The 281,626-nt window shown below is 45.6% G+C and overlaps 21 protein-coding genes and 1 long non-coding RNA gene across 43 annotated transcripts in view; 13 read left to right on the top strand and 9 right to left on the bottom strand.

The window, feature by feature from the left end:
- LOC307084534 (SH2 domain-containing adapter protein E-like) overlaps positions 1-4,336 on the bottom strand; it is a gene marked incomplete at its 5' end in the record, with an annotated part of 4,827 nt that extends 491 nt beyond the window's left edge. The window contains 5 exons of the mRNA XM_079748954.1: positions 353-472; positions 797-1,043; positions 1,338-1,616; positions 2,408-2,525; positions 3,845-4,336. Of these exons, the coding sequence (XP_079605080.1) occupies positions 353-472; positions 797-1,043; positions 1,338-1,616; positions 2,408-2,525; positions 3,845-4,336 (1,256 nt within the window). The remainder of the gene's footprint in view (positions 1-352; positions 473-796; positions 1,044-1,337; positions 1,617-2,407; positions 2,526-3,844) is intronic.
- Positions 4,337-5,655: 1,319 nt separating this feature from the next.
- On the top strand, positions 5,656-10,482 carry pygo2 (pygopus homolog 2). Its single transcript, XM_079750150.1, has 3 exons — positions 5,656-6,639; positions 7,207-7,256; positions 7,401-10,482. The coding sequence occupies exons 1-3, from the start codon at positions 6,582-6,584 to the stop codon at positions 9,021-9,023; spliced, it is 1,731 nt and encodes a 576-aa protein (XP_079606276.1). The 5' UTR covers positions 5,656-6,581; the 3' UTR covers positions 9,024-10,482.
- Positions 10,483-11,013: 531 nt separating this feature from the next.
- On the top strand, positions 11,014-33,645 carry cgnb (cingulin b). Of its 3 annotated transcripts, XM_079749089.1 has the most exons (22): positions 11,171-11,187; positions 11,638-11,743; positions 15,122-16,340; positions 16,438-16,538; positions 16,625-16,694; positions 19,450-19,565; positions 19,856-19,988; positions 21,370-21,582; positions 24,173-24,300; positions 24,712-24,738; positions 25,207-25,321; positions 25,901-26,101; positions 26,315-26,413; positions 27,488-27,745; positions 28,116-28,286; positions 29,284-29,445; positions 30,136-30,225; positions 30,988-31,071; positions 31,443-31,561; positions 31,871-31,979; positions 32,318-32,481; positions 33,530-33,645. In XM_079749089.1, exons 3-22 carry the CDS (start codon positions 15,153-15,155, stop codon positions 33,630-33,632), a joined length of 3,651 nt encoding a protein of 1,216 aa, XP_079605215.1. In that variant the 5' UTR covers positions 11,171-11,187; positions 11,638-11,743; positions 15,122-15,152; the 3' UTR covers positions 33,633-33,645. The 3 variants fall into 3 exon arrangements, with proteins under 3 accessions (XP_079605216.1, XP_079605215.1, XP_079605217.1); XM_079749090.1 differs by lacking the exons at positions 11,171-11,187; positions 11,638-11,743 and adding an exon at positions 11,014-11,069; XM_079749091.1 differs by lacking the exon at positions 24,712-24,738 and having other exon boundaries at positions 11,172-11,187.
- Positions 33,646-38,133: 4,488 nt separating this feature from the next.
- tuft1b (tuftelin 1b) lies at positions 38,134-54,847 on the top strand. Of its 5 annotated transcripts, XM_079749528.1 has the most exons (13): positions 41,554-41,675; positions 46,027-46,113; positions 46,494-46,535; positions 46,844-46,945; positions 47,075-47,161; positions 47,369-47,443; positions 47,537-47,626; positions 49,971-50,081; positions 50,556-50,779; positions 51,267-51,372; positions 52,717-52,800; positions 53,221-53,321; positions 53,810-54,847. In XM_079749528.1, the coding sequence occupies exons 5-13, from the start codon at positions 47,129-47,131 to the stop codon at positions 53,883-53,885; spliced, it is 900 nt and encodes a 299-aa protein (XP_079605654.1). In that variant the 5' UTR covers positions 41,554-41,675; positions 46,027-46,113; positions 46,494-46,535; positions 46,844-46,945; positions 47,075-47,128; the 3' UTR covers positions 53,886-54,847. The 5 variants fall into 5 exon arrangements, with proteins under 5 accessions (XP_079605653.1, XP_079605654.1, XP_079605656.1 ...); XM_079749527.1 differs by lacking the exons at positions 41,554-41,675; positions 46,494-46,535 and adding an exon at positions 38,134-38,376; XM_079749530.1 differs by lacking the exon at positions 46,494-46,535 and having other exon boundaries at positions 41,619-41,675.
- Positions 54,848-55,216: 369 nt separating this feature from the next.
- On the bottom strand, positions 55,217-57,506 carry LOC307085378 (protein C1orf43 homolog). Its single transcript, XM_079750158.1, has 7 exons — positions 57,371-57,506; positions 57,162-57,263; positions 56,914-57,022; positions 56,734-56,787; positions 56,161-56,327; positions 55,790-55,848; positions 55,217-55,459 (listed from the first exon to the last, which is right to left on the bottom strand). The coding sequence occupies exons 1-7, from the start codon at positions 57,431-57,433 to the stop codon at positions 55,249-55,251; spliced, it is 765 nt and encodes a 254-aa protein (XP_079606284.1). The 5' UTR covers positions 57,434-57,506; the 3' UTR covers positions 55,217-55,248.
- A 714-nt stretch (positions 57,507-58,220) lies between these two features.
- On the top strand, positions 58,221-81,744 carry ubap2l (ubiquitin associated protein 2-like). Of its 11 annotated transcripts, none has more exons than XM_079749607.1 (30): positions 58,221-58,315; positions 59,840-59,978; positions 60,218-60,295; positions 60,687-60,797; positions 61,251-61,425; positions 62,676-62,780; positions 63,623-63,692; positions 65,319-65,363; positions 66,288-66,394; positions 66,938-66,997; positions 67,101-67,153; positions 67,280-67,371; positions 67,662-67,845; positions 68,101-68,302; positions 68,784-69,079; positions 71,499-71,668; positions 71,905-72,025; positions 72,184-72,223; positions 72,340-72,532; positions 72,621-72,687; positions 72,997-73,303; positions 74,046-74,134; positions 74,701-74,754; positions 74,884-74,965; positions 75,416-75,633; positions 76,236-76,341; positions 78,334-78,459; positions 79,574-79,641; positions 79,996-80,193; positions 80,312-81,744. In XM_079749607.1, exons 2-30 carry the CDS (start codon positions 59,883-59,885, stop codon positions 80,405-80,407), a joined length of 3,609 nt encoding a protein of 1,202 aa, XP_079605733.1. In that variant the 5' UTR covers positions 58,221-58,315; positions 59,840-59,882; the 3' UTR covers positions 80,408-81,744. The 11 variants fall into 11 exon arrangements, with proteins under 11 accessions (XP_079605733.1, XP_079605735.1, XP_079605736.1 ...); XM_079749609.1 differs by lacking the exon at positions 58,221-58,315 and adding an exon at positions 58,349-58,494 and having other exon boundaries at positions 73,000-73,303; XM_079749610.1 differs by lacking the exon at positions 58,221-58,315 and adding an exon at positions 58,349-58,494 and having other exon boundaries at positions 74,707-74,754.
- A 677-nt stretch (positions 81,745-82,421) lies between these two features.
- Positions 82,422-86,077, top strand: hax1 (HCLS1 associated protein X-1). Its single transcript, XM_079749123.1, has 7 exons — positions 82,422-82,575; positions 82,863-83,125; positions 83,284-83,489; positions 83,581-83,641; positions 83,743-83,876; positions 84,780-84,900; positions 85,581-86,077. The coding sequence occupies exons 1-7, from the start codon at positions 82,505-82,507 to the stop codon at positions 85,652-85,654; spliced, it is 930 nt and encodes a 309-aa protein (XP_079605249.1). The 5' UTR covers positions 82,422-82,504; the 3' UTR covers positions 85,655-86,077.
- A 546-nt stretch (positions 86,078-86,623) lies between these two features.
- On the top strand, positions 86,624-89,352 carry LOC307085390 (aquaporin-10-like; the record flags this gene model as incomplete). The annotated part of the gene is made up of 6 exons (XM_079750171.1): positions 86,624-86,710; positions 87,157-87,283; positions 87,631-87,768; positions 88,034-88,152; positions 88,445-88,662; positions 89,130-89,352. 6 exons carry the CDS (start codon positions 86,624-86,626, stop codon positions 89,350-89,352), a joined length of 912 nt encoding a protein of 303 aa, XP_079606297.1.
- Positions 89,353-90,104: 752 nt separating this feature from the next.
- Positions 90,105-93,282, top strand: aqp10b (aquaporin 10b; the record flags this gene model as incomplete). The annotated part of the gene is made up of 6 exons (XM_079749365.1): positions 90,105-90,329; positions 91,160-91,286; positions 91,633-91,770; positions 92,034-92,152; positions 92,686-92,903; positions 93,081-93,282. 6 exons carry the CDS (start codon positions 90,105-90,107, stop codon positions 93,280-93,282), a joined length of 1,029 nt encoding a protein of 342 aa, XP_079605491.1.
- A 707-nt stretch (positions 93,283-93,989) lies between these two features.
- On the bottom strand, positions 93,990-103,554 carry znf687b (zinc finger protein 687b). 3 transcript variants are annotated; one of them, XM_079749692.1, is made up of 10 exons: positions 103,511-103,554; positions 100,452-102,818; positions 99,967-100,286; positions 99,438-99,622; positions 99,007-99,183; positions 98,513-98,675; positions 98,080-98,409; positions 97,255-97,355; positions 97,065-97,152; positions 93,990-95,859 (listed from the first exon to the last, which is right to left on the bottom strand). In XM_079749692.1, the coding sequence occupies exons 2-10, from the start codon at positions 102,802-102,804 to the stop codon at positions 95,128-95,130; spliced, it is 4,449 nt and encodes a 1,482-aa protein (XP_079605818.1). In that variant the 5' UTR covers positions 102,805-102,818; positions 103,511-103,554; the 3' UTR covers positions 93,990-95,127. The 3 variants fall into 3 exon arrangements, with proteins under 3 accessions (XP_079605818.1, XP_079605820.1, XP_079605819.1); XM_079749694.1 differs by having other exon boundaries at positions 99,991-100,286; XM_079749693.1 differs by lacking the exon at positions 103,511-103,554 and adding an exon at positions 103,152-103,395.
- Positions 103,555-103,776: 222 nt separating this feature from the next.
- On the bottom strand, positions 103,777-108,769 carry LOC307084524 (26S proteasome non-ATPase regulatory subunit 4-like). The gene is made up of 10 exons (XM_079748942.1): positions 108,697-108,769; positions 108,022-108,162; positions 107,764-107,878; positions 107,030-107,116; positions 106,845-106,913; positions 106,460-106,675; positions 106,170-106,278; positions 105,712-105,843; positions 105,264-105,316; positions 103,777-104,424 (listed from the first exon to the last, which is right to left on the bottom strand). Exons 1-10 carry the CDS (start codon positions 108,720-108,722, stop codon positions 104,251-104,253), a joined length of 1,122 nt encoding a protein of 373 aa, XP_079605068.1. The 5' UTR covers positions 108,723-108,769; the 3' UTR covers positions 103,777-104,250.
- An 8,687-nt stretch (positions 108,770-117,456) lies between these two features.
- mrps21 (mitochondrial ribosomal protein S21) lies at positions 117,457-119,186 on the top strand. Its single transcript, XM_079748968.1, has 2 exons — positions 117,457-117,569; positions 118,604-119,186. The coding sequence occupies exons 1-2, from the start codon at positions 117,487-117,489 to the stop codon at positions 118,782-118,784; spliced, it is 264 nt and encodes an 87-aa protein (XP_079605094.1). The 5' UTR covers positions 117,457-117,486; the 3' UTR covers positions 118,785-119,186.
- Positions 119,187-120,743: 1,557 nt separating this feature from the next.
- Positions 120,744-124,273, top strand: LOC307084748 (uncharacterized protein). The gene is made up of 6 exons (XM_079749235.1): positions 120,744-120,940; positions 121,784-122,132; positions 122,266-122,341; positions 122,447-122,525; positions 122,647-122,800; positions 122,982-124,273. Exons 2-6 carry the CDS (start codon positions 121,794-121,796, stop codon positions 123,345-123,347), a joined length of 1,014 nt encoding a protein of 337 aa, XP_079605361.1. The 5' UTR covers positions 120,744-120,940; positions 121,784-121,793; the 3' UTR covers positions 123,348-124,273.
- A 702-nt stretch (positions 124,274-124,975) lies between these two features.
- On the top strand, positions 124,976-139,981 carry rprd2a (regulation of nuclear pre-mRNA domain containing 2a). 2 transcript variants are annotated; one of them, XR_013812370.1, is made up of 12 exons: positions 124,976-125,412; positions 129,203-129,332; positions 129,672-129,832; positions 130,510-130,562; positions 131,332-131,458; positions 131,629-131,804; positions 132,359-132,707; positions 133,124-133,330; positions 133,835-133,990; positions 134,811-136,961; positions 139,559-139,630; positions 139,784-139,981. XR_013812370.1 is itself a non-coding variant. In XM_079750156.1 (10 exons), exons 1-10 carry the CDS (start codon positions 125,241-125,243, stop codon positions 136,649-136,651), a joined length of 3,372 nt encoding a protein of 1,123 aa, XP_079606282.1. In that variant the 5' UTR covers positions 124,976-125,240; the 3' UTR covers positions 136,652-137,769. The 2 variants fall into 2 exon arrangements, 1 of the variants encoding a protein (XP_079606282.1); XM_079750156.1 differs by lacking the exons at positions 139,559-139,630; positions 139,784-139,981 and having other exon boundaries at positions 134,811-137,769.
- A 2,798-nt stretch (positions 139,982-142,779) lies between these two features.
- On the top strand, positions 142,780-167,703 carry LOC307084511 (CUGBP Elav-like family member 3; the record flags this gene model as incomplete). The annotated part of the gene is made up of 12 exons (XM_079748924.1): positions 142,780-142,924; positions 143,832-143,914; positions 156,153-156,201; positions 158,162-158,290; positions 159,750-159,829; positions 160,815-160,958; positions 161,721-161,865; positions 162,902-162,961; positions 163,827-163,964; positions 164,525-164,668; positions 165,206-165,351; positions 167,443-167,703. The coding sequence occupies 11 exons, from the start codon at positions 142,780-142,782 to the stop codon at positions 165,331-165,333; spliced, it is 1,245 nt and encodes a 414-aa protein (XP_079605050.1). The 3' UTR covers positions 165,334-165,351; positions 167,443-167,703.
- A 1,385-nt stretch (positions 167,704-169,088) lies between these two features.
- LOC307084903 (ceramide synthase 2-like) lies at positions 169,089-182,746 on the top strand. 2 transcript variants are annotated; one of them, XM_079749410.1, is made up of 11 exons: positions 169,089-169,301; positions 173,693-173,875; positions 175,583-175,700; positions 175,994-176,112; positions 177,566-177,623; positions 178,118-178,168; positions 178,350-178,442; positions 179,441-179,569; positions 180,537-180,643; positions 180,911-181,064; positions 181,915-182,746. In XM_079749410.1, the coding sequence occupies exons 2-11, from the start codon at positions 173,694-173,696 to the stop codon at positions 182,059-182,061; spliced, it is 1,158 nt and encodes a 385-aa protein (XP_079605536.1). In that variant the 5' UTR covers positions 169,089-169,301; position 173,693; the 3' UTR covers positions 182,062-182,746. The 2 variants fall into 2 exon arrangements, with proteins under 2 accessions (XP_079605536.1, XP_079605535.1); XM_079749409.1 differs by having other exon boundaries at positions 169,089-169,419.
- Positions 182,747-198,541: 15,795 nt separating this feature from the next.
- On the top strand, positions 198,542-209,222 carry clk2a (CDC-like kinase 2a). Of its 2 annotated transcripts, XM_079750091.1 has the most exons (13): positions 198,542-198,676; positions 199,547-199,746; positions 199,931-200,210; positions 201,665-201,755; positions 202,786-202,852; positions 203,531-203,647; positions 204,005-204,171; positions 204,856-204,950; positions 206,054-206,183; positions 206,859-206,941; positions 207,182-207,261; positions 207,342-207,432; positions 207,681-209,222. In XM_079750091.1, the coding sequence occupies exons 2-13, from the start codon at positions 199,547-199,549 to the stop codon at positions 207,864-207,866; spliced, it is 1,587 nt and encodes a 528-aa protein (XP_079606217.1). In that variant the 5' UTR covers positions 198,542-198,676; the 3' UTR covers positions 207,867-209,222. The 2 variants fall into 2 exon arrangements, with proteins under 2 accessions (XP_079606217.1, XP_079606218.1); XM_079750092.1 differs by lacking the exons at positions 198,542-198,676; positions 199,547-199,746; positions 201,665-201,755 and having other exon boundaries at positions 200,141-200,210.
- A 4,322-nt stretch (positions 209,223-213,544) lies between these two features.
- On the bottom strand, positions 213,545-217,134 carry dnajc8 (DnaJ (Hsp40) homolog, subfamily C, member 8). Its single transcript, XM_079749773.1, has 9 exons — positions 217,051-217,134; positions 216,397-216,498; positions 216,120-216,176; positions 215,916-215,982; positions 215,403-215,497; positions 215,228-215,299; positions 214,877-214,968; positions 214,436-214,511; positions 213,545-214,321 (listed from the first exon to the last, which is right to left on the bottom strand). The coding sequence occupies exons 1-9, from the start codon at positions 217,120-217,122 to the stop codon at positions 214,202-214,204; spliced, it is 753 nt and encodes a 250-aa protein (XP_079605899.1). The 5' UTR covers positions 217,123-217,134; the 3' UTR covers positions 213,545-214,201.
- A 1,065-nt stretch (positions 217,135-218,199) lies between these two features.
- On the bottom strand, positions 218,200-219,400 carry LOC307084486. Its single transcript, XR_013812319.1, has 3 exons — positions 218,943-219,400; positions 218,605-218,748; positions 218,200-218,403 (listed from the first exon to the last, which is right to left on the bottom strand). It is a non-coding gene; the product is annotated as an uncharacterized lncRNA (long non-coding RNA).
- Positions 219,401-220,518: 1,118 nt separating this feature from the next.
- On the bottom strand, positions 220,519-225,393 carry LOC307084485 (heterogeneous nuclear ribonucleoprotein R-like). The gene is made up of 11 exons (XM_079748892.1): positions 225,256-225,393; positions 224,551-224,708; positions 224,304-224,422; positions 224,086-224,193; positions 223,838-223,951; positions 223,545-223,721; positions 223,204-223,339; positions 222,863-223,068; positions 222,592-222,741; positions 222,376-222,497; positions 220,519-222,003 (listed from the first exon to the last, which is right to left on the bottom strand). The coding sequence occupies exons 2-11, from the start codon at positions 224,705-224,707 to the stop codon at positions 221,388-221,390; spliced, it is 1,905 nt and encodes a 634-aa protein (XP_079605018.1). The 5' UTR covers position 224,708; positions 225,256-225,393; the 3' UTR covers positions 220,519-221,387.
- Positions 225,394-225,679: 286 nt separating this feature from the next.
- atp5if1a (ATP synthase inhibitory factor subunit 1a) lies at positions 225,680-227,125 on the bottom strand. The gene is made up of 3 exons (XM_079748856.1): positions 226,932-227,125; positions 226,554-226,666; positions 225,680-225,953 (listed from the first exon to the last, which is right to left on the bottom strand). The coding sequence occupies exons 1-3, from the start codon at positions 227,013-227,015 to the stop codon at positions 225,812-225,814; spliced, it is 339 nt and encodes a 112-aa protein (XP_079604982.1). The 5' UTR covers positions 227,016-227,125; the 3' UTR covers positions 225,680-225,811.
- An 8,586-nt stretch (positions 227,126-235,711) lies between these two features.
- On the bottom strand, positions 235,712-253,385 carry LOC307085254 (adhesion G protein-coupled receptor B1-like; the record flags this gene model as incomplete). The annotated part of the gene is made up of 29 exons (XM_079749955.1): positions 235,712-235,918; positions 236,211-236,261; positions 236,520-236,660; positions 236,811-237,469; positions 237,633-237,669; positions 237,796-237,891; positions 238,028-238,199; positions 238,352-238,437; positions 238,548-238,614; positions 238,740-238,809; positions 238,993-239,143; positions 239,286-239,388; positions 239,495-239,598; positions 243,187-243,313; positions 245,018-245,061; positions 245,564-245,666; positions 245,781-245,850; positions 245,995-246,138; positions 246,644-246,752; positions 247,751-247,819; positions 248,007-248,201; positions 248,316-248,422; positions 248,545-248,811; positions 248,955-249,119; positions 250,349-250,513; positions 250,914-251,075; positions 251,218-251,313; positions 251,472-251,621; positions 252,680-253,385. 29 exons carry the CDS (start codon positions 253,383-253,385, stop codon positions 235,712-235,714), a joined length of 4,623 nt encoding a protein of 1,540 aa, XP_079606081.1.
- Between the last annotated feature and the right edge of the window lie 28,241 nt (positions 253,386-281,626).

The raw sequence follows: 281,626 nt of genomic DNA, 5'->3' as shown, positions 1-281,626 counted from the left end.
TTGAACCATGGTGATTGAGCCTATGGCCCAGTGATGAAAGACCTTGAATTTGCAGTATTATCAATATTAAAGGTACCAATGGTGTCTGTGGTGACCCCATTAGAATCTCTTTGGCGATAAAATTACACCAAAGTTTATCGGCAAAGAGAAGAAAATCCGAAATATCTGCGTTTACCGAATACACTTTTATTATGTGCCGAAATAAGCCGAATTATACTATACATTCACTGAACTTGCATATAATAAAAATACAAATCATGAAAACATGAAACTTTTAATTCAAGACATTAAACAACATTTTAGGTCTCAAACTCAGACTTTAAGAGGAAATGCAATTGCAACGTGTACTCACTTGAGGGCGATAGAGTACTTGCTAGTTCCTGATTCGCTATTCCTGACCAAGAAGCTGGCCTCTTTGCAGGGCTGTAGCTCAAACTCTGCCTCCTGGCGGCTGACACAGCCATGGTACCAGCTGAGACAGGGAGCAAACCAAAGCATTATAGCTCAACTATTTTTGTGCTTAACATATACAATGGTCGCTGACCTGCACCAAAATATTCTACAAGACTAACAACATATGACAACACTTCCTTCTTTGTTTTCTTTTTTCTCTCTTTCTTTCTTCCCATTTTCAATATCATTCTACATTTAGTATTTCACACAGTTATTTAGCATAGTGATCGAAAGGGACAAGTGAGGATAATCAAAGCAGACAAACTGGAGTCACGAATTATACAGTAAAAACAAATAGGCTACTTTCGGAAACCATGGATGAAGGCATCCATCCAAGACCCACCTCTGCTTCTCCAGGGGCAGCACTGGGTCCACCGAGCAGCTCTCTGCGTCTGGGCTACAGCTAGCGGGTGTAGGGGAGGGGGTGGACAGGGTGGGTGTGGAGCGCAGAATCTTCTGAGTCCAGCTCTTCTGTTTAGCGTGATGCTGTAGGGGGAGGGGGGCCGGCGGGTGCTGGGGGTGCCTGGTGAGCGCGTGGTGTCTGGGTTCCTCTCTGGCCAGCAGAGGGCGCCCAGCGCTATCAAACTGTGCTGCAGGGAAAGAAAGGTGAAACGCGGTTTATTAAACAGGCCTGCATCTACGATATGCCGTTTTACATATTTAAAATACAAAATGCAATGCAGTTTTTAGTGGATATTAATCACACAGAGGGCTACTGTGATCCATTATGTCATCGGATACAGATCACAGGTATTCCAGTTCCACAAACAGTTGTAACACCTCTGTTTGTGGCGCGTGATGTCCTCTGAGCTTGCACACCAGGAACACAGGGTTCCAGCAGCACGTTGGCCTAACAGAGCAAAACACCTTCAGCTGCTCCCCACCTGACAGAGTTTTGACAATTTGTTCTTTTTTCCATTCCCATGGCAACTCGTACTCCGCGGGAGGCCTGGGGTCCGGCTCCAGCCATGTCACCGGACTCTTCTGACCTTCTCCACTGAAGCCCTCGCCGACACCGCCACCTCCGTCACCGCCCCCGCCCTCGTAGGGCACGTCGTATATCTGCTGTGGGGAGGCGGGGGGCACCTCCTCAACCGGGGCCTCCTCCAGGTCACCCAGGACACACACCTTGAGCAGGTCCTTGGAGCCCCGCCGTCGTATCTCTGGAAACACATCTCACCAGTGTGACCCGCGAGAAAAGATCTAACTCAAACTCTCAGAGAGAGCCAAGCAGAAATGATGTCCTACACCGGGGATCGACCGACTTGGTTCTAAATGACCAAGCACACTAAAACGATGAGTCACAGGCAATGGTTAACGATGAAAAGCTGCATGAAATGAGTTTGCCACATCATAGTCACGTCATAGAACTCTGCTTTCCCAAGGAACCCTGGAGGCAGAATGAGAGATCATTCATAAACCAAGACCGATTCACATTAAGGCCTATGGCTCAGCCTATTGTTTGGTCGGTAAAAACAATAGAGTGACGGAATGAGAGATCAAGAGACGCCAGACCAGTGGTCTTCCTTGATGGTGGGAAGTTTATCGAAACACTCAGACCAGCTAACACGGTGGGGGGGGGGGGGGGGGGGGGGGGGGGGCAGTATATCCAAGGGGAGGAACTGTGGCTTAGGGACCAACTTCCTTTTGGGAGAATAGCACCAGGAAACAGCGACAGGAAATAGGAAGTAGCAACAGGAAACTGCACCCATTGTCCTATGGCCGGGTGCTGTACCGTGGGCTTCACCCCAGAGAAGCAGAGACAGCTGGAACAGAGAGTTCCCAAAGCCCTCTGGCTCAGCTGACACGTTGTCATCAAGAGAAAAAGGAAATGCACACATCATCCAAATAAAGGGCCAACTACTCTTGGTACCCAATACCAACCCTGTCAAATCTCCCCCACAAAGAACCCTGAAGGTCCCTGGTTCCTCTCGTAGGCGTACTGGTCCCTTACCGGTGATCATCTGCTGTGCGTCGTAGGGCTCCATGTAGCCGTCGTTCTCCCCCGCCCTCTCTGCCTCTCTCTTCTTCTGGGCATCGAAAGGGTCCGCATAGTCCTCCAGGATCACCACCTTGGAGGGGAGAACACAGCCAGGTGTCATCTCATGGTTTTCGGCTTGGTTTGACCTGCTGTGAGACGAGACTGCTTCTCGTTTGGGCGATCTGTTTTGAAGTTTTATAAAAATGAGTTCAGAAGACAATATGATTTAAAAAAACACACTGCACCAATGTGTATTCATTGGTGCAGTGTGTTGTGGGTTTGGCTGTTGTTGATGGGACTTTAAAAAAAAGGATGCTTTCCACAAAGGGAGAACAATGGTCAGATAAGCAGCAGCCGCGTACGAAAATAAACCCTGAGCTGTTCTATTGTAAACCTCTGCTGTCCAGCAGGCTTCATGGCCCATCCCAGTGGTAAAGTGCCTGTTCTCTTTTATGGCGGTTACTATTTGCTAAGATACAAATCTCTCACGGTCTACTGCACGCTCGTCGCGGTTCGGTCCTTATCTTCGCTGTAGTCCACTGTAGGTCTAATCCTCTGAAATGACCATGTGGAGGCCTTAAGTGTTGTAGGACTATACAGGACTCTGATTCATGTCTCAACTGCAAAAGGAACAACCAACCACATTGCCGGAAGGATAACACACACTGGGGCACAGACACACAGACACAGACACAAAGACACAGGCACAAAGACAAAGACAAAGACACAGACACAAATTCACATAAACACACACACACACACACACACACACACACACACACACACACACACACACACACACACACACCGCACATATCAAATAGTTCCAAGATCAAACTATAACAAACACGCTAAGTGGTTCTGCCGGGGGGATTTACCATTATTTGAAACATAAAACGCCACCCTCTAACTGAAGTCTCTCCTTCCCCCCATCTCATCAGTTCTCTTTAGTCGTCTCCTTGCCTTTTCTATTTATCTTCTTTTTATCTTTCAGTCTCCCCCCAAGGCCACCTGGAGGGTTCCTGTGTTAACACCTGAGTGTCAGATCACACTGGGGAGGGGTTGGAAGAGAGCAGGAGAGCATTAGGGATGAGCTGGAGGGAAATACTGGGGAATACCGGGGACAAAAGGGAGGGAGGAACTGACGCAAGATCAATTTTCAGACCTTTGATTGGGTCTATAAACATAATTTCATCATGTGTGTTTCAGAATCATGTGGCAATAGACAATACAAATCAATAGGCGACCTACATATATAAGCATAGTAATAAATAGTAGGCAATAATGGCGCATAAGCTCATTGATTCTTACTTCTGCTTTGAATGTACAATTACTAGTACTTAATTAGGCTATACTGATGGATGTCAATTTAATTATAAAGTAGGCCTACAGTTGGCTATTATCACTTACCGTTTCGGTTTTGTTGGGTGATTGGGGTTTCTCTCTCTGAGTTTGGTCTACCACTGGAGGGGTAATGGCAGCGCTGTTGAAGTTTGGAGTTTTGTCTTGTTTGTCCACTCTGATCAGACGACTGATGTAAGCGTTTGCTGAACTACAGCTCTTTGATGTTCGCTGCTGTTGCTCTTCAGCGACACACTCTGTTTTGGAATTTTTCCGACTTTTGCCAGGTAGAAGACTATCCCAAACCTTCGCCTCCTTAGGGGAACTATTTTTTTCGGTTTTACCCTGGTCAGGGGCAGAATTCTTTCGATTCCTCCCGGACAAGAGAGAGCCCACTCCGCCACCTCCGCTGTCAACAGATGAGTTCTTGCTCTGACCTTTGGAGCTCACCGCCTTGGTACCGATGCTTTCCACCATCCCCAGTTTGCCTCTGGATTCCGAACGCGTCCTGTCGGCCCCGTTCTTCAGATTGATGGGAAATTCTTTGAACCACTTTGCCATTTTAACTAAGACAGAATTAAAAATAAAAATAAAAATACCGTGACCCAGTTTACCAATGCGGAGGAGACGCACCTTTCCAAATAAGTATTTCTGACAAAAAAAACGTCCGTTTCGTTTGGTCTACTTCTTGTATTGAAAATATGCCAATCACGTTAAGGCTCTAAAAGCATGTATTATACTGTAAAATGTAAAGTAGCCGATAGGCCTAAAGTTAAATAAATACTAAATGAGCAAATAAGCACAGCCTATATTTTGGTAAACATATTATCTATTTAAGCCATTTGGCAAAAAAAAAAGGATTTTCTTTCTTTATCCCATTTGTAGTTCTTGAGAATATGTTCCTTGTTCCAATACTTATTCTCTTTGAACGAATAGATGCCTCTTGAGTAGGGAGACTCCAAACACTCGGAAGTTGTTCTTGCTTCTGATTTGTGGTCCCATTCCAATGTTATCTGGTAGCCTATTTTACAACTTGCCACTGCCGTGCGAGAGCTAGTTGATGCGCTTCAACATGTGAGGATTTGTGAAGGTGTGTGTTGGGACTGGGAGTGGGTTTTGTGTGTGTGTGTGTGTGTGTGTGTGTGTGTGTGTGTGTGTGTGTGTGTGTGTGTGTGTGTGTGTGTGTGTGTGTATTTGTGCGTGTGTGCGTGTGCGTGTGTGTGTTTGCGTGCGTGCGTGCGTGTGGGGAGGGGGCGTTCTGAGAGGTGCTGCAGCGGCTGAAAAATCACAGCAACAGTTATGGTCCGAATAAAGCCAATGGACTCGTGAGTGCGCGAGTGGGCTCGAATTTATCTATATGCATACCATAATAATAAAATGAAAGGTAAACCTATAAGTTAGAGCAACTGAAGTTTTCTTGGAAAGTTTTGCGGACACGAGTACCTACCCATCACTACTGACATATAAGCCATGGCAGTACATTCACAACTCAACGGATCGTTTAAAAAATACATATATAAAATTGTTATTGACGTGAACCGTATGTTTAATTGGTGATATCGACAGTAAAACGAACAGCGGCACTAATTAATCTCATTAAGAATTGTTCCAAAGCGTTTCGTTCCAAAGTGGTTTGGTCTGGGCTGTGCCACATATGCAGATGACAGGGAAATAGGGGACACATTATTAGAACATATGGAGAAATTATCGTACAAGACTCACGACTCCCTGTCTTTTCTTTATGTCTTAAATATTATGAAAATTATAGCTTTAGTTTTTGACGTTTAAAATATTTGTATCCAGGTTTAATCTTTAACGACACCCCCGTTTATACCCAAAGTTGCAATGTTCCGCGGTGTGCAATACCTTTGCCTGTCCCTCTTTGTCCGGTGGCGAAAGGCCATTATTATTATGGCAAAATTTGCGTTTTTAAGCGAAAATAGATAAGTGTTGGAACGAAACAGCAGATATACACTAGAGGTGGACCGGTTTACCTGCAATGACTCAACAGAGCGTTTCATTTTAAAGGACAGCAGAGCAACGGAGAAGGGTATAGTTTGCTCTAAAAAGACTGCAAGCTGGCTAGCTAATTCCACTAGCATGCTAACGTTGGCTTGAAAGCTAATGTTAGCATGGTAAACACCATATTCCGAGTACACGCCGATTGTTTTATTTTAAGGGGGATACAATGAGAAACAATGGTCGTAATAGTTGATTTATTTTATGCATCCTGTTTTTGAATAGCCATTTACATGCCACGGTTATTCAGTGAATTATACAGTCTACCTAGCTACTCAAATTGGATAACGTGGCTAGCTAGTTAGCTGAACTTTGGCTAGCTGGTTAGCTGAGCATTGGCTAGCTAGCTGGTGCTAGCTAGTCTAGCAGCCTCACATCTGTTAGTAATCATCTCAGAAAGTGAGGAGGGGGTTTCTTCAACTTGCATGCACTGATTAACCGGCCAGGTAGCAAGCAACCCGTTTCTCGGGCAGCCGAACCTGTCGTGTGCCTACTAAAATATATCTGTTTTATAAAGCTAGAGCTAGCGCTATACATTTTTGTGCAATTTGTTGACCAAATCCCGGCGTGACAGACAGCGTGGTGAAAAATTTGCAGCTGGAAAGTACATTTCGCAGACCTGGGCAGGCGAGATAATAGGTTAAAATACGTTATCCTTATAAAGCCGTCGCTGCGAACGCCGATACCTGCCCGGCTATAGCCGTCAAGACTATAGCTGTCGTCCTTTTTACCTTTTTTCTTGCACATGAAGGGTGATATGCAAAATCACCCACACTCTTATTAGCTAATGGCTACCGAATCGGGGAGACTACTGGCGGGACAAGGTCAAGGAAAACGAGGCAAAGGTAGGAATAAATTTCACCCATCTCCAAATCCGATCGGAACCATCCATTACTACGCTGGAAAGGGGCTGTTCTGGTGCTCTTCCCAGTTCCCTAATTGCCTCCCCATTCCTAAACTTCACGACTATCTCTCGGTGGTGGTTGTTTTTAAAGTGGATAAGTGATACGGCGGGCCATTTCTTTCCTGCTATCAGTGTAAACTTTGTATCCTCGTTTTCATGTCTTCGTCTTCTCCTGTCCCTCATTGATCTTACCTCCTCCTGCCTCTGTTTTCGGTCTCTCCCTATCTCGCCTGGGTCATTTGCGAGTCATAACCTTGGTGATGATAACATCTGGATGCTCAACATCTTGTTCTCATGCCAGTCTATGTCCCCTCATTGAATCCATCTCAACTTGTAGACTGGAAGGAGAGGGCCCTAGGTCAAAAGCTGCTACTCTGTCACTAAGGGGTATTGGCCAATTCAAATGTGATGTTTGCAGGTTATTGGTTGGTAGATAAAATGTAGAGGCAGTAATTTGTTGTTGGCGGATTTCCCAAATACCTCGTTCCATTCATACTCTCAATTTCAGCCTCACAGATGAAGAGCCCGGAGAAAAAGAAGCGGAAATCGAACACTCAGGCAAGTAATGCCCTGATCAGTTTATGTCAGTGTGTCCAATGTTAATTCCGCATTTCTATGTCCAATTTAGACATACCAGTGTTTTTATCATGTTTCTGAAAAAAACCCTTTCATTGTGTTCACATCCTTGCCCTACACCTGCAGGCGGCTGGGTTTTCCCATCTCTCCGAGTTCGCACCGCCTCCCACCCCCATGGTGGATCACCTGGTGGCCTCCAACCCGTTTGACGATGATTTTGGTCCCCCATCTCGACCCGTTGGAGCAGGCGGTCCAGGAGGGTCTCCGTTTCTGCCCGGCCAGGGGGCGCCTGGAGGCGGTGGGTACGGGGGCGGCGGCAGGATGGGTGGAGGAATGGGCTTCATGGGGGGGCCGGGTGGACCGGGTGGTGGGCAGCCCGGACGGCGGCCGCCTTTCGGCCCTCCATCCAATGCCGGACCTCATCACCAACTGAGCTTCGGCGGGATGCCTGGCTTTGGAGGAGGCGGGGGGGGCGGTCCCGGAGGTGGTGGATTTCCACCAGGTGGCCCGTCCCAATTCAATATGCCCCCCAACTTTAGTCCACCCATGCACCCAGGGCCAGGTTTCAACCCCATGCTGTCTCCAGGAGGAATGGGGGGGCCTGGCGGAGGGGGACCCCCACACCCTCGGTTTGGCATGCCCCAGCAGCAGCAGCATGGGCCAGGAGGCCACCCGTTCAACAGTCCGCCGTTACCTGGTGGGGGAGGGCCAAGGGGACCCCCGCATGGCCCCATGAACCCCATGGGGGGAATGCCTCCTGGAATGAACATGATGGGGGGTATGGGTGGTGGCCCTGGTGGAAACATGGGGGGAGGGCTGCCAGGTATGCCCCCACAAGGACAGTTCCCGCCCTCACAAGATGGCCCATACCCTGGTCCAAGTCCTCCAGGACCAGGGAACGAGGAGGGCAAGAACTTTGGAGGAGGTCCTCAACCTGGCCCGCAGCAGCAACCGCCTAACTTAAACCCAGGTGGCCCCCCTCCTAACAACACTACAGCTGGGCCTCTCCCGAACTCTGGTCCTCCGCAGCCTGGGGGAGGCTTTCCTGGCCATCCGGATGCCCCGCAACCCAACCCCAACACGCCCGGCCAGCCTCCCTCTGCTTCCTCCCAGCCTAATCCCAACTCGTCACCCACCGGCCCTCTAAATGGCTCAGGCCAGCCCCAGCATCCGCCACCCAATCAGCTGCAGTCCAGTAATCCCACTAACTCAAACAACTCCCAGCAGCAGCAACCACAATCCACTCCTCCTAACTCCGGGCCAGGATCCAGCCCTTACATGCAACAGAACAACACTCCAGGTTCTGGGGGTCAGATGGCCAACGCGCCCCCCAACTCAGCCCAAAACAACATGACCAACAATGGAGGTAACACCCCCGGCAGCAACCCCAACCCCCCGTCCAACTCCACCTCGACCCCCAACACCCAGTCTCCCCTGCCCTCTGGCCCAGCGCCCCCTTCCACCGGTCCAGGCTCTGGCCCTGGCAAACTGGGGGGCCCCGGCATGGTGTTCCCGTGCGGCTTCTGCCTAGCGGAGGTGCACGACGACCAGGATGCCATCTTGTGCGAGGCGTCGTGCCAGCGCTGGTTTCACCGGGACTGCACGGGCCTGACAGAACCCGCCTATGGGCTGTTGACCCGGGAGAGTAATGCCGTTTGGGCCTGTGACTTCTGCCTCAAGACCAAGGAGATTCAGGCCGTGTACGTCCGCCAAGGCCTGGGCCAGCTAGTGGCAGCCAATGAGGGCTAGGGGCTATGGAGACGGAAGACGCGTTGTACAGGAACGACGGTCAGCGAGGCAAAGAGACAGTATTTGCTTGAAATCGATGCCGTCTGTAACATATGAGCTACGTGCTGAACCTTCTCTTCACTTGCCCTTTACTTGCTTGATATACAAAAAAAATAATTTGTCCACATCGTTGCTTATCCATATACAGCACTTTTAGTGACCCTAGGCAATTACCTGTTACCCTCGCTCCACAGCCAGTCATACCATGCAGTGAATGTCAAAAGCCCACAATCCTTTTTCGATATCTCCCAACCAGCATAGCACTGACACCAACACACTACCTCGCATACTTTGAGACTGACTAGTGAAGAAGCTCCTGTACTAACAGAGACTGACTCAGCCCGGACGAGTGTTGAGGCAGTTGTCACGTTCTAAAACACTAAGGCAAATGAAAAGGGTGACGCCTTCACACAGTAAACCCGGGTTCTGTGATTTCAAAGAGATATGCTCCTACACATTTTTAGGAAATAAAGGTTTTTGATAAAGTGTTTGACAACTGGTAAGGACTTTAGCTATACCTAGTGTGACGAATGCTTGTTTTATCAGAAACTCGACTGCAATCAAATTTGTTTACTTAAGCAGCCTAGGAAAGTCTTATGGCTGATATACAGTCAAACTAACATAGGCTAATTCATCTGAAATACATAAATAGTGCAAAATGACCAGTAGCATTCAAGTGTCCAGTGCCCACATAAAGCAGACAGTAAAATATTTCACTTTCCTTATGTTTAACCTGACTAAGTGCTGATTTTATCCAAAGGAGACCCGACTTTACCCATAAGCTCCAGAAAATAACTGCCATTTAAAATGTTAACTTCAGCACAGAAGACAAGCCTGGACTATGTGCCTGTCCATTATGAAATGGGGAGACTAGTGATGAACAAAGATGAGAGTATGATTCTTTTTTTTTGTTTTAACTACATTGAGTCAACCGTTAGTTTTTTTTATATCAGTCCAGACTACACACTAATTGTGGAATCAGTGCTTTTGGGTGGTGTTGGCATAGAAAGTAGTGGCATCATGTTATAACCGATGTGCATCATATTGTTTCTCTCTTTGAGTTGCATGTGAACCAATGCAGTAACTTGTCATTTATGTTGAGTGCTGGTCTCTGCTAGGGGCCTTGAAGTAGACCAAATAACTAACAGGTGAAAAGTGTCCATTTCCCCCCCCCCACCATTTCCGCTGTCACGGTCGACGATGTTTGTAACTTTCTCCCTCTTTTTCTCTGTTCTTTCTTCATTCGATGTCCAAGTTGCCTTGTTTTCAGTTGATCCCTTGTTTTGTACTGGTATCTGTGCTGTTTGATGTGCTCTCTGTCAACCTTTGGTGGAACCAAGGGGGAAATCAGTGAACCTTATGAGTTGGGGAAGGGAGGAAAGGTACTGAACTCTGAAGTAAAGACTTGTTTTTTTACTTGTCCATGTCTGTTTTATTTTTCATTGGTTGCTAATTGTATTAAAATGTGGTCTTACCGACCCGCTAAAAGAGGTTTTCCCATCTTATTTCACTATTATATGTTTACATATTTAAGATGGATATAAGCCATACAATGAGCTGCTAATGATAGTCTTTTCAGATAAAACTTAAAATACAATCTGCATGCTTCAATGATAAATTGCACTATTAAAAACTGAATGTACCATATATATTTTTTAATGTTATGTATCAAAAAGAAGGGTAATAGTAGGTGACATGGGTAAAAAAAATCTTGTGAAACTGAATGGCAAACTTAAGAGACTACAAATGACTTGAGTTCGATTATTAAGTCTATTTAAAATCGGTATAGGGTAGTTAATTAAAAGAAACAATATGGAAATCATCCATGAATTTTTCAAGTATGATGATGATGATGATGGCGACAGACTGGAAAAGGCTCAAAGTGGGCGTGGCTCGGCCATGCAGTCTACCAATGGGTTTGGTGCTGAGGCGGGACGAAACGTATCCGACATACAGGCAACAGGTTGCACTGTTTACACGGGGAAATGTTCTCAGATCTCCACTGAAGTAGGTACATTTTTTTTCTTCTAAAACTACGAATAGCCTCCGCAATACGCACCGTTACCCTCCAGTAGAGTGACGACAGATCCCGTGAATTGTATTGGCGTATGACTTAACCTTGCAGGTGTAGTATAATCAAATATCTTGTTGGCTTAACCCAGCTGTTTGAATAGTGTATATTTTTGATAGTTATTAGATCATTTACCCCATCGGTTGGGATTTTGAGGGGTTATCTAGGCTTGGCGTGTATACCAGTAACCTTGAATGCCATCTGTATTTCGCGCAGTCTGCGTTTTCAACAACGAGCGTTTATTACGTCTGGATAAGCAATGGGTACACCTGTGGCTTAATCGCTGCATCGGCTGTTTTACCTCACTTTACTCCGCTCTTCCTTGTCTCGATAGTAAGGATACAGTGCGGAGAATGCCCCTTTGTCTCCTCGCTATCATGATCGGGATGTACCATTCACACACACAGTGTGTTAGCCTGGCGCCTATAATTGGATCTGACAGTAGTAAAGAGGATATGAGTGAAGGCTGTAAATAGGACGCGGTCACGTCTTCACGTTTCACAGGTGAATGGTGCGGCATCCCTGTCGGTCGTTTCTGCTGATCTGGGGTCGGATGGTTTCATGTACACAGGCTGGTTTCGAGACACAGCGATACTGACTGACCGGCTAGGTGGGTGTGACGCAATTTATTCACCAGAGACACTGCTGCTCCATGTGGTCTTATTTTCTTTTCTGACCAAGACATTTTGTTAGCTTAAAGGCAGAATACACGTTTACTATCGCGTCTTTCCTTTTTTTTTTTACCATAAGCACCAGGTAGACCTGTTCATAATGCAATTTCGCATTCATCTCTATCCTAATGGCATGGTTTGGTTACCTGTCTATCGACTTGAAGCTTGACGTGTTTAGCATCGTTACAGCATAATCAGCCATGAACAGTTTCTGAATCGTATCTATTCATAAGAAAGGTTTTTTAAAAATATATAAATCACAATGTGTGATATAAATCAAAATGTGCCCCCTGGGCAGGGTTTCGGGGCTACTTGATTGGCAAAGAACCTGTTTATGTCCCAAACAACCTGCTACAAAACAGGCACTAATTAGAACAATAGCATCCAAAACAATGCTTAGGGACATGTCTTGAATCCAAACAGTTCATCTTGAGGTGTATGGCCTATAAGTCGACCAGTCATTTTGCTTTTTTTATGGGCTTTTTTTTATTTTATGCCCCAAATTAACCTTCCATACCATGGCTCAGTCATTACAATTAATGATGAATTTAAAAATATCTAGAATACAACTAAATAAATATATATTGACATATTTCCTATGGTTTTATGATTAATTTATTCTAGTTAAATATATCAAAATGAGATATACAGAAAAAAATGAGAATACATTTTCTTTCTTTCTTTCAAGCGCCCAATCATTTGCAGTCCTATAATCACACCTCTAATTTACTAACTCCCCTAAACTCAACCCACCTTTACAGGAAACCTGTCAAGTGTGAAATTCCCCCTGGAAATGATTACGTTTGAAAACACCGACAATGCATGCGATTGATGGCCAGTCACAATAACTAACGAGAGGGGACAAGATAATGAAGTGAAATAAGGGTGTAGACAGAGCGAAAGGGAAACGCAACAATAGCGACAGTCTTGTTTGGTGGCATTCCTGTCTTCCTCCCTCCACAAGGCCCGTCCTTGTGTCAAGAGGCGAGCTAATAATTACGGGGGAAACACAAGCCACCGCTACCGTTTCGATAGGTTATTTTACAGCTGCTATAGCGCCGGCAGCTTGTGTTGGCTCAGGTAATACTTTAACCTGAGCGATGCACATTCAGCCACCTGAGCTGCATTTCTCCCGTTGGAATTTCCCCTGTGTTGATGTTGGGGATCGTTCCACCTGGTTAGCACTGCTGACTAACATGAGCCAAAAGGCTGGTGTGTCAAGGTGTTTAATATGACCCCTGTGTCTGGTGTAAAGAGTTGTAAGGCTTCTCTTTACTTTCGGATGGAGGATCCTGATTGAGTTACAATTCGTTTTAAATCATTTTGTTATGAGCAAGCTTTCGACACGCTGAACGTTCAGCCTCCTCAGCACAGCCCTACACACCTCAACCCATATGTTACGTAGACAGGACACACCATCCCACTCCTCTGGTTGTACAGCTTTGCCCTCATATGTTACTCTTCATAAGTGCATTCATAACCACGCGGTAGCCTGGATGGCATTGGAGGAAGAATGCCAGACATTCCAGGCTGAATGATTACAAGTGAGTGGGCACTCATCAACACTCATTTGATGATTTAATTGTGTGTAACACCACTTGCCACGGCCCTCCAAGGTTACACTGTAACCAGAAGTCGGAGCTAGTTAGTGTTTAATGCACCTGCGCTCAGTACCTCCTGACAAACACACAGCGAGTTCCCACAGAGTTGTTGTGCGGTTTAGCCTTGTATAGAAAGTGGGGCTGAGGTTAGGAATTAAAGCAAACATGGTCTTCCTGCAAGGGATTCTGCTGATTGTTAACTATATAACAAAAATACATGGCCTATTTGACAAATTACTTGTTGGTTCACATTTTAATTTCTAATTATGTTAAGGTTTTTATTTTTCTTTTCCTCTGTGCTGTCATATACTTATTTCCTTTAGGATATGGTGTAAACACGATGGTAGGTATTCACCGTTCCACGTGGACAAAGCATCAATAGGGGGGTGTGTGTGCGTGTGCACACGTCGCTCCGTGTGTGCATACTTGCTCAGCTCAAAGTAAACACTGTCCTCCCCAGTTAGCCTCTTCTGATGTCTGGAGACCGGCGGGGACATTTTGTGGCAGGCAAGGATAGGGGCGTGGGGGGATGGGGGGTGCCAGGCTGGGGGCATTCCTCACATAGCCCCTAGTGTTTAATGCTCCACGGGTCCTGGACAAAAGCAGGAGTATCCACCTTTGCACGGTTCTGTGTGTTCCTTTTCAAAGCAGGACTCGCTCATAACAACTCGGGCAACTCTGGGCTGATGCTGTCCGGACAAGGTCTGCAGTGCCCCGCGGATTGTGATAACGTAAAAGGCTTATTTGGAACACAGAAAACCCACAGTTCCAGTTGTTTTCGTGTTTTTAAAGGCAATAAACATCTCGGACGGGGTCCCCTATGTCAGAGGAAGGTTGTTGTTAGTGCTAACAACATTTTGATCCGGGCCCTGATATGCCACTATCAACTTTCATTATCCTTAAATGACTGCTGCAATCCCAACAGGGAAAACCGGGTATTAAACCACACATTTGTCACATTGTTGTGCGGTGAGATGCCTATATATACTCCCTCTGTTTCAAGAGACTTTTATTATTTTTTATTCTCGCACTTGCACTTGCTCTCGCTTTCGCTCTCTCAAATGCACACACACACACACACACACACACACACACACACACACACACACACACACACACACACACACACACCCCTAGTAGGACCCAACCGCACAAAGAAAAAAACCTTATTGTCCCAGTGGCATATCTGCTATGGAATGAATACCTATTGTGGGGAAATAATTGGGGTTTAAATAGTACCAACATTTATAGCAGTAACCCATACTGAGTTATGGAAGTACTCCTTTTCAGTAAAGGGAAGTACTCCTTTTTAGTAGTACATTTTATGAACCTAGGGAAAGACGAGCAGACGAAATAGAGACTTTAAAGCTGTCGAAGTCTAGCTATTGTGTCTCAATGGTTGATCGTATATTGTAGGGGATGACAAGTTAATAGCTGCAAAATGGCTCTACATAAATATAAAATGTCTGCTGCATAACAAAGCCTACTAAAGCAGTTGGGATTGTTTGTTTTCAAGGTATTTTCTGTAGTCGTTCATTTAGTCCTTTTTATATTGAAGTTTCCCTACAGAGCCCAGATAAAAACTCAAAACCGGGCTCAGAGAGGACTCACTTCACTCCTCTCTGCCTGTGTTGTACACGCTGTTCCCTTAACCCGCTTTATTGGAGTCAGCTGATTTGAATTTGCGACCCTTATGGCCCTTCTCTTTCTGTGCAGGTCGGCCGGGGAGAAACCAAGCAAAGTGAACATGAGCGCGCTCTCCACAGACAAGAAGCCACTGGTGGACTACGGCGTCCAGATCCGCTTCATCAACGACCTGCACGACACGGGCGGTGGGATCCCCGAGAAGAGCCGCGCCGCCGCCGCCGCCGCCACGCCCCCTTCCAACAAGTACGGGGTGGCGGTGCGCGTCCAGGGGATCTCCGGGCAGCCCTACCTGGTCCTCAAAGATGGCGAGAAGGGGGACTCGTACGGCGTTCAGCTGAAGGCGCAGACCATGCCTCAGAGTCCGAGTCTGAGCCCTGTGCCAGGCTCCAGGTACAACTCCTTGGGCCGAGACCCCAAACCGCCTGGGTTTCCGAAACCGTACGCCCCCGTTGGAAACACAAGGAGCTCCTCTGTGTCACCGGCGGAGGAAGTAGAGGGGGAGATCTTTGGGAGTCCCCTGAAGAGACCACCCGGGGATGGACAAGCAGTGGGCCAGGTGGGGGACGGCGAGAGAGGAGTCGCTCCGAAGGCGGACCCCCTACCCAAAACGGTGACCAGCGGTGGAACGGGGAAAAAACCCGAGTGGGATAGTGGGGACGAGTTTAACGAGGCCGGACTGAAACCCGTGAACCGAAACGGGGTGGGGTCGAGGTCGGTCAAGCAGAACGGGTTCACCTCAGCCGGATCGCTGGGGCGCCACAGCGGGAAGACAATCATGCAGAACTTCCCCCTGGAGTCTTTCCCAGAAGGCCTTCCTCCTCCACCCTCTCCATCTTCGTCTTCCTCGGCGCTGGCTGAGGAGGAGGAGCGGGCCCCGGCCATAGACACCGAGTCACTGGCCCCCATCAACAAGCTGATCAGCAAGTTCAACAGCAGCGGCCCCGGGGCCTCCACGCAGACCCGGGGCCGCGCAGGGGCCCGGCAGCGGCTGAGGTTTGACGAACGCAAACGATCCAGGAGTCTGGATGCTCGGAAAGAGGCCGTGGTAGCCCTTCCACTGCCAGCCTCTCCCACGTTTGATGCCGTCAACCCCTACGCTAGTACCCCCACGCCTCGATCGGCCCCCTCAAAAATGTCGGCGTCACCCGGCTCGGCGAGTGTTGGCCCGGGAACGAGCGCCGCCTCTGTCACCACGGCGATGGCACTCCCCACCTCCAGGCCAGGCTTCAAGTCGTCGCGGAGCTCGGTTGCCAAGGACACCCCTCATCCAACCATACCAAAAAAGCCTGTAGGTATTAAAATAGTAGAGCGGCACTTTGAACTAATTTCTCTTCTGCTGCTACTAATTGGGCTGTAGAGACTCATAACATGTTCCCTCTTCAAAGGAAACGCCGGCTCCATTAAGGCACCAGAGTCGAAGCTTAGACGTGTCCAGTGATGAGGACGAACAGGCAAAGCAAGCCATATACAACATCCTCAAAGACGGGTAAGATGAGGACACTTGGTAGTTGACAAGCGTGATATTTTCAGTTTGTATTTTCCAAAACTTTTTTCTTTACTTCTGCCTCTCAGGTCAAGTGCGAGTGAAGCGTCCATCAAAAGAAAGGTCAACCTCATCTATGCAAAGACCAACCCTTTGAAGGTATCAAGCTATAGTCATATATATTCAATACTATGTAAGTATACATAAGTAAGTCAGATCTGCAGGATGTAGGTCATGAGGAAAAGCAAATGACGTAGTGCATATTTAATCTGACCTGTAATAGTATCCCAGCACTGGATGGAAACTGTGAAGAAAGAAATGCTTTCTAACTTTCACAACACACATATTAAGCAGTACTAAAATAGTCTGACTATATTTATGCTTTGCCTAGAAAGGGAATCTTCAGTGACATTCTTTGGACCGAATGCTTTATATCTTTGGTTGTCACTGCTGTCAATGCAGTCGGGTTTCATAAGCACATGAAACGCCATTTTAAGGATTCTCTTTGGGAATGCAAAACATCCGCCGCCTAAATGCAACAAGGGTGCTGATTACTTGGCCGCACGTTCTCCTCCGACGCCTCATCCAAAAACCTTCTCCCCCCTAAATGCAACAGAAGAAGGCCCAAACGTAACCAGTAGCTCCTCGCCCTGATAGTAAATCTGCATACATTTCCATACCCAAGGGATTTCATTGAGTTCTCGCCTTCCCATAATGCAAGGCGTCTACATTGCCCTCGCATTAAGCACCGGGAGTGTTTATGAGTCCTTATTGCATCGCCTCTCACGAGAGCTTAATGACCAACTCGTGGCTCGCTCTCCTCGTTTTGTCTCTTGGCAACGCATGCACCTGAGGGGAGGGGAGCTGATTACACCAGGCCCGGCGTGTTAAAAGCACAGTCATTGATATTCATCCATAATTGAGCGGAGGTTGTAACCTGGTAGCAGCTGGTGGGGCTAGCCGCCTGTCCGGGATGAGCTCCGTTTCAGGGAGCAGGGGTCCGGCCTTGAGGGCCGCCATGTGTTTCCTCCGGGGTTGCTACGGTTTCCTTTTGTTAGTGGTGTGTATTCGGTGACTTTTAAGTGGCGTGTGTGTGTGTGTGTGTGTGTGTGTGTGTGTGTGTGTGTGTGTGTGTGTGTGTGTGTGTGTGTGTGTGTGTGTGTGTGTGTGTGTGTGTGTGTGTGTGTGTGTGTGTGTGTGTGTGTGTGTTAGTGAAGAGGGGGTCACCTTGGACATGGCCGTAGCCCGGTGGTGGCTCCCCTGACAAATAAAAGCAGTCCATTAAAGTTGAAACAGTGAAAACATCAACATGGGTATTGTGTATACAGAATTTACCTAATAATTTGCCTGAATCAATAACAACACAATGGGATTTGGTAAAGAAGTTAGAATAGTTGGTGTGAAGTCCAGGGTCTTAGTGATAGGAGAGTTTGCATTACAGCTCACTGAATGATGATGTGTCGTTTTCTAAGGTTGCCTATCAAATATAACGTTAGGTTGAGCTAAGCTCATGTCAACACATCCTAGCTATCAAGGAGTTTAAAGGGGTGGGGGTGAAGATTCTTATCTCTGTTAAGCCCCCCTTTGATTCTTGAGCGGGGTTGTTGTGAGTTGCTGGGTTGAGCATATTCTGATGTAGCGGTGCAGTGTTAGCTCCCGATAGCGCTGTGTGACGCTAAGGATCGAGATGGTCTCAAACTATGTTGATTTAGAAGACTTTGAATATAAGAAGTCTTTAAACTGGGGAAATTCTCTGTAAGTCTGCTACTTCCGGATAAAATGTATGTCCAAAGTGGTTGTTTTAAATTGGTTTAGACTCTGCATAAGGGAGTGTGACCTGTTATGTTAACGCCTAATTTTTCATAAAATCTTTACAGTATTTGAAACTTGTAACAAGAAGTTCTCCTAGAACCAGGGTTAACTTATCCTCTTTCATCTTTGTACTTGTTAGGTTTGTTATCTTGTCTGGGTGTGCCTATTTTGACATCACCCTCAGACAAATTGGATAGGCCTACTTAGTTTAAATCATGGCAAAGATTTCATGGCATCTTTCTTTTTTAACAACTGCTCGAGACCTTGAGTACAAAGCTGAAGCAATTTACACCAAGGGCTCGATCCAGGGCTCAGTGTTGTTGGATGGCATTAGAGAAAAGGCTGCTGCTCATTATCTCTTCGCTGGAGCGCAGAGTACATGAAACGGGCTCCACAATGGGGAGTTATCTGCCAGCTGTTATAGCGAGGGCCAATCAAACGGAAGAAATGTGTGCAAGCCTCTTCTCCCCATCTACTGCTGATAAGAAATGCAACGGAAATCGTGAACCCTCCTCCCCTTAGGCCCTCTGTCTCTGTCTGACTCTCTGTCTCTCTTCGTCTCTCTGTCTGTCTCTCTGTCTGTCTCTCTGTCTTTCGCTCTCTCTCTCTCGCGCTCGCTCTCTCGCTCTCTCTTTCCTTCCGGAGAAGTGTGTAGGAGGGCTGTACAGCCTGTCTCTTCTCCTTCTGTTGCTTCCCTTGTGTTCTCCTATGCAGGGAACGTACAGAGAGGCTAAGTATTGAAAACACAGTGGGGGCGCCAGCCCGGCAGCTCTGCAGTTGTACAGTAAACCCGTCTGTAAAGAGTTGTTGACGGCAGAGCATGCTGACAGGGCCTATAAAGTACTTTTTTGTAACTTTCAGAAACTTTGGAGACGTAGAAGTAGCTTTTGGCGTATAAGAACAAAGTTTGGGGTTGATATACAGTGATATATATAGTTCTTAAGATCCAGACACACCATCTGCTGTGCTTGACGCCATAGTTTGTGGAAGATTCTTCCCGATGTAACTTCTGTCCTCCCCCTCTCGGTCTCACTTTTTCGTGTGTGTGGTGTGTGTGTGTGTACGTCTCTGCTTGTTTGTATGTGTGTGTGTGTGTTTCTAGTTCCGAGGATCAATGGGAAATCCAAACAAGGACGGTGACGAGCATCTAAACGAGGCCAAGGAGCTTCGGGATCAGCTAAACCGACTCAAGGCGGAGCTGAGAGAAGCCCATGATGAGTGAGCAGATATACATCTTTTACGCATCTGTGCGCTTGTATGCGTGTCTGTATATGTGTGTGTGTGTGTGTGTGTGTGTGTGGGTGGGCGCATGTGGAGCGTGTGTGCGGGACGACGATTAAGCCCAATTTATAAATCACGCCCCATACCCGGATCACTCGCAAACCCCCCCCCCCCCCCCCCCCCCCCCCCCCCCCCCGCAATCAAGTACCGGCACTCATCCACTCGATAACGGGGCGCGGCCCTGACATGAGCTGATGCTGGCGTGCGATGTGTCTCCCGGCGCGCAGACTAGCAGAGGGGCGAATGGCCAGGGAGGCTTCAGAATCCACCGTGCGTCAGCAGGAAGACCAACTGGCTGAGCTGCAGGAAGAGCTGAGGAGGGTTTCAGAAGGCTCCCCCTACAGCGACTCACTGCAAACGGTATTGACGGCGCACACACGTACGCACACACAGTGATGCGGATGTATGTACACACGCGCAGGCACGTACAGTTGCACGCACGCACACGCACATAAAGACACACGCATGCCTTTATGCAAAAATCTGCGCATTGCATCTTGACAGACTGACCCAAGAAAGGACTGACATTGCTTTAACAAACACACACGCGCGCACACGCACACGCACACGCACACACACACATTCAATACAACCCCAGTATTCAAAACAGAAACCCCAGCTGAAGCCATACACACAAATCGTTTTGACATTATGTCCAACATTATTTACATAGTCACAATGCTTCTGCAATCTTTTCACACAAAACGATGTGTGCTCGTGCCACTAATCTTGGGAGGGATATAATCTCCTGCTCCTGTACTGCTGTTTGTACTATTGTAAACTGTTACTTTATACTGTCATCAAACAATTTTTAATTAAATAAAGATGCTTTAGTTTAGATTGAAGAATTGTAAAATAGAGAGAGTATGAAAAACACATCCTCTTTCTCTGCTCCCTCCCTCCTGAGTTACTCAGCCATTGTTGCATTCAATTATCTATGATTGACAGGTAAGATGGACCCCCCGAATAAATCAGGGGAGAGATGCCCTGTTTGTTTAGAAAAGTGGCAGGCAGTGGCCTAAAATCTAGTTTGGCTCATGCAGAAGCAGATATTCTCACAGCGCATTTCACACACCAATAGCTGACGGATCGGCTATGGCATTTCTAACAAAGAACACTCGCATGATAACTCTTCAACCTTAAACCCAACACACCTTTACATAAGGTAAAAAAAGACCCCCTAATAACTCTCTGTCGGTCTGTCTGTCTGTTTGTGTGTCTCTCTCTCTCTCCCTCTCTCCCTCTCTCCCCCTCCCTCTCTCTCCCTCTCTCCCGCTCCCTCTCTCTCCCTCTCTCCCTCTCCCCCTCTCTCCCCCTCCCTCTCTCTCTCTCTCTCTCTCTCCCTCTCCCCCTCTCTCCCTCTCCCCCTCTCTCCCTCTCTCCCCCTCCCTCTCTCTCCCTCTCTCCCCCTCTCTCCCTCTCTCCCCCTCCCTCTCTCCCTCTCCCCCTCTCTCCCTCTCTCCCTCTCCCTCTCCCCCTCTCTCCCTCCCTCTCCCCCTCTCTCCCCCTCTCTCTCTCTCTCCCTCTCTCCCCCTCTCTCTCTCTACCTCTCTCCCTCTCTCTCTCTCTCTCTCTCTCCCTCTCTCCCTCTCCCTCTCTCCCTCTCCCCCTCTCTCCCCCTCCCTCTCTCCCTCTCCCCCTCTCTCCCTCTCTCCCCCTCCCTCTCTCGCTCTCTCCCTCACCCCCTCTCTCCCTCTCTCCCCCTCCCTCTCTCCCTCTCCCCCTCCCTCCCCCTCCCCAGGACGTGGCGACGCTGCAGGCCGAGCTGGTGGAGGCGGCCATGCTGCGGCAGCGGCAGGAGGAGACGCTGCACCAGCGGGAGCGGGAGCTGACCGCCCTGAAGGGCGCGCTGAAGGAGGAGGTGGAGTCCCACGACGAGGAGGTGGAGAACCTGAGAGAGCAGTACAGCCAGGACATGGAGGTCCTCAGGAGAACCATGGAGGAGGTCTCGCAGGTAGGGGAGAGGACAGGCTGGCCACAAGGTAGCTCAGAGGCTAGGCTAGTAGGCTACGGGTGGGGGTCAACTCCCATGTCCCATAAAAGGTACTGGGCTTTATTCCCAGTGTACACAGCCAGACCGGTAAGCATCCTAGGGCAAGAGGCCCTAATCCCCTTTAACTGCTCCCCTTTAAGTCTGTGTTTATCCCCCCTACTTGCTCCTTAATGACATGTTTACAAAGTCTGTGTTTATCCCCCCTACTTTCGTCTCAATGACATGTATACAAAGTCACTGTTTATCCCCCGACTAGCTCCAGAGTGACATTTATACAGATTCACTGTTTATACCCCTACTTGCTCCTCAATGACACGTATACATATTCACTCTTTATCCCCTACCTGCTCTTTTAATGGTATCTGAATGCAACAGAAGCTGCTTTGGATGAGAGCCTCTGTTAAAATGAGTGAAGTGTAAGTCCTAGTAAAGGGAGGATTTGTATGAGTAAACCAATGCAGGAGGAACAAAAGCTCACAGCTTCTGTTGCTTCAGTGTCAACAAGCTCAGAAGACACTAAGGAGACAACAGATGAGAAAGAATACGTCGTCTCTGGTCGTGTCTTTGTTCAGTTCTGGGCCGTCCCAGATAAAACAACAATACCGCATATCAAATTCAAGGTGACAACGTGTAGAACTGGAATATCGGCTCATAACTATAGGTGCTACAAGTTTCTTCCTTCTATTTGTTTATGTCCCGCCTACAAGATATTGATTGGCTCAGTGAAGATGTACACCGAGCCTAGTATCACCCAACCTACCCCAGACCCTGAATTGCAGAACATAATGAAATTGGCGTTAACTATCCCTATTCCTCCATATATACCCCATTCAGTTGTTACTCAGTCTCCGACTGTGAAGACTAGAATACGTATATTTCGTAAATTGACTCAGAACTTTAAGATATGGTATTGTTCAATTGCCTGGTTATACTTGAAAGTCAAGTAGCAAACTCAACTGATGGAATGAGTCAGAGGAGGAGGCTGGAGTTGAACATAGTTCTTTTTATGGTCTTGTATGCATCTTCTTTAAGTCCTACCCGAATGCCTCTCACATACTTCTTCCAGGTTGCCTAGTCCTATATAGTGTCAATAAAACTTCCAACCTGAAGTGTGTGCAAACAGTGACTCCAGGGCCGAAACTGCAGTGTTTAAACGCCGATAGCCTGTAGAATATTCACATATGCAAAGCTGGGAGGGCTTAAGATGTACAGGAGAATACACAAAGGGTAGCAACCGGTTGCTATGTGGTGATATTCTGGTGGTGGTAGCTGGTGTTCAACAGGGTTTTTTGATAAAGTATCGCAGGTGCCACAGGCAGTCTATTTTTGGATCACAGAGTTCGAGGACAGGTGGCAGCCGTATAAGAAAATACAACACATATTCGAAGAAAGGAGTTATATTTTGACATTTATTTGTGTCTGTGGTAGTAAAAACAAATTCTAACAGCCTCCCCTCGCCATGCTGATTGAGTCATAATGTTTCATTCCATTGTGTATTCAATTTCGGCTTTTCAAAAATTTGCATGTCGTCTTTTATTGATGAAGAAGTGTGTCTGGTTGTGATGAGGACTTAGACGGTGGGAATAGTGCCCTGTAGGTAAAGGTGAGCACCTTCTGCTTGACAAAGTAAAAGCCCCCCTGCTGGGTTTGTTGCTCCTCCACGGAGGCAAGCTAATCTCACTAATTAATGAGTTGCTGGTGCTGATTAACGCGACCCAGGTTGTTGACTCCAAGTGGGGCTGTTATTTGTTTGAACCTGGAAGTTCAACCTCTCACGCAGTCTTGTTCCACCTGAGAACTTAAACCTGTTAAATGAGTACCACGGCCCAGCATGAGCTCCGTGTCCCAATGTCTAAAAAGGAATATAGTGCCCTACCTTGGACACTATATTACAACCAGAACTCTAGAGGCTTTATCTTATGGGTATCTTCATCTTTACCCATAAGTCCGCTTGTGTCAGCACTGAGTGTATGTGACGTTAAACAGTCGGCTCAGCATCGCATGCATTAAAATCCTCCATGATTGATGTTAGATATGCGTGGGGCTTGCTGCAGCAGCAGCATACTGTATTGCTAGGAGCCTCAGATACCCTACTGTGGAAGCGGGGAGTTCTGAATGTTTATCCGGGATTTGTTTGCGTTTAGTTGTTTGGCAGACACTTTGATCCAAAGTGACTTCCATGTGAGGCTGAGCACAATCCAAGAGAAAAACGATAAATATTGGAGCAAATACAAGTGATGCCCGGGTAGATTTAGGAAAAACACAACAGGACAAAGTATCTAGGAATCAGTTGGTAGCTGGTAGGACTCCACTGGTATCAGTATTATATAATTATAATAATGATTTATCTTGATATTATAATATTAAATGATATTCAACCCAAAAAATATCTAATATTCATCTATTCATTATCCCTAGTGAGGAAAGGCTATCTGAGTACTCTTGTTTACTGAAACGTATTCATGTTTCCAACTTAATTTTCTTTAAATGGAACATTATCTCAATTCAAAATCACTTCATAATGGCCTCATAATGTGTGTGCGTGTGTCAGTCCCAGGAAGACATCGAGGAGGAGAGGCAGAGGGTGAACGCCTCCATGGTGTCACTGGGGCATGAGCTGGACAGCTGCAGGGACCAGGGGGACACCTGGAAGACCCAGCTGGAGGCCTCGCAGCTAGAGTGAGTCCCCCGCTAGCTGTTAGCATTCTGTTGCTGTGTCAAGGCGTTAGCCTAGCCGCAATGCTAGGCCGGTATGTGAAACGTGTCGACACGTTTCACATACTTTTTGAAGGTTTCAAATAGTTTTTCTGGTAACCTTTAAATATATCAGGATAAAATCAATATTAATCTTATAATATGTTACAATTTTGTTTACCAACTTTCTGGTAACCTTAAAATATATCAGGATAAAATCAATATTAACCTTATAATATGTTACAATTTTGTTTACCAACTTTCTGGTAACCTTAAAATATATCAGGATAAAATCAATATTAACCTTATAATGTGATACATTTTTGTTTCCGCATAATTTACTTAAGTGGGTTCTTTTTTCATTTTTAATATTTTGACTTAACCTTTGATCCTCAGGACTCAAAGGAAGGACAACAGTCGAATGTGAGAGAATACAACCTGTGGTTTGAGTTTAGTTGAGTTGTGATGTAATGTGACGAAAAACCCTTTGGCTTATCGGAATAGGATCGCTTTCAATTAATATAACTTGTCTGTGTGTTAAATGATGTCAATGATTCTGATCAATTGTTTATGGATTTTGTCTATTGATTTTGTTGAATTGATTTGACTCTACATTTTTGTTTATTATTTTCCTATAAATCAAGGTGCTATTGATTCAATAACCCCATATCGACTGATCTTTTTGAATTTGAAATCCAATGGTGATGTCGCTATAGCAACACACCCAATCAATTGTGCTGCAAATTCGTTAATTCTCATCCAATCCCCCTGAAAATAGTGAAATCGTGGTTTGTGTGTCTCGCCTTGTCTTTGTGAGTGTGTTTGCGGGCTTTGTCTCTCAGGGCTCTATCGTCTTCATCTCACCACTCGACCCTTCCCTCCCCACCTCAGGCTGCAGCGGTGTCGCCGGGGGAGAGAGGAGCTTCAGGGAGAGTTGAGGGAGCTGCAGGACTCTGTGTCCTCCATGAAGAGTCAGACGCCCGGTGTGGATGGTGAGCAATTTGAGGTGAGGATCCCTGGCGTGCGCCATGCCCTTGCGCAGAGATTATGGGTTGTCAGGTTGGCTTGAATGCGAGGGGCTTATCTGCTCTCCTCAGTTGTATGGCTTCCCTTTCATGTTTTTCAAAAAATTGCCGATGGTATTTATTTATTTTTTGCACCGCTCTTTATCATTGCAGCCGGTCATACATATTCATCAGCTATTTATATTCTAATTCCACGTCTCTATTCGTCCATGTATTAGTGCAGCACTGATTTTCCCTGTCTGAAGATTAGTCCATCCCCTCTCTGTCTCCATCTCCCTGTCTGTCTCGCACTCGCTCTCTCTCTGTCTCGCTCTCGCTCTCGCTCTCTCTTTCTCTGTCTCGCTCTCTGTCTCACTCTCTCTTTTTCAATTCACTTCTGTAACACTGTTTCTCTTTATCATTGTGTCTGTAAAATTGCCTGGTTTATACACACACACACACGCGCACACACACACACACACACACACAGACACACGCGCGGCCCATATAACAAGCTTTGTTGTGTGCTTAAGCATATTCCCGTCCTTCCACATTTTATTCATCTGATTACCTACCCAAAGGCCGCTCAGCGTTGCCATGACGATCTGAAGCGGACTCGTGCTGAGTTGGACAAACAAAAGGCAGAGTTGGAGCAGAAGTGCGCCGAGCTCCAGGCCCTGAGGAAGGCTGGCGAGGAGACGGAGGCCGGGCTGCGGTCTGAGATTAGCAGGCTGAGGGACCAATCACAGAGCGACAAGGCTGAACTGGAAAAGGCAAAAGAGGTACGGCATTGTGTGGACAAAGAATACCGCCTGATAGGGATCTAGGCGATCAGCAACAATTTGTTTGTTTTTTGTCTCTTCAACCCTGTGATTTGTTGTCTATTTTTGATGGAAGGGCGGTTGTCGCCTTACATTATATGCACTGGTTTAACTCCAATCCATCCCGTCCCTCTCACATCCCTCCTGCTCTTTTTCCCACCCTGATTCTGTCAGTCGCTAGCGGGGTCTTCAGCGAGACCCGCGCTGGAACAGGAGTCGGCCCAGGAGCTCCAGGAGGCCAACGCCAGACTCCGAGAGCGGCTGTCTCGCATGGTACTAGCCGTAAACACTCTGTGTCTGTGTCTCTGTGTGCTGTGTACTGTATGCAAAACACAAGGAAAGGCCGTCCCAGGCCGTCCCACGCACATCAAACATTCACCAGTCCATTAACTCCAACCCTGAGGCAAGGCAGCGCACCATATTCATGTCTGTATAGGCCTTGTGAGTTAAAGGCAAACACACAGACTGAATGTATATGAAAAGGGAATGTATTGTACAGAGAGGATGTATTTGAATGTGTTGTGTAGGCGGCCGCACGTGGAGAATCCTATTGGTTTCAGTGGATTAGGAGAGGCTGTTGCTGTGCTCAGGGTAGCAGAAAAAGAGTCTAAATATGTACCCTGGCATACGTTGAATGATACTTAAAGCTGCTATGGGTAAGATTTGAGTGAGAGAGAACAGAAAAGAGCAGATGAGAGGGAGATTTTGAAAATAAGCAACCAAAAACCAAAGTCCTCTCCCTCTCTGCTCCCTCCCTCCCTTCCTTTCGCCACCATTGAGTCGTGTTGCATTTCCCGCCCCTCTGATTGACAGCCCAGATGGAATACCTGAACCAATCAGGGAAAACATTCCATGATGGCTCCGAGATGACCCGGTTTGGTCTGTTTACAGAGGCAGGCCCTGTTAAATCAAAACGGATACTTTCTCAGCACATTTCACTCTAATATGATGATACTATTAATGCTATTACACTTACGATGGCTGTGCCATTTTGAACAAATTAAATTCAAATACTAGCTCTTGAATCTTATCTGCAGCACCTTTGGTGACATTGAAAAACATTCGATACTCTTATTAGCCTCACAAAATCCTCAATGCTTTACGAGAGTTCATGTCAATTTTGTCATCCGAGTATGACGGCATTGCCAGGTCCAACCAGAACCCAGAGTGCTGCTTCACTTATTTCCTGACTCAAACCCACGTCGATGTTTCCAGCGTCGGTGAAAACCAACCCTTTGGTTTGCGTTGCCACCAATGCTTGCATCGCGGAGGGCAGCGAAACTCCCTCATGACGGAGACTGTTGAATCCAGTTCAGGGACTGAACCTCTGTCTCCCCCGGCCCCCAGACCAGGCGCTCGTCCACCCTGCCCCTCAACCCCGGGGCGGAGGAGGCCCTGGAGGCCCTGGAGGACGACAACCGCGCCCTGAAGACCCAGCTGGAGGAGGCCCGGCGGGGAGCGGCCCGGCTGGGCAAGGAGAAGGATGAGCTGGGCCGGCGGCTGGAGGAGCGGGACCAGGAGAGGGAGGCACTGCGGCGGGGGAAGATCGAGCTGGAGGAGCAGAAGAGGCTCCTGGACCGCGCCCTGGACAAGATCAACAAGGAGGTGTGTGTGTGTGTGTGTGTGTGTGTGTGTGTGTGTGTGTGTGTGTGTGTGTGTGTGTGTGTGTGTGTGTGTGTGTGTGTGTGTGTGTGGACTTGTATAAACAGTGTTGTCTAATTTTGGGGAAGCAGGAGATTGAGGGATTTTGTAAGCTTTAGACTTTTGATTACACGTTTATGAGGAACAATTTTCCGAAAGGTCTCGTCAATGCTGGATTTAAGCACAGACCGCCTAATGATTCTCGGTCTAGACTGACCTACTAGTGAGGTGCAATGCGCAGACGGTGAGTGGGACATCTATATTCTATTCTATTTCCCTCTCACCCACCCTTTGCCTCCCTCTCCTCCTCTCCGTGCTCCTTCGGGCGCTCCAGATGGAGTCGATGATGGGCGACTCCCGGCAGTCTGTGATGGGCCTGCAGACCCAGCTGGAGGAGTACCGGGACCGCTCCAGGAAGGAGCTGCTGGAGGCCCAGCGCAGCAGCAAGGACCGGCTGGCAGAGCTGCAGAGGAGCCAGACCAGCCTCAAGGCCCAGCAGGATGAGGTGAGGACCGAGTGGGGGGGCATGATGCAGTGGTGGGGGCGATGATGATTGTGATGAAGATGATGGCGGTGATGGTCATGATGATGGCGGGGATGATGTTGATGGCTATGATGAGGATGATGGTGATGGTAATTATGGTAATGATGGGATTGGTGATGAGGATAGTGATGATGCTAATGGTAATGGTGATGAGGAGGAGGAGGATGGGGATAATGCTGATGATGATGTTGATAATAAGAAGGGCGAGGATGATGATGTTGTGATGTAGGAAGATGTAGTAATACAGTTCTGTGGGACTCAACCGCTTACATGCTTTTCAGAACAAATAGAAACCCTAATACCTTGTCATCAAGGTTAAGATAAGAAAGAATGGTACTTAATAAATCCCAGACAGGAATTTCGGGTTACATCATAAATATGATTGCAGTTCTTTTGTTTATTCTGTTTCAAATCTGTATGCTCTAGAATCCAGACTTGCTGTTTGTCTTGACTTAATAGCAGACATTCCCAGAGAACATGAATTAACTTTTAAGCCAACAGGGAAACTTCAAATTTGGCAGAGCATAAAACTTGGTCTTAAAACGAAATGTAGAGCAGTTTATTTTCTTTGGAGACATCAGCAGTTTGCATGCGTTTGCCTTCCACTATGAAGAATGGTGCTAATCATAGCCAGCTTGTCCTTGCAGTTGCAAAAGAACATATATTTATTTTAGTCTTTTGCAGATAATTGAAACCCATCTGGGCCATTTGGACATTGCCAGCAAAGATCTCTATCCCTAACCACACCACACACACACACACACACACACACACACACACACACACACACACACACACACACACACACACACACACACACACACACACACACACGCTCACACACGCTCACGCACACGCACACACATAGACTTGTTTTAAATTATTAATATAATTTAAAACAAGACAGCAAATTGGGGAAACGTTATTCATGCCGCATTTTGTTATTGCCCCGGCGTAGATCTCCCGCCTGAAGAAGGACCTGCTGGCAGCTGGCGAGGAGCGGGACGGGGCCCTGCTGGAGCGGGACCTGCTCAACGGGCGCCTCAAACACATGGAGGAGGAGCTGGAGGCAGAGAGGAGCACCTACACAGACCGCTCCCGGGAGGTCCGCAGCCTGGAGGTCAGTCCCACACGCACGCACACGCAGCCTGGAGGTCAGTCCCACACGCATGCACACGCAGCCTGGAGGTCAGTCCCACACGCACGCACGCACGCACACATACATATATACGCATGAACACACAGCTCCCTGGAGGTCCAGAGCCTGAAGGTCAGTCAGCATCACACACACACACACACACACACACACACACACACACACACACACACACACACACACACACACACACACACACACACACACACACACACACACACACACACACACACACACACACACACACACGCACTCAAAGGTCAAAGGTCAAATGGGGTTAGGGCAGCATGGGGTATGCGGGACATGATGAGTGGCGGGCACCTCGCAGCTGTGTTCCGGGTATCTGGTGTGCAGAAAGGTGGAAGTTCAACATCAGAAATACCCAGAGTACTCCTTATCTCATCGGAGTAAGTTATTTGGATCGTTTATAACCTTAACCCTAAGCTCCCTCTGTCAATATTAGCATTTCATGTTTTCCATGGGCTGCTCTTCTGTCAACTGGTGTTATGGTGGTATCCCTTTCTCACGCTCATTAACTCTATTCTTTGCCAACTACTTTGCTTTCTGTCTTTTAAAGTTGTGGAGGAAACATAAGTAGATGTCGCTGAACTGTTCATTAAAGTGTATGTGTGTTTGTTTGTGTGCGTATTGCAGGATAAACTCAAGTCACTTGGGATTGAGCTGGACGAAGAGAAGAGCAACGTGGAGCTTCTCAATGACCGAATCGCCCGAAGCAGAGAACAGGTACACACACACACACAGGCAGACAGACACACACACCCTTCGTCACGTGGAGAGGCATGCAAAGCGAGCAGGAAGTAGGGCTACTGTGTCACAGAGTCAAACAATAGCACTGTGACCTATTTTACCAGCCACTCCTATGCGTGATGTGCTTGGGTTGCAGTTGATTCCCTGACACCCCTCCCCTCCCTCCCCTCTCTCCCCTCCCTCCCCTCTCTTCCCTCTCTCCCCTCCCTCCCCTCTCTTCCCTCCCTCCCCTCTCTCCCCTCTCTCCCCTCCCTCCCCTCTCTCCCCTCCCTCCCCTCTCTTCCCCTTCTCCCCTGTCTCCCCTCTCTTCCCCCCTCCCTCCCTCCCCTCTCTCCCCTCCCTCCCCTCTCTTCCCTCCCTCCCCTCTCTCCCCTCCCTCCCCTCCCTCCCCTCTCTCCCCTCCCTCCCCTCTCTTCCCTCTCTTCCCCTTCTCCCCTGTCTCCCCTCTCTCCCCTCCCTCCCCTCTCTCCCCTCCCTCCCCTCTCTTCCCCTTCTCCCCTGTCTCCCCTCTCTTCCCCCCTCCCTCCCTCCCCTCTCTCCCCTCCCTCCCCTCTCTTCCCTCCCTCCCCTCTCTCCCCTCTCTCCCCTCCCTCCCCTCTCTTCCCTCTCTTCCCCTTCTCCCCTGTCTCCCCTCTCTTCCCCCCTCCCCCCTCCCCTCTCTCCCCTCTCTTCCCTCCCTCCCCTCTCTTCCCTCCCTCCCCTCTCTTCCCCCCTCCCTCCCTCCCCTCTCCCCATCAGGTGGAACAGCTCCGCTCTGAGCTGATGCAGGAGCGCTCGGCCCGACACGACCTGGAGATGGACAAGAGCTCCATGGAGAGACAGGTGGGGCTCCCGCCGACATCTTTGTTTACATACCGCACGCAGACCCTTGCACTTTGCTAACAGCGTTGGTTGCCTTGTGTCATTTGAATGTCATCTCGCATGTCTTAACGAACTGCCACCTTGGACCAAGCAAAGGGAGTTCCGAGGAGAATTTCTTTTTATTAAAATTAAATTCAAAATATTTAAATTGAGCTGAATAATAAAAGGCACCACACATTGCTCACACAAAAAATCTTTAATAAATGGCGGTCGAGTTGTATTCACTGTAACCCAACCGACAGACGGAACCCAGCCGACCAGTCGATGGGACACAGGGACTATCCCTGCCCCGTTGTTACACTGATGCTCTGCCTCTGTCCTTCTCCCTCCAGCTGAAGGAGCTCAAGTCCCGTGTGGCCGACATGGAGACCCCGTCGCGGCCCTCCGCTGGCATCGCTGTGCTGGAGAAGAAGGTCCAGGAGCTGGAGGAGACGCTGCTCAGTGAGGAGAGGTAGAAAAGAAGAAAACTGCATTGAAATCAATTGTAATATAAAAAAAAAAGATGGATAGGAAAATGTAGGATATGTGAAGAATGGCGATATACGACGGGTGGCTGTACAGTACAATGTCTACAATACTAGACTCCCAGCCTTAAGGTACTGGGGTTTGATCTTTGGATAAAACAGTGTGCTAAATGACTCAATAGCAAATACTTGCTATAAAAACAGGCTCTACAGCTGGCCTGTTGCCACCGATATCATTGGTACTTGTAGTGCGTGGGTTGTGTATGTGCTCATGTGTGTTGTGTGGATGTGTGCAGGGAGAAGGTCACCATCATGGCCTCCCAGAGACGCATGGAGAGGAGGCTGAAGGACCTGAACGCCACCCTAGACCAGGAGAGGAACCAGTCCGCAGAGCAGAAGGATCAGGTAGAACAAACGTTCATGGAAAGCGAAATCGATATTGTAAATACGTTTGCCTTTTGAGTCTGATTTAGTATAGGTGCATAGAAGGCCCGTCCTCCCTGGTCTGATGAAGCCAAAATGGAAAAGACTTGATCTCCACCCCTTGGCTGCAATACATACATACATGCTGGCTAGACGGTTAACCTCCTGCCACACTGTGCTCCTAACCTTAAGACCCTCACTCGTTCTGGAACTTTCTCTTGTTGCACTCTGACCTCTCTCTCTCTCTCTCTCTCTCCCTCTCCCTTTCCCTCTCCCCCTCCCCCTCCCCCTCCCCTTCCCCCTCCCCCTCCCCCGGGCAGCTGTCCCTGCGCGTGAAGGCGTTGAAGCGGCAGGTGGATGAGAGTGAGTGTGAGGTGGAGCGTCTGGAGGGCGTGAGGAGGAAGGGCCTGCGGGAGCTGGAGGAGCAGCAGGAACAGAGGGAAGCCCTGCAGGCCAAGGTGACGGCGCTGGAGGCGGAGCTCAAGTAAGGCCAAACAGACAACACCTTGGTTCAGCACTGAGCCCCCAGGGGCGTGATGCTAGGGCAGCTATGGAGGGGTTGTCGGACATGACGTGAATCACAGAGAGTCTTATGAGAAAGTGAGAGAGGTAACTATAGACTACCTGGTAGTACTTCACAAAATTAACCCCCAGTAACATAAAATACGACATTCTAATGAAAACCAATTATCATTTTTTTTCAGGCAAGCAATATATTTTCTCAAGTCTACAAAATGCAAGGCATGCCAGCGTACTTTGAGATCGGTGGCCCATTTAGAAAGAGATCTGAGGCTAGAACCCTTTGTTCTTGCCAGAATCAAGGGCAAGGACAAGCGATTATATAGAGAACATTAAGGCGGCTGTAGGTAAGATTCTGGAGTTCTAAAGAGAGACAGCCAAAAAGAGAACTAGAAGACCAAGATTTAGCTCTCCCCCAACATTTGCCAGCTATTCAGAATGATTGCATTTTACGCATCCATGGTTGATTTCCCCCAACCAGTCAGGGAAGAGGGTCAGAATTATGGAATTCCCTAAATTGGCCGACTTAGTCAACTCTAAACAGATCTTCTCACAGAGCATTTAACTCACAAATAGTGGATGGATGGCTATAGCATTTCTAACTAATTAAACTCAATCTATAGCTTTGACCAATATAAACTGAAAGTTTAATATCACACTCACAGCATGACATGATGTTTCAGGGCACCTTGCACACATCTAAAAATATCACTTGTTCTAAATAGTGAGTATAGTATGTGTTCAATTCAACTGAGTTAAATTGAGCTGTTTGATCCATTCACATTTAATGTGAAGATCAATACATATAACTTCCACCAGATGGCGCGCTGTACTAACTTCAATCCCTAACTGGGTTAGCTACCTGTAGGTGGAACTGTAAACCTTTTATAGTAACCTCCTATGTTTTCATGAAATAAAAACAAATAAACCTCAATCAATAATTAAAACCAAATGAATAACAGATAATGAGGAATTGTGTCTAAATTACCGTATGGTTCTTTTGGTCCGTGAAGGCGCAAGGTCCAACATTCACGGGCTTTGGCTCTGAGCTCGGTGAACCTCAGCTCAGAAGACGAAGACATCCTCACCGAGATCCACCTACAGAACAACAACTGATGGAGGGAGGGAGGGAGGGAGGGAGGGAGGGAGAAAGGTAAAATTGGATATAGGAGTATTTATGACTTTTTTATAAGGAAGGAGATGAAGGGGGGACAGGTAAAATATAGATATATTAAGATTTGTAATACAAATCGAAATGCACATATAATACGTATTCTATTTTTAAGTCTCAAAAGACTCCTATTTGTAGTAGATTGTTAAAGAGGCACCTCAGGGCTCAAGGAGTATATGGTTATATGACGGAAGTTGGATCAAGTGAAGGACGCTGTGTACAGCACTGCAACAACGACACACTGAACTGCAAGCAAAGGCATACTTCAACAGTAGAAAGGCTGTAATGATGTATTCTTGGCACCGTACACTGATGTTTTAACACTGTTTGTTTTCAGCTCAAAGGTATCAGCTATCAGCGATGTTAAATGAATACACATTCTTCTCACTGGTTTTAGCGATTCAATGTAATGAATACATGTTTTTCTGAGCGATTGCTGAAGAACAGACATATGGTGTACATTTGGAAGTACGGGGTTTGGTGTGCATTGCTTCAAATCGACATGAATGCATTTTTACTCCATATAGCCATGGTACTCTATACTAACGTAGCATTCTGCATGCTTTATTTTGTATTTTTACTTGACTACAGAAATCATTCAGAATATTAGCCTAGTTCCTGCATGAGTTGGAAACTTGTACTGCTCATGAATCAAAATACCCAAGTACATTTGTGTTTAGATTGCTGTTAGCCTCCGCATGATACGTTGTGTACATTGTTGTAGCCAGGTGAAGGAACACAATAGTATTGGTTTTCAATGTAAATCAGGAGTTTAGATCTAAGCTTGTTTTGTACACCTGACAGTGACGGTGGTGATGCATTTTTAACTGAGCCTTTCTTTTTTACATTTTGACTATTCAAACCCTGTATTGAAGACAATCAAAGGTGCGAACGCCCCAGATTTCATGTAGCCGTATTTTCGAATAAGTTTTTCAGAAGCTTTTTTATAAACTGACGGAAATGAGTGTGGTGAGATATGTTTTTCTGTTTATAATACTAGCCTGTGTGCATGTTTTCACTCAAAAGCCTTAAACATGATTATGAGTTAATTGTAGATGTTGTTTTGAGCTTTATGCCTTTGATGTTCAGTGTTGTCTGTTTTGGTGTTGTCTTTGTGATGTTGCTTTTGAAAGGATTTCATTCTCGTTCATCATTTTAGTCATTTGTGTGAATGCCAAGTTTTGAAGTGGAATAAACATTCCTGTTTGAAGTGTGGATACTATAGGCTACACATGTTTTGTTGTTTTTGTCTTTTGTTTGATGTTGTTGCATATGCCTTCTGTGTGTTATTAGTCGATCGCTGAATGCATTTCTCATGAGAATATTACCTTTAAATGTGTCACTTTAAAATGTATTTTTACTGCATCTCAAAATTAGTATTGAGTATGCATCAATGTTCACAATGTGCTGTTGACAATTGGTGACATGTGGTTCAATGCTTGGTACGATTTTTCCAAAGCTGTTATACCAGATTTATATATTTCAAATAAATTTTGGACATGGTGTAAATATGACATTTCTTTCACTTTGTTTTCCAAATATAAGAAAATATAAGTTGCTGTGTATTTTACATTGTGTACACTTCTTTAATTTGATTTGACAACAGTGATAGTTACAATGTCCTCAACGGCAGGCCTAGTTTGACTCTTTTTGTATTTTTACTTCTCTTCTAATCTACCCACTAGATTATCACAAAATATGTAAAATGCACATTAATCAATAATGATGTATGGCACACAAGTCGGCCCCTTCAATTATTCCTAATAATTTAGTAGTAGTTTAGTAAGGTTTTTGTATGATGGGTGCCTCGTGTATTATGGATCCACACATCTAAACTGCGGAGCAGATAGGACTGGACTTGTCTTGCCGTGCACATAGCATTCTCCATCACTGCTAACTGGCAGCGTCGCTCTCTTGAGAGCTAAGACAGATGGAGATGATGCAGAAGATGGTGGAGAATGTTGTTTTTGTCCCCCCGACTAATACTTGAGATTACTGAGGTCAACCCCCATGGCTTTTTGTACGTGTAATGCTTTTGAAGGGAAAAAGGAAATAAATAGTTTCGATAATATTCTGTTTAAAAATTGTAATCACAAATTGTACTTGTATGCATACATTTTCTTTGAAAACGAATGGAGGTCTCTGTTCTCTCCTGGGTTACGACATGTCTGGTCGTAACCACGTGATGGACACCTGGTGTGTCCTGGGCGTGACCAGTGACATCACATCTGTCTGTTCCAATCTCTGTCTCACCCTCTCTCTCTCTTCCCCTCCCTGGGAATGACTTTGGATCAGTGACATGCCCGAACTCTAGACGGGAGTTGGGGCATGAAGATTGCTTAAAGATTGCTTGAAGATTGCTTACTCTTCAAACATTAAATGTGCCAAATAGCAGATTGAAAGCTTGGAGGGAACCAGGCTTATTAAAAACACATACTAAAACAACTTTAGTCAAGCATTCAATGTGTCAAAAAGCAGATGGAATGCTTGGGGTGAATCATGCTTATTAAAAACACATACTAAAACCACTTTATAATTGTTTTTTTTCATTTTCTTAATAATTGCGTTATTGAACATTGATGTACATATGATGGAGTGCCCTACTCTGCTGCAGGAAAGCCCACATGGCTACAGACACGTATAGAGATGTCAGGATGCTGTTATCGTCCCCTTGCCTTGAGGTGCATGGCTGATTATCTTCAGAGGACAAGAGTCGTGTGTGACCTTAGCCCTGCCTGAGTGAGTGTACTGCCAGGGCTCCTTAATCTCTGAGTTTAGGGTAATTGCTGCAGACATCAGGCTATTATCATGTCACCTACCCCAGTCATCCATACGTGTTGCTTCTGCTTTCCACAAAGCTGGAGTTCAGTGTACCAGCTTTACTCATACTGTGTATCGAGATGAGTGCATGTTGATCTTAATGTGTACAGGAAACACACCTACTGACAATTGCATGCAAGCGTAATTACATGGCATCAATCAGGATAAAAAATTGACATTGTTGGTAATTTTAGCCTTACTGTTTGCTTAAGGTTAAAATAAATCTGCTGGATAAGATCAACCGTGTGCGTGAGAACATTTATAGCAGGTCGATGAGAACCGGCATAAGCAGGTTGTGAGTTATGATAGCAGTTCTGCTATCACAACTTTTTATGACAGCACAAATGCCATTGCGGGATGTTTTACGGCACTTGCACAGACCCCTGTGAACATACCATGCTGGCCTACTGTAATTAGTTTCATGATGTGTCTTATTGATGGATTGAAAACACCTAGAGGTCCATAGACCAATCGACAAGTTAAGAATGACTTGACCTAGCCAGGGTGACTTTTGCAAATAAAAAGCATGTTCACTTTTGGGCTTGGTTACAGTGGAATTTCTTTTCAATTTGATGACCATTTCACCTTTGGATTACATTCCTACCCAAGTGATTTATGTGATTTGCGAAAAAGTCAAAGCTGTGTGAAGCCCATTGTGTGAGTTAGTCACACATAATTCCATGCCTTGACTTCAATGTTTAAATATAGGAGGTAGGCCTTTTGTTTTGTGTCTGGAAAATGAATGGGCTCAGCTAGGGTTTGTTTCCTGCTCTTTGTGAAGTGTGGTGGAAGAAAAACCAAAAAAATGTTCTTTTGATGTGAGAGATTTTAGAATTTAGAGGATCCCTTTTATATGTTTATTTATCTAATGTCCACAGGAAATGTGTCATGAGTTTATTAAATGAGGTTTTATTTTTACCAGTATTTACACACCGTCTGTAGGCAGGGACATCTCCCGCCATATCTGCCAACAGGGAGAAAGGGAAAGAGTTCAGCGGGGTCTTTCCGATTGAAGTGAGCCTAAGTAGCAACTAGGCTCTTAATCTATCAGACACCTGACAAGACTTATCAAACAACTCTCGGCTAACATTTACATCCACTGCCCTGGCTAAGAATCAACGTCTGTGTCGTGTTACTTTTGTGCAGAAAGTGTCAAAGGTACATCGAACCCTTTTCAGATATCCATTTCGGCAGAGATGGAAGAGCAGTAAAGCTATTTTTATGTGTTTTTTTATTTACGAAATGAGAATACAAATACTACGGAACGGCACATGGGATCCATGTGGAAGAAGATCAGACGAGCTACAGAGAACAAAATGTTCTGGTTCAACACCAATATGAAGTATCTACCAGATGGCGGGGCTATCCACTTCCATCAGGTGAGGACCTGAAGAGCTCTTAAATTGAAGTAAAGCGGTCGCTTGTTGGTGTCCACAGTTCCAGTGTAATCGAGGGTACCATTGACTGTAAAATACGGTCATAAAGTGGCTATGGCCAAACTATTTTCCTGCCTCCCCCGTGTGCCCGCGTCTCTTGTTTTCGCGCATTCCTCGGGAGGCGATAAATTCAAGGGCGCGCGGGTTAACTACCAAGTTGAGCATGAGAGCCCGTCGCGGAGGGAGGCGAAGCACGCGCAGACGGACACCAGACACGTTGCGTGCGCGAACGCCGACCTCTGTTATCAAAAGTTGGATTCAAGCTGCAGCATAGCCTGTTGGCTATATGGTTGTGATGTTTGGAGGGAAAAAACGACGACACTGAATGGCTGACCTTTAACTCTCTCTGTTCATCTGTTGTGTTCTACTGCTCTGCCCTGCTGCGAAGATGAACGGTGGGGTCGCATCTTGGAGCAAACCTTCCAGGACTGCTGTGAGTGATGCATTTAGACACACTGTTTGGCTGTTGTGTTTTTTTCACCCTTTTGTTTTTGTTTGTTGTATAGGAAATGATGTTCAATTCAATCAATCTATTGTAGCCTACTCGGTAGACGTGGCAGGTTGAATTTGCATTCGGTCTAGAGTTTCCATTACACAACTTTACCTGCTTTAATTTCATCGCTGTATAATGGCAGTATTCAATTTATTGTAGCCTACGTTCTTCATTTAATTTATCATATTCATTTTGACTTGATTCATGGTTTATAGGTTGAAGGGTTTAGGATATTTTCATAAGTGTAGGCTAGAGTTCCGTGAATATGACTTGCCTCAGTTATAGGAAGGTTAGTCCTATTCAGCCAGTTAATTGAGCCATATGGGGCCATTTATTACACATAATACAAGTATTACATTTTATAACAACAGATCAGATATCAAATATTACATATATATGGCATATTCTTATAAAACCAGATACATTTTCTTTGACATTCAGAATCGTGCCAGTTCATGCCTCACTCCCACTCCCTTCCCTCTGAGACCGGTGTCTTATAGCTATTTATCTTTTGTATGTCGCATGCAATGTTCTTCTATGGCAAATGTGCAAATTGGATGCCCATAGTGCCATAGATATATGGATGATCAAGCTCTGATCACCCATATATCTTGAAAGTATCCTCTGATGGTTGTCACAACATCCTTTCTAATTTCCCATCCATTCGAACTCCTACATCTCCGTAAGAGGTATTGGATTTCTTGTGTGTTACCTTTATGGAGTATAGTTAATAGAACAGTGTTTACTCTGAATCTATTTCATCCTTATTCTTAAGTGTGCACAATGCATTATTTCCAGCCTAGATACATTTGCCACTGAATATCAAGCTAATGACTTTGATCAGAAAATCTATTTACTCAATCGGTTCACTCAAGGTCCCAATATATCTTAACTTGAAATTTTTCTCCCTCATAGGGTAAAATGTCTACCATCAAACCATTTCCCTTTCTGTTAATATTTGTACATTTGTTAAATATGATAATGTTATCAACACATTAGGTATAATAATATAGAATATTTTCTGATATTCTTTGGAAAAATGTCTTTGTATTCAATCTATTTTCAGGTCTTATGTTGGAAGTCATTATTTGACAAGCTCTCATGAAACATTGTTATTTTTACATGGCTGGAGATTGGACTGCAACTTCTTAAGAAGCTGAGACTTGTCAGTGAAGTTCTTGAGAAAAATACTGGCCTGTCATCTTTGAATCCATAATTCACTGTCAATTGTCAAACCAGGAGTTCAGAATAAATCATAAAGCGTATTATATATGCATTTTACTTATGTGCACAGGCGAGGCAACCTCAGTACCAGAGGAAATATTGACTCACAAAACAGGAAAGACTACTATAAAACATGATTACTGCTCGAAACATGTTAATTACATGTATTTCCGTGTTCCTTTTTAATAACAAGAAAAACGCAGAATTGATCTAGGATTTGATGCCAGGATTTGAACAAAGTGCGTACATGGGGCCCAAACGTCATATTAACGTCATCAACCACTTGTCTAGAAGGTATTATTTGCCTCTGACTGAGGTATTCACAACATTAAAGTACACTCACCAATGCCAATTGGTGAGTGTTGGTTAATCAATATAATTATTTGGTCTTCTGTTCCCACAGAAGTGTATTATTTCTAACTCACTTATGCTCCAGTGTAATTTTATTGTTTTCAAAATATGCAAATAAAACAAACAGGCTTTAAACAGGCTTTGCAAGCCGGCATTTGTTTTTTGTTGCGTTGTCTGTACCTGCTGGGGTGCCAAAAAAAACTAAAATCACTCCTCTCTAAGAGTTCACCAGGCTAGGAGTTCACCAGGCTAGGAGTTCACCAGGCTAGGAGTTCAGTTTTCAATCTACAATTATAGACAAAATTATAGTCAAGATTTATTTTCAGAACGATGACAGTGCAACACTGGCTTCCAATGTTTTTTCTTGTCACACATGACAAACAGGGTCATAACATACCTTGACACTTCAGATGAGCGTGCCAGGTCAAAACGTCTACGCTTGCACATTAGTTGGAAAAGCTGCTCTATGCACTTTAGTTCTGCCAAAACAAACATGGGTGTTATCACTACAACAACATTTACCTGAGCAAAATGGTTTAATAGCTCATAGTCTCATAACATAATAGCCTATTAGTGTCTAACCACGGATGATTAAAACTCAACTTTAAGTAAAACATTAATATATGAATGTGCAAATTGGATGCCCAAAGGACACACCAGGATAAAACAAGCATAAACCACCACACACACACACACACACACACACACACACACACTCAAGCAAACACACACACGCACAGACAAACACACATGATCAGATATTTTGGACTTAGTAGCACTGAAATGCAAGATGCTTTGCTTCTGTTTGCACAGTTCACATTACTGTTTACACAACACGAGTATTACTGCCATACCAGTTCATACTGTACAGAAACGCATCAGCAATCACTTATATAACCCACCAAACATTCCTCACCCCTCTGCTACCAACAGGCGACTGAGCATTCTCGCTGCTGGAGAATATCAAGGTTATGCTTCCCCATTCTACCCTGGAACCCCATGGAGCCCAGTTCATTAATAATGTCTCTGAATCTGGGAGCTTTTTACATGTTTTCCCCTGATTTTCAACAGATTGTATTGAAAAATAATTAACAATGTGCGAGCTATGTAACTTGGCTTGCGTCTAACCACACGTGAGTACTGTAAATCACTTAGCTGGAATTGTTATCTTACCGACTCGCCAGAAAACTCTTATCAGCTGACTCGTCCACATAATTGTGTGTGTGTTTGTTTGTTTGTGTGTATGCATGGACGTGTGTGTGAGTGAGAGAATGTGTATGTGGTTGTTTCTGTGTGTGTTTGCGCATGGAAGCCTGTGTTTGGCTTGTGTGTGTGCTGTGTGCGTGAGTGTGCATGTTGTCTTGTATGTGTGTGTGTGTGTGTGTGTGTGTGTGTGTGTGTGTGTGTGTGTGTGTGCGTGTGTGTGGCCCCTGCTCACTCTGCTGTGAGTACAGGATAACGACTGGGGCTGAAAGGGTTGGGCTGCTGTTGGAGCCACACCCCCTCTCGTCCATGTAAGGAGAGCCAGAAGCTGCTCGCTGTCTGACTTCCCACATGCATAGTCACACAGAGCCAGAGCCACACAGACTGTTTCTTTAACCATCGCTCGCTTCTTCAGCAGCAAGAAAAAGGACGAGTCGCCAGACACTGTCTTCTGTCCGGGGGTAAATACTTAACTTAAACACTTAGCTCAACTCAATAGTTGTTCTAAGTTTTGTGTCCTGTAATGGTTATTGTGATGGTGTGTGTGTGTGTGTGTGTGTGTGTGTGTGTGTGTGTGTGTGTGTGTGTGTGTGTGTGTGTGTGTGTGTGTGTGTGTGTGTGTGTGTGTGTGTGTGTGTGTGTGTGTTTGCCTGCTGCAGCGTTCATTTTGATTTTGTTAACTTTGCCATTAACTTTGAGACGTTACAGACGTAAAGAATGTAAAGGTGAAGAATTTGCCTTTGGCCGAAAGTAAGTCCTCATTAAGTTCTCTTCATATTGAGCCCCAGTTGAAAATAAGTAATCTTTCAGTGTGTGACAGAGCGACACCACTATTGAATCAACCCCTGCTGGGATTAGTTCTAAAAACGGCTTTTACAGTTGGTATGATGGGGTTCCATCATCCAGTTCTTCATTTAAGAGCACTTCTTGTTGTTTTCCCATTCGTCAGAATGAATAATGGTGCAGTGTTGCTTGCCGTGATTAGTGCCTCAGCAAACTCCCCAATAGTGTAAATATATCATTTAGTTTGTCGTCCTACGTACAGTGTTACTTACCCTGAGACAGAATGTTTTCTTTACTAACATGGCGTTTTAGCTTGGACTGTGGATCGAGGGAGTGAATAGTTTCGTATTTACAGTGAGGGATTTCCCAGGCGGTCTGTGCCCAAGAGCAATGATCTCATTTCCGAATGAGTAATTCACAGATTAGACCAAAGAGTATGTCGCCATTTTTAGCTTTGCAAGTGCCAACTGCTGTAGGTTTTGGTGTAATACATTCACTGGTTGTTTGAAAATGGGCAATAGATGTAGTTGTGTATGTTCAATCACTAGCTCTGTGTTTGACCACTCTTCCCTTTGCCCTGGGATGTTGACTTTCTACGTGTAAACTAGGGCTACGTGTGATGACAAAGCAGCACGGGTTGCTATACCACTGGTCTTTGTGTGGCCATGTGTCCCACCAGGTGTTCTGTGACATGGAGCGAGGCCAGGTCTCAGGAGGCACAGAGGCAGTATCGGTGAGCCATGGGAAGACTTTAATATTTCCGAGATACCTGACGCACGTTCAAAACCTGTGGTGCACTTAGTAGGGCGATGCTAGGGCGAAGAACGACGCCTTGATAATGTGAATGTTTATTGTTCGGCATGGGTGTTGTTTAAGTATATATCTTGGTACTGAAAAGGCTGTAGCACTGCAATATTTGATCCTCATGCCATGAAGTGTTGTGTTTGAATAACAAGGCTGATGGGGGCAACGGCAAGCAAAGGCTTGTGTATTGTAAACACAGAAAAGATTAGTGCTACTGGTAAACTATCTAAAATAGAAATTAAATTGAATCAACGGCAAAATAGCATACGACTACATGTTTGTAAATGGCACATTCTTCTGGGGTTGGGGCTGGCAGAGCTGTTGGTGAGTTTGTGTGTGTGGGGGTTATGCCATGGTTTAACTTTGAATCCAGACCAAAACATTTGGATTCTTTAGATGTATTTCTGTTGTCTTGTGTTAAGAACACTGCTATAGATCAACTCTAGTTGAATAGTGAATAGTCCCTATGTGAGACATGTGAACCCTGAATCAGCAGCGCGGATGGTGGATGGTACAGTTAGAGGCTCTGTCGGTTTAAAACGTAATCAATTATTAATCCTGCTCCCCTCATCCCAGCTCATTTTGATTACATTTGTTTGAATCAAATGATGATGAAAAGTAATTTTTAGAGTAATTCTAACAGATCGCTACCAGCAATAGGATACATACATTCATCGCTGTCATCACATCCATACTGAGTACCTTGGTAATGTTTGCACCGGCTAACTTTATCAAGCGACTCCAGCGATCTTTTTTTTCCATACAGCTTTAGCTACCATTACATAGCTGGTTTATGAGCTGGATCAAAGTGTTACCTTGCTAACCCTCTTAGCGTTTGTGAGTGTGTTGGTGTGCTTGCGAATGGCCGTGTGTGTGTGTGCGTGTGCCCTTTTGTGTGTGCTTGCCGGTGCCTGTGTTTGTGTGTGCATGTGCTTGTGTGTGTGTTTGTCATGGCCGTGTGTGTGTGTATGTCGGTGTTTATGCCTACAATGCATTCTTCCCCCTAATTAGAAGACGTTTTAATATGCAAACGACATGCTTTAGATTTTATAGAACAACAACAGCCGAGGGCGGGAATAGCGTGCGCGGGGTGGGAGGCAGGGAATATTGAATCTTCATTTCAAGAGATGTGAGAGTGGTTAGCACCGCACCTTCCAAGGTGTGTCTCTCTCTCTCTCTCTCTCTCTCTCTCTCTCTCTCTCTCAGCCCTGAGGCTGCCACTCCCTCAGCTCAGGAGTTGTTCCAGAGACATGATGTTAGGGAACGAGGCAAGGTGTTGTCCCCTGGGGAAAATGGCCTTTGGCCTCTCTAAATACTGTCACAGATATTATCAGTAATTATATTTTAGAATTGTTTATATTTTGCCTCCCAGAATGGTGAAATTATCCATCCAAGCGATTTCTTTGATCCTACGCCTTACATGTTTTACCTTCCACATGGTCCAGTTAATCTGCCATTGGCAGGTTGCAGGTGTATGATAACTGTGAGTTAACGACTGCATTCTTCCCTGGTATGTACTATGCATTTTACACATTCCCTACATATGGTTGATATGATTAACTTTTTGTGAATAGCCCCATGTGTGATCTGCCTCACCTATACCTAAACACATACATGAACCACACATGTACACATGCACTGACTCCCGAGCACACATACAAGCACACAAACACACACACACACACACACACACACACACACACACACACACACACGCAAACACAAACACACATCTGTGACGAGGTGGTGAGTTCTGAGAAAATTCAAGGCCTGTACAGACCAGCCACTGAAGGATGCATCACATCCTTACTTTCAAACAGGATGCTTAGCAAACCCTGAGAGAGTGAGACAGGTTTTATATCAAATGTATCTTCCTTAACACACCTGTGGCGCATTCAATTATTATTCATTTATTTAAAAGCTCATTTGACCAAGCAGCTGTTGTTGGTGGTAAGATGTTGAAGTCCTTTGTCATCTTAACCAATACGTTTTGATAGTTTTTTATTGAATGGATTGCTTGGATCTACAAATATATACAATTGTACATAAGGTAACCATAAAAGCACCTTTAGTCTGAGCAGTTTAAGTATAACTGATGATGGCTGCTTAGGTCTACTAAGACTAAAAACTCCCATCACAACAAAATTTTCTTCCCTGCAGCAAATAAGCCTCAAACTAGCCATAACAAATTTCTCGCCTGTGTAATGCAATAGAGGTCCTTCTGATTTGATCTTGTGATAAGATTTTAGGGTAGAACATAATCCCTGACGAAGAAGCAGGCAGCTTTTAGATCCTGGAATGTAAATGTCAGCAGTTGTACCATCGGAAGATTAAAGACTTGATTGCTATCAAAAACACATAAATCGCAAAACACAACAATATGCATTTGCTGCATATTGTTATATGCATTTGCACAACTGTCATGTAGAAAATATTGTCATACATATGTTTACCAATACTCATGAGAGTACCAGTATTATACTATAGTTATTTTGTCCGAAACTAAATAATGGTGAGAGTCCTTAAAGTGGGGTGAAATAAAGTCTTAAATTGTGAGTTTTGATAGAAGAGCTCTGTTCGGGAACATTTTGAGTCCATTACGGCCAGACATGTTTTTGAAATTGTAAATGGCAAAAATAACATTATATGGTGATGGGATTAAAGTTAAATACTTAAATAGGCTTGGTTGACACACCCGGACTGGTTTCTGCTGATCTCCTGAAATGGATTTCAACTGTAAATTGTGTTCAAAACATTAGCTCCTACCTTCTGTGGAAACGAGATTATGTAAGATTCACTGCTAAACAATAGCAGTGACAACAGAGCGTGCACAGCGCTCCGGCACCACAGATGATGTTATTTCCGGCCCTTAAAAGCGGTAGTTTAATTTTTCCAGTCTGTAACTGGATAGTGTGCACAGTACCATTCTACAGCAGCACAGGAAGACGGGCTTTTCCCTCATAGTCACGTGTCTACGATGTTTTACAACCTGGCCTTGTACAGCACCCACACTAGACCTTTGCTTCAAGACAGTTTTATGGGTTTGTCACTCCTTTCGTTGCTGTGTATCCTCTCCTCCGCATGACGTGCAGCTCACACATTCTTGTTGCGGTGTCTTGTCCACTCCTTGTCTACAGGCCTTGTCTAGTAATATGCTGAATTACTTTTCCTGAGAGCCCCTCAAAGACACTCTACGTAATGGATTACCTGTATGTTTGATTTCAGGAGGAAAGGAGGAAAGGCAGACAATCCAAAGGGAGCTCACAGAATCGGGTTCACTTGCCCGATACTCCAGAAGAGCCGTGGAGCCAGGTATGAGAGAATCAAACCAATACCAGATAATTACTTCCTTCTACCCTGGAACATTTAGAGAAATAAACTGCACTTCCTTCTCTTCATGAAGCAAAACATTGCCATAGAAAATTCGAAGAGCATTTAGTGTGAGAGGGACTCCCCCTTATTTATACCATAGCAGTAGCAATTTTGTCTTAAGGAATCAATGTGACATGTGGAAGTTTGGACAAAGAAACTGTGAATCTGGTACTCTAAGCACTTTAGTAAATGTCTTATCATTTCACCAAAGGGCTAATGCTAGTGTTACATAAGTGGCAGGTACGCTCACGTTCAAAGATCTAAGGCCGACTCAACACAACAGAGTAATCTGAAACAATTATGTTGGTAACATGTTTCAGTGAAGTGGAACGGAGACAACGACGGTTTGATCACACAAACCGGTATGAACCTTTAATGATTAATTCTTCAATTGAAGTAGAAGGCTGGTGTGTTTCGCAACCATTGTGTTTTTGCAACTATTATTTATTGCAATTCATTTTACTCTCATAAAGTAAATGCTCAGTCCAGCACTAAATCACAAGCGAGCTAGTCTGCCCCCTTGTCATTTCTGTCTTGTGTTTTTTCTGTCGTGCTTCTTTCCCATGATTTGGTGCTCAAAGTATACTGAATGCTATTGTTTAAACTTAATCAACAAAATAACTAATACCACCTGTGAAATGATTTTCTCCCCTCCTGATGGTTTATGTAGGTAATCAGTGACACTGTTACCAAACGAGAGGATTGTGGTTTGGAACGACACCAGACGGCCGAGCCGATCAAGCACACAGAAGAGCAGGTGGAAGTTATTAAAGTGAGTGTCATCATAGCTAATCCTCACTCAGTTGTTCTTCTGCCATTCCTGTGTCAGCCGCCGACTCTGACATGTCAACAGCCAACTCTCTTCCCAACCTGTTCCAAAGCTTGTCGTTTCTTCTCCCAGTTCTACCTGGAGTCCCGCCGACCAGGGGGAGAGGGCCACCGGGAGAGTGTCAAGATGCTGACCGACGAGGTGTCGCAAATTCAGGAGGTGGGTGGGATCCGAACTGTAGACACACGTCTGCACGCGTGTGTTCATGGCTGTTTGCTTGGGCTTTTGGTTGTATGGTCTCCTGAGTTTGACGTCCCTTCCTTTGGGTCCTACACACACAAAACCACACATAAACAAACAGGGATGGAAATTCACATGGTTCTGTCACCTATTGATTCTCCTTTTGTATACTGCTATCTCCCACAGGTGAGGTACTGCTTGAAGACGCTCCGGGCGCAGATGGAGGCCCGAAAGAACCAGAACCAGAACCACCACAAGATGGTAGGGGGACTCCACCATGCACCCTGAACCGTGAAGCTCACAGCACACAGTGCTTCGTACCCGCACTGATCCCTGCCCTGCTTGTCTTTTCAGAATCCAGCCAATGACGTGACAGACCTAGTGTCGAATCGCAAGCCGCCCTTACCCAATGGCGAACCTGCTCAGCATGACTCAGAGAACCTGGTACACTCCCTTCTCCAACCTTGAATCTTACAGATTGTTAACGAGTCATCGACACACACCTTTAACTGGTTACCTTTCTGTGTAGTAAATAGTTTGGAAAAAAAGGAAGAAGGGTGTGGGGTTGGTTTGAATGCAATAGGATCACAATTCAAATGGGCTTAGGTTTCATCACAGATTAATTATGCATACCAAAACCGCTCCTGCCTACTGTCTGCTGGTTTGACATACATTCCTACATCATCATCCACACACACACACACACAGTGTTGGGAAAGTTCACTTTCTTCGTGAACTAGTTCAAAGTTCAGTTCACAAATCTTAAAATGAACTAGTTCAGTTAAACGTTCATAATTCAAAATTTTGAACTAAGTTCACAGTTCCAAAAAATGAAGTAGTTCATAGTTCTTTTTTTCAATATGTTGCTGTGAGCTTTTCGTTTTTTCTGGTATTTTGAACATTGAGCCCCGTTTGTGGTTTGTCTAGGATGATATAGAGTGGTTGAATCAAGTATCGTAGCGAAATACGGTTTCTATCGTGTTTTATTGCACATTTAAGCGCATTTTGTAAATCCCATTGATTTCTGTTGGAAGACTCATTACTCGTTGGCCGGAAACGGAAAGGGGGGAGTGTTCACGTTTGGTTGTAGTCTTTTCGCTCGGTTCTAGCCCTACTGATGAGACGGAGAACCGAGCGAAAAGACTGCAACCAAACGTGAACAGCCCCCCTTTCCGTTTCCGGCCAACAAGCAATGATTCTATGAGATATTCTAGTCCGCTGAGCTATGAGCCAGAGAGAGCTAACGTTATGGATTGTATATATTTATAATTCGAAATTCGTCTCAGCCTTTATATCACAGATACACTAGGGTCTATAACATATAACCGCGTTGTCTGATTACAGTTTAATTCATTTTCCACAATTGAACAGCTCTCGTTTCGAAGAATAATCACCGTGCCATTTGTTTCAATGGGAATCGCGCTGGTCTATACTTTCAAAATAAAGTGTACATATTTATAATATGAAATTCGTCCCAGCCTTTATATGACAGATACTATAGGGTCTATAGCATATAACCACCTTTTCTGATTACAGTTTAATGTAACAGTAAGCTGGCAACACCTCAACTGCAAATGAACCGCACGGAGATTACCATGGCAACCGGTCAAACAACACGGCGATCTGCGCGCGCATCCGCCGTGTTGATAGAGAAATAACCCCCCAATTGAACGAAGTTAAACCGAGTGAGCTTGCCGTTCACTGAGACCAGAATGAACGAGTTCACAGTAACGTTCATCAGGCAGTAATACAGTACGTTCAGTTCACGTTCGCCCAAAATATGAACGAGGTCATGAACGTTCAGTGAACGCGTTCAGGCACAACACTGCACACACACACACACACGCAGACGCACACGCACACACACTGCATGATATCCAATCTCCCATGCATTTTTTATAGCTTAAGTATCCAATGAATGATCAGCCTGTGCCTAAGTAGTATATAAACAGGGACATTATCAAATAATATTACTATATGTCCTGTATATAGCCAAAATAATGGATTTGCTAAGATACTTTGGAACACAACTTTAAAATAATTACTGTCTGACACAGGACATATCATTAGCCTCCATGGTGTGTTTGTGTGTCTCTTTCTCCCTGTCAGCCATTATCTCTGCCTCGCTCTCTCCCCTTCTGTCATCATTAGTGTCTCTCTGTGTCTTCCTCTCCCTCTCTCTTTCTTCTCTGTTATTATCTCGATCTCGTGCTTACGCTCTCTCTCTCTCTCTGTCTCTTCCTCCCTCTCTCTGTGTCTCTGTCTCTCGCCCGCTCTCTCTGTGTCTCTCTCTCTCTCTCCCTCTCTCTCTGTGTCTCTCTCTCTCCATATCTGTCATCATTACTGTCTCTCTGTGTCTTCCTCTCCATCCCTCTTTCTGTTATTATCTCGATCTCGTGCTTACACACTCTCTTTCTCTCTCTCTCATCTCTCTCTCTCCCTCTCTCTCTGTGTCTCTCTTTCTCCGTCTCTCTCTCCCTCTCTCTGTCCCTCTCTCTCTCCCTCTCTCTCTTTGTCTCTCTCTCTCTCCCTCTCTCTTTCTGTTATTATCTCGATCTCGTGCTCTCTCTCTCTCTCTCTCTCTCTCTCTCTCTCTCTCTCTCTCTCTCTCTCTCTCTCTCTATCTCACCGTCTGTCCCATCTCTCTCCCGCTAACTCTCCCCGTCTGGGGTCCCGTTTACCTCTGTCTCCCTGCCCTTGGGTTCAAGTATTTGCAAGCCTAAAGTTGATCCACCGTGTCGGTTTCGGCCCGCCCTCACTCCACCGCTTCGCCCACCCTCCCTCTCAGGTCAACCATCACCAGGAGGGGAGCGTGACGCTCAGCGAAGCCACAAAGCGTCTGTACGTCCAGCTGGCGGAGGCCGAGGAGAGACACCAGGAAGAGAGGGACAGACTGAAGGTCTGCATTTAATACAGTGAAAGAATTTCATGGAGATATGGGTCACTGGGCTTGATGGCTCCCTTCTAGTTTCTGGGACGGCGTGGAGTAAGAGTACATTGTGAAGTAGTAAAGGAGACTGTGAATGTCTAGATGTAGTTTTGGAGGGTGTGCTTTAGTGTGCCTTTTTCGGAATCTCTCCATTCTGACGTTGGCGACTGATTTTCTGCGGTTCAAGTCTTTGCCCAATTTAGTCAAAGGCTGAGTCATCCAGAACCATTAGTCACATGGAAAACATTATTCGGGACGGTAGTGTTGGGTTTACTTCATGAATTCTCAAATAAAATACGCAACCTTGTGGCCAGCTCATAAAATGTAAAGACTCCTAACTTATTAATCCCACTCAGGCTAATCTACCATTCATCAGTATGCATTATGTACAATGGCTATGAAAACATGTTAAAAAAGCCTCATGCTCTGCGTCGCCCCCTACAGGCAGAGAACAGCGCGTTACAGCGCCACCTGGAGGAGCAGACAGCGCGGCTGCAGCGGGCGGAGGGGCTGTCAGAGGACCGGGGCCAGCGGGTGGAGGCGCTGGAGCAGCTCCTGGGGAGCCTGGCGGTGGAGAGCACCGGCCTCAAAGAGAAGGTGGCCGCCAGGGAGACGGAGCTGGGCCGGCTGAGGGAGCAGACGCAGCAGGGCAGGGAGGACCAGCAGAGGTAAGGGCGTGACGGTCCGAGGGACTGAATCCTGGGGAAGGGAAAACGTCGTCCTGTAAAACCGACTGCACCATGAGATAGAGGATGGGTTGTTTTGTCCTGTAAAACCGACTGCACCATGAGATAGAGGATGGGTTGTTTTGCTGTTGAAGTCGTTGGAGTAGATTTCTACTACTTTTTAATTTTTTTATTATAATAACCCTTATGTATGCTTATGTATCAATACAAATACCAAAAGATTATCATGTAAGATCAGTAATCTTTGGTTCGGTTTGATCCGGTTTAGGTTACTAATACTAAGGATAGTTTACCTTTACCTTCACAAAACTAATTTGTAAACATATATTATAAGTATATTTAATTGAAGTATATTAACTGTAACTGTGTGTGTGTGTGTGTGTGTGTGTGTGTGTGTGTGTGTGTGTGTGCGTGTGTGCGTGTGTGCGTGCGTGCGTGCGCGCGCGCGTATGTATGTGTTTGGCACCAGGAGTGAAGCGTTGGAGAAGGAGTTGGCCAACATGAAAGAGAAGATCCATCAGCTAGACGACATGCTGAAGAGCCAGCAGAGGAAGGTTCGACACATGATCGAACAGGTACAAATAAACACACACACAATTTTAGGCATGGCACTGAATGTTTGATTTATTCCACCTGTGTTTTCGTTTTATTGTTTCCACACGCATAAAGGGCTATTTAAATCAACTCACATTGTTTCCCCGGGAATAAATAATAGGCCTGAGGCTTTAGGCCTTGCCAAGTCCCTACCAGACTCATTATCTTTGGCAAATAAAATTATGAGGAAGCCGGTGATGAAACCGGTGACAATCAGCGGAATGGAACCTCTTCCTCACGGAAGTTCCTGCTTGTTTTAGAAGAAGCCAATAGGCATGGCAGATGCAGCCCCTGCCTTAAGTGCAGGGTGCACTTCACAGATATAAACACCGAGTTGGGATCAGGAAGTCCAGTGTAGTCCAAGGTAATCGAGATTTAGAGTCGTCTAAACACCTTTTATTTAATCAAGGCTTATCTTTCCAAAATCGTTGGGTGTCTGCACACCAAAGACCCAAACCTTGTTGAGAAGATTCAACAGCAAATTACAATTGTGAGTTGACGACTGACAAATGAGGAGAACGGTAATCTTTATTGTAATTGTTAGTGTCATCCTGATGCATTTTTGCGATTGCAAATCAACACAAAATCGTCCATTTTTGACAGTAACAGTTGTTATTTGTGCAGACAGAAAATCTGCCAAAGAAAGTCATTACATCTGTGCTTCCTTTGGAGTTCATTATGCACTTGTTCTGTTGTGCTAGCCTAAGGCACAATGATGTGGACTTATTTGACCTAATAAATCACAGGGTTATGATCACAGGTACACAAGTCACCTGACTTCCTTAGACAAGGCTGGCCAAGTACAAAGAGACTTTGAATGAAGCGCACACATTTAATTTGCTTTCTCACTGTGAAACAACCCATGCAAAAACAAACCATCCTTTACCTCCCTCTGACGTACACAAACCACCCACACACGCACACTCATACACACTGACAAGGACACACACACACACACACACACTCACTGTACAACACAATCACTAAGCAAATTAACCATCCAGTTCCTGCATGCACACAGGAAGCCATTAAAGTGGAAATTTGATCTTAAATCTATCAATGAGTAACGGTTCATCGATGTTGGCCGTTGAGCTAAGCGGAGCCTCTCAGACATGTCCTGCCTAGAATAAGTTATGTTGCATTGGGCTCTTGATTGCCAGTCCTTGCTCTCATGCTTGTTTGTGTGTGTGTGTGTGTGTGTGTGTGTGTGTGTGTGTGTGTGTGTGTGTGTGTGTGTGTGTGTGTGTGTGTGTGTGTGTGTGTGTGTGTGTGTGTGTGTGTGTGTGTGTGTGTGGTTCCATGCCTGCGTGTTTGTCTGTGTACAGCTGCAGAACTCTCGGACCGTGATCCAGGAGAGAGATCGAATAATCGTGGAACTAGAAGAGAAAGTGGCCTACCTCGAGGCTGAGGTCACTACAACTTAAGCATTGTCCCCTGTACTAACTATTATCATGTCAAGTCATGTCCTTTGTTATGATGTCGCCCTATTTGTGTTTGATACCCTCAAAGGACCGCACTACCTTTATTAATTTCAGTTGAACCACCTGCGTCCATAAACGTTCCTTCTTTTACTTCTGAACTCTCTACTCTTCACAGGGCCTAATGACTAAAGGGCCTAAAGCTTTAGAACTCCTGCCTTCAGATCTAAAACATGTTTTGATAAGGAGAGGGTGACAGAGTAAAGAGAGAGCCTTTTCATACGTGTAACCGTTATGCATGCTGCAGCATGCGGCTGTCTCTTCCAGAGATGTAAAGAAAAAGCCCCAGTGCGCTACATGCAATCTGACCCTCAACCCCCTGTACCCCGTCTCTGTTCCTCTTGCCTGCAGAACCGGGAAATGCACGACCACATGGAGTACATCTCCGGTGAGCCGGACCCCCCACCTCCAGAACTGACCGAGTCCGAGGACAGGCAGCAGGTTGTTTACAGGTAACATGCAGATCTCACTCGAACACAAACACTCTCACACAGGCGCGCAATGGCAAAAACATGCATATATATATATATATATATATATATATATATATATATATATATATATATATATATATATATATATATATATACACTTAAACACCCACACACACACAAATGCGCGCAATGGCAAAAACACGCGGACACAGACACAAATATATATATAGCACACGCAAGTTTATATATATATACAGTGGGGCAAAAAAGTATTTAGTCAGCCACCAATTGTGCAAGTTCTCCCACTTAAATAGACGAGAGAGGCCTGTAATTTTCATCATAGGTAATCCTCAGCTATGAGAGACAAAATGAAAAAAAAAATCCAGAAAATCACATTGTCTGATTTTTTAAGAATTTATTTGCAAATTACCAATTGCAAATTACCAATTACACACAGCCTAGTCTCCATCAGATGTTTCACTTTGTTTTTTCTCTCCCTTTCACAGTAAAGTCCTCACGCCATCCACACATCGCAGCTCAAAGAATCTTCCTTACATCAAAGTCATCGAGATCAAGTCCTGAGCCGGAGAGAGTGAGGGGCGAGGGAGAACGCTGTGAACAGGAACACCTCCAATGCACCTTGCTGAACTGCCACAGAATTCACCAGACTGTTATTTGTAAATAGGTATTTATTCACCCCATTATGATATGTTATGGTTATGACTGGTCCGAACGAGTCTGACAGTTGGGGCAGATTGGACTTTTGGCGAGTGCTGCTTTTGGCCGGTAACACTGTGTTGAACGCCTTCACTCTGCTCTGCCGTTTATTATCTTAGTGATGTGGAATACACAGTAGGAAGGTTGGTCGTTTATAGCATGTGTTCAAATCATTACAGGGCAGTGTCGTCACAGTAATTTTTTTTACAGTTTTCCTTTTTGCCTTTACTTCGCCTTTCTGCAGCATCTGTTAAGAATAATTGTAGGTAGATATGTGACAGAGAAATGTTGACGATCAGGTAGCAATGTGTTTTAAGTGTGTCTGCACTTAGTTCCACTTAACTTGAGTTTAAAAGCATTAGGGTCAACAGGGGGGTCAAGCTCCTGATTACTTTGCAACCCATTGACAATGGCATATATTATACACAGAAGGATGCTCATACTTCCAAGATTCAGGTTTAACACCTGCGTATGTATACTATTTGATTGGGAAATGGACAAGGAGTCTTGTGTTTCTATCCTAGATGATAGCCTTGTAGTGTCGTACCTCCGGCTACCTTGACAGCACCTGGAGATGTGAAAAATGTATTTAAATACCTGAAGTTGCTAAATAAATCAGTCTAAATTGATAAAGATCTGATGTATTCAGGTTGTTCATTCTTATTCTATCAACTTGCTCTTATTTAATTATTATTATTAGTTCTGTCTACCCTAACCCCATGTTTTTCATACTTCTAAGCTTTTCATGTTTTTCTTTACTGTACATTAAAACAAATATAAGGTCTTGTTATTATACGTTTTCTTTCAATAAATCCTGTTGAATTGCGCATTTGAGTACTGTCTTGTCTTCCTCTCAAGTTTACAATTTTATTACCAGAAATGTTGCTCAGTCGTCACATCACTCAGTGAGGGCTGCCACCTAGTGTGCAAAAAACCAACTAGCAATAATACAGGCGTGTCTGACGTTTATCTCAGATCACGCATCACAATGAACACAAAACCACAAACACCAACACACAACATGAATCGAATAAGTTAACGCATTCTGTACAAATATGTCTCTCTAACCCATCACAATATGGATCAGAAGACACATTCAAGTCAAGTAAGAAAATATAATTGCAGTATTACTCCAAATTGTCCTCCCATTCCCTGCGTTGACCTCGTCCCCCTGTTTGTTCTGAGCATCTCTCCTCTTCTGTGTGTGAGCGCATTGGATCCCTCTCTCTCACAAGGTGCTCTCCAGAGTGTTGTAGTTGTCCTTGAAGCTCTTGAGCTCTAGGAAGTGCTTGGGCCTCTTGCTGCGCTGGCTGGTGGAGGGCAGGTAGGTGACCTGGATGGTGGAAGGCGTGGAGCCGCGTGCGGGGGGGCCCGTCAGGTCCTTTGCGGCACACTGGTGCTGCAGGTCCAGGCTGGTGCTGCTGGAGTAGGCCTTCACCCTGAGGTTTGAGAGAGAGAGTACAGTCAATAACGCCCACAGAGGCGGGTGGCTCCCGACTGCAGGGAATCGTTGGATTACAGTTACTCCCTCCCGAACATTACCTAATTTGCCCTTTGTTTAATGGTTCTAATGCTTTGGCAATGTTTTTTTCTTTTGACAATATAAAGCGGTTTGAAAGAAAAGGACATTGCAACTCAATCTATTTCCTACACTTTTATTTACCCCACTGTTGAGGAATAGTGTGTGTTCAAGTGTTTCTACCAAACTGCTTACAAACCAATGAGATGTTTCAATGTATTGTAGCAGACACAGAAACACAGACACTTACACATCCGCTAGTTCATCTAGAGCTCGTTGGTATTTCAAATACTCGGCTTCCCCGAAAACCTGAAACATAAAACAAGGTTTATCCACTGGTGACAGTACAGCAAAGGTTACTGCAGAGTTAAGTGTGTCATGCTGAAAATAGCTTTGCAATTGTGATAAATTATTATATTCTATTCAGATGAATGTAAAATCAATACATTGGCTGCTTATGAGGGAAAGCATTGACTTTTGAATGTCCATGCATCAATCCACAATGAGGACAATCTCTAATAGCGGCCCTAAACAAAACCTCAACAACAACACTTAAACACATTCCAAGCCTATTCCTCAGCCCAATCGGCCAATAGGCATGCGGCCTCCCCGGCTACACACCCCGGTGCCATGGCGGGCGTTGTCGTAGCCTTCCAGCAGGCGGTCGATGAGCGCGCTGCGGCTGCTCTTGATCAGGGAGTGGGAGTTGCGCAGCTCCAGCAGCCAGCTCCGGAAGCTGCGACCGGTGAACGCCCCGGGGGTGTGGCTTATCTCCTGCAGCGTGATACCTGCGGCCCAACGACAGGTGAGGGCGGTAGGGGACATAGCATCGGTGGGGTAAACCATCTGCTGTTATTTCAACAGTTTGTTTTCATCCAAAGGGACTTAAGGTGGGATGGTCTTTTACAGGAGTAACGTAAAGACAGATGTGGGGGATCCAATCTAGGAGGTAAGGGGCAGGCATCTCAAGGATGATAACAGATCGGCTGAGGACATTGGAGATGGAAACCAGAACCTTTTGGCTGGGACTCTGCCCCCATATTCTGATGTTAAATGTCTAGGTTGTAAAAATTCAATAAAAAATGTACTGATGAGCTTAACAGTTGTAGTTTCTTCATGGATTTTTGGCTGATCAGAGGTTATACGGAAAGCAGTACCTTCATCATGTAACAAAAACATCTAGAACTCTCTCACCTGAGTCGCGAATGGCATCAAGGGCTTTCATTCTGTACAGGTAGTTGTAGCAGCCTTTGAATTACAAACATATGCCCATGACTCAATGTCAACATGTTTATATGACAGTTTTAACAATTCAACAACGAATTAGATCAGACACAAATGTAAACTGCTTACAGAGAAATCAAAGCGACTCACTTATTTGTGAAGGATGCTTCAGCCTATCGTCCTCCTCTGATAACAGACGGGGCTCGAAGCGGATTTCCTGAACCTTGGTAAGTCTTGAATCGATTTTCTCCCTCAAGCCCTGTAATGCATATACTTTATTGCATCTTGCTTCGATTCTTATGCAGATTTTATATGGATAACGTAAGGCTATGCTCCATTGTACTGAAGAAGCCAGCACTGTTATAAATGCACAGAGGAAGAGCGCAAAGCAGCATTACCTTAGGTGCATTGTGTCCAATGGGCGCATGGGGTCCTCGACGAGATCGCATGGCAAAACGCATAATTTGCCTCTTAACGAAGATGAACAGCAACACAAACACCTGCACATAAACGTGGTAGACTGAGCTGCTACATTGATGCGCCATCCATACAGACTAATTATCTATTATGGTAAAACCAGCTGGGTTGGCCATGCAATGATACTCACCAGACTTCCATAGGCCATTACTAGAACTACATTAACTCCAGATAATGGTGAAGAATCTGCCATTATGTCTGTTTATGTGTGGCACCAGGCTGAAAGAACAGCTCCCTGGACCACGCAAGTTAGCAATCTAGCTAGACCATAGACACCTGACTGATGGCTAGCTATGTGCCCCTGGTTTTAATATCACTATGTACAACTAGAACTTGTCGACAGGATGGTCGCTTTACAAAGCTACATTTCGCATTGAATTAAATCCTCTCGATTTTTATCAACACAACGAGGTATTTCTCGTTAATGTCGCTAGCCATTAAAAATGATAACAACACAGACGATCAGGAGACAGTATTTGCAACCCTTAACAACACCGTAATAACGTTGTAGCAGGGCAGCACAAATCGGCGGCACCTGCGCACTGGACCATTGATGATTCCTGAGATAAAACCTATTTAATGCAGTCTATGGATACAACTTTGAATTGTCGTTATTATTAGGTCTTATTTTATTTCATTGAGACATTTTTTTTTAATTCGAAGAGACGTGCAGTTTTCTGATATATATCTCTAATCTGATCAACATTTTAAAAATAATTATGTTGTCATCTTCCTTAAGACCATAACCAGTTCCATTATTTTAGGGAAATTATGGTTGCATGTTTCTTTAAATATAAAATGAACATAATGGATAGTAAATTAGTATGCATATCACAGAACGACGTTAATTCATGATTAAACCTTATAGTAAAAAGGGGAATTGCACAAAAATACACATTTTTGGTAGTAATATTTTTCATTTAGATTGGTGAGCATCTATATCAGACGTAAAAAGATCCATATTCATTTTCCAGCTTAAAGTGGGTTGATCACATGTCTCCGGTCCAGTTTCCTTGAATCTCTGGGTGAACCACGTGACGCAGCTATCTGTGGTGTCAGAGTGGAAAAGAAACAGGTAAATTCAGAGACTCTCGCTTGTTGTCTGCATGAGTCGGTTTGACACATTTCATCAAGTTAGCGGTGTTGACTTGAGGCTCAGAAACTAGCTCATGGTCTACATCCGACTCGGAACTCGACAGAGAGGGCTCTTGGTCGCTTGTATTACAGAATACCTAACACTGAGCAGCGTTTCTGGTCAGTATCGTGCTATTTTTCATCTTTGGGGCCTAGAGGCCTTACTTGTGCCTCGTACTCTTGTATTCACAAAGCCCGAGCAGCAGATGGATTCGAGGCTCAAATGATGGAGGATTGTTCGGAGTTCGTTTGCAGATCGCTAGGTTGCTAGCTAACTAGCTAACGTCCGGTTATGTGAAAGCAGTATAAGTTAGCTTAGCTACAACCTAGCCAGTTTACGGTCAAGTCAGTCCTATTCTCCCGTTACTTATACTTGGTGCTCCAACCCAATGGAGTTATTTTATTGAAAGGATGAAACTTGTCTAAATGGGGGGATTTTAGGGTCCATGTTAATTTCCTGTTGATTTATCATCCAGTGGGTCGACATCACCGTAGTGAACGTCGCCTCGTTTTTTTGCCATGAGGTGAGGCTGCGAGGAGCGGAAACCCACCGAGACTTCAAGGCTAGACCTTTCCCCTGAAGTCATAGCAGCTAGCATGTTGACCATGCGGTGGGTTAATGCTGTCGGTTGTATCCGACAGGCCCTGGCTGTATATTCTCATGCTAGCTCAAAGAGGACTTTACGTAACGATCTCCAGATTTCAGTCGAAAGTATACATGTGCGATGTTTGGGAATTGATTCGAGGCTTCAGGACGAGATGCATGGTGTAAATCCCGCATGATCCGGTTCTCAATATGAACGTGTTTATTTGATGTTGAATAATCGTTGTTGATCAAGAAAGTGGGTGTTGTTTTCGCTTCTTTATAACGTGTGGTACCCAACGGTACCACACCATGCTCTGCTCCTCTCGGTTGACACCCCGCGTTTCGCATTGGCCTTTCGACACCGCCTTCATTTGATCATCAAAAGCAACTGCACCAGTACAGAATGTCTAATGCACAATAATAACTGTGCAATATATTGTTGTTCAATTTTTGTGGTTCAATTATAACTACTCCAGGCGTGTCCCGGGTAATCGGAATAACATTTCTGCCTGGTTTGTCAAATATATCTACCCAATTTTATAAGAAGCTGTAAGACTTTGTTCAACACCCAAACCAAGTTTAAGACTTGCTCTATTACATATGTAGGGTAGCACACCAGTAACCTCAAGACACTAACCAATGTACTGAATGCCAACCTATTAAGAAAGATCCTTCTGACTTATTCTGAATAGATTAGCACAACTTTAATTTGGATTTGTAATAGTTGGATGTAAAATGGCACTTACAAATGCCATGTTGCCAGTGTCTGCTTGGATGCGAGTGTTTTACATGTGAATAAGTACATGATGAGATGCAAAGTGCCCCTTGATGCCAGTCAAACTCTCATCCACCTCTAAGCCTTTTTTCCTCCATCCCCAGGTGTTTTTTCCTTTGTAAATACTGTTATTTGTATATACTGTAAATGATGACGTCCGTGGGCGGAAACCGGGCCCGGAGCAACTGGGATCAGACGCAGGGCCAGACACAGAGCCAGACACAGCACAAGCAGAGGCCCCAGGTAACGCCATCACAACCGCTGCCTACTGTAGTAACTGGCTCACTCACTCTCAGTGGTTTACAACCCCCTCGTTTTATTATACATATTGGTTACAGAACCGCATGTTCACAAAAGCATTTTTCACTGGTATGACCTCCACAGCAGGTCTTGATTTAAAATGCTTCTATTATTACATCTAGCATGGGGAAGTGTCAATTTATGCATGGTTCAATAGCTCATTATAACTTCTATTCTTTTAGGCTACTGCTGAGCAAATCCGACTCGCACAGATGATTTCTGACCACAATGATGCAGACTTTGAAGAAAAGGTCAAGCAGGTGAGAAGAAATAAGTTGTCTTCTTATTTAGTATGTAATCCATGATGTCCCATTGGACACCTGGCTCAAGTTGAAAACCACAGGATTGGATGTCTTCTCTTTGTCTGGTGTCACAGACCAGTTCAATGTTTTCTGGAGGGTCCTACTTATCATTTCTCAAAGTAGTGACCTCATTGGCAGGACCTGTGCCCTAGAATTACTTTCAACAAATTGACTTGAATTGACTACAACATTCAGTTTCCTAATCCTAAATAATTATCCCCCTTATTAAGACAACCCTATAAAAAAATTGGCGAGAGCTGCATTTATTTGTAGATTTGTAGTCTGTTTTGATCAGTGACTTGTGTCCATCCAATACAGAAGTCTTAATGTTCCACCCTCCCTCCTGCAGCTGATTGACATTACAGGCAAGGACCAGGACGAGTCTATGATTGCGTTGCACGACTGCAACGGGGATGTCAACAGAGCCATCAATGTGCTACTGGAGGGCAGCCCAGACACTGTGAGTATGGGCTTTGTATGTGGCCAGAGCCCCTGAATAAGTGGGGTTAGCACTGGGATAAACGAGTGCAGTGAGATTAACAATAAACACAAGTTGTAGTCACCGGGTGGAGCATAGCCCGAGCACTAGCAGGACCAGATGCTCTACAGTACAGTGAAGTGCAGTCGTATAGGGATGAATGCTTATGAGAGTAAGGTGCTTGGGTACAACAGCTACATTCAATGTATTTTACTAAACACATCACACCAGATAAAGTTTGAGGATGACCTTTAGCCTGGACAAATGTGCCATGTCCAGAGTTGGCTATGACACTTTTGTTAAATGGCATCGTGTCACTCGCTCCACTTCAGCTTCATCCGCACCTCCTCACACATTGTTTGCCGCTATGCCATGCTGCTGTCGAAACCACCTACTGGAAAGTCTGACGGACTCTGTTCGCTCTCTGTTCCCCAGGACTCGTGGGAGATGGTGGGGAAGAAGAAGAGCTTGTCGGGCCCCAAGGAGTCGATCCAGGCTGACACAGGGGAAGACGGGAAGGAGAACCGGGACAAGGGCGGCGAGAGGGACGTGGCCCGCCGTCGGGGTGGTGCTCCGCGTCGGGGGCGTGGGGCCAGCCGCGGACGCGAGTGTGAGTCCCTCCAAAGCTCATGCTCGCCGCTAGTCTTCGTGCTCATGACAAGGCGCCCCTGAAGGGTCGTTCTTTATACAGGAGGTGATCTCTATACGTATACCTTTTCAGGGAAGTTTGTTTGGTCATGATGGACTGAATTGTCATTTATCAATGGCATTGACATTCATCCAGTAACTGCCAACAATACATGCTCATTCTTCATCTACATTCAGCCTAGGATTCAGTGCTTGCTTTCATCCCATTTTAAGAGGCTATGATATTGAAAAGGTTCACCCACTTTTGCGTCGTTCATACTGCTGCTGCTGCCAGTCTCTTATTTTTTTTCTTATTTTCTCTTCATTGATATGTTTGGTTAATTTGCCTTTCGGCTTTGAATTACCGACAACGTTTGCAGTGTAGCGCACAAACAGTCAACTCATCATATCATGTTCTGTGATCTTGAGGCAAAGCTGGTGTGCCAGAGAAAATTAAGAGCGTGAGACATCCATCCGTCACATTATGAAAGATTGATTGATTACACACCGCTTTTAGACAGTGTTGGACCTGTTATAAGTTCCCTCTTGGTCATTTCATACCCTTTTTTTTTTTTTATTGATCCAACCGTGCTACTACAGAGGCTTTATCCATGCAGTGGCGAAGTCGGTGAAACCGCAACCCCAACCTGAGCAGGGCAATGACGGAAGTGCAGCGCGGTGCTTTTAGTTTGACGATAGGTCATACTTGTTCCAGATACGTCTTGTTCGAAAGACTGGACATTGGACAATATTTCACACTATTGGATCTTGGTTGTAATGCAAAATTGTTTGGCCTAATTATCAAAATGAAATGTGATTTTTATGTTTTGGTGAAACATTATATTTGGCTTTGGCTCAAATTGCATCCTAAGGTCTGTTGAGTCGGTGAGCTGTTGGCTTTGCCCTTGTACGATCAAAGCGCCCTCACGCGTCATGGGCCTCGCACGGTTGGGTGGCAGCGGCTGTTGGTAGTTTCACGTCCACACAAGCGTAGACTCTGATATGGAAGTATAGTTTACACTTGCACCTCGCGTAAGACTAATGTTTTTTGAGACTTTTGGAGATGGGCGCTAACCGGACCACCCTGCGTAATCCATCCTGGGAGCTAGCCCGGCTGCCTTGAGTTGGACGAAGAGCCGGGGGGAGATGACGGTGCCCCCCCCCCCCCCCCCCCCCCCCCCCCCACCTTACCATAGGACCAATGTCATGCCAGCCCTTGTTTCCCCCCTCCAGTCCGAGGTCAGGAGAACGGCCTGGAAAGCAGCAAGGTAGCCGGGATCGCTGGCCGAGGCATGGAGAGAGGAAGACGAGGCAGAGGAAGAGGCAGGGGCGCTCTTGGTAAGTTACTTTATTACAGAGAAGGGGTTGGTGTTCCTTGACTGGACGACAACGGTCTGGCAGATCAAACTGTCGTGACCGTCTCTCTTGGCTTTGCCAAAACATTTGTCATATTTCCTTGTGCGTGGGTCCATACAGAGTTTATGGATGCCACAATAGTGAATGACCATGCCACACCTGACTCAGGGATTTTGACAAGTTATATGGGTAACGGCAGGAGAGACGTAAATTGAGCCAGGAGATCTCTCAGATCAGGGTCTTCCTTAATGATCTACACATGTAAATGTATATACACTTTGTACTTTTGTAGTTTTTAAATGTGCTTTTTGGCCACCGACGGTTGTGTTCTTCAGACCTGGACAAGCTCAAAGCATCCCACCAAGCGTCATCTGTCACTTGGCTTCAGTGTCGCCAGACTTCCGGTGTGCCGGCCAAAAATGCATTAGGACAAATTGGAGCCGCGCTGTTTCTTTGGTCAGCAGAATACATACTGGCGGGTCCTGTTTATTGTTACGGCAAATATTATCACGCAACCGCAAGGAAGGGTTATTGCCAGTGACACGAATACCAGATATTTGAGTTGATCAAACGGATGTATTCTGCTGACGAATATGTCTTGTGTGTATGACATGCTGGACCTACCTATGGTACTGCTGTTGAAATACAATTTGTGGCCGTTAAGGCATTGTTCTTTTAATGTGACCATTGTAATTCATCTTCCTTTTTGGCTATAATATGATCCCAGAATTTTGGAGTATACAGATATTTTTGGTTCAAATATATATTAAAAAATGACCTTGTGAAATGAGTGCGCTCATTTTGTAACTCTTTTCTCTCTGAAGATGGCTCTCTCCTCCCCGGCCCCGCGCTGGCTGGAAGGCGGGGCGGCAGGTTCTCTGCACAAGGCATGGGGTAAGGAAGCACTTATACTGCCCCCAAAAACCGGAATGCCCTCTTATCTGTTGCCATGGTCACCAGAGAGCAGGACCCCAGCCCCCCCAGCTCATTGTCTAGCGTTAATCCAAGGGAGCCTCGCCACAACGCGGGCCAATGAGGCGGAGCCGTGTGGGCGGGACACGGCGGTTGTTGTAACTCAACACCTCAGTGGCCGCATCTTGGAGCACGCTTTTGAAGGGCTCATTTTTGACTTGCCGTTAAATTTGGGACCAACCCAAACGGTAACCCTAAAACATTACTGCTGTCTGGCCGTGGCATGTGGTTTGAGGAGCCTTTTTATTTTTTTGTCCTGTTCCTATTCCATGTAATGTTTTGTGCTTAGTAAAGATTTTCTTTGTTTATGTCTAGAAATGATTATAAGACGGGGCTCGTTTCCTGCTTCCGTCGTCACTATTCTTCCTCACGAACTGCATGGTTATATTGAGTTAATTAGTGGCTAAATAATCGGGTCATTACTTAAAATCCAAACATGTCTCGAATAGGTTTGCTATGGTGCTCTTCCTGTCCACAGCATCAACAGCACCATAACCTGTCGAGGCTGTGTGGATGTGCATATTTAGCATTGCATGTGGCCTCCTTTTTTTTCCTCCCCTTTTTTAATATCGACCCACTAACTGCCTATCGTAGTGAACTAAAACCTGCAGCAGCCACATTTCGGCTCCAAAGACACACTGCACGACACCAGCGAGCGGGGTTCTTTTCACAAGCGAAGCCTGTGCCTCAGCCTGGCTTCAAGTTCAAGTAGCAAACTAATTTCTTCACTCTTTTAGTGTAAAAAGGTTACCAAGCGAGAATCAATTGTGTGTTCTTGTTGCACAATGTTCAATAAGGTGCGGTATTCCACATGGATCCAATGTGTTGATGACATGGAACCCCTTTTTGTTTTGACAACGGTGTATACGGTCTGTTTACAGAAGATGGCCTTTTATTACTACCTTACTTAAAATGCCTGCTGGGATTTGAGGCTTACGAAGCCCTTAAGCTTGCATAGGTGTAGGAAGTGGAGAAGGTGTATGTTGCATAAGTGCTCCTCATCCATGCGCCAGGTGTGCATTTCTGCTCCTGTTGAGGTAGGCTTTGCCTTCTGTAGCTGTGTAGTCGGCCACTTTAAGGGAGAGCTTACTGCACTGCTGTGCATTGTATTTTGATCACGGGCAACCAGGAGTCTTCTCTGAAGTCTTATCCTAGAATCACAAGGGATGTTTTGTTTTGGGTTGTTTTTTTTTAAAAAATATTATTTTAGTCATTCGGGATGGTGAGACTTGATGCTGGAATGTTGTTGTGTGTTTACCGTGCGTGCCGTTCCTCTCGGTACCGGGGTTAAAGCTAAATGAGCCTTGAGCCTCTGCTCTCCTTCCTCTGTGATCACACAGTGAGGTGGTGGCACACCTGCGGTGCCGTGTTCAGATGATGTGTTGCGCGGGAAAGCCCACAGAAATGTGGGAGAGTAACCTGAGCCTATGCTGTTGTTCTTGTAGACTTGCTAAAAAAAATAAATAAAAAAAAAACAGAAATATGAAATGCATCCTTAATGACCCCGTTGTTTTGCTGCTTATAATGAATGCTATTTTTCCTCTAAAGCCAGATTGATAAAGAGGCCAGATATGATTTTGCAGGGGATACGAGGTGAGTGTACTTCCCACTGTGTGAATCTTGCTTTCCGTGTGGCGGTTTTTATTTTGAGTGCCCAACATGTGACTGCTGTGACTGCTGCTGCTGCTGTGCGTGTGCGGAGCGTCGGGAGGGCTGCTCCTCAACACTGGGAGTAAGCGCCGGTTTTGCTCGCATGCCACTGGTATGCAGACGTACGTTAGGAATGCTTACATCCTCTCTAACAAGGAGCTTTTGTCTCGAGGAGGGGGTGAGTGGGGGTTCCTCGACGGCGAGGCAACGCACACTACTTGGGTGTGCTAGTCTGGAGCGAGCGGAGACGGTCATCTGTCTAACGTGGGATGTTTTTGGCACGCGTATACACAACGTCCTCGGTGTAACTCACTGACGATTGGGTTGGTGGTCGGCTGTAGACGAGCTGAGAAACTGAGGGCCGCCACTGGGATGTCTTCCTGCTTCTGGGTCCTTCCTGTTTTAACGCCTTCCTTTGCATGACACGAGTTGCTCCGACGGTGACCACGTCGCCTCAACCCACACTCTACTTCCTGTTGTTGCTCACTTCCTCCTTGTGTTGCCCTGTTCTACAAATAGCATCTAGTTAACGCGACCGCAATGGCTTTGAAGATGTGGTGTGTTTGTGTGTGTTTACCAGGGGGGGTTGAGAAGAGGTTTATTCAAATGTAAACCTAAAATAATAATAAGGGAAACTATGTATTGTTATATAATTACATTTACCAAGTGTTAAACGATAATTGCCATGGACGTTCTGGACAATACCTGGGTGGTTGGGGATTGGATCCTTCTGCACAGGCAGTGCAGCCCGCCCCGGCCGGCGTGCTCTTGTGTTGTGTGGCGTTGTCGTCCTCGTCCAGTAAGACACAGGCACAGGCGGGGTAGTTAAGAGATTCACCACACGCTCGTCTCTCTCCCCTTTGCCAGGACCTTTAACCCGGCGGACTACACCGAGCCAGCCCAGACGGACGAGAGCTACGGCGGGGGCAACACCTGGAACAGCACAGGAGGCGCCGACCCTGACGACGGCGCCCGTAAGTCTGGGGGTTCCACGTGGCCCTGCATTACAATGCGGTTGCTTTTAAAGTAAACATCTCAAAGGTTTTCATGTCACTTATGTCACTAGCTATCGCTGAATGATTTAACGTCATGGGGATTGAGACTGGCCTATTGATGAAAGCGCTTGCCTTTGTAGTATTATGAATGTTAAGGACTGGGGGTCAGGGGCGGTTTTCAATCACCCAGCAGTGGTTGTTCTGCCAGAGATGGCAGGCAGACCTAACGCAACAGACTCTCTCTTCATCTCGCTTGTGTGTGTGAAGCGGTCTCTGCTAGTGTCGTCAGAAAAGCAACTGGCAACCGACTGTCACAGAGGCGACACTGTTTAGATCGCGAAAGAAAACTCATCTTCAGGATTACATCTCGAATGCATCATGTTGAAAACGAGCCCCCCTGACAAGACTACTGAAGTCCAGCTAAATAAATGATTACGGGTTTAAATAAATCACCTTTGTTGGATTGGCGTGACCTACTGTTGTGCACGCACCTCGTTAACCACGCAGCGTGTTGCTTCACAGGGTCTGAGGTCACCCCGGGAGAAGCAGCAAATTACCAGCCCAAGTTCGACTCCGCTCCTGGTCAGTCCGTTGCCCTTCTTTATTCAGCCACCATCCCAATACATATTTCCCTTGGAAGCTCCGGTGTGTCGGGGATATCAGTGTTGTTGCCTTTGATCCGCAGGGCCCTGGAGGACTGCCACGGAGGAATGGGGCACAGAAGACTGGAATGAGGACGTGAGTACCACCACCCCCCCCCCCCCCCACTACATCAGAGAGAAAGGTCTCGGTTTGCTCCACACAGGACCAGGTGCCAGGTCTGTAGGGTTCTAATATCTGGTGTTTGTTTTGTTGATCCTGCAGTTGTCTGAGACCAAGATCTTCACAGCGTCCAATGTAGCGGTGGCCGCCGCGCCTCCACCTCAGGAGAACGTCACCATCACCAAAGGACAGAGGTGGGTGGAGTCGTTTGTGTTGAAGTCTGCTCCCAGGGGTCCCGTGTACGTCGCTTGACGGCTGCCGATAGTCGATACGTGGTGAGCACCGGGTTTGTCGATCTCGCCCACGTTCAAGCACGGAGAAAAAAACTCCACTCCCACGTTCAAAGTCGAGTTTAACCAGAGTGCAGCTTCATCCCTACTTCACCTTATTTATTTATTTCGCTGTTAGTTAAAAATCAACCCTACGGCTCACCGTGTTCCATTGTGCGGTTTTGCCCCAGTCTGAACCCTCTCTGGCCCTCCAGGATCGACCTGGCGGTGTTGCTGGGCAAGACCCCCCCGTCTGCGTCCTCCGAGGCCGACGCCGCGCCCCAGGAGGCCGGCCAGCCCGCCTCCCTCAACCAGTCGCTGGTGTTCAGCAACTCCAAGCAGGGCGTGCCCCTGTCCCCGGCGGCGCCCAGCGCCCCGTACTCACAGCAGCACAGCATGGTGAGGGTCACACGCGGGCCACACAAGCACTTTGCTGTTTTTAAGAATGGATGAGTGTTAAACACTGTGATATGCCCGGCATAAAACCAAAAATGAGCCATCTGTATGGCCGAGCATTGCATTTCACTGTGAGCTAGGAAACGGGGTGGCCTCCCGTCCCTGTACTCATTCAGCCATTACCGTTCCTCATCCCTGCCAGCAGTAGGACTCTTTTGTGATCTGACGTATCGCCCTTTTCCCCCACCGACACTGCAGGTCAACATGCTGAGCAAGGGCTTCGGGGACGTGGGCGGCCCCAAGGGCGGCAGCACGGGGACTACCACCGGCTCCCAGTTCCTGGAGCAGTACAAAACGGCCCAGGCACTGGCCCAGCTGGCCGCCCAGCACTCTCAGGTGGCCCCGCCCAGCGCCAGCCCCTCCTCCTGGGACACCGGTGCCTCAGCCCTGGGCCAGTATGGTGAGGCGGGGAGACACACGGCGACAGCATCATCAGACTAGGTCCTATGGAAGACTTTAAAGCTCCCATGTTATACCACCGGGTATGAGTGGGTGTTTTAGTGACATCGCAGGTGTCCACCTAGAAGTGTGACGGACAGATGAGCAGCGTTTGCTACAGTCCACTGGGTAGGCTGGTCGACTGATCCATCCAGCACACATCTAGGTGGACACGCCCGCTTGTGAGGCTGATTTTCGTAACGGCCAATCACACTCTCACACCAGGTGGTATAATATGGGACCTTTTTTTTTTTTAAGACAAAATATGGTTTGTAATCTATTATTGGCATCGGATGAAATTCCTCCTGACCTGCGTTCCACCTCGGGTTCACCTGCTCGCAATCGTTGTCTCAAAGTGAAACGCCATTTGGCTTGCAAATCATGCCCTCCATGTCCGCCCAATCCGGCGACACTCATCCCCGTTGTGTACCCTCGCTCCGCAGAGGCGAAGCCGGAGCCCGTCGCCCACAGCCCCTTCACCAAGCGGCAGCCCTACCAGGCCACGGCCGCCACCTCCTCCATGCTGGACGCCTTCCTGCCCAGCGCGCCCTCGCCGCACGCCGTGCCTCCGCCCGCCTCCTCCCTGCCCAAGATGACGGGGCCGCCCTCCTCCTCCTCCTCCTCCCTGGGCCAGCAGCAGGCATCGCCCGGCTCCTCGGACACCCAGGGCACCAGCCCGTTGCCGCTGCAGCAGCACAAGCTGAAGCAGCAGAAGAAGAGGACCTCCATCACCACCAAGGTAGGCTCAAGTTAGAGTCAAGATGTAGAGGGGGGATGTCAGTTTAGTGGTTTACACTGGTGGTTTTGAGGACGTGGAGTACCCTTCACCGAAGCGTTACCGTTGTTGAATTTGTCTGCTCCCAGCAGTTGGGAGTTATACATATCTGCCGGGACTTGTAGAGCTGCCTTGCACAACCCGGATAAAGTAGAACTGTCAGTCAGGACCTTTTGGAAAATGCCTCATATGGAGATGCACTCACCACCCAGAACGCATTTCTTCCTGTTTACTAAACAACGGAGGCGGGTCATTCTGCCAGCCCGTACCCTGTACCACCTGAAGGCCGTTGGGGGCACTGCAGGTTGGTCTACTGCCTGGCTGTCACAAACAGATGCCATGGTCGCAGCTTAGCTGAAACAGGATTAGGCCAACCGCCAATGCCAGGCCCTGAGCTTGAGACATCAAGCCCTTTTAATAAAACCCTGATACTGGACTGCTAAGTGTTGCCAGGCCGACCGCCAGAGACTGTTTTTGGTTGGTGGAGTCGACAGGTTGCCCTGTTTAGCGTTAGAAATTTGAGCACCGACTTCCTGTGTCATTATACACCATGTGTCAGTTAGGGATGTGAATAGCTCAAAATGTTCATGGTCGAATAATCACTGGGTGGTATGAAATAGTTATCAGCCGATATATCGGCCGGCCGATATTTGCGTTTTTTACGTGTATTTTTTTTCGCCATGATTTACAGACAGTTCAATAAACAGTTCATTCTTTTTTAATTGAGATATTATAACATTTGTTATCATCATTGTGTCATTTTTATGATGTTAATTGAGGGAGGCTTAGCCTGGAAATCCAGACCCACATCAAGAAAACTGTAGGGTCTGGCAACGACTAATGAAAATGGCCCAACTCGAGAGGACGCACCAAGCATGCATTTGAAAATATCAGAAGAATACAAGGGGTGACGTATCCAGGCCAGTGGAGCTAAACAATAGACAACTCTTGCCGTATCCGGTCGGTAAAACAGTAACGCTTTTGGCCCGCCTATATTGATACATCACGAGTATACACGAGTATATTGCTCGTTCCCAGAGTGACTCGCTGAGCAAATTCAAATTGTGCTCTCGCGAGAACTCTGGATTTCCAGGGTATTATCGGCTCCAAATATCGGCTCAAGAAAATCTGTATCGGTGTATCGGTTATCGGCTAAGGCTGATAAAAAAGTATCGTATCGGCCCTAAAAAATCCATATCAGTCGATCCCTAGTATGAAAGAATAATCGATTATTCGATGTGTGCCGACATTCACAAATGCAGCCATGGATAATAGACAAGAAATTACTTAATATATTAAACGCAAAAAAACAACTACCTGCTAAGTAGTTCCAGTCAAATTGTCTGTTCAGCCTTCAAAACGAGAGCTGGTAAAATGTGAAAAATGCATTAAACTGTAATCAGAAAACGCAGTTATATGCTATAGACCCTATAGTATCTGTGGTATAAAGGCTGGGACGAATTTTAAATTATAAATATGTACACTTTATGTTGAAAATATAGACCGTCGCAATTCCCATTGAAACGAATGGCGCGGTGATTCGGTCTTCAAAACGAGAGCTGGTAAATTGTGAAAAATGAATTAAACTGTAATTGGACAACGCGGTTATATGCTCTAGACCCTATATTATCTGTGGTATAAAGGCTGGGACGAATTTCGAATTATAAATATGTACAATGCATAACGCTAGCTCTCTGGCTCATAGCTGAGCGGACTAGAATACCTCCCGTTGCCAAGTTGAAGCTAAGGTCTGTCCTATTTACTGGAGTGAACAACATTTCCGTTGCATAAGAACCTTACGGGAGGGTAATGATTGTTCCAGGAATTAGTCAAACCCTCAGGCGTTAACAGGGAAACAAAGTTATGGCTTGTGAAAAACTTTATATTTGGATTGTAAAACGCATGAAAATATAAATGAATGGTCTTAATTTATTTTCTTTGGCAAGTGACCATGGTATAAGCGGGATAATGCCCTTCGAGGTGTCCAACATTAGTTCCATCCGTTAATTCTTGTTTATTTGAATGGGGGAAAAAAATGTTAACAGCCCAAATGTTAAAAATCGACTTTGACCCTCGGGAACGAATAATCAAATAATCTGATATTCTGTCCCATCCCTAGTGTAGATAATGCAACGTGATCTTCTGTGTTGTACAAAAACGTGTGTGCCCTGCTGAATGGCATCTTCTTGTTTTGAAAGGTCTGTCTTTGAACTTTGCTTAATGTGTCTGGTTGGAGCCTATTGATGTAACCTTGTCCTCAGGATGATGTACACTTTGTGTCCACGACTTTGTCTTACGAAGAATACAATAAATTAAATAGGAGCCGTGTGTTTTCGTGACCCTTCATGAAAAGCTTTTTCCCCCCCATTTCCCCCCCGCCCAGATCCCCGCCATGGCAGTGGAGATGCCTGGCTCCACAGACATCTCCGGCCTCCATCTCCAGTTCGGAGCTCTGCAGTTTGGATCAGAACCGGTGCTACAGGAGTACGACTCCAACCCCGCCGCCGCGCCCAGCCACCAGGCCCAGAACAGCCTCTACGCCGCTCCCAGCAGGTGGGGACCTCTCTCGGCCCTTAGCATGACTGGGAGGTATGAGGATTTAGGATTTGAGATGTCAGACTGCATCTTAATGCTTATTTTGTACTTTTGCTCAATGTCTTTGGCTCTGTAGTCTATCAGCCTTTTGTGACACGTTGTCCGGCCTCTACTCTGGGAAGGTTTTGTAATTGAATAGACGTCCTCTTATGTGTGCGTCGTATGTGAACGGTGTGGTCCTCCCGTCCCTCCAGTGAGTCGGGCCCTGGCCTCCCCAGCCCCTCCCAGATGGAGATGTACGAGCAGAGGGCCTCTCAGACACGCCACTACCCCTCCTCCGCCTCCTCGTCTCCACAGAAGGACACGCAGCCCAACGTAGGACAAGTCCCCGTGCTCACACAAACCTGTCGTCTTGTTAGATTTTATGTTCCCCATGTCATTTATTTTTATAGTCATTTTATTGCCACCACTCACTCATGCTGTAGCCTGCTGTGATCAAGGAGAAGCCCTTATTTCAACCTTGTTTTAAACAGAACGGCTTCCATACAATGCAGTCGGGACCATCCGGGGACGGTGAGTTTTCTTTTATGTTTTTGTACTGTATAGGTATTGACTCAGAAAATCAATTAATAAAAATCCAAACCTCTTTGGATTTACTTCAAGTAAAGGATTCCTCTAACCCCACTCAGCTGCAGCCGGCTCTGCAACCTCTGGGAAGCTGGTTTCCGAGGCTCTGACAACGGCGTCGGCCTCCAGCATGGGCACTCTGACGGACACCGGCCCCACCTCCTTACTGACCACAGCCAATCAGCTGGCCCACGCTGCTCTGGGCCACAGCGAGGAGCTGCCCCAAAGCAGCGTCTCCCAACCCCAACACATCAAGTAAGATGCGACGCTCGATGTAATTATTCGAATGTATTCGGCTGATGTTTACTCCCAAGTAAATGAACCCCATCTACTTCCTCCACAGCTCGCTCTCTTCCCAGCAGAGCGGTCACCCCCAGTCTTCAGGGAGGACGGGCAACCCCAGCTTAATGGTGAGCCGTTTTTGAGGGCAAGACCGCTCTCCGTTTGACAGTGCCGCTTTAGGTCCTCATTAATAAACGGGCAAATCCCATTTCATATGATGGCACAAAACGGAACTCCCAGCAAAAGGCGTCTTATCTTTTGACCACTCAATTGTGTCCACCACAAATGCCTTGTCCCCCCCCCCCATCTGCTGTTCCTCGGCCGGCGGATGCATTAGTCTCTCCAGCGCCGGCACTCATGGAACCCTAATGGCCCTTTATCTCTGACCACATCCCTAACGGACTCGTCTCCCCCCCCCCCCTCCCCTCGTGCTCCAGCAGCACCAAGGCATGGACGGCGACGTCGGCCTCCACTCCTCGTCCTCCTACCCTTCCTCGTCAGCCCCTTCTTCCTACTCAGTGGCCAGCTCCACGCCCGTGGCCCTGGGCGCCATGCCCCAGGTGCTGTCCATGGGCGCCACCACCATCTCGGCCCCGTCCGGCCTGGGCCCCGTCAGCAGCCTGGCCATGGGGCTGAACGCCGCTTCCATGTGCCAGCCTATGGGTGGCGGCGGGCCGGGCGCCGTCTCCATCGCCCCCCCCGCCTCCTCCGCCACCTCGTCGCTGCGCGGCTCGGTCTCCTCAGGTAACGGGGGGGGGGGGGGGGGGGGGGGTCTCTCCGTCCGTTCTTGTTTCCTTCTTCGTCCATTTTTTTTTTAAGCAGTTATATTTGTTTGTTTATTTATTGCTTTCTTTGTTTCTTTCCCTCCTCTGTTCCTTTGTGAGGTGTAATGAGGATTGGCTGTGGAAGTGCAAACCAGATGGATGTTAGCCTTTAAAACCTGAGTTCACTGCAGCGTACATGTGGTGAAACAGTGCTGATCTCAGAGTCCCTTTTTTGCAGCCGTCACATCCTGCACGTTGAAAGTGATGTGAAAGGCGATATGAAAGTCCTTTACAACATGTCTGTGTTTCAAGGGTGGTAGTGTTTTAACGGCACCCATTTCATTGAGGCGCTTTGTGCAGACAAACCTGCACTGTATAGCCCCACAGCCAGTCTGTGTGTGCCATCTAAATGATGGCAGTAGACACTCAACACAGTAATGCCTCTGTGGCTGACTCTAGATAAGGTTTATATCCCCTTCCCTTTGTCTTACAACATTTCTTTGTGCTCAGTCGAATCAAAATACCTTTTTAATATCATCCTTTGTCACTGATTCATGTAAATTTGTGATCTATGTGAAGGGGATCTTGACTGTAAAGTAGGAAACAGGTAGCCCATATAACAGCCTGTTCCAACTCTGCACAAGAGTACTTGTTGTTCAATCAAAACCCTTTGTTAGTTAGTTATTCATATTTCCTGTCTCCTGTCTATTCCTGCCCCCCAGGAAAAGCACCACCCAACCTGCCCCCCGGAGTGCCCCCTCTGCTCCCCAACCCCTACATCATGGCTCCTGGACTACTTCACGCCTACCCTGTAAGTCCCTCTCACCACTCGGGGCTACACCGCGGCCCGTACGCATTGGGACATGAGACAAAGGGCTCTTCTATTGAGCGCACCAACATGTCCTGCTCGGCCTCCCTGGGGTTCGCGGTGTGTGTATGCCGCATGACAGCAGGGGACCCCAGATGCAGTCACACCCCGACCTCTGGTCGCACAGAACGAGCCGCCACACATATTCCACACTTCCCTTTTTGAACTTGTGTTGCCCAGGGAAACGGAGCGGGTGGTGGGGGCTTCTCTTAGATTGGTGTAATCCTCCACCCCCCCCTGCTGGTAGAAATCGTTTCTGGCTTCAGAACAAAGGGACTCGTTGACGCTGTGAGCCTGCCACAAAAGGTTGCATGGGGGCTTGCGTTCTCAAATCATATCGGTTACAACAGTCTGCTGTGCGGTGGTTGATTTAAACTTGTTCCTGTTAACAAGCAAAAAAAAAAGATTATTATAGAAAATGCACCAGAAATGCCCATTTGTCCTCATGTTGTATACATTTTTGCCACTGTATTCGAACTCCTCTGATACTTCCTGCCCTGTCTGGCCAGCCTCAGGTGTATGGCTACGATGACCTGCAGATGCTCCAGGCCAGAATACCCCTGGTGAGTTGAAATGCACCGAGAGAAACGCTCTCTCATTTGTACCAAGGCATTATCACATAGTTAACGGTGTCCTGACGCCTTCCGTTGAAAACCTTTTTATTTTTTGTTCCGTTCCTGTCCCTGCCTCAGGACTACTACAGCATCCCGTTCGCAGCGCCAACAAACGCACTTACAGGCAGAGACGGCAACCTGAACAACAACCCGTACTCTGGTGAGCCCCTCCCCCCCCCCTCCCAAGCCTCTCCAGTTACTGAGTAGCGACTGGCCGGATGCACACACCTGGGAACATTGTTCTGCGTTTCCATGGTGAGGCAGGGTGGCCGGCTGGGATGCAGTCTGACCCCCCCCCCCCCCCCCACACACACACACACACACTTACCCGCTGAGGCTGTCTGGAACTAACGAGCTGTGTCATGGAAACACTCAGTCCCCCCCCCCGACTCTGTGTTCATTGACATGCGTGCAGTTGAAATGCATTATGGGATGCCCTTTGTCTTGTTAAATCATGGCTGCTCTCTAGCACTTTTAAGACTCAATGACTCTTGATCGTTTGACTTGGTTTAATGTATTTTAGAACCTCGGTCATCTCTAATGGCACAAGGTTAATCGATGAGCGATGACGTTTCTAAACTCAGTCCTCCGACCCCCTCACCTCATCCAGGCGACCTCTCGAAGTTTGGCCGCGCCGACACCTCGTCTCCGGCGCCGGCCACCACCATGGCCCAGAGCCAGCAGAACCAGAGCCAGACCCACCACACGGCCCAGCAGACCTTCCTGAACCCCGCCCTGCCCCCTGGCTACAGCTACACCAGCCTGCCCTACTACACCGGCATGCCGGGCCTGCCCAACACCTTCCAGTACGGGCCCGCCGTGTTCCCGGTGAGAGCCCCCTCCATCATGTTCATTCAGCGTCGCTCTTCCTAGGTTAAACATCGAAAACCGAAGGCCAAGATAGATGGCTACAGATAATAATTATAACAAGAACAACATTTTTGTATTATAATTTATGGAAATGTATAGTCAAGTGATTCCATTTGATGTATTGAAGGGGCACTCTGATCTGCAAGGCTATCATGGTTATTATATAAACCTCCGTTACCCAACCTACTCGTGTTCTGCACACCAACCTTCCCTATGTGGCAGTCCCTTCTAGAGTCTGTGTGCCACAGACATGATGGTGATTGATGGCAGTAAACGCTTCATCCTCAGACCTCTCTGGCTGACTGGAAGAGGAGGCACTGCTATTAGAAAGCCCATGTCGTCGCTCTAGTGCTGGGCTTACTTATTTGAAAACCCTGTCCCTGTAGAGACGTAGACAGGGATAACTCTGGCTGCTGCTTACAGCACAGCAAAGTCCACTGGCACTTGTTTGCTTTGCCCCATGTTTCCTGGCTCTATTGATTGGCTGCGTTTTTCTTCACTTCAATTAAATATTGATGTCAAACTGTGGCATTTTGGAATTGACCGGCACTGTTCCCCAGGTTGCTCCTACCTCGTCAAAGCAGCACCCTGTGAACGTCGGAGTCAACGCCTCTGCCACGCCCTTCCAACAGGCCGGTGGCTACGGTTCCCATGGTTACAGCACTGGTAAGGCACCAAAACAATGCGCCCGTCTCGGTGAAAACGGTACGCATCTCTCACCAACCTCAGATTCTCTGTATTGAACCCTATGGCCCGTTCCCTCTGGGGTTTGAATACATTAACACTCTTCCTCCACGCCGAGCCTGGGCCGCCGTCTAATCACCGGGCTCTTATGCAGTACGTGTTGGCTTTGTCTCGTACTTCCGTCTCCTGCCATTGGAAACGGCCCGTTTTGGAAACCCTGCTTTCTGTCAAATGTGTGTGGCTGCCGCCTAGCACAAAAAGCTGTCATTAATATGCATGAGTTTAATTGTTCAACAATGCCTCGTGATCAACGGCATGGTTTCCACATGTGGAATCTGAGCAGCCGGTATCCCTTTGGTGTCGCTTCACTAGCATCCCTATCTGTGATCAATCTAGAATGTATTGTATTTAATTTGAAGGAATGACATATGTGGGGTCATGTCGTCCGTCGCTGGCTTGTGGCCTTTTACTTCAGTGTATTGTGTTTTAAAGGATGTCTCTGCGTTCATTCCTAGTCGTTAGTTCTGGTATCCGATATCTCGCCTTGCTTCAACTACCTATCCTTTTCTTTTTCGTTTAATATAGTGACTGCGTCACATGTCGTCCAGCTATCTTTTCTTTAATAGATATACCTCTCGCCTCCTTCATGCGTGTTCATGCTGCACCGGCATTCACCCTGCAACAGCCTCATAGCCTTCCCTCGTGTCTCCTCCCCATATGCACACTCCCCTGCCAGGCTTGGGTCAAATGGTATTTCCCAATTATTCTGCCCCACTCTCTTAACAGATGGGCATGACCACATAGCAAGCAATGTGTCTGAAAGCTGAGTCCGTCCCTGGAAGGTCCTCTGAATTCCCCTTTCTCCTTAGATTGGTTACCTGCCAGGGCCAGTTTCTATGCTTTGCCTGGTGTTGTAAAGAAGATGGATGCGTGCACAAAACAAATGAAAAGCTGATACAAGCATTACAAATATTAATTGAGAAACAATGAATAGTTTGCAAACACCATTGGCCCTAGCCTGTGCATTCCCCTCTCTGTATCTACTGCTGTGGCTGGGTGTCTCGGCTGTTGTCTAGTGCTTCGTGATGGTTATCTATTGTTGTGACTGTTGTCTATTGCTTTGACTGTTTAGTGCTGTGTGAATGTTGTCTAGTGATTTGACTGTTTAGTGCTGTGTGATTGCTGTCTAGTGATTTGACTGTTCAGTGCTGTGTGACTATCTAGTGCTTTGACTGTTCAGTGCTGTGTGACTGTTGTCTAGTACTGTGTTTGACTGTTTAGTGCTGTTTCTGACTGTCTAATGCTGTGGCTGCGGCAGTGCGTCTGACTGTTGTCTGACTGTTGTCTGATGCTGTGGCTGCGGCAGTGCGTCTGACTGTTGTCTAATGCTGTGGCTGCGGCAGTGCGTCTGACTGTTGTCTGACTGTTGTCTAATGCTGTGGCAGTGCGTCTGACTGTTTAATGCTGTGGCTGTGGCAGTGCGTCTGACTGTTGTCTAATGCTGTGGTTGCGGCAGTGCGTCTGACTGTTGTCTGACTGTTGTCTAATGCTGTGGCTGCGGCAGTGCGTCTGACTGTTGTCTAATGCTGTGGCTGTGGCAGTGCGTCTGACTGTTGTCTAATGCTGTGGTTGCGGCAGTGCGTCTGACTGTTGTCTGACTGTTGTCTAATGCTGTGGCTGCGGCAGTGCGTCTGACTGTTGTCTAATGCTGTGGCTGCGGCAGTGCGTCTGACTGTTGTCTGACTGTTGTCTAATGCTGTGGCTGCGGCAGTGCGTCTGACTGTTGTCTAATGCTGTGGTTGCGGCAGTGCGTCTGACTGTTGTCTAATGCTGTGGCTGTTGTCTGATGCTGTGGGACTGTGCCTGACTGTTGTCTAATGCTGCGGCAAGTGTGGCTGACTGTTGTCTGACGCTGTGGCTGTCTCTGACTGTTGTCTAACGCTGTGGCTGCGGCTGTGTGTCTGACTGTTGCAGGCTATGAGGATGTGGGCCAGGCGTCAGGGAGTGGGGATTTCTGTAAAGGTGGATACGGCACCGTGGCCGCCGCCGCTGCTTCCGCGCAAATCAAGCCCGCCACCTCTGTCACGGGGCCAGGAGTCGGTGAGTGCTGCCCAGAGCCTGCCCACCCCCTCACTCTCGCTCTCCCTGGGACTCGAGCCGCTGAAGGGGCACTCTGACCTCCCCCGTTTGTGGTTCTCGGGCCGCTTGCTGTGTTTGGATCGGCCTCTGCAGAGAGCACCCTAGAGATCTGGTGGGAGGCCTGTACGGCCCACCAGCCTGGTCCGCTAGCCTCACCCCCTCCTCCACCCACCCTTCTTCCACCCACCACCCACGGCTACTCATCACATTTGCTTTTGATTGTTTGATCGTCCCTGGGGCCATTGGCTCGCTGTTAAGAATTGTAGAAGGGCTGAGCGTCAAACGTTGTCAGCCGTGGGCAGGTGAGCAGGTCCCGGGCCGCCCCCCCTCCCGTCAGTGTCTGTGTGCCGCTTGCATGCCGCCCATGGCTTGAGTTGTTTTTTTTGTGTGATGATTCGTCACGTTCTGCGGCTACGGAGGACGAGTCGTAGCGAGGGGACTGCAAGCGTTCCGGGAGAACAATCGTATATCAGAACTAATTAACGCCACACCATTTTCTACACCGATTTGCCTGCATGTGGGGTTGCGGTGTTTGAGTAATACGATCAATGATTATTTTGTGCACACCAAGCTGCCCTGTTTAGCCTGACCAGTGGCCATCCAGGTAGTCTGTGTGTGCTACAGAAATGACGGCTGTAAACACTAAACGCAGTAATGCCTCTGTGGCTGAGCTGGAGAGGAAGAACTGCCACACTACGTTTTGTATTCTCATTTTAATTTAAAGTGTTTCATTATTGGCTTCTACATATTTTATTCTGCTTTTGGTTTTCAAAGCAGTCTTTTTATTTATTGAATCTTTCCCAACTGATCTTGGTTTATCAAGGCATGGGCAGACGATGGGTTGATGTAAAATGGATCGAAGTCCTGCTGTTCACCGATGTTTACAGTGGCCATTGTGAGAATTATGTGACCCTCTGCAAACCGAAACCTTGTTTTTTTCTCACTTTGGGCTGCAGAAAGTTCATTTTAGGGGTCAGGAACCTGTCCGGGGTAGCCCGGTATGTAGTTGCTCTACAAAAGGAATGTCCTCTACAATTGCCCTGAGTCAGTTTGTGTTTGTCCATTCTTTTTACAGGAGTCTCAGTGACCTCAAGCAACACCGGCGTACCAGATATTTCAGGGTCTGTTTACACTAAGACGCAGGTCAGTACTAATTATGTTTACTAGCTGCATCATTATCTTAGCCTCATGTTAAGATTCGTAATAGTACTACCTTACACTCTATGTAAGAATCTGAAATTCGTTCTCATTGCTGAGCCCATTTAGCCATAATTTGTAACCACCTGGTAACCCAAACTAGCTACACAATGATATTAATTGGCTAAAGCAAGCTATTCTGTTTGAACTACGGCACTCGGGAGCATGCTCAGATGTCATTTCCTTCCGATTTTTGCACGTTAAAGGCTATTTTGCTTTTTAAACACGTGCTACTTCATCACATGACTCTGACATTCAAATAAGCTTTAACCCGTCCTCGTCTTGGTTTCCGTTGCCCAGCAGTCGTTTGATAAGCAGGGTTTCCACGCCGGTACCCCCACCGCCTCCTTCAGCCTGCCCTCGGCCCTGGGCAGCGGGGGGCCCATCAACCCTCCGGCCCCCGCCGGCTACCCCCCGGCCCCCTTCATGCACATCCTGGCGCCGCACCAACAGCAACACTCTCAGATCCTGCACCACCACCTGCAGCAGGAAGCACAGGTAGAGTCCCCGGCCCCGGGTTGGTTCTAATGGCTCGGGGGGCCACGCCTCGATCCCTGGTAGTGTTCCCCCGTCGGAGACTGACTCCCTCCCCGGTCTCTTCTGCCCCTCTCTCCAGACTGGCACAGGGCAGCGCAGCCAGAACGCATCTCTCCAACAGAAGGCCCAGATCAACAAGTCGGCGTACAATAGCTACAACTGGGGAGGGAACTAACTACGAGAGTCGCTGCGTCCGCCGTCGGCAGCAGCCCTGCCCCTCCCAAAGTCTCGGCAAAGACTGCAGCTACAAAGTTGTTGTTGCCACTCTCTGTCTCCCTCCCACCGCCACCGTACAAATTGACCACATGTTACCCCTAACCCGTGTCTCTCTGTGATGACACCGTTATGACATGGACTTCCCTCTCCAGCTACTGTGCTCTGCAGCTTCTGATGATGGAGCGCTGCATGGCTGGAGAGGAGAAGGACCTGTCGGGAGGGAAGGGGGCCGGGGCGTGGTGTGTAGCTTTAGCTAGATGTTGGTAAAAGAGGTGAACTATGTCACTGTTGGGAAGTTTGTAAATCTCTCCATCCTATAACCTTACCTCCCCCATTTTTTCCAGTTGTAACATAGAAGTGTTTTCTAACTGACTGTTTTTGGGTTGTACTTTTTTTTGTTTTTGTTTTCCCCTTATTTTCTCCTTTTTAATTGATGGGGAGAAGCGAACTTTCTTACGGTGAGGAACAGGCTGGTTTTGTATATCTCACCATGAACTCCTTGTCTCCCCCCCCCCCCCCAACACGCACACAAACACACATCTTCAGTCCCGCTAACATCTTTACAATGTTGACTTTTTTTCTTTTGTACGCTTATTTTAAGTTCAGAGAAAATGAATCTCTAAATTGGCAGAGTTGTGATGTTTATTTGTACTAAATATAGATATATTATAAGTAAAGATGTATAAGAAAGCTCACTGGCTTGGAATGCGAGGAAAGTGTATTTTTTTTTTTTTTCATGTGTCTGCACGTGTGTTTGGACATGCAGAGGCCATGGGTGTGTACAGCGCCGTCTGTTTGGTTGGTGTTTTTGCGTTCGGACTAGGGACAGGATTTGTGATGGCGTGTGAAGTCACTAAGGAAAACCGAAAGAAAATTCCAAACCATTCTGCAAGCAATGTCGAGAGGGAACGTCGTGGGCGACTCACACACCCAGTTTGCCTTCTTACGTGTGTATCTTTATTTTACCCCCTATATTCTCCTGCCCTTAGCCTGTCTGCTAACATACTGTATGGAACGATGCAGAGTTAAGTACTGATGGACAGAATTGTACAATGAGTTTATTTTGTCTGTATTTTTTTTTCCTTTTTGTACTGTGCGTTTTAAGATTTAAATGGATAAACTTGTCATGTACATATATATAAAAAAAAAACACAAGTACTGTAGTCCTTGTTTGTCGGCTTTTCCCTGCCCTCTTCAGATCCTTGCAGACTTGTTAGCTTTTTGTTTTGAAATGTTTTTTATTTTGTAAAAAATATATAAATATTAAGTAAATAAACGGGAAAGACATTTTCATCACTTTGGATGTGAATGTCTTTTTTAAGAAACTTTATTTTTGTATCTGATGTTGCTTGTAAATACAGCATTTTTATCCAAATTAAGCTTGAATGTGATGTCGAGAACTGGAATGGGCTTTGCAAGTTATTGAGTCTGCTGAAAATTGTAATATTAGTTTGAAATAGATGTAACATTTGAAACCAATAGCAATGGATTCAAGGAACCATAAGGATATAGGTCTAGATACATTTAAGTCAGAGGGCATCTGATAGCTAATTGGGCATTCACTATCTTGTAATTAACTCTGAAATAAAAGAAGAACCAAATAAAACTCAAACAATATTTCTCCATATCGTTTGCATTTTGTTTACTCTGAATCCCTATCAGCTAAGCCCAGCTGCATTTAAGGGGCAGCCTCTCAAAACTCTTGCCAAACAGAATATAAAACAAGAATGCAGTGCCTGTAGAACTGCTTTCATGCCAAGTGCAAAATCCATTACATCAATATTTCGATAGAATGAACCATCGGATAAAGCGGTGTTTTAGCTAATATATGAATCAATCAAGGTTCGTCGAAGATGTTTACGTGTATAACAACTACAGAGCGTCTTACGAAATATTACGACGATCATTGTGGAGTGTATTACGGTAAAATAGTTACGACATCCTGCGTCATTCTGAAATTGCTAGAATGCGTTACGGCATTATTGACAACTGAGTGTCCTACCCCTGACGCCTTAACTTTCTCACGGCCTTCTCCTTTCTCTAAGATGAACCGAATATGAGTGTTTTTGATTTATTTCGCGGCTTCTTCGGGGTTCCCGGAGGACAGTACCGTGGAGACGGCCGAAGGTAAAACCACACTTCTGTGCGGGCTCTACGAATGATAGCTAACTAGTACGCACGCCGTATTAGTGGAGAAAGTCCCCCGATCACGCAAAGTCAAAGGAACCTGGGATTAGCAAATACAATACTAGTTTGATAGTAGTTTCCCCACCCCATTTTCCGAATCAATAGTAACAATTATAACCGTTTCAAAATTGGTTACTCTTTATCGCTATATTTACCAGACTACAATTTTATCCAATTCGATTGAGTGTCATGTATTTAAAACAATATTAAACCTGTATCTGTACCAGGGACCCATTTTTCGAGGGCATGACCCACGACGATGATGATGATGATGATGACGATGGCTACGAGGAGGATGGATTCCCCCAGGATGGTTACAGCGGAGACCAGCGTGACCCCTTTGATAACGCGTTGAGGTTCGGTTTCAGCTTTGGACCCAGTGGCATGAGAATCGATGAGCCTCCTCTTTTTGGTCACGTCCTCAGAGGGATGGAGGAAATCTTCTCTCACCTGGGTCAGTTCGAGGAACAGCATGGAACCGGCCCCTTCGGTAAATACATGTGCGCTGTACACATTTATACATTTAGAGTTGCAAAAAAACTTAATGCAGATGTCACGAATAATATAATATTATGTTCTAACGTCATAATATAATCTTCCCCCTTTTCCTGCTACCCCAACTCATTTATGTTCTGTTATACTCCTCAGATATCCCAAGAATCATGCCCCCATCGCATGGGGGGTCAGACAACAATGGGCAGAGACCCTCCAGTGGCAATGCCCTGAGGGACTCCATGCTGAAACCACAGGAGGACGCCATACAGAGACCCCGGGGGCCCTCAGTGCCGCCCAGAGAAGAGGACACACCACGCCTCCCCAGCTCTCCCTTTCATGGCTGGAGCCCCTTTCCTAAAGTAAGGAACCAAACAATGCGTTGGCATCCTCAGCACAATAGCAGACCGTGTGTCTCATTAGCACACATGGCTTTTCTCTTGTTCTCTGTAGTTCAATGACATCTGGACGCAGGGGCCAAAGGGAAGGCCAGAGGGGCGTAGGGAAGATGGAGGTAACACCTATTTCTAACGGCCCGTTCTTTTATATACATATCTACATTTATAATTGTGACGGCGGAAGGCATTGTGACCGCTGTTGTATCCCTCTGTTTAGATCTGGATTCGGCCGTTTCCTCTGGCGGCCTGGATAAGATTCTTACCCCACCCCCTTCTGAGACGCCCAGCCAACCAAGGTCTAGGTCTTACTTTCAGTCGGTCATCGTCACCAAGGTGGTGAAACCGGACGGGGTGAGAGACACCGCCCGATAGGGCTGCTCGATTCTCGGAAAGAATCATAATCACGATTATTTTGGTCAACATTGAAATCACAATCATTTTTGAGTTTGAAAACATGATGTATTTATTCAGCATGTCTCTCCCAAGAACACTTAGTAAATGAGAACTTTGAAATTTTGCCTTAAAAAAATTAACAAAATGGTCAAAAAGAAAATGTTAAAATCTAAAATAATCTACAGATATGTATCCAGCTGTTTTGCACTTTCTATAATACATTTAATAAAAATAAAATATATATATCGAAAACTTGATTATATTAGTTTTGTGATCGTTTGACGCTGAAATCGAGGTCGAAATTCGATTAATCGCCCAGCCCTACCGCCCCCCATGCCTGACTAATACTACTGCTGAGAAAACTATGACCCATCTATGGCATTTGCTTCTCATATGACACCACGATAACATTAGCTACTGACTCGACTCACTTAAAGGATGTGCTAAATGTACTGTAATTTCACTTTTCGTTGTTGTCATTCTTGTAAACCCACATTCATGTGCCACACACAACAAACAAAAATGGCATGGGATGATGCTTTTGTGGCCACACTCTTCGAGAGCGCGCGGGCGAGATGGCTGCTGAACATGGTGGAAGTCCATCAGACACGTGTTGACAAATGACAGCTGCAAAGACAAGTTCACCAGAGGTCGTGCTGTGCCGGCAGTTTGATTCTAGTGTTGGGTTACTGCTGAAAGCATAGACCAGCCGCCCACACATGTCCTTATGGGGTCGACCTTTGTTGAACCTAGCGCTCATAAAACACATAAAATATGGAATGACGAATTGGCAGTGAACAGCATTTCAGAATACGTGTTGAAGTATTCTGAGACATTGTGTATTCGTCCCGCTTGTGTCAGTCGGTGGAGGAAAGACGCACCGTCAAAGACGGCCAGGGGAACGAGGAGACCACCGTGACCCGCTCAGGAGCCCAAGGGAACCCAGAGGCCCCCACTAAAGGAGATGGACCCCTGGGGCCCGGTTAGTACGCGCTGCTAAGTATCTGCTGCTTACAGGGTCGGCTTAGCTCAGGAGGTAGAGCAGATGTCATGTAACCGAAAGGTTGCTAGTTCGTTCCCCAGCTCCTCCTAGCTGAGTTGATGTGTCCCTGAGCGAGACACTTATGTGTCCCTGAGTAAGACACTTGACCCTAACTGCTCTTGACGAGCTGGCTGTCGCCTTGCATGGTTGACTCTGCCGTCGGTGTGTCCATGTGTGTATTAACCGATGTAAGTTGCTTTGGATAAAAGCGTCTGCTAAATGCCCTAATTGTAAATGTAATTGTACAGGAAAATTACTCACCAAAACATGAAGCCTATTGGTGTGTTGTTTCAATGAATCTGCGTACAGTAATCTTTTAGAATGAATCATATAGATTAGTAAATTAATTACATTGCTGTGCCTTGTTTAGTTTGGAATAGGGATTTTGCCAATTACGTCATACTATGGCAAACTGCTGCAAGTGTTCAGCATTGGCTCTTTGAGAATCTTTAATGAAAACATTGATTTGATTTATTTGGAATACAGACATCTCCAAGGGATAGAAAAAAACATTACAAAGTGCAAGCACTTATTTTCATCATGGTGCCTGACATTACTGTGGTATTCTTTTGAGGTAAGTCTGTAAAATGTGCCCTCTCTTGTGTTCAACCCCACCGCAGGCAGGGGACAGCTGTTCTCGGACCTCCGGGATGATGGCTTCATGTTCCCAAGGTTCTTCGGCGGTTTCAAATAAACCCGAAACGATAAGGGAAGATGAAACTTTGTGTTTGTTCAACCGGCTGCGACAGTCTTTTTGTTATTGCAGAGGCTGATCTTTTATATTTTTCTGTTGTGTGTGTGTGTACATATGGAGTTGGGTGAATGCATTGGCTGGGAAACTTCCACACTATTAATGATTATATGGATTATTGGGTGAGCTGGCACTGCCAAAAGAAACGCCTTGCCATTACGAGCCAGTTTAATAAATATGAATGATTTAAAACAACTGTTTTCTAATTGGGCTGGACAGATTCATTTCTAAATTGATTAAAATGAAAACATTCTCATTTAAATGATATGATCATTTACTATTCACATGATCTCACTTTATTTTTATATTCCCCGGCTTTAAGCCTATATGTGTATGACCATGCAAAATAAAGTCTTAATATATTGATACTGTTCTCATTAATTATTTGTACATTTATTTATTACCAAAAACGTAAATGATCTTCTACAATAATGGGAGGAAATATGTGTGTTGATCAGACTAAAAACAAATGACAGTTCATATTACTGACATTCAGTAAAACTAAGGAAATATTTAACACATTTGTACGTGGCCTTTTCTTCAGAATCATTCATTTTGTTGTTGATGATATTCCCGAAAGTGTAGCTTGATGGCCTTGGTGATAACAACTCCCTCGAAGGGAAGTCATTCACGTAAAAATAACTTTCTGTTAGTGTAACTTTTTAATCGTGTAATAAGATACTAATGTCACTTCCCGGACTAGAGCTTTATCTTTGATAGTAACAAAAGTGGAACACACACAAACACGTACAAACAATATTTTGTCTCACTCGAGACAAGACTTAAATGAAAACAACAGTGGGACTGACTCTAAAGGTGGATGACCATAACACAAGGCCACATGAATATATTTCTAAAACCTTGGAAAAAGAGAATTGATCCCGTTCTGAGATCTGTAGTGGACAGAAGAGGATGGAGAGCGGGAAGAGAAGCCTACGAATCAGGAACGTCTTGCTCCGGCAGTGTCTGAGTGAATTCTTGTGTAGCTTCATCGTTATTGTGAGTAAATCCACCTTTGCTTTGCTTTTGCTCTGATGACAATATACTGCTTGTAATTCTGAGGTGTAATGGTTTATTCAAGGATCATTACCTGAAAAACAATGTCAACTAGTCTTCCTGGGAATACACTTAACACAAAAGACAAAAGCAAGGACTACGATTACACGCATGAGTTGAATGTTGTTGTATTCATCGCTTTCTTGTGATTTGGGGCAGTGAATACTTCTGAAATAGAGGTCAACATAGTTGCAACCAAGCATTAAGAAACAGGTTTGGTGGCTCTGGAGGAATCTCTCTTTGTTGTAGAGTGTGATGTGTTCAATGATCTCTTAGCATTAATACAAATGCGTGATCGGCAGGCGTGACGCCCAGTGCCTGTAACAGCCTGCTTGGCTTGGTTTTTTAAACACGTACCTCCTCCTTCTCCTCACCCGGCCCGTCCTCAGGTGTTTGGCTGTGCAGCACTGGCCCAGATGAAGACCAGCCGTGGAGCCAAGGGTCAGCCTATGTCGGTGAACTTGGCTTTCTCTGCAGGAATCATGGTAGCCATGTACCTGGGCCGAGACATCTCTGGTAGCCTCCCACCCCCTCAACCATGAGCCCCAGGAGCCAACGGCTGCTAAGGCTAACATGTATACCTGTGCTTTTGTCAGTGTGCAAGTAAAGCATTCGATAAATATGGGTTATACACTTATTCCAGTGTTTGGATTCTAAAATAATTTGTATGAAAAAAAGGCAAGTGGACTAATTAACACTACTTAATTAATTGTGGTATTTAGACCAATCAGAAAAACATATTCCATCAGATTAGAGATAAAATATAAAAATGGCAAAGATAAATGAAAGGTCTCCTTGACATCCACCTCAGCCTAGGCCTCGTCTTCAACCTTTGACCTTTCCTACCTGTCTCCTCCCAACAGGAGCCCACCTGAACCCAGCTCTGTCCCTGAGCTACTGTGTGGTGGGCAGTCTGTCCTGGTCCAAGCTGCTGCCCTACTGCCTCTCTCAGGTCCTGGGGGCCTACGTGGCCTCTGCCCTCGTCTTCCTCATGTATTATGGTATGCATGACATGTCTCCAATGTTAATATTACAGATGTTTCGGGAAGCTAATAAATAAGAACAATATGTATGGCCCTTTGAGCGGCTTGAAAAGCACTGTATAAATGCAATTAATCATGAACTATGAAACTATTCTTATTATTGTTAGTATCAATATATGTATTGGGGGATTTTACTTAATTCATGAATGAGATAAAAGTGTTAGGACTCCCTCCTGAGTCCTCCTATATCTGTTGTGTCTATTTTGGTAACTGTCCCAAGAAGAAGCCATTATGGACTTCAGTGGTGGCGTCTTGGCGGTTTACGGACCAAATGAAACGGCCTCCATATTCGCCACCTACCCGTCCAGCTTCATGTCTCACCACGGCAGCTTCCTGGATCAGGTGAGGCTGAATGGGTCCTAACCACCAACAGTAACAACGGGAAATATGTTTGATGCTGAAAATGATTTTGGGCGTATTTGACCGAACAATGTAGGAGCGAATCCAGGAAAGGACAAAAGGCCATTGGAATCATTTTGAGGTCAATAAGTGAATTTTCAAACACTTAGAAAGCACATTCAATAATAAATATAAATATAAATGAGTCAAATAAAAATTGACAGATGACTTCATTTTTTGTCCAGTTCATTTTTAAACAGGTGTGTGTGTGTTTGTGTTTTCGTCTCCCCCCCAGGTGGTGGCCACTGGGATGATGATGCTGTCCTACCTGCCCCTGGCGGACCCCCAGAACAGCCCTGCGTCCCGGGACCTGCTGCCCCTGCTGGTGGGCCTGATGTTCCTGGGGGTCTCCTGCTCCATGTCCTCCAACTGCGGGGGAGGGGTCAACCCGGCCCGCGACCTGGGGCCCCGCCTCTTCACGCTGTTCGCCGGCTGGGGGACCGAGGTGTTCACGTGAGTCCCCTACTGATGGACCCCCTAGAGGGGGTTAAGGCACGGCGACCGGGGCCACTCTCCAGCTGAATCACCTCACTCTCAGATTCATTATACTTTATTGATGCTTTATTTATCACGGCTCAACCAGGTCAGAGACATCTCTGGTAGCCTCACAGCCCCTCAATCATTAAGCAGTCCATAAATATGGGTTTAAAAAATGATTCCAGTGTTTGGGCTCAAAACTAATTTTACCCATTCTCCCTTTATTCAAAGTTATACAATTAGAATTAGAAAACACAAAAGTACAGCAAGGAAAGTGAAAGTATTTACTACCCGAGTATCGTCAGGCTATGTCTATGTCTACGGCTGGTCACCTGTTGCTATACTGGCTGAAGTGATCAGGTTTTTCATTCAAAAGTTTCAGTTTAGTCATGTGATTTGTGTCACAACCCAATCGGCTCTGTCCTCTGTTTAAAAACCTGCAGGTGCTACAACTACTGGTTCTGGGTCCCTATCGTGGCCCCCATGCTGGGGGCCCTGGTGGGCTCCGGGGTGTATTCCGTGTTTATCCACTGGCATCTGCCCGGGGCCGGGCAGGACGGGCCTGGCGACGCCTTGGTCCTCACAAACCTCTCCAACTCCGGGGAGAGACGGTCAACAAACGTTGCGTCGAATGGAGAGGATATGGCCCAGATCAGGCTGGATTGAAGATAAACTGTCTGTGTATATTGGAGGGAAGAGAGCAAAGAAGAAACTGTTGCAATGCAGTTGGTTTTGTTTCAGCTGCACTCGTTTTAAGCACTGCACTACAGCCAAAGTATCCTTGAATAGGCAACTCAGTGCCAATGTGTCTCAACCAGCACCTGCCAATGCTAAAGAAAAAACGAAGTTAGGCCAAGAAAAATGTAATCACTAGTTTGAAACAATGATTGGCAATGTGTTTCGTTCTCTGGTTGTTCAATGAAATATGCCTTTTCTTCCATTATGGATATTTGATTGAGATAATTGTTGTGCAGTAAAAACTTTTTTTCATATCTTATCAATTTATTGATTTCATCCGAAACCATAAAAATCGATTGCATAATATGTGCAAAGAATAATATCTGTATACACTATTTGTAGTCTGTCATTTTGATCTTGTCAATAACCAGAGTTTGATGAAGAATAAAGAATGATAATTTTGGACAATGGTACAAACATGCTGAGGAATGAAGACTATACTGCTGCCAACAGCCAATCAAATACCAGTGATTATCAAAGGCAATCAATATCAGCTGAGAGAAAAAACAAACACACACACAGCCAAGCTAAAAGCCCAGTTACCAGTTCAGAGGCCAACGTTGTCCAGAACATATCAGTATGCTTGCAAAATGAACTATACTCCACTAGCCCAGACCGGCTCACCACCCCCTCCACCTCATCCATGCCATAAAGTGCATGACGTGGTTTACACTTCGAGTATGAAAAGGCAAGCTTTGCCCCGTCAGCCAGAGAGCGTAGTAGCGCTGCCCGGGTCAGATGATTCTTTCAGGGCCCCCGCTGCAGTAAAAGACCCCCACTGGCAGTACGCTGAGGACCTGGCAGAGTCGTCTGGCGTGATGGAGAGACTGCTGAGGAAGTGTAGAGTCCAGAGTCAGCTGGTGAGGGAGTGCCTGGCGGAGTGCCTTGGAGTCTACATCCTGATTGTGAGTTTTGATTTGAGGATTGTTTGTGTATTTCGGTTTGTGTTATGTTTTGTAAATTGGTTTAAAGTTGTGGTTTGGGATTAACAAAGAATGGTATCTTAAATATATGGACATTTTTAATTCAAGTTATTGTGAAAATATGCAGTCTCTTGCTAGTGTGCAACATGTTGACAACAAACACACAAGGCTGACTGCCCATGGTGACCCCTGAGTGTATTCTCACAATGGCTAACCAAGGACTTTGGCCCAAGCACAGCCACAGAGAAAGACACATGTGTCAGATGAGGAGAAAAGGCAGATATAATGGAAGTATTTAGTAAACAATTTTGACGGTGAAAATCTAATATTTTACAGGTTGGTTTTGTTATGTTGGTTTCTTGATGCTGTCTAATCTAATCTGAAATCGCTGCGCTTGCGTTTTCCAAATCATTTAGTTGGAATAGGTAGTCCATAAACATCTGCGCTTACTTTGATCAGACAGACTGACAAACTGTAAAATAGGTAGATTGTTTCTAAGGCTCGAAATTTCTTTCAAATAACAAGAGATTAGATTCAGCGTTATTCTCATTGCACAACAGGCAATGAAAAGCACTCTAGTATCCAAGCAGATAATGTTGAAAAACAAACTGCACATGCTACCAAACCTAACGCAGTATACGTGTTAAGGCTGCACAGGTAAATAAACTGGACAATAAGGGCAGTGAATTAAATGGCATGAAGAACGGTCCTACGGTTCAAAGGTCATCGCCGATAGTGTCAATGCAAATGTGTCTACTGGAGAGAGATGCAATAACCTAATAAACCAATAAAGAGATGTGCTGTGTGTGCAGCTGTTTGGCTGTGGCTCCGTTGCCCAGGTGACAACCACGGAGGACCAGAAGGGCCAGTACCTCTCCATAAACCTGGGCTTCGCTCTGGGGACCTCCTTCGGGGTCTTCGTCTCCCGGGGGGTGTCAGGTAAGACCCCGGTAACGCATCACATAAGTGTAGCGATAGAGGAGTATGTACTTGGTTGTTTGAGTGCCCATATACGACATACTGTAGCTTCGCTGCACTCTTTTGTTTAGACTTTTCAATGTCACGGGGTCAGGGGAATGTAGTGGCGAGGGTGTTCGACCCCCAACTGAAAAGCTCCTGGGTTCGATCCCCGGTGACAGCAGCCTACCAATGAACAGGCTCCTTAATGACTTGTGTCTGAATACACTGTACGCTGCTTTGACCTAAATATCATGAACGCTTTTGTTGTACTAATCGACATTTCCGAGGTTATTGAAATCTAACCTTTTGTTTTGATTTGTTCCAGGTGCTCACCTCAACCCCGCCGTGTCTCTGAGTCTGTGCTTTCTGGGCAGACATCCGTGGATCAAGCTCCCCTTCTACGTCTTCTTTCAGGTCCTCGGCGCCTTCCTGGCGGCTGCCACGGTCGGCCTGCAGTACTATGGTGAGACTGCAGCCTGCTGGCTCCATTCATAAATCAAACACACACACGCATGTCTTTGCCTAGCGGGTAAACAGGCCGTTCAGACTGTAACTACCTACCCAATCCCCTTTTTATTCTGCAATGTAGCTGATCACTTCAAACAGGTTTGTGTGTGTGTCTGTGTGTGTGTTTACGCGGTACCGAGAACGCAGCTGCAAGTCACCCATCATGTCCCCAATGCTGCCCTAACCCCATCTGACCTTTGACCCTGTGTGTGTGCACAGAGGCGATCCTGTTATTCGGCGAAGGGAAACTACTGGTCACGGGTCCTAGGGCGACGGCGGGAATATTCTCCACCTATCCTGCCGGCTATCTCAGTCTGTGGGGGGGCATCGTGGACCAGGTGAGTCCCCATGGCAACGACAAACCCCCCAGCTCATTTATATCTATGAAGAGAAAGCAAAGGGATGAATGTTGTGTCTCTAGCTAGACCCTTTTCACAGACGTTCACCATAGGACACATGTACAATGGACCATGTGCCATTGAACATCATTTGATGTACAATGGTCCATGGTCAATGTTTGGTAAGGTCACTAGTCTACAACCCAATTGTCATAATGACGATGAAAAGGGTCTACTGGCTTGTTCAACTCAAGGTCAAAATCACATCACCCCAAATATGCATGTTTTGTGCATCTCCAGTAACTGCACCATATTGCTGCTTTTTAATGATTTATTTTGTTCTAATGTATGTTCGACAATGGTCTATAGACTATACATATGTGCTTACGTGTTTATGTATCTGCCCAGCGAAGCTAGAGGCAATGCCCCCCCCCCCCCCCCCCCAAGGTGTGGACAATAAGGTTGTATAGTATCTGTGGCGGCATGCTATCGCCGCTTTAAACGGTGGTCTGTTTTGAAATTCTCCGTCCCAGGTGATCGGCACGGCGGTGTTGCTGGTGTGTGTCCTGGCTCTGGGGGACGCTAAGAACTCCCCCGCGCCGCCCGGCTCGGAGCCCGTGATGGTGGGCGCAGTGGTGCTAGTCATCGGGGTCTCGATGGGCTCCAACAGCGGTTACGCCATCAACCCCGCCAGGGACATCGGACCACGTCTGTTTACCTACTTCGCCGGCTGGGGAGGCGAGGTCTTCCAGTAAGTGTTGTCTGATGAACTGTTTCAATAGGATTTGTTATTTCCATTTAGTCATTTAGCCACACTAATCCAAAGCGACTTCCAAGTGAAGCTGAGAATACAATAAAAAAGAAAAGGTGTAGCAACAATAAAGAAGCACTATCAAGGTCTTCATTGAGTCACTTGCTGTCATGGCAGGGCTGGAGGTGGCTGGTGGTGGGTGCCCCTGGTGGCCACGTGCCTCGGGGCTCTGCTTGGATCCCTGATCTATGAGCTGTGCATTGAGGTGCATCACCCATCAGACCATACCCTGGATCAGGGTGCCGCAGAGGCGACTAAGGCTCTGGAGCTGGTCGACTCTGTCTCTGACCCACCAATGAAGAACAAGGAAACCACGTAATGGTCACTAATGTCTTACCGCCTTGAGTTGGTCCCAATGGGTGACTGCTGCAGCTTCTGGAGACACGTGGTGTATTTAATTGTATAATTGTATGTCTTTGTACATGAATATGTCCATGATAAACAACTTGTTGCTTTGTTGTAATGTATAGTGATGCAATGGGTGATATATTGGAATACGTCCATGATCGGTCTAATAAGACAGGTGTTTTGCATCAGCGCCTAACCACCGAGTAACTGGTGGTTCACCACATCAGTTGATAAAGGGTGATGCTGTTAAATGCACACAGTCACCAAGATGAGTTAGGTTCTGCTGTAAGTATAGATCATTTAAAAATGTACGATTGACAAACCAGCAAATCTTTTCTCTTTCACACATTTATTTTCGAAACAGCACAAAAGTGTATGGCATTTCAGCAAGCAGACCACAACCATGGGAAAGGAAAGGACAATGAGTTCTCCACTATTGGGTTATATAAATATGATATGACATAAAAAGATACAAAAAATATCCATCCATTAGGCCTCCTTCAGGTCCTCACGGAGGTTGTTTCACAACATATAAAAAAAAAGTAAAGTGAATACAGCAAGCACTGATTTTGTAGATTTGAAAAATAAAAAAAAGTCTCCAAGATGAGTGTTTGTATTCATAGACATCAAGACGACCCCCCTCCCTCCCACCCACCCCTCACCCCACACACACACAAACAACATTCTCCCTCTGCATTGAGATCACAACGTATAGCTACCTCTGGGTTTCGCGTTTTCCTTTTTGATACGCTTCAAATTCTTTAAAGAACTTAAATTAAAAAAGTGGGGAACAGTACAAGTACAAATACTATATATATTCACATTTTCCATCGCAGGCAACGAAGCTTTGATGTTCTAACTTTGACGTGTAATTATATATATTTACATGGGAACTCTTGGTGTGTACAGCCGGTGGAAGGACATTTGATCTCATCCGCGTTCAATGACCTCGTTCTTGTGCAACACGGCTCATAGAAAGTTCTGGAACATTTATAACGGAAAGGCCCGCTGGGGATTCTCTCCTACCGGCCGTTTTGTGTTAAAGTATCTTTAGCACTACTGCATTATCCAGTAGAGGGATAGAACGCAACATACATACACAAATAACAGCAGTAATAGTTTTATATTTATATATATTTTTATATATATAAATATTACAATATCGTAACATAAAAATCAGTGTCTAAATTCTCCCAACACTCGCTCAGGCTTCGGAGATCTACGATAAATAGGACTGGGAGAAAGATCTGGAATTTAGTTGGCCTTTTTAAAAAGAAATTCAGTCAAGAGTTTCCCCATTACAGTCTGAAGAGCTCAACGCAGGGCAATTCAAAGCTTACACTTCTGTCAATAAATGCCATGACCAATATGGTAGATACATATATATTAATTTATATAAAAAAACGGCACTACTGCAAAGAGTACTGTGATAGACACAAGGAGAAGGAATTATGTGTTACAAACAAAACGGGACAGAAAAACAGTCAGTGCAAAGTAAGAGCATCGTTAATGGTACAAAAAAAACAGACGGTGTGAAAGACAGGCATGGCTTGTGTAAAAACAGAAGTTTCATGATCCCCTCCCTCTTGGGCATGGAGGACGCCTCCGACATGCGCTTACAATCTCAGACAGCTTCAAACGATACAAGCGCCCCAACTTCCTGGGAAGCTTTTCACAAAAAAAGCGCCGGAACGCCCGAGCGCACAATGAGAACCGTTGAACCCTTTCTGTACTTAAAAGGCTCCTCTTTTCTGGGTCACCCCCCCCCCGTGTGTGTGTGTGTGTGTGTGTGTGTGAGAGCACCAGTGCCCGGCCACTACTGTGGCTTGTCCGTCTTGTGGGCGGTGATGAAGGCCATGCCGTGGGTCCTGAAGTGTGTGTTCAGGTCCGAGGCCTTGTCGAAGCGCCGGCCGCACACCTTGCAGCCCATGCTGCCCTCCCCCTCCTCCCCCGCCTGCTGCGGCTGGCCCTGGGGGGAGAGCAGGGAGGAGGGGGAGGAGCCGCCGCCGCCGCCGCCGCCGTCGCCCGGGGAGCCGGCCCCGCCCGGGGGCCCGTGCGACGAGGGCGGGGGCTCGCCCTGGGTGTCGCGCACGCGGTGGGCGATGAAGCGATGCCGCCCCAGGGAGCCGGCCGAGGCGAAGCACGCGCCGCACTGCAGGCACTGGAAGGAGGCGGCGTCGGCGCGGTGCTGCGGCACGTGGCGCTGGAACTCGCCACCGTCCTCCGTGGTGAAGCCGCACGGCACGCAGCGGAACACGCTGACGCCGACGCCACCGCCCTCCTCCTCCTCCGTCGCCTCCGCGGGGGGAGGAGCCACGGTGGCCGCGCCGCGGGTCCTCTTGGCCGGACCCCCGCCGCCGCTGCCGCCGGTGGACACCCGTTCCCGCTCCTCGCCCTCCTCGGGGGGCTCGTCCTCGTCCGCCGGCCCGCCCGGACCCGTCCTGGCGCCGGAGCCCGGGCCCCCCTCGCCGTCCTGCTCCGAGGAGCTGCTGGGGCCGTCCACGCCGGGGGCGGCGGCGGCGGACCGCTTGCGGGTCTGAGGGGCACCCTGGGGGAGACACAGCGAGGGGGACCGGACTGTTAGGACTCGAAGGGACCAGGAAAGATCCCCAATCATCAACGATGAGGAAATTGCGTGCAATCGGGACCTAAAGACATTTTCCATTACAGCCAAGATGCTACTTTTACGACGGGTTGGCGGGGAAAGAGTTGTAGGTCCATAAAGCCCTGACCAGGACTGCTCTGATTGATGGTCTTCTCGTATGGGTTTGTACTGCATGGTGCCACTTGGCAGCTAGCGCCCAGATCATTATTGTGAAACAGGGATATCATGCGGACTGAACCGGTCTAGGTGATAAAACTATCGTGAGTTCCCTCACTAAAACACCATTTTTCAATATTGTTCTCATGAAACAACAATAGCTGTAGAACATTGGTCTTTGTGATAAGACTTTATTTAGTCAACAAACTTTAGGCAGAGGATATAAAGGGTTTGGAGTCCCCCAACCTGTAGGGGCAGACCGTGCCACCCAGAGAGTCGCTTCATACCATGTATTTAAAAATGGTGGTTTTCCAGGAAGTGCGATTAAGGAGCTATGCTAGTGACATGCTGAACTAGCTGTGTTTCAGACCCTAGTTAGTGATACATGAGAGGAAATCTCAAAAGAAACACGTGCAGTGGGTCTGGTGTTTTCTAGCCGGTCGAACGGGGGCCTTGGGTTGGACTGTGGGCCTTCTGATGGCTGCTGGACCAGACGGTAATGAGATGTTTTACATTGTTTACTGAAGTTCACTTTGATTTACTTTTGGAATGACGTCTGGAGTTTCTGTTTTCTGGATTCATCGTGGAAATATTTTTGATTTGATGACTAAAACCAAGAGATAAAAGTGAACTGACGGACCAATTTATTGTGGGATTGACCCGATATAAATTCTATTTGAAATATATACTTAGTTTGACACGAGTTCCCGTTACCATTTATTGCCATTTTGGATTTGATTGAAACAACGGTTCTAAAAGATTCAGAAACTCTTCCGCCACACGCATTGGTTCCAAACAAAGTGGTAAACACCATGCTTTGCATGCATGGGAAGTCATTTGGAGAAAGCACACTGGTCACTTGTTTTAGTGAGGCATTTAAGACGGTATCACCCAGAACACTTTGTTCCTTATACGGCTCGCCTTTCATTTTCCACTTCAGGGATGATCTCATGCGATAGTCAAACCCCCCGAAAAAAAGTATCAGAACCAACCTGTCCATCAGTGGATCTGTGATGAAGACGAACGTGCTTGTCCAATAAGAAGCGGCTGCCAAACGTGCGCTTGCCTTCTGTGCAAAACCTGTAACGTAAAGCGTAGGTGATGTCAGTGACTGCGGGCAGCGTGAGCTCATCAGCCCGTTGTGTGGGCCGATGTGGACAGTGGGGCCTGGAGGAGACTCACTGGCAGTGGAACACCCTCTTGTTGCCCTCGTGGATGACCCGCTCGTGACGCCGCAGGCTGGACGAGGTGCTGAACGTGCCCCCGCAGATACGACACGGGAACTGTGGACACACACACACACACACACACACAGTTAACTTCAAGGCGGTACATTCAATCATTGAATCCAGATGGTGCAACACCATGGCTGCCTGCTGCCATGTGTTTCCCTGGAAACTAATCAGGCCTGGCCTTGGATGAGTGACCAGATGGTACTTGTGGAGTTTATTTCCCCGAGACAACGTCCCAGAGCAGCACTGTCTTCCAATGGCGCATTAAGCCAGGAAGTCCTTACTCCCCTATGGTCATAGGGGTGAAGAGTAGGGGGGCTAGCCCCGGCAAAATACCCAACCTTGCTCTTGTACCGACATGGCCCCCTAGTCATCCAGCCGGTCTCTAATTGGATACTTTCCTTCCGGATGGGAGTGGGGTGGGCATTGTGGTACATTAGGTGTCCTCTGCACACACACAAAACCACTCAATCCCTACCATCACCCAACTAACATTATCAAGTTAGAAGTTGTTTTTTTCATTTTCATAGAACGGCTGGATACATAATTCTACATTATATTTCAATGGACATTTTCTATTTGGACATATTTTAAATTTTTTGCTGAATAAATGCATCACGTTTTCAAACTAAAAAAATAATCGTTATTTCTATATTGACCAAAATAAACGTGATTATGATTTTCCCATAATCAAGCAGCACTAGTGCAGCGCTGCGAGAGACAATAAAACAGTGCTATATTAATGCAATTTATGATTCTGATTGATAGGACTGACCTTGCCGTGCTCCATCTTGACGTGACTCAGGTAGTCGTCGTTGTCCGTGAAGGTGGCCTGACACTGCGGACACGTCCACTCTGAGGGCGCCTCAAAGTCCTCCCCGCCGCCCCCGCTACTGTCCTCCTCCTCCTCTTCCTCCTCCTCCTCCTCTTCCTCCTCGTCATCCTCCCGATCCCGCCCCCAGTCCTCGCCGTCGGAGTTGTCCGTCTTGTTGCCAAAGGGCTTGGGCTTGGCCGCGGTCGGCGCAGCCTGATTGGCCGGGATCAGGGCCGGGGCGGGGCTATCGGACTGGGCGTCTTGTTTGACGGATAGGCCTCTGTGTGCGGTCTGGATGCAGGGGGGGGGGGTGTTAAAGAGTGCATTGCCGATATTTCGTACATACACATACATAATGGTTACTCATGATTGCATCCATTGGTTCTTCCTGTACCTTGATGTGCTCCATCATGGAGCCCTTCTGGGCATACAGCTTGGTGCAGTCGGGACACTTGAACACGTGGACCTTCTGCTTGGCCAGATGGGTGTCAAAGTGCATGTACAGCAGGGGCTTCTGGGTGAATACTGTGTCGCACATCACACACTTGTAGATCATTCTGGAATTGAAAAATAAAGAAATGCAACAAACCTATATCGTGTTGGTGTCTTCCCTTTACACTTTTGAACATGACCTCACCATCATTTGAAAGACCGAAATACAGAGAATCTGGAAAAACAGAGCTATGACAAAGGGAGGACCCAGACTCGGTTTGTGTACATTCGGGGTCAGAAACGCTCTTCTGCCTGCATGTATTCGGGATAACGTGACCTGGAAGTGTAAAGGCAGGCCGCTATGGGAAGATCCGCGGCGTATCTCAGAGTCGTGATGTGGATCTTGGTCAGTGGGCTTTGCGCAGAACTGTAAATTCAGCTTAAGGTGACGCGTACTTGGCCTGTCCTCCGGCGAGAGTGGGGTGCTGGGTACTGATGTGGCTCTGGGCGCTGGGGGAAGACTTGAAGGCCATGGGACAGCTGGGACACTTGTGGAAGACCTCGCAGTGGGCCGTCTGGATGTGGGCCTTGATGGAGTTCAGCCCCCCAAACACCACCTGGCAGCTGGAGCACCTGCACACGGATCACAGCGCTCACCACGTAGCAGGACGGGATATGGAGAGAAAACGTTTTAATGTCGCTTTAAATGGCGGCATTTAGTCAGCCACTACTCCTTTACAAGTAAGAAATAGTGAGCGGGTGTGAAGGATACAATTCTCCACCTGAATCTAAAGAGACAGGGTTTCAGAACCCCAACCAAGACAAATCAACTCTTGAATCATAGCGACGCATCCAGAAAGGTAATTATTCCCGAGACGCCTCCAAACCTGAAGCCGATGCGTCTGGCGAAGTGCAGGCAGGCCTCGTCCAGGTGGGTCTGGAAGCCGCCCTGGCGGGCCACGCCCCCACACTCGGGGCAGACGTGGGGCGCGCGGTGCTTGTGGATCCTCTGGTGGGCGGAGACGGCGCAGGAGTTGGGCAGCATCATTGGCGGGGAGCACTGGGAGCACGTCTGTGCAGAACCAACAAGCAGCCGGGAAACGGGTCATTGAAAAGAAAAAAATCATTCATTGAACAAACTTAAAGTCTTCTCAGTGTAGAATGCGGTGCATTTATAGTTTTTGTGTCTTGGAGTAAAACAAGCTATGGTATTTCTGAAAAAGTTGCAAGGGGTCTTGGGTCTGTTTACATATGAGCCGCGTTTTCACAAAAATGACCCCGAACTTTTAGTCCTTCAAATTCAAATGACGGAATTTTAGATCAGGCACATAACGAATTAAATAATTCTGGAAGTGATCGAATAATAATTGATCCTTATTAACAAGCAATAAACAGAAGCAAGGAAGGAACCCTTACAGCGTTCTCATCACCAGGACTCACTGAGTTGGGGGTCGCTCGGATCTGCTGGAAGTGGGTGACCAGTTCAGCCTTGCCTGAGAACTGGCTCTGGCACTCGGGGCACTTGTAGTTGTTGTACTGCAGCGCCTCCGCCTTCTTGCAGGGCAGGGGCATCAGGGCCTGGGGTCCCTGGGGGGCGCGCCGCACCGGCCTGGGCTGGCTGCCGGCCGGGGAGCCGGCGTCCTTGGCGGGACTGGAGCTGTTGGCGGTGGCCACCGGAGCCCCAGAGGGCAGGGCGGAAGGCGAGGAGACAGGCGGGGAGGAGGACGAGAGCGCCCCTGCTCCGTTGACGAGAAGGGGGCCGGGGAGAAGACGTGTAAAATGGTGGACAAATTCGGACTCAAATTGGGACTCAATGCTTCAACAACAACGGAAACCATGTCCATTTAATGTTCATTTCTAAACCACTTTGTGAGACCGTGCGAGCTGAAGAGGTGCGTTACCTGTCGTGGGCGTGGCGTCCTGCTGTCCGATCATCTGCTCCACGGTGACGGGCCTCATGACCAGGTGGGAGCACTGCATGACCAGCCCGCGCTCCTTGTGCTCGCGGGCGTGCAGCAGCAGGCTGCACTTGTTGAAGAAGGCCAGCCGCTTGGCGCAGTGGTTGCACGTCACCTCGATGCGCAGCGAGCGCCGGTCGTAGTGGCGCGCCAGGCTGCGCTCCAGCGCGAAGGCGTCGCCGCACTCCAGGCAGCGGTAGCCCGCGGCGGGCAGCGGCAGCCCCCACTCGGGCGGCGGCGCCGAGAGGTCGGGCTTGTAGCTGGGCAGCAGGTTCTTGCTGTTGAGGATCTTGTTGAAGGCCTCCACCAAGCTGGACTGCGTGCGGGAGATCACGGCGCCCGTGCTGTTCACGATGGATGCCGGCTTGTTGGGCTGGAGGTTGCCGGTGACGCCGCCGCCACCGCCGCCGTTGGCCGTCTTGGCGACGGTGGTGCGCACACTGATCCCGCCGGCCGCCACCGAGAACTTGGGCGAGGAGGCCGTCGCCGGCGTGGCCGGCAGCGCGGACGACTTGGTGATGCTGACGGCCGTGGCGGACACCTTGGCCTTCTCGTTGGCCGCCATCTTGTTTTGGACCTTGGTGGCGGCGGCCAGCATGACGCTGCTCGCCGCCAGCGTGGACACGGGCAGAGCGTTGAGCGCTTTGACTTTCTGCTGCGACACGGCGGCCGCATGGCCGGGGGAGGCCTCCGTCTTTGAGGCCTTGTTCGCTAGGACCTTGCGCCCGGCGGTCTGGCCTTTACCTTCCGAACCCTTGGCCGCGGCCCCACCTTTGGGTGCGACCCGGGTTACAGTCCTGGTGATTCCCCCTGTGGACGTCTTGATGGTTTTAATCCGAACTTTGAGGGGTCTGGAAGGGGCGCCGGGCGAGGGGGTCGCTGGTGCGCCCACCCCTCCGCCTCCGGTGGACTCGGGCTTAGTCTTACCCTCGTCCACCTCCATCTTTTCCTCGACCGGCTGCGCGGCGTCGGGCTTCTGCGTGTCCGCTTTAGCTTCCACGACCCTATCGACCACGTTGCCCACCTCCATCTCCTCCTCCTCCTCCTTGGGCTCCCGGAGGTCCGAGGTCGAGGGCGGGGTGGCGGCGGTGGAGCAGCGCTGGGCCGCGGCGGACACCGTCGCTTTGGGTGTCTCCGGCTCGGGGCTCTCCGGCGAGTCCCTCTCCTCGATGACGTGCTCGGGGTGCCTCTGCTCCCCCGGGGGGCTCTCTGTTGAGGACGTTTGTGGCGCTGACGAGGTGAGGCCGGCCCCTGAGGGCGTGTCCCCGGGCTTAGGCTGAGCGGCCGTCGCGTTGGGCGAAGGGGCGGAGATGGAGGACTCGACGCCGCCGCCGCCGCCGCCGACTGCCTTGTAGCGGCGGCTCAGCTGAGGGGGCGCATGCGTTGGGGAGCTGGGGCTCTCCTGGATCACCAGGGCACCCCCCAGATCCGAGTCGGAATCGTCGTCGTCCTCTTCCTCCGATTCTCGAGGTCGGAAGCCGGCTTTGGCGGCGCCGTTAAAGGGTTGGGACGGCGGTGCGGACGTTTGCGTCGGGGGAAGCGGCTTGGACGTGGGGAAGAACGGAGAGGACAGACCGACAGAGCCGCCTGTGGTGAGGGGAGAGGGGACAGCCGATAGAGACGAAGAGGATGGTAAGGAGGCTTTCCCCCCGTCCACCCTGTCTTGGACCCCTTCCTGCTGCTGCTGATGCTGTTGCTGCAGCAGCTGCATCTTCCTGGCCCGGCCGACGGGGTCTCCTGTCCCCTGGGTCACCAGGGGTTTAAGTCTATTGAAAATGTTCCCGCCCTGCTTGTGAGTCTTAGTCCCTCCCACACCTGCCTCTAAGGACATCTTTGGGGTACTCAGCGACCATGGTGATCCATTGGACTGGCTTTGGCTCAGTTGGATAGGAGCGGGGACCCCAGATGCCCCAAAACCGTTGTGGTTAAGGGCCTCCGATTCAGTCATGCCAGGGGCACACGCGCCCAGCCTAGGGCCCACGTCGACCCCTGCAATAACATCAATAGGATTCTGTTCTGCATCCCGATCCCCTCCATCCACTGCCTCGAGACGGACTTTATTCTTGACAATTACACTAACAATTGAAGTATCGGCCTGAGGGTCAGAGGGGCTTTGTGGCCTTAGGGACTGGCTAACACCCACAACACTGTCTGATTTTCCCAGGGGGGCCCCAGCAGGCCCATGGTGGCCCTCAGCCTCATCCGGGGCTGACTGAATGGCCTCTTTGGCATCGATGTCAGGTATGTCAAACGCTGCCAGAAGGTCGTCAAAATCTGGGGTCTTCATGTCCCCCATACCGGGATTAAATCCTTAAAAATAAAAAGATAATAAATGTAACAATGGAGTCTGTGTGTAATTTCATTGGTTATAAACGTCCCCCGTTGTATTGCTCACATCGCTGTCAATAGCTTGAAATGCCACACGTTATTCTGCACACACGACGTTACATATTGCATACATAATGCATGTTGAATCTTTTACATACCGCTTGTCCATAAATTCAAGAACTGACCAGATATAACAGGTTAGCGGGTTATGTCTTTGAACATGTATCATTGCAGTTATGGCAACATATAATGCTAGCTAGCGCTACCGAAAGGGGCTAGCGTTCCACTATCATCTCTTCAAAGGAAAAAGCTCACCACTTATGTGCGGGTGATGTTTACAGCCATTCTCCAAATCGCTGTATGCACTCCAGTAGTCGTGCAATTAGGAATATTGCAGTTTCAAATGCAACCTTAACTGGCTGCAGAAATGGTTGTTGCGAGCAGTTATTTCACGGTCGCCGTTGGCTAGCTGGTCGCCGAGCTCCAGCCAAAGATGCAAGGGGTCATTTAGCTAACTAGCTAGCATACGCCATTAAATACAATCAAACCGAGCCTCTGTTGTTAAAGGTTTCATAGCGGTACATAGGAAAGACAAGCAGGGTCGTCATTGTGACACTGGAGGATAGTTGGTTCTGTAATGACTCATTTATATTGCATGAATTTGGATTGTTTACCTGGATGTACGATTCCCGAGTATTCCTAGCCCGTTTTTCAGCCGAAAAAGCTGTGCTTCCCGTCACATGACCATCATCTCTTAGATTTTTTATTCATCAAAAAAATTAATTGGCCACTGCTCATGTACTTAAATTGATGTAACAAGATCTACATAATTTTGGTTAAATAGATGCAAAGTTAACAATGCAAAAACCTTCTTTAGCCAATATCACTACACACAAATAAGGGAAATCCTGCTATTACACATTATATTGTCAATTAACCACTCAAAGAACTGAGGTAAACAAATAATTCAATACACATTTTTATTGCAAAATAAAACTAAGTAGGAAAAATTTACGTCAGAATTTTGGTGTTCCCAAATACAATATTACCTAATTTGGTATGACAGCCTGTACACTTCAGGTAAAGAAAGCAAAAGGCAATCAGTGTAGGCCACGATATACTTAAACCCCTAGATATTATTGGGTTTGTCAACTGTATACTCCAGATTCAATACACAAATACTACGTTATTGTGGTTCTTTTACTGGTTGTCCAACCAATTCCATTCCGAATATAGAAAATAAAGCAACAGATGTAATGCAAGGGAGAGGGCTAGGCCAAAGTAATAACAGTATTTATATATGTATATTTTCCTGCGGTAGTATGCAATTTCATGTTTTATCTCGCAATTTCGTGTTTTATCTTGTCTGTTTGGGGCCTCCAGCCAGGAGAGCTCTCACTGCTTGCTTGCTTCCTTATTTCTTTTTTTCCTCCTCGTCCTTCTTGCCATCCTTTTGGCTTCCTGTCTGGGAGGCCAGGGAGCCCATGGCGTTGCGAATGGCCTCGTTGTTTGGGTCCACACCCGGGAGATTCTCCAGGACACTCTGAAGGAACTCTGGGTCTTGCATCACATCATAGTCATCCTCCTCCTGAATAAAAACAGCTGGTGTTAGTTACAAAGAAAGACCACTTTGCTAATTCCAACATTAATTATGACACAATCAACAGGCTGGATATTCTGGCCTATATCATAATAATATTTTTCCAATTTGTATACCGAACAGCACATGGGGTACCTTGAACCTGGCTGCTGGTCCTTACTTTTCCATGTACTTTCACAAAATAATAAATATTACATCGTGCACATAGCACTTCCTGGCACATTGAAGACTCTGCTGCTGATGACATGAAGAAATTAGAGATCTAATTTTTCGGAAATTATTTTTTATAAATGAATTAAATAGGTGAAACAGATATTCTGGGAACAAATTCCCAGGCGGTTGGTTGCCCTACTTGCCAACAGAAACCAATGAGAATGGGAGTCGAGTGGGACTCAAACACGGATGTATAGTACTGAAACTACCTAAACAAGTTGTTGTGTGCTTCTGCATTGTATTTTAGGCAGAGCACATTTCTGAATGTAAAACAAAAATGATTAGTAGTCTAGCTGTACTATGGTTGACTACTCTATACTTTATCATTGTCAACAAGGTGATCAATGTTTAATTTAATTCATATGGCATTGAAATACAACATGCCATTTTCTGAATTTAGATGATAAATTATGAACTAGAAGTTATATGCTATACTAAAGCAGAGGTTCACACCAACCTGGCCCAAAACTTCTCAACCTAGAGTCTTTTCACATACCTTGGGATGACTTCAACTCATTTCAAACCAGTGGCATACAACTTTCCACTAAAAGATAATCCCTTTAAAAGTCGAACCATTGGGATACACAGTGAATTGCTGCATGTGAATACTTCACCTTGGCTGTTTCTGTCGTGTCCATCGCGGCTGCGGTATCCATATCTCCATATTCTAACGGCAATACAAAGAAGAATATCCCATTAAAGAGATCTACTGGCATCTATACATGCAGTACAAGCCTACTCAGTTTAAGAAACATGATAGCATCGTGTAGGAGATCACCCTCCCTGCACCAAACTTGCATTATATGTGGTGCTGTTCTAAGTCATAAGCATTTGTATTGTGAACAAGCTACTGCTAAGGTTGCCAATTACACATGAAGTAGTTTTTTAACTGGTGTTTGCCATCAGGAATTTTATATTGAGTTAAACATGACATTTCTTTCACTTTAAACAGGTATTTTTGCAGGCATTCTGTCAACCTTCTGCCACCAGCGGTGAGGTGAACACAGAAGGGGTCTATAGCGAACACGAGGTGCTGCTGTGGACATGCATGGCTCAGCGTACCTCCTCCGGAGAGAGACATCTGCATGGCGTAAGCGATCTGCTCCTCCTCCGTCATGCTGCTGAAGTCTGGGAGCGCCTTGACGCCAGCCTCTGGCTGAGCCTCGGCCGTCTTCAGCCAAGCCTCTTCTGGTTCTGCAACAAACCAAACAATTCCAGTCAGTGACAGACCCGCAACCTTCTCATGCCTAACATTCAACTAACATTCAAGGGTTATTTCCCTCCATAAGCCCCTGCAGCCCTACTTTTACTTTTTTTTATTATTATTGTTGTTGTTCAACATTCCTATCTATGTTGCTTTCAGTTCCCTGTCAAAGGACTTTGCAAACAACAAGGGCTCTTCATATTGTAATGTTTACCACTAGTTCAGGTAGAGGTAGATAGGTAGGTAGGTAGGTAGATAGGTAGGTAGGTAGGTAGGTAGGTAGGTAGGTAGGTAGGTGTGTGTGTGTGTGTATTACCCTCTGGTGTTGACACAGGCATGCTGGCGTCTGTTACAGAGGCCACCGCTGCTCTACGGCTCTCCTCCTCCTGCCTCTGTCTCTGCTCCTCCATGGACACGCGCAGCGCCTGGTGGGGGGGGGGGGGGGGGGGGGGGGGGAGGCATACACCATGCCACGATAAGTGGACAGATCCGAGGCGCACTGGCTGACCATATTGGTGGACCACAGCCAGACCACAACCTACAGCGTGTAAATAAGGGCCGTCTAAATGTGTCAATGATGAACTAGAACGTCAAGCGTTGCATTACCAGCGCCAGCTCTGGGTCAGCACTGGGGTCCACGCCAAACTCAAAGTCGCTGGCCCCGAGCCCCATCATGGCGCCACCCTCCCCAGCCAGGATGGGTGAGGACAGCAGTGTGTCGGCGAGGCTGGGGCCTGGAGGAACGGTGACCAGGTGAGAGCCCGTTCCCTCTTTCCCATTCAGGGTGTTGATGAAAGTAGTCAGCTTCTCTGTGTTTAACTCCTGGACGGCCGCAATGGGGGCAGGGACGGAAAGACGGCAATGTAAAAAGAATACATATCGGAATGAAAGACGCTTGGCATTAAAGTTGTTTTCTTTTTAGATTACATGCGTGTCTTGGTTTTGGAATAGAAAACTAACTAAGTAGTGACAAACTAACATGTTTTCTCACCTCTTCACCAAAGTTGATGATATCCACATTGACCTTCTCTTTTTTCAAACGTTTGGCCAGTTTGACAAGCTTTATGGTTGAGACAAAAGGAGAGTAACTTGATAGAACAACACAAAAAGTGTACTGCAGGAGAGAAATACAGCCAAAATGTTTAAATTATAAATGTATTTCTTTTGTATGCTCACATCTTTCTCGTTGTCCTCAACTGGGCTTCCAACAAAGGCAATAATCCTCATCTTGTGGTTTTTCCCCTGCCTGTGTTTGAGCGCCAACTAGAATAAAAGAGACGCTTTGAATATAGAACAGGGGGCGTTTCAAAATAGCAGGTTAAACATCTTAATACTTAAACCAGAACTGTGAATAGAGCGAGCACTTCGCTGAACATGGGGATTTCAGGATTATCCATTTCTCGTCATCTGATTTCAATATAGAAGAAATATTAATTCGATGTGATAAAAAATTTTGGTTTGACAGGCTTCAAAGCCCTCATTTATTGCATCTGGAAAAGCTAATTGGTCATAGAATCATGGATCACTGTTAAAGTATCCTACTAATGAGGCCGCAGGTGGGTTTAACATACTTATAACTAGGGGTTTATATTCTACCTACATCCCAATTTTGATAGTTGAAGTTCATTGATAAAATCTTGAAAAGAATAAACAAATACAATTCAGATCTATTCTTGTCCTATCAATAACGATTGTATCTGACTTTAAATTAACATTATATCTAAAGTCTGATGCCACAAATCTGAATGTGAGTGGTGTTTAACTTTATATTTGTTTTGACTGAGCAATTGGCATACAAACTCAGCCAGCAGCAGTATGTAAAAAAAGTCAAATGAACACCTGGACTGGGAACTGAATGATGATTTCCAATGAGGTATAACACAACAACATAAAAAACTGATGTTCCTCACATGAGCCACTCTGATGCCAGTACAAAAGCAGATATTGCCACGGGGCGTGATGGCATGTAGTTTGGACAGGATTCGACCCATATCTGGGGTCAACGTGGTCAGGACTTCACAGTTACTGTAGAGAAACAGGAAATATCACGGTTTTCACTTTAGAACCATCATAATCGAACGGCAAATATTTGTGTTGAGATTTCAACCTTTTATTTTTCTTAGAAAGATTCGTCATAGCATTAAACATAAGTCATTCGGATGGATTACTTTGCCATGGTGATGAGTCCAACGTTGTTCTCTGGGTTGCTGCGTGTTTTGGAGTGGCAAACGATGTTGACAGCATCTTGCTGAGCCTGTAGACGTGTGGGTAGGAAGTCTCCATTCCTCATATACTCACTGTTGTCCACACTGGTGGGGGGAGGGGGAGAATGAATGTGTTATGACGGAACAACTTCGTTTTTCACAGACGTAAAGGTGTTAATTTGCCGATTACTAAACTGAACAGCAATAACAACCTAGCGTCTGTATTGCCGTTAAACAATATCAACGAATTTGGAAAGGAAATGTTTAAGAAGTGATCGGCTATCCCTCAAATAATAAAAGGTATATTGGAGGCCTACAGGGTTTCAGTATTTGCTAACGATATATTCACCCAGAGGCAGGTGCCCAATAGTCAACCTTAGTAAAGTAGTAAAGACTATATATCTATTAAATTCATCTTCTTGTGGAAAACAAATAGTGTACTAAATGCAACGAGTAAAACCTGACGATAGCTAGCGTTAGCTACAATGACTCAGTCCATGTAGCAGGATTGAATACATTACCTAGCTAACGTGACTCGTTTAGATTTGGATTAAGACGAAATTATCATTGTTATTTACTCAAAATAAATGTAAACTCAATAAATGCAATGACGGTAATAGATATTTGCATCATTCTTACCAGACCATAGTACTTTCAAGCCCCATTTTGAACTTCTTGTTGCTCTCTGGCGCATGCTCTTCTTCGTCAGCCGTAAACCTGTTCCACCCCCACTTCTGTAGTGCATTAGCGCTCTCTACTGGATCGGACATAAAACCTCAAAAATTAATAATACGAGTAAAATATTAAATATTCAACTGTTATTTGAATTTTTCGAATAGCAAACTATTCTCTTATCGCGTTTATATGATTATCTTGAGTTTTCTGACATAAGTAGCATGTGTCAAATATCTTTGTTAAAAGTAGAGTGAAGTAAAGTATTATTGGTATTCTTCATGTCACTCATAAAATCCGCCCACACCACTAGGCTACTTTAGCCTGGCACCGCCCACCTACCTACTTCCGCTCAATGTTCACGATGGTCTGGTAGGACCAGGCTAACTGTGCGTTCTCACCAAAAGCGAATTGCGCTGCAAAGACGCTTTGGTCGCTCATAAAGTATCGCTGCGAATACTTCTGTTCGCTTTTGTCGCTCAAGACGTACAATTCAATTTTGCAGACGCATTTAAAGGAGCCGTATGCTTTTAGTACAGACAGCCATATCAAAGAGTGAACTCCTATACACTTGGGCCATATTGCAGAGACGGTTTTGCTTGTTGGATAAAGTGCTTCGACAGCAAGCGACAGTGATTCCCCTCCTATATATATATATATATATATAACCTCCTAAAATGTAATAACAGAGAACAAAAAAACGTTGCGTGCTGTAGTAGGATAGTTAAAATATGTTTCACTGATCTGCATGTGCAAATCATGATCTGCACTCATTCGTCAAACAAATTGACATTGGCGCACATGGCTAATTTGCATACGCGCACAGGACTGGCTGGCTCCGCTAGGCAAATAATCGAACATATCTATCAACACGTGTCTAGTTTTAATGTGATGTATTTTGTGTATGTCCAGTCAGACTTGTCTCCCTTGTTCTGTGTGTTCTTGTAGGCTACTGTCCTGTGTGAGCCGAATCACCTAAATGAATTCCCGACGATTTGTGTCGTTTGGTATTAATAGAATTGACTAGGCTATCCATCTATCTAGACTATTTAATTAAAAATGATTCACCTCAGGCTCCGTGAATAGTGGGTAATAGCGGAAATAGAGGGATAAAAGACAAGCGATATATCCCTTGTCATTTATCCCTCGTCTTGTCGATTAGTTTGTGTATGTGACGATTTAAAAAACGTGTTTTGTTTAAAGCATGACTACACGCGATTGGTTGGTTAGATTGGTGGTATGGACAGCAAATGAAAATTATTGCCGCTAAATACGAACGTTCTAGATCGCAAATATTTTCTATAAATACTCCCGCTTATCATCACTTTGTATTAAAATCACCATGGAGTTTGCACTCATTAACTATTGAACACAAAACAGAAAAAACAGCTGTCATTATTACTGTCACTGACAGCGATATATTGTTTCACTTCTTATGACAAATGTACTTATCGTAAGTCGCTTTTGATAAAAGCGTCTGCTAAATGGTCATTTGTCAGCTGTCTATCCTCTATAAAACTGCATTGAAGTGACACGTTTGTTCTGTGTATTATTCATTTGCATTATTATGCGTGCATTATTCCTTTGCACAACGTATTATTCCTTTGCACAACGTATGTATTTTTGATATTTGAAAACGATATCGTCCCATTCAGAGCAAGGAAGATTGGTATGCTAGGATCTCGGTTAGCAGGCAAGTATCGCGCCTATTTTACAATAATCTCCAAACGTTTCAGTAACACACACCAGACCAACCAACCACGTGTGACACCTCCGCACAGGCCAGAGCCTTTTTGTTGCGATCTCTGAAATGAAAAAGGCTCGGATCGTACAACACCGGGTGCCGAGCTACAGCCGCGATTCATTTTTAGGTCGACATTTTGTACAGTGAGTAGGAACCAAAAAAGTAGATAGGAACCAAAGTGCCGGTGTTCGGTGTTCCCTGGGATCCACGCAAGCAAAGAGCGTCTACATTCCGATTGGCTGTCAGTGTTTTGCCGTTGAAACGCGTCATAGTAATTCGCATAAAGTTCAGCCCTCTTCAACTTTTTTTTTCGCTCTGGTTACTCACCTTTTGCCGCTGGTAGCGTTTGACGCTTGTGTCGCTCTGGTCGCTCTTGCCCATATAAAGTGGATGACTTCCGCTGATTTGGCAGCTCAATTCGCTTTTGGTGTGAACGCAAAGTTATCTTTCTTTCTGTCATTTGTGGGTTTGAATATGAGTTTGAAAAGTTTCAAATTGCGTGTTGCTCAAAAGGATGACTGCGAAAAGATTGCAAGAATGTTAAAGGTAAGGGAAATTGCATATCGGCTTCAGTTTTTATTTTCTTGTACAAATCTAATAATTCTACTGCTATTATCAGGGGTGGATCTTAAGGATTTTTGTCATTAACCATTAACTAGTGTTCACATTACTCAAATGGAAAACATAAATCCAATAACTATTAGAGAATATACTATTTGATCTATTTCGGTTGTTATTCATCTACAAGGCCTTGAATCAGCCTTGTTTCATTAAAACGTATCATATTAAAGGCATAGGAAAAAAATCTAACAAAACAATATGTAAGGTAGGCCAATTATTGGAAAATGGGACCTTCTGCTCGAGGGTAAATGGCCCTATCCTTAACGAGGTTATCAGGTTGAACCTGTTATCAGGTTTTCAATGTCCTCTCTACCCAATAATTCAAACCATATGCTACTGGAAGAATGATGCATTAAGAGATGCAGTAGGCCTATGAAGATTGCTGGCATTGTTGTTGGCAGTGCTCTTTAATTTCTGCCCCCAGCTCCATCCTTGTTTCCCTTAATCCCCCGTTGCCTTCTAAAACATAACTCTCTTTTTATAGGAGTTGGCAGTTTGGTTAAAAGTGCCTGACCTATACAAGCTATCAACTGAAGGTAACTTCATTCCACACATCACACAATCGCAACTGATTATGACAACATGCTTAAATCAATCATATCGCTGCTTGTTTTATGTTAACCACTATTCTGTTTTACCAGAGTTGGAGTGTAACGGATTTGGTCCCAATCCTTTATTTAAATGTCTTCTTGCAGAAGTTCCTGTAGAGAATAAGGCCCAAGAGGGTAAACATCACTCTGACATTCTATACTTATGTATATAGACTATGTATATAGACATATACATGTTTTGTATAGGCGAGGCCATTGACCGAAACAAACGCAAGTTTATATATTTAGCGCCGTTTAAACGCAAGGCTGTGATGTACATAGGCTGAAATTACATAAAAAAAACGATTGATAGGATAATCTTTAAATAACAGGCAGATGGGCCTGTTGCCAGACCAGCCTAACCAGCTCTAAACAGGATTGAGGCCTGACGACAAACAAAGAAAGCAACTTGATTGGAGGAAAATAATCTTACCACTTGTTACATTCATTTGTATTTAATTTAGGATGCCTGTAATTTAAGTGTTTGATTTGTATTAATTATTCCTTGTTAAAACATAAATTCCCTGCACAATGGAGCAATATGTTTCTCAATGGACAGCAATGCACTATTATAATGGCGGTATACTTATAGAGTTTGATCATCCAATTAGCATTGTCTTTATGTTTAGGATATACTGTTGTGGGTATTGCCCTCTACTATTCTACCTACAGTATGTTCTGTGGACCATCGTCATATTTAGAGAGCCTTTATGTGATGCCAGAATTCCATGGTAAGATTCTTTGACACTGAGTTAATATCCATAGCATATAAGCATAAGCAATATAGTATCAACAGTATTCAGACAATAATATGAATTTGTTCAACTTAATAAAAAAATATTAAATGATCATTTTTATTTCAGGTAAAGGCATTGGCAAGGCCTTGCTTTGCAAAGTAGCTGAGGTATTTTTTTGTGTGTCACCATTGATTTAGCTATAACTTATAAGATGCTGTACAGTTGGTTAGATTTGAGAGTTGTAAAGAGAGAGCAGTGGAAAGCAAGATTATGAAACTAAACAACCCTCAAAACCCTCTACCTCTCTGCCCTGCCGCTCCCTAAATTCCTCAACCATTGAGAAGTGTTGCATTTCAGGCACTTGTGATTGACCGCAAAATCAAGTCCTCGAAACAAGCAGGGAATAATCGCCCTGATGGTTAGATATTAGCTAGGAGTGGCCTAAACATAAATGGCTCATTCGAAGAGTGGCACAGTCAACTGAGCTTGATGCCGATATTAACAGTTCAGCTTACGAATGGCTATGGCATTTCTAACTAATTAACTTAAATCAAAGCTCTCAAATCTTACCAACAGCACCTTTTAATCTTGTTTCATTGGGGAAAACCAAATAAAATTGGTCACATTTTTCTTGTGTGTTTTTTTGTTGTAGGAGGGAAAAAACTGTTTGAAGCTCACTTCCCGAAATTGGAATCTTTCTACTCAACAATTTTACTTTGCACATGGAGCTAAAGATCTGACGGCAACTGAAGGGGTTCACGTGCTTTATTTTTCATCAGACGCGTTGAATCACTTGGCAAATAATGCCCTTTAGGAATAATATGCTAGTTTTATTTTTCAGAATATCACACGTTTTTAAACATGTGTAGTAAGCCTGCACCATGGTCAAATCTCAGTAGCATTAACACAACAAACCTCATTTCAGTTCTATTTTACTAATGAAATAAGTTATTTTTAACCTATATGCAGAATAAATATCTTTTAATCTCGATCAGTTCCAACGTCATCCTCTACTAAGAGTCAGGGATTGTTGCCGTATCCGGACCGCCGCCGGAGGAGTAACAATACATTTCTCCTCTATTTCGCGGTTCAATCTGGACTTCAGAGAGTCAAAGCCAAAGCTCCTTTGCCCTAACTCCTTCTCCACCATTGGCGAGACAACCCCCACTACGAGTCCTTACTTGTCGTGGAAGTACCAAAGAGTCAGAGAACCCGACGCAGTCTTTAAAGGGGAAATATTATGAAAACAACCCTTTTCCTGGGATTTGGGTGTTGTTTTGGGTCTCTGGTGCTCCCACGCGTATACAAACTTTGAAATAAGTCTGTAGGCCTACATGATTTTTTTGAGTGAGCTATGCATTTCTGAAAGTACCCCGCCTACAGTTACCAAACGAGCGAGTCAGTTTAGAATATTTCCACCCACTTCCCCATCCCCCTCCAATCAGACCATAGATACGGTTTTGCCGACCAGCGGAGGAGCGCTGGGTGGAGATGCGCATTTCAGAAGCAGGGAGATTTCATACAAGAATAGATGTCTGATTTCTGTCAGTTTGCCATGTAACTGGCAGGGAGTCTGGTGGAGCTGCTGGACTGCCGCCGAAGCTCCTGCGGCAGTCCGGCAGCTTTCAAAATGATCGTAAACACGACGGAAGAAAAAAACATTTATTTTGACTGATGCGCCCGAAGTTACTACTTTACAACCTCGTTGATGACCAGCATTTAGAAAAAACACGTACCTTTAATTCAGCTTTGGGTGAAATCGAAGCGTAGTGTGTAGCCTACTCACTTCTTATAGGGGGTAACTACATTGGCACGACACCAGCTTCCTCCATTTTATGCGCCACCTTTTAAAGTAAATCGCTGTTTCTCCTTTTCTGACGGCTAAAACAACACGACTACCGTCTCTTTCTACTTCCAGCTCACGGCCCCCGGAAAAGACCTCGAGCATGCGCAGAACGCAAAATCCAATTCCAATTCGATAGACCTTAAACATGCACCCTTAATGCGACTATCAATTGAATAATATAGGGGTTTTAATCCGACTATGAGAAACCCAATTCGATTCGATTTTAGTTTGACTAAGGTGTATACATGCATCTTAATAATCCAATCATAGTTGGACTAACCCAATAATTCGATTTTCTTGAGGGTCATGTAAACGTACTGTTACATCACCATTGTTTCCTGTTTGTTTGGGGCTTCCTCTGGTGACTTTGGTTTATTTCACCTGGTTGTCAGCACCTGCAGATAATTAAATAGGAGGCAAGTCTCTCTCTCCCAAATTCACGGCAGCAACACCTTTGTTTGTTTGTTTCCTGTTTTTTTAGGTACTTTATGTTTAATTGTCAATAAACTCAAAACTAAGAACTTAAAACCTTTGTGTTGCGTCCCTTATTATGTTCGGCATTCGAGCCAGCCGTAACATAATAATGGAGCCAGGGGCTATCCGAGCCGGTTGAGGTTTGTTGTATTCAACCCCTAGTCTGTTTAGCTTGTTGTTCTTTGATAGCGTTGGAGATCTGTTTTATGAGCACCGTGGCAGTGTACCGTTTTTATTCTTCCACATATTGAGTATGTTATGTAAGGTGTTTGAGTGCTTTCCAGTGATTCCGCCAGGTTAGTGAGGTAGTGGGCCAGCTGGGCTGAATCATTTTGTCCTTCAAACAGTCCACTCATTTGTTATTTTGCCTTTTTTTTTATTTTTGGGGTAACTCTGGATCTCTGCTCTCTGTTGGGGGTAGGTTGGGGGTAGATGTCAGATCTTTCGGTAGCATCTGAAGTAGTGATCGACCGATATATCGGCCGGCCCCTATTAACAGCCGATATTTGTGTTTTTACGTGTATCGTATCGGCCGATATTTCTTCTGTATCGGCCATCTTTTTTATTTTTTATTTTATATGTTGTTGTTTTTTCTTCGGCATGATTTACAGACAGTTCAATAAATGTTTTTTTTTTTTTTTTAATTGACATATTGTAACATTTGTTATCATCATTGTGTCATTTTTATGATGTTAATTGAGGGAGGCTTAGCCTGGAAATCCAGACCCATATCTAGAAAACAGACCAAGGACCAAGGAGGAAGCCTCTCTCTCAACACGAAAATTTGCAGTTGGGCTCAAACCTTGCCACCTTTTCCTTTTCTCCTGCGTGAGACCATAATTATTCGATGTTCGTTTAAGTCATGCATGACTTTATGCGGGAACCTGAATAAACCCACACTTTTCAGTAATTGTGTCTATCCATTCATGGTTGCGCCTAGACAATGGGTCGTAACACCTTCTAACAGTCCACTCATTTGTGATTTTGGCTTTTTTATTTTCGGGGTAACTCTGGAGACCTGTCTATTGGGGGTAGGCTGTCGGATCTTTCGGTAGCAACTGAAGGTCTTACGTTTTGCCTTTAAAGGGAAAAACAACACTTTTCCTGGGATTTGGGGTGCTCTGAGAGAGCCTATATGATGACGTCACAATAAATGCTTCGCAATATTCATGGTTTTCGTATTAATATGGCCAGCAAAATTTTACACTAGTTTTAGAATGTTGTACACTGCAACAGGCCTGTTGAACACCAACATGCTTTATGTCGAAGCAGCATAGTACCATATTCAGCTATGGACAGATCACACACGGAATGCAGGTTTATTTCTAATCAGAATACGATCTATTATTGAGTCACAGCTACGCTATACGGGTAGCAACAGAACAAGGAACATGAACTTAACCATAAAACGCACACTAGCCTACTATGTTTTTGCTGCTATGACTGAGGGGTCAAAGCCTAGGAATTTGACTTATTATAACTAACATAACAATAGAGAAGTTGAAATTAACGTAATAACAAAAGAATACGTTTTTATTTCCACAGCGCCTGAAAGGTTAGTCAAACTCCTTTGGCTGGCAGGGCTCTTCACCAACAGAGTGGTGCCGCAGGTGGCGGGATTAATCCATCATAGGATCGACCGGAGGGGGGTTCGCATTGCTGCAGTCTTTTTCTCCGCTACATAGCTGCTCTGAACTCTCCCCCTCAGGGGTGCTGAAGGGACAGGGGGCCGCTGGCAGGGAGTCGGCTGTCTGGCTGCTGTTTTGAAGTTTGGCTTTTTTGGGGCAAGTATTTAAAAAATCTGAAATCCACTTCTGGGACATGTTGCAACTCGGCGCTCTATCGATCTTTCGCGCATAGCGTGGGCTGCGTTGTGCGTCATACGTCAGCCTACAAAGACAATGTTCTAAAATAAAATTATAATATGATAAATATCATTAAAATGGTGGATGTCAATAATGTAATGATAAACATGTTGAATGATAAAGTTTAACTCTCAAAAAATAAATATATTGATTTGTTAAGAAAACGTTTTTCACTTGCGGGGGGGGGGGGGGGGGGGGGTGCTGTAGGTGCAGCCCGCGTCCCTGAAATGATCACATGATTAATAACCCTAAAATTAGTTTTGCCTTTCTTTTTTATCTTAATATAATTTGTTTCGTAGAAATCTACGATTTCTACGGTTAGCTACAATTATGAATGGTTCAAAAACACTGCGATCGTGGCTCCAAACGAACTATTTAGAATAGAAGTGCAGACAGGAGGACAATATTTCGAGTATCACTGTGACAAAGCACAGGTGGTATATGGTGATGTTCATAGAAATGAAAGAATCGCATCCCAAACGCCATCTTACAACCGAACACGCAGCCTTCTCATTAGTTTTATTGTAATCAATAGGCTTTTTCAAAAAAAGGTTGTTGGTATACAATTAAATATGCCTCATGCGTTAGCTGTGCATAGTTGAATAGGGCCGCAGGCCTACGTTACGGTATATTGTTATATTTTATAACATCAGTCATAATGGTGGTAGGCCTACTTGAAGAAAAATGCTTTCCGAGGTGGAACGCGGTATAAAAAGTTAGAGAACCACTGATCTATAATATGTAGGATGGGACTTTACACTCCAGAGCATTAGGGGGCGATATATGCACCTCTAAACTAGTTACAATCCGCAAATTAACGACAAAGAAGAACGAGTTTGTTTCTGCCCGGTACATTTTCTGGGAACACTATCGACTAAACATGGCAAACCATCTCCGCTTCGTTGCACGTACAGTAATGGTTCAAGAAGGCAATGTCGATGCCGCGTACAAGACTTTAAACAGGTGGAAATATGAATATTTATTTACTATAGTTTGTATTTTTTTATAAACCAGGAAGACAATTGTAGTTCTGTACATATTCGTATTAACCGCTTGCTAACTTCCGCTCCGGTTCAATGTCAAAGTAACCTCAGCTGTGCAACAGAATGAATGCCCTAGATGTTGGGTTTATTCATAAAATGGAATGATTGTTAATTGGAATAATCATGAACTAGGGAGATAGGAAATGAACAGAATCCTTAAATGAAGGGCACAGTGGCTTTAAAAATGCTTTGGTATCGTCTTCTATAATACCATAACATGAAAAACACCCTTTTTATAGAGGGAGCGTTGGTAGAGGCGAAACTAGTAAAGTGATTGGTGCTTATACATTTAATTGAAACACTTACGATTTTAACTAGTTTGCGGTTTATATTACCTAATATGTTGCTTGTGTATGGAATACCAAATCTCAATGCTTTCAGTTCTATAGCCTTAGCTTACACAAATGTAATTTGATTGCACCACAAGCAGTGGTCCATGGACAAAGATAAAAGGGTTTTACCTGCAACAAAGATCTCACCTGAACAGTCATTTGAGGTGGTAACCTTTTTTTTTTTTTAGCTAGTCAACAAACGGCACATATTCCGTCTTTCTTTTCTTTTCTTTGTAAAGTGATTGGTGCTTATGCATTTAATTGAAACACTTACGATTTTAACTAGTTTGCGGTATATATTACCTAATATGTTGCTTGTGTATGGAATACCAAATCTCAATGCTTTCAGTTCTATAGCCTTAGTTTACACAAATGTAATTCGATTGCACCACAACCAGTGGTCCATGGACAAAGATAAAAGGGTTTTACTTGCAACAAAGATCTCACCTGAACAGTCATTTGAGGTGGTACCTTTTTTTTTTTTAGCTAATCAACAAACGGCACATATTCCGTCTTTCTTTAAGTTTTGTCAATTTTGGCGTGAGCAATATCCATTATTTAATCTCTCAGCTTAATTTTTTCGATATGCCATTCTTAATGTATATTTGTCTCCATTCTCAAGAGTCCTGGCTCATGATGGCGTCATTGAGGCTGTGAAGCGGAAACGCTACTTTGAGAAGCCATGCCGAGAGCGACAGAGGAAGAACTTTGAGAACTGCAAGCGTATCTACAACTCCGACATGGCCAGGAAGATAGCCTTCGTCTCCAGGACGTACAGAGACGATGCCTGGGTGGGATGTTAAATCAAAGGAAACGCTAGGATTGCGGGGACCAGGTGGTTAAACGAAGAAAGACGAAAGTGATGAATTCCTTGTGAACTTTGAGGAATATAACTAGATTGGGTCCTGCAAATCATTGACTGATGTATATCCAAGATGTAAAAGGAAATATGTGCATCTTTTTGACAGGATTTCCATGTTATTTAAATAATTGGCAGTGCTTCGAATATGTTTCAATCTATATTGCTACACTCTGATTATTGATTTTGGCTCTATTTCATCTCCAGATTTGTATCATGTTTAGCAAACATAAAATTGCATGAACTCCATCGTACAACTGCTTCTTAGGTAGGATCCCTTTTTAGTTTTGTTTTCATCAACGTGGCTGGTTTTGCCAAAGAATAACTGAATAAAAAAATATATATATGTACGTTTTCATTATTGCTGTCCTGAAGCCCATTCATTGATTCATTGGTGAACATCTGAATGTAGGCCTATTTGTGATGAAAATGGTACTGTTGGAACATTGCAAAGTGGAGTAGTTGCTAGAGCGTAGACTGTTGATTGATCTGCGGGCCAGCCTCCAGCAATGCAAACTAATTATTTTTTTTAAAAACTTTATTAATGCAAACTAATTCTGTATTCAATATGAAGATGAATGTACATATGTTTTGTGGATAAAAGTAAAGATACAGAAAATAACATCTGACTAATGTTTGTATTAAAACTATTGGATCAACATGCAGCAATAGTGTTACACAAGTTTTCAGTTGATTTGCAATCTATTTTTATATTCACTTCATGCCCGATGCTTTGGGTAATTTTACTATAACTATTGTGTTGAAATAATGTTTCATGGACATTATACGGATCATGAGAGCAGAATGGTGGATAGACAATATTCAAACATGATGGGATAAACAACCATCGCTAATGTAGATCAACATGTTACAAAGGGGTCATCATGAACCCATCCAATACTCATTTAAAACACATTTAGGTCAACTGAAAGGACATAGGTCTACATTTTATACTAAAATTGACCTTTTTGTTGAAAATGTGCTTGTATTTATAAAGAAATAAGAAAAAAAGTAATCAAATTAAGCTGCATTTGCGTGGGGTTGTATTTATGTCGTAACAAAGGCCGAGAGACGACGTTGCACAAGATGCTCAACATAACGGACAACACCACACCCCACACGACCAGTCAGACAACAGTGTCTTCAGTCAGCGACTATTCAGCCTAGCTAGTAAGGACCGTTACAGGAGGTAATTCCTGCCCACCAAAATAGCCGCCAATGACTCTCCTCTGTGCGGGAGCGGAAAGTCCCCCTCTGAGTGGCAATGCACATTTTATATTAAATGTTTTTTAATCTAGTACTTATATATATTTTGTAATTCTATATTCTGACTTTTTACCTACTACCTACTATTGAACTTGTGTATTTTTTAACAAGTTATGTTTGTTCTTGTCTATTGATGTGAAAGGCTGCTGCAACACTTGAATGTCCCTTGGGGATATGAATTACAATAAAGTACCGTATCTCTATCTATTAAGCCCCAAATAAGTGTATGGCAGTTTAAATGATCAAATGCATTAAACTCAATGTATGCATTTTATCTAGTCTCATGTTTTTTTGTATTTATTGGTATATTTTGTACTTTCGCAGAGTTCGTTTCTAAATGACGATATGAGTAGCCTACACTGTGCAAATCAGCACGACAAAATAATGCCGCGTGTCTTTTGTTCATCATGTGTACACCAGCGCACCACACGATCAACACGTGCGGGGGCTGGGTCTGAAATGTACTTTTACTAACCAATCAGCCCTACGGATGTCGCTGAGTGGTTCAACTCCGAGCAAATGGGAGGCTACTCTTATTTACGGCAGCCAATTGCATCACTAGATTCAGCACGTGTAATGCCCGTGGAGAAGTGTCAGTATTTCACATGTTTTCCTGACCAAGGCTGGGACTGACAAAGTAAGGGGTATCCAAAGGCGACAGAAAGGGAGGGAAAGGGAGCCAACAAGACAACATCACAGGCAACATAGAACATACACGCCGAATTACCATTGGGAAAGTCTGTCTTCACTCCACATTGTAACTATCTGCAACAATTTGCTAACGTCATTTCGTTATTTGCGTTCCTGCCTACGTTATATCCACTCCTACTTGAGGTGAGAGCTTAATGTTTGTCATTGTGTTGTTCCTTAACCATAAGTCATTATTATTGGAGTGAGTTTTTTGTAATTACCTTTGTTCTGGTTAACTGCGTTAACAGATATAACGTAAAAGCTCATGGTCAAAATGTTTCCAGTTGATTATTTTTATGCTTTGTTATAATGTATATTTTTTAACATATTATTATATGTTTATATACCATAACAAGGAAATAACCTAATTCACAGTGGCAAAGTTAAAGTAATTATACAGTAACAAAATCACCGGCACACGTTTTGCTGATATGACTTTTCTTTTTTACAGTAACACAATATCGAATGTGATAAACTAGACTATGTGATCAACACATTGGGAGGACAACACCCATAATGTTTTTCCATAAAACAGTATTTTCCTACTGTAAGATTCATTTATGTCCAATCAAAATAACATAGGGTTTTAAGAATACATCTGCTGTGGTTGTTCCTCTTTTCCTATTTCCGAATTATTTCTGGAGTTCTTCGTGTTAAAACGGAGTTGAACGGAGTCTTTCTGTAAAAGATTGTGTTCTGGACTGGTATGCTGTAAGCGTAGCCAGATGTTGATACAGTTCTGTGTAGGTTTTTCATTTTTTTCATGGTCGTAATATATGTGGGCGGGGGTCTTATGTAGATAACTGGAAAAAAACGGTGGTGGAATGTGGTGTTCAGCATTCAGTAATGTGATGTTTTACCAGTAGGTTGAATGTCTTTACATGTCAGTGTTGATGTTCTCTATGCTATGCTCCCTATATTTGCCTTTGGTGATATAATTACAAATAGGGAATTGTTTTTAACTCCTCGTCCCATCTCTTCTTTCAGGGTTTGAGGGATGAACTCGCTGAGCACGTCGTCCAAATGGCCGTCTTATGACTCACTCTCCTCCACCCCAAGTCTTCTCCTCAGCGAGAGCGAACACACGGAGGACGAGGCTGACCTCCTCTCCTCCGAGGGTGAAGGGGAGAGCAGAGGAGGAAGTGTGCTCTACTTGGCCGGTCGTGGTACAGGGACCTCCGTGGTAGGCTTCCCCTTCCCGGGCCACCCCTCCGACAAGCAGTGCCGCAAGTCATGTCCCGTCGAGGCTTCACTGGCCGCCAAGGGCCCCTCCCCCGGAGCTGTCACACAGGGCTCCTCCTCCGTCTCACCGGGGGACACAGCGTTCGCTCAGAAAGTAAGCATGTAGCCGCTTACATAATGCCCGTGAACCCTGCATGCTAAAGCTTTGAACATTGACTTGAAACCGATACGGCATGGAGTCATGGCTTGGTTTTTAATGTGCATTCTCTCCTTCTCTTTCCCGACAGTGTGCTGATTTGCAGAAATTTGTCAGACCGCTGATTGAACTACTGAACGGGCTGAAAAGGGGACGATTCGAGAAAGGTAATCCTTCACATGATAACACGCTCCTTCTATGCACTGTGGAGTGTTATTTCGATCTATTCATTTTCAACCTGTTCTAATCAAAGTCCCTTTGTCTACCATCAGGTCTAACAGGCTTCCAGCAGAGCGTTGCCATTGATAGATTGCAGAGGATTTTAGGAATTCTGCAGAAGCCTGACATGGGGTAAACAAGGAAAATATTTAAATAAAAACGTCTGGCAATAATGCTTTAAAGTTGCGCTTTTTTTTTTATTGCAGCTAATTATCCATACTTAATTTCTCTCTGTTTTTTTTTTTGCCCACAGTGAAAAGTACCTCCAGACCATTGTCCAGGTTGAGATCTTGCTTCGAATGTGGTTCCCTCAGATAAAGCCTCAGTCTTCCATCACACCCACCAATGAGCGTGTCGTGCTGGGCCCTTCACGCTGGCGCCAGAACCAGCTGCACATCCCCGTCAAGGCAAGCCTTTGACTGAATCTTCAAAAATGTCAAGACAGTACCATTCCCCAGCCCACATTACTCATCTCCTAAGCCTCAGTAATCCACTTGCGCTGTGTATAGTTATGAGTTGATCACATTGGTGTGTGTGCCACTGCCTTCTCCTAATTGTCTATCTTCATTTTATTATTTCTCCCACTAGAAGCGAAAGATGAGCTGGTTGAACCCTGACCCCTCTGACACCATCTGGCCACAACATCAGCAAGCCAAGCGTCATCAGAGCGGAGGTCTTGTTGACTGCTGCCACACAGTGACTTCAAACAATGTTATCTCGATGCGCCTACCAGGGACATCTTCACAAAAGAGGGTAAAGGAGGAAATCAAATCTGGGCTTCCCGCATGCAAACTCTTGGACAGTATCGACCGGCGGCATTCGTCTAGCAGGAGGGAAAACAGAACATGGAGAAGACTTCAGAACTCCCCACCTCCCTCCCTGCGTAGCAGCCCGGCTACACAAGATGGCTCTGTCTCGTCGAGCTCTGCCATTCCCACGGCTGACTCACCTTAGCTGCTCCCGGTTTATAGGTGGATGGCTGCCAGACAGTTGAGGCCTGAGCATGCCAGACAACGTGTAAACAGGGCGGGCCGCGAATGACATCACTTCCCATCTAGCAGTGGAGTCGTTAGCGACATGAGACCTTGCCAAGGCATTGCGAGGGAGAACTGCTGCTTATTTTAACACTCAACCGTGGAAGGAATATGGACACTACGTACGTTGCACTATGAACACCTTCATTTGCCTATTGTTCTATCGGCAATTTCATTATCATATGTCAGTTCATATGCATATGTGTATTCATACATGTATTTTATGGGTTTAAAAGATTACGGTTTTGATAATCCAATGTTTGATGCATCTTCCCAATCAGTGCTCTATTTTCGATTTTATCGTATCAAAGAACAGACTCAGAGAACTATTCATGATTTTTGGAAAGGCATACATGTAGGCCTGTCCTTAAACTGAAATAAAGGATCTTCCAATGTATCAGTCCTACTTATAAATTAGGACTTGCAAAAGGCCCATTTCTGGCTAAAACAATCTGTAGTATAAACAGGCATTAAGCCTTGAATAAAAAGTGACACAATTGAAATAGCCACAATTGTAGCTATTAAAAATGGCATTGCACAGACAACTTACAGGCATAAAATGCCGGCTAAAATATGATATTTAAAGTTGTACTCGCACTTTGGATGATAACAAGGAGATATTAACTAATGCCAATGACCAATCATCTAGGTATTCTTTTAATATTTACTGAAAATAAATACAACTTGAAAGCAATGTTCAAATGGCTTGTAGCCTTGTGATTTTGTACAATCAGAATTTAGTTTGGTTCTTGACTGCACTTATTTATTTTAGTGTTTTTATTTTTACTCCTGCTCTTTTGACACTGTGGGTTTGATATTCTTGTTTTGTCATTTACAACATTCAAATACATAGTTTATTGCCCTATTTATTTCAAATGGGTTTAATGTAGCATCTCAAAATAAGAGTTATGTGGAAGACAATAAACCAATGTGTTCCTGTTTCTACAATTGTACTATTAGTGAGATTTGTTTCTCTATTGACATGAAATCAACTGAAAACTACATCCTTATTTCATCTAGGTTTTATAATATTCTAGTCAATATGACATTTTTTATCAAACTATTTCAGGTGGAATTACGTTAATAACAGGGAAGTGGCTAAATTATCAGATTTCCAACTATATATTATTGGATTTTTCCCTTAATTTTCAAGATAGTTAATGATTGCGAATTCACCTTAGATTTATTTGAGTCCTGCTACGAACAACAGGCAGATCACAATTGTCCCTCAAATTAGGTTTTTGTAATAATGTGAAGAGATCACCTTTTGCATTAAGCCATTTAGAAAATTGTAAAAAGCGGTGAATGCCTTTACCTGCAGTTTCATTATGACATCTTCGGTGAATTTACTGCCATCTGAACTCTGAACCTACATTGAAAAAAGATAACGTACAAGACAATTAATTTGGAATAGTCTACCAGGTGGGGGCGCTAAAACCCAAAAGATGCACATGTACTGGGTGGCGCGATAATGGCGCTGTATTTGCGGAAGCGACTCCACGAGCAACAGACGAGTAAACATACCCTGGTTAATCAGACCAATGGATATACGAGACCAACTCACAATGTCACACCGCTACTACAACTTTTAGCTCTAGCTGTTGAATGCAAATTCTAACGAAATATTGATTTTTTTGCACGGTGGATAAGTTTCCTTTTTATAAAGGCCGAAAGTACAATACGTTAAATACCATACCGAACGAGCACATTTCCCCGAGCGGCATTAGTCGTGTCGGCTAGCCGAACTAGCAGGTAGCATCGGCTACGGCTAGCTGTGTGGTGATGGTCGTAAGCAGCGCTAGCTCCTCCAGAAATGGCTGCAGGATCGGGCGCTTCTGGCGGCTCTCTAGAGTCCAAACTAGACAAGAAGTTTCAAACCGTTTCGAATACGATGGACTCAATACAAGGACTATCGACATGGTGCATCGAAAACAAGAAGTTTCACAACATGATAGTGAAATATTGGATGAAATGGTTAAGGAAATGTAAGTTGCTTAACTCATCTCGAACTGGTTAGCCATGCTTGCTTTGACTATTAACTATTTTGTAGGCAAGACAGATATTGGATAATTATGCAAATAGTGTTCTCCTCAAACATTACTATTTGTAATATATTGAGAATGATCTTGTGTTTGGTCTAATATTGATCATGCCTAAACGGCTTGTTTGGTATTGGCTAGCTAGCTCGCCAGGCTCAGATGCTGCTCAGAAGACAGCCTGGTACTAACCAGCTACCTCGTCAGGCTCAGAAGCTGATCGGAAGACAGCCTGGAAGTAACCAGCTATCTAGTCAAGCTCAGAAGCTGCTCAGAAGTCTGATAATAACTAACTAGACAGATCTGTTTCGTAAAGTTTGACTTTAATTACAATTATTAGTATGCATTTCCCCTCAATCCCATCCGGCCCCGATAGCTGAAGTCCAACTTCTCGAACTCTACTGTGACATGTCGTAATATTGATCAACGGACTATTGCTTGATAGACCTGCTTCTTAATTATGATTATCATATTTTTTGTCAGGGTTATTCATGAAGCAAATTACTGAATGCTTTGTTTCAAAACTGGACGTATTCTTCTAGTATTCTTAATCACTAGTTTATGAATTTATCTTCTGTATTTGTGCTAAGATAAGGGGTCATGTTATTTTCCAGTGCTTATTATATGAGACTAGCGATGTATTTTGGCCGTCTATGGTTGTTAACCTAAATATTGTCTTCTGGATCTGAATCACATTTTCTGATCTTATTTATCTTCCATTAGAATATAATGTAATGGTTTTTTCATGTTGGATACAACTTATTTGAGTTAATTTGAAGTGAAGCTCTTGAAATTCCCATCACTCCATTTTGTCTTAATCGCATCACCATGTGTTAGTGTCTGAGGTGATTTTTCAGTTTATTATAAACAGTCTATTATCAAATGTTTCGTAAGGGTATATTGACATTTGACCATGATCCCTGTCTTGCAGATGTATTGTGGCCAATTTAGGCGTGTTTCCTGTAACACAAACTCAGTGAAAGCTAATGGTCTCACCTTTCAAATTAATATTTTACCACAGTAATCAGGGGAAAGCTTGTCTTTTAAATAAATGAAAGATTCTAGTGTTCCTCTAGAGTGTCTACCACTAACAGGGTGAGATAACAACAGCACTGTGTTTTAATGAGTGTTTTTCGCATCCCATTTGTCTGTATATTAGTGAGTACTACCTCTAGCCTATATTAACCTGACAATGCTGTGGGATATTTTTGGAATTGTCAAAATAATACGTATAACCACTCCTATTAAGGCTAGTATTCTCTTTAGATATACTTTTGCAGCACTCCTAAAATGTCATAACCATTTGACAATGTTTTAGTATATTGTAATGCTGCAAATCCCATTCACCCTCATTGAAGGCTTTATTGGACTACAGCCTTCTATGCAAGTATCCATTGTGGTAGACGTGGCAATATTCAGGAATAACTTCTGTTGATTGTAAGACTGCACTTCACCGGGATCAACAAGGTGATTCTCTCAGACCGTCGGACACACTGTTAGGTTCACAATGTTGCTTGGTTGTCTTTTTTAATTTTTAATGCAATAATAATCAAAGTTTAAGTGTTTACATAGAACATTGAAATTAAGTCACTGCTTAATGTAAAACAGCAGGAAAAGGGGAGCTTTCGAACAGTGAGCAGGAACTTTTAAGATGACTAGCTTGTACATTTAATGTAACGCTATTGCTACAGACATCCCTAATAGCTATAATGATATATAATTGAAATAGGTTACCTTCTTAGATTTGAGCTTTTTATGGGACTGTGAGTGTGTTTGTTTATGTGCTGTACGTGGTGAACGCTTTTATACAATTCTATTTACATAAGAGGTTGGTTTATAGGCTGTTGGTGTGCTTGTTCCTTTGTAGCGATACCGTTTCTACAGGGAAATAAGGCGATGAATGAATAGGGCAGTTCTGTGTCTGCTTCAGTTATATTATATGGATAGGTTTGGTTCAGTCAATGGATTGATAACCAAGGTATTTTGGTTGTAGCATGAATGTATTAGTATTGATCTGTTGTATTTAGTGAGCTTCATTCTTCTTGTTGCGTTAAATATGTTTTTGTCACTTCGGAAGCTCTCAGAATGTTTTTTGCCACTCTCTTGTGAATACTATAAATCTAGTCTTGATAATGTACTCCTGCTCATTGCCTCTATCGGTAGGTTTATTTGTTTCATGTTTTTCAGACCAACATTTGGTCTTGGAACAGTATTGGCCTACTTAGAACTTACTAAGTAACATACTAAGTAAGGTGTATTTATTATAAACCACAAAAGTCTTGTTGCAAATCGGATAATCAGACGGAGAAGGGAAAAGCAGCTTCTTTTTAGTGGGCTATTAATATTGTATTACAAAGCCTGTTGGACCTTGTATTACTTATATTATATTATTGCATCTTCCCGCTCAATTCATTGTTTAGTGCAGACCAACACTTAACTGCTAGCTATTTAAGCTAAAAAAAATTGTGTAGCGTTGTAGGCCCTAAGGATGGCAGAAAAGGGGGCTCTAGGAGCCAAACTGAAAAGCTTGCTCCCAGAAATCAAACCATGGCCCAAAGAGGACCCTTATGGTTGTTTGTCTTCAATGGTTGATGACTGAATAATAATTCCTTCCTTGTCAATCCAGGTGTCCCTATTGCTCAATGTTTTTTGTGGATAGGCATACTCAAGGGTGACTTTTAGCCAATAAGAGGGTTCATGGAAAATAACAAATCGGATTACTTGAAATGGAAACGTGTATGTCAGTGTGTGTTTCCTGGGTGTGTTGTCTATGAACTGTGCATGAACCTCTGTCTTTATGCAATGTCACACTGTTATTCGTCCGTTGACACAATTCGTTGCATATAGTTTGAATATTTTCTTGATTTGAAATATTAATTAAAGTAGTCAGCGACCCTTAATAGTATTGTTGAGTCATACACAATTCAATGTTGTATTATGCTATCTTTTCCATCATTAGTTAGGGTTGTAGTTACATCAAACATTGTTCTGACCAAATGAATGCTAGCAATAAATGGGTTTTAAATGACATAATTACATACAACTGTCCTCTTTACAGCAGAGACAATTAAGCATTCTCCCTACAGAAATTATTATTTAAGAAAAATTATAAATATATATATAATCATCCATATTACCAAGCCATGTGGTTAATCTCATATGGTCCTTTGGTTTTATTATTCGCTAAAGGAAATAATTTTGCTAATCATGTCTTTCTTTCTGCCAAACATAACAATTTTTGACCATAGCACGAGGTCTCTTAAAAATGTGTGTTATGTTGGAGCCTGCATTTTGTGTAGCACACTTCCTCCGCTGGTAAATAGCAGCCAGTAACACATTTATGATGAACCTTTAGGAAGAGGAAGGATGTTATTTGTTAATGTTGGCCTGTTTGAATGAGCGCGCTGACACGTGAGAGGATTTGGTTACCAACTGTCGAACTGTAGATAGTACAGAGTGTAAGTGTCTTTCTATTAACAGTTGTTTTGGTTTTACTGGTAAAAGCTGAATCCAGTTACATCTTGTCCTATGAAAATGAAAAATATTGATCTCTTTACTGGCCTTATGTTTGCAGACAGATCTTTGGACAGACGGGGATTTGTTACTCTCTCTGGTGTCCAAATGTATCCATGACAGAGATATCACTAAAGCCAAATGTAATGTCGTTGTCAATTCATTATAATGCAGTCGTGCATTAGCAGTCGTTGCTCCCACTCAGTTTGTATCCTACGTCCCACAGCTGATGCAGCTCACCGGCTCAACCTGGTGTACCTGGCCAACGACATCATCCAGAACTGCAAGAGGAAAAACGCCATTGTGTACCGAACGGCCTTCGCCGAGATGCTTCCCGACGCATTCCTCATGGTCAAGTGAGTGGTCCGACACGCCGCACCCAGCACCGGAGCATGGCTCGAGTCCAGCTGGCTCAAACTTTTTGAGTCCTCCTATGGTCATACAGGGCTTGAACCCACACGTTTGCCAACAGTTTTGTGTTTGTGGATAATGTAGATTTTTTTCATCTGAGTCGAGTGAACGGTGCTATTTCAATAGTAGTGCACCAGGTGTTTTCTCATCATGCTTGAGTATTTCCCGCCCAAATTGCCGAATGTCCTTCATGAACATTTTATTTTTTTCTGGTGAAAGCAAAGTGTTAATAGTGAATGTTGGTGTTGTCGCTCTGTGTTAATCCCCCGCTCCCTCCCCTGCAGTAACGACGGTAACCCCAAGGTGATCCGGTCCGTGGAGAGGATCCTGACCATCTGGGAGGAGAGGAGCATCTACACGGGCGCGCTGATCAGCGAGCTGAAGGGCTACCTCAAAGAGGAGGTGAAGGAGGAGTCTCCCCCCGACACGCCGGCGGAGAATAAAAGTACGCCTTCGCTTGTTTTGTTGTGCTGACAAAGTGACTTCCCAAGCACTCTCACTGTGTTTTTAATAGGCCCCATCCGGGAAATACGACCTCTTATAGAGGCTTGTGAAAAGTTGAATGGCATGCCAAACCAAACACTATTGACAGCGAAGGATGGCATTAGATTTCTTGTCGATGAATGCTTTTGATGTTTTTATTTTGGTGCATAGTTTTGTTTTTGGTAAACCTAACGGGTCGGTTAAGTGATGTACTATTTTAATTTTTAATTTTTTCGTGCCACAAATTGGAAATTATAACACAGCATGGTTAAATACTTTATTTATCAATAACAGGACCCCTCTGCCTTGGGACGTTGCTTTACAAATATTAAATTAAAACCCCCGGTCAAACGCAAAAACAATATGCTCAAATCGCGGTAGAAGAGTATTTACATTTCTGCATATTAAATATATTATTTTGAATAATGTACTATGAAAAGATACCTCTGCTTTTCCTTTGCCACATCGCCAGCCCCATCGTACATTCTTTTCCAATAACGGGACACCCTTGAGTGTTTTTTTACTTACTTATCTGGCATCACTAGCTTGCATATGTTTCCATAATGCGGAATAACTCCAGAGATGCATTGTATACGTTATTGCTTTTCGTTTTCAAAATGTTTATTATTTTTCTTGCAGCTCCATCTGACTCCAAAGCTGCCCTACAATCCAAGATTGTTTCAGAGTTTGTGGTGAGCAGTGAACTTAATCCAACCTTTAACCCCTGTCTGAACCTTGCCAATGGTACTCTGCCATTAATAATATATTATAATACCATATCGTATTTTCTTTAGAGGCATAAGTAATGGATGCAATGTCCGACAGTAATAGTAGAAAACATTGATCGCACCATAGTGAGTGGATTAAGTAAACTAAGTCTACATATTATAATGAACTGTAGAAGAGTAGGTCAAATTTGAACAACAATGGGAAAGCCTTGTTTAACCAGGCCGCGGGTACAGCCTGTGGGACTATAACCCTTGACCCCTGCCGTTCTGTCTATAAATGGGGCTGACGGCTACTGAGTTTGCCTCGCTGTTCAAGGTCAACTCGACGCAGAACAATAATTCAGGCTCTTGAGTGCAGCCCCGGGTCCTAAAAGCTGGTGGTGTGATATACAGGGTGGCATGGGGTGTGCTGAATACACTCTCTGAGCCATCCATTCATATTAAACGCCACACTGCTTGTTTAAGGACAAGAGATTTTGGCGTGGAGCCTGGAAAGGGTGCCTTTCAACAGCTGATCCAAGACAATATACTGTACTACGTATTACCATTAAGATGCTTAATTTCGAAAAACATCTAAGAATTTGGTTTTACAGTATTTTCACGGGTAATGCAAAAGACGCATTTGAAACACAAAGTGTCTCCTATTTGGACATGCCAATGACCCTCTTATTGTTGCCTGATCTTTCCACAATGTGTAATCGTCGAGGGTATTTTCCCCCCTGGTCTCTTCCAGCCTGCGGCGCTGGTGGAGCGGCTGTCCACCTACAAGAGCTCCGTGGAGGAGGTGGATCTGAGGGAGAAGCAGCTGGCTGCCATGAGGGTGGACGTCTGCAGCTCGGCCGCACTCAAAAAGCTAAAAGGTGCTCCCAGTGTATTCCAATGTATTCCAGTGTATCCCATTGGCTTCATCCCACTAGCCTTAATCCCACTTTATTTCCAAAATAACCTAAACCTACATTTACATTTAGCAGACGCTTTTATCCATTTGTCAGAAGAAAGAGAAACCTAAACCTACATTTGATTTCCGCAGACAAGGCCGGAGGAAAGCGGTTCTCCCGGGACTTTGAGGAGGGAAGCACCAAGCTGCAGGACTTTGTCAGGTTCCTGGAGCAAGAGAGCAAGCGAGGCTCCGGATTACTGGAAGCCCTGGGCAATGCAGACATCTTCTATGAAATGCAGTACCAGGAGGTCAAGATTGTAGCCAATGTAAGTGACCTGAATAAACACCCCCACAGTACTTTGGGTTGGTCCCTTGAACTATTCAGAAACCAAAATCTAATTAAAACAATGTTCTTTGTCAAGGCGAGTGTACACACCAAACACCACCCATGGTTGCTGTAGTTACCATTTCATGTTATTGGGTGCTCTAACATTGATTGTCCATTTGACTAACGGATCCTTAATGTTCTGTAATGCAATGATTGGCCATAGCACAATGAGTTTAATGGCTTCAAGTCCACTATTAGTCCTTGTTTTAAAGCTAAACGTGTGTGTGTGTGTGCGTGTGTGTGTGCGCTTTGTAAAGTACTCCACCCTTAGAGATAATTGTAAATGTTTATCCTCCAGCCACATCATTTACGAAAAGATGGCCTGCTTGCAAAAGAATATAAGGCAAAAATATGTCGAAGACATTACAACAAGGGCAGCTCACAGTTCTATGCAGTGCATTCAGGGTCTGACAGTAAAAGCCCAAAACTGGCTACAAGAACGTGCTTTGTCCACTAAGTTAACTACCGTCTTCTGACCTCTCACCTCTCAAGGCGTACCAGACCTTCGCCAACCGGGTGTCCCACCTCAAGCGGAAGCTGGACGCCCTGAAGAGCACGCTGCCCGACCTGGACGAGTCTCCCATCCCGTCGCCCTCCGCCGACGCCCCGTCGCCCACAGGCTCCGAGTCCCCCTTCCGGGGCATGATGGACCTGTCCCACCCGGACCCCGACCTGGACGGCTCGGCCATGGACGACGAGGCGGAGCGCCCGGCCCCCAGCCCCTTCTCCTCCCCCGGGGGCTCCCCGCCGCCCGTCTTCCCCGCGGTCGGCGAGAACGACAACCGCGACGTGGAGGACATGGAGCTGTCGGACGACGAGACGGAGAGCGGCGGCATCATCGGTAAGACGGCGGTAGAGGCGGAGGGCGTGGGGAAGCCAGCCGGGGCCGTTCCCATCAGTCACTCACAAGGTCCCCCGAGGTGTGCTTTGACTTGTGGTGGCCAGGCTGACTGTGGAATGCAATTGGAAACGTTCATCTCAAGGGGTTATTCTTAATAAAGACATTTGAACAACATTTTTCTTTTTAAGTGGAAACCTTAGTGTTTGAAAAACAATCAAACATATTTCTGGAAGTAATTTCTGAGGACAGAGATGCTCTCTATTCAAGTAGTGAAAAAAAGTATTTCATGTAGGCCCCCAGCTACCCAATTGCCAGGCACGCACGCTTTGTAGCTTAGCAAGAGGCTAACTGTAGCGTTTTGATTCCAATTGACCCCTATGTTTAACCATCTCCTCTTTCCTGTTACTCGCCTGCAGTGGAGGAGCAAGTCACGTGCCCCTCCCCGCCCGTCCAAGTAGCCAATCCCGTGGCAGCTAACGGTCAGCCGCCGTCGACAGCCACGGTCCCGCCGGTCGTCCCGACCCCACTGTCTGTGGCTCCGGCCCCAGCCAGCGTGCCGGCCGTGGACCTGAGTAGGATAGGTGCCCTCCTCAACAGCCTGACCTCCGCTTCAAAGACCACAGGTGAGTGCTAGCCGACATGTTGTCCATAAATAGATATACGAGGACTGTAATTGGCTATGATTATCCAATTGTAAAGCACAAATTGGTGCTCAGACTTGATTTAACTTGTACAGCAAGTGCACCGGAGTGCACTTGCTGTTTCAGAGCATTAGCCGGGAGGCTTCCTCTATTACCGGAGATTTAGTTATGACTTTGGGGGAAGCTTTGGCTCGTACTCGAAAGAGTGGGTGCGCATACAAGCATTGAGGGCACATCTATGTTTGGTGTCCTTGCTAGGAGTTTACATGCATAGCCGAAATATACAGGAAGAAAACGTAACAATTGACGCAGACTTTTAAGTGACCGATCGGTTGTGTACATGCAAAAGCGAGTGCGTCGTCACACTGCCTTGCTGTAGATCCAATGCTTGTATAGCTGTAATCTCATCGCCGTCGTGGTGCTCTCCTGATTGTGGGCCCAAGTGGTGTCATTTGACCACGCCTCAACCCCCGTTTGTCTCCTCAGGGCCAGCATTGGACAGCCCCACCTCTCCTACCCGTGGCCTGGCCCCTCCCGCCCCAGCAGCCTCTCTGGGGAACCGCCTGTCCAAGGGGGACATGACCCCCGCAGGACTCCTAAGTGCTCTGACCAAAGTCCAAGGACAAGGAGGTGGCCTGCAGGGTGAGAACACACCTAACAGAGGCTACTGAGTAGTACGGGGGGGGGCTGTCGTGATGTCGTGCCTCAAGATTCAATATGATTTTGATTCTTGGGGTCACAATTTGATTCTAGATACTTAACGATTCCTGATTTAGAAGCCATTCTCTATTCAGTGCATAGGGGTACTGAGTTCAGGCTCTACTCAAGTCTGCTCGGCGCTATGAAAGACAATATGGAGTGTGGATAAGACGATGTTGTTTTATATTGGATAAAGTTATATCAACTGAGCATATTGTAAACACACAATGCCAAACATTAGACAGTCAATAAATACATTTTGAAAATTTTTATTGCACCCCTACTGTCTCTGTAGGAGGGATATCGATATATTGAATAAGCATGAGCCATTTCTAAACATGTAGAGTGACTTGTAGTTCCTCCCTATGTAGACCTCAGAGCTGGGCCATATATTGGTGTCGTATCAACATTGTGTGATGGACTATTCATTGCCCGGTTCTTCTTCTCCTTTAAGCGAGCGTTGTGACTGGATACAATTTACTCAGCTTATTGTATCGCATTAGTAAATAGACTGCATGCTTTATTTCCTAATCCACATGACTATGAATTGTCAGATATTCCCATCCAGAATGGATGGGAATATCTGAATTCAAAATACTATTGTTATATTATTTCAGTGTCCAGATATTTTATGCAAATCTTGTGGCCTTCAGTTTCTTTCATTATTGTCCCGCTGTATGACCATATCAGATTTCCTAGCCTCAGATGTTAGTTTTCTCATAGTTTTCTTATTTTAAATATCATTATTCCCTTTCCTTCTCAGCCCCGTCAGGCCCGACCTCTATGCTAAACAGGCCGGCTCACAAAGTCCCCGCTGACTCTCAGCAAAGCAAAGCTCCCCCCTCCCACCCTCCCCCCTCCACCCTGGCAGCACCACCAACAACAACAACACCAACAGCAGCAGCAGTAGCACCACCTCAAGCCATGGGCAACCCTCCTCCCTTTCTGCCCTCCACACCTCCTCCATCAGCCTTCGCGGCGAGGCAGAGGGCCGTCCTTCGGCCTGAAGCCCCTGTTCCCCCCCGTGGGGCCCTGCCTGCCCCCCGGGCGGCCCCCCCAGCCGCCCGTGCAGCCTCAGCCCTGGTGCAGGCCCTTCACCGGGACATGGACCTGGCCCCGGAGCCCGAGCCGGCGGGGGCGGCGGCGGCCTCCGACAGCCTGGAGTCCAAGATCCACAGCTTCCTGCAGGGGAACCCGGGCTTCAGCGCTTTCAACCTGAGCTTCGGCGCCGACGCGGTAAAGACGGCGGCGGGCAGCCACAGCCTCAGCCCCGGGGCCGGAACAGACACCCGCGACGGGACCCCCGTCCGGGACGAGGGCGGGGGCACGCCTACTCAGGACGAGGTCATGGACAACCAGGCGGCGCTGAAGTTCGCCTCGGAGCCACCGCCGCCGAGTGCAAAACTGTCTGCCCAAGCGGCGGGGGACATCTCGTCTCCTGGCACTTACCAGAACAACACCTTGCGTGCGCCCGGTGACTCCCCACAGCAGCCCCCCCGCTTACAGCAGCATCAAGGGGAGCCCCACAACGGCCAGGGTTACCAGCCGTACCGACCTGCTGGCCAGGAGATGGCTATCCCTGGGGCGGCGGCCCCCGCTGCACACTACCAAGCCTTCACTACGGAGCAGGGGTCCCGCCTGCCGCCTCTGAAGCCCTCCCCGGGCGCTGCCGGCCCGCCCGGGGAGGGCTTCCGGGACGAAGGACACAGGGGCTGGTACGAGAGTACCAGGGGCCAGGGCGTGGTCGCACCCGGGGGCGGGGAAGAGCCACCGGGACGGTACCGCTACCGCCAGGATCCCCATCAGGAGCCACACAGCTCGGCTGCTCAACAGGGTCCCGGACCCCCCTCCGAGTTTTACAACAGTAACCTCCCGCCGGTGCCCAGGCTACCCCCGCCGCCAGCGGGCTTCGACGAGCCCCATGCTGCAGCCGCAGGCGAGCACCGGTCCGCCCTCACCCCGGAGATGGAGGGCGTTCCGAGGCCCCAGGTGGGCAGCATCATCAGTGGGATGGTGGTCCACGACCACCAGCACAAGTCCGTTTTCGGACTCGAAGACCCGCTTTACGATCGCCGCGACAACCACTACCGCCGCCCCCCCGAGGACCTGGCTCACCCGGATGACCCGCGCTACCAGGACGACCTCGGGCACTACCACGAGGGCCCCTATCGCCCCGCCGCTCCCCCTTACGAGGACGAAGGGCCCCCTTTCCGGCCCCCCCATGACCCTTACTTCCGCCCGGAGGATCCCTACTTCCGAGAGGACAGCCCGCCCCACGGATACCCCAGGGGGCCCCATTCCCCGTCCGAAGGCTTCCCCTATGACTTTCACCCCCATGGGTCCCCTCCCCTCTCGCACCAGAGGAGGCCGCCGCCCCCCCATTCTGAAATGCGCCACCCTGGCCCGCGACCCTCCCTCCGCCCCATGCTCCACCCGGGACACCACCCTCGGCCGAGGGGGCCCAGGCACCCAGGGCTGCCCTTCCCTCCCTTCCACGGCGGGCCCGATCCGTGGCTTAGAGGCAAACGTCCGGGTCCAAGAGGCGGGGGGCCCGGCGGTCCCGGTTTCCCCCCGAAAAGACCTTTCCTCCCACCCCGCTACTGACTGGGCAGGTAGCACAGAAGCCCTATGTGCACGTTGATGGAAGATGACGCCAGCGGGCCGTGGAGCAGAGACCTGAACCAGAAGGGAGGCTGGACGGGGCTGGGCTGCACTGGGCGCAGAAGGACAACCGGGAAGACTAAAGCAAATAGGTTATGGGGTGAGTCTGGAGCGGAGAGCCGGGCCAATAGCCGAGGGTGAGGAGAGGAAGCCTGGGTGAACAGGAGGCCAGAGGGAAGCCAATGGAAGTGGAGGTTGTGAGAGGATGCTGCCAAGCTGACGGAAGAAGACAGAAGATAAAAGAATATAAGAGGTGGCTATCTAAAATTCACTCTTTTTGTTAAGTTGTATTGTTTTATTCTAAAATCCATTTATATTAGAGTTCATAATGGAGCTCTGTCTTGGCAAAGTCCACAAGAGCTGCATGGCATGCTACTGTGCATGCATTCAAGGAAACCTTAGTTATTTAAAAACAACAACATTATTTCAGCTGAATTCGACCAAGTACTTTTCTCGTAAGGTTGACAGAAAATCTAGTTATTGTTCTACTGTTTCTCTGTGAAACGTCTTCAACGGCTCGTTTCAACCCATAGCCTTCACCGCTTTAAAACTCAACCTTGTTTCAATGTTGTCGCGAAGAGTTATTTTAGATATTCTGGTCCTCTTTACAGTAATACACGTTTGTTCGGACAGGAAAGTAGATTTTGTAAGTGTTGCAGCACCAAATGTTGTGTTTTGAAGTGACGCTTTCCTTGTTACTGCGATGATTTAAATATGGCGACAGACTTGCGTATAGTCCAGTAGCTCAAATGATGGTTCTGCAGTTTAATTTAAAGGGAGAGAAATGGGTCTTTGGGAGAATTTGCTGTCTTTAACAACGGACGGAGAAGATACGAAGTTCATTTTGGAAGACGACGAAGATTCTTCTCCAGCAACATTTTATTTGTCCTGACTTAATAAAACTCTGACTTTAAAAAGACTGTTTTCTTATTCATCTGCCCTCATTCCACTGCCTGAAGTCATAAACCATCACATATTGAAACAGGAGGTGTTAATGAGTATTTTATAAGACTGCTATCCAAAGGAATACTTCCTGTTCTTTGAAACTTGCTATTCGCTTCAATCTTTTAAAAATTTGATTAGATTAAAATTTCCTCGTCAGTTGATCGTGCTCAAAATCTGTAATGATTGCAACATTTTAATTCACTGAATGTTGTCATAGTTTAAATAAACTGAAATATCATGTGAAAATACAAAGAATCAAGTAAGGAGCCGTATATTTTGTGCCCGTTAACATAATGTTTCTGCTCATTACAAAATCGTGCAATTTCACCAGGACTTGGGAGAGTGAAAAGGTCAAACTACTCTTCAAGTCACAATGATTGAATCAACTACAGCACAGTGGTAGTTAGGTATTCTAGTTTGGACGTCAAATGTTCTGCCTCCATCCCGAGGGACTCCAACCGTTTAGAGCAGCATATTATCTTTCATTGCGACGTAGAGTTTGTAATTAGGTGTGAATGCTTGGATATATATGGTATATATGGTATATATTATCTCCTATCCCCTCAGATTCATTCATTCAGCTGTAATTTCAGTTTGGTTGGGAACAATTCAGTATTTTTGGTTTGTCACGAAGGAAACTAATAGCCGAGTGGTTGCTTGTTTATTCCAACAAAAATGTTTTCTCCATTTGAGCAGAGAAACAGACTAAAAAGTGCCAAATTTGAATAAATTGTTCAGTCTTTAATTGTCCACTCTTATTTTAAACATATTAAAACAATTGATTGGAAATGACTTTGTTGCCCCTCTAACGTTTTAGAATGGCAACCATTAGCAATGCATTCAATTAATAAAGACCTTTTTGGAAAACTCCTTCCCAATTCTCAAAAGTTATCCAATACTATAAAATCTAAAGGGCTTCTACTGCCTTAATTATTATTGTAGTGTAATAGCAAGGCCAGTTAAATGTGTAACACCCTTGCATACTAGATTTTCCCTAACGTGTCCCAAGTGGGAATCCTGAACTGAACAGCAACATTCAAATCCAAATTCTAAATTGATTTCAAAGTAAAAAAATACTTCATTTTCATATGTATTTCCTATATACAGTATGTATCTAATTCTTTCTCATTTTAAAACTATTAGGTTTTAATTGCTAAACTTTCATTCACACTTTCCCTATATTTATCTTGAAATGACTTGACACAAATACTTTAACCCAAAGCTTTAGCCATAATTGTAAAAATGTTTAATACACTTTATTGGGAAATGTATTCGATTTTATATAAACCCCATTGTTTTTTACCCCGTTAGTTGAAAACGATACAAAGGTTGATTCCTTAGATACGACTCACCCTTACTTGAATTTGACAGTTTTTTGCCTTAAAGGTCAAACATTGTAGAGCGTTATTTGTTCAGAATACTATCATATACTTAGTCCTGCCGCTAGGTGTCAGTAGATCTTTTCCCAAAGGTTACATCATATTTAGTAAGGCTACTGTAGCACGTCCCGTCGAACAAACACCGTGGCCCAAATTATATGTTAAAACACGGGCTTTTCTTCCATTTATTCGTAGGTGTTTACTGCATGGAATGGCTAATCAACCCGGGATGGTTTTGTTCGCATTAACGCTACCACACTTGTTGTTGTCGTGATGCTTCGCACATTGGTGTCAATAGCAAACGGAGTGGTAGTAACATTAGATCGCGTTTTTGTTTGGATGAAATCCAGACGCGTCGACCCGTAATATATTGACGCACTTAAACGATGCATCACGTGTAATGGCTTGCTTACGTTTAGTGCATGACTGCTCAATCATTGATTTTTTTTTATGACTAATCTAACTTTCTTCTCTACTCCCCCCCCCCCCCCCCCCCCCCCCCTAAACACACCATCTCAATTCGCAGGCCTTGGCCAGCGGCTCCGAAAGCGACAATCTCACCCAAAGATTAGACGGTGCCTTGTTCAGCCATTTTCACGTTAGTATGAATCATATTCAACATGTGCCCTTTAATCTGTTATTTTAGCTGTTTGTGTGCTTGCTTGCTTAGCTGAAAAGACGATCACAGATACTACTCTTTGTTAAAGCAATATTAAATAATATTAAAATAAATATTGTCACCTTTCTTTAGATTTGATTGGAGGAAAAACAACGGTGAATGGACGAGTCGGGTTGAGTAAGTATACCAAACACACGACCTTTGGCTTTCCTGCTTGATGAGGCACACATCGCTCACATATCCAATGTTAATTCAAAACACTATTAATTGTTAAAGCCTTTTAAATTGTAGTGTGTTACATGTTGACGAATGTTTTCATAACGTGTTTTTTATGCAATAAAATCGACTTTGCCCTTATTGTGTGTAGGTCTATTATTTGTTTATAGTGTTGCAGTGTGTCGACTTACCATTCGACTGTTGAATCATAGTCGTGATTCACTGTTATGTCGATGTCCAAAAATCTCAAAAAAACGGCAACCCGTCAATTTTAGGCTAGTTACCTACCTAGCCTACTTTATATTTTTTATTCTGAGAATTATATTCGATATAGGCCTACATTAATTGTGCAAATAAAATGTCATTAATGTGATGATTTTAATATTCACATGACAATACCAATATCATGCAATAATAGGCTAATTTATTGCCAAGCGACGGTAATATATATATAAATATATATATATATAAAATAAATTAAATGTAAATGATGGGCGTGGCCAGGAGGCGTCACATCACGGATAAACGAAGCACGCGCGGGATGATCTCTGCTAGATAAAGTCCTTCAGCGACCCGAGTATATTGGGGCTGAAGGGTCGGTCGTGGGCAGAGATAGGATTTAGCAACCGATGGCAGATGGTAGTCCCGCTATTTGAGGTTAGCTAAGAAGTCAGAGAATATGTTGTGAATTTGAATTCAGCCCCCCACCCCCCTCCCCCCATTGAATGTGGAGTGAAATCCAAACCAAATATACTATATTCTTGTTATGGTACATTCATTGCTAGCTGTAGTATGTTGTCGTGACTCTTTGAAGTTTATCCCCCTTTTTTTTCTCTTTTTTTTCATCTGGTGTGCGCATGCCGGTTGTGTACCTACCAAGTCATGTGGGCTTATTGTTTACATGCTTGGCCGGTGTTAAAATAAAACCAAAAAAGGCGCGACTCCTTCTAATGATTAACATTTTAGGGATGAGGATCAATGTTTCATCTTGTATGCTATCATGATTACATAGATTTTTCCACATGTATGTGACAGACACGTATTTCAGCACCACGGCCAGCTCTACCAAGAGAACAAAAGACGGATTTGCGTGCCTTGATGTCGGGGACCGTCTGCATGTGTTTTCCCAGCACGACATTCAGCGCTCCGATATGCAAAAAAAACATCCGTCGCTCTTTTTATGTGCCCCACATCAGCCGTAGGGCTCTATTAGGATAATTCGTGTCTGTATCCTACTGCACCGGTTTTTATCAAGGTGAACCAGCTATGTCGGAAGGAATCACATTGCATGCCTCTTGATAGTACATAACACATCACGGATCCAACGGTCCGTAACAGTTTGACATTCATCACATTCAATTCAAAAATAAAAAAAAAGGAACGATGTACCATATTTTTCCACTTACAACTCCTTCCACGCAAGCTGTACACACTCACATATAAGCATGTTGTACAATTTGTATTAAATTGGTTTCCAATTGTGTGTCTAGTTTCTTGGGAATGATTTTTAGACGGTCCCTGCGGAAGACATCACGGCTCGTACAACCCAAGGGAGGGATGGAGCTGAGATCGACAGGGAGGGAGACACCGGCTTACGACGTCAAAGGAGTAGCTACACACAGACACAGAGAACGAGGCAGAGAAGAACCAACCCGGGAGTAAGCGACTGCCCGTTCCTCGTACACCGTTCAAGGGAGCGTACGTTTTCACATATAAAACAAATCTTATTTATCAGGGATTTTTCCACCCCACATCTTCGTATATATTTTTTATATTTTATTTTTTGAGCGGAAATCAAATTCCGGATAGAATCTGTCAACAAAGAAGAGAAGAAAACAAACAGATCTTGGGGAAAAACACGCTCGTACCGGATAAAGGACCCGTTGGATTTGTTAGTTGCGTTGCCATAGGTGGTATATAGGCCTAACTTGTGAGAAGATTCCAGACATACATTTCACAAAAAGAAAAGAAAAAATCGAATTGGACAAGAAATTATCGGAGGAACAAAAGGGGACAACATCCAGTCAAAATTCAGGTTTGACGTTGCATATATTTGTACGCTTCTAACACAATTTCATGAAATGTGATAATCACGTCTATGTCATTGTCACCGTCTGTTGGGAAAGAGACAGCTTGAGTCTATATTGACACACTGTCACATATCTGTAGCCTATGGGCTTCAAAATGTCTAAATCCATGAAGGACAATACAACAAAGGATTTTGTTATCCACAACCTTTTATTTACCATACATTTTGTGTTTGGTATTCATTTAATCTGCTTTAATAAAGATGTAGCAGTCGATTCTGGACAAACCAAAATATATGTAGTTATGATTGTATTATGCATTTAACATTCAACGTTTCACAACAGCTATCTGGGGGTGATGACACAAACTATTGAGGTCACGATTATATATTATTAACCATCCACAGTGTATGTTCCGTGGCTGTTTATCGCTTGCCTTATTAAAAAAAAAAAAAAAAAGTACATACATGGAATCACGATGTCTGCCATGAGCTCTAATAAATCTCAAGTACAATACCACAAATAGAACAGAATCTGGTCAGAAATCGACAAACATTTCATGTCTTAACACTTGCCTGTGTGTGTGTGTGTGTGTATGTGTGTGTGTGTGTGTGTGTGTGTGTGTGTGTGTGTGTGTGTGTGTGTGTGTGTGTGTGTGTGTGTGTGTGTGTGTGTGTACGCCGCGCAGCGTGAACAGCCCTGCCACTCGTCTCCCACGGCTGAGGACGTGGCTCAAGCGGCCTCCACCTGAACCTGCCTCTCAGCGCTGTTCCCTCCTCCTCCTCCCCCCCCCTCCCCCGGACCGAGTGGATCCCTCCACCCACCGCCTACCCTCCACCACCACCGCCACCTCCTCTTCCTCCGTCACCTCGCCACCTCTTCCCAATGAAGGAGGCGGACGCCATCAAGCTGTTCATCGGGCAGATTCCCCGGAACCTGGAGGAGAAAGACCTCAAGCCCATCTTCGAACAGTTTGGGAAGATCTATGAGCTGACGGTGATCAAGGACAAATACACGGGCATGCACAAAGGTAGGAACCCCTTTGTGGTATTCATTTATTGATAAGGACAGGGATTGGCGGATGGGAGTCTGGGAAGCCAGAGGGGGTGAGTGGGAGGCGGGCCCGTCTGTGAGCGGCCCCCTGACAGCCTGTGCCTTTGACGGCAACCAGTTGAGTGCTCCAGCATTTCTTCAAAGATACCCACCTGCCCCTTTGGTGCCATTTTAAAGGGTATATCACCGCAGACACGGGTGAAAATAGAGCTCGCAAATTAAAGCCGATGGTGAAATGTCACTTGCTCCGTCTGCCAACTATTTTTGGGTCTATACAGCAGCTTTATATCACTTTGGATATCGCTATAACAACGAACACCTCTTCGGCATTCGTTAGCATATTTCTCAATTGTATGAGCCTCTCTCACTTGTACGAGCCCTAAAGACTAATCAGAGGCTCTTCTGAATTGTGCGTGACAGCCGACACACATTGCCTCCAGTGAGAAGAGTGACCGAATCTTTAACTTGGCTTAACGTACTCTGGTTTCGTACACAGATTTCTTTGTCCCTTTTTTTTTTAACGATTGTCTCAGTCGAGACATTTGACACAGAATTCCACTGACAACCGCCTAGTAAAACAGCTAGAGGACTTTGGATCAAACCTATTAAAAATGGAATGAAAACATTCCTTGAACAAGGTCAAAACGTTTTGGTGGCTGGTCCGAGATTAATAATAAATACAGCAACAGCATAGTTCACTATGAGCCTTGAAGGCTAAAACGATTTGGACAAATAAACAGCAATCAATCAACACAGCAGTCTCATGTATCGTATGTATTTAGAGGCTGCCCACTTTTACAAAGATGTGGTTTTAATGAAAAAAAAAAGAACTGATAACAAAATCAGTGGAAAAATCATCACACCTTCTTTCCCACCGTCCCCAGGATGTGCCTTCCTCACATACTGTGCACGCGAATCTGCCCTCAAAGCCCAGAATGCACTGCATGAACAGAAGACACTACCAGGGGTAAGTGTATCATCACCCAAACACAGAATAACACACCCCCGTGTTCGGCCCATTTCTGAACCCAATGCTTTATATAAACACACACACACACACACACACACACACACACTCACCCCACAGACATCAGAAACACACAGAACACAAAACTAATTTGCTCTGGCACGCGGGCTTGACTTCCCCTTAAGCTGATGCGCTCCTATAAAGGTCAGCTGGCCCTATGTGCCATATGTGATGCATCCAGACGTATCCACCCAGCCGGGGCCTGAGTCATCCCGCTCCCCCCTTGTCTCGCGCGGGGAAGGAGACGGCTCGCGGCCATACCGCTGGAGTCTCTTCTCCACTTCTGGCTCTTCCTTACAGGTTCACTCGCTCTCGCTGTCGTTCTCTCTCTCGCTCTCTCTCGGGCTAGGCTCCGTCTCTCTCTCTCTGTGTCTCTCGCTCTCTCGGGCTGGCTCTGTCTCTCTCTATTGATCTAGCCCTTTCCTTCCCCGAGCATGCTAATCAAAGTTAAACCTAGCTGTATTAGCATAGGCAGGCAGCAGGTGTGCGGCGGAGTGACATTTACTGAGCTAAATACAACACGACAGCCTCCTCTCCGTAATAACAGACTCTAGCACCGGGAACAGGGTTTGGAATTACACAGACAAGCGCTCTGGCTTTTTTTTTTTTTCCGATTCTTTGTCTTCTTCCTCTTATTATTCTCTCACTTCGCGTTCCTTACCGTCATTTTTTTCAGTTTTTTACTTTCTTGTTTCTTTCAAAAAAAACTAAATTAACTAAATGTTCTCTGCTTCCTTCAGGGTTATTTCTCCTTTGTTTGATTCTATAGATGTGATGTACATAACGGTGTGTGTGCTTTTTTATTTTCAACCTACCTCCTCTCAGTTTGAGACATGAGAGAGAAGGAGAGAGACATTTGGAGAGAGAGGGGGAGAGAGAGAGAGATGACAGCGGAGGTTGTGTACATCATGTAGCAGGTAGAGGCAGGGGGGGGGATTGACTAGGAAAGGAGAGCGCGGTGGGGTGGCAGCAAAATAAATCCCATTATTAGCATGACAGTAGTCTGACCTTCTTGACCTCGCTCAGGGGAGTAAGGGGGATGGGGGGAGGGGGGATCAGCAAGCAGGTCCCCCAGGGCTTCCCCCCCCTTCCCTAAATCCCTCTCCTTCAGTCTCTCTCTCTCTCCCCTTCCCTATCTGTTTCTGTCTCTGTCTCTGTCTGTCTCGATCTCTCTCTCTCTCTCTCTCTCTCTCTCTCTCTCTCTCTCTCTCCCCTTCCCTATCTGTTTCTGTTTCTGTCTCGATCTCTCTCTCTCTCTCTCTCTCTCTCTCTCTCTCTCTCTCTCTCTCTCTCTCTTTCTCTCTCTCTATATATATATATATATATCTCCCCTTCCCTATCTGTTTCTGTCTCTGTCCGTCTCGATCTCTCTCTCTCTCCGTCTCTGTCTCTCCCCTCCCTGTCCCCTACTCCCCAGTGATTCCCTCGACCCCCCCCCCCCCCAAACCTAAGCCTTGTCTGGAGCATCCAGAAACACGTTGACCCCTCTGTGGTACACCCACCCCACCGGCCCCGGCTCACACTTCTGACCCCTCCCCTTCCAGAAAATAAAAGATGAAAGCCGTCAACATACACACACTCACTCAAACACACATACACACACAGGTATGCACACACACACACACACACACGCGCGCGCACACACACACACATACACATAGAAAGGTACGCATGCACGCGTGCGCACACACACACACACACATATGCATGTGCGCACATACAAAGACACACACACACACACACACACACACACACACACACACACACACACACTCAGCCATACATACAAAGACGCCCATGCGGATAAGAAAGGGGCAGCTACCCACACCCCCACCCACACCAGCTGTGATGTAATTGTCGTCTAATTGCACCTGCACTGCCAAAGGATAATTAACTCTGGCATCTCAGGGTCCAGGCTGATACAAAAGGAATAACATGAAAGCAATTAGAAGATAGAAAGATAGATAGAGAGAGAGGGAAAGAGAGATGGGGATAGAGAGAGAGAGAGAGGAATAGAGAGAGAGAGAGAGAGAGAGAGAGAGAGAGAGAGAGAGAGAGAGAGAGAACCTGGATGTAGAAGCGGGATCTGAGGAAGGATGTCATCAACACCTTCTGTCGCCTTTTAAAAAAACAACAAACATCTCCCCTCACTAGTGGAGACTCTTTCCACTACTTTTGTTTGAGATTGTTCCCCGCTGGGTTTGGTGAAAATGGAAGGATTGGGGGGGGGGGGGGGGGGGCGATAACAGAAGATGTGACTCTGCAAGCAAAGGTTGATGACAAACAAATTAAAGTTAGAGTAGTAGAAGAAATCAAGAGAAGAGAGCAGAGAGGGAGTGAGGGAGGTGAACAGATGGCAGCGCTGGGGTTTGCACCTGGCCTTGTGTTTAATTTCAGGTGAGAGAGTGAGCCCCTCTGAGAAAGAGAGAGAGAGAGAGAGAGCGAGAGAGAGAGAGAGACAGGGACAGAGAGAGAGAGAGCGAGAGAGAGAGAGAGAGAGAGAGACAGGGACAGAGAGAGAGAGAGAGAGAGAGAGGGAAAGAGAGAGCGAGACAGGGTGAGAGAGAGAGAAAGAGTGTCAAAAACACATTTTCGTTTTGTGCGGACGGCAAGAAATTGGTGAGAGAATCCGTAAAAGAGGAAAAACACATTTTGCTCCGAAACGAGGTGCAGATTTTGACGAGAACGGAACAGGGGAAAAAAAGGAAGCAGAAAGGGAAAGGCAAAGTGTGGATGTGTGTCTTGCGCCGTCATTCTGTCCTGTGGCGGCGGACAACATGTCCTCTTCGTCTGGCCTGTTCTTATCGCTCCATCGCTGCTCTATCTCTGGCGGGGCGAGTTGCTGTTACCAGGCCAACGGCTCTGGACGGTCAGCCGGCTGGCTGCCGCTGCCGACAGAGGCCATGAAGCACTCGGTAGCTCAGCGACGTGCACCAGGACATGTGGTGAACTCGGCCTCCTGTCCCCTCTGCTCCTAGCCTCGACCCCCCCCCCCCCCCCCCCCCCCCCCCCCCCCCCAGGTCTGTTACCATGGCGTACATTTTTATTGCTGTTTAAATGCATAATTTCTTTTTTTTTTTATGTCATTATTATTAATATTAGTATTATTATTCATATTATTATTGAAATCATCAAGGGCAAGTCTTACAATATAAACAACAATTGAGAGTGGTTTTATTTATAATTTGTACAGGAAACGTGCATCTTTTTTTCTCAGCTGTTATTTGTCAGAGACGTCGATGTGAGAGTGTGATAAGCATGAGGCAGAATTTAGTGCCATGTTTGTTTGTCAATGCGTGAGTGTGTCTGTGTGTGTGTCACATGGCAGCGCTAGTGGGGGAGGGGAGGGCAGGTGTTCACACTGACATGGTTTAATAACGAGGTGAGGAGGGGGTGGGATGTGTGTGTGTGGGGGGGGGGACTCGTGTGAATGTGTTTGTGCGACTGAGCGTGCACAAGTGTGTGTACTTTGTTGTCTGTGTGTGTGTATGTGAGTGAGTGAGTGAGTGTGTGTGTGTGTGTGTGTGCGTGTACTTTGTTGTGTGTGTGTGTGTGTGTGTGTGTGTGTGTGTGTGTGTGTGTGAGTGAGTGAGTGAGTGAGTTTGTGTTCGGGGTGGGGTTGTCCTGATTGAGGTGGATGCGTTTGCGATACGTCATTCACACACACGGGAAAAAAAAAGGCAAATCCTTTTTTTTTTTTCATTTATTTTCTTTTTATGAGACTTTCGCTGCTCTGCCAGCGCACGGACGCTGAACTCTTGCATTCGATTTTGCGGTTTCTCTCCCAATCTCTCCATCTGTGTGAGCTGCCTCCATATGGGTGGAGGGCAGAGCCTTCTCCTGAGTGGAGCGTCTGACTAAGCCTGCCATTTACTCAGCCATAGCGAGGCACAGACAAAAGCAGGGCAGAGGGGGTTCATCAATAGGCTGAAATAAATGCATAGGGTATTAATAGCAAAGGGGGCCCCCCTAGTGCTCCAGTGCTGCTTATAGGGCCCTTATGTCTCCCTTAGTCAAACACACAGTCTCTGGAACAGAACGTGTATGTGCTTCGTGCGCTGCGTTGTAGTTCTGGTGCACTGGAGATGCACATGTCACCTGAGCTGGACTACCTCACCGACAGGCTCCACGAAAACGGTTGTTTACCGTCGGAGATAGTACAGGGACAAGGGGGGGTGGGGACGGTACATATCAACAGAACGCAACACCTTCTCTGGTGATCCGCGGTTTATTTCGGGTCAGACTGACGCTGATCGGGTTCTACCAGACCGTCGGGTCGGTGGTATTGACGTACAGGGATAGAGCCCTCTGACGCGCTGTGGACCTGTAATCACCGCTAACACAATGAATGAGGGACCCTTTCAGCCCCCAGATGGTCCTCCAGGCAGGTGCCCCTCCGAGACAACACACACTCAGGAACTCTGTTGTCCCCCCGGATGCGGCAGACAGCGTCTCACCACCACTTCTTCTTACTTAAGACCCCCACATGGTGTAGGTCTGTGTGTGGGGGGGCGGGGGGGGGGGATGAAAATGATTAGCGCGCCCTCCCTTGATGGATGTATCCGGGGAGTCGGGTGTGTGCACTCATGTGTGTCATTCATTTACATACGTATGCATATCAATGCGTGTGTGTGTCGGCGATGGTGACGAGTGGATGGGAGGTTGGACGGATGAAGATGTAGCTCCGGGACTGTTACGAGCAAGCGTGGGTGGGGGTGGTGGTGTGGGGCGCAGCACACACCCCCACCCCCAACCCCCCTCAGCACCACCCCCACCGTGCTCGGGGTCGCTATAATTATGAGTGTAGATTGGATTTATAGAGGAGGTAAATGGGTGTGAATTGAAGCGCATTCGGATTGGTGGAATGAAAAGGGGTGTGGGCGTGGGCGGGGGGAGGTGTAAAAACAAGGGTGGGGGCGGGGGTGTGGCTGGGGGTGCAGCATTGTAGGAAAGTTTGACATAATGAACAGCGGGTGGCAATAAGGCGGGGGGGGAGGTTCTGTGTGTGGGGGGTGGTTGGAGAAGTGGCGGTGCGTTTATCAGCTTAAATACAGACATCTGTTACGGAGAAAGATGGTGTGTTATGTGGGTGGGGGTGGGGATTAGAGAATGTGTATGCGTGTGTGTTCGTATGTGTGTCTGTCTGTGTCTCTGTGTGTGTGTGTGTGTGTGTGTGTGTCTGTGTGTGTGTGTGATTTTGTGCGTGTTTCTGTGTGTGTGTGTGTTTTGTTTGTGTGTGTTCAAATAAGCACACAAAGTGGGAATGGGCTCTGGTCCTGAAAGTCGTTAGCTCTTAGTAGGATGTGGCACAGGCACTGTGTCTGTGTGTGTGTAATCTGATGGGGCAATGTCTGTGTCTGTGTGTCTGTGTGCGTGTGTGTGTGTGTGTATGTGTGTGTGTCATATAGATATATACCACGTTGCACTTTGAGGGCAATGAATTCATTTAAAAAGAAGCAAGTCAAAGTCTAGGAGGAAACCAGAAGAGAGTAAAACGGAAAAACTGGGGCACGAGGACTATCTGCCTGAGTCCATGATTCTGTTCCCCAAACCTTCCCTTTGTTAATAGTAGACATGAATATTCAACAGCTGGAACATGAAGGACACAGAGAGAAAGAGCCCTGCTCCTTCTCTCAGGAGTGGTTCAATTGTTTTAACCCTGTGATATTCAATATCACATCCCTTCAATTATTGTTCCATTTTTCCGTTGTCTTCTGGTAATAGTAATGAGGACCTGCGTGTTTGAAGACCCAGCACTGGGGACCTAGTTGACAGTCGCAAGGCACTGGAGGTGGCCGTTGGTGAGCAGAGCCAGAGCACTGATTACAGCTTATTGAGCTTTACAGGCAAAGCGCCGCCTGTCTCCTTGTGTTGGATTGACTGACTTAATACACTCAATATAGTTTCCCTCCAGGGCCTTGTGTGTGTATGATTGTGTGTGTGTGTGTGTGTGTGTGTGTGTGTGTGTGTGTGTGTGTGTGTGTGTGTGTGTGTGTGTGTGTGTGTGTGTGATCGTGTGTATGATTGTGTGTGTGTGTGCATGATTGTGTGGGTGTGGGCGTGTGCGTGTGTGTGTGTGTGTATGATCATATGTTTGTGTGTGCATGTGTGCGAGTGTGTATGATTGTGTGTGTGTGTGTGCGTGTTTGTGTGTATGCTCGTGTGTGTGTGTGTATGTGTGCGTGCTCTGGTAGGCGTGCGGGGATGCGTGTGTAGAACATTAACATTAAATCAGTGGGCAGCGCTGTGTTTTATTTACATTTTTTATGCACCCGCCTTTGTTGCGCTACTTATACAATGCCGTTCTGTGCGCCTGCACTGCTTATTTGCGTTTCTTAATGTCTTCCTCTCTCTCAGCCTTCAAATCTCTCTCGCTCTCCCCTCTCTTTTTCGGTGCTCATGCCTGTGAATGGAACCATTTCCACCTGTGTCTCTCTGGCCCGCGGGATTGTATTCAGAAGTGTGCAGCAGCGTAAGTGCGTTCCTGATGAGGAGGGAGCAGCATGGGCGCACAAACACAGGGCGAGAGACACACACGGAGAGAGAGAGAGAGAGAAAGAAGAACAGTGATATAAATATATATACATAGAGAGAGAGAGAGAGAGAGAGAGAGAAGAGCAGTGATATATAAATATATATATTTAGAGAGAGAGAGAGAGAGAAAGAAGAACAGTGATATAAATATATATACATAGAGAGAGAGAGAGAGAGAGAGAGAGAAGAGCAGTGATATATAAATATATATATTTAGAGAGAGAGAGAGAGAGAGAAAGAAGAACAGTGATATAAATATATATATATATAGAGAGAGAGAGAGAGAGAGAGAGAGAGAGAGAGAAGAACAGAGATATAGAGAGGAAAAGAGAGCAGAGAGTAAAAGGGAGAGAGACATATAAGGAGAGCAGAGAGAGAGAGCAGGAGAGAGAAACAGAGAGAAGGAGAGAGCGAGAGAGAGAGAGAGAGAGAGAGAAAGAGCAGGGAGAGAGAAGGAACAAGAGTACAGAGAGAGCGAGAGAGCAGAAAGAGCAGAGGGGGGGAGGAGGGGGTGGGCGGGGTGGCAGGTTGATTATGGTCGCAGGTCTCGTTGCCTGGAGACGGCGGGGACGAGGGATGCCAGGTTGCTAGGCGACCGGCCCCGATGCAATGATCGGCTCTGCTCCGTGTGATGGAGCGGGGGGGAGGGGGGAGAGGAAGGGGAGGCAGAAAGGGGGGGAAATTGTCTTTGTGGCCCCGCCCCCTTCTCCCTTCCCCCCCCCCCCCCTCCACTCTCTCTCCGTAAACACTCCTGAGAGAGCAGGGGCGATGGCCTCGGCCGATACATTTTATAGCGGCGAGTCGCTTTGGATTTTATTTTTTATTTTCAGGGCGAGACAGTGGAGAAAAAAGGGTGAAAACGGGTACAAGAGAGAGGGGGAAAGAGAGCAGGAGGGACAGAAGGGAGAGACGGGGAGAGGGGATGGAGAGAGGGAGGGATAGAAGGAGAGAGACGGGGAGAGGGGATGGAGAGAGGGAGGGATAGAGGGAGAGAGTGAAAGGGGGGCGGAGGAGATGGAGAGAGAGGAGAGCGGGAAAATCAGAGAGAGCGATATGGATATGTATAGAGAGAGAGAGAGAAAAATAGAGGGATATATATATATAGACAGAGAGAGGGGGAGAGTGACAGGAGAAGCGCGTCACGCTGACACGGTGGCGCGTTAGCAGGCGACAAAGCCGTCAGAGGGAGAGAGAGAGAGAGAGGGAGAGAGGGGGAGAGAGAGGGAGACTGTCAGACGCCCGCTGTGCAACAAGGAGACTAAATACATTAGAGAGAGCAGGGAACGGGGAAAGAAAAACCCACGTCTGTGAGGTGGGGGGAGAGAGAGGGCGCCGTAACGCTGAATGATCACCTGTCTGCGGCACGTTTAAGCCCGCCGCCGCGGCACAAAACCCCACGTGAAATTCATGCACTCTTTCTCCCTTTGGTCCTTTCTTTCATTGTGTGTGTGTGTGTGTGTGTGTGTGTGTGTGTGTGTGTTGGATAGGGGGCGGGGCAGTGTGTGTTTGGGGGGATGGGGGGACAGGGGGAGTTGGGGGGTGGGTCATGCATTATGAAGGGAAAGGGGTCGAACTATGATTTGATTGGATAATCTATGGATTTAATATCTCCTAATCCTCTGCAAAATCCCCCGGCGGCAGCACAAGAGAGCAAGATTAACGGCGTGCGGCGTGTGTGTGTGCTCATGTCGCTGGGAGCCCGAGCGTGTGTGTGTGTGTGTGTGTGTGTGTTTGTGTACATACGCACATGCCAGGAACACATCCGTCAGTTTTTTTGGTTTAGACCACGTAATTCACTATTAGGTTTCGTGCTGGATATATACATAATGTAAAGCTATTGGTAAAAGCGCAGAGGGGTTATTTGATAAGAGGTTTGGGCTGTTTTCTCTGCTCTAGCATGAGGCAGTGTTTTTGTAAACAACCCTTACACACACACAGAGAAAGAGGGAGAGAGAGAGATAGAGATAGAGAGGGAGGGAGGGAGGGAGATAGACACAGAGACGGGGGGATGGGAGAGAGTAAATGACTGTAAAGTGTGTGTTAGCGGTTTGGGTCTAAAAGGAAATATATTTTCGCTCTTTCTTCTCCTCTGTTTCCTGCCTCTGCTCTCAAGGCAGCATTCAACAGGCACTCGCCCTCCGTCCCCGCTTTGTTCATCCTTCATAGCGTTCACTGCCTTTCTCCATTTCCCTGTGTGCTCCACCTCCTCCTCTCCTCCTCTCCTCCTCTCCTCCTCTCCTGACTCTCTCCTCTCTTCTATCCATCTATCATATCTAACTCGGCTATCTTTCAAGCTCGAAGGACCCGTTATGCTCCTCATTTGCTACTCTCCACATCTCTCTCCCTCTCTCTCTCTCTCTCTCTCTCTCTCTCTTTCTCTCTCTCTCCCCCTCTGGATTTCTGTATCAACCCCTCCCCCCCTTCGCTCCCATCCGCTGCACGTTGTTCGGGGCAACCTTGTTTACCTGCTGTGTGGGTTTCTCGTCACATTGGGTTGTCATGACGATGGCGGTGAGTGCGAGCAGAGAGAGAGCAGAGAGAGCCTTCATCAAGGCGTAAAGGCCCTGGTTGCCGTGCCAATGTGGAGTGGCACAGCCTTGATGGCTCCTTCTTCCCCTCCTCTATAGTCGAACTCCAATCCCCTCCCCCATCGACCCGCACAGCTCCTTATCATGACCCGTAGCCCGGCGTCGTGTTTGTCAGTCAACAGATCTCGCCAGCTCATTTATTTGACCGTGTGTGTGGTCTGCTGTGTGTTGTTCCCTTCCTCTAATTTGGTTTCCATTTTTTATGTACATTTTATTGTTTTGTTTTTTATGAACCGTCCCTCGCACGTCATCCTGATAACCCGGGACCGGGCTAGCTGTCGCGTCGCTAATCGATGCCAATCCATTCTTATTCATAAGAGGGATGGGACAGCCGGGGCCGTATTGGGCGATGAAGAGTCCAACGCGTGCTTACCTTTATGCGAGCCCTCGCTTTCATAATCACACGCCGTTTGGCGAACACGCCATTATCTGGGCGAGCTCCCCCCCCCCCCCTTCCAACACCCCCGTAACTCCCATAGCTCCCCCCCCCCAATTCCCCCGGTCACAGTAATAATGTTATCACGACTGCGATCCAATAATTTAACATATAATATGACGAACACGCTGACTTAATGGCATATTAATGAGAAGACAGACAAAAAAAATAGACTCCAGGGGGAGACACCCGACCCGCCCACCCACGCCCCTTCTCCAATCACAGGCGGAGACGACCGGGAGCAGGTAAAGTCTGGGTTATGTTTTGGTCCCCTGATTGGTGCACTGGGGGGTCATCGTTAAGACCCCCATGCCGGCGTCTCCTATCCCCTCTGTCGTCAAATGTTAATTAGCGTAATCAATCGGACTGTGTTCCCCGAGCTGGGAGCGCCGCTGTGTGTGGCCTCAGGTCTGGGGTCCGGGCCTCCAGTGGGCCGTAGGGGGGCCCGGAGGCTTATGGGGTGTACTTTAGGCCTGCTCGGGTCTGTGGTGTATGTGTGTGGTGTGTGTGTGTGTGGGGGGGGGGTTTGGGGGGGCAGTATCTCGGACCATGGGCTGGAATCGATCGCACCAGCCGGTGACCGATCGCAGTGGATCAATCAGCGGCAGGCGCCGGTGACTGGCTGAAATGTCAGCGGCTCCATAATTAAGACCTTCATTAAGCTGTAGTTAACAGAGTGTCACTCGTGTCTTCTCATCCTCCCTCCCTCCCTTCCCTCCCCCCTCTCTATATTTCTCTCTAGCAGCACTCCTCTCTTTCTCCATCAAACACACACACACACACACGCACGCACATATACACACACACGCGAAAGCACACTCACATACACACACACACTCACACTCACACACTGACTCACATACAAACACACGCACACACCCCATTTGCTCAATTAAGTCCCCTCAAACCCACCTTGCCTTTCTCCCCTGCATCCCTTGTTCCTTCTTTTCTTGTGTTTTCTTTTCACACACACAGTGGAGGGTGTGTGTGTGTGTGTGTGTGTGGTTCTCCGCCCGGTCCTCTCAGGCTAACAAAGGGGCAGTGCTGACGTGCGAGCCACTGTTCCCCATACAGGAGCTTTTCATTTTTTTATGGTTGCACAATTGCGTATAATCGAAGGAATGAGATTAGCCGGTGATGAATTGGGAAAAGGTCGCCTAATTCCCTCTTTATTGTTTTGCCAAGGCTTGCCCCTCCCTGTATCCGTTTCTCCCTCAATTTATTTCACAGATTTGTATCTACATCCTCCCCCCTCCTCCCCATCACCACAAGCCCCCCTGACTTCTAGCTGTTATCCCCCTCCTTTCTCTCTTTATCTCTCTCTTCATTTCAGTCTCTCTCTCTCTCTCTCTCTCTCTCTCTCTCTCTCTCTTTAGTACCCTCTCTCTCTTTAGTTCTCTGTCTCTCAATCTCTTTCTCTGCCTCTCTCTCTCTCTCTCTCTCTTTAGTTCTCTCTCTCTCTCTCTCTTTAGCTCTCTCTCTCTCTAGTTCTCTGTCTCTCAATCTCTCTCTCTCTCTGTTCCATCGGCGTGTGCTCCTGTAATCCAGATTAGCTGGGAGAGAGCGCTCTCTTAATCGTATCACTCGCCCAATCCCGCGTGGGCGGTGGGTCTGTGTGTGTGCTTGTGCATGCTCTTCCTGCTTTTGTTTGTGCGAGAGAGAGAGGAAAAACAAAGAGAGAGAGACGGAGAGAGAGCTAGGTAAATGTGGAGAGAGAGGGAGATTGGAAGAGAGAGATAAATAGAGAGAGAGAGAGAGAGAGAGAGATAGGTAAATGTGGAGAGAGAGAGAGATTGGAAGAGAGAGATAAATAGACAGAGAGAGAGAAATAGAAATAGAGAGAGAGAATGAGAGATGCCAGGAACAAATGGGAGGCCTGTAGCTGTAAATGTAATATTACACATGTGACTCGTGGGCTCCTACATGTACACACACACACACACACACACACACACACACACACACACACACACACACACACACACATACACACACACACACGCTCCACTGGAAGGGCAGTGGTTGGAGGAGCCATTACTGGCTGTATGGAGGAGCCTGATGAGAAAGCAACACTTGAATGGCAGGTCAGCTCTCAGCACACCTCTGTCCATGCAGCTCAAACGCCCCCGCCCTGCACACCCACGCCGGTCGCATGCGCCACGCACGCACGCACACACACACACACACACACACACACACACACACACACACACACACACACACACACACACACACACACACACACACACACACAGGCACACACGCACGCACACAAACGCACACGCACAGAGGCACACAGGCGCGCACACACACACACACACACACACACACACACACACACACAGGCACACACACACAGCCTAGCGCGCCACATGTTCATTATCCGTGTGTAGCTGCGTCACCGCGCATGCACGGAAGGGGTGTGTCCGGGCACACGTTTGTGTGGGGGAAATACAATCCTAACGTTTTCCTTCGGTCTTCCCTTTCCTCCCTGACCGCTGGTGGTGGGGACGAGGGGTGACCTTCAGCTGCCCTTGTGGAGGTGAAGTGTGGGGGGTGCACTCCCCCCCCCCCCCGCTGTATTTGACCGTGTCGTTGCTTCTTTCTTTTCTGTCTCCAGATGAACCGCCCCATCCAAGTGAAGCCAGCAGACAGTGAAGGCAGAGGGGGTAAGGGTCACCTGACGACCGTCCTATACCCTCCCCTCACCCTTCCCATCACATCCCCCCCACACACTCCCTAACATGGACCACCACCCCCGTCCAGAGACCCCCCCACCAACCCATCGGCCTTTGCATTCCACTTTCTCAAAGAGTAACAACACTGAAAATATGTCCTTGTTTCTATTTTATTTCCCAAGAAAGAAACATTACACCCAAATATAGCGTTTTCTTATTTTTAAGGAAAGAGTAAATATCTGTTTCAAGACGGATGTTAGTCATCTTCTTAATTAATTTAACCACACCTGTGTCAGATTAACTTGTTATGTTTACATTCAGACTAATATTGTGTTATTCATCTGAATAAGGGTTTGGACCAATCACAAATGCCCCATGTGACCACCTTAGCGAAACACCTTCAGAATGAAAATATGTCTGAAATGACTTCCTCTTTATGTAACGGCACCAGCAGGTTTCTGTTCTGATGACTAATTAAGACGAGAACAGAAGGTCTTGGAGAGATTCATAATAAATAATATATTTTAAAATAAAATAACTGTAGTGGGTGCTGGTGAGGCTTACGGGTGAAAAGTGAACAAATGTAACAGTCATTGCCTGACAAATAGGCAAGTCTAATGTTTTTTTCTGGCACATAGAGTATTTTGTGAGCGTTAAAATAACTCTTTAATTATAACTATGAAGAGCTTCAAAATAGCTGCTTTGCTGATGTCTTGCCTGGAGCATGGGCACAGACAACTGAATCAGTGTTTAGCATTCCTGTAAACAGTCGCAGTTGAATAAAAATATATGTATCGATGACAATCCAGTCACACATACAAATCTACCATTATCAGTCTCAACATAAATAGATTTCTCCGAAATCACAAAGTCTCTTAGGAGATTTAGAAAAACTCTCTCCTCTCTCGCCCTCTCATTGTGGCTGCAAACAGTTGGACGCACAACTGTTGCGTTAATATGCTTCGGCCGAGTCAAACAATAGATGGAGCAGATGTCCAGAAATCCAACTGTTATTAAAATGTATAAATCTATCCGCCTGTACATAAATCTCGGATTAAAACCATAATCTGACAGGGAAGCATTTGTAACCATTTGAATAGTAAAACCAATGTGTTTAGGACAGGGTCTTGTTTCCTTATCTTGATTACTATTGATGCATTCAAATCACAGTGACAGTGCCAAGTAAATAGTGTATAGGCAGCGGATGCTCTAAGGAGTGGCTGTTCCTCTGTCAACACAGGAGAGTTACAAACATTTGGGTCAAACGCTGTCTGAGCCGTAATGGCCTCACTACTGCATTCTGGTGTCTGTCAATGGCATTGCAGTATATTATGTCATTTTTTGCAGTAGGATTGTTTTATTCTAAATTTTCTCTCACAGATTGTCGATTGTTTTTCTTGTTTTTTTAAATTAACATTTCCAGAATGTTTGCATGTTCTCTTCCAACTTTTTTTCACTTGTATTAATTTCATACCACATTCTAAACCTTTACACTACCAATATCGACTATTTTATGTTTTCCTTCTGCTCCTGCTCTCTCCTATCCCTCCTCTCTTCTGTCCTCTCCCTCCCCCTTCTCTCCCCTCCCCTCGTCTCCTCTGTCCTCTCCCCTCCCCTTTCCTCCCCTCTCTCCCCTCCCCTCTCTCCTCGCTTCCTCTCCTCTCTCCTCTCCTCTCACATCCTCTCCCTCCCTTTTCTCTCCCCCCCTCCCCTCCTCTCCTCTCTCCTCTCCTTCTCCCTTCCTCCCCTCCTCCCCTCTCCCCTCCTCTCCTCTCTCCTCTCTCCTCTCCTCCTCCCTTCCTCCCCTCCTCCCCTCTCCCTCTCTCCCCTCCCCTCTCCCCTCCCCACTCTCTCCTCCCCTCCTCTCCTCTCCTCTCCCCTCCTCCCCTCCCCTCCCCTCCCCTCCCCTCTCTCCCCTCCACCTGTTCCTCCTGCCCCTCCTTGTCCTCAGAAGACAGGAAGCTGTTTGTGGGCATGCTGGGGAAGCAGCAGGCGGACACGGACGTGAGGAAGATGTTTGAGCCGTTCGGGAGCATAGAGGAGTGCACCGTCCTCCGAGGGCCGGACGGCACCAGCAAAGGTACTGAACACACACACATCCATGCACGCGGGCGCGCGCACACACACTTATTCACACACATAAACACTTGTGCATGCAGACAGACCCACACACACAAACACAAACAAATACACATACACACACACGCACGCAGGTGCGCACACGCACACACTTATACACACACATAAACACTTGTGCATGCAGACAGACCCACACACACACACACACACACACACACACACACACACACACACACACTTATACACACACATAAACACTTGTGCATGCAGACAGACCCACACACACAAACACAAACAAATACACATACACACACACGCACGCAGGTGCGCACACGCACACACACGCACATACACTTACATATGCACACACATATACACACAAACACACACACTTACACATACACACACACACACACACACACACACATTCATACAGCTATATAAACACGCAAATATAAACTCATATATATACACACCCACACACATACACACGTACACGCACACATGCACACACACACACACACACACAAAATGTTTATTTTTCCTCATGATGATTTAACACCAAGACGTATTGGCAGAGGAATATACATTTTTAAATAAATATATATATTTATTTATGTATATATAAATAAATACATACATTTTGGGTGTAAAATAGAATAAAATTTACATTTGGCAAAACCAAATGTATCTCACTTTGCAATGCAATCCTGTTATTTCCATTTTTCACATTATCTTTATTGTTTTCATGAGGTTATTTTTCCTTGTACATGCTACATCGAGGTTACTTCAATATTTACAAATTAATCATGCATGGGATCTGGGACCACTCACCCCCTTGCCTTTTTATTGGTTAAAGTGACTTTTATTGGTTAAAATGTATATTTGACCTCGCCAAATATAAACGTAGATTATGAAGCGCTCACTAACGCCTCAGCCTTATACATCCTAATGCCGCGCGGGGCTGCGTCTCACAGCAGTAAATAAGTGTGTGTCTCTCTCTATACTGGATCGTTGATTAGCAACAATCAGTAGCAGCGACCCAACACACACACACACACACACACACACACGCATGCACACACATGGAGGCACAAACACACAAACGCACACGGCATTTAAATCAAAGACGTGCGGTGACGACTCAACCACAGATGCAGGAACTGTGTGTGTGTGTGTGTGTGTGTGTGTGTGTGTTGTAGCGGGCGTGACTAATGATCCGGCAGGTTTTATGGGTCAGGGCTAATGATGCGTGGAGTGGGCTTTACGCGGTGTGATTGATGGAGCAATGAACCTTCCGGTGGGTTCCGCTCTTAACGACGCCCCTGGTTACTGATGAAGCGTCCGATGTAGAACGGTTCTTAATGCCGCTTTAAAAGGACTTGCTTTTTGTGTGTGTGTTCGTGTGTGTCTGTGTGTGTGTGTGTGCGTTCGTGCGTGTGTGTGTATGTGTGTACTAGGCTGTGCGTTTGTGAAGTACCAGAACAATGCAGAGGCCCAGGCAGCCATCAGCGCTCTGCACGGGAGCCGCACTCTACCGGTAAGACCCCCCCCCGACACACACACACACACACACACTAGGGCACGCACACACATGCAGCCACGCAAGGGCCAACACCCACACACATGCACACACATACTTAAACATCTCACTGCCACAACCACACACGTTCAGATGGCTACAAACACACACACAATATAAACATACACAGACACACAGAAACCCTCACATGAGTACATTTACACACACACACACACATGCATATGTACCCGCAGACACAAACGACTCTCACACACACACACACACACAGCAAGTCATTTAGCCTCTTAGCACAGTGACTCAGCAAAGAGTCACCAATTTTCCTCTTTCTGTCCTCCTCCTACGCTACAAACACACCCACCAAGGTACACACACTCACTCCCTGCCACACACACACACACACACACACACACACACACACTGAGTGCACCGGCAGGTTGCGCTTGGCCATGGAGAGAGAGAGGACAGGATGTCTGTGTAGCGTCCTCTTCCTGTCTGTCCATTATCTAGCTGCAGGTCGTTTCCAAGGTGACAGTGTTGGATATGTAGAAATGATTTAAGGAAATGATCCGCAGAGGACTTTAGGACTTAATGTCCTTTTTATATATTTTATTATTCAAAGTGTCTGGCGGTCACTCCCAGATTGTTGATTTTAATTTATTTTGGGGGATGAGACGCAAACATATGAAAAAGACTGATTCGATTTGAGAAAAAAACTGAAAAAAGCAGTTGTATTTTGTCTTTGAGGTGCGAACCGTTCAGACCGGCTGTCTCTCTGAAGCTGACAAGCGGGGGCGCGGCTTGGCTGTTCCTGTTTAGCAACGAAATGAGAAGATGCTCAAGTTCACGTTGCACCTCCTTCCCCGTGGGGAGGGTCACGGGGGGCTTATTGACCCCATCAAAAAGGTCAGGTGTCTGGTCAATAGAGCTCTGTGTGTGTGTGTGTGTGTGTGTGTGTGTGTGTGTGTGTGTGTGCGGTCCACAGGGAGCGTCGTCCAGCCTAGTGGTGAAGTTTGCAGACTCGGAGAAGGAGCGGGGGATCCGGCGCATGCAGCAGGTGGCCTCCCAGCTGGGGGTCATCAGCCCCATGACCCTTCACCTCGGGGCCTACAACGCATACACACAGGCGGTGAGGACACACACACACACGGACACACGCGCACATCCACGGTCACTATCACAGACACATACATGCACACGCACACACACACAGACACGCACACACACACACACACACACATCCACGGTCACACAGACACATACTCACTCACACAAACACACACATGTAGACACATGCCACATAGACATGATTAACTTACACACAGACACACACACAAATTCACACACATACCCATATGCATGGGTACATGCCTGGAAACACCAAACAGAAATATGCTTCACGTTTCTTGCACATGCACACACGCAAACATTAATATACACACAGCCACATACACACAAATATACAAGCACACACACACACACACACACACACACACACACACACACGCACACACAAACACACACGCACACACATAAGTCTGCCTCTTTGACCAATGAGAGAAGAAACCCCCCCTGCGACCCTATGATATGAACGCAGACACAACAAGTCAGCTTCAGCCTTAATTCAAATTCCACATGCATGTGGAGGAGTCACGCAAGGTGACTTTGTCTGCTGGGACACTTCCTTCGTTCCAGCGTTTGATTTATCTCTATCCACATCTCCTTTCCCACTGTGAAAGCGGTCTCTTTTCTTCCCGTAATGCATCTCTATCCCCCCCCTTTAGAATCCCTTCACCCCATCATCCTTCCTCCTTCCTTTCTACCTTCCCGCCTCGCTTCTTTGTTATTAATTGTCTCTGCGGTTGTTGTTGTTATTCTTCTGTGGTTGTAGTTGGTCCAGCAACAGGCACTCGTCGCCCAGTCTGCCTACCTGTCTCCCGTTGCCACGGTTGCGGCCGTGCAGATGCAGCAGTTGGCAGCCCTCAACCCCAGCAGCATCATTGCTACGCCTATCAGCTCCATTGCCCCCTCCTCAGGTAACCCCCCCACTTCCCCCAAAGCAGAGAGGAAAGGGGAGTGGCCTAACCGTCATCCTCGTCAGTGGCTGAGGCAATCGGGGGAAAGAGTGAGGAGCTGGAATTCAGGCTCAGAGGCAAAACAACCCAACCGACCAATGGAATTCTGTGGTTTACTGTTACTATGTTCTTTTATCGTGATGGTGTCTGTTTAAATATATATATAAATAAATATTTATTTATTTATTTACATAGTTTGCAGATTCCAGCCCGGTTCTGAATCTGACCGCAACAAAACATAAACAAAAAAAGGCTGTTTTATTTGTGGAAAAAAAAGAGCAGTTCATCCTTATCCAATGCTATAACGCAGTGCACAGATTAAAAAATGTAGGCAACCTTTTAAGTGCTGAAAGCCATTAACAAGAGCCCTGTGCTTCTGTGTCATCTCTAACTCTCAACAAGGCAACATTTAATTGCAAACATATGTTTCCATTCAGGCTCCATAGGGTTGCTGTACCATTATTACATTATTTGGTTTTCATAATCTTCCCCATCCTTGTCTTGCAGGTACCAACACCCCTCCCTCTATGGCCGGCACACCCGTCCCAGCTCTGCCTCCACCAATCACACTAAACAACTATGCCTCTGTCGCCGCCCCACCCAATGGGCAGTCAGCGTCTGAAGCCCTGTACACCAATGGGATCCACGCATATCAAGGTACAGCCACAACCCATACGCAGAAAGATAACAACAACAATATAACGACAGTCTAACAACAATATCACATGATGCTAACAATGTTTACCAGTTCGTCGTTCAAAAATATTTCATTCTCCTATTTAACATAAATCTGCATTTTGTTACCGTTACATCCACAGGTTCACGAGCTGTTTGTCTGTGCACGACAGCAAAAGCAAATTAGACAATGAAAGCATTGGTTTGAGCTCAATGTGATGCAGAGCATACTAATGTGGCCCAGATAACCTGTCTGGCATTGGGCTCAGTGCGTTGTTTCACACACAGTTGGTGATGATGTGTTTGTCACACGTTCTCACAGCTCAGAGTCCTGTCCTGGACCAATTGCAGCAAGCCTACACTGGCATGCAACACTACACAGGTAATGGGATATATTGATGTATAGGTCATATTTACAAAGTTACACTAAGGTAATGAGGTACATAGGCCCACAGCTCGTATTTACAAAGGTTCACTCAGGTAATGAGGTACATAGGCCCACAGCTCGTATTTACAAAGGTTCACTCAGGTAATGAGGTACATAGGCCCACAGGTCATATTTTAAAAAGGTACACTCAGGTAATTAGATATATTGGTGTACAGGTCATATTCACAAAGCTACACTCAGGTAATGAGATACATAGGCCTACAGGTCTTGTTTACAAAGGTACACTCCGGTAATGAGGTATAAAGGCTGACAGTGACACCAGTACACCCAGGACATTATTGTGTTTTGATTGTCGTCTCATCCAGTAAGCAAGTGGGAATTTCAATAAATCCCTTACTCCTCAGATGTATTATTTGTAGACAACTGTGGTAGTGTGCTTTGTGGAATAATCTATTGTTCACCACTGTTAATGTTGTGGTAAGCACTGCTTGCAAATTCACATAACAATACACATAGCTGAAATAACCGATTACACCATAAGAATGTTTTGCAACTTGCAAGTATGTTACAAACACGTCGTCGGGCAAGTCGAACCCACCGCTGAAAATAACGTCTTTGCCCACTAGGTGGCATATGAGGATGGTATCAACTATGTCGTTAGTAAAGCTGTGTTGTATATATATTTAATATAATGGATGTTTTATACATATATATGTATATATAAATATATACATATATAAGTATACATTTAAATGAATTCCATTCAAACAATTACAATTTTCGGTTTTCTAAACCTTTATGTCTCGTAGTTAACACGTGTTGAAATTGGTGTTTGTTGTTTTCTCCGTCTCTGCGCCAGCCACCTACCCGGCTGCGTACGGCCTGGTGGGCCAGCCCTTCCCCCACCAGCACACCCTTATGGCCCAGCAGCCGCAGCCCCCCCAGCAGCTACAGCAGAGAGAAGGTTTTAATGCGAATACAATATATACACAAATAAGTTAGTTAATTAATTCGTTTTTATTTTTTTCTTTAAACCATTCCGTGTTTCGTGTTATTTCATATCGTTGTGTGATGTGATTGCTTCCGCTGACCAAATAATCTATTTTGAGTCATTTGTATTTGAGTATCGTGTGTGGATGGAAAATATGACTAACAACACAAGTCACACTGCTAACCCTTTCCCATGCCATTGTGTACCTGCTATGTAAATGTGTCAATGCTTTGAAGTTTATGTATATATGTTTAAACAACACTGAAAATTCTGCTACTGTTACAAATGCTAAATGCTATTCAACTGTTTTTGAAACAATGCTCCCCCCCGCCCCTCGGATCAACTCTGTGCATCACTTCTGCATTTTCCATTCAACAAGTGCTTTCATCATTAACCTCATCCGAACACAGTAGTTGTCTCACCTCTAACCCACATGTTCACCTACTGTGCTCCCAACCCTCTCCCTCTCTCTCTCTCTCTCTCTCCCTCTCTCTCTCTCTCTCTCTCTGTCTCTCTTTCTCGCTCTCTCTCTTTCCCCCCCCCTCCCCACCCTGCCCCATCTGCAGGTCCAGAGGGCTGCAACATCTTCATCTACCACCTGCCCCAGGAGTTCACCGACTCCGAGATGCTTCAGATGTTCCTGCCCTTCGGAAACGTCATCTCCGCCAAGGTCTTCGTCGACCGCGCCACCAACCAGAGCAAATGCTTTGGTGAGTCCCAGCCGGAGGGGATGGGTCGGGGGGGGGGGGGGGGGGGGGGCGACTGACGTACGGATCTGACGTCGACAATAAAGATGGTGTAAGCTCTTGGAAAGGTTCGTCTCTAGTAAGTCCTAACCGTTGTGAACATCGTACAGAGGTGAGATGCCTCCCGGGCATTGGGGGTTTGTATTCACATGCTTCAAATGGTTTTACAGTGTGCTCATCCGATCTGCTGTTACGACAAGCGTCAACGTCTTGCATTTCAGCAATGTGGATCCAGAAAGATTCCCCCCCCGCCCTCCAAAAATATGTAAACAATAAAGTAAATTATAAAATATTTCTTGCTGTCATTTGGGATCTTCATTGTGTGTTCCTGGAAGATTCCCTGCCCCTTACCAACACAACTACTTCATCTGCTTCTACCATCTTTCTATTAAAAGTAATAGTAATATTCATAGAAATATTAATCATAATTATTATAATTATTATTCTTCTTAATAAAACAACTTTGTCTCTTCTCCTTCCTCCCCTCTGCTTCCTCTCCAGGTTTTGTGAGCTTTGACAACCCCTCGAGTGCCCAGACGGCCATCCAAGCCATGAATGGCTTCCAGATCGGCATGAAGCGACTCAAGGTGCAGCTGAAGAGGCCTAAGGATGCCAACAGACCTTACTGAATGGGGTCAGTGGACTGGGTGAGAGAGATAAACACATACATGACAGAGAGAGAGAGAGAGAGAGAGAGAGAGAGAGAGAGAGAAAGAGAGAGAGAGAGAGAGCGAGAGAGAGAGAGAGACAGGTAGATGGGGAGGGGTGTCGATAAATGGTTGAACTGGATTCAATGCCACCTATTGCTATGATTGTCTGTGTTGTAGCTGGGGCTAAACATTTCTCTACCCTCAGATGAATGTGTGTGAGGGTGGAATGTTATAAACGTTATATCAGGATCAGAGAGGATTCTTTCTTAACATGTGGGGTGGGGGGTTTTAAGCAAACAACAAAGAGATGGGTTAGTAAAGTATAACTCAAATAAATAAATGTTTATCATAGAGTTTGGTATATGATAGGATTTAAAAAATCCTGTTCGTCATTAATTTTTTTTTTTACTTTTCATTTATTGTTTTCGTCATGTCATTTTCCTGAAAAAAAACCATCACTCTCAAGACTGTCCTGTCCATACATATATCGTGGAGACTGCGTCGCTATGGCTACGGTTGCCTAGCAACCTCTAAAACCTCCCCCTTCCTTCTCACTGCGTTGTAAGTTAATTGGCCTGTGTTGGTTGCTGTGGCGATATTGCCTGTGATGGTTGCCATTAGCAATTTTATTTTGGGCCGTGATTCACCATGGCGACCATGAACTGTGTTTGGTGCGTTGTGAGTTTCCTCTTATTATAATTATTATTTTGCCCTGGTTTTATCCTTGCAAACTACGATCAATAACTGTCACTTTGCCTCCGAATTTGTAAGCAATTGATTATCATGACATGCTTTTCTGTAGTCCAATTACTGTTGCTTTGCAACTCTAACAAATTACCCATTGGGATGTACTAGTCCATCAAATATGGATTCTTCTGCCTCCACCCTTTGGTTTTTGATTAGTCTCTCTTTGTTTTGTCATGATTATCATTCTTACATATATCCCCCTGTTTAGTTGGTTGGTGTGGTAGTTTCGCTACAATGTGGGGTTTTCGTTTGGTTGTACTCAACTCCACGTGACTTTGTGCCTGAACCTTGTTTTTGTTTATTTTCTCTGTGAATTTGACACTGTAGTAAACGTGTACCCCTTTAAGCGGTTGACAAGATAGCGTAACACTGTGATGTGTGTACGTGCGTGTGTACATGTGTCTCTGTGAGTGCCAAAAGAGAGTCGTACAGGGTTTATTGTTTGTGTGTGTGAGTGTTGTCAGTCATGATCGCATCTCCAAAGCAACATTTTTATGTGACTTGTCTGGTGTGTGTGTGTGTGTGTGTGTGTGTGTGTGTGTGTGTGTGTGTGTGTGCGTGTGTAGGTGCGTGCGTGCGTGCGTGTGTGTGTGTTTGTGTGTGTGTGTATAAAGCAAGATACTTCCCATTTTCTACAAGATTTTGGGTTAAAAATAACTTTAAGGTTATTGTGACGTGCGCAACTGGCTACGGAACTGCCCTCCTCTGTAGGAATTCTGGGTAACTGAGTACAAGTATAAGTACTGTGAACATACACACCCACCTCCATCCACTGTGTTTGGAGAAATAATCATTAGATAATGGAAAACAATATTTATAAAAAAAATTAAAAGAGCACAATGCACAATACTTCACACAATACTAATGAAGTAAGTAAGTAATAGCAATTCCCTGAATGGCCTTTTAAACCACTCACTCTACCTTACCAGAATTCCTACTATGCATGTCCTGAATTGATTTGCCTGCCTATCAATAAAGATGAGTAGGTCTTTCTTGTAAGGATGTGCAGTGGGGCACACACTCTCTGTCGACTGCAGCAGTAAGGGCTGTCAGCGTGGGCTGCATGGACACTCAGGTGGTCATCCTGTCTTCTCTGAAGGGTCAGTGGGAGCAAAGTACGTTGCCGACACTGCTCCCCTTCCTAGAGGCTAACCACAGTCACTGTGTGTGTGTGTTTGTGTGTGTGTGTGTGAGTGTGTGTTTGTGTGTGTACGTGCGCTTGTGTGTGTGTGTGTGTGTGTGTGTGTGTGAGTGTGTGCGTGTGCGCACGTGTTTCATTCACGTTGTGACGTATTCAAATATCCCCCTTTCTCATATCCTTCTCTCCCTCTCTCTTTCCAGGACAATGCAGGAGCTCAATTGAGAAAAAGAGAGGAAAAAAAAAAACCCGGCCTTGTTTTCCTCTTGACGTTTTTTATTTTTGGTTGTTAGACCAAAGCGCATAGCAGCACACAGGAGCGAAACTTCACCATGGAAACCATTATACCCATCAATCCTGTACAACTAAAATACGAGCATCACAGCAGCTACAGTTTTAGGCTCTCCGTGTTTCCCCCCCCCTGTTGTGTCCAGCCGTTACAGAGATTTTCACCACATGCTCACAGCTGGATCCATTTAGATGATGTACATACGTCTATTGACAAAAATCTACATGTTAAGAAAAAAAAACATATCAATGGTGTTATTCTACTGAACAGGGTTCTACTGTATAGTGTAATCTGTGGTGTGTGGCGTTAGCGAGGCGTCTGATTGGTGGGAGAGGCGAAGGAGGAGGAGGAGGAGGAAGAGGAGGTCTCATTGGACTAATGAGCAAAAAAAAGAAAAGAAAAAAAAGATAATTAAATTATTCTGTATTCTGATTACCATTGGTAAAATTGTTATGTAGAGTTAGTTTTATTATTTGAAAGTAAATTAAAGAAAAAGACAAGGGATTACATTGTAAAAGAGATTAATTTCCTCTCGCTGTATATACCTAAGTTTCAAAAGGTGTTTAAGGGCAAATTACCTTGTAAGTTAAGAATCTCTACTGCCACTCATTTTTGTCTGGGTTGGGGAGGGTCGGGGATTTTTCTATCTTGATTTTTATGTTTAATTTATTTGTTAATCGATTTGATCAGGGGGAGACATGGCAATTTTATATGATTTGAGAAAATTGGAGATTCCGAATCCTGTGGTCTTAAGGTCAACGGACACTGTTATTGTAGAATTTCAAAATTACATAAATGTACTTATGGAAGTTTAAAAAAACACATTGTTTCTTTATTTATTCTCTACAATTGCTGTTTTAAAACATATGTCTTTAAAGAAAATAAAGTACAATTTAGAAAAAAATAATTGAGTGCATAAGCTTGTGTGTGTCATTACTGTAATGGGAAATGGATTCCTCACTTATAAATAGAATTACATTTTGTGGTGGGTAGGTGGGTGGGTTAGGCCTACGTGCATGTTTTGCATTTTAATCCTGTAAAGGCACCGTCCGCAACAGGTGGATATTATACGAATACAATATACCTCATTCATTCGGTCTAATGCATTTGCGCCTAGTCAACCTCTTGCTTTCTTAGAAGCAATGCTTCAAGCAGGCCATTTTGGTTATTCTGGCTCATGAAGATCAAATACTTCCAAGAGGGTGTCTGCTATCAGCCATCTGCTATAATGAACGTGTAGTCCAATTCCCCATTCCGTGAGGTTACTATAGTGTGAGAAACGTGGCTGCCTAAGCATATATCCCCAACCATTCCAGATAAAAGTGCAATAGTGCTATGCAGAAACCATGACCACAACCTCTACTCCTAGGTGAAATTTTGTGTCTTTTCCCACCCACCGCAAAAAGGTTAAGACAGGCCAGACGCGTTGAAACACGCTTTGCCTCCGTTTTGCTAGCCCTAGGCCGCGGAGCGTCGACGTCACTTTAAATAGCCCGGGCTCCGCCCCCTCCTGCTCCTGCTCCTCCTCCTCACTACCGCTCTAACGAATAGCACACCGGCTATACCCTGTCACCGCAGCGGTCCGATCCACCAAAGTTTCTCCGAGGGAAGAAGTATAAGTACAACGTAAACCTACAATTCGTACGGGAGGCCAGTGTGAATGAAGACTACAGTTATTTTTTTGGAGAAAGTCTTACAGATGCTAATTTCTCCGGGAATGGAGTAAAGCAGCGGATAGGAAGGTGGAGCAGGGCGATTGGCAGCTTTTTGGAGGTGGGCAGAACTAATGGCGCGATCCGCGTAACATTTACCGAGGGGACCGACCGAGAGGAGTGGGAAATATCTTCCATCAACACGCACAATAATACCACTAGAAACCGCGAGCAGCCAGGTAGGTGCGCAGACTGCACCGTTATATGGTGCACCTAAACGTTACACACTTTTGATGATTGTAAAAGCAGTGATTTGATGTTTTTTTTTTTAAGGATGTGTGTTAAGGATGTTATTGTTAACCAATGATCATGGATCGGGGACGTTACAAAATTGAGCCTTGATCCAGCCGTTCGCGGTGTGTTCCTGGTGGTTGACAAACAGGAGTTTCTAGATATCTCTTGATAGAGCTCAAGTTAACTTTGGGCTGCCTGTAGGCCTTTGGTTGGAGTAATCTCCAAACGTGTTTGCTTAGGAGCACCGCGATAAGGCGACCAGTGTGAGAACAGAGGAATGATCACCAAACCACAGCAGCCGATCTGAAGCACAACATAAATGATCCTCTGCAACGGAAGGAAAAAAAAGTAAAATGGCCCTTACGTTACAAAATTGTGTACAAGCAAAAGTTTCCACGGGCCCGGAAATGTTTGCAAAGTTGTTTATTTGGATGAGGTCAATCAAAGCTCAAGGTTCTCGTCCAATGGCTTGGCGACGCTTGACTGCCTGCTCTGGTTCCTGTGTGTAAACGTTAAACCAACTTGTTGGTTGAAGAATATCTTCCTCTAAATTCCGCTAACTGCAACGTCCGGGAGCCTCCCCACTTGCGCCATGCCTGCGCACCGAGCTACTCCCTGAATACGGCTGCGTAGATAGCGCAATGCTCTGTTTGGGATCAAAGCTATGGCCAGTCACGAAATTACAACACTTTCATAAAAGCATGACATTTGCCGTACCAATCATATCCCGTCTTACAACACCAAGCTGGTCTGTTGCAAGATCTGCAAGAGGGATCGTGGTGATGACGCCCGATAGACGTGTAGCTTTGTACGTAGCACCCTGCATCACGGTACGCTGTGGCTAAAGGCGTCCTGTAAATGGTGTCTGCATTAATGATAGCCCTATGTTTTCTTGTACCATAATTGGTGAAATAGTGTTTAGTGCTTGAACTCGTTTTTCAATTCTTTAAATACATTAAGACATGGACGCCGCTTCTTTTTAATAGTCAGAACTAAGAAATATGCAAAGCATTAAAGTACTAAATTGGCCCCTCCTGTATCATTTTCAATAAGTTACAATTTGGCCCCAGTCCAACACGCATTCAGTACCCAACCGCTTTACTACTGGATTTGACCTATGATACTACTTCCACTCTTTGGTTGCTTAATGTAACCCTGCAAACAATTTCAGTTACATTCTTCACCACTGGCATACATTTGTTCATTTATTTTGAAAATAGAAAACATGTATTTAAGAAATAAGACCTTAATGTGATATTGTCTAAATATTCCTTATCTGGACACTAACTGATCAATCCCTTGAAAAAAAGGGAAGGAGCTTAAGTTGAGCTCCCGTGAGATTTCCCCTGCTTGAACCTGTTCCGGCCAACTGTTCTTTTGATACAAAAAATTAATTGGTGCCAATTTCCCGTCAAGACTACTCCACCACGTACTGTAAGGGTACTTTGAGCTTTGTAGTCACCAATCATAAAAAAAAGACTCCTGTTTTTGCATCATAAGTAGGCCTATTTGTTAATGGGTGATCTCAGAAGCCCCATATTGCACCGACGCCTCACTTTTACTGTGAAACTGCCGTTTCATTTCATCACTTCATTTTTCTCTGGTATTTCCTTCATCTCTTTATTGTTATGAATCTACATCACGGGTTGTAAGCACAGCTGCATTCGACGCTCCATACACAGTGTATTTACATTGTGAGCGATAGAGCAGAGACAATAGATAGCTGCCCAGTGGAGTGTTGAAAAAGTATCACTTTAAAAAGATCTATCAAAAACAGTGCCAGCCGGGTTCACTTTGTTTGCAGAAATGTTGAGGTGGGACTAGGCTTGTAACTGTTTCTTCATAACAAGGTTGCAGCTGGTCAAAGTCCACACAAACAATCCTTATTAACCGATTACCAGATCAAGACGTGGCAGACAGTCCACTGGAGGTGATGACCCCTTTCTCATGCCAGATAAAAAATGATTCTCTCAAGCTAGAGAGAATCAACCCCTCCCGAGTTAAAGCAATGACTTATCCTTCCACTGATCAATCCAAGTTCTACAAGGGTATAAGACATCTTTCATTGCCTGAAGGGATGGAGCCCAGTCAATCGGCCTTCCAATCAGTAACATGAGCATTATACTTTAAACCATGACATAATCAACCCACTAGACTGCCTGGATAACAAAGCATGTGACTTGAAAGGTGAAGTTCCATTGAGGGACTGCCAGTGGTGACAGACTGATGGGGTGATGTCATTCCTGGAGCCTTTCACCTCAGCTGTTCTTGCTGGTTAGTTTGAAAGGCCATCTTGCCGTTTCCATGTGTGTACCATACCTGAAGGTGTTTGAATGCGGATCAATACATTGGTTGTACTCTGCATGCCATCATTCTAATACGAATTAACATTTTGTTCAATAGTCATAGATAAATAAACCTAATATAAACTAAACATTTTCCACCTCCAAAACACATCCTGTTGCATAACCCGTTTTCTTTCCATTCAAATAATTCTGTTCTGATTGGAACTCAAACTCGGTCTTTGGTTACACTGTCTGTCATCTCAAAGCCTCTTTTGTTATCGGATACCCCCCGTTCGGGACATAGGTCTGACGTCCCTACATGACACTTACTCTGTAGCCGGAATCGGTTAATCAAATTGTACTTTTCCGCTACGTTACTTCCTGGTAAATGTATCTGCAGAAAGGAGACTGGGTTGGGGAGGAGCCCATATGTTGTACTCTCTGCTTAACATAGGCACATAGGAGTCAGGCCTGCATCACACGTGCATTGGTCCGGAGACCGCCGTGGAGGCCAGCACTACTATGCAGGCATCACATTACTGTGATGCCCTTTCAGACAGACTGGATTTCAGTGTGTTTTAGCCTGGACCGTAACGCCGACAGGTATCGCCCCATGCCTACTCCATGTAGGCATGGGCCGTGCATTTAATGATCCAGCCTGCCCAGATGGTTTTCCACCCACCCTATGCACTCCAATCAGAATGAGAGCCGGGCCCCATTGGGATATGGTCTAGCTCATTGAAGGGACAAGGCTAGGACTAGTACTACAGGAGCTGTCATGATAAAAGGGAGGTGCAGGATGGGATTAGAGTTTGACTACAGTGACCATGATGGTGGATTCATCTATGGATTGTTTCGTCAATGATTCATCACCTATAAAGAGTTGTTGATCATCTATGAAATGTGTATTCATTATCTATAAGGAGTTGCTATTGTTAGGAGCTTTTATATGCTGATTGTTAATGACCAGAGTCGGGAAGCAATGTCAGCAGCCAAGAAAAATATTGATTCATAAAATATTGTTTTGGAAGCTAGAAGTAGAAAGTGTTATCTTAAATGTAATATTTTTATTTGATTCATTATCATTGCTTTCTTTTTTAAGAAACAGTCCGACCTGAGGACATGCCCCGGACGTGGCCATGGTCGTAAACATCGGCCGTTATTTAACCACACCTGGCTATCGAAACACACCTGGTTGGGGTTAAACATACACCCCACTCGCAGATCACACAGACGGAACAGTTAACATCCCCTAAATGGAAGGACAAGACAAAACTAAGCATCGTTATGTAGTGTTCGCGCCACAGCATGTTACGGTAGAAAGGGTCACCCCTCGAAAACGTAGGTGGTTGACTTGATATAAGAGATGGTTTTGGGAACCACAAGTTGGATCTCACTAGGCTCAAGCATACATGGTAGTGAGACAGATATTAATTATTTTAAGTGGAGGTCCCACGTCTTCCCGCGTCTGCCTATTGGCTTATTGAACATTCCCCATGTCCCTTTTAAAACTGCTGTCTGCTAACCCTGCATATGGACTGCTGCCGTATACTAATAACTCAATGCCTAGGCTGATGGCTATTGATAGCAAGTCTGGATTGAGGACTTTTGGTGAATGCCTGTTTTGGCCCATTTAACATTTTGAATCAGCTTTAATGCTTAGTCTTCCCAACCGACACCCATGTATGAGATCTTTTTCAAGCTTTTTTTCACTGCGTCTAGAGGGAAATTTTCCTTTCTAGTTGGTTAAATGATTGCTTTGGAGGGTCATTGCAATAAAGAGCTTTACTTAAGGCTCTTCTGACACTATTTGTAATGAAAGAACGTGTGTGTGTTGCATATCTTTATATATGTATATGTGTGGGGTGTCTTTTGGGACAAGCATAAGCGGGTTCAATGTTTTGTCTAAAGGACTCCTCTCTCTGGGTTCCAGGATGTTGTCCACGTTGTCGCGGCTGAGAGAGCTAATATGGCAGGACTGGATTTGGTTCCCCCCTGGGCTGGGCTGGGCCGACCTGCAGGACCATGACGGCAAGGTGTACCCCAAGATTGGGGACCTTTGGTTCACCCTCCCCGTGGCCCTCGGCTTCCTGCTGATCCGGCAGGTCTTTGAAAGGTAGGTTCAGAACACCGCAAACACACATGCACGGCAAACAAATAGTCTGATGTTTGAAGTACTAGAACGTCAATGTGGGGTAAGAAATCACTTGACTAAAGGTCATAAAACAGCTCAAATAAAATGACCTGAAGAATCAAGAGTATTTAACTGTGTTATAATGTAGTTACGATTTAAAACTAGGTAAATATAAAATATAAAAGGTAAATATTGACCCATATATATGCATATTTGTGTGTATATGCTTATAGACATGTGGTTGTGATTTTCCATAAGTGAAGTACAGATACTCAAAACATTTAAAACCAAGGAAGGGAATTTATTTAACATATTTTTTGTTGAAATTGGAATTGTCATTATTCTGATGTATTTTATTTTATTTAAAAGGGATCACTTAAGTTCAAAAAAGAGGTCAGCATTTGTTGTTCTGTATCAGATTATGCTTTAAGCTAATTCACATCTGTAGTCCCTTGGCAGGACCAAATGAAGAAAGCATAATAACAAACAGCACAGAGTAAAGACGCAATACAGAGCTATACCAAAAAGCATATCTGTATGCTTTTTAAACACCCAAGACACACAATGCCAAGCTTCACCCATGTGTAAATCACAAATGTATGCTTGTCAGCTAAAAGCAAGTCATAAAGACCATAAGATAAAATTCAAGGCCAGTGACAGCAGAGCAGTTTTTATCTGACTTTTTCCATTGGTTTTGAAAGAGCTGACAGAGATGCAGCTCCTCAGATCACCAGGCAGTGTGATCCACTGATTGGCGGCTTTTACATAAATGCTGATTGTCCAAATACACCTACTTTCACAAGGCGAGGAAGACCTATTGCTCAAAGTGATATGTGATTCATGAATGATTCTGTAAAAAATAACCAATCTCTTGTGCGATCTTGTATGTATGATTCATATCTGCGAGTGGAGCGTTAATTTCCTTCTTTGTTTTGGGCATGTTCATCACTTTAAAGGGAAGTTTTTCTATGTGGTGTTTAAATGTGTGTACTTAAATAGATCCTCACACATTGTTTCTTCATGTGTCAGAGTATACAAAATTATGTGATTGATTATGAAGATGAGAATGTTGGCTGTATCGTGTACTATTTGTCTACTTGTATGCTTAAAAACTCATAGCCACCTACGTCTTCACTGTGTTACAGTATATCACCCAGTATAGGACGCAAGAACATAACACTACCATATAGATGAATGAACGATCCGACTCAAGGATTGTTTCATTGGAATGAACGAGATTCATAGATCCGAGTCTGAAAAAATATCCGAACTTCACCTCACTAATTGCTTAGGCTAGCAAGCTAATGATGTGTTTTGGGGGAGTGGCTTCCAAGGGAGGCCTGAAGGGAGGGGTCGGCTCGAAATAGCCTTCCGTACCTTTAAGAGCTGTTACGGGGTATTTATACTTTGTAACCCTACAACACTGTAAATAATAGGCAAGGAACCCCCAGGCAGGGGTTAACTGTTTGGGCCACAGTTGTACTTATGCAAACTGTGCATAAGCCCCCCCCCCCCCCCACAGTGTGTTCGTTTCTTTGTCTTCAGTAATTTGTTGAACTCGCTCAGTGTTTGCCATGTGGCTTTTGTCTGACGAGTAAAACCGGGTGTTTCCTTCCATTAAAATAAATAAGGAATCTAACCCTTATGGGCAGCACAGCGCCGCCTATTGACAGCTCCTCTGCTCTTCAGGACGGTGGGCACCCCCATGGCCGGCCTGCTCGGCGTGAAGGATAAACACAGAGTCAGCGCCGCACCCAATCCAGCCCTCGAGGCGTACTTCTGTCGCACATCAAAGCACCCCGAACAGGTAGGTGGGGGAGGGGGCTGGTGGTGGATGAGGAGGGCGTGGTGGTGTTAATGGTGGCAGGAAGTCTTGTTGAACCACACTCAGGGGCAGGGACTTCGGCACTGGTGGTGTTGTTGTTTTTTCACAACCTACTATAGGTTTAGTTGTCGGCAAAATACAAAATACAAACGCTCTCACTCACCAGGACCTAGCCTGTTTCTGTTGCCCTTCTGTCTCTCTCTGTGGTGGAGCCCATGTTATCGAGGGTTTCCCCGGTGTCATTGGTCTGCGTCTCTGTGTCTTTTGGCCACCAGAGCTGCATAGAGAGTTTGAGCAAGCAGTCGGGGTACTCGGTGCGTCAGGTCCAGCGGTGGTTCCGGCGGAGGAGGAACCACGACCGGCCCAGTAAGGTCAAGAAGTTCCAGGAGGCCAGGTGAAAGAGGAAAACCCATCAATGCTTCACTTTGCAGGACCAATTATGTGTTCTGTGTGCTATCCATCGACTTTTATCTTAGCAGTTTAGTCTGTTAGCTGTAATGGCAACGATGGAAGGATTTAGGTTTTGAGGTTCATTCTTTTATACATTTTCATCAGATATCATTGTATTTCTTTTGGATTATTTTGAAAGGAAATGTTGTGCAAATTGCTTTTAATATAGGCACGTTTAATTGTTAACTAATTATCTATTTGGATATTGTAGCCGAGCAAATTAACACCTAATATACATGGCTATTTGGAGTGTATTATGTAACAAAACGTTTTATTTTTATTAAAAGGGGTACACCGAGCTATCAGTAATTGTCTTACCAAGATTCAGACGAGTTGTTGAATTCCAAAATCATCATTGTGCGTCCAGAGGTACGAGGTTCGAGTACGCTGGGTTGCAGAGTTACAGTAGCCTACTCTTTTGATTACTTTCCAAAGATTTGCAATGTACTCAAAATAGTTGCTTATAGAGTGCCAATAACAACACAACATCAATTATATAGTTTGTTTACTACACTTTTCCCAAAGTAGGAAATCTTTGGAAGGTAATTTAGTGCATTCCCTTCTCATTAACCGGAGCTAGGCCACTGTAGACTTACTCACTTAAGTCAGCCTCTAAAAGATACTCTCTCCTAGAGACTGAGGACAATCTCCAAGGTATTGTTACTTAAACCAGGGGGAGGCCGAAAAAAATGCCTTGCAGTACAAATCTAAAGTCTTTAGGTATTGTTATTTGGATGGTCACATGCAGAAGTTGTGTGTGCTTGCCAACACTGTCGTACCAACACATTTCTTGTCCCGAGTTAAAAATATTGATAACACAGATTCAAATAATGTTACGTTGCTCAGGACATCTATTGTTAACGTTTAAAAATATATATATATTAAAAGATCTCTGTGTTTCCCTATAGCCAGTTTGTTTCACTATGGAAGAGAATGGGGGGGATAGCATCATTATCCGGTTAGGAAAATGTAAGCGTCCTCGGTCTGTTATCAGCCGTTCCCAAGGGAGTTTGGTCGGTGGAAAGATCTCCGAAAGTTTTGTATCGCCAGACTAAGGCTACTCAGTAACTGCTGAGTTAAAGTCAATGGAAGCAGCAAACAGAAAGCATTTGCTAACCAAGGGAACTCTCGTTCTGGACGCACAAAAATGTGTGTGGAATTTAACAACTTGTCTGAACCCGTTACCCAGGCAAAGAAAATGTAAATATATCTTGGGTAAATTGAATTTAAGCCAACCGTTGTTAAGTGCCCACTGATGAGTTACTGTCTTGTGTTGGAATGGTATTTCCTTCACAACCATGCTTCCTTCTTTACTTCCCACAAGCCACCTTGTTCTCTTGTGCGCGTTGCTTTTGCTTTGTCCTTTTTTTCTGAGGTTGCTGTTCATTCTTTTACAGTTGGAGATTTACATTTTACCTTATTGCTTTCTTTGCTGGCCTGTGGGCTCTTATTGATGTGAGTATTGCCATGTTTTGAGCCTCTACAATTGTGTTATCATTTTACAAACAGGCGTTAAATGCATTTTAAGCCCCTCATTTAATGGATAAAGGTTTAGTTTAGATTCTTATTGTTCTCCATATTTGATGGAGAAATGCATTCTTGTGACTGGAAGATTGATTCTCAATGAGCAGAAATCATATCAAATTACTGAGTGCATCTTGAAAAGGCTATATTTCTTCACACCCCATCTAAACAAATGTGTTCACCAACATTGATGATAAAAGAATAGTCACTTTGGGGCAAGAACCAATAAAGCTTATGGGTAATGGAGTTAAAAAAGAATGAGAAAGTCCACTGCTTTAAATTTAAATCCACTTAGGGCATGGCACACCGTGAGCAAGAAAATAGATTGTAATGTGTTCAGCTCATATGGAGATGAGGGTTCTCTTATAAGGCATTTGATTGTAAGATCAGACCATTATTAATCTCTCCCCTCATTTCTCTCACAGAAACCATGGTTTTGGGATATGAAGGAGATGTGGACCGGCTTCCCTAAAATGGTATGGCAGCTTTCTTGATAGCATACCCCCTCCCTTTTCAATTGTAAATCCAAAGTATGCAAAAAAAATTACATTTCAACTTTTAGTTCAAAATAGTCATGAGCGGGCAGTGATACTTTCTTATTGACTAAAGTTTACTGGTGTCGTAATGAGAAGTAACACATTGTTCTCCTCTCTGCAGCCGCTGCTGCCCTCCCAGTACTGGTATTACATGCTGGAGCTGGGCTTCTACGTCTCATTGGTGTTAAGCGTGGCAACGGACGTCAAGCGCAAAGCAAGTGAAGAACAACCCCTCTCCACATGATCGGCCCACTTTCACAAGCTACGACAATAACAACAACAACAACAACCAAAAAACACTTCCATTAGGATAAATCCCCACCGATTTCAGGCATCCGTTCTGTGAAATAAGCAAAAGTGCTTGGGCATTTGTGTATTTGCGGTTGGGATGTAATTACGTATTTTCTCAAAACAAGGCCTGCAATGAACTGAGCGAGCGAGCCATCAGCCATGTAGAATTCATAAAAGTTAATGGCGCCATTCTGCCACCGTTTCGTCTCCTAGGTCCCGGATATCAATAACGTTCTCGGGGCTATGGCTGAGGAGACGCCGCTGCGCCATGGACCGTGGGCTTATTATCTAGTTACCCATTCGCTTTCCTTTCAGGCGAGGCCCCCCAGGCCTTGCCTTGGTGGGTTAAGGAGTAGAGTTGGCGGGCGCAGAAGCTAGCGTAGTTGGTTAACTCGTAACCTCTCCCCAACTTGCTGCGCACACTTGTAAAAGGAGGCGGGCTTCTCAAGGGAAACCAGGAGGCAGTGGCTTGATCTGCCTGCCCGGTGCTTTTGTAACACGATTAAACAAAAGCAAATAAAAGGTTCTGGTCCTGCTGAACCGTGGGTGGGGTTGGCTCTGGAGGGCTACAGTGAAAAGCCTGTGGAGTAGTGAAAGGCTCACTTTTCACCGATGGGGTATCATTAGCATTTTTTTGAGGCATTGTTTCCGGCTCCTTTTGTGTTTTTGTTGTTTACCCTTCTTACCGGGATCTTGTTTCCAACTTGGTAGAGAAAAAGGCTGCGCTTTTACTTTAGTGCTTCCTGCTAGGCGTTAATCCTTTCGAAGGCAAATGTTAATGCCAAACTCAACTCTATAGATCAACGAATCACAAAAAATATTTATTTAAACACTGCTTTTTTTTCTTTTTTTTAAAAGATTCAAAGTCTTCTTGTGTGTTTGTCTTGCTGACGGCGTGTCTTGCTGTGTGCTTCTCCTCAGGATTTCAAAGAGCAGATAGTTCACCACGTGGCCACTATCCTTCTCATCAGCTTCTCCTGGCTGGTAAACTACATCCGGGCTGGGACGCTGATCATGCTGGTGCATGACACATCCGACTCCCTCATGGAGGTATTGTGTTTGTGTGTGTGTGTGTGTGTGTGTGTGTGTGTGCACAACACATCCGACTCTCTCATGGAGGTATAGTGTGTGTGTGTGTGTGTGTTCCAACAATAAACTGCCAACACTAGCTTTTTGGCCAAGGCTTGTTCGCTTCTAACACTTTTCTTTACATTCCAAAGGCCCAGCATATTGATAATGTGTTGTACCTCCTGAACCTATAAACATTAGTGATCAATTTGTATAGATAAAGGGAACTCTATATATAATGAACCCTTGTTAAGAAATTAGCAGAACAAGGTCATACAGATAAGAATGCAATGATAATGATTGTGAAATTATTTGTTTGACTTGCCTTCTGAAGTTGCTAACATCTGATTGAAATTAGTTAACAACTTTGAAGTTGACTCAATGGCAGTAACAGCACTATGAAAGGAGCACTATGGACCACAGTTTTATAACATTCGTCTATTTGTGCTTTTACAATTGATCTGGGGCGGCATGTGGCTCAGGAGGTAGAGCGGGTTGGCTGGTAACAAGAAGGTTGCTAGTGCGATCCCCTGCTTGAGAGTGTCAAGGGGCCCCTGAGCAAAAACACCTCACCCTAACTGCTCCTGATGAGCTGGTTGTTGCCTTGCATGGTTGATACCGCTGTCAGTGTGTAAATGTGTTCATAAATGGGTAAATGTTAGGCAATATTGTAAAGCGCTTTGAGTGGCCACTGGTTAGAAAATAGCTATATAAATGCAATTAATTTACCATTTAACATCTGGTCCATAAATGTTTGCTGAAAATTGAAAGTTATGCCAAGGCACTATTCCATCCATGTTATGCAGAGACTGCAGAGTCTTAATAGGGATTGATGTGTAAAATGAGTGTTATTTACAATCCTACAGATCTCAGAGGTATGACCTGTAGAGGGCAACCACCCAAAAGTGACCCTCCTCCTGCTTTTCTTCTTCTGCTCTTTTTATTCAAGTCTGCCAAGATCTTCAACTACGCCGGATGGAGAAGGACCTGCAACTTCTTCTTCACCATGTTTGCTGCAGTATTCATTGTGACCCGTCTTGTCATCCTCCCCTTCTGGTAGGGAGAGCACCTTGTTCACACTTTATCTGAATCATGTTTTGCCGGCGCTCGGATGCCTGCTGTGAGCCGCCCACATCCTATTCGAAAAACAAAGAGGAAGAGAAAGAACAGTAACATTATCTAGGGGCTGCCAATAATCAGGCGTTGCTTCACAGGCCCTTTTGTCTTGTCGTGTCAATGGGCTTTTTGACTGGCCCATGTAGGTTGGTTCTGACTGGGCCTCTCTGTTCTGTACCCCCCCCCCCCCCCCTTGCCCCTCACCAGGATCATACACACAACGTGGGTGTACCCCCTGACCCTCTACCCCGCCTTCCCCGGCTTCTACTTCTTCAACGGCCTGCTGATCGTGCTACAGTGTCTGCACGTCTTCTGGGCCATCCTCATCCTGCGTATGGTTGTCAAGTTCCTGCCGGGAAACGTGAGAAATGCTGCCCTTTTTACTAGTTTTCCTTCCCTCAGAGTATTTTTTTGTTAAGGCACCCATGGTGCCATTGGACCGTGGTATGCAAGCCCATAATAAATTTGTACATTGCATGGTATATTATTATATATTATTATAATTAGAGGAGCGATATGTACTTTCTAGGTCTGTCTTTCTCTAGCCCTTGACAAGATGAGCGCATAATGTTTTGAAATTGCAATACAGCTTTTATTTATCCTTTGTATTTACCAAATGGAGTTTGCTAACCCTTGGTTCTATATATAGATTTTCCGTTTGCTTGCTAAGGTTAATGCTTGTGTTTGCTTTTGTGAGTGTTGGCGACTAAACTGAGATGAACTATGGACTATCTAGGATTAGCATTTACTCATTGGCTTATCATTGCATATGCAACAGGTCCAGTTCTTGTTGATATCGAACACTACTCTAATCTTTCATTTTGAATGGTTTACTATCAAAAAAGGTTTATCATCAAACGTGTTTAAAGCGGAGTTTAAATTAGTTCATATATATATATATATTAGTGTGTGTGTGTGCAATTAATTAAGAGAGCATGATTTGGGAATTTAGCATCAGAAAATCAATCCCGCCATAACTACTAGATTAGTAGTATACTAATCTAGCGATATAACCTGATTGCTCAGAAATGCCTAACGACAGCACCTTGTTTTTCAATCGTTTTTCGAAACGGCAAGTGTTAGTAATGTGTGGTCTCCAACACTGTGCCCATTGGTGATCCACGTACACGCAGAAGGTGGCCAGCCTGCACGTATTGTTAACATGGCCAATCCTTACGCCATGCTTCTAAACCCTCCTCGTCCAATCACAGCACATCGTGGCGGATGAGAGGAGCGACCACGAGGAGAGCGAGACTGAAGATGAGGACGCAGAGCACAGCAGGAAGGCGGTATCCAAGAACGGCCACGCACTAAACGGCCACATGCCACTGAACAACAATCATGGCAAGATGGAGTGACTGGGCCGAGGGCAGGAGCCGAGGAAAAGGACACGTCGGAATGAAAATAAAATGGCGCCTTAACATCAAGCCTGCAATTTGAAGGCCAAAGATCGGGAGAAATGGTTTGTGTGCAAAGGTCAGGCATGCATTTCCCCCCCAACCCCCCTCCCTCACCTACACACACACTCACACACAAACACACAAACTTTAACCCCCAAAAAGCTTCCGCGTACACTCTTTGTGATATCAATGATACTAGTGAGTAACCTTCTGAATTCCAAATGCTCCTTTTTTTTGTCTTGTTTAAAAAAGCCATGTAGTACATTGGAACTACTCTTTAGATCACAGTCAAGTAAAACAAGGACGCAAACTGTCTGCGGTGGAAAGTGAGCAGCGGCAAAAAAAAAAAGACTGTCAAAAGAATTGGTTTCTTTATCGTTGTAACATAGTGTTTTATGTTATCAAAACTCTCCTTTTTCGAGGGTGTCCTCAAAGTTTTCAACGGAGGACGTCGTCCAGTCCACCGTAGGATTTCCCCCCCCACTCGTAGCGTTCTGTTTCTGGTAACTGGAAACAGTTCACTGGAAGTTGGGGGGGGGGGGGGGGGCTCCTTAGCAGTTTCACGGTCCTTAAAACATTTCTGCTGCCTTTCTCGTCCGTTTGAGTCCGTTTTATTCAGCGTAACGAAAATGAGTATGAATGAGACTAAGAAGAATGAAATAAGAGTGTGATGTTTTCACTCAACTCGACCACGTGGCATGTCTAGTCCAGTGCCATGTAGTGAGCACTACCACAGCCATAAAAAGATGAGGTACTGTCTGTGGACCAGCAGGTATACTGTATAAGTTAATTAATCTAGAGCCATGACGAAAATATTTTTAATTGTTTCGAAAGGTGAGCAAAGTGTGAGCCCGCAACGTTAGCTTAGCAACCTGTGTTGGAATCGACGTGTGGATCCTTGTCTTTTTGGGGAAGCGCAAAGTCAACAGCTTGAAAGCCTTTTAAATCCTTTTATTTTTTGTTTATTGTTGCCTTAGTTGTATGATTTTATTACTGTATGTTGTAACTTGCTTTAAATCCAGTCAACTAAACAATTGAGAATTAACTGTTCTTCGGAATCAATAATCAGTTATTCTTTCTTCAAATGTCCAACTGTGGTTTTTTATTTTCTTTAATCAGTGTTAATTTGCCTTTCCATCCAAAGAAGCACTTTACGGGTTTCCTTTTTTTGGATCAAATTTCACATAGTATACAAATAGCATGTTCAATAACACCATGTGATTCAAACTCAAACCAGATCCACTCTGTGTTTAGACTGGGCTGGATTATGATTTAAGTTTACAGTTTTTGTTTTCATATTTATTTTGTTCAATGTTAACATCACAAAATATTATTCCTCTTGCTGCAATTCTGTTTAAAAGACAGGCTTAAATCTTAAATCTTCAACTAAAATGTAAGCATACTATTTTGTACATGTCTGTAGTCATTTGCAAGTGCCTTTAGCTTGGTTTAAAGCTTTATGTGTTAAAAAGAAATTGAGATTGTATAGAGATTACTCTAATCGAAATCGTCAATCTTTGAAATGTTTTCTATTACAAAATCTTATATCCTAACTTGTCACACACACTTTGCACTGTAATGCCATGGCCCAATTGTAATATTATTTTTTGCCAATACCTGCAATGACCCAATGTGTGTTAAATGTGGCTCCCTCTCAAAACTTTATCTTCTGCAATAGTGTTTTTATTTTGTATTTTGCCATGTTGCCGACTTATAAGATAAACAATATTGTAGATAACATTTGTGTCCTTGGTTCATTCTTTTGTACGTTATCAAAGGTCAGATCGTTTTTTGGTTATCAAAACTACAATTTGATTGTTTGGAAAGTATTGCTATTATTTCAGACTTGGTTTAAGTTGTATTGGTATGTAAGTGTATCACATTACAAGTAATTGATAACGATGTAAAAATTCAAGGTTGACAGGTTGACTGGTTTCTTGAATGCGTTATAAACGGGCCTTAACTTAAGCTTTATTTATTTTGTCATGGTTGTATTTTGTGATGGTTGTTTGAACGTTAAACGTTCATTGGTTTATGCTACCAGTTTAATTAGCCTGGAGTTTAAAAGGCAGTCTGGATTTGACTAACTTTTTTAAATCCTTGTTTATTCCTGTAGCAATAACGATAAGGCGTCTCCTTAATGGGGGCTAGTGAAGATAGGATTTCATAGCTCAAAAGTTGTAAAGAAATGGTCCCAAAAGTGTCAAGTGACCCTTTGTGAAGTCCCTTTGCCAAAACAGGACCAAATAAATATTTTTCCCAGCGGTGGCGTGTGTGTTTAACGGCAGGGGACGCGCCGGCCGTGGGGAAGGAAAGCAAATAGTCAACCTCGATAACGTTAGATGACCGTTATCACTGTTGTAGATAGGACCCACTTTTATTTGAGAGCTGTTGCATATCTGATGGTAGTCTTCTACTTAAATGCTTTTTGAAATCACAGTACTATATACTATAAATAAAAATGTGCTGACAGGATATCTTCTCTGAGATATCAGGATTTGTTACTTTGTTTACTGCTGTATAATTGTGCATGGCTGCACATTTTAAATGGACATTCTTCAATTGAATATGTTCCATCTCGGTATCCATGCCAAAAGTAGCTATACAATTCTTCTATTATTTATATCGCTCGTCCCCCCGCTTCTTTTCTCTACCTTTTGGCTACCACCTAAAATTCCTTTTGGTTAATTGCATATGGTGCCGGATCACTTTACTCCAGTACTCTTGGCCTTCGCTCTGACTGTTCCTCAACTCCGGCAGCCAAACCAGCAACAATCTCCATTCTAAATTGGTGGGGTCGATTTCCTCTCTGCTCGCGCCTCCGCAATTTGATTGCTAATGCGTCTCAGATTTCCTCGTGTCCTGTGGGTGGACTTTCCTTGTCACCCCCAGCCAACCCCTGTCTCAGCCGCTCTCCCCCCTCTCCCCCTCTTACCGCTCCTCCCCCTAAATCTTTGCCTCAATCATGCTATGGTTTTCCCTCCATCGTTTGCTGTGTCTTCACCCTTGCCTGATGAGGGTGATCAGTGTCGCCGATGGCGGCCTGAATTATGCCCGTGTGAAGTATAGTAATGGGTCCCCTCTGACAGCAAGACAAAGGCCAGCCGGGGTGTGTGATTCGCTCGCGGACAGTGCAGGGACGATATTCAATTCCTGCTAAAGTATTAATAAAGGTTTTACACGCCAGGGGGAGGTTGACTGATGCTACGCAAGGTCCAAATGCACGGCCGTGAACCATGGGGATGAGCCTGAGCAGTGCACGGGGCTGTGCGTGTGAGAGGGGTAATTTGTGGGCTGCTTGTTTTTCCTTTTGGTCACTCGAGGCGGAAGTGGTGAGGGAGTTTTGGTCATAAGATGATTGTCTGTTTTATGTAACTCTAGTCAGTAGGATGCTGTGGTGATAAGGCGAGCAAGAGACATGCGATGAAGGCAGCTCGGACAGGTGGGGGGAATGGACTGTTAGCAGGCATGAAGAGCGAGGCACTTCTAACACGACCGCACTGGTAAGGGAGATGATAACCATCTTTTGCCCTTTCCCATGTTATATGTTGGGTTTTTCTTCATTGTTTTATGATGAATTGTTGTTGTACCCTAGTTTTTTCTTTGTGTCGTTCCTGTTCCAAAGATTGGGCATTACGTGCAGTGATGAGAAGTCCTAGTGTCGTTGAAACGTTTCTAACATGTGGTTGGCATGTGACAATAATGAGGGAAAGGCTTTGTCCCTGTACAGTCAATATCGTGTGATAGTAAATAGCTTGTTCTCTAAACGTGAAAGTTTGGTCCATCTGGGTGGGAGCTACATTTTGACCATAATATCTCCTCACAGGCAACTTGGACTCGAGATGAACCAGCCTCGTGCAATATGACCTGAGACACTAATGGCCTCTACGGTTACATGTACCATCAGTGATTTTACAAGCCCCTTGTCACGTTGTCTGCTCTGTTTTGTCAGCTGAGGGTCCATAGCGCTTCAGCCATCTTCAAGCTCCATTGACACGTGCATAGCTTTGGGCAGAACACCCCCCCCCCCCCCCCCCCCCCCCCCCCCCCCCCCCCCCCCCCCCCCCAAAGGAGAAAGACAAAAGCTTCTATGAGAAGTTAGGCTCATCCTCTCCATTCCTCGTGACCCCTCATGGAGCAGGCGGACCGTCCACCATTGGCCCCGCTGGAAGTGGACGTGGACCTGGGGTTTGCCCTCTTCTTCCTGTTTCTTCTGTGCTTCTTCCTCCTGGTGACTATCGTGCGCTGCGCTCAGACAGTCGTGGACCCTTACGGCTCCATCTCAACCTCCACCTATCAGGAAGAGCAGATCACCTGAGAGAGACGTGCGGGACTAGAATAACTGTTTGGGTGTGTGTGTGTGTTTAATGGGATCTCAAACTGCGTTGGTCTACAGACGTGTTAAGCCTACTCTGATATTGTGTGCTTGTGACATGTTGATCTTTGACTCAAGAAGTCATAATGAATGATAGACTCTTTATTAGTGTAGTCCTTATTCACAAAGTTGGAAAGGTTGGAGGTTTGTATCTTTCATCTTGGTAAGTTCATCAAAACCTGTAAATAGGCTTCTTTGTCTTATATATCCTGCTAATGATAAGCTTAAATTTGTGTTCGATAATATATAAAGATCACTTTTGGATGAATGCTGTCTATAGCCTATATTGTGAATAAAGGGTTATTTGTTTCAAAATGGGAATACTGTGAATCAGAATTTTGATTGAAAGTTGATGACTCGTTTTTTCAATAAATAGACGATGACCATACTTTTGTATAAAAAATAAAAATAAATCTATTTATTTAATATACATTTGGTGGGTAAATTCATTGTAAAGGCCTTTTTTGGAAATGTTGTAGTTGAGCAATATATGCCCTGCTGTTTTGTCAGACATAATGTATTTTATCTGCATTTAATAAATAAGGACATCCAACCCTTTGGCCATAGAGTGGTTGTCAGATGACCACCAGGACCCCTGGCAGCCGCAAAGGAGTCTTGACAAAAAACTATCTAAATTTGCACCTGCCATGGCTGCTACCTGTGTCGTATACGGCTTTAGAAAAGTTATCTGCTGATAAAAGGAAAAGGAGATATTTAAAGCATACCCAACCACTAACTTCTGGGTAAACTGCCTGAAAAGGGCCAGCACTCCGGCTAGATGTCGTGCCAAAAGTGATTCAGCTGCTTAGCCAGATCCCAGGCATGTAACTAGCAAATACAGAGTCAGATCATGTCCCCGGTCTGGTAATAGCAACGTTTTTTTTCATTTATGACCCGTTTTTAATCTCAATCATTTTGGCGGAAGATCGGTTTCGGCACGGCACCTGTCAGCAGCCCTCACTACAGGGCCTAATGGATCACTTTATCACCGCTAAGGGGGCACTGTGTTTGTTAGCTTTACAGGTTGAATTAACTGCATAGGTAAGAGAGTATTTGCGCTGTTGTTTACCTAGTGTCCGTTACGCTAGTCTTATGTTTGGCATTATTCGGTCCGTCCTTCCCTTCTAATTGGTTCATGGGTCCGTCTTGTTTGACTGGGACGTTGACTTTCTGGTGCGGTTAATATAACAGTTTAGACATTTTACCCAGACTGACCAGTAGTGACCGACTTTCCAAACACGTGGCTTTTGTTTACAATTTCCGAGCAGTGACGTGGTTCTTGTAGCAATTCTAGTACCATATGATATGGCCACTTATGTTTAACAATCAAACTGTATGTGTGTGTGTGTGTGTGTGCTCGCGTGTGTGATCAATTATTAACAGTCACTATATTTGGAGGAGGCACTGCTTTCTGTATCCATAAAGGTGACAGAACATATCCAGAGTTTTGCACCTGTTAATGTTTATGCTCAAGAATGACTTGTCCTATGTGAACATAAATAACTTGGATACAATTATTGTGGAGCGAGGCCTATTACTTCTGACATATATTCATCAAAACAAATAATGTGAAGCTCAGAAGCATATCACATATTGTACGGGTCCTCCTACGCATTCCATATTTAGCACGTAACTGTCTATGATGGCACGGATCTATCCGTGTCAGAGAAGGCAGAGGTCACCTCGCCCTTGCCCTGCTCTCTGTTGTTGCCAGAACCGGAGACGTACCAGGTAATGTCCTCGTTATAGCCATCGCAGGAGTGGTAGACGTATGACGTAATAGAATAAACACTAAATCAATCCCTCGACAGGAGCTCGGGGAGACTGATGTTGCATGCATTTCGGATGCTGTTTTTTTTTACGTTTTCTCGTCGATAGTTTTATTTAAAGATTACGATTCCGAGTGCTATTTTTCGGAGTGGTCAAGTTCATCTCACTACAGTATACACAAGCAACTCCACAAGCAAATTACTGAGTTATTGTGGAGCGTTCTTCGTACATTAGGTGTGATCCTCATGTCAATAGGACCACCAGTCGACCTCTGTGGAGATAGTAATGTGGGCTGGACTCCCACTCCAAAGATGACGACAACAGAAGCCCCCGCTCTCAACTGCTCGGCTACGAAGGCTGAAAAGAAAAGACCACGAGTGAAGAAGGAAGCATCGAGAGGTAAAAAGCTAGCTTTCATCACTAACTGAGGTTGCAACATATAATCGGTCTACCCAAAGTTAGCCAATTCGTTGATTCATCAGATCCATACCATTTAACTTATGAAAGGGCCTGAACCACATTTATTTATAGTCATTATTTAAAATGTATATTATAGTTTTTTTTGCCTGAATGATTGTCCGTACATTGCAAACACGGCGCATTTATAGCAGGGCTACCGGTACATCAACCTACACATGATTGCTTGTCTGCATTTTGAACGTGTGCTTCCTGACAAAATAAACACGTATGCATCTCTTACAGCTTACTCTTGACACTAGGGCCAACCCACGTTGAGGAAAAAAAAACGTATTGCCTGTCTCTTAAAAAGTCACAAGTTACATTTTATGTTAACTTTAATATTGTAAACTGTTATAAATTATAAACCCAGCAATATAATGATTCTCCATCTCAAGTGATTGGGAAGCGCGGGAGAAGTAGCGCGTGGGAGCTGCGTCACCAGGTGGGAGGAAGAGCATAATCACCGAGAAGACTTTCTGTGTCCGTTAATCAAATAAACCGAGGAAAAATAACCGACTTTAATATTTAGGAAACATAAACGGTGGAGGCTTAAATTCGTCTAGTACACTTCACTTTTGTTGCATGCCTTGTCGTCAATTTTCTTACAAGTGTTGGAGAACACATTAGGGAAATGAATTAATGAGCACGATATAAGTATATCTTCATACCATGATTCCATGCCGATCCTTTTAATTTTGAATACAGTATTTCACATTGCAAATGTATAACATCAATACAGAGACATTAATGTACCTCATTATGCATATTAAATACATAATCAGAATCAAAGTTAAGCAAGTCAGTCATAGCCTACTATGCGCAAATCCTAGTGCAACTATGGCGTCCCAAAAATAACCACAACTATTAGCAATATGTTGTTGGTTCAACGATGCATGCATGTAGACTGTAACAGAAATATAGGCCTACGCTATATAGGTTTGATTTTGTCATTGTAGCCGTACTCGCCTGTGTTGTCATTTTGGTACCCGGTTGTTGGGGGAGTTAAGACATGAGCATCTTTGCGTGACTTTGTTTAGTTGTTACATCTTTACGTGACTTTTTAGTTTTAAATTCAGCATCATTCACAGCAACATCTAACAACCAAGGCACTTAACGTGCCGTTAAAGCCGTGTCGGTAAGATGGTTGTGATATTAGCCTATTTTGTTTTGCTAAACATTGGCTTTTGCCAGCTCACTTTACGCAAGCAGGGAATATTTTATAAAATTGAGTGCTAAATGTGCTACATTTTGTGTGAAGTGGACCTCTATACATATTGCATACCAGTAACGTTACTGCAGTTGCTACCATCCGTTTGGACCCATCGTCAACTACTATGTTGCAGGTGCAATGGATAGTGATGAAGATGTAATGGAGATTACGCTGGAGGAGCTTCAGAAATTGATCAGAAAGGAGGTAAAAAAGAGCAAGATGGTGGTCCTATCAGCAGAGAAAAGGTGCCAACTACTGTCGGAGAAGAGGGAGAAGCAGAGGGCTGGGCTTGGCAAGCTCATCCAGTAAGTATACTGCCACGCTTCTGATACACTTCTTTTAAATTCTTAAGGTGTGCCACTTAGGCCTATAACAGCCTAGCATGTTCGTTTTTGAGGATGGGTTCAGTCTATGCTATCCTTTTGATTATCCAACTTGTTTTAAATCCTGTGGGGAATTCTTATTGACTGCAGTAGGCTCTGTATCCGCGACATGTGCTGATATGCCCCTGTTGGCTGAAATAAGTGGATGACCATCGACAGTTGACGTGGTTGTGCCCGACACAGGTCAGTGGCAGACTGTGAGGTCGTCGTCCAGAATCTCTACGGCCTGCTGGGCTGGGACTACAGAGATGAGGATTCAGAAGTTGAGGAGGAGCTGCAGCACATGCTCTCTGTCATGGGAGAGAAGTGTGGGTCCAGGCATGGGGCTGATGCTGAGGGAGATCCAGAATGGGGTAAAGAGGGGCGGGGGGGATCTATAGCTCACATTATCCAATATCATCTTGGAAGAGAAAACAACAATCTCACTAAGGCTAATCGCTCTGTACTAAATTACCTTTTAAATATCATGAAACTAAATGACAAATGTAATGTTAATGTTTTTCTATGCCTAACAAATGCTAATGTATACAATTTTACAATGAGAGACCATTGGATAACAATACATTATACTGCCCTCCCTCCTAAACCTGAAGGAGATGATGTATAATAACCAAACACCTTCACACACAACTTTCCAACCACACATAAGCATATAAAATGACTTGCTCTGGCCTTTTTCTTTTTTTTTTTTAAATTTTCTTGGAAGACGAAAAGCTGAAACTGAAGCGTAGGCTGGTCCAATTGGAGGCCACTTCCCCTCGCCTGGAAACCGATTGCTTTCCTCCGCAGTCAAAACGTGCGACTACCAGGAGGTACCACGTCAAACAGCCTAACAAGCTGTGGAGCGGTGGACCCTCCTCTTTGTCAGCCCCAAGCAGACACCCGGTGGTGGTGCTGAAGAGGCTCTCTGAGCAAGAAATCCACGCTGCTCTTTGTCCCCAGCCACCAACGCTGCACGGTATTGGTGGTTCTCGTGACGATGTCCACAATGACGATGATCATGTAAATGTTGTCGGTGATGTTAACCTGGATAACGATGGCGATGATGTCATCGACAAAGACAGGGGCTTGGCGACTGGCTGGGATTCTTCGACCGAGGATTCCTGGAAAGGGAAGGCCACCGCCTGTACTAGGGACACTGGATCTCTTTTGAGGATAAGTGCAAAAGACAAAAAGGCAAAGATTAATTCAAAATCTGTCACAGTGGAAAGGCAAAATGGAGGTCAGTTAAAAAAAACTTTGGAAACAAGTCATTAATTTTTTTTTTCTTTAGCATTGATGTAATATGTTTCTACACTCTTTTCTACACCATCTACACCAGTTCCCACATTGATTCTTTCAGAACAATCAGATGCGCCTCACAATGGCAAGGCCACTGCACACCATGGTAAAAATATTCAAAAGCCATTCACGCACAAGTACTGTCAATAAAGGAAAGAAGCAGTCGACGACTGCCACAGTAGGAAACGAGGAGAAATTGTGAAAAGTATCACAGTGTCTTATAAAGATGCAGCCATACATTTTCTTGGTGGAAATGGTTTGGGATTTGAATCAGTGGCAATCCATTCATGCCCAAAGGATAACATGACAATACATGGTATTCAAGCATTACTGTTTTTCTCATTTTCCTCATGTCATTTCGCTCTGTTTTTGCTTAGATGCTTCGTCATCAGCCGAGCCTCAGAGCATCAGCCGCGCTGTCTCCTCCGTCTCCAAGCCCTGCACTCCCAGCGCCTCCCCAATGTCCCTAACCCACCCAGAGCAGAATATCGGGCTGAACATGAAGGTGTTGGCCCAACACAAGACCAGAAAGTGGCTACTGGGAGAAATAGTGGCGATCATTCCAAAGGGTGAGGGTGGTGAATTCTGATGGATCACTGATGCATTTCATCCTGCATCTCCCAACATGTGGTTTCCTGCTAAAATCGAGCTTGACGTTTGGGTTGTCTCTGGGCTTTAATGTGTTTAAGGTTGGAGCTGGGGCTGCTAAAGCAATCATGTCAAGCGGTTGACACAGTGTCTTCATACTCTTGGCTGAAAGCAAAAGACTCTTAGCCACTTGCATAATGAGGAGGAAGTGATTTTCTTTTTTTCCATTTTAGGAATGGTTGTCCCTGGATATGCTGGTATTCAGAATACTAGTATAATACCTGCATAATATTACATTAGATGAGATACATTACATATCATGTTACATTGTACAACATCTAATCCACAGTGTGGACTGTGTGTCTCTAGCAGATGGGGGGGAGGGCTTCAAGTACAAGGTGAGCCTTGAGAACCGAGGACGCGTCCTGGTGTCTGGACACCACCTTGCCTTTGAGGACACTGCTCCGCTGTGGAGTCTCCATGTGGGGGTCCGGGTGGTGACCAGCTACCGGAAAGACAACAAACCTTTCTTCTACTCTGGCATCCTGGGAGAGCTTCCCTCCAGAAGGAACTGCATGAGGTAGAGAGAGGGAGTGAGGTGTGTGGGGGAAAAACACTGCCCTGCCTGATGAAGCTCTGTGAAGTCATATTAAAATTGAAAATCTGATTTGTAAAGACGTAGTTCCTCCATCTTCACAAAAAAGGTTCAACACATTAACAGAATTCCAATCAAATGCAGCAAGATATGTGTTGGTTTAATTTAAGTGTAATTTTTTGGAAACCTTATAGCCATCTGTCAGCTATTGGTGAGTGAAAAGGTAACCAAGAGAATATCTGTTCTGATTGGCTGCGAGCTGACCTTTCTATGAGACAATCTTTAACCCCGGCTCATTTCCTACAGCACATATTTTCCCTGATTAGATTCAGGGAATCTATCTAAATTGTTGATAACAAATACACACACAGTGTTGACATATCGCCATCTCATGTGTATGACTGCAACACTTCTCAATGATGGTGAAACGTAAGAAGGGATGAAGCAGAGGGAGACAGGTTTTTTTGGGGTTGTTTGTTTTCTAATTCTTGCTCTCTTTTCTGCTTTCTCTCTCTGTGTAACAAAGGTGCGCCTTTGCAACTCTGAAATCCTGCCTGCAGCAGCTTTTAGAGGATATATTCACCGGGTTTAACCTCTTGTTCTAATTGAGTCGCCTGGCAACGAAAGTTGGCAATTGAACAGAATGGATATTTTCAAATATATTTCCTACCGTTTAGACAGTGATTGGTAGCTTATGAAGTTTCACAAGCTTCATAAGGTAGGATGACTTAAACTATGCATATATGCATGCAAACTCAATTTATAATAGAGGAATATCCAATAGTTCGGATTCTGTTTGTCTTATCAATGCTGTTTCCTTAGGACTTGTCGAGTCCGTCTCTTCTAGTCAAATCTCATGAAAGGAGGTGTATGTTTCAGGTTCCTGGTCTTTTTCGACGATCACACTCCTACCTATGTTCAACTACCTTCTCTGCACCTGGTGTGTAGGCCATGTAAGACCGACAAGCACATAATATATGCTTTAACTTCTAACCCTTAAAGTGATAATAAAATTATGAAAATGTCTTGCTAACATTATGGTGGATAAATAAACTTTGTCATATACAGTTCAAATTTAAAACAACATTCAAAACAACTCTCCCATCAGTTTCGGAAAGAAACCTTCTCCTTTTGAATTTTCCAAAATGTTTTGACCTTCTTCATGACGGCATTTTTCCCAACATTTCTTAAATGTCTTCTTGAAAGACAAGCACTGTTTATTTTGACCTATACTACACCACATCCTCCTCTCCACTTCTGTGTTGTGTCTCAGTGGTGGACCCCTGGGCGGACATCCCAGGAGACGCACACCGGAGATTCATCAGGGAGTACCTGAAGGTGTGGCCATACCCTCCTATGGCCCACTACTGCGTGGATGAGCAGCTCAACGTGGAGTGTGAGGGGGTCCAAAGAGCCTGCGAGGTGCTCCGTATAGACTGCAGCCTGATGCATGTCCTCTTCAAGGTAAGCGTCTTCGAGGGGGTTGGAGGTGCTTTGTGGCTGCAGTGACCCATGATGATCTGTTTCTACATGCAGTTGTTTGTTTTGTATGGCTACAGCCTGACTGTGCAGTACCTGTTTCCCCTCCCCCAGCATAGCGGACTCAAGGAGTGGATTTATCGAGGCTCCATGCGTCTGGAGCACAACACGAATAAGGTTCTGAAGAACACGGACAGGGCGGGAGAGACGAAGGCGGCTGAACCCAGCAGGGGTTGGTTTTTCTTTTTCTTCTAGGGTTTAGGTTTATCTATAATAGATTAATTTTAATCATGAGGTGTTGCTGATGTTATATCCACCGTTCGGTAGACCTGTTACAAATTTGAACTAAAACAGAATCAGAGAGATATCCTTGCGCAAATGTACCATATCCTGTACCGCTATAATCTGTAGTCCATTTCCCTTTGCATGTTATCCAAAAGTCCTGTGAAATTGTATACATTTCAGTTCTCTAGACATTTAATTTTTTTTGCCCTATTTTTGTTTGTGTCAGCATCCCATGATAACCCGCAGGAAGCATGTCCCGGGTCCCACTCCACTCCGACCACTCCAACCACCCCACCGGCCGCCATGGTGAACTACACTCCACACCTCTGCAGCCCCGCCTGCCTGGCACCAGTCGGGCCCGACAGGCCTATCGAAGCGTTGCGTAAGCGCAACCCGCTGCTCGCCCCCATGATGTACAAGTTTAGACGGGCCAAAAGGCAGCTCACCCCTGACACCATGGCCGCGGTATTGAGTCCTTCTCCCTAATTAGGTTAATTTGACTGACTAGGATGTACATGCACGATCTCACTTCCTCGTTTCCTCCACACCTGACGGCTCGTAAACAGGATGTCCCCGTGGAGACGAAGCCCACCTACAGCGTATACTACTACGCCCCCTGCGGCCTGCCCCTGACCGCCATCGCCCAGGTGGAGGAGTACCTGCATGACACGCGCTGCGACTTCCTGTCCATTGACGCTTTCAGCCTGGACCCGCACCTGTCTGTCACCGGTGCCAAACCCCTGCCCTTCAAGGTGTTCCTTCCCGACCTCTCTGGCGGCAGGGAGAACAAGGCGGTGCCCTGCATCAATGAGCACAACAACCAGCTTCCCCCCAAGATGAGCTACCGGAGTGGCCGCAACACCAGCCACGTCCGTCTCGACACCAGCCCCGACTTTGTGCCGGGCTGCAGCTGCATCGATGGTTGCAGGGACAGGTGCGTGCGTCCGTGTTTGATGGATTGGATGGTGCCCAATTGAAACGAAAGCCAGCCATGCCCACATGATAGAACCTCATTCCCAGTCGTTCTCATTTCACAACCGAACGCATGGCGCTTGGAAAAGCTTGACTTGTGTGTTATTTGCGAGAGAGAGAGAGGCTATTCGTTGAAGTGACATGGTTTTACCGGACTTCAGATAGAGGGATATCCAATTCGGTAACATATTTTGGATTTTGCTCTGTCAAATTCTTCGTCATAAGTAAATAGATGAAAATACAAGCTGATAAACTATGGTTCATGTGAACAGAGTAGACATACTAGTGTATACACCTTTCACCTTGCACAGGATACAAGCAGGACTTCCACAGGATAGTATAATTTTATAGATATGATTACACTGGATAATTGCATAGTATAAATATGATTGCACTGGATGACTTGTGTAAGTATGAATAGATAGAACCCTACAGGTAATTAATATATAACCCTGTTATTTAATTTAAGTTATGTGTTCTAACAAATTAAACAAATGACCATGTTACGAAGAATTTAAAATGAAACATATTACTAAACATATTTTATGTCTCTATGCCTCTGCCACAAAGAAAGTCCTGCTCCTGTCGCCAGCGGACTATCCAGGGCACCGGTGGGGGACCGCTGAATGAGAACTCCGGCTACGCTCAAAAGAGACTCAACAATCCAGTTGTTACTGGGTGAACCTTTACTGTTATCTCTAGTTAATGACTAGTGTGCTCTGGTTTTACTTCTGTGACTTTTTAGTCACTGCATGTTAGAGTACAAAGTAAAAAAAAAACAGCACAAGGAATATTTTTGTATGTTGTTCAATATTTGCAGACCTGCTTGATCCAGTTGACTATGTTATAGGTTCTTCCTTGAATGGCCACCTCAACAGAAACACTATAGTGTGTGTGTGTGTGTGTGTGTGTGTGTGTGTGTGTGTGTGTGTGTGAATAAAAATCCCGGCAGCGTGTATGAGTGCAACGCCCAGTGTCTCTGTGACCCCCGCACATGCTCGAACCGGGTGGCACAGCACGGCATCCAGGTGAGGCTCCAGGTCTTCATGATCCGGGACAGAGGCTGGGGCGTCCGCTGCCTGGATGACATTCCCGGGGGCACCTTTGTGTGTTCCTACAGCGGTAAGAGGGACCGTGCCTCATAGCTAGGGTAGGGGATTTGGAGGAACGTGCCAGATTAAGCCAGAGTCTGAAGAATAACCAAATGGAAATCTTCCATACCTCCCTTTAGGCCTCCCTTAAAGCTAATCCCCTAAAATAAGTAAATAGGGGTTGAATGCATGCTATTATGCGGTTTAAGGACACGTCAATCAAAGTTAGAGCCCTGCCCCAATGTGGAAAAATCCAATGGAAGTGTGCAAGAAGGTATTTATTTTCATTTGAAAGTAGGTGAGGACTAATTCCAACAAGGTCTTTGGTTTAACCTCAACAATTTTTCCTTTTTTTTTCAGAAAACGGTTCAAACCATGGTTGTAACTCGTTTTGTCATGTACATCCTGATGGGTGCATTGAGTTTATATAGGAATGGTTGGCCATATATATCAAAGGTTTTCACTCTATTTTCGCTGTCCCATGTAGGATGAGTGGTCCTTGGTAATGAGAAGAATAGGATTTCTAATGCCCACTTTGTTGAACTAAACCACATAGTTGAAATCAATAATGAGGATTATGAAACTAGAGCCTATTGCTTGGAAACAGATACGCTGTTTGGTAGATCTTAGGTTTGTGAGTGAATTCAAAATTTTGACAGCAATGTTGGATGCTTTTGCATTTGAGACGCAGTTCAGAGCTATAGAAGTTGTAGGGAAAGGATTGTGAGGTTTGATGATAATACACACGCCGTTTGGTTTAAATATTTGAACTGTCCAAGGAGCAAATGGAAAATGGTGGTTTAAGTGGTGGTAACCCTAAAAACAAATTACATGAAATGTCCTTAATGTATTGGTTTGGGAATACATAGAACCGCAGTAAATAATCAAAATAAGTACAGGAGTCGCTCATCATCAGTGTCCTGCACATCTACTGAAATTTGGCTAAAATATTCGGAGCAACATCATTCATATTAGTGCCCTCTTTTTTATCAAGTGTTTTTCTATGGGTTTTATTTTAATTTGACTGATTTGTGTATCTTTCTGATCCCACGAATGTTGTAGCCTCTAAAACGACTAAAGCCAAGGACTCTTCAAAGAGAAAGAAACCTGCATCTTCCATGGTTCCCATGACTACATCCAGATGTTTCTTTGATGGCGAGGAACACGGCTGCATCCTTGATGATAATATGGAGGGAAATGTCGCCCGCTACCTCAATGTTAGTTCTACATTTATAACACAACATGCTTTATACTCTAGTTACAGTACTATTTTATGGAATAATTTTAATTTATTTCAGATTTAATCTACTTTCTGTCCTTTCTTTTATAGCATGGCTGCAACCCAAACTTGTTTAAGCAATACGTCTTTGTGGACACACACGACCTCGGGTTTCCCTGGTTAACCTTTTTCACTAGCAAGTAAGTAGTTCTGAGTTGTTATTGTGTTGTATTTATTTTTATCTAACAGCTGTAATGACTGTTTTGCTGTCACATAATGAGCCTCTTATTGTATTATTTTGAACTTTGCAGGCGGGTCAAAGCTGTCACAGAGCTGACCTGGGACTACAGATCTGTCCAAAAAGAGGATGCTGAAACTCTTCTTGGTCAGCCGTGCTCCTGTGGCTCTAAAAACTGTTCTGGCCAACTATAATGCTTAGAGAGTTGATTCGAATTTTATATAAATGTGTGGATTTTCAACGCTGTGAAGTTTTTTATATTTAAATAAATATCCCTCAACATTCACAATCTGAATAGTTCACATTAAAAAATGACCCTAGACTATTTTAATATTGAATAGAAAAAAAATCGAATTATTATGTTTTGGAACTATAAACAAGACTTGCCATGTTTTAATATTATTCTAGAGATTTTGTATTATTCTAGAGACGAGATGTCTAGTATTAAGTTACCCGATAAAGAAGGCGTAGCACCGCTGTCAGCCCAGCGCTAACCAGTACAAGAAGACGCTTCCTAGCGGCTTGGGGGAGGAAAGATAAACCGTCTAGAGAAAATCATTACGAGAAGCACCGAAGCGCCACCACGGATTTCTTGTGGGATAAACGCACAGGCCTCGCTGCTAAAACGGTAAAGGAAACATAGGAACATATAAACGATGCTATGAACGTTTATCTAACTACATGGATAATCGTATAGCGTTTGGTTGCTAACGCTAGCTGCTAAACGTATGCTAAGATGGCGGTCGAATTAGTTGGGTTAGTCAACATCGCTAGCACAACAAGCTAGCTTTGCAATATTCTAATGCCACTCTGCTCAGTGCAATGCAACTAGGTTTATCTTTATTTGTATCGCTAGACTACTAGGTAAGGACATTTCGTTGGAGGCTGGTCATTGTGATGGATACTCAATGCCGTACAACGACTGTGTTGCTACTGCAACATTCAAATGCAGCCCACCGCCAGCCAACGTATCTTGTCATGAATAGTAACTGTTGACAAGCATAGATCCATTTAAATGTCTACCTCCAAGGCGTCCGCCGGGCAGGATTGTTTGGTTTAATTTTGATTCTCGGCTGGATTATCCGCTAACGTTAGTGTGTTGTGTTGAGCTAATGATCGACCGCTAGCGTTATGCTATCACATTGTTAGTTCCCTCAAGGCAAATTGCTATTTTTAGTTCAAATCTCAAGTTTGTCCTCAACAAATGCTCCCTGATCAAGTAGTGTTGGATTTGAATACGTCAATACGTCATTTACAGTTTCACACACTGCTGTTGACAATGTCCATGGTTTCGGAATTTATATTCAAGGTGTTGGATTTGACTGAAGTATTCTCTTCTTAAAAGTCACAACAGCATTATTAGTCATTTATAATTACGATAGTTGTTTTAGCACTAAATATTGTTCTACCAATTCTCTGGCTGGTACATGTCTCGAGTTCGGTCATGGACAGCATGACTGACAGCGACATACTCACTGAATTGTTTAAAATGTCCTAGATGCCTCACACGAGACGCTACTCGTCCTCGGAGAGAGACAGTCGAAGCAGCTACCAGGATCGTTTTAAAGACAGAGGTCGGAGACCGAGGCACCGGAGATCGCCTTCGTTTTCCTCCAGCAGTGACAGAGACCGAAACAGAGAACGAGATCGAAGGGGAAGGGGACACAGACAAGAGGGAAGCTATGCACGTTCAAGGAGGTATGTTTGAAAGCCCTATCTCTCTGCCTTTATGCCAAACAGTGTGTTTTGTTGATGCTTTCTGCTATTGCGACGTATTGCTTGGTCCCACAGCTGCTATGCTGAGAGAGTGTGACATTGAGTTCCATTCAAAGTGATTTGTACATCACTTCTCTGTTTAATACGGTGATGTCCTTGCTCTCAGTCGTAGCTTTGACAACCGGTCAGCAGAGCGGCGGCCGTTTGACAGAAGATACTGCGATGGATACCGACGCCTGGACCACAGTCGGGAGAGAGACCGCGACCGGGAACGGGAGCCCCACGCCGCGGCCGACCCTTACTATCCACGGGACTTCACGGCCACCATGTACGACTACCGGCGAGGCCGCGAGAGAGAGCGCGAAGAGTCGTACCGGCGGAAAGGCAGCAGGCGTAAGCACAAACGAAGGCGGCGTAGAACCAGGTCCTATAGCCCATCCTCCTCGGTGAGTACAGCCCAACCCGAGCTTGTGTCCTAACCCTCCACCTCCCCCCTCTTTCCATCGCTCCCTCTCTCTCTTCTCTCTGTCAATCAGGCCTGTCCGTCTGTCTTTTCTCTTTAAACCTATTGTTTTTTTACAGCCCCTGGACTGGGTAAGTAGTACAATCTTTATGTTTTTTTTTGTTGGTTCATTTTTCGTCCTATCGGCAGGTCTTACTTGGTTCGTATTTTTGTTTTGGTTAAAAGGGGCATTGCTTAAAGTGGCATTTCACTTTGGTAGAACATTTTCGTTTTATTTGCCCAAATTCTCATCACTTTTGTTGTCACCCTGTGAAAATGCACGTTATTTACTCCTACATTTAACAAGGGAGACCCTTTTAGATAAATAAATCAAAGATAACCTTGCTTCACATGTATTGATACAAATCTGGGTCGTACATGACATTCATTATAACTGTCTTGGAAGTGAGCCTTTATAGACAATGGATAAGAATGTCAATGACGTCTCAAAAAAGGCAATGCATACAAAGTGCAGTTCTATAGAAAAAGCCCATCCACTTTGTATGTATCTGTCCAAATCCAAGCTTCATTTACACTATAAAGATCATGCAGGCATTGCTGTAAACTTATCACGGATGATCAACAGCAACTGATGAATTAATCTAAATTCATAGGAACACAGACTCGCTATATATTGTTCTAGCTCTAGAAAATGTTCGATCAAAGAATTGAATTTGATTCAAGTCAAGTATAAGAAACGTATTTGACATTGGGGAGATGTTTTACCCACAGTTGAAAAGTAAACGCGTGTTTAATTTCAGAAAGGGATTACATTTGGGCTTGTCTTTTAACTCTCTCCTGCCTGACTGTCTATGGTCACCTCATTTAGTCGGCCATCCTGGATAGTACTCTCATTAACATGAGAGGTTATTTTTTAGAAGTTAGTGATACTGCAACTGTCTTCATTGTTTTTTTTTCCCTCTGCGTTGATGAATGGATATGCCGGTTGCTTCCTTGTGTTGTAAGCAGCCGTAGATACAAGGCAGAGGGGGGGAGAGGAGTGGAGGACAATGTGTGATCTTTGACTTGTTCCCTTGCAACTATATCCCCTATCGTTATATATATCCCACGCGTGGTGTCATGCGTGACTCGCCTCATGACCCACCACCAAACCCACCCACCGACTACGCCCACGAAAACCAACGGCGCCAACCAACCCCTCCTCCTCCCTCCTCCTCTACCTGTGACGCCGTATCCATGGCTACGGCTGCCCGCCCCCCCCTCCTCCACGAAACGACCCCTTCCCCTTCCCCCATCCTCCCCCATCCCTCATCCACCCTCCCCCCCCCCACCTACCTTTCCTTACCTACCTACTCCACCCTCCTCCTCCACCACTGTCCCTACCTCCGGTCGTGTGGTGCGGCTGCTGTCGATGGCGTCCGGGGGGGCTGAAAGCAGCGGAGCGGCAGCCGGACGCGGGCACTGAGTGTGAGGGACGACGAGGAAGGGCACCTGATCTGTCGGAGTGGGGACGTCCTGCAAGAGAGATGTACTCACTGCCACTACTCTATCGTAACCCTTCTCCATAATGAGTATTCACATTACAATTGACAGCGGGGCGGAAGTGCCTGATGATGTTGCGGAGGATGTTGATGTTGATGTCGATGATGATGATGATGACGATGTCGTCTGGCTAGGACGCTCTTTTTTTGCTCTAGCTGGAGAACGGCAGCAGAGGGGCGGGTGGTTGTGGTGGGGTGTTAATCTTTTGTTGTTTTCTCCCAGGAGGATTTTAGATTCCTTCTGGCTTTTTGGATTTGGTTTCGTTTACTTTTATTTTTGTTATTTTATTTTTTAAGGATTTTTAGCTGTGGAACATTCACCGTGTTTCACAGAGCAGTTGCATCGCCGAGCGGCTCTGTCGCGCTGCGCTACAAACAACCTTTGCGGGTTTATAACTATTAACAATTTTGTGCTCGCCATGACCCAGAATGTGAAGATCAGCAGTTTGTTCTTCAATTTACATCTGGCTGCGACTTGGCTTATCCCTTGGCGCCAACACCCTAAACCCTAGCATAGCAACGGACATTATATTGAAGCGCTCTCCTAAGTGGTCAACCGTAGAACAGTTTGTCCAGTTCTACGATTGCCCAGTTCCACGCATTAGCCATGGTGGAGCACCAAGCCACGGCTAAGCCATGCCCACTTGCGCGCTTATTAGATGATCCATCTTTTCGGATGGCTTCAAATGGCCATAAAGACGGTTGTTAGATTAACCATTTTATCGTTATTTCATTGACATGCACCATGGCTTGTAATCCATTCGGCGAAGCTTAATCTTCAAAGTTTCCAAAGCCTGCCGGTTGTCACTAGGCAGCGGTTGTGGAGCGGGATGGGCGCTAGAGTCGATGACGCCTGTCACACCATTTGCGTTATATTTAAAAATCATATAGCTATATCCGTGCCCTCTGCCCCACATGTCTAATTCCTCTGTTCCTTCTCTCCTTCTCTCCCCTTTTCTTTCCCCCCTTTCTCTCTCTCTCTCTCCCTCTCTCTGTCTCTGTTGTCTTGTGTTACAGACGAGATCGTCAGCACCCTTGGGGAGGGCACCTTCGGGAGGGTGATGCAGTGCATTGACCACCGGAGGTGTGTAGGAGCTGCTTCAGTGGGGGGAGGTTGGGAAACCAAGTCAGCAGAAGCTGTTTCGATGTTAGACTCCCCCTGGATTCTCTCTGGGGGGCCCCATTTCTGAGGCAGCCCCATTCTGGCGTGTAGCCTGATGATGATCTGATAACTTCCATGTTGTCTGTGTTACGTATTGTGTATTTCAGTGCTTTAATTGCCATTTTGTTGAGGTGTACATCTGAAACCTGCCATGAATACAGATCGATTTATAAAATGCCTTTTATTGAGCTGAGTTATGGTGTGGCAGCACATAGCCTTGATTGTGCCAAAATGGCATGCTCAATTTAAATGTGTTGCCCAAGGTATTTATAGTTTGCCACCTTCACTCAGAAGCCAGTGATCGTAAATCTTGCGCCGTCTCAGACTAGAGCGAAACTGTTATTTTCGCACGGAAAGGGATTCAAATTATTCTTGTGTGATTTCACTGTTTGTGAGAAAATGGATGCCATGCATAACCGGATGTTTGTTTGATAAGTTTGTTTACCTTTTTTCATCGGTTCGGAGAGTTGATTTATTGATCACACATACGGCTACAGAACCAAACTGCTGGTATTATATTTCTGTTGTCTGTGCTAGTCTGGTGGTGTGGACGACCTTTTGAAGCTAAAAGGGTGTGGCCTTGTCTCTACCCTGATTCAGGGGCGGAGCCCACGTCGCACTGAAAATCATCAAGAATGTGGAGAAGTACAAGGAAGCGGCTCGGCTGGAGATCAATGTGCTGGAGCGGATCAACGAGAAGGATCCGGAAAACAAGCAGTGAGTGGCCCCGCCTGTCAGGAGCTCTGCGGTGGCAAGAGACCGCAAACCAGTTTGGTAATTGTAGACGGGTACATGCGGTGATGCAAGTAATGCACAATAATTAGGAACAGTAATTTAGAAGTGACTAACAGTGGGAAGACGATCCTCAGGTGGAATGATATGGATCTATAACGGTTGAATTCACAAAACACGGTGGATGTAACGATTTGAGCAACTGAGAAAATAGGACCCCATTGGCAGGAGTGAGGGCAACTATGCATACCATTCCACACATTCTCCATTGATGACCTCTCGTTGTCTCTGTCTCTCCCTCTCCCTCTCTGTCTTTTGGTTTCCCTGGTTTTCCCTCCCCAGCCTTTGCATCCAGATGTTTGACTGGTTCGACTACCACGGCCACATGTGCATCTCCTTTGAGCTGCTCGCGCTGAGCACCTTCGACTTCCTGAAGGAGAACAACTACCTCCCGTACTCCATCGGCCAGGTCCGCCACATGGCCTACCAGCTCTGCCTCGCCGTCAAGTGTGAGTGTTGCCCTCAGTACAACATCACAACTTTAGAACCAAGGGGACAGCGTCCGCTTGGGTCAGACGGGTTACTTCACAGCTGCTGCTGCTGGATTTCAAAACTGTGCCCAGTGGTGTATTAGCAAAACACCCTCTGTCAGGATAAGCAGAAACTTAATCCAGGCGTGTGTAGGTTTTTTTCAACGGCTAACAAGTTAAACTGTTTGTAGTCCCAATTGTTTATATATCGGTGGGTGTTGGAAAGCACCCTCTGCCTACTGCATGCTGAATAACATTAAAATAACGCCGAAGGGCTTGAAACGACCAAACCACGTGAACAAAATGTAACAATAAAAAAACAGCAAGGGTGGAAGTGTTACTTGCTGAAAATCAAGGACATTCTTGGTGGCCCCGCCCAGCGGTATCTCCCACCTACACGGTGTCCCCAGTGAAAGCCTCCTTTGTCTGGGCTGCAGGGCATCTACACGGGGGAGTCGCTGGTTCCCAACGCTGTACCCTCCACTTCCATAAGAAATCAACACCAGGATCTCTTGGCCGTGGTGCAATGGGTGGTGGAGGGGTGGTGGTTGTTGTTGGGTTAGCATGGCGGGGTGCAGCTAGGCTACCATGACAGGACATGATTATCATGTATACAAGCAATACAATATCACTTTTATTTATTTTTCATCTCTCCCCCTATAGTCCTGCACGACACCAAACTGACGCACACAGACCTGAAGCCCGAGAACATCCTGTTCGTCAACTCTGAATTCAGCATGACCTACAATATAGAGAAGGTGAGCGATGCAAGTTGAAGCCGGTTTTGTACGCACATCCAATATGGGCCCTGATCTTTTAAGAGATGCGTGTCACACTGTTTCGTTCAAGCCTCGACACCTCTAATGTAAAAGTAGAACTATCTCGGTGATGGGTGATGACGGGTCTACCGTCATTTCAACGGCAGAGTGTAAGGCTTCCGTTTGCTAATGCTGGCTCTGTCTTTTTAGTGCTTTTTATCTTGGCGTTATCTGCTGCAACTACCATCCAGTCGTGGCAGAGGGTTGTTTTTTAAAAAAAAAAAAAAAAAAATATTTTCATTCATGGACAACAAACAAGTAGGGCTTCTCTGAGGAATGCTCTTGACCTAGTTATTAAAGGCTAGTCTTTTTTTGTTGTTGCAACAAAAAACACACTCACAACATAATGAGCCTTTACACGGGCATTTCTTCACAGGCCTCCATATTCGGGCCGAGTGTTATGACATTCTTAAGACAGAATGTCGTCAGGTCTGTCACTATAAGGCAGAGTCTGCATTCATTCTCACCCAGCCCCGGCTACAGTGTAAAACCGAGAGCCCATGGCCTATTAAACGTTGTCAACGGTAATCTACTGACTACAGAATGCACCCACATTCTAGTTCAAATCCTGTCGGCCCGTCCCCTGGGGGTCTTCCCGGCAGCAGCAGGAGCTGCCAGGACAACAGTGGAGCCGGTTGCACAACCTGTTTTGATGTGCCGTTTCAACCCCATCACGTGGTCCGCCGACGTGGCGGAGCTGTTGTTAGAGCTCCGCTATCATGTTGTGAGCGCCGTCACTCCTACCTTCAGTGGCAGGGCTCGCACCGGAGATGTGATTAACACACCGGCAGCAACACAAACAAACAGGAATGAGAGCTGTGTGTCGTGAGAGCCCACAGGTTCGGGGGTCTACGACCCCCCCCTAATACCCGCGGTCTTCCCGCAGGCATCCCTTGAGCAAGACGCCCACGGCGACATCCGTCGGCCGCTAATTGACCTCTGGACGTGTCGAATCTCGGCCCCTTTGGATAACGGCACCAGCCTTAATGACGGATGGATAAGTGTGTTTGTTTGTGTGCCGGCCGGTGTGCTCCTCCCTGCAGAAGCGAGACGAGCGCGCGGTGAAGAGCACGGCGGTGCGGGTGGTGGACTTTGGAAGCGCCACCTTTGACCACGAGCACCACAGCACCATCGTCTCGACGCGCCACTACCGCGCCCCGGAGGTCATACTGGGTACGGTCAAGCCACGCGCGCACACACACTCGCACACTTTTCCTTTCACACCGAGTACGCCTTTCTTTATTCACGCTGACACTTTAATGAAACCCCTTAATGATAACAAATCATAATAAAGGACCTGATCGTTTTCTCTAAATGTTCTCCTCCCCGTTTGACACCTTCATGTGTCCACACAGGCTCTTTCTTATTAATCAGTTATTTTTATCCCGATCTCGCTCACGGAAACTAAATCTCATGTAAGCGTTTTATGTGTCGGAATTTGACCCCCCGGCCACTCTGGTAAGCGGTGTTCTATTGAGAGACGTGTTGTGTTCATCGTAATGGGCAGGCGTACATGGTCTCGTGCTGTACTCTGCTAACCCGTCACAAGTACAACACCCTCGGGGGAGGAACACCTTAAAGTGTAATGAGCGCATTAGTTTGGAAAGTGCTGACTCTTCCTCGCTTTTCTTTGTTTTGTAATGAATTGGTCGGGAACACGGTATTAGTTTGGTTTAAGTTTGAATTCATTATAAGTTAGACAACCCTTGTTGCTTTCTGGCCAAAAGGCCCTTGTCAAGATGACTCTGCGTTATTGGTTCCGTACAGGTTTCTCATCCTCGTACCCACTCTAACCTCAAGTCTTATTTTTGGGGGGGGGGTGTTTGTTTTTCGTTGTTCAACCCGCAGAGCTCGGGTGGTGCCAGCCGTGTGACGTGTGGAGCATCGGGTGCATCCTGTTTGAGTACTACCTGGGCTTCACCTTGTTCCAGGTACCTCACTCACTCACCCACCCACCCTCATTCTTTCACTCACTCACATTCACTCAGGGAGTGATGACCAAAAAATGGCCATGCATCAGCTGCTTGTCAGCCCTGTTGTGTTTCCTGTGACACCCAATACAGGTTAATCCCTGTCCATAAGATACTAGTTGGGTTCGCGCTCACTGTGCACCCCTGTCTCCCCTCTACACCCCACCATGTGTGTAATGTGCTGGCCTTGACCTCCCCCAGACACACGACAACAGAGAGCACCTGGCCATGATGGAGAGGATCCTGGGCCCCGTGCCCTCCAGGATGATCCGCAAGACACGGTTAGCGCACGCGCGCACGCGGCAATTATGAAGGCTCTTCGCGGACCCTGTTTTGACTCTCCTTCTTTCCCCTCGAACAGGAAGCAGAAGTACTTCTACCGGGGCAGACTAGACTGGGATGAGAGCTCGTCTGCTGGGAAGTACGTCAGGGAGAACTGCAAGCCCCTGCGGGTAAGAACAAGACCGTTTTTTTTTTTAACACCTGGTTTTGGTTGAACTTTTTTGTTAGTTTCAGTTCCTTCTCTGCAATATGGGATATTTGTCGGGGGTGACATTCAGAAAGGTCAGAATACATATTATGTAATACAAAGACCATAACCCATAAGTTGGCTTGTGCCAATTTGTGAGCGCATAGTACCCGTACCAGACCCGCTTGCCTAAGCCAATGAGACGCGTGTCCTCCTCTCGTCCCCCTCCAGCGGTACCTGCTGTCGGAGGCGGAGGAGCACCACCAGCTCTTTGACCTCATCGAGAGCATGCTGGAGTACGAGCCGGGCAAGCGGCTGACGCTGGGGGATTCCCTCAAGCACCCCTTCTTCGAGGGCGGCGGGGCAGACCCGTCGGCCGGCAAGAACTGGGAGGGCAACCGCGACATCAGCCGGTGATGCCCGTGGACGCCTGAAGGACACACACACAGACAGACGGACAGACGAGGACATGGAGGTCGTGGGATCCATTTTGGTTTTGGCGTTTTTGGACTGCACTCGAGCCCCTCTCTCTCCCGGCCCCTCCCTCTCTCTCGCCCGGCCCCTCCCTTCCCTGGGGTGGGTTCCTTGGAGCTTCGGAGGGATCTTTGAGGAGAGCCAAAGAAGAATCTTGTTCCGCTTTACGTTCCCCAAACAGATCCTACTCCAAGATGCCCTGCGATTGTTTTTAAAACCCAAACTGTAGCCCTCTCTGCCCATCAAACACCAACGCACACACACACACTGTTGTACTATTTTCTCCTGCCTTCGTGCATCAGCTTTACTCCACCTTTGGCCCCTTTCTATCCGTGTGGTCGGCATGTCAGGTGAAAAATGGCCCTTTCTAAGAAGAGGAGATATTGTTACTCGTATTTAAATCAAAATGGTATCTAATGTTTTGGGGTTGAACCTGTCTTCCAATTCTGGTATCTAGGGGGAGGTTGGTGTTCTTTTTGTTTTTCTCGAGCATGACGTCTAAAGGAGTCCTCAACACAGTTTAAGGAGACTGGATGTCATCCCCATGGTACGCAGGGTCTTCCACTATGCTGACCGTACAGGAACTGGGTGGGGTTAAAGGCACAGCGGTCAGAGCAAAGCTAGCAAAAAGTCAATTGAAATAAACGACACATTTTTATCGGTTGGATTACTCCAGCAAGGTATTATATAATGAGCTGTAACTATGTCCTGCCTGGAACGATGAGTATTGTATAATAGGATTGTCCCTTTCAATGGTGTTTTTATGTTTCCCTCTTCGAACACCGTCCTCTAGGTTTATAAGCGACGTGTTGAACACTCCAGAACAGCAGGCCTCTGTAGCTGGTCTTTTTGAAGGGATTTGACGTGTTTCTGTTACAGTATGCAATATTTTTCTTTAGTTTTTTTTTATGTGTGGGATGATGTGTATGTTTGTGTTGCTGGTTCTGCTTTCCCCCCGGACCACACAAACGTACACACACATCAGTCGTACAGCTGAGAAACGCACGCCATGTCACACAAAAAGTTAACCCCCCCCCCCCTTGTCTATAGGCCATGAACTCTGCTCTTTGCATTGAGATTAAGCACAGCTCTTACTGGTAACCATGGGCAACACACTAACCCGTTGTGCTATATTTATGATGGAATTAGCGGGCCAAGACCTCCTTGTCACCCTGTATGACCCTTCCCCCTCTTAAAAACCTGTACATTACTCTTTTTGTATGAAATGTAAGCGTATTAAAAAGTGTATATATGTATGATTGTGTAGAATTACAGTAAAGTTCTGGCCAAAGGCTTAAAGGCGTGATGTGCGTGTCGGTGGTGTTAAGTGATGCCTCGTCCCTCTAATCCTACAACTGCAATGACTTCCCACAGACGGATTAGGGCTGGGAGGTGTAATGGCATCATGACGTGTGCGTGTGTGTTGCTGTCACGCTCGCACATGAACTGTTCGCCACAAAACGGATAAGTTTCACCCCTGGTGGTGGAAGGCCGAAGATTGCCGTGTCAGCCAGTTATCTGGGCAACCTCGGTCTAAAACACACTCCCCCGGAAGAAAATGTTTATTGGCCCTCGCTCAAAATTTGAATTATCAACGTAACAATCAGGAAAGTCCCATGGTTTGATAAAAAAACAACTATTCAAAGTAACGTAGAAAGTTCTACGAATATATATAAACACGACAATCTCCCTGGCTGACAGCAATTTCTATCCAACACTTGGCTGTTTTCTACAGAAATGTCGCTTGCTCTGTTCGATTCATCTCCCTGTAGCGAGAACCCCAAAGCCTCCAGGGACTAGTGTGTTTGAATCACATGGGGATTCAAACAGGTATGGTGAGGTTGCTGCTGAACTCATCTGCGTTGATCTACACGTCATTTAGTAGCAGCTCCTTCAGGAATATGAGGTTGGCAGATGGTAATGGGTAATAGTCTTAGCATTATTGAACTGCTCTGCTAGATCATTTTTAATGGGTGACGTTCATGTAAAATGTATATTTCATGATAGGATTGTAGAACTGACTGCCCCCTTCCAGGCATTGACGGCTCATGGATGGAAGTCTTGCCTGCAGGATGTAGCAGCAGATCCCGTGACTCCATTGATTAAGATGGCTGAGTTCAGTTGTACTTCTCCGGTGCGTAAAGCAGCTGGACAGACTCAAAGGTGGAGGGAACAAATCCATCCCTGTCCCAACCGCCATCTGTTCCAGCTTTGCCTACTCATGGCCAGTGGATACTATTTAGTTAAGATTTTTTTGTTCATTGCACAATACTTGGGCAGTGCTTTCGGTGGAATATCAGCACATTTGAAGCTTTAATTAAGTAGTAAACACTGAATTGATATTTTTAAAAAAATGACAGTAGGTTTCCATGGAGAGCCCAATCAGTGGCAGTTGAACCCAGGTCTCCAGAGCTGGTAACCAAAAGCCCTCTCGAATACCCTGGTATAATCGGGAGGTTTCAATTGACTTTACCATATGGCATCGTTATGTTTCCAAAATAACATTAGTTTTCCATGGAGGCTGCACTCGGCAGGAGTTTAGCCCATGTCTCCAGAGAGGATCTCCAGCAGCTTGTATCTGCTGCGCCACCGTGATGCCACCTGTGATTGGTCAGGGATTATAATTGACATTGTAATCCACATGGCATTGTTATGGTTCCACAAAGGCGTCACGATGTTGGGTTTCCATGGAGACCGCCCTTAGCAGTAGCCTCATTGAGCCAAGGGCCTGATAACCAACAGGTCTATTTGCTGCACCACAGAAACACCAGCTATGCTATAATCTGAGGTTACGATTAATGAATTCACGAATAACTATTTCTTTAAAATAACTGACAATTTTATATTGCAGTTATCCCGTATTCTATTGGGAAGAGAGAGCAGATGTTTGTGTTGTCTGCACTCTGTTGATGTGTCGACAACAGTTTTACTCCAACACAGGTATGGCTGTACCCTCCGCGTCCGTTAATGAGATGAAGCCTATTTAGATCTTCAGATAATCTCTTGCAGGACAGGAAAGCGGGACGGGGGGTTGTATGGAGTCATTAGTCAATCTCATTAAGAGACCAAGCAAGCAGTTCATGGAACAACGCTCCAATTGGTGGTGGTGCGCTTCACAACAACACTTGGACTACAGCAGTTCCATTTTCCAGGTGTGTATGAGAGTCTGATAAAGACTGTAAAATGTAGATGTAAATATATGCTATCTTTTTATTTTCCATCTCATCTGGACATTTTATTCGACTCTTAACACAAAGGTACATGAGTTTTAAGTGTATTTGAACAATATCTTTATATATTTATTTTCAGATCCCCAACGTCTGGGAGCGGCATTGCTGTCGTCAAGGCCTTCCCGTATTGCGGTGTGATATTTTGGCACCTCCAGACGACTTTCGGAAAGGGGTACCCTCCGTCCGAAGTGCCCCGTAGTCACCAACCTCCAACCTGACCACAACTCTTTCAGTATGGATTCCATGAAGTCCCTGGGTGCCCCTTTTGCCAGCTGTGTTTACTGGGCCAACCCCGGCAAGAAGACGCCGTCCGTCCGCAGAAACAGCTTCACGCGTAGGAAGAGCATCGGAGCGCGCCGGATGTCCCTTCCCGGCAAGGGCATCGGCCGACGGAAGTCTCTGCCCTGTAGGCCTAGCCAAAAAGTCCCAGAGTCCTGGCTCACTGTGTACCAGGCTGACCTCCAGAAGGAAAGGTATGTAGCTCATTTATATATAGCTGTCAGTTTATTTTATCTGCGACCTGGTTATATTGAAATACGTTAATAAACACAATTTGAATCTAATATTGACTTACACTAGAGAGGAAAAGGGTTCTATCTAATTTGACTTATCCCTTTTCTTTGACCTGTGGCCACTCAAAGCATGTTACATTTGATGCCACATTCACCCATTCATACAGACATTCTGGGTGGTGGCATCCATGCAACATTCATCAGGTCACTGGCATAACTACAACAAGCCCTCCCCTATTGGGATAATTGTTATTTGAGGCCAAGTAAAATCACATTCCAAATTGGGACGTGCCCCAGCATTGGTTCATCAAGGACTTTCTACGGACAACAAATCCATTATACTTTTTGCATAATGGAGGGAGGTCCAAGCCATTTAATACATTAATGTTTACTTGACTGCTAAAATAGAGTTTTTGTTACTAGTCTCTTCAATTATTGGGGATAAGCCTCAACCGCAAGTAGGTAAGCCATTTGATTGTGTGTTTGCATGTGTGTGTGTGTGTACAGACTTTGCGTTGCTAAAGATTGTCCGCGTGTTTGAAATTTTATTTTATAGGAAACGACAGCAAGCAGTGTTGGCCAAAAAGAACGCAGAGAGGTCCATCAGAAAGACCCACTTCAGGAGCCAGCACTGTCTTCCAAGGGTAGGTTGAGAATCTAACACACACAAAGGATGACTTTCAGTGTTATAACAAATAACATATGGATGGAAAGGGTGTTATGAATAGAGCTTGGTTCAAAACTTCACTGGTTTTATCAGGACAGGTGGTCATCCCAACTCAGAAAAGGGGTCTATAACAGAAGTGGGCTCAAGGCATTCTTTAAATTTAGAAAGTGTGCAGGGACTAGCTGAGGCAGGATGTTTGTTTCATCAGCCTTCCTGGGTGACACAGCAGCCAGTATGTGCCAGAACCTTGGCAATGGAGTGGTTGGGACTTTGGCCAGGACACCAGGGCGCCTCTGCTCTTGAGTGCCATGGGATATTTTGTTTGAGTCTCTGTCTCTGTCATGAGACAATTATATAGGCCAGAGGGATGAGCACCCCCTACTGGCCTTGGCCTTCCAACATCTCTCCCAGCACTGTTTGGTCTACCATCCAAGGATGGACCCTGCTTAGCTTCCAGAGAAACCCTGCAATATAATACACGCCTACAGGTGGACTCCAGACGTTGGCGATCAAAGAAACAACATCTGGCAGTCAAACATCTGTCTAAAAACATTAGATTGTCCAGTAGACCAAGACCATGCACTCTACTGAATAGTTGGGTGTTTAATCCTTTATTTCTGTCTTTTTGCTTTACAATGCTCTTCTGTAGAAGCCCAGCAACCCAGCCAGAAAGCCTGCATCCAAGCACAACCAAAAGTCATTATTCGGGGCCTTCCAGGGCCTCAGCCTGGATGGGGCTATGGGAGGTGGGCGAGGCGCGGCTGCCAGAGCCTCCGCTGGGGGTGACCCGTGCAAAGTTATGTGAAGTTAGCAAACGGCTTCCCAGACACCAGGATTTCATGAGGGTTTAAGTCCTTCAGAAGAACAAGCAATGCTGGTGATCCCAAACTGAATGATTGAGAATTCCTGATCGATTCATAAGCATGTTGACATGTAAAGACCCTATATAAGTGAAGCAATAGCAGTTGTAAAATAGTTGTATTTTAGTTTGATGCTTTGAATTTGCAAGTTTTTTTTCTGCCAAATGAATGTTTTAATAAAGATGAATGACATGTTTAAGCCTAACTTTCATCCTGAATTTCTAATATATTGTCATGACAGTGAGTGCTTAATCACACAAAATGTCTGTTGGCATGGATTCAGTGGCAGGAACAAGGCATCACATTAATATAAACATGTAAAAACCGTACAGGATTGATTGAACAACGGAGGTGAAAAAAAAAAACCTAGTATTTATTTAACAGCACTAAAGAAGGCAACATCCTAACATCCAGTACTAATCGAGACACCCGACAAGTATTGCATTATCGCCATTTGTTTTATGTTGAGCTGCTTTGGAGTTCAAGGAAACTTAGTGAAATCCAACCATAAGTGAATATTCCGCAAGGTTATCTGCACACACACACATCTCATGGTTTCAGATAAATACATTTAGTAAACTGTAACCTTCACTACGATGCCATCCCAATTCACATTCATGGAACCATCTCCTGTGCCTGTTAGCCTTTTTGAATATTCAGTCTCCCACTCATCTCGTAGAACACGTCAAAATAGGCTTTACACGCTTTATTATGAAAAGACATCCCACAGAAATCAAGACAAATTACAGTGCGATAGGAGAAATGATTACTGAATAACCGTGCCCCCCACTCCCTCCTACATTTGTGCCAAATGTCATCATGCTCTCATACAGGTTCCACATTCACAAATGTGTACAATAAAAAAAAAAATAGAAACCTCAAAAAACTAAATTTCTTAAGAGGGGGGATGGAAGGGGGTAAATTGTCACATAAACAGCTGCATGGCGACTGAAGACCTTCCTGCAGACAGTGGTAGTGGTGGCGGTTTTGGAAGTTATAAAACGATGTTTCACTCCCTCTGCTCCATCTTGACTTTGGGAGGCTTGAGGAAAGACCGATTCTTCTTCTCCTTTTTCTTCCCCTTGGACTGGAAGGTCCTCCAACTGTCCACACGACCGTCCCTCGTTTCCTGGTTAACAAGCATTATAAAGGAAAACCTTATCATCACAGTCAAATGTCTATCTATAGATATATATTGATCTATCTATCTGTGTGTGTGTTGAGAATTCCTGCAGAAACACACCTCAAAGTTCTTTTGCCACTCTCTGTCTCTTTTTGCTTTTTCTGCCGTCTCGATCTCTTCTTCTCTCGCCCTTTTCCTGGTGGAAAAAGACAGCAAAAGATGAATGCATGACCCAACGACAATATGTTGTCTCAGTTAAACAATCACACTATTGATACCCGATATCTTTAGCAATGGCTAAAGTCAACATCGGCCGAATGCAATGCAAAGGGCGAGGACGCGTTGACATTTGCATACAAATATCTCACGCATTATAATTTGCTTACTTTAATTATTAAGATGTATCCAAATGGAAATGACACCCATTAAAAGTAGGATTACACACATCCAAATTAAGACGGCATTGATAGTGGCACTCTTGACAGTAGTTTATAAGGAAGCCATTTAGTTCAAAGGGGTTCCATTTTAAATAAAGGGGCACACAAAACACTTGGGCTTTACCTTTCATGCATATCCTTTGCTTCCCTTTCCTTCCTCTTAATCTCCAGCTCTGCAAAAAGCTTCATGGTCTGCTTGTAAACAGCCTGCCTGAACTGGAAAGGCAAGAACACGTCAGTGCATTGTAAATAAAAATAATACATAGATATATTAAACCTATATATATTTAGATAACGTTTTCTATTATTAAAGAAAATTATATATATTTTTTCTTATTCACATAAATATCATTCAATTATTCACACACCCAATTTAAATTGTAGAATACAGTTTCAATTCAGTTTTTTTCCCAATTAAAACCATCAGAAGTCGATTGGGGTGGAGAGCCTAAAGAGGGGGATGGGATTGCATTACCATTTCTGGGTCATCCTCCTCCACAAACACTGGCTTGCCATCCTTCTTCAGCTGTTTCTTCTTTTCCTTCATCTGTTGGGTGCACAGGGCAGCATCTTCGTGTTTACATCAAGTCACCATGTGAATGCAAACTCACAGGGTGAGATCTGCCCTATGAGTAGGAGTGTTCCCTCACCGTATGCTCTATGTACTCCCTCCCAGCACTGATGACGTCCACAGCCCTCTTCTTCTGCTCGGGATCCAGAAGGTTTTTGTATGCCTTGTCCACAGCTAGAGCGAGACAACAAACAAATGTCAGTTAATAAATGTTAAGTTGTACAATGGTTAGCCCCATTTCAATAAAAAATATTCCCCAATATACGATGTGGATAGTGATTTTGTGAATTTAACCTTTAGTTTCAGATTGTATAGAGACAGTAATATGCTGGATGAGGATAAGGATATGTACATGCCCTGATAAATCCATTCTGAACATGGAAAGTATATAAAACACTAGATTTGCATTTAAAGTCACTGTTTTCATTGGGTAGTATATAATGGAGTGCTGGGCTACATAATAACAACAACATGCCGTGTTGGATATGGCTAAAGACCCACTATATTACCATACCATCTCAATTCCTGCAGCCACAGAAATACAGGCTGGATGCCTGAAATCCATTATGAGAAAACCAGAAAAGACTTCTACCTTCGAAGGCTTTCTGTGCTCTGTCTGGGTCATCTTGGTTCTTATCAGGATGTACCAAAATGGAGAGCTGTATACACAAAGGAAGCAGATATTAAAATGTGAATTGCAATTTGTTTGCTTCCTCTTATTTCCAAAATGAGTGTGGTACATTTTGTCCAGCGAAGTCAAGGAATCTGCTAGGGTGTCTGGAGGTAGATTTCTTACCGCGCGGAATCTCTTCTTCAATTCAGTATCAGTTGCCTCCGGATCGATTTGCAACACCTGAAAGACAGTCATTCTTTAAGTATGTATAATAGATATTTATTAAAAAAAATACATACATACGTACTCACACACCACCATCATCATTTGATAAAAGAACGCCAGTCATACAGTCAGCTAGTATAACTAAACCTAACTGATGTAAGTACCGACTATTTCAAACTGATATTCCAAGCCGTTTATGTCACCTGCAAAAGGTGATCAATGAAGACCCAGTTACCTCAAATGGGTTAAGGTTGAAATAGGAAGCTCCAGGCCTGAGGAGTCTATCTATTTGCTGCGTGGAGGTCAACACAGAGTCCCGCTTCTCTATCTGCTTCACCTGAGACGCACAAACACAAACACATTTAAATCGTTAGCCAGTCTATATATAGTATAGCACCAATCAATAAAGACTCACTCTTGAGGTCTCTCTAAAGACAATAATAAAAGACAGCCAAGAGCAAATCGTGTTCATTACAACATAGCAGTATGTTGTTGTTTTTTTTGAAACATCGAGTTTATATTAATATACGTGACATTATGCACCTCATGAAAACGTTTCATGTCATGTGAATCGATACTAGGAGGCAATTGAGACACATGATAGTCAATTGGTGATAATTAATGTTTGACAAACAAACAAAAGTGCACATACGTATCCAACCAGTTAACCATTGAGCATGTCACATTTATAGAAACGGCATTGTGAACATGTTTTTAACAAGCGTGTTATAATGCACTGCTATCGTTAGCCAACAATTCGTTAGCTGATGTTAAGGGCTGAAAGGCTTTACAAGCAAAGCATTTGAAACCGCGTCAAATCTCAGACGTAATCTTAATTACTTAATCAAAATAATGGTAACAGACATTTTTATTTAGAATGTTTTATCACCTCTGTGTAAAAGTTTTGAAATAAATCATCCGAGGAGCTCGGAGCTGAGGGCTCTCCTCCGGCAGCCGCCATCTTGTCCCGGGTTTACATCTGACGTAGGAGGGTGTCACGTGACTCGCTAAGTTCCTTCTTTAAATGTTTGGAAGCAGAAGGTGACGTGTACAATACGCCCTTTATAGTTGGGAATTAAAATATAATAAAATGGTTCGTTTCATCGATTTATGTTTGATTTTGGGTAAAACCTGTTTTTGGTACGCATTTATCGTTTTTCCATGTGGGCGGGGCCAGTTGGGCAAACATTTCCGGTTCCTGAATAATACATTTTTATTTTCGTTGCGAGCTTGGATTTAGAATAGAAAATATGTTAAAGCATATTAAATAAGCCTAGTACAATAAAACCGAAAAATACATTTGCAAGAGATCCCACCAGTTTTCATAGGGTCACATACGGAGAATATAGTATATCCTCAGCGTCATATTATTTTGTGTGAACCAACATGACATTTGATTTTGCTTTTTGGGATAATTATCGAAATAAATTAACATTAGTCCACAGGGTCGTCAGTTAAAAAAAAAAAAAAGGGTATTTTTTGGGGACGCAGCATCGCTCTTGGGTTGGTTGGTCAAATCTCTGAGGGTTTCATAGCCTACGGTAAGGTTTAGGTGCTCCAAAGAACCATAGCCCGGGGGACTATGAATCACATCACCTCCATCAATTGCAAATCGTTGTAGTGTTCTGGTTTGCAGCAGACTGCCAGTGAATAAAATACGTGTATATTTTGTTCCATAAATGTGTAGGAGTGTAGGAAAGCAACAATGTCAGGATTGTGTAACGTCTCAGACCATATACGTCATCCCTGCTCTCAGAAATAGCCGATTTAAAAAAGGGGTGTGCGTGCTCCACCTCCACCCATTTGTACTGTTATTATAATACTAATGTCAGTTACTTCCAATTTGAACTAGAATTGCAGATGGCACTTGATATAAAATATGTGGGCATTGCTCCTATCCTTAACCCAGACAAAAAGCTCATGTGGCCCACACAACACAACCACGACATCTTAAGTTATTTGCGCATCAAAATGAATAGAAATACTCCAAGAGAACACCCTTACTGCACAATTATCAAGCTCCTTATTGCTTTATTTGTTTAGCTTCGAAGAATAGCTAAAATTACACCCGGCCTACAACTATTGCTGCAGAGGTCATCCGTCTTCTAGATCCTTCCAATCAGGTACAGGGTGATGTGTGTTCTGGTGGTGGAGTATCAGGGTCCAGCCTCCTTCTCCTTCCCCTGTCACATGCAGCCTTCAGTCCATCCCAATGACGGTGCTTGCTGCCCTCCGCTGGTCACTGCAGTCAGGAGGAGGGCATGATCTATGTCAAACAAGCAACACGTTCCAAATAAATACTTATGAATTAGGTCAAGGTTTTAATTTTTTGTAATATTATGTATGAATGTTGAGTTTGTGTGAATTTTGTACTACATTTTGATTTTGAGATGAAGACGCAGATGATCCCCATTAAATCCCTTTGGAAAAGTAAATCACTCACCATATCTTGTGTTGGAACGCTGCAAACAAAGCCTGAACACTAAGTGCCCAACCGCCTACAGGGGCTCATGGACGTCTGGGACCCGGAGTTCATATTGCACTCATAAGTCTCCCGGGTCACAAGTCATCCGTACTCCAGCTGTTCCTAAGAGCAGATGGCACAAAGTGAGTATTTATACAACCCATCTGGGACAGTCATCTTAATTGTATTGTGTAAGGTCTGTTTAAAGTAACTAGATTTAATGTGTTTATATCCGTACATTTAAGATTTAAAAAACAACATAGGTCAAAAACAATGGAAACTTTCACATGTTAAAGCTCAGATAGCAAATACCTTACCAGTTAATGTGTTCCACTCTTGTGAACTCTCTGAGTCATTCACATGGATCTAGGGCAGCCTCCATACTGTCTGGTAACAAGAGGCAACATATAAAGACACAAATCTAATTGAAATACTTTTGACAGAATAACTTCCTAGTTTGGTATTTGTAATGGCATGTGAGGCTTCATACTTCCACATTGCGTAATGCCAGGCTTTTTACAGGAGTAACGACATCCATCCATCCATCCTGCATCTCACTCTCAGACACACCCCTTATTTTACCCACCCAGTGCCATCTTGTGGCTGTACAGATTAAAACATACTTTGAGGCACCGCTGACCTCTTACGCCACGCCTGAATGAATTAACCCCACTACAAATACAATAATTTAAAATATGTTGAATTATTCACAATCCAACGTACAATTGTAGTATCCATCTCCATAACTAAGCCCTCACTGGGATCACGGAACGGGTGTCTTTGCTGCACTGTGTCCCATTGCTACACCTAGTGGTGAAAACAGGCCAAGGATATTTTGCTCCTTTGTAAGCTGGGTGACTAGGGCAGTTCTCCAAATTATTATTGCTAGGGTATCGCGTCCCTACCCAAATCCCCGCCCGTCCGCTTTTCTGTTGTCAGATCCGACCTCATGACCCAACCGAAATTGCTGAAACAACGCTAGACGCTAAATCGTTAGTAGAGGAACAATGGCGTCTGCTAGTTGTTTCGTTGTTCACGGCCAGTGATTAAAGAGTAAGCAGCAGGGTGAGGAGGAGAAGGTACTCTGTGCAAGGCGAGCTCACCCTCGAGTACCGCTCAGGGGAGTTCCTCACGCTAGCCGTGCCGCACTCTCAATGATGCTCCACCTGCGCAGGTTGGAATAAGAGGACAGAGACATCAAACAAAGCACACAGGGACATCAATGTACCAAGAGGCAGATGCTACAAGCGCTGCGCTGAAGGGGTGGGGGTGGGGAAGGGGTGAGGGGGACAGGGTTAGATGAGCAACTGCAAAGCCTCATGAGCACAGATATATACACAGAAGAATTTTAACCCTTTTTTGAAAAAAGTCATTAAAAGAAAAAGACAAATCTTTAATGGCGTAGAGAATTCTAACCCCTTTGTATTAGTGCCTTTCAAGAGGAAAAATAGCAAATGGCAAATAATTGTAAAATATGGTTCTTCAGTGGTTTGGTGATGATTTTGGAGCTTCACTGGGGATCCATTCAGCGGTCAAAGCTTGTGTTTAACTGGAATCAATGGAAATCCAATGGGACCGAACTCTTTAATAGGTCTGGAATATACCTGGAATGTAGGCTACATGGATTAGGTGTGTGCAGGAGGAGTAGAGGTTGTAGAGCTTCAAGTGGCATGAAGAGGACAATAAAGGGTTAAAATCCTGTTTTTTTTAATCAACATTTCACCCAGCCACCACCCAACTTTTCCACGTCCAGATTTAATTTTAGCGAGTCTTTGTTTGAACTTTGAAGCATTGTTTACTAGAAAATCTCCATCGAAATGTGAGAATTGAGGTAGAAATTCAAATCAAATACTGAATGACTCCATTCAATTTGAGGTATCTTTGACAATTGACTGATACTCAACTGAGTTTTATTGAAACTGAACAAAACGTAGAAGTTATAAATACAAAGAACATCAAAGAACAAACTGCTATGGCTCTTAAGGTAAGCCAAACCAAAATCCTATAATCGGGCAAATTCAAAGAATACATAGGAAGTTGTATCAGTTTAAAAAACACATGTGGTCTACCTCTAGAAATGCTACGCATACACATTACAAAACTTTGATTCCTCCTCTCCTCCCGTGGATTCTTTTCTCCACCACAGCAAAAACAAAACAAAAAATATCAAGCGCTAACCATATGCATTTATTTACAAGCAAGTCCCTAAGCCACTATGAAACCACGAATAGATGGGTTACAAGAAGGGGAGGACAGGGAAGGAGCGTGGACACATACTTCCTGCAAGGCAATATACGATGATTTAATGTCCCTTCAGACTTTTGTAAAATGAACGTCCGTGTTTGGATTTTTTTTTTTTTTGTCTTTTTGTAGTGTTCATTGTTGGCTTTAAAAGAATGAGGAACAAACAGTAAAAGTGTTTAGCTCAGGTAATTTTTTTCTTTTTTTTTTTAAACACATGTCCCAAATGTAACCGCAAGGAGTAAGAAAGGATTCAGCAAAACGGTTACGCTCACTTCTTCAGCCAAAATGCTTTCCAGCCAATCAAGAGGAGCCAATTCTGTGATCCGTCCATTTTTCAGGGATAATATATATTTATATATTTGTTTCTTTTTTCGATGAGGAACGAAGAATAAAAAGTCAATCAAAAAAATTGGGGCCCAATCTCCTGATTTTTTTTTTTTCCTTTTTGCTCTTTTCCTTTTTTTTTGATTTTGTTTGTTTGTTTTGTCACTTACTCTGACCAACACCTGTCGGTGCGTCTACTTCCACTGCTGCCCATAGGAATCCTGTGAAAACTCCAGGGTGTCATTACTGTAACCATAGTTACCGGAATAGTCGGCACCCTGCTGCAGGGGCTGCTGGGCGATGGGCTGGGACCCCCAGTTCTGCTGGTTGTTGGTCTGCCGGCGCTTCGAGTCGGGCTGGTTGAACACGTCTGCCTTCCTCTTCCCGCCCACGTTACCGCCACGGTTGCCCCTGGCGCCACGGGGGCCGCGGCCCCTCTGCGGCTGGAAGGGGGCCCCGGGGCGGCCTCCTCTGCCGCCCCGGGGCCCTCCGATGGGGGGCCCCCGCTGCGCGTAGCCCCCCCGGCCCCGCGTGGGAGGGGCCCCCCGGGCCCTGGGCGGCGGCGGCGGCCCCGCCCGGCCGGGGCGCGACCCCCGGCCCCTCATGCTGTACATGTCGTCGTAGCCGTAGTAGGGGTCCTCGTAGCCGCCGCGGTAGTCGTGGTAGTCGTAGCCCCCGTAGTAGTCGTCGTAGTAGTCTTCGTAGCCGTAGTAGTCGGGCGGGTAGGCGTAGCCGCCGCGGCCCCCGCGGCCCCGGCCCCGCCCTGGGGGGGGCATGCGGGGCGGTGGGTAGTAGTAGTAGTCGTCATACCTGCAGAGAAAGTAACAGGTGGGGGTCGGGGGTTGGGCGACAGAGAGAGAGACAGAGAAAGGAAGAGGGAGAGGGGAACCCGGATTTCACCATGTCCTTGTTCAAGCTTGATTAAATGAAATAGCGCCTCACCAGACTACAGTAATGGCCACTTCCTTACTCCACTGACGCTGTGGGCAACCGCATCAGTCCAGGGCCAAGCCTGTTGTTTGCCTAAATATATCTTTTTTTTTTATCCAATCTGTTTATCAGACATTAAACATACCCTTCAAGCGGCAATCACAAAACCTTGTTTCAATAAAAAAATACTAACATAAAAAGCACAATTTAAATGCACACTCTCTGAAGTGAGCACACAGAAGGTGGGGTTACCCTGTGTTCCTGGTGGTCTGGCGGGCCGCCTGCCTCTCCTTCCTCTTCTTGTCTGGGGGTTTGGCCAGGACTATCTCAATCTCCTCCCCGCCCAGCTCTTTGCCGTTCATCTCCTCCATCGCCTAGCGGACACAACCATTGCAGGAATGAGCCCAAAGTAAACAACACGCGTGGGGAATGGTCGTTTGTTGTTCCGACGTGCCGCAGGGGACCCACCTTCACTGCAGAGTCCCGCTCCTCAAAGTGGACGAACGCGTAGTCTTTGAGCTTCTTCACACGCTCCAGCTTCCCAAACTGAGAGAAGGTCTTCTCCAGGAGCTCCTCAGTGACCGGCGTGGCTAGTTTCCTCACAAACAGCACCTTCACCTATACACACACACACACACATTATTTGACATAACAGCCCCGGTTATGACTGTAATGCACCCGTTGTACACCAGCGGTTAAACTGTATGAAGAAAAAACAAACAAAGAGTGAGCGGCTCACCTTGGCCATGACATCCGGGTCGGGCTCGGCCACGGGGTCGGCCCACTCCACCGTGACGGGGTTCCCCCACACCTTCACCTTGCCGCTCATGAGGCGGCGGCGGGCCTGCGCGGCCGACTTATGGTCCTCGTACTCCAGGAAGCAGAAGCCGCGGTTCTTCTTCTTGTCGTCCGGCTGGTGGTACAGGATCACCTCCTGGAGACCCTCTGCAGAGTGAAACAAGAGGAGGGAGGTGGGTTCCACTGGAGGGCATTTGAAGCAGTGCAATTCCACATTACTCTGTGTGAAATGCAAAATAATTTCAACAAATCGATCGTTTTGTTAGACCGAAGAAGACCAACCTGTGACTTTGCCAAAGTCCTCCAATATGCTCTCTCTCGTCTTGTTCTTTGGAATGGATCCTACAAACAGCCGATTGTTTGCCACCGATATGCACACTCCCAAGTACTTCCCTGGCCGGATCTCATAGTTATCACACTGGAGAAGGACAGAGGTCAAAGGTCACTCACTGTTGTTCTGCAAAAGATGTGTAGCGAGTTGATAACGGGTTGAAATGCGAGTTTGTTGCTTTACTTTCATTTTTACAACGAGAAGACAAACCCACTGAAATCCGGTAGCATTTCCATAACAATCCTGATACCTTCCCTATATCCATTTCAATCGAATTCGATCGGCTACTTACGAGTTTCACAGCCTCCTGCGCATCATCCTTATTGCAGTAGGTGATGAAGGCGTAGCCGCGGTTCTGGCCCGACAGGGGGTCCATCATTAACCTGAGGTCCCAGATGGGCCCGGCCGTCTCAAAGAGGGGCACCAGCTCGTCCTCGTACAGGTCTCTGGGGATCTTGCCCACAAACACCTGAAGGAACATGAGCAGTACGGTTGTAGCAATTAGCATCCTCATACAAGTCCTGGCATGCCAGCTGTTTCCTGTGGCGAATGACCAGACATTGGGAAGTGTCCCCGGTCGTTTACCTCCGTGCCAACGCCGGGCTGGCACCCCGTGAAGACCTGGGGCGGTGGGGGCCCCCCGTATTTCCTTTGCCCCGTGGTCACATCCAATGTGTATCCAGTTCGATCCAGCAGAGCCTAAAAACACAGACAAACGATACGACATAACATAACACGTGTTCAATGATGAGTCAACAGTGACATGTTTATAAGGAAGGAATGCAGAGCTACCAGCGTAGTTCAGACTAGGAACTGACACCTCGTTTGTTTACCTTGATTTTGGTCTCGTCAGGGCCCTTGGTGGATTCTTGTACTTTGCTTCCTTGCTTTTCCCTCTGCCTATACGTCTTCATGACGCCACAGAGGAAAGCACTTTTGTTCTGTGGAAAGATTTTTTGGGGGGTTTCCCTCCATTATTATATGCACCAATACTGAAAATGCATCAGAAAGCACCCCCCCCCCCTCCCAGTGATGACTTTATGGCACCAACCTGAACGTGGGACAAGTCACTTTCTTTGAACTGCAGCAGCACCGTGAGGGCCCCTTCCTCGTTGAACTCCCGCAACGCGTCGATCGCCCGTTCATCAAGGTCCTCGTATGCTACCAAGCCTGCCGTTACAGGTCGTAGTCATTAATAACGCACGCATGCATTGTGTTGTCCTTAATCACATATTGATGGTATGCACGAAAATGTAAATGAGACCGTGATGGAATACAGTTCAGAAGTAACAGCCCACCTGTCTGGAAAATGTTATCCAGGCTTTCCGCTACTTTCAGGGGGAGCCCGGCGTCCAGCAACGTCTGGTAATTCTCCGTGTGCGTGGTCGACACGTCCATCGGTTCATCCTCCTCCTTTGCTAGGGCAGAACTGCCGTTCACCTCAGCAGTGGCCATTCTAAAAACAAAAGCAGGGTTGTGCGCTTAATTTAAGAAGTTGTCCTAGTTCCGAGACGCGTTTGGCGCTTGATGCCGAGCATGCAATACATATACATGCAATACAATAGGAATGACGCCTCGACCAAGTTTAACCTAACAATAAAATTGGACACACACACGGACAACGGTATGCATCTTTACTTTTCCCGTCAATAAATGAGGCTATGTCACAGCAGAATTGGATGTGAATATACCAACCAACAGGCACTGTCCCGCCCCCTTTGCGTGCAGGTTACTAGCAAACTTAATATTGTCGAATGCATTTACATTCTAGTCTCAATACGCCCACAGGTTATGCATCTAAGTACCAATGCACAATGATATCGCGAAAGTCTTTGGTAAATAAACAACGTGTTCGTTTTCCATCTAATTCAAAGACTAACACAAACATCATTAGCCTGCTAGCTCGTCAGAGAGGCTACAGCGGAGGCCTAGTCGAGCAGAAAAACACCTTTCACAATTCAAATAAGCACGCGTCGGGCAAACCAATAGTTAGCCGTACTTACCTATATCTTATAGAAAATTAACACCACCGTGGAATTAAATATGAAATTCTTGATGCGTGAGATGTTATCAAATCGGTAATATCAATAGTACGTGTGGGTCTGCCCACGAGACAGATTTCCAGACAGCCCCGTCGTCGCTCGAACAACGCCACCGCTCGGCGATCATCGCCACCACTCGTGCATCATCGCGAGATTCGGAGGTAGACCTGGGGGGATTCGTTGTGATACACTGAAAGGCGGGTTATCACGTGACTCTATTAGGGGTATGCAACTGTTTTATTTTCTACATATTTTTTACTTCGACCCGAATAATGTAGAAGGCTACCCAACGAAATATACAAATATTTAAACGGTGAAGAGAAATGAACAATGCACTTCAACGTAAATGATCCATTAGGGAGCATGACATTAAAAACACAATTGATAGAAATTAAAAGCTTTATTTTGATTCATATGACATACAATACGGAGTGTCCATATAATAATGATTGGGACTAGTATAGAATCAGTGATGTTTTAAGGTCGTAATGTGGATGACGCCTCGGACTCAGAAAACTCAGTCGTCATGTTTTAGTTTTCTTATTTTCCCGTTATGTCGCTCGATCTCCCGTCGGAGGCGTTCGATCTCCTTCTTATGGTGATCGATCTCCTCCTCGTGATGCTTCCTCAGGAGGGCCAGCTGCTCCTTCTCCTTTTGCCTAAATTGGTTGAAAACAACAAATTCATGACAACAATCGTTAGAGGACCAACTATAACGTGGTCATAACACATGTGCCTGCCAGGTCCAGGCGTGGTACATTCACATTTACGGCATTTAGCAGATGCTTTTATCCAAAGCGACTTACAATAAGTACATTTGTCAGAAGAAAGGGGAAACAACCAAATATCGGTACAGGAAGGATGTTCATAGAACAAGTGCCAAGCCCTTACAATTGCTAGGTTAAAACTATTTCCTGCATAGAACAAGATAGCTAGGATAAGATTACACACAATGCTAAGTACTATGATTAAGTGCCAGGACGTACAATATACAACACGTGCGTACATTAAGGGCCCGGACGTACATACATACAATAAGTGCATAAGAGGGGTGTTTTTAGGAGAGTAGGGGAGAAGGGGCGGTGGGCGGTAATGGGGAGGCAGAGTCCAGGTGAAATCTGAACAAGGGGGCCTTGAGTCTGGCGAGCGACTTTGCGGTCCTGACGTCGGCAAGGAGCTTGTCCCACCATAGCGGTGCCAGACATGACTGTATGATAGAAGTGATTAAAAATAGATCAGATACAACCAAGGCGTCCTACCTAAAATACCGTTCTTCCTCTGCCGCTTGTCGCTTTCCAAAAGCTCCTCCGGCCTCTCTCACTGCGCCTCCCCCGCCTCCCCCCTTTCCTGCTCCTCCACCTAGTTCCCCGAGCTGTGGAGAAGATGACGTGTTGACAGTATGCAGTGTGTGACCTGGAGATCACAACATCTGTGGGACGGGGTGGGACGCACCACCATGACAGGAACGTAAAGTTGTGCTGAGGGCACATATGCGCATTAATGATCCACTTTATACTGTTGACATATGTAACTAAACATTGTACTCGTTCACTATGTGTTGTCATGCATGCACGGATGAAATTAGCCTAGTAAAGACTGCATTAAAGAAAGCATTTAAAAAGTGTTTACCCATTTACCTGGTCGGACGCCATCCTCATCTGACTGGACATGTAGCCCCTAAAGCTGGACCTAAGTACCAATCTAGCCATTTTCAATTTCATTGATTCAGATCCAAAAGCAACAGACCTTTCAACACACCCGATGCGGAAATTATTTTTGGTGGTCAGGGCTGTTAATGTTTAACCGACGTAAACAACAACGGACCTAATGAAATAAGCATATCCGCTATGATCCTTTCAAAATAAAAGCGGAACGAGTTTAATTAAAAAATAAACATGAAGAAAGTAAACACAAAAAGTAAATTAAATAAAAAAAAAACAAGCATTGACATATACGTACAAAAAACAATTGGAATCGTTTTTTGTAGTTTGTTTGAAAGGTTTGTTCATAAAATGTCAATCAGAAATGTATTTGCTGTATAAGTTATAAGCTTTGCATTGATGAAATTGTTGCATTTAAATTTTTGTTTGAATCCGTCTAACTTAAAAATCTTCATAGTCCACTCACCAATAAGCCAACAATTATGAAATATATATCTAATTAAGAAAAAGATCTCTTGATAAATAAATATATATATTACTGGTCTTTAAATTGTGTTCGTATTTGACGTGAATATGTTTTATATTCAAACAAACTGATAGGACCGTATGAAATCAAAACGCCCCGTGCTTTTATATTGTAAAACCGGTGCCGCTGATGGTTCTGCGGATGATACTGAATTTATGGTGAGATTGTTTGCGGTGCCAACTAGTGGCAGCAATATAAATCGTAACCCCGACTAGTTGGTTGGGTGGGTGCTCCCTCGTTGCAGATTGCTGTTGTGTGAGTGGCTTTTGGTTCTCCTGATCCGTTCACAGAAAGGACTTTGTGCGAAACTGTAAACATGCATTCTATGAATGCAATTCAGACAATTCCGAAATAAAACGCATAAACACACTGTTTTTTCATCGTGTTTTATATAATGGTAATTTCTATGTGTCAAAAGTTTCATTATATTTAGGTGTCCCTTGCCATTTCATGTGGAAGGCAATTTGGTTGTGTCTTGTACATGGGGAGGTGTTAACTGTTCTGCACAGTACAAACATTAGTGTGCTTATAGCCCTAGGTGGCTGGTGGTTCTTCTCTGATGAATCAGTTACTAGAATTAATGACCACTAATCTTTCAAGTGCTGGATCGCGCGCACGCACGCACACACACACACACACACACACACACACACACACACACACACACACACACACACACACACACACACACACACACACACACACACACACACACACACACACACAATACCCACTGATAAGAACGACAGAGCTCTGTCTGTTTAGGCCTCTCTCTGTGTCATTGTTGGGACTCAGCAGAGGGGATGGCCAACTGGCACGGTGCGGTGTTTACAGAGGTGCACCCTTTATGCCGGAAGAGACCAAGACCACACCATGCGTTTAACAATGGCCGTGACGGTGGGGATGGCCTTTCCAGTGGAACAGCGTCATTGTACGCTTTTATAAATCAGTGATCTTGAGGTAACTATGACGAGGCCGGTTTACATAACACGAGCATCCGGGCGTCATGAATGTAACCTGACCCAAATGTTTTGCGTTTGTTTTTCACTGGGTTATGAAAGAAAATAAAATATTAATATTAGCCTTCTCAGCTTCTCTAGAGTTATGGTCTTTTTTATACATGAGGAAGGCCTCTTACTTCTTTCTCCAATTCACATAACATTTGATGGTTTCGGATGTTTCCCAAGGATTACTTTTCTTCATCCTCTCTCGAGGGTCAGAAATGGTCTGCTCATGCTTCCACTTGCATGGAATGCATGGTCGAAGCAGTGCCAATCTTTCGACAAATGGTGGCAGTATGTTCTCATGCAAACATAAGCCATCTCTGCCATATTCAACATTGGAATACAGTGCACTTCCCCATGAAAACAACATTTCTTTCTTTATAATGGACAAAACCCTTTTGTGAAAGATGAGATATTTAAATAAACAGCCAACATAATTTATGCTCATTAGATGAATAGTACACGAGGGAGGGGATCCATGTAGTTGAATCACATCTATTATCTATTATCATATTGTGATTATTCTGCCTTCATTTTACACAGCAGAACACTCCCTGCTAATGTCTAATAATTACCTAAAAACCTGTTAGGTAACACGACAGTATCAATAGACTCTAATGCATTTGTTCCCTGCATGTATGTTCACTTGTCTGAGCGGCTTTGTGAGGTTTTTTAGTGTATGGACTTCCGGTCCACGAGAGTCAGATCCCGCCAATTACCTGCATTTTTTTTCAGCGTTGCTTCCCTCGCTGTGCTCAAGTGTTGCCATAGGAATTAGTATCCTGGCAACAGCAGCACCAACCTGAGCAAAGACAAAGTAAGGTCACGCAGAGCTTATGAGAATGTGCAAGATGTCGTTATAGCTCGATGCTGCTCGTTCATAGCTCATTCATAACATCGTATGCACAGACTCTGTAAGTCTGGTTGGTGCATTACAAATGAAATCATGCAGACTTTAGTCAGGCTAGATCACCATTGTGCATGCTATATTACAAAGGGCCTGCACCCTGCATAAATAATATCAGTGCACAATTATAATTGGTATCATTATTATGATTAATGTTGTTTATTTACAATGCACATTTTTCCTTTCCCACCTTACCGGTCTGGCATACCATATTGGATGAACAACCGTTGAAGATAAAGTGTTGTAATATTACATGTAAAAACCAGAGGATGAAGAACGATCCAGTGGGCAAAGAGAGAGACTGGCTCATTTAGAAACAGCTGATGGTTATGTGATTAAACTCAACGTGCAACAGCAGCGCACCACATCTTGTCATATTATGAGGCTTTTGTCCGCTGCAGCAGAGACCGATCCCTACAAATGGCCTTCATAACCTGGTTGGATGTTGTCACTGTTGCCAAGGAGACCGCCGGGCCTGTTAAAAAAGAAACTGAATTCTTTGTGTCTTGTCCGTTTCAGGTTAGTCATAGACATTATCGATTCAGAGGCATTGCTTGCTCATTGCTAAAGGGGAATGCTTACCCTTGATATTGCAGTGGGAGAGAAAAGACAACTGCCTATACAAAACAACAAATATATAATCCATAGCTTCATTCGCAAGTTTTAAGATGTGAATTTCCAGTAAAGGCTAGTAAGGCTCGGTTCTGAAATGAATTGGACCCCTCTGAAAAACAATATCTCAAGGGGTTATCTTAAATTAAATTGTGTTTACAGATACCAAAAAATACATATTAATACGTTATGGCATAATATTTATGTTGAATGATTGCTCTATCCAAATTATACAAGCAGTATTTCCCAATAGGTTCCATAAATATGCATTATAACATCATCAAGTTTTAGATGTAATATATGCACCACATTAGATGACTATTACTTTACTCCTTCTTTGTGATTTCCTTTCACATAAATCCCCCTAGCATTCCATGAGTGTTGAAGGCGGTCATTACCTCTGACGATCCCCCTGGCGGCAGGGTGAATGGCATGACTCACAGGTGGAATCACCAGCTCTCCGGCCTGCTCTCAGTCTGCTGAACAATCAGAGAAAGATAAAAGCGTGCTTCCATATTTTCTTTGGTACTACATAATCAGGACTCAGGGGAAAAGAAGAGAGTGCAATATAACAAGCGTGTATCAGAGAAACAGAGAGCCAGAGAGAGAGAGAGAGAGAGAGAGAGAGAGAGAGAGAGAGAGAGAGAGAGAGAGAGAGAGAGAGAAAAAACATAGGTATGTATGAACAAACTAGTCGCCTGAAGGCCAATAAGTGATCATCACTGAAGCCCTAGGAGAGCTTGCTCCCGCAGCTGGCCTCCCCAAGTGCTGAATCAATGAGCGGTCTGTGGTGGATTTAAATATGCCTTGATTTTATACAGCAACTCTTCGAGCCAAAACAAGCAATGTGTGGCGAACCGAGTCAACCTCAGTTTGTTAAGATACATACCTTTGGTGTTTATTACACTTCTTGGGTTCAGTTTTTTTCAATTGCATTGGTGAGTAAGTTTAGTAGAGGTTAGAGGAAGGGGTTAACCAAACCAGGAAATGATTCAATGGAGTTGGTCTTTTTGTTGGTAGATTGAGTTTAACTAAAATGTCCCCTTTATGCAAGTATTTCTAATTGTAATAGCGGAACAAACTTTTAGAACCACTTTGACATCATTCAAATGTGAATGCGTCAACCGAGTAATGGTGGTAAATAAAGATTGATGAAATGCAAGTTAAATTGTCAATGAAGATCTGTGAATGAACTCATCTAATGTTCTGTCACAAGCGCTCTGGGGATCAACTCAAACAATGTTATCAAGCCGTAACAGGAGCTGTGTTCGATTTGGCTCTCTTATACACTCATTCCCTGCACTATATAGTATACTATTTAAGGAATAAGTATAGGGGGAACTCGGACACTAATTATGCACCGGAAAATCCAATCGGGGTGACGTTCAAGGGCCTTGTTAAATAGTCTTTATGAGCTGCAGCTGGGCCCAGTTGGTGTTGACCTACTGGTTGTTGTAGTCTTTTATTCAGCAGCCCTCTTTATTTGTAGTTGATGCATCAAACTAGAAGTACTGCATCTGCTATCAACAATAAGTCCTCTTGTGATGCCCCACTACCAATAAATGGATGCTTGATGGATGGTCTGATGGATTAATGGGATTAATGGGGGAAGGATGGATTTGTAATGGTAGATGAAGGTTCATCTTCACAACAGTGCTTTTCAGCTGAGGGTTCGCCAAATCCATTTGTATTCCCTTTTTCGTTGTGTGCGTTGGTCTCAGCCTCTTTACACCTGCACATGTCATGACATTAAGGCTTACAGGCCGACAGGCACTAGGGATAACATAATTGCCTCAGGAAGTGTCTCCTCTCGTCTTCTCTCTCAACCAGTGGCAGTCCCAAGGGAAATATGAAGGCCTTCCCTCTCTCTCTCTCTCTCTCTCTCTCTCTCTCTCTCTCTCTCTCTCTTCCACCTTGAGGATTAGCTTCTGCCGTTCCTATGGCAACAGCCTTCAATTAAGCCACGGCAGAGGAGAGTGTGTTGTTGCCAGCAAGGGGCTAATTGATACTGAGTTTCACAACGGGTGGGGGAGGGGGGGATCGCGCCAATGCAAAGGTCTCAATGATAACAGTCGACTTTAACGATGCGCAAAAACTCTAACTCAGGCGTGCCTTCACTAAAGCTTGAATATCGTTTAGTTCATTTTGATTGCTTCTAGTTTTGGCTGGCTGATGCAAGTCAGATGCAAGTAAGCATGGTTGTGCGCAGTGCACAGAGATGTCGAAAGATGGACCAATCCCTGCACATCCTTAAAGGGATGATTGAACTAATATCAGTAGCCTAATAGGAGTATTCCTTGTTTGGTAAAATCGTTGTTTATGCAGATCTAAATGTATATTCATAAACCGAAATCTGTACAATGTAGCAATCAGTGTATTTATACAAAGACTAATCTATAAAGTATATATTTTATATGTGTATACACGTTCAGTATGCATACACATGCAATGGTGGTGTATAACATGGGTGTGTAACAAAACAGAAAATGGCGGGCCAAAGCGACACATACAATGTAATTTCTGTCTTTGTGTTTTCTTTGTGTTACAACACATCCGTGGAAGGAAGTAATAAAGGGATGTACAGATGAATTGTATTTGATAGGCCTCCTGCAGCTGTTTATCAATGCTTTGTAAAATTAAACCTGATGCAATCAAACAAACCAGTTGTATGTAATCGTTTTATGTGTATGTGTGTCTGTACATAATGTGTTCGGTTATACTGTCTCTGAGGTGAGACCAAAAGCTAGTTTGTAAAATAAAGCCCTTAATTATATTCTGTCTTTACTTCTCTCTGCTACTGCTAACTACGCCCTGTATCTTGTAACCATGCCTTTGCTGATGCAGGGTGTGTCACATGACGTCTGGAGCCCCAGATGGCATTATTGGGTTACAACATGGACTGGTTGCATTCTTCCCCTCAATTTGATCAGGGAAAAACCATGGCCCAAAGCTCAACGCTCACTACATAGCCAATTTACTCCTTATATGAACTCATGAGATGGAGCAGTGAGCAAGGGAAAAATCATGCAAATGTCGTCTTCCTCGTGCCCTGAAGCTGAGCTCGCATGCAGCGCGATTAAAATTCACTGAGAAAAAGAATATCTAATTTTAGAGAGGAGGCAAGAAACATCAGAACAACCATGTGGAGACTATGTGGTGCTAAATAAGATCAAATACAGAATAGTAATCTTACCTTTGCCGCATTGCTTTGTTTTTCTTTATTCGTTGTATCTTGATATTTTGTATTACCTTGCTGCAAAGGCTATTTCTCCCCTTGATAGTTTGATTGCCTTATACTAAAAATAAACCAGACTCTTACCTTCAACTTAAAAGGATTTATTTTAAATATGGCACTATCTGTGATGCTATATTTAACGGAATCTCTAGAGGCTCAAATGTGACAAGAAAGGAATACCTGTACTGATGCAGCATCCATTTTATCTTCGTTCCAAAAAGCTCATCTTCCAAGGAGTAATCTCCATTTTTATTTGTCTAATTTTATGCTGAACTGTGAGTCTTCAAGATATCAGAGTACATTAATAAGAAACATTGTTTTACATTATTGAAACTATCGCCATACATAAAAAACATGTAATGTCAAGATGTTTCAGCTTGAATTTGATATTGAGAAAACGTATTCTCAAAATGTAAAAGGCAATTCATGCAATAAAATCTTATGCTCATTTCAGTTTTAATATAGATTTGTGTTTTTTATTAGAAATAATGACATTCATCATTTTGTGCTCTGAAAACTGTACATTTACAAGAGGAAAGATAGTAAAATAAATGTAAACAAACTGGAGACGAAAAGAGGATACAAATGGGCATTGGGTAACTAGTAACTAGAGGTTTGTACTGCTCTGTGTTCAGGGTACAGGGTGTACATACGCTCAAGTTACGAACAACGGGTTATTAAAAACACATTGTTACAGAAGACATGAGGTTCGTACATGAAGTGCGCTACACAGTAGTAACCACACCCTGAAGCACATTTTGAATATATGTTGGTTATTCATTCTAAGGGTCTGCTTATCAGAGTACAAGTACAATAATCTACCTGTCACGTAGATCTCCAAAAAATGGAGTCTTGTGCTAGCGAATCCCTAGTAAATAGATTCCATTTAGTTAGCTAATACAGATTTGTTATACGATAGTCTCATAAAGTCGTCTATATGTTGTGTAAATATGGAGGAACATGGTATAAAAAATGTATCTCTCTGTAAATATTGGTAAAAAAAAAAAAAACAGTCTAAAATCAGTCCTGCTTGAGCATCAAGCGCCCATCATAATGCACTATTATTTTACACTGATGGCTAAAAACACAAGTATGTGTTGAATTTTTCAGAGGCCCTGGCACTAGAACTGGAAGTCACGCCAGCAGCAGGAGCCTCTATATTTTCCCTCTGAAACTCTGTGACCACCTGCAACGCTGAGAAACAAAAGGGCAATGGTGAAAGTCCTATTCAACCCCATTGGTCCACCGTGGACAGTTCTGGAAGAGCCTGCATTCTCTAATGCGGTGACCGCTCGAAGAAGATGTGTGTGTTGCCATTACAGGCATCAAAGCAGTTCCCAGAATGCACTGCTCTTCCCGTGTCAAAAGTCTGTTGGCACCCTTCCCGATAGGGTTATTGGCATTTTGGTATCCTAAAGCTGGATGCTTGCAGAAACACCGTCCCCATCGCTGCCTGTTCTGTTCGTCCCGTTGCCGTCATCACTGAGTTCATGAGAGAATCGTCTGATTTCATAGCTTTGTGGTGTTGGCGACAGTGTCAAAAACTGAATCTATGACCGATAGTCATGAGGGGAATGAAATAATATATAAATCATGAAAATTTAAATTATAGTAATGATAACTGTGATATTATTAATAATAATAAGAATAACAATAATTAATGTGGAAACAACGTCTCGAAGATTGAAAAATACTTTTTGTTCCTCACACCTTAATCTCAGGCGACGGTGTGAAATTCTCACTACAGAGTGTCTCTCGGAGAAGAGTCTCTTATTAGGCTCTGTAGACGCCATTTTAAGTGCAGAGCAGTAGAAGCAAACGATAAACTGGGACAAGGGAAAGGCAAAAATTAAAATGGCTGTTCGTGTCTACCGAACAGCGTAGAGGAAATGATGAGCATGACGTTGGCTTTTCTTTTCTCAATCCTTTTGGAAGGTTTCTTGACTCCTAGTAGCTTAAGTCAGTTCTCCTCCGCGGATGAGGCGAAGACTGAGCACTGTTTTTAGTTTTTTCAATTGTCGGTTGATTGCAACAAAGAGAGAAGCACAAACTAGTGGGACCACCAGCGTGGTCTGTGCCAGCCAAGGGCACAGGGAAATCGTTAGTGGAGTGTGACTGGAACCACAGCCAGTCCTGGGCTGTGGGAACTACAGCCAGTCCTGGGCTGTGGAAACCATGCATCACCCGGCTACACCAACCACTTCAGGCCCGGACAACCGGCTCCAGACTGCTCCGTGGAGCGACCGCCACACAACCACTCCTCCTGCGGTGACGAGCTGAGGTTTGAACACATGGATTCTGGGCCGAAGCCCTTCTGAACGCCCCGCCCTCCTTGGTCCGTTCCCTCCGGCTCTCTCCTCTCTCATCCACACAGGATCCACCGACCGTCCATTGCTCCTTTCCAAAACCAAACGAGGGCGATTGAGGTTAAACCCGGGAGGCTCGCAGGCCCCCCGCGACGTCTCCTCGCGCTCAGACCTCCGTCTGGAGGTCGATGATGTCCTGCCCCACCAGCGGGATGGTGGTGCCCACCTTCTCCCAGTCCACAGAGTGGAGCTCCAGGGGCGACGCAGCCAGGGGCTCCAGGTCTTTGCGGACCCACGCGGGGGGAGACTGCTGCTGCTGCAGGCCCCGGTTGCCGCCGTCCCAGGGCCTGTCCAGAGGAGCCTGCTGTTTGTCCTGGGGGAGAAGGAGAGATAGGGCCTTTGAGTACTGGTGCCTACGGATCATCACCCAAGGTCTGTATGGATTTCAAGACAGTGGACCTTTGTTTCTTGTTCATGTGAATGTATAATGAGTTGAACACTACAAGGTGGACTGAATAAAGGTAATGGTACTAGGTTTGATATTGTGCTTTGTTCTAGTCGGTGGGGTCAAGTATCCCCCGCCGTGAGGCGTGTGTAATACTGAATGGTGTGTCGAGGTTTTATTTTCTAAATCCTACATTGTGAGGTTGTAAATAAACACTCACGCTGTGGTTCGTTTTGTCACTTCCTCCTGATGACACACTCCATCTCACAGACTGTAAGGAGGAAGGAAGGGAATAGGTCTTTATGTGACCTCCAGGCAACAGCTAAAGTTCCACAGTTGTATTTTTTGACACAGTCTTTTTTGTTGTCTTGATGAGATAACTCATCATTTCGGCTCAAATGTTTTTTTTTACACAATGGCCTCCGCCTCTTTTTTATGACTTTTTTTTATTTTTGTTTGAGAACTGCTTTCAACTTAAAATGAGAGCCTGCATGATGACGATGACAAGGTCCTTATTGTGATGGTGTACCTTGGTGTCAGAGGCGGGAGACTCCCGGTCTTTCTCAGCATGATGCAGCTTCCTGTTCAGATCCTGGAACATGTTCTGGTGCCTCTTCTTTGTGTGCATAATCTTCTCGAAATCTAACTCAGCATAACGCGATTTCTGCCTCTGCAAGAAGAAAGGGACACCAAACAGAAAACTGGTTAGTCTCACAATAACAACAGGATTAGTGGGTCAGAACCAAAAGCAACGAGAGGAGGACCTCCTCGTCCGAGTGTGTGTCTGTGTGTGTGTGTGTGTGTGTGCGGGCGTCCTTACCTCCAGGGAGCTCATGGACAGCGTGGAGATGGTCTCGCTCTTGGACATCATGGAGTTCATGGACTCGAAGGTGTTCTCCAGGCTGCTGTGGGTGATGTGCGACTCGCTGGACATGTTGTGCAGGTTCTGGATGGGCGAGTCGCGCTCCGAGTACGACACGCTCACCTGGTCCGAGGGCAGCTGCTGCAGGCCGAAGGCGGCCTGCGGCTCGGCGAAGGGCCCGGTGAGGTGCACCAGCCGGGTCTGCGGCAGCTGAGGCAGCTGGTCCAGGCCCATGTTGTACTTGGACATGTCCTCCTTGGGCTTGGTCCTCAGCGTGGACGTCGTGTTGGGCATGAGCACGTAGCCGCCGCCGCCGCTGACGCCGCTGCTGCTGCCGTCCGAGAGGCCGCAGTCCACGTGGCCGCGGGCCATGTCGGCGTCCAGCTGCTTGAAGAGCTCGCCGTCGCACACGTACACGGGCTTGCCGCACGAGGGGTCCACGCCGCCCGCCAGCCGGCTCTTCTCCCGCTTCAGGGTGAGGGTGTGGCTTGAGTACTCGGGCATGGCCTGCATGTGGGTCTTGCCGCTGGGGTTGGATGGCAGGGTGTGGAAGTTGGGGCCCATGGGGAGGGGCATCTGGGGCGGGGACAACTTCTCCTCGGAGGAGCTTGTCATCCCTATGCGAGGAAAAGAAACGGTTGAGCGGATCGAATAACCAAACAGGGTTTTGGGAAAAAGGTTGCGAACTCGCTGGAAGGATGGTAAGTCTTTGTGCAGGCGCTGAAATGCCCAGGTTTTATGAAAGAAAATCAAGTAAATGTGAATCAAGTTAAGGCTCACCTTGTCTGCTGGAATCTCCGTCCTTTTCGAAATCAGACTGTTGAGGAAAGGACAAAAGCAAAGGTTTTGTTAGAGATGAATGATCTCACACGAATAGGGATGAGGCCTACAAGGCTCCCAAGACATTTAAAGAGGCAAAGAACCGAAGCAAATGGAAACTCACCACGTGTTGGCTATGGCCGTTCTGTTGGGAGCTACCAGAATCTCCATTGCCATCGTCCTTACGGTCCACCACCCTGCACTTAACAGCCTCTTGAACCTGAAGAGAAAACAAATTCACAATGAAGCAGTCTGCAGATGACATCCACTTGCAAAGCATACAACCATTTCCCCTTCACTAAAACAACCTCCATTCTCCTTCCCCCTAATGGGTTTGTCTTTTCCTCTCAGCCTACCTCTCTGCGCAGGATGCAGTGCACCATGACGATGATGAAGCCCTCCAGCGAGTCGAACACGGCGAAGAGGATCTGGAAGAGGGCCGAGCGGCGATCGGTAATGGCCAGCACGGCTGACATCCAGGTGAGGGCCAGGAGGGGCAGCACCACACAAGAGCTCCACAGAGACGCCCTGCAGCGAACAGACAGAGAGGCGAGACATGAGCACACTGTGGACCTCGTCTTTAGCCCCCAGAGGACAGGCGTATTGTTGAATACCCTGCAGTGATAACGCCCCGATGAGGCTTTTGAGGCTAGTACAGCACGAGTGAAGTGAGGACTTACCCGGCTCTCTCCTTCAGTTTCACGTCGGTGATGCCGTCCTTGGACACCAGCTTGTTGAAGACCAGAATACCAATGACCATGTTCACCTGTTTGACAAGATGGGACAGGTATTAGGAATGTGCCAAACAAATCACGTTTAAATACTTCAACTTGTCATGCCCTGTGTATTATAACAAGCGGTGGAGGGAATACACACCAGGACGACAGCTGCGGCGGGGCCCACAAACGAGTAAAGAAGACCCCCTTCCAGAGAAAGCCAGCAGCTGAACACAAAGGAAAGTAGAGAAACGTCAGAAAAGAAACAAACTAGTAGACTGTATTGGCAGAAAGAAAAGCCCAAAGGGACACCCAGAGAAACAAGGAGAGGAGAGGAGGGTATAATGCTTACTAAGTAACAGTGCCATATCCCTTCGCCTTGGTGAAACCCACAGACACAGCCACCACCAGAGCAGGAAGACCTGTCAGTAAGGAAAGAAAATGGGGCGAGGGAGAGAAAAAAGCGGGAGAGAGTTTTAGTGTCAAAAGAAGAATAATCACCCACCAAGGTAGGTCAGGACAGAGATAGAACAGAGGATTTAAAAAACAGGATAGGAAAAAAGCCCCGAGCCACACACAGAGAAGACAAAGAGAGCGGGCCTTACCCCAGCCCAGGCACAGGAAACGCTTGCGGATAATGCGGTTGCGCAGACGGCCCGTGACAGCCATGTAGGACTGCCAAGCTTCCGTCAGCACCCAGCAGAAGGAGGAAAGGAAGAAGAAGTGGAGGAGAGCGGCGACGAGAGAACAGACCACCTGAGGGAATGAGAGGAGACAGAGAGACAGAGAGAGAGAGAGAGAGCGAAAGAGAGTGTGAGAAAGTGCCAGTGGAGTCCCCGATGGCAGAGAACCTTTAGCGAGCTTTAAAGGAGATCTAAATGAGGGAGCGGCCCCTTACCTTGTTGCGAGCCTGGGTCTGTCCGACAAGGATGAGGGCGTTGGAGCAGATGATGGAGATGCAGAAGTTGATGAGGATCACCGAGCGCTCAGAGCGAATGTACCTGGAGAGAGAAAAAACATCAGGGGGGTGAGCGAGTGATTGAGTGAGTGAGTGACGATCACGTGGTCAAATAGGGCGTGTAGGGTACTTTGTGTGGGAGAACTTACTTCCAAACGGAGACGTAGATGATGATGAGGAGGAGCAGGGTGAGGGAGGAGACCCCGCAGCCGACGATGAGCGTGACGGACGGGAGCAGTGCCTTGTCCATGATCTGCACAGCGGGAGACAAGAGGAGAGACATGTAGAGTGTGAAAAACATGCACTAGCCCTCAGCTAACACACACACACACACACACACACACACACACACACACACACACACACATAAAAACAGCTCTCAGTCTTCCGGGTGCATGCTATCTCCAATAGCAGAGTCCTCCCTGTGGGCGAACAGATGAATGGCATAATGAGGCCACGGCTGGGCAAGGTGACCCCTAGAGGAGCTTGTCAGAAAGATGGAGAGGCCGGCCCAAGCAAGCCCCCACCGAGGTCACACCTCCACCCCCCACCCCCGCCCCTGTTGAGCATTTCTCTCAAAACCGTCACATGAAACGTGGCGAACACAAAGCATGTATCTCCTTCCACCGGTACTTCGGCCCAGGTGGAGGGATGGCTCTGACCACCGTGGCTACTGTTACCGCTAGATTTCCTTTCTCTTTCTCCGTCTCATCCACTGCGCTAACCGTCTAATCATCACCTTCTCAGCCCGGCTTCCTCTTCCCCCCGTTGTACAGCATACGCCTCGTTTCTATTCAGACACTCTCTCTGGCGGTCGTCCGCATGTGCCTTCCCTTTGTGGGCGTGCCTGTGTGCGTCTGTTTGTGTGCGCGTGTGTGTCATTGGTGTCTGCTCTGTAGTGTGCGTGTGGCACTCTTCCACTCTCCCTGCAGTGAAGGGACAGGTGGGCTATTAGCACCTGTGCATTAATCTACCACCCCTCCCCCCCCCTCGCCCAGCCGCCCGACCCGTCCGCCCCATTAACCCCCCCCTCCCATGAACCCCCGTCCTGCCGCCTTGCTGGGTCGTGACAGCAGTGCGGCGAACCTCCCAGCTGGCCCCGGTCACGGCACGTGTACCCGGGCAGCCCTGACACCGACCCACCATGGGACCCCTTGCCCCCCTCCCGCTCTGCCCACTGTCGCTGGTATACCCAGCGGGCCAATAGGGACACTGGTGCCAGCCAAAGGAGGAGAGGGAGGGAGGGAGGGAGGGAGAGGAGGAGGAAAGGGGTGGGGGGGGGGGGTTCTTTGTAACAGGAGCCAACATCACAAAGCCTTGTCGGAGGGATTTGACTGTGTACTGTGTTATTGGCTAGGTCAAGTGGAGGAACGCCATCCCATGTTTCTCAGGCGATTTCATTGGTTTCTTTTGGCTTCTGGGGCTGCTGGGAGATTGTCTCTATCGACCACCTCTGATTAATCTCGCTCATCAGCAGCAGGACGATGGGGGGGCCGCGATGCAGAAATCCGTCAATGCCGAATGCTTTGATTACATGCGGATAACAAATGCTATTTGTTTTTTGCCGAAAGGTAACATTATTTTTTTCTTCGTGTAATAGGATTAAGGGGGTAGAACCCGGCACAGATAAGAGACAGGAGTACAAACAACCTAATTACAGTTATCTCGTCTCATCTTATTTTTGAGTTGGTGATTCAGTGAAACAATTTTCTAGATTCATGTGAGCACGGCAATGCTTGCACACACGTGGCTGTAGAGTTAATAGGGTTGAAATTGCCTTTGGCACCCAACACACAGTAGGTGTATGGGCCAAGACGCCACTTCTGTCTAGTCCAGACAATGGTGGCCCAATTGCATATCAGCATTTGGGAATGTGTCTCAAATGGCCGTTCTACTGGATCTAAATGCATTTCTTGAGCAGATTCTAGATATCCATGCGGTGTGCTGCCTTCCGCTATCAAATAGTGGTTGCTTTTCCCTTTGCGATCTGTCCCTTATATCTGGGTTGACTGAGGGAAAGTGAGACAGCCCATGAGACCTAAATATAACACATCTCTCGAGTGCCCTTGACCGAATCTTGATTTCTCCTTCATTTTTGTCTTTTCAGACGGGGCGCAGAGGAAAACAGAAAGCCAGAGGGGGATACATACAGCGATAAGAGCGGTGCGCCAAGAAAACAAGTTAATTGGTGCACCCCTTCATTTGCGGTGATAATTGATTTCCCAGCGTGCAACCAGCACTAATCAGGGCCATTTTGGTCAAGGACGTCGGCTGGCTTAACTAGGTAGGCTGAATCCCAGCGGGGCTCGTTCCAAATGGTGCAGCAGAGACCAACATTAGATCATATCGAATGAGAGCTAGAACACTGCAGTGTCTGGCTGTTTTTCTCCCCCCCCCTCTCTCTTTACTCCACCTCGCTCTCCCTTCCTCTTCTATCTCTCTCTTGCTCTCTTTCTATCTCTCTCTCTATCTCTCTCTCCCTCTCTACCCTGTATCAAAATGTCCACAGCTCACATCAAAGGGTGGATGGAGCTGTGGGGCAGAGGGCGGGGAGTGCTGGAAGGTGGTGATGGGGGGGGAGGCATGACCAGACATCTGTCTCTCTATTGGTCTGCCACTCTGGCATTTTCAGGGCAGAACTGCAGCGGTTGAAGGGGTGGGAGGGGGGAGAAGCTGGTGGATAGCTGGAGGGGAGGGGTCTGAGGTAACGGGGAATTCAGCGATACTGGCAGACAGTGATTGGCGCAGCTGCATCCCCACTGTCGCCGGAGGTTGGAAGCACAACACAACGACGGTGTGGCCTCCGTGTTTGTCTCTTTACAATGAAATACAGGGCCACTGCATCTGATGAACAATAGGCTGTAATAATGCAAGGGGTGCACGGTACAGTATCAAGTCCCCGAGCATAATAATCATGCAGCCTTTGCGGACATTCACAACAGTTGTTATAACCGAGTGTGCACTATTAAAACGACAGCAATAAACAGACACTGGGATCGCCAAACTACGTGGACAATGGATGCCATCTGTTGATTGGCGGGGTTAATTAATTAAGTCATTAAGTCAGAGCAAAACCTAATTGCACAGTAGCGGTGGACAGAGTGTTTTTCTCAGACCCCCGGGGAGGATGAAAGAAAGGCGGTGGTGTGGCTCAGTTACCAAAAATCACACGGACCGAGTTTGCGCAGCAGAAGACGTTACCAGGGCAACAACACGGGGAATTGCTCCAGAGACATGCGATTTATAGGCGGTCACAAGCCCTCTGTGATGTAGATGGTGTCCGTCTGCACGTCCACACGTTACATTGTGAAAAGAGCAGGCTTTATATTTACCTATGAGCCCATAAAGGCTACATTCAACAAATAAGCCCACGGCCCCATCGACAAATTAGTGAGGCATTGTGAAGTAAAAAATGTCTCATTAGGTAACTTCGTTATTAGGCTATTTCGATGTTTTATAAAACATATCGATAATTCGTCTGTTGTGATTAACGTTAACGTTTTGCAAGGACGTTTAGCAAGCTGCGAATCAATAGAAATACCGACAAACAAAGTCGTTCTTAAACGACATAATGCTACAGCATTTTGCGACAGCAAAATGCTTCTTCACAATGTTGTTTCAACATGTTGCTCAATTAAGTGCCCAAATAATCTGAATCATAAATCAAGCAGGCTTTAGACAAATGATTTGGTGAAATTCACCTGCAGAAACACGAAGGTGGGCAACGGACGCAACATAACGAATCGTGCGAAAAACACGTAAACGCTCCCATTTAAACTTCGCTCGAAGACAAAACCAAGTACAAAACACGTTTAACGTCAAAGACGCATCTTAAACTTACCAAATCGGTGTTTATCCGCGATAAAATGGCGAAGGTGGAGAGGCTGTCACACACGCATTTGGTTCTGAATGAATCGACGACGACCGCTCTGCAGCTCCGCGCAGACCAGGTCCCGAGCAGAGAAGAGCTGCACAGAGCAGAGGAGAGAGAGACAACAACGGGTTAGAGGAGATTTCCTCGACATCTGAGACACCGCTCAAGAAAGTGTTTCCTTTTCTCTTTTTTTACATCTTCAACTTCAATTCCAATGAGATAGTTGGTGGTATTCGTGCATGATAAGCGAGAACATACAAATACCATTATTTATAATGATAATTAGAAATCAATATAGCCTGAAATAAAGGGATAAATAAACAAGACAAAGGGGATTTCTACATTGAATCCCAGTGGGCTACTGTACAAGTCTGTATAAGAAACATACACAGTTTCATCTAATGTATTGGGGTTGAATGGCATGAAGTTTAAACAAGTCTTATTAACAAGCCGGTAACATTTACATGATTAGTAGTCGTTTTGTGCGTTTCAAAAGCCAACATGCTTGTACAAAATCATAGCCCAACACAAAATTAACTTATTTCTAATGAACACGGCGTGATTACATGGCAACACGTACACTCACAAGAGTTGACAGAGGACATTGTGTTCCCGTGGTGTGAGGTGGTTATGACAACGTCCATACAGCGATGGATCATGCAGAATGTTGATTTGTAAATCAATAGCTGTGTATTGGCACTGATATTTTGAATGATGTCTATAAAAACAGATGGGGGAGAACATTGTAAGCCTTTTTCATGACTAAAAGTGTCAAGAAAATATCCTTGATCATAATTTTTACTGTCAAAGATACTCTGGGGTGTACGCTTTTTCCCATTAATAATATGGGGAATTGATGGCCGTAAAGCTTTAAACTGTATTTCATGGTTTGATTCAGTGCTCTGCCCTCCATCAAGCCAGTGAAGAGCATCATAGGCCCGGTTGATCCCCAATCAGAGTCAGTGCGTTGGCTCTAAAGTGGAAGCTAGTCGCTTTTCCATCAAGCTCCATCTTCTCTAATTCTCACCTCCATTTTTTTTCTTCTCCTTCGATATACTGACCTTGCTGTTGCATAAGCATGCAGCAGTTTTAACCAAGCAGGCTAGGCCAAAATCAATATATCTTAAAACTGAAAGGTGCTTTAACTCATACATATAAATACATCTCTATCAACCGGACGTCTCAGAACGAGGGTGGACAGCCTGGACTGACCCTCTATACACCACCAGGCCTGTCTCCTCTCTAGCTTTTCCTTTGTCCCGACGCCCTGTCCATTCATCCCAAATGATCAATCCAATTTGTCCGGAAGCGCCCACTCCGCCCTCGCTCAGACCACATGAGGTAATTCTATTAGATTCATATCTATCATCCTCTTCGTGTCCTTTAAGCTTTCTGGCCACTGACTTGTACAGCTTTGGACTTTGCCTGTCTGCTTGTGTCGCTGTGGTTAGACAGAAACTATAGTATATGATGGTCGGTATTGATCCAGGTCAGGCTAGCCCACAGCTCTCCTTGTTCTCAAACAACTCACATGAAATGCACCTCAGCCCGTACAAAAGGCTCATGGTGGACGGATGGTAAACAGAGTGCATCAGGGCCAGGATGGGGGGGGAGGGGGTTGTGTGTAAGGACCTTGAGGTCATGTGATGAGAGGGCAGGTAAAATGAAACACCAAGCACGGGGGCTGGCGATCGGAGCACTCTGCCTGGATACATCTCTGGAGACCAATCAGTGTATAGTGTGCGGTTTACAATGTACAAAACAGCACAAAAATGGACTTCTGTCCAAAGACACTTACGTCTCGCTCTCGTCCCAGGAGATGCAGGTCTCGTTGATGGTACCCTGTGAGGGAGGAGGCAGATAAAACACGAGGTGTGAGCAGCAGACGACCGAGGGGGAAACATGGAGGTAACCCGTGCGCGGCTGGAACGGCCGCTCTTTAGGAACGTGTGAGATGCAACAGCTATGACAGGCAGTCAATCTGCTCCCCTTCTCGACCTCCCCCCTTTGCCTTACCCACACTCCCCCTCCTGCTCCCTCTGAGGGAAAAACAACCCCGGCTACCCATCAGCGGATCAAAGCGGCCTAATTAGGCGCGCCTCGGACATAATTATTCAGTCAACTTTTTCCCCCGCTGCGATGTCTGTGGGTTGTCGCTGACAGGAGGCGAAAGTCTCGATGGCGCGGCAAATGTCACCGCTAAGACTTTCAAAATGTCACTACCCCCCCCCCCCGATGAACTAGCAACACTCCGGGGCCCAGAGGACGAAGGAGGTTTGCTCAGTTTAGTCGGCTCATGTCTTTATTTCTTTATTAAGCCAACCAGACTAGGCTGTAGACTCACATTGTGGAGGTGGGGGAACTCAATCTCAACGGGGGGAGAGAGGAGGGTGGGGCTGGGGCTCACAGTCACGGTCACCACCTTGGAGTTGAGGAGGCTGCTGTTGCTGTAGAGACAAACAAGGGTGTTTGAGATTTTTAGTGCGGTGAACAAGACACACATTGATTTGGCATCTGTATATTGACCACTGGGGTATTGCCGTCAGCTCGGGGATGCATACCTTTGTTGGGAGATAATGGCCCCGAGGTTTCTGTAGAGGACAATGCCAGTAAAGAAGGCGGTGGTACCATCTACACCAAAAGAAAGAGAGAAGAGAAAATAAACTCTATTAGTCTGAAAGGTAAGCAGCAGACGGCCGACCGAGGGAACCAGGAAATACAATGGAATACACACACCACAACAACCTGAGGCTCAGTAGTAATGAGGATCTCCACCTGATTGGTCGATGGAGAGGGAGTCGCGGGACACGGTGATCTTCTCCTCGGCGGTGCGGACCCAGTCCAGCATTCCCCTCCAGCCCTTCTCTGGGAAGTTGAAGTTGGATGCGGTGCTGGTGGGTCTCTTGTGGATGCTCAGAACTGTTGTGGAGAAAAACACAGGGTCACGTCAGTGAGTCAACAACAACAAAATTGATTTGATTTAAGGACCGTTGTGTGGAAGTGTGCCCGGCTGACCACTAGGTGGTGCTGCGGCATCGTTAACTCGTTCGTTTCTTATAAAGGCGCTCACATTGTGTAAGAGTGCTCCTTCTCTCTGTTGTGTAAGCCTGTACATCCCATTGCAGAGTACAGAGGCTCAGTGCCTTAGAGGTGAGGGGATAGGTCTTACCAACGGCTTGTATCGTTCTCCCTCCATATTGTACCAGATTGCTTGGTTGAACGTTATGTGTTTCACCATATGTGTGTCACTGTAAATGTCACCGGGGGATCAGACTGCCAGGATGGCACCTTAACCGGCGGAAGGACTGTAACTGTGTGCGGTGATGTACACTGCCACCGTGTGTCAAGATGACACAATGCAGGATTTAGAGTGATGCACTCACAAAGTACTCCCTGGATTTGCTACCGCTGAGGGGGCGCTCACCTAAATTCTCGGTGACTTCGTAAACATCCTCAAAGCCGCGCATCTGTGTGCCAATCAAGTTCACAAAGTCCTCCACCAGGCGCAGGAACTCCTTGATGTTGGCCCCCATCTAGGCAACAATCAAGACAGAACAGCATGTTTGTTAGGAGGATTTGCTCTGGTCACATTATATGCAATTCAAAATTCCCTGCATGGCTTTTTCTGTTGCAGTTATTTCAAAGGAATCTAGTTGGTATTCCTTTTAGAGCACTCCACTCTAAAGGCGCACAGAGAACCCACATCACTGGCTGCTGCTATGCAACACCAGACTACTTCCTGAGGCCCATAAATGGTCAGACTGTTTAATAGATGCTCAGGGTCCTTTTCTTTCCCTCCTGCATGCCCGCTCCATCCTGTTCACTGGTAAAGGGGGAGGGCCGTCTGGCATTGCGTATCTCTGACGCAGAACTGCAGCGGTGTGGGCGCAAGGTGTGTGCCTATGTGTGATGATGCGCCATCTTTGCCCCTTTACATCTGACCATACTGGTCTCAAGGCTGCCAAAACAGACGCACAGATTGCAGAGTAGGCGTAGTGATGCTATCCCTCCCTCTTTCTCTCTCCACCCTCCCTCTCTCTTTCTCTCTTTCTCTGTCGCACTTTGACTCACACTGTTCTTTCTGAGAAGCATTAACCCCAGCATTCTGTTCTTGGTTTTCGCAGTAGAGCTTAATGTAATTGCAGGGTATTTGTTGTTGGTTGAGGGACTGGAGGAATCACAACTTTATAACTAGGAGTACACTTTCTTGTGGATGTAGGGAGTTTTGAAACATCTATAACCTTTTGATGTGGTTCCTTGTGGTGTGGAGTCTGTCCTGGCAGCTCGTCTAAGATTGGGTGCTAATTGGACTAACGGCATGACTCATCCCTACTTTTACCCCCACAACCCCCCTTTTCTCACACTTACACCCTGTTCGTGGCAACTTGTGAAATGCAACCCCGAAAAAGTCCTTCTCCCCCAATATCGTCCAAACAGCAAATTTCACCCAAACGAGGGAACATTAGTGCAGTTCACACCGTCCTCACACAGACACACAGATACACACAAGCACAGCTTTCTTATCACTTACCAGCTGTGCTTCCTCCCATTTGTCACGATGTTCCTCCTTCAGTAAGTTGCTGATGGTCTGTATATAGTTCTGCAGATGACAAGGCAGAGAACACAAGCGTTAGAACCCCATGCACTGATTAATAAAATGTATTAATTTATAAAATGTAGCTTATTTTAGAATGCTGGATAGCTACCACAATGTCATGAAATATCAGGATGCAACGATGGATCGAGATGGATCGAGATATATATACACACGTGTGTGTTAATCTCACCTCTTTGTCGGCGTTGCTCATTCTCAGGCTGGTTCCCTTGTACATCTCCGTGGTGTTCCTGAGGATTTCCATGGTGGCCAGTAGGTCTCCGCTGTATGTGGCGCCTTGGTCGGTGGAGGATCTCAGGCGGGAAATCACCTCTGGGACGCCATCGATGCCCTGTCCTGTCTGGATCTGGGAGCTGAACTCCTGGGCCTGAACGGAGAACAGAGAGCAGACCGTTAAAGAACGCCGCATGATATTTCTATGCTTGTGTCGAGGCAGGGAGGCATGCCTGAAGCCGGGAAGACCTGCCGGTCTGAGACTCACCATGGTCTGAATGGTCTTGTAGTTCTCAGAGATGCACTTGATGTGAGTGGGACTCTCCCAATAGGCCAGGCCCACGGCGTCGAGGGTGCAGCGGCGCAGAATCAAGCCTGATGATTGAAATTCATGTTGAAATTGGTTGTCACGGTGAACAATTAGTACTATCAGCCCTGACTTCCCAATCATGTGCAGTGCATGTTTATGGGGAGAACATAATGGACTGAGTAAGTACCTGAGGCGTCGGATGGGCAGGTGACAGCGGAAATGTCTCCAGCGGGGGTTCTCTTCCAAATGACATCTCCGGTCATCTCCTCAGGGCAGATCTCATGGGGCTCTGGGCATCTCCTCTCATTGCAGCGCTTCTTCTCCTCCGTGACCCCGGGGCATGGCTCTCCTCCGAACAAAGGCCCCTCACACATCCTCTGTCTCTGCTGAATCCCACCACCGCACGACTTGCTGCAGCTAGCCCAGGTGGTCCACGACTGCCAGCGTCCATCAACTATAAAGAGACAAAGCAGCGCACGCACGTCAGGAAAATCTAACTTTTGATTTGGGATTCATTGCCGAGCTCTAATTGGCCCTGTTGATAAGCTGTCTATGCCAGACAGCTGCAGACGGGAGGGGGCAAGGGGAGTCCCTCACCAGGGCAATCTTTCAAGAAGCAGTTGGTGGACTCTTTCCAGCCTCCGTGGCACTCAGAGCCGCCATAGGAGGGCCCGTTGCACTCTCTGGTCCTCTGCATGGTTCCGTTGGAGCAAGAGGTAGAACAGGGGGTCCAGGCTGCCCACTCGTTCCAGGATCCGTCCACTAGAGGGAAGCAGAGAGGCGGGTTTAGCCATGGACCAAGGCGTTTCTCATAACTGCACATCGTCATCCATTCGGATTCATAAACAATGCATTGGAGTGGGAATGCGTTGAACCTTGTTATGTACAAGATAAACCCTGATAAGAATCATTCAAAATAAGCTCTTCAGTTAATGATTTGATATAGGTGGAAGCCCTTAAAAGATAAGAGCCGTTTACACTGAAGTATAAAAGGTTAGTCTAGAATATAAAAGTGTGAAAATCCATCTACAAAAAACCTGATGTTATTTTTTTATGATTTAAAGTGACACTATTAAGGTGGGGAATCAATCTTAAAAGCCTTCCTATTATGTGTAAAATGAGAAAGGGTTTTCATTAAAGACCCGCAATCATTTTCCTAGCCCCCAGAATCAAGCGCGCCAAAATTATCTGCAGGTGCAGACAGCCATCGACTGAGGGGGATTGCGTCAGGACAATTTAGTGAAGTTACTCGTCCCTTTACAAAGAAGACTTTAAAAACGACCCAGGCAGAAAGTGAGCTGAAGGGGGACAATACATAGAAACTTAAACCACCCATTCATAAAATGGTCTTAAAACTGGGGAGAAAATTACCCTGCAAACAACTAATTACAAAAGCCCCCCCATATCCGGTGCCAGTCAAAAGCGACCATGATAATGTACAGGCTTTTGAAATGAGGAAAACACCCCTAGCATACGCTACAGGTGAGCTGTAAAAACGCATTTTAAAATGCCGGCACGGAGGACATAAGTAGGTGGTGCGATAGCAGCTGAAAAGGTCTGAGAGGCGTTGGATGACCATGAGCAGTGGCTGAATCACCCAGTGTCTGACTAATGAGCAGGATTTGTTTAGTGGGTGAGTCAGATGTGATTCCGGGCTGGTAGGGAACGCCGCTCATAAATGGTTGGAATGTCTTTAACTTAAGAGGCACTCAGGTGTGTGTGGGAGTCGGAGGGCCACGTTAACACAAAGCCCCTGTCAAAGTAATAATCCCTGATTTTGGTTGCAGGCGTGAACGCTGCTGTGTGCTAGCTTATAAACATGGACTCAATGTTCCCCTGCTGCATATCGCTGGCTCACTTTCCTTCCCTGATAAATCTGATTTATTGCGGGGCCGCTGCAGTCTAAATCCTCTAATGGGAGGATTACGGTACGATCACTTCATTCCCGCAGATTCTAATGATACAAGGGTGTGTGCCTGTAAGGGGCTGACCTGGGCAGATGGCGATGTTGCAGTACTTAGTTTGCTTCTTGGGGCCGGTGCAGGGCTCTCCTCCGTGCTCGGGCTGCTTGCAGGAGCGAAGGCGCTCGCGGAATCCACGGCCACAGGTGGAGGAGCACAGGCTCCAGGGAGCCCACTCATCCCAAGCACCATCGACTAGAGCCAGAGAGGGGGAGCAGTGTGTGAGTGGCTATACACCTATACACCAATACCTATACACCAGCACTTCTTCTTTCTGTCTGGCTATGAATTCTTTGTACCTATATAAATGTATGTGTATTGGGACACTTGTCTTATCCCTATGGAGGTTTAGAACCATAAGTGGACGCTTATGGTGATGATGCAGCCCATGGTATAGGGGGTGTGATTCAGAAATTGTCCACTAGGTGGAGTAGTGCTTCATTGTGTAGCCTCGGCTCAAGTTGGCGGACAAGTGCGCATCAACAATTCTTCTTGCTCTCTTCAGTAAAACATAGACACACACACACACACACACACACACACACACACACACACACAAACACCCACACACACACACACACACACACACACTCACCGGGGCAGACGGCGGAGTTGTTGCAGGGGCGGTTCTCGCGGAGGGGTCCGGTGCACTGGGTGGTGAAGACGGAGGTGACACAGGTGCGTGTGCGTCCCTGCCAGCCCTCGCCGCATGTGACCGAGCACACACTCCACTGGGACCACTCGTCCACCACAGCTTCTACTCCCACAACAACAACAACAAACATTGGGAGGCTTGTTCCCTTTATGTTTTTGTATGTTCTGTCTCCATGGCTTCTTAGAAAGCTGTGATTATAACATCAAGCCGGGCAAAAACAATCGACCTGTTTAGTGCATCTCACCTGCTGGGGCGGCAACGGCTCTGCTGGAATCGTCAACATTATCTCTCTTCAGACCGATGATGGAACGCAGGCCCTGACTCATGCTGCGCGCTTTACCTGCGAGAGAGAGAGAGAAGGCGAGAGAGAGAGAGAGAGAGAGAGAGAGAGAGAGAGAGTGAGATGCATTTTAATGAATCACTTCTGGCCAACTCCACCTACGGGCACACCTGCTGCGGGACCACCATGAATGCGGGTGACGGGGAGCCCAAGCTTACCGATGCAAGGCTGAGGGTTGCAGGCACGGCCCTCCTCGACCACGCCCCGGCACACGCTGTTCTCCGGTTGGCAGGCGCGGTTGCGCACCTGGACTCCGCCGCCGCACTCCTGGCTGCACTCGGCCCAACGGCCCCAGGTGCTCCAGCCCTCTGAAGGGGAAGGGAGGAAGCAGGGGAAAGAATGGTTAATTCCGGCTTCAGTAATTACTTAACTCTAGTTAACACCTAGCCAACTCCTGGGATTTGACTGGAAGTGGCATTGGGTATATACTATAAATATGATTCTCATATTCATAGGCGTTCAACATTACATCCAGTAGCTGTGACTTAAGTTCTGCCTTTAAGAGAGAGAAGAGGATATGAATGTAAAGTGGAGACTGTATCCGCAGACTTTAAATGCACGGGCAGGAAGTGACTAATTAAGCTATTGTACAGCGGGCAGCCATCGGAGAACCTGGACAAGGACACCTTTGTGTGTGCCGGGACGAGCGGCCAAGTCGATAAACGCTCCAATTTAAATGGCGATTGTTTGCTTTTCAGGCGCTTTTGTGAGGCTGAACAAGTGTGTTGCCATGGTGACATACAAGTGGCCCCGGTTTCGATTTCAGCTGGTGGGGGGGGGGGGGGGGGGGGGGTGTGCTCGCATTGGGTGTGCTCGCCGGTGATTAAGTGTGCGAGAGCTGGCTCTGTGTGTGTGTGCGGTCAAGCAGCTCAGGCCACTTAGGCTCTGAGGGAACGCGGCCACAGTCCACTAACACGCTCTGGTTTACCCTTCATTATGGCGGCACGGCCCTGGGGCCCCGGGCCCCTGCACAGCCCGCTCTCTCTAGGCAAACATTATTGACCGGTGCAGCTCCCCGCTCGGGGTGTAATGGAGGGAGCGCTGGGTGAGGGGGCCGTCCGGCAGACAAGAGTCTGCGAGAACACGTTCTTCCCTGTAACGCAGACAGGGCGATCTATAGTCAGGGGGGGGTACAGGTTCTCGGAGGTTATCACACCAGGTGTGAGTTCGCCCTCTCTCTTTCTTTTGCCTGGTCGGTTTATGATCAGAAACTCGTCTTGTTTTTTCAAATGTCGGTCGAAGTTTTGATGTGATCTGATACGATAAAGTGTGGGCTTGTTCTTGTTTGGTTTGGGATTGGACATATGCGTGTACTTCTAAACCGGATGATACCACCGCATGAGGAGAGCGCGTGTGCCCAACTTACTGATGATCTCGGCGTCGCGGGTGGCGTCTTTGGGCACCGGGGTACACTTCTCCACGTACACACCGCCTCTGAAACAGCTGCCCGGCTTCCTCTGTGGGGTCTCCCAGCACTGGCAGGGGGTGTTCATGATGCCGCAGGGGTTGTCATGGCTACTCGCCGCCAGGCACTTCTCCAGCCACAGGCACAGCATCTGGCAGGCGGGCATGCTGGGGTTCCTCTTCCCGACCACCAGGAACTCGGCCTTGAACTCGCCGTCGCCGCCGGCCTCCTCCACCATCTCCTGGAGGGCGTTGCGCGGCGCCACCTTGCGGACCTGCAGGAACTGCTTGGTGGACTCAAGGTAGGTGACGGTGGTGGAGGCGTCGCACATGCGCACCACCTCGTCGAAGCTCTCCATGCCCAGGTAGGTGCGGGAGGTCTCGATGAAGGAGTCGAACTGGAAGGTGCGGATCTGGCGCGGCGTGCAGGCGTCGGTGGGCTTGGTGATCTTCATGTAGACGGTGTAGCGGCGCGGGTCGGGGTTCTGAAGGGTCCAGGAGCAGGGGGTGGAGGGCAGCGCGGCGGCCGAGGTGAACACCCCGAAGAAGCGGCTCTGCTCCAGGGTGGCGCAGGTGGCGGAGGCCGGGCCCGAAGGGGTGCAGGAGGCCATGCCGAAGAGGAGCAGGGTGAGGGCCACGGCGGGCGCGGCGAGGGCGGAACACGCCATCGGAGGGGTTGGGTTCAGGGGTCGTGGGTCACTGCGGCTGCTGTTGCACTGCTGCTTTTGGCACTTGTGTTTGGTTGCGTGATACTAGCTGGGCTTCTGATCGGCTTCAGTGGGAATGCAAAGAAGCTCTCGGCTCTATGCTGCGGACATGTGGAGAGATGGGGAGAGAAAGAAAGAAATCACCGTTAGCATGCAGTCCTTTCTGTTGTACGAGTGCATGATGATCATTCATTCAAAAAGTCTACGGAGCCGGGCATAATAGCGCTGGAAAGCGCAATTACAGGCCGGCTTTTCAGCCCTCTCCATGCTGCAGCCTCCCACATGCTGGCCTTCCTGCGTCATTCTGACGTCCACGGCACCGTCGCCATGGTTACCACGGACGCTTCTCAGTTCACTTACTTTCACAATGCCCTGCCACAGGGCTGAGTATTGGATAAAAGGGGTTGTTAGGCTGTAGCCTTGACACATATGTCGTTATCAAAGGACCCTGCATCCGACTGGCGGCTTATGCAGATTGCTGCTTACTGGTGCATTGACAGGCATAGTTTAAAACTAATACTCTGCAACATTGCTATTGAAATGACATGTGAAACATGTGCAGGTATTTCAGATGCATATCACTTTTGACCACCCCAACCCCCCTCCACTGCGACGACTAATGGGTTAATAAATTGCACACAAACATCTTTCATTAATGTATTCATTATATACAATTGCTTTTGGAGCATGCATGATGCAAAAGCAATGAGGGGAAGGTGTGAATCCCCATTGTACTCAAGTCTAACCCAGACAAGGAGAGACAGACTCTCACTCATTGTCAAGATCCATGCTTTGGAATAATATATGTATCAGAGCCGGGGAAAGACTGTTGCTCAGCAACATGTTTAACGCGTGCACATGGACGTCTCTGCGCGTGCACACAAATAATACACGCGTGCACGGACACAAAATTCCAATGCATGCGCATACCGACGCACTGATGCATTGGTGCAGATTAAGGACCTCTTCCTTTTCGGGACGACTGCGCCCAAACGCAGGGATGGCCGACGGCTTACATGATTCAGTGAGGTGACGAAGTGTTTTGCATGATAAGAGCACACAGCTAGGTCTGTGCAGGGGACTGGTTAATCTTCATGTGGGTAATGGTGAAGAGTGTCGATGCGGGTTCTGCAGAATGCTTATCGCCTGCGGTGACAGCCACTCGACGCGCACCTGAACTTCTCAAAGGCAGCCTACACCTAATTGCTCTATCTCTCCCTCCCTCCTCCCTGCCTCCTCTCTCTCACTCCCTCCCTCTCTCGCTCTCCCTCCCCCCTCCCACTCTCACACTCAGAGCAACAGACCATGCCTTTGTGTGGGCGGTGGTTTCTCTCTGCCCTCAACCGGAAACGCCATGAATGGGCTTCTGATGCTGCAAAGTGTGCAAAGAAAAGGGGGTGTTCTGTCTGGCAGAGTGAAGAGAAAAGCCGGCTCTCTATTTCTCCCCTCCCTTCTTTTTCTTTAACACTTTATTCTCCTACGTATTTCTATCTGTAATTCAATAATTATTTAATTTCGCTCCTCCTCTTTCTTTCGTGCGTTTGCTGTCGTCAACGGATCTGTGATGTGGGCAGTGAGGTTGCCATGGAGATGACTTGTTATCCTGGAAGAACGGCGCGAAAAAAAAATCTGAACCAGCGCCAAATGATAATTCTACCGCATGCTCTCTGTTTATGTCACCACATCACACACACACACACACCATGTGCAGTGATTCGCGTCTTGTTTTTGCGATGATGATGATGTGCTTTGCACTTTAAATGTGATCCTCCATTTTCTAACATGCATGCTGCTGAACTGACTCATTAGTATACAGAAAGGGTTCTATCTGACGTACAAAAACATACATGTTTCAAGGAAGGTCATTTCCACAGCTGACTGAGTCAAATACATTTTTGGGATAGATAGAGGCTTTGTACTTTGTCATACACTGTTAACTAGAGTTTAAAAAGCAAATGTGTGTGTTGCTTTGACAAGCTTTCCTAACAGTATATGCACAAATTACATAACGTGACACCGAAGTAGTCTGTGGATATACCCGAGGGTAGGGTGTGAGTGTGTGCGGAGATAATTGGAGGTGGATCATCCTTTTCTTCACGAATTGAGTGAGGCATGGTCCTAATGAACTAAGGAGAAAACAGTGAACTTATTTCTGTACTTAGAACCTATGTAACACTGAATAAACGACATGAATGCGTCATTTGCTAAGCATGCATTCGTGTCGTTCGAGTCCGTAGCGCAAAGTTCCCCCATGCAACTTGTTGCCTCCACGAAACTGTTGCCGCTGCATAATAAGACGGACTTTTCTCCCCATCGCTGGATGAGAAAGTAATCATCTGATTGAGCATTTTTCGTGCACTTGCGGACCCTTTGCACGAACAAGCGTATCGAAATCAACCACGAAGAAGTCCGTTTCTGTACGCTTCTCTTCGCTCGCTGTTTCAGCGCCACAACTTTTCGCTGTCCGTGGTGCTGAAAGACTCCATCACACGTGAAGCCGTAAGCGCAAACACACAGCGATCCGACTCATAGAAATCGAAACACTGAGACAGTGTTTAAAGCACTATGGGAACTTTGCTTAACATTCAGGGGTTGTCTCATTGCGATGTGCAATGAAAGCAAATGCAATCAAAAGCACACATGCAATCAAAGCAATTCCATAACGGTTGCAGGCTATAGACACTTTAACGCATAAAACAACATAAACATGTTCAGTTGTGCTATATACAAACACTACGATAGAGTGATTATAGCATTACTGAAAATGATTATGTTCTTACGCACATCTAGTTAGACATTTGAGAAGAGCAAGACAAAAGCAAAGTGTGGTTAACTTACCGGTGCAACACGTTGTGCAGGAGCCTCGATGGCGCTCGCTCGGCTGGGCGTCCAATACGACTCGGCTTGGCACAGCAACTTCGGAAGTCTTCAGACTTCACGGCAGAACACCGCAGAAGGTCCAAACACGATCCAACAGGGTCGTTCCCAAGACTCAGTGCAGTCCACTCTCACAAGCAAAAATGAAAATATCGCGACTCTGACCAAACTCCAAAGAGTTTACTACCAACTTTTCTCGGTTCGCTATATCCAGTGAAGACTGGGGTATAAGCGGCGTGTCGAATTTTTGCGAGCTCCAACGCGGACAAGTCCAGTCAAATGAAATCAAAACGAAAGGATTCTTTATCGTCCTCGTCAAAGCTCCAGTATAATTGTTGGTACTTTTACTCCCGGCTTCGGAGTCTTCTTGCTTGTGGTCCTTGCACTGCCAGTGGGTCCTGTCTCAGTGAAGCTCGTGGCCTCCTCGCTCTACTATTTATGCAACCCCTCCTCCCTCCCCCGTGCTACGATTCGGAATCAGCGCGTGCGAAGTGAATGAGACAGCAAGAAGGAAGGGAGGGAAGCGCGCGGGGGAGAACTCCCTCCAGTGACTGTGTGCTCGGAGGAGGGCGGGGTGGCTCGCTCGGGCAGAGGAGGGAGGGATATGCGCGATACTGAGAGAGACAGACAGACACGCACACACGCGCGCGCGATGTGACAAGCAGAAAACTACGCAGATATTAAGGCAGAGGACCGGAAAGAGGATCACTATGGCTGGGCTGTTGGTAGGATAACATCATAGATATATCTACGGGATAACATGGCGTAATTGTCTCAAGCGAATAACAACGATTCGATTGCCTTTTTCATTGACATGTGATATGTCTACCGAATCCACAATTATTTACACATTTATTGTTTCATATCTAACTATCGGATAAATATGGATTTTATATTTCGCATAGCAACGCGTCACGGATGGCCATAGTAATTAATTTAAACATGCATGCCGGGATATTTAGATTCTAATGCCAGATCCACCGGATATGAGATCTGATTTCAACATTTAAGTGCGATGGCATATTAGAAATTTGATAGAAACGTTTGCAGATCAAAGTTTTGTTATTTGATTTGATACTTTGTATATGTAGCATATGACACCGGACAGGCTTTGTGGTATACATATGTGTGCACCACTACCAGTTGGGGCTGTGATAGAAAGGAGATTTTATCTGGTATGATATGTAATAGACGTACAATACACACAACTGCGGACAAACTCACACACGCACTGCCCGAGCAAAAGTGAGGAGGAGAGAGGCAGACGGATCAGCTCAATGCTCATCCCCCTCCCTCCCTGCATCCCTCCCTCCCTCCCTGCCCATTCTTTGGGCGGATCTACCTCAACATGTGCTTCCATCTCTCCCGCCTTATTCCCCGCCTCTCTCTCTCTCTCTCTCTCTCTCTCTCTCTCTCTCTCTCTCTCTCTTTCTGTCTCTCTTTAACACAGACACACACACGCACACACACATTCTACATCTCACAAACGCGCACACACACACGCAAACTCTACCTCTCACACACAGACGCAATCTCTACGTCATACACACACACACACACACACACACACTAACACACACACATACACACACAATCTCTACGTCACAAACACACACACATACACACACACACAATCTCTACACAAACACACACACACAAACACACACACACAAACAATCTCTACGTCACACATACACACACACAATCTCTACGTCTTACACACACAGACAAACACACACACACATACACACACACACACACAATCTTTATGTCACACACATACACACACACACACACACATCTCTACGTCTCACACACACACACACACACACACACACACACACACACACAATCTTTATGTCACACACATACACACACACACACACACATCTCAACGTCTCACACACACACACACACACATACACACACACACACACACACAGACACACACACACAATCTCTACTTCTCACACACACGCAATCTCTAGGTCATACACAAACACACACAAACACACACAAACACACACACACACAAACAATCTCTACGTCGCACATACACACACACAATCTCTACGTCTTACACACACAGACAAACACACACAGACAAACACACACACAAACACACACACACACACATACACAATCTCTACGTCTCACACACATACATACACACACACACACAATCTCTACGTCACACACATGCACACACACACACACATCTCTACGTCTCACACACACACACACACATGCACACACATACACACACACACACACACACACACAATCTCTACATCAGGCACACACAAGCACACACACACACACACACACACACACACACACACACAAACACTCTTTCTCTCTCTCACTCACACTGAAAAAACTCTCGCAGTGGGCGTTTATTGGATAAAGTCCTCCACCAAATCTTCCACAGAAGTAAAATGAAACAAACAACAAACGTTATTACATTAATAAACGGTCACCAGGTCCACATGATGATGACGGCGGTGACTCAGGATTATGTAAATGTTCATTTGCTCACTCTTGGCCAGGGATCCTACAGCCGGAGGAGGACATTTGGCAGTACCAGAAGGAGGGGAGTCCCCTTACTAGGAGTGGGCAAGTAGGTGTAGGCAGGCCGAGCGTCACGCCAAGCCTTTTATAGCCACCAATCTGTGTGAAGCATCTTTGATATGTGGTGAAAACACTTTTGGGGGTTTGTGAGTCAGCTGGTGGTGATGTGTGCCGGACTCACCGGCCCACACTCGGGGATGCCAGTCCCGTGGTCTCCGGCATCGGCGTGGGACCGTTGGTGAGGTGGAGTGGGGAGCTTGCGTGGAACAGCGTTACCTTTGGAAGATAAGGTGCTCAATGAAAGCGTATTGCGCTCTAGGCAAATTGAGATTATGGCACATTCATATGTGATTTTATATAATGCTATATATTATATAATAAAGACAACAAGTATCCAAAGTACTGTAGTAGATGAAATGTCTGCGGTTATCATACGTACATGGGAAATCTGCGGTTTTACACTTCTTGAACTCCCTCCATACTATCCACTTTTCCCTCCCATTAAGGACATCATTATAACATTTAATCTTTGGTTGAATCTTTTAATTTGTATTCTTAGGTTTCTAGAAAGAAAGAGACACGCGCACACCCACACACAAACCTATACACACCCATATACACCCACCCACACACAACGACACACACACACACACCCACCCACCCATCCACCCACATACATACGTACATACACACACACACCCCCCCACACACACACACAAACACAAACCCACCAACGTTTAATCGATAGATCAATCAAAATATTATTGGCTGCTGCCAGTCTCTGCAAAAGGACACAGGTTTGCTATGACGCCACTGGCAATTCTGCCTCATAAGAAGAACAAATGCTGTTCTGAGTGGTCTCCCCCTCGAAATGAAACGAGTGACTACTACCTTCTCCCTGCGCACAGCAACGGAAACCATATGACACACACGCATTCAGGCACACACACACACACACACACACACACACGCACACACACGCACACACACACACACACACACACACACACACACACACACACACACACACACACACACACTCACACATACCCACAAACACAGCAATCCCTGCGTCTAACTGCCCACCTGCAACACACTGCTTCTATTGTCTGCCAGACATCGCTCTGTCCATTGCTCTGTACGAAACACTGCACCAGAGATAGCAAGGTTGTCTTGGTGTACAATAAAAAAGAGTTTGGATATAGTTCGCTTTCCGTTGGAATGGAAGGTCACAGCTGGAAATAAAGCTTCTGCTATGATCGTCGTACGTGGTAGTTTAGCTGTCAGCTCATGCCAACTCGTATGAGTAAGGCAGACTACACAGGAGAAGGATCGTCTACGGATTAAAGGCGACTGAGGAATCAGACGAGCTATTACATCAACAGCAAGTAGCAGGTGAATTTCATCTACTGGATGGGAACAGCATGGGCAATCCCAGCGTTGATGAAGATATTCCGGTTCCTACTGTACTGCTGGCCCTAATGAATAGACAGAAGAAGTCTGAAAACACTGCACCCTGTGATCACACAGCTTCACCAACGCAGGTGCTTATTTGTCCGAACAAGCAGACACATAATTGCCTCTGAGCAACAAACAGGTGTGAAAATCTTGTTTTGATTATTTTAGCTATGAAACAGTGGATGAGTCTGTTTGAAGTCCCTCAGAGAAGGAAACGTTTTGATTCAGGTTACTTTTGTGCAAAAATAAAGATAGTGAAGCATAGTACTGGTTGAAAGTCTTCTTACGTCCACGGTAACTTAATGAACGGCATAATGGAGCCCGGTGATCTTACATGCACTCATTGTAACATACCCCCATCTGTTGCTGACTCCCCCCCCAGCCAACCCTCATCGCTTACGGCCCCTCATCACTTACTATCCCTCATCGCTTACGGACCCCAATCAGTTATGTACGCTCCCATGGCTGACGTACTCCCATCTAGTGGCCCCATCAGTACGGCTCTAGTACCCCTCCACTCATAGTCATAAGTTAATAAAACGTGGACAGGGAGGAAAAACCACACGTGGCGTGCTTAAAAAAAAAAAGAAAAGCGTTGAAGCGATGAGTGTTCTCTGCTCAGCTTCCCGCCTGAGCCCTGAAAAGGCCCTCCGCTCGCGGTTCACCTCTCTTCAGTAGGGGGAGGCGTGGGCCGCTGCCGCTGCCCCTGGCGCCGTTATGTAAACAAATGCTCATAATGGCACGGAGAGAACATGAAGTTTCATCTGAGGATTCACCGTCGGTACCGCCGCACCTTCTACCCCTGCAATCCGTGGCCTCTGCGTTTCAACCCACGCATGCCAGGGGAGCCCTCTCTGATATTGCATCCCCACAGAGAGACAACAATGTGCAGAGAGCCAGCCCATATCCTCCTTGGTTGCAGAAGTCGAAGCAGCCCACCAGAGGAGTGGAGCCGAAGGTAACCGGGGGCGGGGGGGGGTCGACGGGGAGGCTTGGCTCGGCTGTGACTGCAGACTGAGATGAGTTGCAACGTGCTGCGCTGTTTCAAAGGAAAACATGTGGTTCACATTTCACTGTTTCAGAAGAAACATGTGTTTCACACTTCGCTTGTTCCTTGGGACCACGATTTTTTTTCACTGACTTATTGAGTTGCAGACGCTGAAACGAAGAAAGTGGTTTGATATTGCCAACTTTCAGGCCTCACCTGCGTACACTGAGTAGAGTATGATTGTGAACGTTTTCAGAGTCTGGGGGTGTCTTTCAAATTGGATGCAATACTCAAGGTGATGGATATCTAGTCACCCAGTGTATGGGGCTATAGCACACTAACACACATGCACGCACGCATGCACGCACGCACGCACGCACGCACGCACAGGTATGCACCCAGATGCACTTACTGTTTGCATTCCTGTGTGGACACTCCCACAACCACTTGCCTCTAGATAAGTGAGATTGTTCATTAGCGCTCCATCACATGGAGAGCCCTGCTGCTGCTGCATCTCCTCATAATTAAACTCAAGTGCCCTCAAAGCTAGTGTCACATCTCTTTGGGGATAATCGCAGTAATTTAATTTGAATGTCATTTCAAAAGGAATCCAACCCTTCCATTCCTCAAACAACAAGTGAAGAACTCCCAGATCTTGAGTCAAAACTAACTAAACAGAAGTTGGAAACCACTGTACTAGATGTTTTAGAGTATTTTGCATGATAGATTCATTGCGCATTATTAATCTGGCACGAGACAAATCCCTTTAAAGTCCAAACAACACTCTATTGTTTACTTCCATAGTGATTGTACGATTCGAGCAACCCCTTTCCTGCCTAACATATGCCTCACATGTGCAGCCAAAACCCTTCCCTCTTCTGCTATGTCAATCTATCATCGCCTCCTGACGGTATTACACAACATGGGCAACATGCAGATGGTTCAAATCCAACTGGATGACACTTGGGAGGCCTGTTTGATGTTGGACACCTGCTGTGGCTTAGACATGATGGCTTTGTAGCAGGAAGTGTGGCAGCTGCAGAGAGAGAGAGAGGACAGAAAGCAGAAAAATGATACAAATATTGGAGTGATAGAGCGGAGAGAGCAGAGAGAGAGAGAGAGAGAGAGAGACTGGAGAGAGAGAGAGAGAGAGAGAGAGAGAGAGAGACTTGATAGAGAGAGCAGAGAGAGAGGGGGGAGAGAGAGAGAGAGAGAGAGAAAGAGAGAGAGAGAGAGAGAGAGTGGAGATTGAGAGGTTTGAGAGATAGAGAGATTTGAGAGAGAGAGAGAGAGAGAGAGAGGGCAGAGAGAGTGAAGATTGAGAGGGTTGAGCAAGCGCGGAGAAGAGAGGTAAGCGCGGTGAAAGAGAGAAAGCGTCAGAGCAGAGACATACAAATTAACACCTGCGACAGGCAGAGCTGAAGAAAGAGTGATATCTCGAGTTCAACGAGAGCAAGCCAGGTGTTTGTAGGATAAGATGGGTGGGCAGACGGGCGAGGTCACGGCGCTGTCCTCCGAGGCTTGTATCCCGGAGTCGCCTGCGAGGGTGTGTGACCCCTCGTAATAACCAGCCCACCCAAGTAAGCCTTCGGATAGGAAGTAAGAAAACAACGCAAACAGCCAGCAGGCGGGCTGCTGCTGATCTGTAGTGGAGCTGCTATTCCCTCAGCAGAAGAAGCTCTCCTCTGTCCTCTCCTCCATCATTACTTTAGTTCTACTGACTGTTTACACCCCCCCCCCCCCCCCCCCCACACACACACCTCCAAGCAACTTGGACTGTACTCTGTTCCCAGCAGACCCACTGAAGTCATCAGTCCATTACCTCTATGTAACACCATGGAGTCCTGATCCTAGACGATTAAAACATTATATAACGACAGAGTATTGATACTAGACTACATAAATTATATATTACACCATAATCTAAATACTAGACCATATTAATGACATCTTCCACCATGTCATCTTGCAACATGACCATGTAAACTATATATTATGCCACATCATCTATACTGTTTAAACAACATAATATACCATATAATCTATGCACTTAATAGACTTATAAACATCGTATTACACATAATAAGCTATAGGTCTCACCCTATAAACTACAATTTAGAACCCCTTATGAGAAAAAAGCCTTTATCATTGTGTACATTTTAACACCCTTCACATGTTATATATATATATTTTAATGTTTGTACACATCAATTAACCAAAGTACCTCTAGGGGGTGGTAATACCCCCAAGAGAAAAGCACTGTATTTAACGCTATATTACCAGCCAGAATCACAGGCATACGACTAAAAAACACATACTGAATGCTGAGCCAGCATTTCCATGCATGCATTATTTCAACGTGTCAGTAAGATGTTAGTTGATTAAGTACAATATTGTTGGAAATAACTTATCTCTGCCTCTCTCTTTGTGTCTCTCTCTCATACCTCACGGGACTTTCCTTAGAAATGAGTGAATGAACTCTTTTAGCTGACATCAGGAGAAAAGCTCTGAAGCTCAGGAGAAGGACATATCTGATCTATCTTAAAAGAGATAGAGCTCCACCACAATGAAGCTCATTGTGATGATGCTTTTTTTCCACCCTTAATGCGGCCGAAAGGCTCGTTGGATTTGTTCTTACCATCCCCACCCCAACATACACTCTATGTCTTGTGTATTCTGTAGTCACCCTATATTCTGTGTGTGTGTGTGTGTGTGTGTGTGTGTGTGTGTGTGTGTGTGTGTGTGTATCAGGGAGCCTTGATAAGTGTTTAGAGCACAGAATACCCTTTATTTTCATTCCAAAATGAGTCCTCTTAGGCCAAGTGTAAGAGAGAGAGCGAGAGAGAGAGAGAGAGAGAGAGAGAGAGAGAGAGAGAGAGAGAGAGAGAGAGAGAGAGAGAGAGAGAGAGATACGGTAACCATTTCAATTATTGAGATCAGGGCAGTGCAACATTGGAGACCAAATAAAGCGATTTCTATTTTCTTTATAATTTGTTTATATAAGAGGCATCAGAAGAGCACTGTCCTGCCTACCCTGTAATTTATTATTTAATGGTGCCTATAATAGCCTCTTTATAAAATATAAAAAGAACGAGTGGCCAAGCATACACAGGTGAAGTGAGTCAGCGCCCCATTGAGCCAGTGGCTACCCCCAGGTCAGACATTAAGAGGCCGGCATTACTGAAACAAGGGTTGGCCTTTATGAGCTCTTTGGTCCCTTGGTTGCAACTCATGCGTTCAATTTGACCATATACGTATCTTCAGGCCCGCAGGAAATCAAAATCGATATTTAAAAAATTTTAGTCTCATGTCTTGGTTTAATGGGCACCTCTGTTGTACTTACTACCCCTGAGAAAGAAAGTCAAGAACAAAATAAGAGGGTAATAACTCTTGAACGGCCATCCCCCTGACCTCCACCCACATGTCTCCCATAGCCACAACAACTCACGCTTCACTGTCCTCCCATTAGGATTTTCCGAGTGAATTTAAGAAACTGGAAAATTGTGGCATCCAACTTGCATCTGTGTCTATGATGCCCAGCCCATGCCATACACCAGTACCATCGACACGTCACGGCCACAGGCTGATAACAACCAAGCGGAGGGCCTGTACTGATAGTAGTCCTGATATTACTGAGACAAAAAAGGGTTCAGCGTAGAAACATGACCACTTTGAGTCTGCCTCGTGTATGCAACTTGTAGAGATATACAAATAAAGTTGCCTTGCCTCGCCTTGATTCTGACATAACGTACACTGGGAGACCTGGTGAAATGCTCTTTAAAACCTTTTTACTATCATCTATACATGATGGGGAGGACAAGAGTTGAGCATAGAAGTCGTTGGAGTCATTTTAATGTTTGAGAACTAAGCCCTCCATGTGAGTGGCCATAAAACGCCAGCTTTCTTTGTATGCCCTCCCTCCCTTTTTCTCCGCCATTAAGAAGTATAGCCTTCACAAACACGTGACTGAAAGGCAAGATGAATTTGCAAACGGATCAGGGAAAGGATCCATGATTGTTCTGGAATAAGCCGGGAGCTAAAATTGAAATTGGCTCATACAAGGGCAGGTGTCAGAAGAGATATTCTCAGCATTAGCAATCAGTATTTAGACTCCCAAATACAAGATAGGGACTCATTTCAAATCTGGACAAAACAGCTGGACAAAACACTTGTTTCAAAGTTCCAAGTTTGCTTTTCTAGCTGGTTGAGTGAAGAGAAGGCAGCCTCTTAGTGTTAATCAATGCGTAAACAGTGTCTGCAGAATAGGGGTATTACCTAACATCACAGCGGTTCCATTGATCAATCTGACCTGGGAGAACCTACCTCTGAAAGGACCGGCCTCAGAGGCCTCTGTTTCAGTTAAAGGCAAAGGAATTGACTCTCTCTAGAGAAACCTCCAACTGCGCTCACCAGTGGGGAACTCTGTCTATAATGGAGCAGGAGAAAAGGTATTAAATCAATTGTCACGCCTGCGGTCAGGTTGAATCAATGTCTGATTTCGGTGCTTGATGCCCATTTTTAGCAAAGAATAAAAAGAGTCAAAATAATGGGTTGCAATGCATTAACAGAACTGCACTGAAACCCATCAACGTTGAATCCCTCAGTACTGTTTCTCTTTTTGTCCTGTCAGTTTGGGGGTAACTGATAACGAGTGCTGCTTGACACCTCCCCAAACGCCCCACCCCCCCCTGCCCATCACACACACACACACACACACACACCAGGAAAGGTTTCGCTGCTGTCAGCCACTGACACCAGCCCCAGCCTGCTAACGACGCATACCAAACAGCCCTTAGTCATCCTCATATCTGGGGTTCACTATTCATTAGGAACACTAACGGCAGGGAGGTGTGAGGGACCTCTGAATCAACCTCTGCAGAAGGTTTACCAGCTGCAGTAATAAATAAATGTTTATTGAAGAGTCGCCGACATCAACAGCAACGAGTACAACAACAAGAAGGGTTTCACTCACAGAGGAGAGCTGTAGGTGTTTCAAAGTTTGAATTGTAGGAATGGTCTTTCAGGAAACACTTACACGTGGCTTTCTTGGGGGGGGGGGGGGTTATTACGTGTCAGAGGTGAATTTCCAGGGAGAGCCAGATGCTCTGCAAGTACTGTGTGGCTGGCCGAGGCTTCAGAGAGAGCGGGGTTGTTTGTTTGTTGTCAATTCAGTTGTAATGGAGTTACTCAAATGTACTTTAATGGTGGAAATGAAGAGCAGACACAGTAGACATAACATGTTGACGTGTTTGCTCAGACCTTATGACACACACAGGAACGACCTCAAAAAACCTGAAATGTTATGTGAAAGCAGAATATAGCAATAATTGCCATTATTGTTGTGGTTGCTCTGTGTTTCCTGCTGATTCTAATCAAGCATTGTTATTGTTACTTATTGTGTGTGTGTATGTGAGTGTGTTTTTGTATTGTTGTGTGAACTAGCTCAATTGTGTTAGGCGTTTTGAGTCTGTCTTCTTTCAAAATATGCATTGCAATACCATGAGCCAGATTACACAAAGGATAATTCACAATCCATAATGCATCTCCACTGCAATTCCCAATGCAAAATAAAGAGCTCCACTTGAGACACACAGACATTAAGCCCACAACATGACAAAGAGGTGTGCACAGTATGCAGACATATGGTGAAGGATGCAGTTCACCGTCACAAACACGATGCACCTTGATACATGATGCAATGACAGGTGCTACTGCTGCAGCAAAGGGAACCTATCGGACCGAAACAGTGGAATAACAGCAACATTGCTGGGAGCGACACATGGAACACGTGAGAGCAGTACTGCATTGCAGCCTTCTCTGGTTTGGGTCTCTGCAACTACCATAATGTGTCCACTGTCGATTGGTTTGAAGGACAGTGCTCATAACAGTTTTTTTGTTTTTTCTTCCGTCAATACTCCTTGCCCGTCCTTCTTTCTCCCCTTCCCCTGTCGCTTGCAAGCATGTGAGGCTGGAGGAAGTGGGAGTTGGTTACATGAGTCATCTGTTGTACACCTCGTCATCGTCTGCCCATATTTGGGCTTCCCGGAAATCCATTCTTTGGAACCTCTGTGGCAGGAGAGTACAGCGATGGGAAAGTGCAGGCGAGCTCTCCCTCGCTCCTACTATTCATCTCTTCTGTTCCATTTTGTTATTTATTTTTACTGTGCTGTTGATTCAAGGTTTCAACTCTGTATGTGCTTTGAATAGAGAAAATAGTTTTTAATTTTTTCAGCGTTCACAATTTTCCAAAGGGCATCTCTCTGAGAGGGGGGGACACAGGACATTCAGGGATATCACAGGTTTATCCTTCATACGATGACACAGACACCGACCAACAGACACATGGGCACATATGTTTGCACGCACACACACACACAGAATAAATTATACGCATCTGACGACATTACGTCAGTTGTTTGTAGAAAACAAAGAACACATATGGTAATTTGTCCACCCTTCATCCCATTTCCTTTGTTTTCAAACATAATGACACAGATGGAGTGGCATGGCATGACAATGTTCATTTTGTTTACCTCTTCCTCTTGTTTACAAGCTAAAGTGAATGTGATCACAACAATGTGAAATAGGCTTCCTCGTAGGGACACTGCTTAATGTTTCGGTCATTTGTGCTTGCTATTATGAGGTGCAAAACCAAGTTGGCCTCAAATGACATAAAGTGGAAGCAATTGAATCAAGCGCGTGCCTTTCGGGCCTCGCCGCTTCATAACACTTCTTCGTAAACAAACACTTTCGCGAACATCAAACGACGCGTACACCGAGAGAGGCAAAACACTCTGCAGCAACAGGTACCAGTGAAATGAGCAAGGCAGAGGTAACAAAAAACACTGAAATAACAAAAATAGCTGAGGAAAAATAAAAAGCTGCAGGTTGCTCATTATTTTAAATTAACTGGCGGAAACATTGACGCCATCCCTGGCTTGTGTTAAATGTTGACACAGAGCTTTTCTCCACATCAGCTGATTGCATGATGGCGTGGAGCTCTGAGAAGGTCGAGAGATTGGGACTTCAACTACGACCGCCAATAGGCATAGCGGACGAGCGTGCATATAAAGGGTTTTATATGCACGAGACTGCTGATGAGATCAGACAACATGATTGCCTCAGACTCCTGATTGATACAGGGATTCACATAAAACTGGTTTCACATAAACCCAAAACGTGGTTGAATAGGGAGAGTTAAAAACACTGGGTCAGAATGGGCAGAAATGTGAGCGAAAAACACTGAACTATAAAACTAGATATGGATGTGGAGTTCGGGTCATGCCTTCACGTTGTGACACTGATGCAGTGTATTGACTTGCAGGCAGGCTGGCTGATAGCCATACAAAGAGACAGCTTGACAGACAGATAGAAATCTGAGGGACAGAGGGACAGATAGACAGTCAGCTATGAAGGCAGAAAGACAGATTGCTGTTCTTCCTCTTCAATGCAGCTAGATTCAATGAAAACCATCGTAACTCATCCGGTCTCCTGCAGAGAGAGCTGGAAAAAACCAAAGCTAAACATGAAATCACCACCATTCATCTCTCACTCTTCATCTCAAGGATCAGTGCTCTCTGCGGAGGTGACTGCTGAATCCCCTAACCCTCTTCAGGGTTCCCTCACAGACAGCTAACAGCGGAACAGGCGGTCCAGGTTAGAAGGCCGGGGGTCTAGTTGGGGTCCCAGTGAGAAACGACACAGTCCCCTGACGTGGTCCCATCATGGTCCCATCGTGGTCCCACGATGGGACCACGATGGGAAGCAGGAAACAGGCAAGGACACATACAGCAGACATCAATCGTTTGAAAATAAATGACCAGGCAGCATGATAATAATCAGGAGGAATAAGTATAATCATGAACACTTTCCCCAATACTTCTTCACAGTTTGGATGCAAAATACAAAACACTGAGGGCAGATAAATATTCAATTGTGTTTTTTTTGGGTGCATCAATAGAATTATACTTAGCGGCAACTTCACACAAACACAAACACACACACACATACACAAACACACACAAACACAGACACCAAAGTGTCAGTATCTTGTTTCTATGAATGGCTGTGATCACAGCATGGTTTGGCACATGGAGGGAAAACACATTCAGCTTCCTCCGTTTGTTGACGTAGAAACCAGACACGCTTAAATTGAACTATTTTCTCTCTCCCTCTCTATACTGTCATCCTCTGAGTGAAATGAAAAAAACAGTCATAACTATGTCAGGGCATGTATGATGGTTTGTGTGTGTGTGTGTGTGTGTGTGTGTGTGTGTGTGTGTGTGTGTATGGAGTAGGGTCATGAATCAAAGGGTTAGGGGGAAATAAGCGTTCTTTTGGTGTTTCTGTTTGTCTGTGGTAAATTGAAAGTGGAGACAGAGCACTTGCCTGTCCCGTGCTATAGTCAGTCCCAGGTCACCTCACACATTAATAAAACAGCGGGCATGACACACCGTCCGTTTAATAGTTTAGTATCATTTAATAACATGCACACACACACGCACACACCCAACCTCGGTTGAACAGCGACTGCACTTCCACTAAATTTTCTTCCTGTTTACTCAAGCATTACTAATCACCTCCCCCCTCCGTTAGTGTTTCATGGGCTGTTATTGTTTTTTGCATGGAGAAGTAGGTAAAAATATCCCTCCTTGCTGGGCCCCATAAATATCAACAGGTCTACATGCCAGACCGACCGTGATGACGAACATGCCTCCGTGCGGTGCGATGGGGAGTCGGTGAAGGGGATGATGAATTCATGAAACACCTCTACCCACGCTACCCAGCCCCCCCCCCCCCCCCCCCCCCCCCCCCCCAACCCCCCCCCCACCCACTCTCAACAGACTGCTGCAGCAGACTGGCGAAACTCCCAGGGAAAGCAAGAAGGCCCTTGGACCCTTGGCAGTGCTCCGTAGGAACAGAGGGCGGGAAGACGCTTCGCCTTGCTTGTTTTTCGACGGTGTTCCTTGTAGAGTGTGTTTGGGGGTGGGGGGGACGGGGACACTGATGCACAGCGGTACACAGACCCATTAGGGAGGCGAAGAAGACGTCACACAATGAGACACCAGCGCCGCGTTGTCCATGGCGCCTGGCATGGGATCCTGAGTCATGATGGCGGTTGAAGGTACCAGATTTGCTTTCTTCGTGGAGCCTTCACCAACACCACCAAGGCCTCCACACACCTTGCCGCCCTGGCTCTCTAGCGTGCGTCAGACTGAGTCAAAACCTCAAGGTCAAGACGAGAATGTCCCACGCGTTAACAATGCCGTAGCAGTTGCTCGGTTTGTTGATTATTGGAAGGAAAAGCAAAAGGGAAGTAAAAGTGTTTCATTGGCAAAATTGGCAAAAATTGGAATATGGAGATGCTAATTAATCTCCATCTTATGTAATTCCTTGAGACACAGCTATGTTTTAATAAAAAAGTGATTACGGTTGGAATATTAATGAGTTTAGGCTACAGACCTCTGCGAGGCGCCCCTTAATGTTCTAAAAAGTGTACCAAACATTTTGAACAAAGTAGTAGTTGCACATACTCACAGTCGGCATAAACCCAACAACAAAACAAGTAGGAAAGGGCATTCTCCCCAGCGAAGGCACATGTTGCTGTAGGCACTTAAGTCTGAGCTCGCTTTTTTTGACGGTGAGCAGGAGCAGTTGGGCACTGCTTAGTAACGTAATCTCTGTAATCCATTGGCAACTACCACTGCTGCCACCCACTTTTCCCCTGCCATCAAGTCTCTCCCCAACTTCTGTCTGCCGTGGATTTCTCTCACTCTTGTTTTTCTTGCAAAAAATCACAAGAATGGTTTGCAACGTTTGCAAAATGTTAGGCGTGTCCGCTGCCTGGTGTGAGGCATACATGCGCGATCTGCAAGGATTCAACCTTTTAAAGGTAAGTTAAGTTAAGCGAATACGTTCGCTTAAAGATGAGCCTTTTTCGACTTATCACAGCACCATAAAACAGGGTCAGTTGTTTGTGAGATCAGTGTGGTCTCCTCACACTCCCCCGGTACAAAGTCTGCAGCCATGTAATCTGTCCTTTTCTTTTTTTCTTTTAGTATTTGTTTTTATGTTTTGGTATGGAGTGAGATAGAGAGGAAGGTATGGGAGATAGAGGGGAGGACATGCAGCAAAGGACCACCGGTAGGAATCAAACCCGGGTCGCTGTGATCAGGACTGAGCCTTAATGGCACGCGCTCTACTCGGTGAGCCACTGGGGTGCCCCCTCTGTCCTTCTCTTCAATGTCCAGGTCGCTGAGACCTTTATGCTGAAGAATCATGGTGTTGCAGGGGTGGCAGCCTCGTCTTTGTGTTGAGATAACACATAATTGGACCGTCCTTTGTGCATCAAAATTACAGGTTGTGGTGTGCGTATCAAAACCAAGAAAGACATAAAGCCTAGTTAGTCCGCTTGCTTTCATGGCTCGTGACTTATGTCCTTTTGTGATACCCACACACCCCACTGACAGGCAGCTCCATCTTTAAGTTTGTCGACACCTCTTTCCTCCATGAAAAACATTCGTTTGAACAGAGTGCGTTTCCGGCAACAGCTACGACTTTTAAAGCTAATGTATACTACTCCGACTCCGTAATCCTTAATCCGACTCCGTAACCACGAAGACCCCTCCAGCCTTCGAAGTTCTCTGTCGGGATGTCGGATACACAATGCAATTCGCCACCCGATAGATCTTATATGCTGACTACTAACCATGAAAAAAGTGTTCTAAATAAACTTCCAAAGCTTTTCAAATCTTATTTGGTGTTTTATTGGTCCTTAATGTACAAAGCAAACAAGGTGCAAAGTAAATAAGGTGCAAAGTCAGAAAAGTGATTTCGGAAAAGATGATGTTAGAGAAACAATCACAGCCCTTTCCATCTCTGTCTGTCTCCGTTGCCTCGACGAATAGTTTAAAAATACTGGATGCGCACGTAGAGCTATGGAGAGGGTCTCCGATAGGGTCTCAGACGACAGAGAGGGCTCTCCGTTTCTACGTACAGCACTTTACGGAGTAATATAAACCAGCCTTTAGCTAGAATATAACGTATCGAGGCCGGATTTAGCTGGGATTTAGCCACAGCAAACCAAATCATATTCAATAGATAACTGCAAATTAAGCTTTGATGTATGGAAGCGCATGTAGCTTAATAAAGTCAATAGGATTAAAGTTATATCTATGGTTACGCAATATGTCACGCAAGTTGCAGCGGTTTCCATTTATAGATAGCGGGTACTAATTCGCCGGAATTGTGCAAGTTGTACTAATCCATGACGTACTGTGGTGGTCATAGACCCGTGGACGAGAAGTCTCCGAAATGTGACAGCAGCCCTAGCTCCTAACAACAGCTAATGAATCATCCTGATGCAAGGGCAGAAAAGCTGTTAATGTGCCCGTCAGCCGAGCCCAGAGACACTGGAGTCGTCTGAAACTTAACGCAAAACAGCCTCTAAAATAGATCCACTCCCTGATCCGCTATATAAGTTAACATAATCAAGCCAGTCATAAAATTAAATGTCCCATTTGAAGGGGAGGCCATCTCTGTCAGTGTACTTACATCTGCAAGTACTACTTACAGATGTTGGAATCAGAATAAATTCACAAGACAATAAAATCCTGCTGCATTTCAATAGTATAGGCCTATACCAAACACATCATCAACTGTAAGTGGCGATGTGTTCAACCAATTCCCTGATTGGAAATCAGCAGTAAGCACAATTACCTGCTTTCCTTTCAAACGTACATCCCATTTGTCGGAGAATGTAAGGTAAAGGACACTTTTCTCTAATGAGAGAAAAGAGAGGGAAAGGGGGCAGCATTGTGTCTGGGCCAGGGTGTACAACCATTCACTGAAAGGTACTGGGTTTGACTTCCAATATATATGAATTATTTGTTGTGAATGCAACAAGAAAAGGGGTCCCCGGCATAATGCTGGCCAGGATTTGATTCCCATAAGTGGGTCACAATGTTAGGAGAAAATGATTTGCAGTTAAAGGGAAATGCCAGGACAAAGTTCAGACCTTACCAAACAGGCATCATTTGTGGCAGTTGGACCAACATGTCCAACTTTCACTTTGCACTTTTATTCCTTTTTTTCTGTTTTTTAAATCAGCTGCCCTTTACTTCCGCTCGTCTTATTTGAGATAGTTGCCATGGTAACACCTAGAGGAGTCCCCTTGATGTGTTTGTATTATAGTTGCTGTTGAAGGTTGACTGAATGTTCCCCTACTCTGTTCTATAGAGGTTTTCTTTCATAGAAAGCCATGACTGAAACATCAAATTATGATTTAATGATAAGGAATGAACTGAAGTAGCAGTAGGCTTACAATGTATTGGGGAAACCTGGATGGCTTGAACTCCACCAAAAACAATAACTGTTATGAGTGTGCATGAAGGCACACACTACAGCATACATACATCATTATTGACATCTTTTGAAACTCGAATCATCGCATGGCCAAATAAATAATTCAGCAATTTAAAAAGTGTGTCTTTAAAGACATATTTGCTGCAGTTCACTTGTCTTACCATCCACGACCATATGTTTGCTCTAATTAGTATTTATCCACCTGTTTCATTGGCATTCTTTTTACTAGATATGAATTGATGCCATTATGTTTAATATGTTATATATGTTGCTAAATGATTAAACAAATACACAGACAAACACAAACACAACCGGTTTCCAACAGAAAAATGTGTGGAGGAGCAGTAACCATAGAAGGCCACATCCGACTCTAAAAGCTTGTGTGGATCTCGTCCCGTTGCTCCTATCCTCAAACATTTGTTCTATGCCTTTGAGGTTAGCTTGAATGATTGGTCATAGGTACAGTATGTGCTCAAGGCAACCGTGAGTGAGTGTGTGTGTGTGTGTGTGTGTGTGTGTGTGTGTGTGTGTGTGTGTGTGTGTGTGGGTGAGAGTGGGGGGGTGTTTATTGGTGTGTGTGTCAAGAGGTGGCAAGAGTGAAGGTAGGCAACTGGGACAGGATGGAAAATACATGTAGGCCTAAGCCTGATCCTATTTTATCTCCAATTATGCTTGAAAGGACGCACGTCACACTGTGAGGTTACAAAGGGAAGGTTGCAGCAAATGCGAAAATAACAGGGATTTCAGATGTTAACATGTCATCTAATGTGATTTAAAGTGGAAGAAAGTGCAGTGACACAGTGTGTGGGTGTGCACACTCATATGTTTGTGTGTGTGTGTGTGTGTGTGTGTGTGTGTGTGTGTGTGTGTGTGTGTGTAGGTTGTGTTAAGCACAGGGTAAGGGTTAAGGGAAATAGATGGAGGAGGTGGAGGGACTTCCCGATCCTGCAGCGATCTGTGTGGATGATTTAAAGTAGTGAAGAGCAGCACTCCACTTAGATGGAGCTGCTGAGGGAGAGACATGGAGAGAGAGCGAGAGAAGGTGTGAGAAGAGAGAGAATGCGAGGGTGGGAGAGGAGAGGCTTCCACGCGTGGGAGAGAACAGAGAGCTCACGCAGTGTGTGCTGGAATCTCGCAACGGATTCATCTTAATCGATGACATCACGCTCGCTGCCCAATGGAACCCTTATGTCCAGGTTCTACTCCTTTCCTGTGTGACCAAATAGGGTCACTTTGGCAATGCCCCCGCCCAGGCAATCCCTTCCCCTCAAAGAGTCTCATGCCTTCTTCACTTCTTTGTTATATTTGTTTGTGTTCTTTCCAAAGGAAACAGCAGAAGAGGGAACCTACTCTTAGATATTGCCCAGCCTTGGGCATATCTGAGAGGATATTTCAGGTTATAGAGTTTGAAAAGACCAAGTCGTTCCATATATAAATATCACACGCATCTCCTTACTTCTATTTAATTTGCAATACTTTGGATCATATGACAATGAGATTTGTCATTAAAAGCTCTTCCCACAATGGTTAAAAAAATATTTCATTAACCTCTGGATGGGCAACTTCATAATGACGAAGGCGGTAAATCCATTAAATATGAGTGCTTGGACGTTATTCATGTCTGCGTTGCTAAGCCAACTCTTTGAGGTATAAATACAACTTGATGACGAGATTAGTCAGCAGGAGAGCTCTCTTGATCAGTGGTGGTAAGTAAATACTAAAAAAGTATACCCTTCTTTATTTACAGCTCAGGAGGATGTGGTTGGAAAGACCAAAGTTAACTGTACCTTTAGGACCTATAGGAGAGAGGTATACAGGACCTATAGGAGAGAGGTATACAGGGCCTATAGGAGATAGGTATACAGGACCTATAGGAGAGAGGTATACAGGACCTATAGGAGAGAGGTATACAGGACCTACAGGACCTATAGGAGAGAGGTATACAGGACCTATAGGACCTATAGGAGAGAGGTATACAGGACCTATAGGAGAGAGGTAGAGAGGACCTATAGGACAGAGAGGACCTATAGGACAGAGGTACAGTATACAGAACCTATAGGAAAGAGGTCTCTGCAAGTACAAGTACAAATCTCCTTGGAAGTCAAATAAGAATATGACTCAATATGAATATCTAGCAGCCACTTTTGTTTCATCTTTGTTGCAGCGGAGAGGTAAGGGGTAAGGAGAGGTAGATCTTATTCATAGACCGCATCACTTCCTTTGTCGTCATGCTTGCACCTAGGTAGAACAGAACATTCTCTTCCAGTTGCACTCCCATTGACACCTCATAACTCGTGTTGCCTTTTTCAAAACTATCTTGCGAATGTCCCCCCTCCCCCCCCAAAAAAAGACACCCGTCCTTAATAAATACATGTTTTGCAGAATAAGGACAAGCACACTTATTCCCCACAGATATTACAGAAAGACGGCCCCTCAGTGTGCTAGATGGAGGGAAGAACTGAGGGTTCCCATAATGGGCTAATGGTTGGAAGAATGGATAAACAAATTACATGCTGGGAGGATAGGGGGGATGAATCAATTAGTAAATTAACTGCTGGGTGGATGGGGGAATGAATGTGTGAATATATGGTGTATGAATGACTCAATTAACAAATGAAAGGACTGATGGATGAATAAACAAATGAATTGACTGGCGGGTGGGAAGATGAATGATAAATAAATGATAATTAGGTCAATTAATACTAATAATAATACTCTAAGTCATTGACAGAGTATTAATCGAAGTGTGAAAGCGCTGGGAGAGAGATAAGCGATAGTCCCCCTAGCACAATAGAAATAAGACCGCTGCCATCCCAGTCAATCAGCCCGGCTCTCCATCAGATCATTAGGATTACTGTGAGGCCTGAAGGGAGGCCTTGTGTCTGGGACCCTGAACCACATTACTGTAATACCAGAACAGACACCTGGCTATCTACTGCCACTCACCACCCAACCAATAACAAAGGAAAGCCCACGCGTGCACACGCACACGCGCACACACTCCCAGAACAACCACAGTGCGCCTGGCCATGCTTAATGTCACAGCAGGCTCTCCCCTCTCTCTGCAGGGAAATGTCAGCAGTGGCCAGATGGATTTGCCAGGGCCCTCTGAGACGCGCAGCCTTATCGACTGCGTCGTGTAAGGCTTTATCGTTAAGGGCAGATGGTTCTCCTTGGGTTGGAACGTGAATCATCTCTTTACAAGTGCTTCCGTTACAGTGGAGGTCAAGGGAGAAGACTTTGGAGTTTAAGAGCTTGAGTCACAAACCTTCCCGTGCGTCACTGCGACCACGTTTCCTACAGTATGTCTTCTTTGAAGACATTGAAAGTTAAAAAGACTTCTTGTCCCACTTTTTATCCTCAGCAAAGCGGTGAGCTTGTGTGATTCAAACATACTTAAATTCGAATAATTTGTGTTGCAGTGTATGATGGGTTCGGGGTTGATACTTTACTTTTCTGATACATGGTTCAGAAAAGGCTATGGTGTATCATTTTCACAATCATAGCCGCTCTTCATGGCGTTGTTGAACATAATTCTATGAACATACACCTTGCGGTGGTAACCGGTACAAACCTGCACACAGTGAGTGAGTAAATGAGTGAACGACTAGTGAGTAAGAGTGAGATTGTGAGTGGGTGAGAGTGAGTGAGAGTGAGATTGTGAGTGGGTTAGTGAGTGCACGGGTGAGGGAGGACCCAACGCCTGGGGACCAGAGCCCAGAGATGCCCCAGCATGCTGTCAGGTGACTCAGCCATGGCTCTTGGTGAGGCAATGACCAAAAACCAAAGCCACACACATGCTCATCTAACCAGGCGTCATCCACACGACAGCTGGTGTTGAGTAGGAGGTATAGGTTAATGTATTCAAGGTTTGTCATCGGCAACACTGTCTCTACGGGAACCACCGCGTGGAAAGCGGCCCCGCCTGGTGTTTCTGCTGTTGTCTTGTGAGGCCTGCGGATGACTGCGTGGGCGTGTGATTTGTGGGGAACATCTGCTTTATAGCGTGATGTTCAACAGGTGAGGTTGCTGTTCTGCATGTTCTGACGGGCAAACAGGATATCCTTCCGTTGCCATGCCGACCAAACACGGCGTCACTGATCTCCCTGTTGACGCAGAGCAGCGGCATTGCTTCGCAGACATTCGGCACTTTCACCTGGGTTACTTCCATTAGTACGCGGGCGAGAAAACCCAGCCAGGAGCGGTTTCCTTGGCGACTGTAAGATGTCTTCTTCGTGACTGCAGTATTGTGACCATTTTTTCGTGGTGTCCCCCACAGCTGAAATAAATCTGCGAGAAAATGCATTGAGTGGTGAGTCTGAACTGTTCCTGTCAGTCTAGAAACATTTTATAGGGGGGGTTTTACATTTTAAAACAGCGGCTCGCCCCAGGCCATACATCTGACCTCAAAACGTCCCCACATGGCCAAAATCACAACCCATGTTTTCATGCACTCCATGGGCATATCTGTGTTTTCTGTTCCTCTCCCTCTCCCTCTCTCTCTCCCCTCCCCAATCCCCTCCATCTCACTTGCCCGTCCATGCCGGTCGATAAACTTCAGTCCCACAAGGGCACCCCTCCAGCATACGGAGAAACCCTGTAGCCTCTGGGGGCACGGGGGCTGGGGGGGGCGCCACGTGTTAGCCACAGGCTGTTAGCACTCAGTGGCGGTGTGCGCAACCAGACAATGCAGTCTGAGGTGGGAAGTGGGAGGAGGAGTTGCTCGAGTGCATTGATTGCTTCAGAAGATAGATTGATTACATTTGTAAATAGAGATAGAGAGAGAAATGCATAAAACATCTTGGAGGAGGATATGGATATGAAATATTTATTGGATTAAGGATCTATTAGAGATCCTTCATCTGAAGGACATGACTTGTATTACAATGATGCAGCATCCCAAACAAATCAATAATAATTGTATAATAATAATTGTAAACCTTTAAACCACCATGCACACTGAGCCACAACAACATCAGCCACAGCTGCTGTCCACCTGATACCTCAGGGCAGAATCGATGTACAGGGTTACCTGCAAAAACACAACTTCCTCTTGTGCAAACATATGGCAAAAGGAGAAGTGCCCGAGAGGTCAGACCGAGCCAAAACACAATTTTTCCAATTGCGGAGAGGAAACGGTTCTCTTTTGATCTGGGCAGTGTGTCAAGGTCCAACATTCAGATGTATTTAGACCTTTGACCTTTGAATTTTCTTCCTCCCTTCCAAATACAAACACATTCAACGTTAAGCAAGTAAGTCTGTTAAAGAAAGTTAAAAAAGCAGCCCAACCAGCGTTCTACTGAGTACCACTGAATCTAGACTATATAATATAGAATGTACATACAAAGTATAATAATGGATACATTTCTATTAAGATTCTTATCATCAAAATATAAACCAAAAAACGACCTAGAATCAAAATACATCAGGGAAAATATACATTATAATTGATCATCCCGAGTTCCTAAGTAGTACAAAAAAGTAATTAATAAAGCCAAGAAAAATCAAACTCACTATGTTTTTTCAAATGATAGAGATTGCGAAGAGCATAAGAACACCCTATACATGGAACAGAGTGTGTACTGTACTGCAGCCATAGCACCAACTGCTATGCCAAACTGTATCTGCTGACACTTGATGACACAATGATTCATATGTCATCGTGCTGAGGTTAATAGCTTAGGTGTGTATTTGTTGTTTGTGTCATCGGGCACCACTTGATCTCTCACCTCTGATGGAAAGCTGACTTATAAACTGTAAAAGTCTGACACATGCAAACACACTGTACAAGCCTGTTGATACCCACAACAAAGCACTAACTAACTAATGGGGCACCATTTGCATAGTTACACTTGGACTTCGCTACGACAGGCAAATCCTGAGAGGGTCGACATGTGGTGGGTTTTTCTGATCTTATAATAGGGCAAACAATGTTGGTAACCACTTCTGTGTACACCAGAGACTATAGGACAGGTCCCCATGAGACGGGAATGTGTGGCACCAGCTTGTTGCACTCAAAGCTGTGCTCATTTCTGAAAGCAGCTGTGACTGCTTATAAAACCTTAGATAGCCAGTGTAGTCAAAACTGCCTGTGTAAATGTTGCCCACGTATTACAGGCACACACCACACACATCAGAAGATGAGTATTTAGGCCTGATTTACACAGAGAGAATTAGATGTGTTTAATCAGACTATAACCAGACAGTGTAGAGAGATGGTAATTATGACAGCAGAAGGCGGTTCTCTTCAACAGGGGGAGAGCTAAACAAGATAATATCACGTGAAACTAAGCCGGCTGGGGCCAGGCTTCCATCAAATGAACAGAACAAAAGACCTGTGGAGCAAAGATTATAGAGTGTACTCAATAACGGCTTTGTATGTTGATGACATTGTTTGTTGAAGTATTGCTTGATGTGTGAATTAAGCCTCAGACAGATGCCTAACTGTAAGCAGCGATTGAATTGTTGCACAGTGTAAATGCCGTTTGTCCATTGGGAATGCACTGTTTTCACTTTCACCCCTCTGCCTGCCAGCCCCCGCACTCAACACGTTAAGGAGGAATGGAACGCAGGTCATTCATTACAGAGCCGGCCCTCTTGGCTTTCTAATAGTATGTGCAGTGTCGGTTTGTAATAACAACCTAACCTCCAGGCCATGGTTGGGCTTCAGCAGTACAACCAGTAAAAGTTCTCGTCTATCACGTTTAGGAGGCATCATTCAAAACATGAAGTATGTGTTGTTGATTTTTTAAGTATTATTGTCAACTGCTATACTTCTGCTCAGAAGGGTTCCCGTCTGGCGTACAGCAAACAGACTGTGTGACAGACTTTCTGTCATGGTCTGTCTGTTTCCTTGTCTTGTTTTGGTGTGTTTCCCTGTGTTTCCTGTTTTACTTTGGTATCTCTGTCTTGTTTCTCCCCATGTCCTGTCAAGTTTCCCCCCTGTGTGATTACTGCTCCCTCCGCTAATGTGTTTCAGCTGTTCCTTGTTGCGTGCCCTGTGTTCTATTTGATTCCTACTGACCGCCAGAGGGGGTGCTTTAGCACTGGATGTTCCATCTCGCGCATGTGCAGGTCGAGTAATTACACCAACAAAGTCACATGTGACACCTGGGTGACCCGAGAATGTCTATATATTCCGGAAGTCCCCCGAGGATCTGTCCCTTCTATCTTCTCGCGGTAACGGACTAGCAGGACACACAAGCATTGTTTGTTGTAAGATACCATATTAGCTTGTCCCAAGTAGCCTTTGGTGGACTTCGTCCACCAAAGGCTGCGACTTGCAATTTGTTCGATTTTGGCTGCGGCCAGGGGTGAGTAAGGTGTGTAGGCTACGGGTAGCCATCGGCTAGCGCGGCAGCTGATTTCACCTTTCCACCTTTGCTTTAATTTGCTTAGAGCATTAGTCGGCGGCTAGTTTTAGTTGATGTGTTATTCTTTCGGTCTCGCACCGTTTCTCGCGTGCTTTCGCCTAAGCCCGGTTGCTTATTTGTATGCTCGCCAGTGTGCGGCTTGGGGTCCAAGCCGCCATCACTGTATTTATTTAGCTGGTTGTATTCTTTGATTTGATCGCCAGTGAGTGGCTTGGGGTTTCAAAAGTCGCCGTCGCTGTATTTTCCTAGCGCACTGTTTTCCGGGCGCATCGCTGCTCGGGTGCTCCCGCCTGAAGCCTGATTGCCTAGCCTGCGCTAATTGCTCTCCTGTGGGCTGCTTGGGTTTTCAAGGCTCGCCGTCACTGTGTTATTGTCGGGGTGTCGCGTCGTTGCGCGGGTGCTCTCGCCTAGAGCTCGACCGCCTAGCCTGCTAATTCATTTACTTGCAATTCATTTTTGCCGACATGTTAAGCGCCCATAATTGTGTCGCCTGCATGGAGGATGGCCATGACCATTGCCCTGCATGTCTCGGGATTGAACACCTGAGGGAAGCAGTGTCAGATAACCCATGC

This window comes from Pollachius pollachius (assembly GCF_949987615.1).
Source record: "Pollachius pollachius genome assembly, chromosome: 13".
In the NCBI taxonomy this organism is placed as follows: Eukaryota; Metazoa; Chordata; class Actinopteri; order Gadiformes; family Gadidae; genus Pollachius; species Pollachius pollachius.
The sequence above is the reverse complement of the archived record's forward strand: the minus strand, read 5'-3'. Positions and strand labels throughout refer to the sequence as shown.

Coding starts and splice junctions, on each gene's coding strand:
- pygo2 (XM_079750150.1), top strand. CDS start 6,582: ATGGCTACCGAATCGGGGAGACTACTGGCGGGACAAGGTCAAGGAAAA. Junction 6,640..7,206: donor TCAAGGAAAACGAGGCAAAG/GTAGGAATAAAT, acceptor TCTCAATTTCAG/CCTCACAGATGAAGAGCCCG. Junction 7,257..7,400: donor AGCGGAAATCGAACACTCAG/GCAAGTAATGCC, acceptor CTACACCTGCAG/GCGGCTGGGTTTTCCCATCT.
- cgnb (XM_079749090.1), top strand. CDS start 15,153: ATGAGCGCGCTCTCCACAGACAAGAAGCCACTGGTGGACTACGGCGTC. Junction 24,301..24,711: donor CTGGAGGCCTCGCAGCTAGA/GTGAGTCCCCCG, acceptor TTTGATCCTCAG/GACTCAAAGGAAGGACAACA. Junction 26,414..27,487: donor GAGAGCGGCTGTCTCGCATG/GTACTAGCCGTA, acceptor CCCGGCCCCCAG/ACCAGGCGCTCGTCCACCCT.
- tuft1b (XM_079749526.1), top strand. CDS start 42,617: ATGACAAAGCAGCACGGGTTGCTATACCACTGGTCTTTGTGTGGCCAT. Junction 46,114..46,843: donor CAGAAGAGCCGTGGAGCCAG/GTATGAGAGAAT, acceptor TGGTTTATGTAG/GTAATCAGTGACACTGTTAC. Junction 50,082..50,555: donor AAGAGAGGGACAGACTGAAG/GTCTGCATTTAA, acceptor CGCCCCCTACAG/GCAGAGAACAGCGCGTTACA.
- LOC307085378 (XM_079750158.1), bottom strand. CDS start 57,433: ATGGCAGATTCTTCACCATTATCTGGAGTTAATGTAGTTCTAGTAATG. Junction 57,264..57,370: donor TAATGGCCTATGGAAGTCTG/GTGAGTATCATT, acceptor GTTTATGTGCAG/GTGTTTGTGTTGCTGTTCAT. Junction 57,023..57,161: donor TTGGACACAATGCACCTAAG/GTAATGCTGCTT, acceptor TATGCATTACAG/GGCTTGAGGGAGAAAATCGA.
- ubap2l (XM_079749607.1), top strand. CDS start 59,883: ATGATGACGTCCGTGGGCGGAAACCGGGCCCGGAGCAACTGGGATCAG. Junction 61,426..62,675: donor GGCCAGCCGCGGACGCGAGT/GTGAGTCCCTCC, acceptor TCCCCCCTCCAG/TCCGAGGTCAGGAGAACGGC. Junction 62,781..63,622: donor AAGAGGCAGGGGCGCTCTTG/GTAAGTTACTTT, acceptor TTCTCTCTGAAG/ATGGCTCTCTCCTCCCCGGC.
- hax1 (XM_079749123.1), top strand. CDS start 82,505: ATGAGTGTTTTTGATTTATTTCGCGGCTTCTTCGGGGTTCCCGGAGGA. Junction 82,576..82,862: donor TACCGTGGAGACGGCCGAAG/GTAAAACCACAC, acceptor TATCTGTACCAG/GGACCCATTTTTCGAGGGCA. Junction 84,901..85,580: donor AGATGGACCCCTGGGGCCCG/GTTAGTACGCGC, acceptor ACCCCACCGCAG/GCAGGGGACAGCTGTTCTCG.
- znf687b (XM_079749692.1), bottom strand. CDS start 102,804: ATGGGGGACATGAAGACCCCAGATTTTGACGACCTTCTGGCAGCGTTT. Junction 98,410..98,512: donor CCATGATGGAGCACATCAAG/GTACAGGAAGAA, acceptor CCCTGCATCCAG/ACCGCACACAGAGGCCTATC. Junction 97,153..97,254: donor AAGAGGGTGTTCCACTGCCA/GTGAGTCTCCTC, acceptor TTTACGTTACAG/GTTTTGCACAGAAGGCAAGC.
- LOC307084524 (XM_079748942.1), bottom strand. CDS start 108,722: ATGGGGCTTGAAAGTACTATGGTCTG. Junction 106,676..106,844: donor TCATCAACTTTGGTGAAGAG/GTGAGAAAACAT, acceptor GCGGCCGTCCAG/GAGTTAAACACAGAGAAGCT. Junction 104,425..105,263: donor ACACGACAGAAACAGCCAAG/GTGAAGTATTCA, acceptor GTTTTTATTCAG/GAGGAGGATGACTATGATGT.
- mrps21 (XM_079748968.1), top strand. CDS start 117,487: ATGGCAAACCATCTCCGCTTCGTTGCACGTACAGTAATGGTTCAAGAA. Junction 117,570..118,603: donor GCGTACAAGACTTTAAACAG/GTGGAAATATGA, acceptor TCCATTCTCAAG/AGTCCTGGCTCATGATGGCG.
- LOC307084748 (XM_079749235.1), top strand. CDS start 121,794: ATGAACTCGCTGAGCACGTCGTCCAAATGGCCGTCTTATGACTCACTC. Junction 122,342..122,446: donor AAGGGGACGATTCGAGAAAG/GTAATCCTTCAC, acceptor GTCTACCATCAG/GTCTAACAGGCTTCCAGCAG. Junction 122,526..122,646: donor CTGCAGAAGCCTGACATGGG/GTAAACAAGGAA, acceptor TTTTGCCCACAG/TGAAAAGTACCTCCAGACCA.
- rprd2a (XM_079750156.1), top strand. CDS start 125,241: ATGGCTGCAGGATCGGGCGCTTCTGGCGGCTCTCTAGAGTCCAAACTA. Junction 129,333..129,671: donor GACGCATTCCTCATGGTCAA/GTGAGTGGTCCG, acceptor CCTCCCCTGCAG/TAACGACGGTAACCCCAAGG. Junction 130,563..131,331: donor AGATTGTTTCAGAGTTTGTG/GTGAGCAGTGAA, acceptor GGTCTCTTCCAG/CCTGCGGCGCTGGTGGAGCG.
- LOC307084903 (XM_079749410.1), top strand. CDS start 173,694: ATGTTGTCCACGTTGTCGCGGCTGAGAGAGCTAATATGGCAGGACTGG. Junction 176,113..177,565: donor AAGAAGTTCCAGGAGGCCAG/GTGAAAGAGGAA, acceptor ATTCTTTTACAG/TTGGAGATTTACATTTTACC. Junction 178,443..179,440: donor CAACGGACGTCAAGCGCAAA/GCAAGTGAAGAA, acceptor GCTTCTCCTCAG/GATTTCAAAGAGCAGATAGT.
- clk2a (XM_079750091.1), top strand. CDS start 199,547: ATGCCTCACACGAGACGCTACTCGTCCTCGGAGAGAGACAGTCGAAGC. Junction 199,747..199,930: donor AGCTATGCACGTTCAAGGAG/GTATGTTTGAAA, acceptor CCTTGCTCTCAG/TCGTAGCTTTGACAACCGGT. Junction 203,648..204,004: donor AAGGATCCGGAAAACAAGCA/GTGAGTGGCCCC, acceptor TTCCCTCCCCAG/CCTTTGCATCCAGATGTTTG.
- dnajc8 (XM_079749773.1), bottom strand. CDS start 217,122: ATGGCGGCTGCCGGAGGAGAGCCCTCAGCTCCGAGCTCCTCGGATGAT. Junction 214,969..215,227: donor AGGAGGATGACCCAGAAATG/GTAATGCAATCC, acceptor TTGCCTTTCCAG/TTCAGGCAGGCTGTTTACAA. Junction 214,322..214,435: donor AGTGGCAAAAGAACTTTGAG/GTGTGTTTCTGC, acceptor CTTGTTAACCAG/GAAACGAGGGACGGTCGTGT.
- LOC307084485 (XM_079748892.1), bottom strand. CDS start 224,707: ATGGCCACTGCTGAGGTGAACGGCAGTTCTGCCCTAGCAAAGGAGGAG. Junction 224,194..224,303: donor GTGACTTGTCCCACGTTCAG/GTTGGTGCCATA, acceptor ATCTTTCCACAG/AACAAAAGTGCTTTCCTCTG. Junction 222,004..222,375: donor CAGACCACCAGGAACACAGG/GTAACCCCACCT, acceptor CTTTCTCTGCAG/GTATGACGACTACTACTACT.
- atp5if1a (XM_079748856.1), bottom strand. CDS start 227,015: ATGAAATTGAAAATGGCTAGATTGGTACTTAGGTCCAGCTTTAGGGGC. Junction 226,667..226,931: donor TGAGGATGGCGTCCGACCAG/GTAAATGGGTAA, acceptor TCTTCTCCACAG/CTCGGGGAACTAGGTGGAGG. Junction 225,954..226,553: donor GAGGAAGAACGGTATTTTAG/GTAGGACGCCTT, acceptor CAACCAATTTAG/GCAAAAGGAGAAGGAGCAGC.